Source organism: Microtus pennsylvanicus, chromosome 1 (assembly GCF_037038515.1).
Source record: "Microtus pennsylvanicus isolate mMicPen1 chromosome 1, mMicPen1.hap1, whole genome shotgun sequence".
In the NCBI taxonomy this organism is placed as follows: domain Eukaryota; kingdom Metazoa; phylum Chordata; class Mammalia; order Rodentia; family Cricetidae; genus Microtus; species Microtus pennsylvanicus.
The window spans coordinates 479,703-723,495 of NC_134579.1; the positions used below are offsets into that span (position 1 = coordinate 479,703).

The window sequence follows — 243,793 nt, forward strand, 5'->3', positions numbered from 1 at the left end:
CTTGAGAATCCTTGTATTTCAGCCTCCTTAGGCTTCTGGAATAAGTTCTTCAGTAATGTCATGGGGTGACTGCATTTAAAAAAAAGAGAAAAAAAAAGAAGTAAGGAGCTGATGTGAACCAAATGACCTTCAAAAATCCTTCTTGATCAACATTCTATGACTACAAATTCCAGATCAAGATTTTTGTCTATGTGATATTCAAAAATTTCTGAGACATTGGAATTATTGTCATTGTTGCTGTTGATGATTACATTTGATCCAACTTTAAACAGAGCTTGGCTTTACTATTCTTTTCTATTGTGGGCTAATGACAGTTACATACCCAAGAAGAATTTGAGGGCCCAGCCATTCTATCTGAGTTCACTCTTGGTTCCTTGCCAGAGAAACAGGCAAATATCGCCCGAATGGAGGAAGAGTGAATGAGGGCAACTTATACAAGGAACAGCTCGAGGGCCAGCTGAAGCTACTGCCAGCTTCTCCAGGGGCAGTGCCTTACTTTGTTTTCTGGTAATCACCAGTTTCTCATTTTGACAGTTGTGATTTTCTGCTTTTTTTTCCCTTAAGATGCTTACTGGGTTTGCAAAGGAAAACACTAAAGGGATAAGATCCACAAGCCCTCTCAGCATCAAGAGACAGATGCTTCCCTGTAATTGAATGAAAACTCTAAGGCCGCTTACGAACCAGCTGTTTCCACGTTAAGTCACTGGTTTGTTCTTATCTTTATGGAGATCACTTCAGACTTAAAAATTAATCACAGAAAATTATGAAGTGTTATAATTAAGTATTGGATGTGAAAACAAAAGGTTCAACAAAGAGTTCAGATGAGTTCTCACCATTGCTTTGTCCTTATGATGAAGGGGACGCCCCAGGCATCTGAGTGTGATGTAAGTGATGAAGAGATATCTGAACTGACAGGCATTTCTGAAAAGCAGGTGTCCTGAGAAGGTCCCCTGAACTCTCTAGTGTAGATGCTTCTAATTTAAAGAGTCATTCCTTTGAGGCCAGCCTGGTCTACAAAGTGAGCTCCAGGACAGTTAGTACTGTCATATAGAGAAACCCTGTCTCAAAAACAAACAAATGGAAAAAAAATCATTCCTTTGGGTGAAATGTACTTTTTTCCCTCTTTTTTTTTCTCTTTTTTTTTATTGATTGTTGTTGAGCTCTACATTTTTCTCTGCTTCCCTCCCTGCCTCTCCCCTCCCCTTCAGCCCTCTCCCAGGGTCCCCGTGCTCCCAGTTTACTCAGGAGCATGTACTCTAAGAGCTCCTTCTCCATTGCTGAGTCGTAACAGGTCACACATCTTACTATGAACTTAAAAGTTTAATAGTCATCATAAACATCTTTAGAATCATAGCAATAGCATTTTGATAAAGCATGGTTCTACCTGTAAGCAATAATTCCCCAAACTGGATAGTCCCAAACCCTTTTGTTTGAGGGTTTTTGTCTATCTGTCAATTTGTTTGTTTTAAGAAAGATTTGGGGCCCTGTAGTTCATTTGTTAGCACACCCTACCTATACTCTATTTTCATATATTTACCCTGTGTGTGTCTGTGTGAACAAAATGCTTCAAAATAGCCATATTTAATAGCCATAGAGGATTGGGAAGAAGAGGGAGATTACGGTATTTTTTAAGGGATCAAGAAAATTAAAGAAATACTGAACTTTCTATTTGTTCACTATTCATACAGAATAGATAGAAAATAGAGAATAGAGCTGGCGAGGTGGCTCAGAGGTTAAGAGCACTGACTGCTCTTCCAGAGGTCCTGAGTTCAATTCCCAGCAACCACACGGTGACTCACAACCATTTATGAGATCTGGTGACCTCTTCTGACATGAAGGCATACATGCAGTCAGAACACTTTATACATAATAAACAAATCTTAAAAAAAGAAAGAAAATGAAGAATAAAATTATCAGATACTGCAAGGGAGGAGAATAAATAAAGGTGAAGAGGGGGAGAAAAAGAAGAAGGTAAAGGAAAAGAAGAAGAGCAATAATGACATACCTAAAACACAAGAGGCTTTGATCCATGGGCTAAAAGAATACACAGTCTGAGTTAAAATATATTAACGCACTAGGTTCCTAACAATATGTACAAGATGTTACGTTCACGAGTCTATCTGAAGCAATGTGTACATCACTGTGCTACCTATCTGATAATATTCTAGTTATAGAAAGTTAATTTCACTGAATATCCATCCCATGGCATTTTACATCCAGTGCATTGGTTAGTCTTCTGTCATCTTGATACAATAATACCTCCGTAAGATTGACCTGTAGGAAAGCCTCTGAGGCATTTTCTTGATTAATAATTGATGAAGGAGTATCTGACCCATTGTGGATGGTTCTGCCCTGGGCAAGTGGTATTGGCAAACATAATAAAACAAACTGAGCAGGCAAACCATGAGGAGCAAGCTAGTCAACAGCATCCCTCCATTGTCTCTGCTCCAGTTTCTACCTCCAGGTTCTTGCTTGAGTTCCTGGCCTAGCTTGCCTTAATGACGGACGCAGACCTGAGATGTAAGATGAAATGAATCCTTTCTTCCCCGAGTTTCTTTTTGTCACAATGTTTTATTACAGCACAGAAAACCCACCTAAGACTTGCATGGAATAGTACCTACAAACCAGAATGTCCACTTTCTGTATGTAGGCAGCCTGCTGTTAAGCACAGGACTCTAATTTAACAGTGAGAGGTTAATGTTTGGTGCATTATCCAAGACAGTACTACTTCATTTAGAGGCTTGTTACTATATTTACCCTTAAAGTGAACTACTTTTGTTATGAAGGGAATAAACCATTTTAAAATGTGATAGCTTACTTGAAAGTACAGTAATACTGTTTTCTGCTGTGCAGGAAGGGCTGTATATTTAAAGAGAGGAAAGAATTTCATTCCAGATTAAATGAAACATCAGGATAAAAGAAAAGGCCTTGTTTACAATGTGTAATTAAGATTAAATTAATCATCTTTCTCTCATTAAGCATATTATTTTACAGAGTCATTACATATATTCAAATCATATTGCATTGGATTAAGAGGATTAGGGCCTAACCTAGCTTCTTTGTCTGCCTAGGACAGCAGCTAAGAGAGTACTGAGTGGGGAATCAAGCATCGTGCTAAGCAGCTCTCCCGGAAAGAGGGCAAACGAAAGGTATTGCCTTATTTTCCTTACATTGCTGATGAGGTAGACAGACACATAACTGTGTGTGATGCTAATCTACTTAATCTACGGAAACAATGGGTGGCATTGAAGACAATATCTGCTTTTTTTCTCCGTTCGTTTTCATGATGTGATAATTATTTTTTGAAAAACACGTGGACAGGAAATAGTAGCTGTGTTGGTGTCATACATCTGCATTTCTTTCTTCCGGAAGACATGGTGCTGGCTGTTTGGTTGGTCTTCTTCATCGACACCTGGATCACATGGATTCCAGATGCTTCTGCTACTTCTGCAATCAAGAGGCACCATCATCAATGCCTAGCTTCAGCGAGACAAACATGGTAAGATACAGAAATAGTCATCGAGAATTTCCCTCTTTCTCCTAACAGCTGCCTCAGACCTTCTGCTGATCTAGAAATGCATCTTTAAGGAAAGCCCATTTTTCTTGCATTATCTGTGTCTTTAATAGTACTGACCCATCAGAATAAATCACCTCTGGTTAACATCCAAAAGCATGGGCTCTTCCATCTTTAGCATTGTTGGTTTAATTGTATTTACTTGGGGAGAAAATAGTTAGATGTTTCATATATGGGTCATCCTTCAGAGAGCTGATATCTTCAGTGTGGCATGCATTAACAATGATACAGAAACAACTTTTTTCAACATTAATTTTTTGGAGGTAAATATAGTTTTTTATACATTGAAGAAACAGTGTAAAGAATCATAAATACCATTTATTATCTGTTGAAAAAGTATTCATTTATTTAAAATATCTTCCTGAAGATTGGCTCATTGTCAGTGCTATTTTCCCATCAATAACATGAGTTACCTGGATAGAACCAGGAGAAATCTGTGTATTACAATAAGCAAGGTGTCACAAGTTGCCTGGGGCTTCCCTGGTTTCACTAAGAGCACCCGGAAACCCCCAGCCTTACAAACTGGACAAATCATTCACTCTCTTATCCATAGAAAGTCCATGCAAAAGTCCCCCTTTCTTTTAAGATTTCTCAAAAGACCTAATCTGTGAAGTGACAGATGTTCAGCAGCTTGTCCTTACAACGTTGCATATTCATGAAACACTCACCCACCAGACCAGGAAAAAGAACAAAACATTTAACCAATACCTTCAGAATCCTCAGGTTTAAAGAAGACAGAAACTGCAGTCCCAATTCCTGGTCTTCTTTGTGCTTTTTAAATACGTTCTTAGTTGAAATAGAATTATATCATTTTCCCCTTCCTTTTCCTCCCTTCAATCCCTACAATGCCCCAACAAACTCTCAAGTTGATAGACTCTTTTTCTTTTATTATTGTTACACAAGCACACGTGTATGTGTGTGTATGTACATATGTGTATGTATATGTGAATGCATGTATATGTGTGTATATACATGTGTATATGTACATATGAGTATATGATGTGTGTATACATATGTATGTGTGTATGTACATATGTTTATACACAAATATACGAATATAACCATTCTGAGTCCAACTTTTATTATCTGCATTTATATGGTTTCAGGATTGACAAGTCTTTGTTGGACAACCAATAAGGGGCTCCTTCTCTCAGCCATCATTAGTCACTTTTAGTTCTTTGCTAGGTGTGGGACTTCATGAAATCTTCCACCTTCCACATTCGCATGTCCACTGATACTGCCATTGTGCCAGTCTTGTCGATGTAGTCATTTCTAGGAGACCTCACAGCGGACTTCCTCTTATTTGTCTCTTACGATCTTTCCACCATGAACCATGACAATGACCAACATGGCAAGATATAGGTAAAGGTGCATTAAGTGTCACTCACATGTTGGTGCCTACCAACAGCTGTCTTATTGAACTGAAAGGCCCACTCAACAGGAGAGAAAGCATGCCTGGTACTGGACCCAGCCGACTTCCCAGAACTCATGGGGCCATGGGCCTGAGAAGAAAATCTACTACTGTCACTTTGGTCCTGGGTAAAGTGTACCTCCTACACTTTTCTTCCGGTCTGTTCTCAGACCACAGACCTGAGATGACACAGGGTCTAGTTAAGTTTAGCTTCTTTCTGGATCCTCTCTAACGAAATTAAGCATGAATGAAATATTATGTCAGACTATTGTGATTTTTGGTTTAGTTTGTTTCAGGTTGCTTCCAATATTCATGTAGTTTATTTTGTAATAAATGGAGAGTATATTAATTATCATCATTTAAGGCGATATATTTTTTTGGCTGCCCATAGATGCTAACAGAAGGAAAGGATAAATTATAATAAGAGCTATTTCATCATACTAGTCTGCATCCATGTCGCAGTAGCTATAGGGGGGAAAACATCACAAAACTAGTGTCATCATTCACCTACAACAATAGGAGGAAGTTAGTGCACTGGGCACACACAAGGCAAGCCCTGTCAACAATCAATCAAGAAAGGCGGGGGTGACCCAGAAGGCTTTGCCTTTACCTCTGAGCTATTGGCCATCAGCAGATTCCAGGAGAGAAGGGATCGCTGTCTTTAGTTCTGTGTCTTTGTTCAACCCACCAGCCTCCAACTGATAGCTCCAGATAGCCTGGTTAACCTCCATGGGTTATAAAAAATTAGACATGTGCATGGGAGAGAAATTTGCTTGTATGGTGGGGAGGTGGGAAGTAAAAGTGGTCAGTGTGCAAGGTGTGCATGTATGAAACTGTAAACAAGAGCAATAAATTTAAAAAGCTAGATTTACTGCTTCCTACACTGTTTAAGTCAACAGGGAACACAAAGTCTTTCTGGTAAGGAGGGACCTTTTTCCTGAGGTTAAATGCCTCTTTTTATTTCCTTTTAAAAGAAAAACAACTTACGGCTTCTATAGGTCAGGTTTCCTCCAGGGGAAACACTCGGGTTTCTGTTCTCTGAGTTCCAAATGCTTGTTTTCCACTTCTCTGTGTACTAACTGAAGAGCCCTTCAGGCCACAAGCCAAAATATGATTCATTAAAATTTATATCTGCTGCATGTGTTCTGCAGTGAGCAATCCTCTAGGGCACTGAGGATCGTGTAAACCACCACCCTGGTTCAAAACAACCACTTAGGATGAAACAGAGGCACTTTCCCTGAGTGAACACAGTAGTCCAAGAACCAGTTTCTACACTACTATCAGCATTCACTCATGCAAATGTTAAAGCATTTGGCAAAAATACAGTTGAGCCTGTTTAGGCTAGGCTTCTCCATACTTTTCTTGTAAATAAATATTGTGCGGTTCTTTGCTCGATACCCAACCTGATTACCCACAACAAGTAATGGTACAACTAATTAACAATCTGCCCCTTATAACACAAGAACACTAACAGAATGGAGGTGAAAGGAAGATATAGTCTTTGTTAGAAAATTGCACACTTTGCACCTTGTTTTGTGTTTGTATCAATTATTCTGAGCCCTGCTTTCATTCAGTCAGATCTGTTATATAAATCAGGCTATTTATTTTCATTCAGATTACAAAAATATTGCTTTCCATCAAAAATAACATTTCTTTAGGCTAAACATTTTTAAAAGTCTTTTATTCTAATATTCCCCAGGTTTCTAAGAAAGACAGTGGGGAGAAACTATGGATACAGAAACTTTTGGCAAGTGAAAATGAATTTCTTTGCCTAGGAAAGACATATGGTTCTACTGTGGTCATGCTGTCCTTGAGCTGTTTAGGCCGATTATAGCTTTAAGGCAGAACTTAGTAATTATTACACTATCCTACAATAGACCTGTCTTTATCATTGTTTGTTTGTTTGTTTGTTTAGGCATACCTTGATGCTAATATATTTAATTGTACATCTTATGAGCTAATCTTAATACTATTTTATTTTATAGCAAGCTTATAAATTTTCTGGTAACTGAACACTGGCTCTTATTAACTGTTCAGAACAGACACTAGTAGAGATCTCTATAATAATCTTCAGATTATTCTTTTTTGTTTGTTTGTTTTTGTTGGTTTTTGGGGGGGTGGGTTTTTTATTGATTTTTACTGAGCTCTACATTTTTCTCTGCTCCCTTCTCTGCCTTACCCTCAAGGTCCCCATGCTCCTAATTTACTCAGGAGATCTTATCTTTTTCTACTTCCCATGTAGATTGGAGCTATGTAAGTCTCTCTTAGGGTCCTCATTATTGTCTAATTTCTCTGGGATTGTGATTTGTAGGCTGGTTTTCTTTGCATTGTGTTTAAAAACCACTTATGAGTGAGTACATGTGATAACTGTCTTTCTGTATCTGGGTTACCTCACTCAAAATAATGTTTTCTAGCTCCATCCATTTTCCTGCAAAATTTAAGATGTCATTTTTTTTTCTGATGTGTAGTACTCAATTGTGTAAGTGTACCACATTTTCCTTATCCATTCTTAAGTCAAGGGGCATTTAGGTTGTTTCCAGGTCCTGGCTATGACAAACAATGCTGCTATGAACATAGTTGAGCACATGTCCTTGTGGCACAATTGAGCATCTTTTGGATATATACCCAAAAGTGGTATTACTGAGTCTTGAGGAAGGTTGTTTCCTAATTTTCTGAGAAATCACCACACTGATATTCAAAGGGGCTGTACCAGCTTGCATTCCCACCAGCAATGCAGAAGTGTTCCCTTTTCCCCACAACCTCTCCAGCATAAGTTGTCATCAGTGTTTTTGATCTTGGCCTTTCTTATAGGTGTAAGATGGAATCTCAGAGCTTTTTTGATTTGCATTTCTCTGATGACTAAGGATGTTGAACATTTCCTTAAGTGTCTTCCAGCCATTTTAGATTCCTCTGTTGAGAGTTCTCTGTTTAGGTCTGTACTCCATTTTTTTATTGGATTATTTGTTCTTTTGGTGACCAATTTCTTGAGATCTTTGTATATTTTGGAGATCAGTCTGATGTGTGGTTACTGAAGATCTTTTCCCATTCTGTAGGCTGCCATTTTGTTTTGTTGACCGTGTCCTTTGCTTTACAGAAGCTTTTCAGTTTTTGTGCATTCCTTCAGCATTCCAATCCAAGCCTCACACTGAGGTGAAAGGTCATGAAAACAGTAGCACAGTCAGCAGATTTCTGATCTTTCTTCAAACAAGATAAGAACTCCAAGTTTCATATAAAATTTTGTAACTTACTGTACCATCTGAGCTCCAGATAATGACTACAGAATAACTCTAAAATTGGTCTGTTTTCCTGATTGTGTGAGGGTGTCTGAACCCTCAGCACTGAGTTCATGACCTGTTACAGACCCAGGTGACACACAGTAGCTGCCACGTCTCTGATTGAGCACACTCCCTGGCTGTCTCATGCAAAGAGATGTTCACCTGCAGACCTATTCAATTTGTAGGCAAAAGCTATTGATAATATAATATATAATTACTACATAAGAGCATTGTATACTAATTATATATTATTAATATATTGATATATAATAATATTATATGTAGTATAATAGTAAAAAATAATAATAGTAAACAAAAATCATCTGCACAACAGGACATGCTTCTAGAATGAGAAAAGTTGATGTTTATAGTAACTCTAGAAAATGGATGGAATGTAGGAGGTTCCAACTTCACTTCTAAAAGAGAGAGAGAGAGAGAGAGAGAGAGAGAGAGAGAGAGAGAGAGAGAGAGAGAGAATGAGAGACACTTTTTAGTAGCTAAATATGTGACCATGACCTGGAAACATGGATTCAGGCTACCCTAAATACCATATTTTGATAGTTTTTTATACAATATACCCTGATTACAGTTTTCTCTCCTTCCACTTTTCCCAGTTCCTCCCCACCTCCCTTATCATCCAGATACACCCCCTTTCTGTCTTGTTAGCAAACAAAGAAGCATCTAAAATTAATAATACTGAAATAGAAAAGATAAACATGTCAGAGTAAGATAAAACAAACAGAAGGAAAAGAGCCCAAGAAACGGCACAATAAACAGCCAAGACTCAGAGACTCACTTGCTCATATACTCAAGAATCCTACAAAATATAAAACCAGAAGCCATAATATTTACACAATTAGCTGATGAATAAAAATAAAAAGAACTTTTAATCTTTATAAGGGAATACCTTCTTTATGTTGCCATGTCAAAGGCTAGAGCATAGAAATAATTTTATACTTTCTTTGAGTAATTTCCACATTTCATAGACATCATAAGAGAGTTTTGTTTACATTTACTTATAAAATTTCAAGTGTGCCAGAAAGATGTTTGATCCTCCCCAGGCAATGCTAAAATGTTTTAATTCTTAGTTCTAATATGGCCTCAAAGATTTTGGAGGACCTGAAATCACCCAAATTTTAAATTTCCCTCCCTCGGGCTACTGCTTGCCTAGTCACAGATTGAGATCTTAGAAGCCCCACAGAAACATGGCTCCTTGTTGATCCAGAAAAGAAGTGTCCTCAATCAAAAGGAAAGGTTCTGGATATTACCGAGAAAAAAAATTATAGCAATAATTTTTTGGTGTCTGTAGTACTTTGTGGTCAAAAGCAATAAAAGATAACAATGCTGGTATTCTCTTATAATATAAAACACAGTTTATAATGACTATCCCATACATTATAAACAATATACAACTGTGTATAATTATAAACATATATAACACCAAGTCAGAGGTTTTCAAAGCAAAACACCTGTATTCATGAGGCATCATGTATCTACAAGGGTACGTGCAAGCTATCTGAAAGGCATGCCGTCAAGTGCAATTTCTAAACAATTTCTGGATTCCATTCTTTATGACCGCTTTATTAAAGTAGACTAACCTGAACACTTACCCCATCTCCTTCATCACCTCCCTTTAACGATTGCTCTGCCTCATGTGACAAAATCCAGGTATCTCTCTTTCCTAACCGTGTTGTGTGAGTCCCTGAGAACAAAGAGACAATTATAAATATTGAGGTTGAGATAGTGAATGATTCTATATCAAGTAACATATCATTTTCACACTGGCTTGTTTCTCATCTTCTTTTAACAAAATTAAAGGAAGAACCTTGTTAATCTGTTAGGTGATAAATCACCGAAAATGATTTAAAAGTCACATTCAGATAATTCAGGTGCATTTTTCAAACAATGTGAAAAGTTTTTTTGATATTCAATGTACTCACACACATTTGAACAAAATTCAGTGCTTGTTTCTATAAAACTAATAAAAAGGGAATTTATGCAAAACCTAGTTTCATTCTAACAATGACTAAATCCATTTAACACATAAAATAACTGAAGAAAATATGTCACCATTTCATTAACAAATTTATTTTCTCTAAAGTTTTATTCTTAAATTTAGTAGGAGTCAACATTTATATAAATTATTTTTTTCTCTTTGTAAAGGAAATATTAAATTTAAAAGTTATTATCAATGTATATACACATTTTCTTCCCAAAAATATTTGTATGATGGGTAAGAAAAATCTATGAAGCAAGAAATGGAAATACAAGTTCTTAGAAAATAATATAAATTTTCTGATAATTTAAAGAAGAATTTATTCATTTATTTTTAAATACTTAATGTAGGTATTCAAGTTACTGGGTACTTTTAAAGAAAGAATATCCTTATAAATAATCGATATCTAGGTATTTTTAAATGTATAATGAAAAAATTATAGAAGCAATTTATATTTGTTTGGGGAATTATTTTATAATTTTTAATTGTGTGTGGGGTTCTGTGTGTGTCTGCAAGGGGGTGTATCTGTGTATGTCTGTTGGGGTTTGCCTGTGTGTGTCTGTGTATGGGGTGTCTGTGTGTGTCTGTGGGGAAGTGTCTATGTGTGTCTGTGTATGGGGTGTCTGTGTGTCTGTGTGGTGGTGTCTATGTGTGTCTGTGTATGGGGTGTCTGTGTGTGTCTGTGGGGAAGTGTCTATGTGTGTCTGTGTATGGGGTGTCTGTGTGTCTGTGTGGTGGTGTCTATGTGTGTCTGTGTATGGGGTGTCTGTGTGTGTCTGTGTATGGGGTGTCTGTGTGTCTGTGTGGTGGTGTCTATGTGTGTCTGTGTATGGGGTGTCTGTGTGTGTCTGTGTGGTGGTGTCTATGTGTGTCTGTGTGGGGGTGACTGTGTGTGTATGTGTGTGTCTGTATGGGGGTGTCTGTGTGTGTCTGGGGGGGGTACTGTGTGTGTCTTGAAAAAGTGTCTATGTGTGTCTGTGTGGGGGATGTTTGTGTATGTCTGTGGCAATGTCTGTGTGTGTCTGTATGGGGGTGTCTAAGTATGTTTATGTGGTGAGGGGTTCTGTGTCTGTCTCTTAGAGGGGAGTTTGTAAATGTAGGTACCAATGGAGCTAGAGGTGTCAGAACCCCTTGAAGCTGAGTTCACAGGCTGCTCTGAGTCGCCCAATATGAGGACTGGGACCCAAACTCCTGCCCTTTGCATGGCAGAAAACACTCTTGCCCACTGAGCTATCTCTCCAACTCCTTTAAGTATTTATTTAAACATGTATGGTACAGTGCAAGAATTTGTAAAATTGTGTTGAGGGTACAGCCCACATATTCTCCTGGTATGTATATTACCACATATACATCTGGTAAAAAGAAATCCAGATGGAATAAACATGGAACACTCAGTGCAGGTCAGATAAGCACTGGTGCTGTACTCCTCCGCTGTCAAGAGAGCATTTCACAGCAGGCCTGAGCTCAGCACACTCAGGGTTCTTAATTAAAATGCATCTGTATTTCAGTCTCCTGCAGAGGAATGATTCTGAAAAGACACATTAGTCACATGTCATTTATTTGTTGTATCCAAAATATCATTACCAGAGGAGTATTTTTACAAATTTCCCATTACATGTTATATCTACACTTTTGATTTACAAAAACAACTAGCGAGCTTTTATTAACTACGTGCTATTTTCTACAGGAATAAGTTATCCTGAAAAAACATTACAAATGCAATTTTATGCCCCAAACCTACTGAATCCGAAACTCTGGGCAGAGACCCAGGAAACCAGAAGAGCTGGATGCATACCAAACATCTGGGCTGATGTCTTGAACGTAGTGGACGTTACTTGGAAGCTACCTCTTGCTATTAGTGCATACATGTGTGGGGTGGTGTTTATGTGAGTGCTTGTGTATATGCATGTATGTGGAGGTCAGAAGTCAAACTTAGATGCACTTCCTTGGGAGTTGTCTACCTTCTGCCTTGAGACAGGGTATCTAATTGACTTGGGCTCGCCATTTAGGCTACTGGTTGATGAGCAAACTCTGGGGATCCTCCTGTCTATGTCTTTGGGATTACAAACACATGTAATCACTTGGTGGTGGTAGTTAGAGAGATCAAAAGCAGGTTCCCATGCCTACTCAGGAATTACCTTATGACTGATTATCTCCCCAGTCCTTTATCATTATTTTTAATAAATAATTTATCCTAGCTCCTTAGAAGGTTTTCCCTAGTTTATTCTAGATTCTTGGGAGAAATAGTTCTATGTTCAATTATTCACAGGATATAAAGATTTAATATATTTAAATTCAAATCCATTGCCTTCTATCCAAAAGAGATTCCTTTCCCAAACTTATCTATTCATATTATTAGAAAAAAGAATACATCTCTAAATCCCTGAGGATTCGTACAGGATCCACCCTAATGAGAGATCACACTGGACCATCTCACAAACCCTCTTCCATCAGCTGCTTCAGGATGTGAAATTCTCCTAGTCAGAGTCATTTTCTTGAGCCAAGAAAATGCTTCCAATACAAGAGAGATTATTCAGTGAATACTCCCCAGAGTGAGCACCTTGGTTTCATCTCTAAGACCTACAGGATGGAAGAAGACAAGAGAATTCCACAAGTTGTCTTCTGTCCTACACAACAGTGTTATGGGAACCACAAGAAAGCATATGCTTATGTGTACACACACAATCAATCAATCAATCAATCAATGAAAAGTGTGGCAAGAAAAAACATTAAATAAATTGCTTCTAAAAACTGTTTTGTTAAAATTTGCATTCATGTTCCTAGGAAATGGTGGTTCAGCAGTAAAGTATTCCCTTTGTCCCATTCCCTTGCTCACACTCACAGATGCCCAGAGAGACAGGACTTTGTTTCCACATAGCACACCACAGAAAGGACCTTGCCATGTGCACTTTGACCTAGAGAAGAAGAGGTAGAAATAGTTGCCTGTTCCATTGTCGGGTTTTCCCAGGTCCAACAACCTTTGAGCCCTACAAACTCCAGTAGGCCTTCTAGCTGCAATCTCCATCTGTCCTTCTACCTGCAATCTCTGTCTGTCCCACAGTCTCTGTTTGTTCTGGCTTTGAAAACTCTGTTTTCATCAGTTTACAGTTTTGTAATGTTTTCACCTCCTTACTGCTTTAAGGCAGAGATTGTCCAATCAATGTCAGTCTGTTGGGTGCTTGTTGAAATGCTCATTCCCAGGTAGTTTCTTCAAGGGTTCTTGTTGAAATGCTCGCCCCCAGGTGCCGTTTCCTCAAAGCTTGCCTTAGCTGGGTGTCTGTGAATCTGACCTTTGATCACCTTTACTCACCTACTGTTTCTCATCTCACATATGTACTGTGAGAAATGGTGTCTGTCTAGGTATTAAATCCTTTTGGTTTTCTACTTCAAGTACTCTAAAGCTTGTTTTACCTACCTGCTCCCTCCACCCTTATATGGCAAAAATACAAATGTTGGCAGATATTTGGCTTAATCTGAACTAACAAGATGAAATTCTATGTGTTTATTTCAGGGCATTCTACGTTAAGCAAGATGAATAATAAGAATGAATAAATAAATGTATCTTAAAAATATTTTGTACTAACTAGTTTTGTGTCAATTTAACATAAACTAAAGCTATCTGAAAGGAGGAAACCTCAATTGAGAAAAATGTCTCTACAGGGTCCAGCTGTAGGGCATTTGTTAATTAGTGATTGATGAGGGGAGTCCAGCCCATTGTGGGTGGTTCCATATCCTGCGTTTTATAAGAAAGCAGGCTAGGCCAACTCATAGCTCTAGTTCTGGGCCTGGGTGGTAGCTGGGTTGGTCAGTCTGCCAACTTTCCTTCATCATCACTACCAGGGAAAGCTCTTCAGCACTTCCCTGACTAGCTCACCCAGTGCCCCCAGCAGACCAACTGCTCTCACCCCTTGGAGCCAGCTCACTCACACCCACACCACCGGGGTCAGATCTACTGCTTTTCCCAGGTGAATTACAAAGTCCCCTCTCTCAAGTAGCAGGGCTCACTCTACCCAACATTGACCTCATCTATGAAACCCTGTAGCATGTGAATGGACTAGACTTGCAGATCCAAAGATGCAGGATCTTCATGACACAAGGAACCAGCAGAATATTCAAGAAGAGTCCCAGGGAGGGCCCAGTATCAGTGGTGTAGCAGATGTAAGCCAGATGCCTCTAACCAGATCAATGACTCATTGCCATGAACACATAACAAGTAAAGATTTGCAGACTTTGTGACTCCCTGTGTCATGCTACAGTTTCCACATCAAGACTTTGTTTGTTTGGTTGGCTGGTTGGTTGGTTGGTTGGTTGGTAGATTGATTTTGGTTTGGTTTTGCTTTTCTTTTAAATTTTATTTTATCTTGGAGAGGAGGTTGTAAGGGAAGAGGACAGATATAAAAGGAAAGAAAGATGAATGGGATCAGAATTCATGATGTGGAACTTATAAAATGTTTTTTAAATAATAAAGCAAGAGAGAAACAAAGAAAGAAAGCAAGCAGGCTGAGCAAGCCATGGGGAGCAAGTCAGTAAGCAGCTCCCCTCCACGGCCTCTGCATCAGTTCCTGCCTCCAGGTTCCTGTCCTGTTTGAGTTTCTGTCCTGACTTTCTTCAATGATGGACTATGGATGTGGAAGTGTTGGACCCTGAAGTCCAACTACCAGAAGGATTCACCCCAAGAGACCATCTCTCACACCACGGTTGATGTAAAAACATGAGGATTTTATTAATTCTGTCATAACAGGGTCTTTCAGCATTCGAGAAGCCAGAAAGACTCTGAATGGCTGGTACAGGCTACTTTTAAAGTAAAATCCACAAAAACAAGGGAGGATTCTGGGGGGTTGCTCTTTAACTATTATGACTGCCTTATTCAAAGGGCTATTACCAATTATTGGCTGGAGAGTGGTTGCCAGATCAGATGAGGTAAGAGGGAACATTTTAGGGTTACTTTGCCCCTTTCCCAGGGACTGAGTTAAAACATCTGTGAACATCTGTGGGTTATCTTGTCTCAATTTCAGGAACGGAGCTCTATTTGGAGAACACTCACAAGGACTCAGAGAGATGTAAAGTTCCCAACATTTCAGTATGTGCATGCATAGCTGTTAGGCCCTTGGTTCCCAGGGGAGGGGTAGCACTAAGGCATGGAGGGCTGAGAGGGTTCAGAATGGCTTCAGAATATTCAGAAATGGCTTTACAGTTATCCTAGAGTTTTACAGAAGCATACACCAACTGGACCTTTTCCTCCACAAGTTGCTGTGGCCATGGCATGTCATCACAGTGAAAGTAACCCTAACTAAGATATATATGTATCTTTTTCTCGGAGGAACAGCATAAGGGAAACCAGAATGAGGAAAGAGGACAGTACGAAAGTCTGGCCCTTAAAACGTGAGCAGTTGTTACACATTGAGGACCATGATTTCTCTACAAGGCCTGGATTTGGAGGTGAGTGTTTACATCAAAAACCCAGGCCAAAGTCTACCACACTCTTAAGATGGGATTTAAAACAATGACATGATTGGTACTGAAGCATTAATCAATGCCATCTGCTAAAGTAAGTAAGTAAATAAATAAGTAAATACTTTCAAATACCTGTATGATTATCTTCCCTTGACTGGGAAAAAGTGGCAACATATACATTTTATACTGACATTCAAACTCCTTTTTTTCTATTTTTGACATCCTTGCCAATAGAATGTGCTCAATATTTAGAAGACACATAGATTTGCAACATGGCAACTTGCTCTTCCTACTCCAAGCTGAATGGGATGGCAGGACACTAATTTGTAGAATCTCACCGGTTATTCCTACAAGCTATAATGTCTGGCTTTAATGGTAGAACAATAGCAATATCCAATGCCACCACTTGCTCTGCTGAGTTTATTTTTCTCCTTTTTAATGTTTTTAGCAATTAAAACTTTTTAATATCTGGCACTGTGGCCTTTTATGTTCTGTACCATTTACCTTCACAGTCATGGCACTATCATGAACCTTCATATCCCAATTGTAAAAACCCAAGGTAGGGAGGTTAGAAAGCATCCCAAGTAGTAAGTGGCTGAAGCAAGATGTCGTGGCAGGTGGAGGTGGTGGAGCAGGACCCCAGAAAGGAGCTTTGTAGAGCTTAGTGTTCTTCCCTTGCAGCTCTTCTACAAAGTTTCATCACTGAGAGACCATGTTTTCCAGAGATGTACAGGGAGCTTGACATCTTTCAGATAAACTAAATTTCTTTGAGTTTGCTTGGTTGGTTTTTGTTTGTTTGTTTGTTTGTTTGTATGTTTTATGGAAACAAAATCTCACCTCTAAAATTCTCAAACTGACAACTTTTCAAAATGCTGGAATATGCAAACAAGGGAAGGATAGATGAAGAAAAAACAAGACCCTCTGACAATAAAGCAGCCCCAAAGCTTGGACGAACAACCAGTGAGAATTGGAAGAAATGTGATAATCATTGCATATGCTCACAGCCAAGAGAAGCAGGCCGGCCTGTAGATGCCATGGAAAGTTGAAGTGTTAATGGAAAAAAATAAATTATCAAGCCACTGTTATCTGAAGGGCTGTTTTTGGTTTGTTATGGCTTGGTGTGATTTTTCTCTTTTTTTAATGTGTCAGTATGTTCTGTGTATATTTGTGTCCACACAGATGTGAGATCACATGTGCCAATGTGGATTCACATGATTACATATGCATTCAGAAATCCAGAGCTATTTGAGGACTCTTCCTTGAACAATACTCATTCATTGAGGCAACACCTCTCAGTTGAATGCAGAGCTCCTTGGTATAGCCAGTTTGGCTAGGCAGCTCCCTTGGGGGATCCTGTGCTGAAACTGTAGACAGTCTGCCATGCTCATCAGCATTTATATGAGTGCTGGAGATCCAAACTTTGGTTATTACCCTTACACTTTACCTGATAGGCAATCTCCCAACCACTGGTTTTCTTTGGTAATTTTCCAGAAACCACTGGGTTGCTATTCTAAAGACCTGGTTTAAACTCTGTTTTGTTAGTGACGCAGACTATCCTGATCATGAGAAGAGTGGGGAAGGCTCTTATCAGTCAGGGCCCTGGACCCCATCTCCAGGATTCCTGACCCTCTAGATCTAAGTGAGGAAGATTGAGAGTTGCATAGCTTGCAGATGCTGCTGACACTGCATTGTCAATGATGCTGATGCTGTGGCTCTGAGAATCACAAACTGAGAGCCACTGGGTTAACATAACATCATCAGACTTAAGTCTTGGTGAGTTTGTTACTTTTGATTTCCAGAGTATTTACCACAGTTATTGGATTGCAATTTACAGTCATAGAAGCCTGGAAATTGATCAGGTTTAAAGATATTCTTATTTAGTGCTGAGCACTCAACAGTTGCACATTCTCAGCACTCTGAGAAGTTATGAAGCGTTGAACTGACTGCTACCCACTGCCGAAAGAAGCTTCTGTGACAGAGGCTGGGAGCAGCAGTGGTACACACGCTGGTCTGTAGGTATAAAAGTGCATGACTAGAAGACAGTTTGACAATGCCTTCCCTCCAACCGTCTAATGACATCCCCAGTGACTATTATCAGGTTTCCTCCCATGGACTAAGCCCCATCATCTGATCAGAGAACATACCTGTACAAGCGCAGCACAGGATCAAACCAGTCAATTATTCCAGAATGGGTGGGAGAGGGGCTCTTGTGGCTTTGTGTTGGGCTGAGGAGCTATTGACAATTGATGTCTCCCTCAGGAGACAGCATCATTCTTCCTGGAAGACGTGACTACTGAAAGTCTGCCCATGCTCATGCTAGCACCACTAATTGGATTTGATTTTTCAAAGAGAAAAATAAGAAAGAGGACTTGGGGAGTGGTCAGGATTAGCATTAGGATCCAATGAGGGAATATGGCATTGGTGTGGATATAATCACAATACGGTGTGTGTGTGTGTGTGTGTGTGTGTGTGTGTGTGTGTGTAAAATTATCAAAGAATAAGTAAAAATGCTAATTTAAAAGCAAAAGGTGTTTATTTCACTGTCCTTCTGAAGCTCCCCCTTCTTTCTCTACATCACTATTTCTCTGAAAATCTTTCAAAAGATTCCACAACTCTTAATTAGAATTTTTAAATAAACTTGTGCTCATCCAGAAAAGAATTTCCCAAAGTTTGGATAATGTAGTTTACAACTATGGCACCGGTGAGCTGTAGCAGTTTTCTCCATTCTGTGATTTCAAAAAATCAGGAAAAGCTCGGCGTTGTATTCCTTGAAGCCACTAGGAGGCGCGAGTCGCACATGAATTGTTAGAAACTGGCCTCATCCATGGAAAAAGAATGAATCATGAATCTTTTCATGAATCTTTTCAATATTGGTTGCCTGATTTATCTGTTATTATTTTATTTGTTTGTTTGTCTATTTGTTTTGAGGCTATTGTGAATGGTACTGTTTTTACTGATTTCTTTCACAATATGTTTGTCATCTGTATACAGAGGGCTACTACTGGGTTTTGTGTGTTAATTTTGATAGCTTCGCTGAAAGTGCATCAGCTGTAGGTGCTTTTCAGGTGGAATCTTTAGGGAAGGGCACACTGATGTCTCCCTTTCCTATTTGTATCCCCTTCACCCACTTCAGTTGTCTTCCTGCTCCAGCAATGACTTCAAGCCATAATTCCTGAATTAAGTTGTTCTCTGGGATAGAGGAAGAGGTGTTGTTGTTGTTGTTGTTGTTGTTGTTGTTGTTGTTTAATAGGGTCTTTCATAGGGACATTAGCAATAAAGAGAGAGAGGTGGCTATACGTATTAGTGGACCTCACAGCAAACAATCCACAGACACCTTATTGTTCAATGTGTTTCAAGAATTAGCAGAAACACCAATGAGTCCATCTGAATTCTGAAGCTCAGGCCCAAAGCCTGCATTGTAACTCTGCATGGTAACAGGATGCCCAGGTGAGTGCCTGTGGAGTCTGCAGAATGCAAAGCCTGCACCCTCCTTTCAAGGTAAAATGTTTACACTTTCATCCTACACCCTGTGCATCCTTCTCACCTCCAGAAAAGCATAACACCAACCTAACAGTCCCTCTTTGCCTTATTGTTAGGAAATACATGATAAGCATTCTAAGCATTTCTAAAATGTAAGCAAAGACTGCTCTTTTGTTCCCAGATTTGAATACTCACATGGAAACTATATTAATTATAACACTGCTTGGCCTATTAACTCAGGCTTCTTATTAACTAATTCTTATATCTTTTATTAACCCATTTCTATCAATCTGTGCATGGGCACAAGGCTGTGGCTTATTGGTAAGGGTATGGCGTCTGTCTCCTTCTACAGCTACATAGCATCTGTCTGACTCTTCCTACTTTCTCTATATATCTCTTTCAGCTAGGCAATATTCTGCCCTGCTATATGCCGAAGCACCTTCTTTATTAACCAATGGTAATAAAAGATATTCACAGCATACAGAGAAGAATTCCACATCATCTTCCCTTTTCTGTCTAAATAAAAAGGAAGGTTTTAACTTTAACATAGTAAAATTACATATACAAACAGGTATCAAATAAGAATTACAGTTATGATATTTCTTTATGAGTCTAAACTTTCATATCAAATTTATTTTTATCATAGCTAAGGAAAATTATAATTATCTGTCTTTAACTCCCTCAAAGACCCCAGAAGAATATAATATTACCTAAATAAATAGGAAGTGCATTGTAAGCAGCTTCCAAAGTTCTAGAATTGACAGGGACATCTTGCTGCCTGGACAGTCACCCAAAGTTCTTCTGTAATGTTGGGGCATCCATCTTCAGCCTACAGGTCCATAGTATCCAGCAGACTTTTCCATGAAGCAGGAATTTAAAAGACTGTTTCTCCTATATTGGCAGTTCTTTCTTCTGTCTCTTGCAGAATGTCTGGCAGATTCTCTCATGAAGCAGGAACCCTGAAGGACCATCTCACCTTCTTTAAGCAACTTCAGCAGTAATTTTTCTATGGGTCCTGCATGTCCAGTCTATACAGCATACCATCAAGCAATCCAAGAAAGAGCAGTTTCTTGCCCAAATTACTAGCAAACTCCATAAGGAGACTCTTGATGATCATCATCCTCTTGAAGTGATTGGTGATGCCAGAAGCAGACATGTTTCACTGTTTAGAAAAGTCTAAATTTTTTTATTTTTTATTGATTTTATTGAGCTATACATTTTTCTCTGCTCCCCTGCCTTCCTCTCTCCTCTGTTTCAACCCTGTCCCATGTTCCCCATGCTCCCAATTTACTCAGAAGATCTTGTCCTTTTCTATTTCTCATGTATATTAGATCCATGCATGTCTCGCTGTCTAGATTCTCTGGGATTATGAATTGTAGGCTAGTTTTCTTTGCTTTGTGTATAAAAACCACTTATGAGTGAGTAATATGATATTTGTCTTTTTGGGTCTGAGTTACCTCATTCAATATGATGTTTTCTAGATCCATCCATTTGCCTGCAAAATTTAAGAAGTCATTATTTTTTTCTGCTGTGTAGTACTCCATTGTGTAAATGTACCACATTTTCCTTATCCATTCTTTGGTCGAGGGGCATTTAGGTTGTTTCCAGACTCTGGCTATGGCAAACAACGCTGCTAGGAACATAGTTGAACACATGTCCTTGTGGCACAATTGAGCATCCTTTGGATATATACCCAAAAGTGGTATTGCTGGGTCTTGAGGAAGGTTGTTTCCTAATTTTCTGAGAAATCACCACACTGATATCCAAAGGGGCTGTACCAGCTTGCATTCCCACCAGCAATGCAGAAGTGTTCCCTTTTCCCCACAACCTCTCCAGCATAAGTTGTCATCAGTGTTTTTGATCTTGGCCATTCTTACAGGTGTAAGATGGAATCTCAGAGTTGTTTTGGTTTGCATTTCTCTGGTGGCTAAGGATGTTGAGCATTTCCTTAAGTGTCTTTTAGCCATTTTAGATTCCTCTGTTGAGAGTTCTCTGTTTAGGTCTGTACTCCATTTTTTTATTGGATTATTTGTTCTTTTGATGACCAGTTTCTTGAGATCTTTGTATATTTTGGAGACCAGTCTGATGTGTGGTTACTGAAGATCATTTCCTATTCTGTAGGCTGCCGATTTGTCTTGTTGACTGTGTCCTTTGCTTTACAGAAGCTTAGAAAAGTCTAAATTCTTAAAACATTTTACATGCCATATTCCATAGTCTTGGAAGTGTTGAAAATTATCTATCTAACTGAAATATATCTAGAAAACCTAGCAATGAAAGAAGACAGAGACAGAGACCCACATTGGAGCACCGGACTGAAATCTCAAGGTCCAAATCAGGAGCAGAAGGAGAGAGAGCACAAGCAAGGAACTCAGGACCGCGAGGGGTGCACCCACACACTGAGACAATGGGGATGTTCTACTGGGAACTCACCAAGACCAGCTGGCCTGGGTCTGAAAAAGCATGGGATAAAACCGGACTTGCTGAACATAGTGGACAATGAGGACTACTGAGAACTCAAGAACAATGGCAATGGGTTTTTGATCCTACTGCACGCACTGGCTTTGGGGGAGCCTAGGCAGTTTGGATGCTCACCTTACTAGACCTGGATGGAGGTGGGTGATCCTTGGACTTCCCACAGTTCAGGGAACCCTGATTGCTCTTCGGGCTGATGAAGGAGGGGGACTTGATCAGGGGAGGGGGAGGGAAATGAGAGGCGGTGGCGGGGAGGAGGCAGAAATCTTTAATAAATAAATAAATAAATACAAAAAAAAGAAAACCTAACTAACATAACTACAAGTTTGACTATTTTTATAAATGACTACTTATTAATCTGTATTTCTTAATTATACATTGCATTTTAAATGAGTTGTATAAGCATAATATCTTAAACAAGAGTAGAAATATACATCTAACACAATTGACCTTAAATTTGTATCAATAAACCAAAGTCCATATTAGTGCCAAGTGTCCATCTCTCCTTAAATTGTTTTTCCCGGGGCTATTTTATGAGATTATTAAATATGAAATTGAAACATGTGACTGGTACTTAGTGACAGGTGGCAGATCATCTCACAATTAAGAATTTTTATGACAATTATAGGCTGGGCTAAATGGTGTTCAAATGGCTTATTGAGTCATTCAAGATGGAAAAATCCCTGAGTCCAGGCAGAAGTGTCTGTCTACTAGCTCTGTGAAATAGTCTTTAACGATCATCTGCTTAGCTTGACCAGAACCGTACCTTATATGGTGACTCATTTCTCTGTCCTCAAATGGCTGCTTTCTTTTGGGAAATCAGGCTGTGGAATACAAAAGGCAAGCTTTAATTTATCTATCCTCGCTTCTCCTTGTCCACAGCTCATGAACATACTTCTCTTTTCTCAGCTAAATGTAACTTCAGCACTTCCCTTGCCTTAATGTGTTTTTCTAATTAGGTTTAACATTAAAACCAGCTGCTACCAGGGTGGTTTTTTTTTTCACTTTTATAAAGCATTGGAAGATTAATTGACTCATTATGTGGAAACAGGAGGATGTAAATTTAGGGAGCTTTTTGTTTAACTCGGGTTATAAATTGCAGCTCATTTTCTTTATTTATGTTTTCCCGCCCACTATGTCTCCTATAACTAAGGACTTTTTGTTTCAGTCTTCCATATGATGATTTCTTTGTTTCGCTAAAGTCAGTTCACCACCTCGATTCTGGCAGCTGAGTTGAGACAAAAGCTAACATTATCAAAGCTTCTTGCGGTCCCCACATGTCACATAACAGGCCTGAGAGTCAGAAGAACTTGTTTTGTTTGTTTGTTTTCAATATTTTTATATTTATTTATTTATTTATTTATTATGTATACAATATTCTGTCTGTGTGCATGTTTGCAGGCCAGAAGAGGGCACCAGACCTCTTTACAGATGGTTGTGAGCCACCATGTGGTTGCCAGGAATTGTACTCAGGACCTTTGGAAGAGCAGGCAATGCTCTTAACCACTGAACCATCTCTCCAGCCCAGAAGGACTTGTTCCCATTCCTACCACTACCTTGCTTCAGATTTCAAACAAGAGTTTGTATTTATCCGCATAAGTTCATACAGAGGTCACCTAGAGCTAGAAAGCCTTGTGTACCTACCTAGTGGAGTCGGTAAGGATATGAAATGATACATTGTCGAGTGTATTGTAATGACATGACACTACAGAGATGGATACATAATTTCTACTTAGCCCTAATTAGTCTACCCCCCAAAAAATCCAAATATATACATTAAAAAGTTTACAGATGTGTTATTACCTAGTGATTCTTGGAATTTAATTGTCAAAGGGGTTAATATTTAGATAACTTTTACTTGATTTTATCTATGAACTTGGTCAAAGTTCTTATAACGGTACTATCATTTAAGATGTTAAGTCTATTGCTGACCCAACAGAGAATAGATGTTAGGTAGCAGAATATTTGAATGGGCTCAAGGGCTGGATGTGGTATGCGCTCCTTTATGTATTCTCGCAACAGCCCTGCAAGGTGGGCTCCGTATCTGTTCTCTTTACTGATGAACAAACAGAAGTATAAAGGTTAAAGAAGCACACAGAACTTTAGCCCTACTTTGGTTTTATGTGACTGCAGATGTTGGCATTTTAACACCTGTACTTAATTGTCACTTTGTCTGATACTTCTCTTTACCTGATAGCACAAGAATGACGTTTGGCGGTATGAAGAGTAACCAATATTCTGTAACTCTCAGTCTTGCCCTTACATTCCTTGCCCCTCGTATTCAGCCCTCAAGTGTCAGAACTCCTTCTACACAGGAGTTGGGTGCCCTTGACAAAGAGTTCAAAGGAGACAGGCATGAGGCCAGAGAGCATCCCACAGGCACACATTGTGAAATCTGAGGAGGTCATCTCCATATAACGGTATAGATGGAAATGGAAGAGAGAGGAAATAGAAGATAAATGGGAACTCAGTTCAAATGACCAAGCCATGTATTACCTTCAGTGTAAAAGAAGCCTCGAGATTCCATTGCATGTCCAGCAGTAGGGTGAATATATCATTGAGAGCTAGTATTATAGCAATGTTCCCAAGATTTCAGAAATAGCCACTAACAACCAGGATATGCACTCATCTCTCCATATCTTTTTTCTTTTTTAAAATTGTTTTTATTGAGCTATATATTTTTCTCCGCTCCCCTCCCTTCGTCCCTCCCTCCCCTTTACTCTCTCCCATGGTCCCCATGCTCCCAATTTACTTAGGAGATCTTGGCTTTTTCTACTTCCTATATAGATTTGATCCATGTATGTCTCTCTTAGGGTCCTCTTTGTTGTCTAGATTCTCTGGGATTGTGAATTGTAGGCTGATTTTACTTTGCTTTATGTCTAAAAGCCACTTATGAGTGATTACATATTATATTTGTCTTACCTCACTCAATATGATGTTTTCTAGATCAATCCATTTGCCCACAAATTTCAAGATGTCATTATTTTTTCTCCTGTGTAGTACTCCATTGTGTAAATGTACCACATTTTCCTTATCCATTCTTTGGTCAAAAGGTTGTTTCCAGATTCTGGCTATGACAAATAATCCTGCTATGAACATAGTTGAGCACATGTCCTTTGGGTCTATACCCAAAAGTAGTATCACTAGGTCTTGAGAAAGGTTGTTTTCTAATTTTCTGAGAAATCCATCTTTCCATATCCTAAGGGATTATTTTCCAGTCTGCCACTGTTCCTAAAAAGACACCAACATGTGCAGATGTTTAAGTCCTTTGTATGAAAAGGCACAGCACTTGAATATACCCTATCTTAATTCTTCCATCATCTATCAATTGTTTCTAGCTTACTTCTAATGTCTCGTACAATGTAGACGCTGTGTAAATTGTTGTTAATAAGGCTTGTCCAGAAAATAATGATGAGGAAAAAGCAGTACATGTTCAGTTCACAGACAGATTGGATCTTAACTGAAGTTGATAGAACCACAGATATGGAACCCATTGACTCAAATACCCAATTGTCCTTAAAAGATCCTAAATCCAAGCTGTTCTCTAGTTTCTTCAGAAAATGAGTGGTGGAAAATCATTGTAGGGGTGTGTGTGTGTGTGTGTGTGTGTGTGTGTGTGTGTGTGCTTGTGCACATGTGTATGTGTTAAAACAATGTCTTGATAACCAGTATGCCTGAGTGTTTGGTTAAGAATAGTGCCCTTCTAGCTGCATTTTTGCATAACTAAGCAAGTAATGTTAATTTATTAAGATCCAATTAAGCCTATAAACTGTACTGTTTATGACCTGTAGCGGTTGGTACTCTTTGAGTATCTCTGGGCAGATTTTTATAGTGAAAGAAACCAACCTTTGGAACTATATCTTAGTGCATAATATATAATAGTGATGAACTTGTGTTTGCACTTCATCCTGGACATTCTGCCACCCCTTCAAGACCTATCAAAAACCTCATCCCCTGACAGTATTAGAATTAATGGGAAGATTTATTCACCATGAAGTGCCAAGTAGAGCAATGGCTGAGATGTTTTCATAAATTTTTATTTTGACTATAAAGTCAAGAAAAAGGGCAAATTCAAATCACCAGCACTGAAACCTACGAAGGAATCATGTCAAGCTGTTCCCACGTTCATGCGGAGTCAGAATCTGTGGTAAACAACACTATTTATGGAATCAGTGTCATCCAAGCTAACTGATCCAATATGTGAAGAAGATGGTTATGACACAAGTAAGGCATTAAAAAGTGGTGAGACAGAAAGATATTTGAATGACAGGCCAAGTGCCTGGCTAGCTGAGATTCTTCTAAGTAACAAATGATAATTAAAAACAAAGAAATTTTGATGTTACTAAAGACAGCATCAAGAATTAATGAGGTCCCAGAAAAGTAGGAAAGGAATTAACTTGTTTTATACTGTATTATGCATCTAGAAGGCTGTTGAATTGTGTGCATATGTGTGTCACATAGAACATGCTCAGTCATTCTTGAGTCAAGTATGGAAGCGTCTCAGGATGGATTCATCTAAATCCCAACATCTGGATTAAATAGCTGGGACTCAGCTGTGCAGGATTAATCTTTATTTGTTAATAGTTGAAAGTTCTTTTAACTCGATGAGGCAATACGATTTAAATAAGAATGACTTTATTATGGTAAGAAAATACATGCAGAGATTATGTGTAAACATGTGAATTGTGTCAACATAGATAAATGCAGATCAAATTTCATACCCAAAATTTAATGATAAAGTTATTAACAGCAATTCTCCTACAGATACAGAGAGGAGAGAGAGAGAGAGAGAGCGCCTGGGGCGCGTGGGAGGGGAATGTTGAAATTCATTCTTAGTGGAACTAGAAAAAGCCACAATGGCTGTCTGGCTTGGACTCTCTTGGTTGTTTTCTACAATTTCTGGACTCAAAAAAAGAGCCCTGTTCCAGGAGTCCCAGCTGCCAGTGAGTTTAAAGTCCACTGTCTGAGATTGCTTCAGTTTCTATCAGAGTGTATTTCATCCAACAAGTGCCTAGACTGTTTGCTTCTTCTCTGTGCCCTCTGTGGCTACTGATCTACAAGAAGATATGTCTGAGTCTACATCCTTGATGTAGTTCGAGCATCTGTCTATCTCTAGGCCACCAACTGCTTCATGAATGAGAAAGGCTGACACTGGGGGAAAGAGAGAAGTGGGTTTGACATTTCCAGAGCCAAGGACTCTATAAAACTTACTGAACTTCCATTATTATACAAAATGCACAATCTGGCATGCTCTTACATATGTTTCCAAAACATTGTTCCTCTTTACAAACCTACTAGCCGAAACACAGAATAACAAAACAGACAACGCCAGTTCTAGAATATATTATACAAAGAAATCCTTAGGATTTTCCAAGCAAGTGAGCAATCGTGATTGAAGTAGCATTTATTCGTGCATGTGCCTTAGTTATTATATTTGAGGATATGATAAATGATTCAATAGAAAATGGGAAAATGATGAATAAAAATATTGGATAAAATAAATCACCTTCAATTGTTGAACAATGGTGTTTCTTAGTTTTGGAAAATGTCCAAAATGATTATAATGCATTTCTCAGTAAATTATTCATTTTTCTTTCTGAAGGTTCCCCAGTGCCAGTAGGTATAGATGTCCAGGTTGAAAGCATAGACAGCATTTCGGAGGTCAACATGGTGAGTTTTCCCATAGGATATTGAGCTTTTTCGGAAAAGAGGAAAAATGATAATTTTAAGGTCATTGGGTTTTGGTTTTTGAATACGCCACATCTGGCACTTACGTTAGTAGTCTTTCCTACTTGGCCTCACAGTGGAGCTGTGTTGCTCTCCCTCCATTCCCTTCTTTCTCTCTCTGACTACACCCTCATTCTCTCCTCCCGTTTCTGTCTCATGATTTCTCATTTACGGCTTCCTGCAGCACATTGTAGTAAATTTGATGTCTGTCACAGGTTGAAACAAGTGTGTTAGAAAACAGCCATACAGTTTGCAAACTATGAAATCTTAGCCCCAAGGCCTTGTTCATAAAATGATAAACTTCTATGCCAAGTTTTATTATTTCCAGATGTTTCTATTGATATTAATTCTGCTTATCTCTAAGTAACAGAAACAGGGCATTTTAAGATTCATGATCAGTATATTTAATTTAGAAAATTTTGTTTATCCCATGGTATATTATAGAAATACAGAAGAGTTTGATGTTTTATTTTCCAGTGTAATACTTATATTTTCACAAAACATTTTTATTTTAAAAATCACTATTTTATTGGTAGTCATATATGAAAAAATAGATAATATAATTATTTTATATACATATATATATATTAGAAAGAAAAAAGAAAAAAACTAACTTGTTGGATACAAATAAATTTAAAATTTATGTCTACAGAAATAACTATATATGTTACAGCTCATATACCAAAAAGATTTTTTTTAAATGTCTACTCTCAAATTTCATGCTTCCAGTAAAATGTTACTATTCATTCACCTGAAATTATATGCTGTGAACTCTAATATCAAGACCCTACAGATTATGAAAAATAAATAGAAAATATCTAAAAGCTACTTTTAAAAAATTTCATGAAAATACACATATAAAAACTTCAAAACAAGAGAAAATGAAGTATCAGGATTAATGGAATGTCTATTACTGGAATGTCTATTAAATAATAAAGTAGATATTTTCACATAGATGTGAAATTTAAAAAATAATACAAGATAGTTACCTTTTATTCTCAGTACTCCTTTTAGCTTTTCCCAGTCCTCTCCCCGACTTTACTTGCTTTTTCTACCTTTTTCTCTACTTTAACTTAATTTCATCATTTTTAGCCACTTTCATACTTTAATGGCCTCGACTATACTTTTTCCATTTCACTTTCCCTATTTTTAATGTATAAAGACTCTCTTTCTCTGGGTAACTTTCCAAGTAGTTTTTCATTTAAGTGGTTTTCAGCATGGAGGGTATTTTACTATAACAAGAGTTAAGGCCGGGCTCAGCTTCTGTACTTGCATACTTGGTTTTCATTTCAGATGGATTTGTTTTACCTCTTTATTTTATGTTAATTTTATCTAGTCCGAGCTTTGATGAACCCTTTCCTTTATGTTTGCATGCCAAATCCAGGCCATTCTAAGGTACATTTTCAGTGGTCCTTTCCTGGTTTTCCCTAATGGCTGTCAGCATCTGTAGGAACCAGAAGAAGCCCTGAATGAGGGAAATCCCAAGTAACTATTCTGTTGACAGAAACGCAGAGCCTCAGATCCAAGGAGTGATGGCAAAGGTCCACTTCTGAAATGTTGACAGTATGTGTAGAAAAGTCCAGCATAGCCTTATCCCTCCCCCATCATTTACAGCCTGAAGATTGCTCCCCTACAGAGACAGTTCCTACAGAAATTAGCTAAACCTGCCCCTTTGGTCCAGCTGTATATTATAAGCCCTGCCTGCTTGTCCATCTGTATGTAATAACCAGCTTCCTTGCTCAGCTGTGTGCAACAACCCTGCTGTCTGTTCAAGTCTATATACTAAACAAATTGAGGGTCCTTTATGCACAGGCTTCTCCAGCAGAAAGCCCAGACCACAGAATCCAGATTTCTGCTTGACCAAGTTGGTGTTTGTCTTTTCTTCAATCCCAGGAAGCACCACTCATGTTTGTCCCTGGAACCCTGCTAGATGAGTAGCAACCCCCACCCCCATTTTTGTTGTCTCTTCTGCCCTCTTTACATGGGTTTCCTTTGTTTTGATTATGTGTGCATGTAAATAACAAATACTCTTAGCAGGTACCCAGCACCAAGTAATGTTAAGATTATGGGTCTTTTTGGGTGTGCTTTGCATCTTAGTGCCCCCTGATTGATTTGACTATGAAGCCTTCAGATGGATCCGGTGCCCGTGTGTTGGTCCTAGACTCCAGGTGCTGCTTTGATGTGGGGTTTCCCTCTGTATGCTGCCAATGCTATTGGTTAATAAACAAACTGGCTTGGCCTGATAGGGTAGAACAGAGCTTGGCAGGGAAAACTCAACTGAATGTTGGGAGAAGAAGGGCAGAGTCAGGGAGAAGCCATGTAGCTCAGCTGGAGACAGATGCCAGAACTTTACCTGGTAACACACAGATTACTAAAATGGGTTAAATTAATATGTAAGAGTTAGCCAATAAGAAGCTAGAGCTAATTGGCCAAGCAGTGATTTAATTAATACAGTTTCTGTGTGGTTATTTTGGTTCTGGGTGGCCTCCTACTACACTGCTTCTCTCTAGCTTTAGTCTCTCTTTTCATTAAAGTTACCCAGCTGGTCCTTAGCGTTATTTGAGATTGTAACTGTTAGCCTGGTAGTAATCATCTTTCCTTTTCCACATTAAACATCATAGCCTGGACTTTTGTGCTGGGGTGTTAAAAGTGTTTTAAATTGAAATGTCAAAAGTTGTGTGATTTATGAGGTAGACACGTATAAAAGGCATAGTACTCCCATCAAAACATGGCTTATCTTCTCACACTTTCCTGCAAAAGTACTCAACTTTCTTCTTGTTTTTTGAAATACACAGCATATTGAGGATGAAAAACACACACCTGCAGTCAGTCTTCTGTATAATACCACACTGGAACTTCCTGTATAATATCACACTGAAACTTCCTGTATAATATCACACAGGGTCTTCCTGTATAATATTACACTGAAACTTCCTGTATAATATCACACAGGGTCTTCCTGTATAATATTGCATGAGGTTTTCCTGACATGCTGTAACTTAGCTCCTGTTTATCTACCTTTTCCCACCTCCCTATTCCTCTCAGACTCTAGTAACCAACATTCTACTCACAGCCAGGATGAGATCAACTATTTGAATGTCCACATATGGTTCTTCCACATGTGTGATATTGTCCTTCAATAAAGTCAAGGGCTGCTTCCTCCATTAACAGGGGAAAATTGAAGTATTTGCATTTTAATTTTGTTTCCAGCTGAAGAAAACTGTTAATATCTACAAGGGATTCTACATTCATGAATCCTTATAATTCTTTCTCTTTATTTGAAGCTTTCACATGTATGAGCTAATGAAATTTTCAAAAGTTGCTTATAGATATTTAAAATAAAATATATATTTTTGATATATAATCTGTATTACGTATCCTTATTTTTGTAGAAATAACTTTGAATTTAGATTTTACATATGACTAAATATGCAAATACCACAATTAAGAATAAAGTATGAGAGAGAAAGTAAGGAAGAAAGCAAAGCTAGACTTTCTGTTTGGAGACAGGGTTTCTCTGTGTAGCTTTGGAGCCTGTTGACCAGGCTGGCGTCAAACTCACAGAGATCTGCCTGCCTCTGCCTTCTGAGTGCTGAGATTAAAGGTATGCCCCACCACTGCCTGACTGCAAGACTCTCTTAAGGGAACTAAAGAATATAAGTTCCTGAGTCATATAACTCTTTCAGCTGCTTATTTAAACATATATCTTTTATAGTTATTCTTCCTCCTAACTGAATAAAAACTTCAGGAGGTATGAAAATTCCAGATGCATCTAACAAAAATTCCAGGTGCATCTAAACAAAATCTTCTGGGTCCCAATCTGATCTTAAAATTTTCTTACCAATATCTATTTAGTTCACAAAGGCCTTAAGCTAAACATCGTTCATTTTCCCAGCACTTCATATCATATTCCCAAATGATAGTGGCAAGGACCTCCTAAAACAATGGCTTGGATATCCATACTTCCTGACCCGAAGGCAGCTCTTATTAATACTTCTTGTTGTCTATTGAAATTCTAAAATGGGATTTAAATTATATTTAAGTCATTCATAGTGATCTAGCCTATACTTAACATCTGCGTCTTCTCTACAAACCCCCAAACTAGGTATAGGCTTTCTCCCCTAAATTAGGTTTACTTTGCTGCTCAGTATCAGATAAACATAAGCTGGTTTCATCTTGGCCAACTAGAAAATACTTTATAATTATGAGTGACCTCCACCTATTGTACCTCACTTTGTGTGAAAGGTTAGCCTTTTTAGTATTATATACATTATCATCCCATCCTTTTAGCCTCATTATGAGCTCCTTTTAAACTCTGTCTTTCTCTCCACTCAGCAAACTTCAGTTTGGTGCTCAAGATAGTGTTGGCTAAGTAATACTAATGCCTCCAAGGCAGGCACCAGTGTAAGCTATCTGACTTCATAAGGTCAGTGTTTGACCAATGACCCCCAGATCACACTGAGCATATCATTCCAAGTATATGCCTCTTAAGCCAGTCCCCCCAGGAACCCACACAATTCCCTGGGAAATAGTATCACGTTGTTGAAGAAATGGTTCTGTTTACTATCCTTCACTCTAAGCCACAGTCACGCATACCTAAGAGTCACCGTTAATTCTCAGTAGTCACTCAGTGGACATTTTTGGAACCTAAGAAAAACAATGTAGCTGGATAAACAATTGGTAACTTATTTGCAATCAACTGAGACTTATCTTCTGTTTGTATACTGAATGCCAACGTCATGTTATACACATCAGGGCAAGAAAATGTGCATTTGGGTTGTGAAAGATAAGTAAATAATTGTGAAAAGTAAAATGTAATCAAGAAAAGTAAAACACATTATTAATATCCAGACCCAATGACACAGATGATAGGACTTTCTTTTCAACCAACCAAAATATTAACTGTGACATCTGAATGCTAAATTCAGATTTAACTAAATGAATTCTTAAATCTTTTTCTGTTTTTTTTTTCCTGTAATGTTAGTATAGGATGTAGTAATAGGAGCAGCGGGGCTTCATCCCCAGCACCCCGGCCACCTGGCTAGCTTATGCCCCGAAATAACAACACATAAACTGTATTCATTTAAACACTGCTTGGCCCATTAGCTTTAGCCCTTACTGGCTAATTCTGATATCCCGATGAACCCATCTCTAATAATCTGTGTAGCATCAGTCTTACCGGGAAGATTCTAGCCTACGTCCATCCTGGGTCGGAGCTTCATTGCGTGTGTCTCAGAGAGCAGAGCTATGCGTCTGCCCAGGAGAGAGGAGCAGAGGAGAGCTGTCGAGTCTGAGCTCACTTCCTCTTCCTCCCAGCATTCTGTTCTGTTTACTCCTCCCACCTATGTTTTAACCTATGAGGGCCAAGCAGTTTCTTTATTGCTTAACCAATGAAATCAACAGATTGATATATGACACTCCCACATCAATAGGATTTTATTCCTCATCCTTATATTCTTACAGCTGGCATGCGTGATACCAGTTCAGCCCCTTGAGCTGTGCAGAACTGGATGCTAACTTAGATTTCTACGGCTCGTTGCCATATTCTTACAGCTGGTGTACACGATGCCAGTTCAGATCCCTGCGCCACACTGAACTGGGAGTGCTGATAACTTGCTTCTTGGGAGTGTGCATCTCAACAAGCTTCAGATGAGATTCTTGTACAAGCCACCGTTTCACAGTAACCTTTCTATCATCAAATGTATTACCATCTATAGCCTTGAATTTCCAACTACTGGCTTTCCACTAATAAACACATTTCTGTGTTCGCGTTCTTGTGGGACTATAGTGTATTAAATTTGGGAGATCTGCTTTTAAAAAATAACACAAAGTAATGAACATAAAAAAACAAATTTAAAAGGGAATACTTCCATAGATTTTTCTTAAATATGCTATAGTCTCAGCACCCAGGAGGCCAAAGCAACAGGATCCTGGGTTTAGATCTAGACTGTAAATTTTCTGTTAAAAAAGAAGTAGGAAGTGGAAGAAAAAGGAAGGAAGAAGAGAGAGAAGGAGGAATGGGATGGGAAGAAGTCAGAGATGGGAGTGGAAGAGGGTTGTGAGGAAAAAGAAAGGGACTGGCTTCTTCTGACATCTCTCTGAGATTTCAGGGCAAATGATAACTTACAACCACGAACACCATGGCTCTCAGGGAGTTCATAAGGCTGAAGTGGTGATGAAAGCACTGGTTCACACTGGCCCCTTTCTCTGTGCCCAGGACTTTACGATGACATTTTATCTCAGGCACTACTGGAAGGATGAGAGACTCGCCTTCGCTAGCACTACAAACAAAAGCATGACCTTCGATCACAGACTGATTCAAAAGATTTGGGTGCCTGATATCTTCTTTGTCCACTCTAAAAGATCCTTCATCCATGACACAACCGTGGAGAACATCATGCTGCGTGTACACCCGGATGGAAATGTCCTCTTCAGTCTCAGGTATGAGGGCTCCGATGACCTTTGGCACCCTTTGACCAGGGCCTTCTAACCAGACCTGCTGAGTCTCACGCCACACTAAACTACCAGAACTGCTGTCAGGTTCATGACGCTGAAGATTGGGACACACCCAGATTATGTAATTTTCCATGCTCCTGTTATGCAAAACTTTACAGAATTTCTTTCTATTCTGTATATTTCCACTCTGGCTACATATTGATTAGACAGATAGAGTGGAGCTGAATTCTGGAAATCCTTAAAAATCTGACACACAATTGTTTAGGTATATGAGCCTATTTCTATTAACCAATTCCTTCCTATCCCTGTATTCCACCAACTAATTTAGAATCTTAAATTGGCAAAATACTTTATTCAGTTAGCTCCTTCATTTGTAATATGAATGCATAATCACAATACAAGTTAACATAAATTTTCTCGCTTGTTTTTCCTTGTTAGTTTTAGTTAAAACATGTATTCCAGCACTGTGCTATTATAGGCATTTCCTCTTTAATCATCCATATTTTATTTTAGCTAAATAAGTTCTGTGTATGTGGAACAGTTTATAATAGAAATTCTAGAAAAAATATGTATGTCCAAGCAACTCAGCTTTTTTAACACTCTGAAAATCTGAAACAGGGTCTATAGTATGTTTTTAAAACTGGGGTCTTTATTCTTGCAAACTGTGTGAGATGTTCTTTATGGGGGGAAAGGATCCTTGCAAATGCGCTAGGCTAATGATGTGCTAGCTTGCTTGTTTGTTTGTTTTTAGATGTATGGTTTCTCTGTGTAGCCTTAGCTGTTCTGGATTTCTGAGTGCCGAGGACTGTCCTCTACTCAGAGATCTGCCTAATTCTGTCTACCGAGTCCTGGAATTAAAGGTGTGTGCCACAACATCCAGCCCTAAATTAATGATCTCTATGTAGGAAAATGGTCCTATACTTTCTGTTGTGGCTTTACATGCAGCATAAGAATCTTTATAAAAGAAAAAGGAGAGGAAATCAGATACACACAAAAGACGAGTTGACAATGAGTTACCAATTCAAAGACAGCTGATGTCAATCAGTGTGAGTGGATTTTCCCCTGAAGAGTGTTACAAGAATAATTCTGCACCAGAGAGTTTAATCAGACCTCTGGGCTGCAGAACTCTGAAACAATACATTTATGCTGTGATAAGCTGTTATAGCAGCAATAAGAAATTATGTTTGCTCACCATAAGTATCATTCACAAAGTAACTATCATCAGCCATTTTTAAAGAGCTATTAATGCAATTAATGAACAGTATGGTTTTCTTTCTTTTATAGAAATGTTCATTGGTGTTTTGTCTAACTTTATGTCTACGTGAAAGCATTAGATTTGTTAGCTGCCATATGGGTGCTGGGATTTGAACCCTGGTCCTCTGGGAAAGCAGTCAGTGCTCTTAACTACTGAGCTATCTCTCCAGCATTCCCAGTACTGTTTTCTATAGGACTCATAAATACTACTGTCAAAAGTATTGAAAATGAATTGAAAAGAATTGAAAAAACAGAACCTGACCAAAGAATCAGCTGTTTTAAAGTTGCTTTGGTGAGAAGATGAACAGTAATAGATTAACTCTGGGGATCCTGTTTACTTTGCGTATTCTAATGTCTGTTTGGCTCTTGCCTACATGGCAAAATCAACTTTAATCTCTTGGACTATCTTGCCTATGAAGAACGTTTCTGTTCATCTGGAGTCCATAAGCCATACCTGGGAGTATATGCTCATGGTGGTTGTGGTGGGTTCCTTGTGCCACAGTATCATTCTCACATCTGGAAAGGATGGAACTAAGATCACTCATCTAGCTGGTCAACTTTCATTTAAGGTTTTCCTCACCAAGGCCTGTGTGAGCTTTCCTGGTCCCCAGTGTTCTGTGCATGATGCCTTGTGTATCACTACTGGCTGATGGAGGAAGGTCATTGGTTAAATAAAAAGAAACTGCTTGGCCTCATTGGTTAGAAGATAGGTGGGAGGAGTAAACAGAACAGAACGCTGGGAGGAAGAGGAAGTGAGCTCAGACTCGACAGCTCTCCTCTCGGGAGCAGACGCCTCAGAGAGACGCCATGCTCCCAGCTCCCAGGCAGACGCACACGATGAAGCTCCAACCCAGGATGGACATAGGCTAGAATCTTCCCGGTAAGCGCACCTAGGGGCGCTACACAGATGATTAGAAATGGGCTAAATTAATATGTGAGAATTAGCCTAGAAGATGCTAGATAGAAATGGGCCAAGCAGTGATTAAATGAATACAGTTTGTGTGTTGTTATTTCGGGCATAAGCTAGCCAGGCAGCCTGGGTGCCGGGGACGCAGCCCCGCCTCCCTTATTACTACCACTGGCAGATGTCACATTTTCCAGGAAGGACAACTGGAAACTTGTGATTTCTCCTAGACTTGGCCTTCTTGCCTTTTCTGGTTACTGTTTTAATCCTCATTGTAGTAAAGTGCAGTATATGTCATTCAGGTGACCCATGAGCATAATAATAGCTTTACTGATTCTTAGAGTCTTTCTGCAGAAGCTTAGCTCTGGAGGCGGTCTTAGAGGTGCCCATACTCAAGAGGACTTAAAATTGTTGAAAGCATAGCTCTTTGGTCCAACAAAAGAAGCAGTCCAAGCACAGATCCAGATCTCCTGGTACCTGGTACCAGGTTGTGTTCTGAGCCATCTAGCCAAAACCCTCTTCAGTCATTCATTTCTTCGTTTATACTATGGAGCAAGTGGTACAAAGACCTCAGAAAATAATTCTTTGAACGTACTAGGAACATAGCAGACTAAGTATACATTTTGCACAGAAAGAAATCCACACATTTCTGTTATTAATTTTCTGTTCTGACTATTGACAATAAAATTCAGATCACAGAAGATAAAATGGTTCTGCTCTTCTGATTAATTCAGGGGCACCACTGGCAGGAGCATCTGTTGTCTTTGTTTTTGCAGACTAGCTCGGGGGCCTTTTATGAACCTCTAATCTGCTATTGTGGCTACCGCAGCTCTCACTCTGAGGCAAGATCACAGGACGGCAGCCTCTGCCTGGAGCCAGGAAAATCCAGGAGAATATAAAATTTTATGGAAAAAAATAAGCCTCATCAATATGCAAGTCTTTGCCTTAATAAATTGTGAATTATGTATTATGCATATGGATCTATCACTAAACACGCTCCTGGCTGTGCCTCAGAACTACAAGGAAAATTTCCTAGTGCTTTGTAAAGGAAACCTTTATCTATAAATTTGTGGTTTCACCACCTCAACTCTTTTTTACTGGAGACTACTCAATTTTGCATCTTCTAGAGAGCAGAATGTGTTTAAATCCACTGAAAGCATCTGACTTTGAAGTGTTTTTCTGAAAAAAAAAATAGTCATCAGAGCCAGAAAATGCAGAAGGAGCTAAGCAGGAAAAATGGTGAGATCAGGACAAGTGTAAGAATTCACTCATCAATCTCTGTCTTGAGCAATCCCTACCCCTATGCGCTTGCTTCCTTGTTATTTGGACAGACGATAGTCAGGCCTGTTTCTCATTATCCCTGAAAGGCACCCAAAGCAAGCAAACACTAAGAAGTGTCATTGCTGCATGCTAGTTGGGCCATATGGGTAAATGATCACAGTTCTCTTCCTTACTCCGTTTACAGGATAACGGTTTCGGCCATGTGTCTTATGGACTTCAGCAGGTTTCCTCTGGACACTCAGAACTGCTCTCTTGAACTAGAAAGCTGTAAGTCTTTCTGCCTGCTGAAACATGCCTGCATCATCATCAGAGCACACCGTACACCATCACCAGAAATAAGCATATGCTCCGCAATCATTTAAGCATCATATCACCTTTTTCCATCTTATCATAATTTCTAGTTAGATTGTGTTACTTTTCAGTGTTACGCCACCTCTCTTTTTCTAATGATGATGACAGGTCATCTTTCAAATGAGGAGATTCAGGGGTAAATGCTTTGGTCATTAAATAGTCTGTGGTTTTCACAATAGCGATAAAAAGGCAGCTCCTTTAGAGCATGCAGCTTTCCACCCTCAACACTGACCTTCTACATGTGGGAATCCTATAGCTAGACAAGTACAGATCCTCTACTAAATGCGTATGAGCTTCCCAGAGCAACCCAGCTTAGGGCACAGACTCCATTAAGAGGCGTCTGGTTTAGCTCCATGCCAATAGCTGTTACCCAACATTTACTTTTGATAAGGCAGCTTAAAAGTTGATCACAGTTTTTCAATCTTATGACTGAAACTATGTCTGTCGATGGATACTCTGTACACCTCTGCTCCTTTGTACATGTCTATTACAAACATTTTATGTTACAAAAATAAATTCGTAAGGCTTATTTGAGAATTTCATCTAAGAGAAGTCCATTAAAGAAACATAAAGGCATAGACTCAGCCCCTGCATGGCAATGCCCTGGCCTTACACTGAGGTTGAGCTTAATTTTATATAAGAATGCATGCAGACAGGCACACTGGAGAACTGTAAACATCACAGAGGGAGAAATGCCTCTGACTTAACAGTCTTTTAGAGATGGTTGTGGGGTTGGTGTTTGTTTGTCTTTGTTTCCTTTCTTAACTGTGGGTTTGTTCAGTCCCTTGGAAAGTGTCTTTCAATACATAGCACATGGACACCTCTGAACCAGGAACTGGGGATTCAGAACTGTTGAAAACAGACCTCACCTAACTGCTAAGACATGAACCGTCTGTGTTGTTTTAGATGCCTACAATGAAGAGGACCTAATGTTGTATTGGAAACATGGCAACAAGTCCGTAAACACTGAAGAACACATTTCCCTTTCTCAGTTCTTCATTGAGGAGTTCAGCGCATCCAGTGGATTGGCTTTCTATAGCAGCACAGGTACAGCCTTCTGTGTGCAGACAATTCTGTGGCATACCTACTGATTCCTCCAACCCCCACGCAAACCTTTCCAACAAGAAGCCTTTATTCTGCTCTTGGTCCCTCCACTCTATGCTTAGTAGAACTTACAGAATGGTCTTTGCAACATGGAAATCACAGCTTAAAACCCTTTCCAGAACAAAACCCTTTGGGGTTTTTCCATTGCACTTAGAACCAAGGGCAAGCTTCTCAACATGATCTCCATCCTGCATGCTGCTCTGACTCTCACCAACCCGTGTCCCTATATCATAGTGTCTTCTACCTCCCCCTCACTTGCTCCCAGACACTTTCATCTCATTTCTTCTGTCTGGTTTTGCTCTGGCCCTGCCTCTCTATCTCATAATTACCTGCCTTAGTCATAACTTTGCAAATTATCTTCTCAAATGGTGATATCCTATTTAGCCCTTCAAAGCTAGACCTCTTTCCTCACTATTTCCTGTCTTCACAGCACATACTTCCAACTGAAGTAGATGCTTCATTGTCTATTGCCTAGGTCCATCTTTGGAAAGAGGTCAGAAACTATCTGCCTTGCTAACCATTTCTTCCCAGATCCTAGAATATGCCTAGCATATGGTAGATGCTCAAAAAATAAAATCACCTAACACAACTGAGTTAACAAGATGAGCTGTTGTCCTAAAGAGAAAAAAAAATCTGTTTAGAATCAGTACAGTATATACTCTTCACCATGTTTGGCAGTTTTCTGATTTGGTAGCATTTATCCCAGGAGTTTTTAAAACTGACCTGGCTGTTAATTAAAGTTAGGAGCAGCCTCTTTCTGACCTCCTCCACAATATCCCACCCCCACAACCATTTTCCACCATCTTGCTAGTGACAAGTACTCTATCATTTTAACCAGAGAAAGTATCATTTGTGGTTCAAAGGAGCAGTGTTCAGGCTACAAGGTGTTCTTGCAGCTGCCCTGGCTAGAATCCTTCTCACCTGCACAGTCTTGGAGTTTGAGGAGCAGACTCTGAGTTATCTGTCACACCCCTACAATTATCTATCTAAAAGTCTGTGTCTTAAGAGAACAGCCAAAATTTAAATCTCAAAGAAGCTAATTGCATCCCTGGGACCAATGTGTCTTTAGCTATTTAGATGGGGAAGAAATGTCTGTTTTACCCTGTTGGCTTGCATTCTCTGACATTCAATGAGCATTGCTATTAATTTTAATCTTGTTGGTTGCATTTTCTGATATGCAAATAACACACATTTGTGTTCCTTGATCACTGATATATCCCTGGCACTTAGAAGATTCTTGCAATCAAATTGTTGAATAAATGAATACATGGTGGATAATTCAAAAAGAATTTCAAAAGTTTAAGAGTCCTTGGAATACTAGGAACACCTCATGCATACAAGCTGCTGTGATTCAGTTTTCTGCTTCTCTTGCTCCTTTTTCAAATGCAGTGTCAGGAAGTTAATGTTTTTAGTCCTCAGTTCAATTAAGTCAGCATTTAAATAAACTAATATATATGGTGAAAATGATATAACTGAGTTTTAATTTTTCTGTATTACTTCTGTAATAAAATAACTTGACACATGATAAATTGCATCCATAATCTTTCTTTTTAATGTTATCATAATGTGATATATGGGAAACACCAAAATCTAAGGGTGGTATCTTTGTACCAATCAATACAATGTACTTATAATGACAGTAATTGCATTTCCTACAATTTTGAAGCGTAGTATCCATGTAAATATTTGGTAGAAATTTAACTATTCCTCTTCCAGTCCCTACTCTCCCTCTAAGACTTCCCATTCACTGCTATCTGAGCTGGCACCAAGGCAGGATCAACTCTAGGGAATTTTTATCCTCCTCTCTTCAGGTTTTAGAGTCTGTCAAAATTCAGACAAAACATCGCTGGAAATCTGTTCACAAAGATGCTTTTACGTATTTTTTAAATGAACTATGAAGCCTTAACATTTCGGTTTAATTACACTTTCAAGAAATAGAACGTTAGTTTCTGTGAAAAAGATGGACTAAGATAGCATTCGTTTCAAATGCTTTGTATAGCATGATGTGAGCTTGCTCTTATTTTAAAAGTAACTAATAGAAGAGTCTTTAACAAAAACCCATATCTGTTACGGAAGAAATGATTTATACACATGTCGGTATATTTGTATGTGCCAGACTGTTTTAAAATTCAGAGTAGTGGGTAGAGATTGGGAAAAGTTTCAATTTGATTTCTATACTTTGTAGTTCTGATTCTGTTAAAACATGCACATTTTAATGACAAGGAATAAAGTGGGTTCTAAGAGTAGAAAAATGCAAGAGCACAGCATTTTGGTTTTTCGAGACAGGGTTTCTCTGTAGCTTTGGTTCCTATCCCTGAACTAGCTCCTGTAGACCACACTGGCCTTGAACTCACAGAGATCCGCCTGCCTCTGCCTCCCGAGTGCTGGGATTAAAGGCGTGTGCCACCACCGCCCAGCGGAGCACAGAATTTTGAAAACTGTGCTCTTATATCAAATTAATAGTTGCATCCAGATCTATATAGTTCCTAAGCTTCAGAAAAAAATGGCCCTAGAAATTGATTTCAGTTCATGAGTAAGTAACTGCTCTGCCCCATGGTATCCACCATTTTAAATGTCGTGCCCTCCTGTTTAAATATTTTAGCTTCATGAAAATGATTGTAAATATTTTCCTTATTCCTATCATCACAACTACCAACTATAACCACCATCCTAAAATAGCTATATAAGAAAATAGGCTCCCATTGTCAAAACTGGAGTTGGAGGGAGTTGTAGATAGAAACTTACTTTCCACTTGTAGCTGGACCACAGAGTCTTTTCTCTTACGATGCTTTCGTTACTCCCATTGCGTCTGCACAACATAAGTGTGTAAAAGGGTCTTCAAAGACCACACACAAATGTAATTACCGTTCACCCCTCTCCCAAGCTTGAATATAGAAGGTAAACTTATTTTTGGAGGGAATAATTAATCTGGCTGTCGTTCAGGCTATCTTACAGTGTTAGAATGGAAGCCCAGGTGCCAGCCGGTGCTGAGGAAACAGAGATGGGTATGTCACATTCAATGACGGCTGAGAGCTTGCCTTCTGAAAAACATGGAGTGTAGCTAAGCACGGTGTCTCCTGGAAGCCTGTCTAGGGGTAACTGTTTCTTTCTCCTAGGTTGGTACTATAGGCTTTTCATCAACTTTGTGCTGCGGAGGCATGTTTTCTTCTTTGTACTGCAGACCTATTTCCCAGCCATGCTGATGGTGATGCTGTCATGGGTTTCATTCTGGATTGACCGGCGAGCTGTTCCTGCAAGAGTGTCCCTGGGTAAATAAAGCTTTCCATTTGTTTTAAAATTATAATGTAGACGGAAGGGCAAGGAGGTGCATAAAGAAGATGCTGCAGGGAGAAGTAAAAATAGTGGTAGATTAGTCAGGATGGGCTTGTGTGTGTTCAGGTGAAAGTGTTTACCTTTAGTTGGCTCCAAGGACAAATTGTAATTGGGCTCTTTGGCAACTGAGTGTTTGAGGACAAACGTGCTGCTTGCTGACTGATCAGCAGCTGAGCGATGGATAGTAATAAAACAGGGTGGGGTTATGAAGCAAAACGCGAGCTCACTTAAAATAAATTCTTGTGCCACTAAAGAACGCCCCCCCCCACCGTACCTTACCCAAGTTTATTTGGCTTTGCAAGACAATCCTTTTGCAGCATAGAAGGAAGAAGCCTTAAAGCAATTCACACTGTGCTGTTGCTGTCTTCATAAATCTCAGGACAGGGCGTGCTTAATTTGGGAACATGGGTGCCCATGAGAAATTAGAACTTAACTCAAAGGTCAGAATGAGATTCAACGACAGTAGACTTTCAGAGGAAACATGGCACCTGCCTCATTGAGTGACCACACAGGATGATTAGCTAATCCATCTAGCATGTCCGATGCCACTGCTACACACCTTGATTTATGGGAACCATTTCAGAACCACTTGGTGGTCATTGAGTCCTAAGTGGGATGTGCTAAGCTAAGCACTTGGAAAACACGTTAATAAAAATCCAGGAGTTAATGCCACTTGCCTTCTTGTCTGGTTTAGGACAATTTCTGGTTTCCCCTAATTTTGTGCATTTTTTAACCTGTAAACTTCTATCTTGAGAGATTTTAAGTGTTTCACAATCATCGGAACTATAATAGAATTCATCCTAGAAAATCCTTTTAGAAGTTAATGTTCAGAAATTTTATTCATACTTCAAAAGATCATTTGAAGACACAAATTATTAATATTAATATCAAGGAAAATATAATCTAAATGAGTAATTAAATTATTTGGACTGTGCCTTCATATCAGGACATCTGTGTCCTGACCCCAGTACAGCAGGGGCAAGCATAGACCAAACGAGAGTCTGAGAGCATATTCCAGCCTGCAAGAGCGACGGGGAAAGACATTCATCACTCTAAATGTATATTCCCATGTCTTCTAATCATATCTCTCAAGCTGACTGCTCTGTACTTATATGGTGATAATGGCAGCTCTAAGAGCTAGGAGGCTGAAGGGAAGTATGAATGCAAAAATTCTAAGTCAAGCCTCTCTGAACTTCCATCTTGTCTCTGGATTTATTCCTGAGAGGCAGGAAAAATTTGTGATTTATGTAAATTAGCAACCAAATCAGAGTAACCCCTCTCCCACTTTTACTACAAAAATAATCACTGTCCCATAACAGGGCTGTGTTCCCAGGCTTTTGCTTCGTACTACCTTCAAGTTCTGCCTTTATTTTCTTCCCTTTCTCAGTGCAGTGATGCTCAGTTCCTGGAAGGCACAGTGTGGTATTTCAAAACATGGCTATAATGTGTATTGATCACATTAGGTAATTAACATTTCCACCTCCTCCTCATTAGTTGTTGTTTGGTGCCTTTGAACGCCTAGTTAGTCATAAGCTCTTATAAACTGTAATCCCTACACGTGCTAGAGAACAGTAGACCCCACTCTACTTGTGTCTGAACACTCACTACTTGTATCTCTCTATCTCCTCATCCCCTCACCTTTTATACCCTCTAATAATAATAAAGCATATGTGAAGACGTAAGTCATAAACAATGTCACACCAGTTTGGACCTCCCGTAACACATATGCATTCTGGTAACTTTTGAAATAGCTTCTGAATTGAGGAAATATACTTGTCTCTCTGTTCTGACTTACTTCGTTTAACATAGTATCCTCCAGTTCTGCTCACCTGCTACAAACTATGGACTACCACTTTTATAACTTAATAGTATTTCATTTTGTATATAATTTTTATCCATATATGCTTTTATTTTTATTATTTTTATTAGCATTTGTTAATTGTAACAGCTAATGGGCTCCATTGTGACATTTTTATTGTGTATATAATATATTTTGTTCATCTTTAATCCCCTATTACCATATCCTACTCAAGCTCCCACTGTTTCTCTTCCTCTGACACCAAAGTCTCCTTCTACTTGTATTGATTATCTCTATTGCAGTCATTTTTCTTTTAATTGGTATTGCTACATGTACACACACATAGATACATATGTACACATACATAGATACATACACATAGAAACCTATTCAGGACATCAAGTGTTGCTCATATGTTTTTAGGACTGACACTTGATACTGGATAGTCACTTAGGGAACTCATCTCAATGGAGGGCCATTGACTGCCTGCAGTTTTTCACCTTAGGGTAGGGTCTTATGAGATTTCCCCATCCATGCTGTCAAGTGAACTGGAGGCATTGTTCCTGTTTCAGTAGCCATATTGTTCAGATTTTGTGGGCATAGATTTCCTGTCTTATACAGAAAACATCTACCAACAGATATCCTACCTCTCTTACTCTTAGAATTTTTCTGTCCTCGTTTCTAAGATGTTTCCTGTGCCTTAGGGGTAAGGGTTATATTTTAGATGCATCAGTTGAGGTTGGTCAGTTGACCAGTTGTGGTTACTGTAATGACTTCCATTGCTTGCAAAAAGAATCTTCAACCAGTATAATCCCTACCTAAATTCTAATACTTATCCTTATACCTACAGATAAATGGAGCTCTCATCCCATGTATCTGATGACAAGCTCACAGGCTAAGCATTGTAGGTCTTAACTGTTTTGAACAATGCAGCAATTAACACAGCTGTGCAGTTATCTCACTGATATGCTGGTACTCTTTTTTCTGACATATATCAAGAAGGGGGTAGCTAGATCATATGGTAAATCTGTTTTACTCTTTTGAGGACCTTCCATACCATGCTTCATAAACTTGTGTGTGTGTGTGTGTGTGTGTGTGTGTGTGTGTGTGTGTGTGTGTGTGTGTGTGTATGTCTTTGTTGCCCATTTTAATTGGGGTAAGATGATCACTAATTATAGTTGCACTTGCATTTCTAGTGTGTACAAAGAATTTGAAAATGTTTTCAACATGCTGGAAAATTAAATTTTCTTCTTTTGGGTTGTGTTGGGGTTGTTTGAGACAGTTTCCCTGTGTAACCCTGGCTGTCCTGGAACTCATGCTGTGGACTAGACTGGCTTCAAAACTCAGAGATCCATCTGCCTCTGCCTCCCAAGTGCTGGGATCAAAGGCGTGCACCACTAACAGCCGGCAATGAATTTTTTCTTTTGAGAAGTATATACTCAGATTTCTTGCTCAATACAATTGGATTACTTATTTTGTTGTTAGGTTTTTAATGTATATTGTATAATTTAGATATAATTTCTTTGCCAAGCTAATGGGCTAGTTAGCAAAAATATTTTCCCATTATGTAGGTTGTCTGGTAACTGTGTTTGTTTCTTTTGCTGTAAAGAACTTCTTAAATTTATTTAGTCTAATTTTCTCTTATTTCCTGTGCCTCAGGAATGTCATCTAAAAATTTATCACCTGTACCAATGTGTTGAAGTATTTCCCTCTAGTTTTTTCTAGTAGTTCAGCGTGTGGGGTGTTATATTCAGACAAATAATCTGATCGATTTCTTCAGACTGTTGCAATAAATTTTCATGGAAAATAATGAGAAGTATGACCTTATTAAATAGTTCAGTAAGCGATAGTTTCTAAAATGTTAGTTGCAGTGTGGAATCTGAAACGGTCTGATTGATGAAACCACCGGTCAATTCTGTACTGTGGAAGGGTCTTTTTCCCACAGTCTTAGTTACTTGAAAAGCACTAGCTTACTGAGTAAACTCCAGATATCACAAATATTTCTGAAATTTATTGTATAACATCAGAAAAACTATTGATATTACCATTAATTTCTCATAGAAATTGAAAAGTAGGAGGTTCACAATGACATATACAAGTTTGGTGGCTATCTAGGGTAGGACTGAAAGTGTGGGTCACATGGTTAACAATGAATGACATTGTTCTTTCACTTGATTTGATAGAGCAATTAGCCCAGGTTTAAGAAAATTAGTGCCAAATACTCAAATTACGGTGATTGATTTGCCTTGTTCTTTTGCATAAAAATAGTATTTCACTAAAGAGGAGGATAGGAAATGGTAGAGAGCTTCCTATAACATGTGTGAAGTCCCGTGTTTGATCAGCAGTACCACAAATAATATGTGAATTGGTGATCAAGTAATTGTCTAGTTCTGCCCTTGACTCCTGTCACTGAGGGTTTTCCTCAAAATAGCCTTTGTACTCTGATTTGTAAAAGCACTGTATCAACTTCACATTCCATCATACAAAATGGCTCAACTAAGTGCACACATGCAAGAGAAATTTATGTAACCATCACAGGGATGACCAAAACCTCTAATGACAAGCACTGGACTCTGGTAGCCCCTATGAGCAGAAACTGTCGTTTCTGGCCACTGAGTGGTGCTGCAATATCCAGTCCATATTTTTCTCTTATATGCTTCCTATTTTCATTCTGCCTATGAGCATAGGAAAAATGTTCTTACTCACATGAAGGCAAATGAAGACCACCCCTCCCTCAGGAAAACTATTTATAGTACATCCACTGAGGGGATGAACAAAGTCAGAAGTTCAACAAGTGATGTCTGTGTGCCTACTGCCGTCATCATGGGTAATGAACTGCTGCTCCACCGTGCCAGTCAATGAAACACAGGCAGGAAGAATTCTCCCCAGACGGTCCTTAATTTACACACGCATGTGCTTAAAAGTTAATATGGTGAAACTGCAAGGGTTCAGGAGGGCTGAGTCAAATGGCCTGACGAAATGTTTTCTCATAACACTTTTCTAACTATGCATACTGATATCAGTAGGTGGGAATATAATTTTCTAATGTAAGATATGACCTTTCCTTGAATAAATGGCAAGTTCATGTGATTCAAAACTCCTTTACTGGGATGTTAACTTTAATGGATCTGCAAGGAAAACCACTTATCAAGATTAATGTATTTCCATGGGATGGTTCAAGGCATAATAAGTATGTTTAATGTAGCCCTAATAGTCCCAACGTCCACTTGTATTGCTTGAAGAGTTTATGCAGTTATCTTATCATTTACTCCCCCATCCAACAATTCTTCCTCCCCACACTCTCATTAATTTTATCATTATTATTATTGCTGATTTTATGCAATGAAAATCAGGACTGCTGGCTATTTAAATAAAGAAGTGGTAAATTAGTTGGGCTAGGCATCCTTTTAAAGAAAATGATTGATAGTTAATTCCTCCCTGGAAAATGTAGACACTGTGGTTCATTTTTATTAATCCAAATAGTCAATGATCCCAGTGTATGCTCATAACTCATGTACACTTGTAACTTTTCTAAACCTTTATTTTATCCACTAAATCCAAATTACTGTCTATTGAAAAACAATGACGTTCTATGCTCCATATCTTATAAAATGAAGAGAAGACGTTTACATTTTTTGAACTACTGATGGAAGTTACTGTAGAAGAGTGTGAGCTCAAGATTCCCTTTATTCCTAGAAGAACATTTTAAAGGGATTAAGACTTCTAGCCCATTGAAAGTACAGAGTACCCTCTTCGTGCCCTTTGACAAATTCCCCCAGACTTTGTAGGATCTTCTCTTAGAGATCTGCCACATATGGAAACTGATTTATTGTCTCATAAACAAAAGATATTCCCTTTCAGGTCTAAAACAAGAGGCAGTAGGTATAAAATAAAAAAAAAAAAAACTACAGGCTTAACACTGACAGAGAGAGATCAGAATCCTGCTTCTGACAAACTTTGGACCAATCACTCAGCTATTCTCGGCAATTATTTCATTTTTGTAATCTATGGTCAACATTTACCAAAGTGCATGACAGGTAACTATCTGATTGAGGCAAACAACTTTTAAGCTATAGTTTTGGTTTCAGTTCGATGTGATGCACTAATAAAAAATTCATGACTCCATGTTTACGTAACAAGTGTGTTTTGAATCCAAAGCATGGAGACAACGCATAGCTGCATGCAGACTGTTCCTTGTTGTCTTTGTTTGGTGTTGTGTTTGTTTGTTTATTTTACTGTTGTTGCATGGAAACCTGAAATTGAATGAGACAGTCCCTTTGCTTAATGTTAAGAGCTAGAAAAGAGAGTTTAGAAGTTCAAGTGTCAAGATGAGATTCTGGATTTTTCCCATCATAACTGTCAGACTACAAAGCTGTAATATGCTTTGTTATGCAAACTAAAACTTCATTTGAAATTCTGGATTTTTTCCATCATAACTGTTAAACTACAAAGCTGTAATGTGCTTTGTTATACAAATTAAACTTCATTTGAAATTGAGTGGCTCTACAGAGTTGCCATTGTGTTTGGCATAGGGCTCCCTTGGAGCACCTCAAGCAATCCTGGAGAGAGAACAGAAGTCTCTTGGTGAAAGTGTCTCTCAGGCAAGAGTAAATAACAGTACTCTTCCTGCTGCTGGGGGCTCCACAATTCCTAAACTCACAAGGATTTCGTTTGTACCCCCTCGTGCAAAGCTAACAAATAAAAACCACTGCAGCCAGTGTGCACTTCAGAGATGTACAACATTGCACCTTCTCTCCAGACAAAACTAGCACTATTCTTCTGAGAGATTAGGGTGGAAATCTAACAGCTCCTGTGACTAGTGTTTTCCTAAAAGCTGAGTCACTTCTTCCTTCATTTGTCTTTCAGAACTCAAATCTATTCACCAAGAGTGCTCATTTAAGAGACAAAAGAAAGAAAACAGAGAAGGGAAAAAAGAAATGGAAGGAAGCAGGAGGCTTCTAGATTCTAGAAAAGGGGAAGGAAGAGAAGGACACAGAGATAGCAGAGGGGAGGCGAGGAAGAAGGGTAATGACCAGCTGCTCAGACACAGGCTCCTCTGTAGCACACAAGCACTCACTCTGAGTTTCAGTTGAAATGTCATTTCCTCTATGGGAGTCCAAAGAAAATAATGATGGCTTTGGTTTTTTGTTTTTTGGGTTTTTTTTTTTTTTTGCGTTTTTGGTGAGAGAAAAATGTGGAGAAGCAGTAGTAGTACTGAAAATCAACCAAAAAAAAAAAAAAAAAAAGACTGAGCTCCCTTTGCTCCGTGACAGAGTAATCGTAGACATAAAGACAACTTCTTAAGAGTGACAGTTATTAAATATTTAGAGAAAGTTCCTGAAAATGACCTTGTCGTGTCTTTCCAAGAACAATGCTTTAAGCTGGCACATTTTTATCTTTCTGGGATGATCAGAAGTTTCTCATTAAGGGACAGGCTCCAAACAGGTTGGGTTGTGTGTGTTTAGATGAAAGGCAGAGCCTCTGTAGGAAACAGCAAGACACACAGGCAGAAAGAAAAAATCCAGTGAGACCCTTTAGGTGTCCAAAACTAGCATGCAGAGGTTGTCTCCAGCTCTGGGACACCAGATTGATTTTGTTTCCAAGGGACTTGCATTGATGATCCGGTAAATGAATGGCGGTTTCACTGAGTTTCTCACTCATTCTTCTTGAACTGCAGGAATCACCACAGTGCTCACCATGTCCACAATCGTCACTGGTGTGAACGCCTCCATGCCCCAGGTGTCCTACATCAAGGCAGTGGACGTGTACATGTGGGTCAGCTCCCTCTTTGTGTTTCTTTCGGTCATTGAGTACGCAGCAGTGAATTACCTCACCACAGTGGAAGAGTGGAAGCAACTCAACAGGAGAAGAAAGGTACGGCTTTGCCTTGAGGGTCAGCTCCTTTCAAAATGGGGCTGGCTTGTTTTCTTTTTGTGCTGTGATAAAATACCTTAATGCAAACAATGTCCAAAAAGAAGACTTACTCTGACTCACAGTTCAAGGGCCTTGACCATCATGGTGAGGAAGTCAAGGCAGCAAGAGCAGCAGGTCCTATTGCATGTTGCATCCACCATCCAGAAACAGCGAACAATTCATGCAAACTCTCGCCCCTTTCTTCACTTATTTCAATGGTTCTCAACCTGTGGAGTATGACCCATGGGGTTAAACAACCTTTTCGTGGGGATCATCTAAGACCATTGAAAAACACAGATGTTTACATTATGATTCATAAGAGTAGCAAAGTTACAGTTACAAAGTAGCAAGAAAAATAAATTTTATGGTTGGAGTTACCACAACCTGAGGAACTGTATTAAAAGGTCACAGCATTAGAAAGGTTGAAACCCACTGGACTTAAATAGTTTAGGGTCCTAGCCAGGGAAAAGTACCACCCACAGTAGGAGGGGCTTCCCACCTCAAACAATACACTTAAGTTAATCACCTACTGGCCCAGAGGCCCATCTGGCAAAGCAAGAAATTATAGATTCTATCAAAATGACAATTATAATAAACATCCCAAGCACAAAGACAAACTTCCTTAATAAACTTCCGCTTACAGTTCTTAAAACTCTTGCATTAAATCCAAATGCCTTGGCAGGATTGAGCAATATTGGGAAAGTATAAGGTAGAACATTAATCACTGCTCCAGGCTGGCTTTTTCCTCAGCATTCTCACTTATTTTCACCAGGGGCTTTTGTGCATGAAGAGTCGTTCTCAGTGTACATTGGTCCACTGACTCTGCCCACTAGAAGAAAGGGTTGTTGGTGGTGATAGCTAGAATGTATTAAGTGTTCACTTTATATTAGAATTATGCCAACACCTAAAATATTTTATGGAATTTGATTTCCATAGTATCTCTGAAAGGTCAATGTTTTCTCACCTTCATTTTGCAGGGGTAAAGTAAGTGCATCCAAGCTCACAGAACTAAAGGGCAATCAGGATTAGCTTTTGAGTCCATGACTCATCATATTTTGACATTGCCTAATAACATTTTTCTCATGGTTAAGGATGCTGGACACTTTTTAAAGTGACTCCTCACCATATCTGTTTCTTCTGTTGATAAGTCTCTTTACTTCTGCAACCATTTTTAATTAGATTATTTAAATAAATAACATTTAGTGTTTTCGGGGGAGGAGTCTTGCTTTGTTTTTATTTCATTGTATATTCTTAACAGGAACCCTCTGTTGGATGTATAGATGGCAACGATTTCCTCTCATTTTGTAGGCTACCTTTTTATCCACAGACAGTTTCCTTTGCTGTAAGGAAGACCTAAATTTCATGAGATCCTCTTTGCAGATGCACCCTGTACCATCAGAGTGCTATTTAGAAACTCATTACCTTTTTTCCTTCAGCATTTTCAGTATATTAATCCTTGTGTTTAGGTTCTTGATCCATTGGAATTAAGTTTTGTGTAGGTTGAGAGAGTTTCATTCTTTTGAATGCTAATACCCAAGTTTACCAGTACTATTTGTTAAAGATGCTGTCTTTTCTTCAATATATTTTTCCTTGATGACTTCATCAATGACAAGGCAGCTGTAATTAGGGAGTTATATTTGGGTTCTCCATTCTATCTCACTTAGCTTTGAGTTTACTTTGATTCCACTACTGTGGTATTTTTATTATTATGACTCTGTACTATAACGTGAAATCAGATGTGTTATTTCCTACAATATTCATTTTGTTTGGGGGTGTTTTTACCTGTTTGATTGTTCTTTTCCCTAAATCTATGAAAAATGGACCTGAAACTTGCATTGAATTATGTTGAATCTGTAGATTGTCTTTAGTAGAAAGCCATTACCATGATATCCATATTCCATGAGTATATCCAATTCCTTTCTTCTTCTAGATTTTTAAAAATTTAGTAGAATATAGATTTTTTTCCTTTTTTTTATTACAACACTCCTTAGCCAATAGCTTAGTCTTCTTATTGACTAGCTCTTATATCTTAAAATAACCCTTTTCTATTGTTCTGTGTATTGCCATGAGGCTGTGGTTTATCCGGTAAAATTCTGGTGACCATCTCTTTTGGCAGCTACATGGCGTCTTCTTGACTCTGCCAACTCTCTCTATATATCTGTGTTTGAATTTCCCGCCTGGCTTTACTCTGCTAAAACATTGGCCAAAACAGCTTTATTCATCAACCAATAAAAGCACCACATGTACAGAAGGATATCCTACATCAGCCCACTCCCCCATGCACATTAAGATGTGCACAGAAATGGATTTTCCTGTTTGGGCCTGTTGCATGTCTGAGTTCCTGTAAGAGACCCAATTCTGAGGAATTATAAGCACCAGAAGGGAGGTCATGTAATTCATTTCAGGAATGTTGACCCAAGTGTCAATATTTGAACTCTTTTTACAGGGATTAGTGTGCCTTTCCTATTTCTGTTATTCCCAGCTTCCTTCCCTCTTTCCGTGTGTGTGTGTGTGTGTGTGTGTGTGTGTGTGTGTGTGTGTGTCTATATTTGGAAGTGTAGAGGTTTAGCTTTGGAGATCTGGATATATCCCCAAAAGTAGTATTGCTGGATCTTAAGGCAGGTTCTTTCCTAATTTTCTGAGGAATTGCCACACTGACATCCAAAGGAGCTGTACCAGTTTGCACTCCCGCCAGCAATGCAGGAGTGTTCCCTTACCCCACAACCTCTCCAGCATCAATTGTCATCAGTGTTGTTGATCTTGGCCATAGAATATAGATTTTTAATGTATGCTTTTACAATTATTAAAGCAAAAACGGGTAATGTAATTCAACAGTGTAGATTCCCACTAGTTAGTTAACTGAATGCACAGAAGTCTCTGTGTCTTTTTGATTCTGTAAACTATTATAGTTTTAAATTGCAATGAACCAAATATGCATTTTGATAGAGTTGACTCTGCAGCCTCCAATTTAAATTCTAAGTAATTTCATCTAGAATAGCCTCTCCTTATTTGTTCATTACTGTGCTTTGTTAGCGGTGTTAGAAGTGGTTTTAGGCAAAAATGAGAAGGCCTGGCTCGTTTCATTTTTAAAAACAAGTAAAACCCTTTCACTATTTTAACCCCAACTCAAGTGTAAGTAGGCAGTTAGTGTTCTTCTGGTTTGAGACCAAAAATTAAAACAAAAGACATGGATCTGTGTATTATTATGTACTCTATAAAGAGGAAAATGGAATTGGAAAGCAAATCCAAGGAGCCTATATTGGTGATGTAATAAATCACAGTCACCCTCAACTCACAAAGCCATGGCAGACTGTTCATGCTGATCAGAACAAAGAGGAGGAGTGCAAGCATCTGGGACAACTGAGTATCAATTCAGGAGTGTATTAGGAATTATTGGTATTAGACTTGTATAGCACTTAATCATGTGGTGCCTAAATATCCCGTGGAATTAAATATGAACCTCCTTGCTACATCAGGATTTGCAAGGCGATGTTTTCCACTTATTATTAAATCATTTTTTAAAGTCAAATGACAGAAGCAAACCTAGAATTCTTTTTTTTAAAATAATAAACAGGACAAGCTTAATGTTTATGAAAACTATTTGGTGTCTGACTTACATTTCCTGTAGTTCCTGTCCATAGCATCACTTTTGCGACTAACAGAAGAAAAGTCTTTCTCACAGATTTCTGGAATGTACAATATTGATGCAGTTCAAGCCATGGCTTTCGATGGCTGCTACCATGACAGTGAGACTGATGTGGACCAGACTTCATTCTCTCAGCACTCAGAAGAGGACTCCATGAGAACAAAGTTCACAGGAAGCGCCTGCACAGATTCATCTCAGTTAAAGAGAAAACCTGTGGGAGGAAATGTTGGTAGAATCATCATAGAAAACAACCATGCCATTGATACCTATTCTAGAATTGTGTTTCCCATTGTTTATATTATATTTAATTTGTTTTACTGGGGTATATATTTATGAGGAGGACATTTTTGTTTATTGACTTTTTTCTCTTTGCAGTAATTAGACCTTGCACATGCTAAATAAGTGTTCTACCATCTGCAGTCTGAAGAGGAATTTTTACTGTAAACTTCTATTAGAGTCAGATGGTGTTATTTACCTCCTGGATATGACCTAGACAGTTAAACTGGGACAGAGCCAGTCATGTCTCTTGGCCTAAAGAAGATGTAAATTTTGGTTGATCATGGTTAGTGCAATGCTCCAAAGTCTTGGGAAATTTTGGCTCTATAAATAAAGCACCACAAGCATGTGTATTATGGAGGCAACTTTCCATCAGGAGTAAATACTTGGTAACTATTTTATTCTTATCTTCTCTTTTCATGAATATGATTTTTCAATTAGGGAATAAAGCCGGACGGTGGCATTTATTCAAGGATAACTGATATCTTAGTCTCTGCCAAGTGACAGATGACATTGTCCTAAGGGAGAACTTCCATCTTCAAGTGGTTTCTACCACACACAACTAAGAGTCCTGTGAACAGCTCCCTTCTTTCATCTGTAGTCACATTTTCTATGTATTATGTTTTGTATATTATTGAGTCCAAAATGAAAAAAATATGTGTTTCATTAAGTCTTTATTCATAATATTATATTCACCTTCAGTCATCAGTAACAATATTTAGTGTTTGTAAATAAGTTATGGGTATCATAATTTCATTTGTGTTTTTATTAGTAAGTTTTCTGTAGCTGTGATATAACATAATGACCAAAGCAACTTTTAGAAGAAAGAGTTTATTTGGTCTTCCAGTTCCAGAGCCCATGATGGCAGAGAAACATGACAGCTAGCAGCAGGCATGGTAGCAGGAGCCAGATGAGAGCTTACATCTTCAAACCACAAGCAGAATGAATGGGAAATGGCTCAGATTCTTAAACTCTCAAAGCCTGTCCCTGGTGCGTGCTGGTGATGTAATTCCTACAACAATGCCACACTTGCTAAATTTCCCCCAAATAGTGCCACCAACTTGGCACCAAATGTTCAAATATGTGAGCCTTTGAGAGACATTCTTACCCAGACACCACAGTGTTTGTCTGAGTTCTAGTCATAAAATGTTCATTGGCAGCCTACACGTAGCAGGCACGTTATTAACTGTTATGAACCATAAAGAGAAGAAGAAATGACCTCTTCTTCCTCCCCTGAACTCACAGCCATGAAAGAATGTCAAACTAGTTGAAAAACTAATTTAGTGCTTGTGAGCATGGAGTAAGGAAAACTGTCCTGAGAGGGGGATGTCTGCAGAAGGAAAAGGGCATGCGTGAAGAGTCTCTAAGCTTTAAACAACTGAAGATTGTGTAGACATCACACCAAGTAAAGAAATGGAGGGAAATGAATGCATCCTACAGTGATTTGCGTGGCTACAAGTAAACCAGGTCAAGAGGGCATTACATAAATGTTGTTTCTCAGAAAACCTTCCCATGATCTGCATTCATTTTTCTGATTGGCAGTATACACGGCTCAGAGTTGGGTATTTTATTTGAAAGGCACAATTTAGAGCAAATCCCTTGGCAGGATATCAGAAAATTTCTCCTTATTTTGATCATTGAAATGAATTAAGAGAATAAATTAAATAAAACAGTTTATTGTATTGCCTTTTATTTTCGCACACTATCAAACAAAATGGTTTGAATTATTTATTGCCAGTTGAAGAAACAAATAATATTTTGCATAACTGACAGTAACATTGCTTTTGCCTCTTAGGAGTCACATAAGCTTCAGAAAATTACCCCTTCCTCCTGGGTATGAAGGACTAAAAGAATTCTTTCTATATTATGGCTTTTCTGTTATACAAACTAATTCTGAGGAACTTAATTTTATAGTCTTAATTATTTGGAAATAGAAAAATACAATTTTCCAAGTCTTTCAAAACATCTCAAAGATTGTATTTTTTCTAGAATACTATCCAAAAGTGAGCTAATATTTATTTTAGACTTTATTCATTTATTGTAAATATATGATAATTTATCCTTTTAATTATGTTTTAATGGCTATTAAACTTGATTTAATAGGGATAATTTTATAGGGTTATATTTTGGAAATTAATATCCTAGGTGATTGAAGATCTATAACTATTAACTACTATAGTAATAGTTGGGTTATATTTATGATTTGGCAAATTCTATGTGTGATTTAAAAAACAATAATTTAGAGATAGAAACAGCCCCACTCTTCCCTTCATCCAGTTATCTGACTCTTCAGAGACGTCTGTTTTTTACATTCTTTGAATTGCAGCACTCACTTCCCCTGAGCATATTCATTCCACTGTTCTAAGTCAGATGCGTCACTGGACACACTTGCAATCGAGGCTAGAAGAATGGGCCTCTATCACATGCCACATATTCTCTATATTCTCTCGAGGGCCATTAATGCACAACTGTTGGCCAGTGAAATGTAACTTTTGCTAATACCTAGAAACACAGGCAGTATATCTTCCAGTAATAAATGTCTAACACTTAGAAATAAAATCAGGTTACTGCACCAGGGAATTATCAGACCATTCAGAATGAGTGGCAAGGATGTTAGTCGGTATGCTTCTCATCAAATCCACCATTTGTGAAACAGAACTGTTCCCGGTGGCTTCATTTCTTCAAGGGAGAGGCAAAGTTTCTTGGTAGGATCTTGTATCAGAAAGAATGAAAGCATGGTTATCTGGAAAAGATATATGCAACAGAGAGCGTATAATAGTTACCTCATTTCAATTTTGACTTCATTTACTGATCACAACCTGAACAGACTGCACAGGAGTGTTCACTGAGGGATAAGCCTGGATAAAACGGGAGGATTTCAGAACATAAGCTGCTTTGTAAGATTTTTTTTTTAAAGCCAGTCAGCTTGTAAACCCTGCCTAAATATAGAAATGGGCAGGTTTGTAAAGACTACACAAGGAAATCTATGAAAGGGTATATTTGAACATAGAATTATGGTTCTTGTTATAATTAGAAAAATATAGCTTCACTATTTAAAAAAATGGATAACAATTGATAAAAAATACATCTACCAAGAGCTAGACATTTAATGCTTTAATTATATTAGAACTTTTCTTTTAACAGCATCTTTTTCTTTTTTAGTCTAATTATATGGAGTTCTCCATGTTTTATTACCATAAAAGTTAAGTTTCAGTTTCAGTGTTTTTCTTTTACTTTTTATTTTTTAATTAAAAATAGATTCTTCTCTCACATCCCAACCACAATTTTCCCTTCCCCCACTCCTCCCAGCTCCTCTTACTCCCCTTTTTCCCAGATATACTCCCCATTTGTATCCCATCAGAAAAGAGCTGGCCTCTAATGGACAACAACTAAGTATGACCAAACAAGATATAATAAGGCAATGCAAGAGCCCTCAGATCTAAGCTGGATACGGCAACATAGCAGGAGGAAAAGAGTCCCAAGAGCAGGCAAAAGAGTGAAAGACAAGCAACCTGAAGTCATGTTGCTGTCCACGGGCTGTGTTGCCACCAGAGGCCATGTTGATGTCGTTGGCCAAGATGGTGTCTATGGTCTGTACTGCTGGAAGTCAGGTCAAAGTTCATGATCTGTGCTGCCAATGACTGTAAAGGGCAAGGAAGCTTCTTTTGCAGTAGTATTGATGACTGCAGACACACATTTGCCAATGAGAGATATAGAGGGCTTTTGTGACAAACTGGAAGCCATTGAAGAGAGCTCTTTAAAATTGTGATTGAGATCCTGAAGAAAAGCTCTGCACAATTGACAGCTTTGGCAGGGGTGGGAGTGGGGAGCTGGCCACTGGGAGTGTGACCATGTTCCAGTGAGAATATGGCCAATACAAACTGGACTTGGTATTTTTTTCTTCTTTTTTTCTCTGGAGGGAGTCACAAGGGGTAGGGGAGGGTGGACCTGGGAAGACAGGGAAGTGAATATGATCAGGGTGCATTACATGAAATTCTCAAATAATCATAAAAATGTATTGAAAAAAAAGAGTCAGAGACAAATCCTATCCCACTGTTAAGAGTCCCACAAAAACACCAGGTTAACAGCCACAAGTAAGGATCTGGTGCAGACTCATTCAGGCCCCTTGCTTGCCCCTCTGGTTTTTGTGTGCCCATATGTGCCCTGCTTAGTTGATTCAGTGGCCTATTTTCCTGGTGTCCCCCATCCCCTCTGACACCTGCAGTCTTCCTATCTCCTGCTTCCAAGGGATTCCCTGAACTCTGAGTAGGTACTAATTGGAAACATCTGATTTAGACTCTCTATCCACGTAGTGTCTGGTTGTGGGTCTCTTCGTCCACTCCCAGTTACGGCCGGAAAAAGCCTCTCAGATGATGACTAGGCAAGGCCCCCCTATCCCATGGACTATCCAGTTTCCAGTGTCTAGCCATCCAAGCAGTATCTGGCCCAGTTGAACACTCCTTACCTTGAGCAATAAAAGTAGGTGAATCTAAAATGACATTAATGCCTCATTTCCACTGTGATCCAAGTTTGATATACAAGACTGTGTCCTTTAAAAGAAACATATAGCTCCATCATTTTCCAGACTAGCTACGTCAACAAGACAAGGCATCCAAAGAAAAGGAAAAGTGTCCATCCCCACTCACTGCTTTTCTTACTCCGTCAGAGAACATTAATTCAGGCATTTCTCAGCATGTCACACTTCAAAGGGATGCTACAACCACAAAACCACACATCAAATAAATTTTTAGGAGAATCACACTATCCCAAAATAATTTAAACTATATTTTGTTAATTGAATTGTGCCTCTGTCTGAGGTCATATTTATATTAAATACTGGATCAATGAGAAATGAGCATAATTTTAAAATATATTTGGAACTCAGAGATCAGGAAAATAAAAAAGAGAATGTTTGGTGAGTATTACGCCCACATTCTGGAACCTGAATCACCACCACGAGTCCAAGAGTCTTTATTCACAAGTTAACTCAGGTCCCCCTCTCTGCCTAAAGTGGCATTGGCAGCGGCAGCTACGACAGCAACAACTGCAGCAGCAGCCGCAGTGACACCAACGTAAACAGCAGTCCCAGGAACAGTGGAGGACAGTCCCAGGGCAGGCTTGAGGCATTCCAAGTCTCAGGACTTCCCCCTAGTAGCCTGAGGAGGAATTCCAGGCTTTCAATTTCCAGGCCTGAGGTGAAACACCAGCTGCCAGTAACAGTCTGATGCTTTGATTGGTTGGTTGTCTGCTCAGGGATTGGTTGGTTTCCTGTCAGGGGCAGAAAGGGCTCCGTTTCTGGAGCCAAACTGTGTTTCTTTCTCTGATTCTTTCTACCATTTTAACCCTAACTTTGGTGCCAAGAAACTATCTTTGGTATGTCCTAAATCTAGGGACTTAGTGTGTTGTTTTGGTTCTAATTTCAGGGTCCAGGAGTTTTTCTCTGGCTCTAGGTTTGGGGACATAATGTTTCTTCCCTTGGCTCTGGTCCGGTTTTCAGGTTGTGTTTCTTTCCCGTGTTCTGAACCCAGAGCCAGGCTGCGGGGTGGGGGGGGTGGGGGGGGTGGGGGTGTGGGGGGTGGGATGCTGGGCTCTGACTCGCTAAATCTGTGGAGAGCTGGGCCTTTCCTTGAGAATGAGTTCTAATGGTTGAATGTGATTTAGATCTGCCTGTCTCTGCCTCCTGAGTGCTGGGATTAAGAGTGTGTGCCACCACCGTCCAGTTGAGGTCACACATTAAAGAGTTTCAATGTAGTTTTATGCCTTATGTAGTCAAGCTCTATTGTGTACATGGGATTAAGTTAATCATCACTGGGAATCTTTTTCCAAATTGTGCTGTACATTAAATATGCCTAAAATAAACTGCCTGGTGTTAGATTCTAGCAGCTTGTACCAACACTGTAGAGTTCAATTAGACTTCCTTCTTGCCTCATAGGGATTGACACTCAGCTAGCCTAGGTGGTCACAGAGATTCACACACGTCTAAACACTAGAAAGGCAATGAATGGCCTAAAGGACAAGTAAACTTATGCACTTACCCTCCAAGCCAGTACAACATTTAACAGTAAAAGCAAACAAGCATTCATGGTAGCAAAGAGAGATACTGCAAAAGAAAAGACTACTTTTATATCTTAATACTTTTAGTGGCAGTTTTTAAAAAACTTCTTGCATTTTCAGTTGGTTTGGGGGTCCCACAGATTATATACCTGTCCCTGGTAGTCTGTGTTAGAGTGTTAGTCTCTGTGTAGGCTTTTGATTGATTGTTACTTGGTTTATGGATGGAGAAGACATGCTATTTTAATATCCTTTCTGGATCATAACCCGCGACTCCCCCAAATTATCTACATCTCAAAATTCCCTTAAATTTCCAGTCTTCCCTTTGTGTAGCTTGAATGTGTATAATCATCATAAGACCTCTTTGGATTCTTGTATTTAACCTTCCAGGGCACTATTGGGGACTTCTGGAGAAGGTAACTTTTTTATAGTATCAATCTAAAAGATGGGGTGGGCTACTGCCAGAAGAAATTCTCTAATGCATAGGAATTATTGGGTTTTCACAATTGGGGTTTCAGAACTTTGCATCTAGTGCTAGATGCCAAGGATTCTGATCAGTCTGCACAAAGGGTAGCACAGCATCCCACACAAAAACTTACTAAACTAACCTGCGTGCCAAGAGGACCAAGATCAGGAAACCCTGCTGTGGGGTACATCTCAGGGGAAGAGTACTTTATTCCTGGCATGCCACGGGCGATGGGCGCTGTTTGCTTATCAACTCTAGGGAAGCTGACTGATTGATATTTAAAAAATGGGATTCCTAAGGTTAAATCCGTCATTCTCCCTGTGAGTCAGTGGTGGGTTTTGCCAATAACTTAGTCTCTTGCTGTCTTTTCCCTCACATGCGGTTCTTCCCCATAGGATTTTGTGTTTATTAGTAATCTTCATGACAAGCCTTTAAAAATGGGGCCTGGAAAATGCTAAGTGTCTCCAGTGTGCAGTTTTAACTAAACTTTCAAGTAAAGATCCTCTTTTGGTATACTCTTCAGTTATTCTCTAGAATTTATGTAACTTTTAAAGAATAAATAGCATTGTATAATTTTCTCTCTTAGAGTCCTTTTTCTAAATTCAGAAGCAGTTTATATTCAGAAGTTTGTTCTTCATCTTGTTGGAAGTTTGAGCGATGACTTTATAAACTGTCAGTTTCTGAGTACGATCACTTTGAGCAGTTGGTCACATTTAGTTCATGATTTTTAAAAGACTTATTCTTTATTTTATGTATATGTGTGTGCCTTAGTATAGGTATGCACACCATCTGCATGCAGGAGCCCTTGGAAGCCAGAAGAACACATTAGATACCCAGGAACTGGAGACAGAAGTGGTATGAACCATCATGGGTGCTGGAAACTGGACTTGAGTCCTCTGCAAGAGCAGTAAGTGTTCTCACCCAGTGAGCCATCTCTCCAGGCCCTATTCACGATCATTTTAAAGAGAAAAGCAGAAAAATCAATCTACCATGCTGATGCTGGGCTCTGTCCGTCTGTACACTGCTAGAAAGCATCTTCTATACAACCGTATTTACTTCTCTACAAGTGTCCCCAAAGATGACCCTAAAGTATCTATGAGGGAGTGCATCCCATTTTACATAAGAGCTAGAAATAAGTCTATCTCAAGGCTTATGGATAAAATGATAAGTAACAAAACATCTCACGTAAAGAGAACAGTCATATTTTCATCTACTGTTTATAGCTTATGGGGAAGGGAAGCCTGCAGCATTTAATAAGAAAGTATTATGTAGTCTAAATCAGACTGCAAAAGAAGCTGTACTATAAGCAATAAGGAAAATAGGAAGGCTAACTCAGTCCTAGAAGCACAAGTAATAAATACTTAATATTGGTATTCTCAAAATGAACTAAGCACATTTCCTATTCCCTGTAGTTTTACACAATTACATGAATATGTAAATTTTTCTAGTCAGTGATAGTATATATTTATCAAATTAAATATTTTGAATTTCGGGAGATCTATCACATGCAGAATCTTTGAAGACCTTGGACTCGGCCATTCTTAAGCAAATTTGACTTTTCTGAAGTTACTAAACCCAAGGATTATCACAAGGTGCTGTGGCTACCTAAATTTGTCTTGCTTGATGAGTTTCCTCATAGAGCCAATTGTATTTAATTCATCCCCTGGAGATATTTTTGAGATGGTATTTGGGATTTGTCAAATTCTTCTCAGGTGCCTAGCCCCTTGGAGTTTTGAGACTCTTGGGCTTACTTTGTGTTACTGGGGTCTCACAGCAGCTTTCTTAGGTAGGAGAAAATGAAGCACCACCATAGCTGCAGAAACTGAAGCCTAAAGAAAGTAAGGAGAGGCAGTTCTGTGTCTGAATATCTATGTCTACCCCAGATGTAGCCGGTGAAATCAAGTCACCAATGCCAGTAGCACTGCCTTTGGGATGAGGTCAGATCTTGTGGGTGGAGCTCCCACAAATAGTTGACTCATGCACATATATATGTATATACATACACATATTAATATATACACACTCAACTTACATATAAATGTATATGTATTCATGCATATATATGCATATACACATATATATTTGAATGTGTATATATTTATATATGTTTGTGTATGTATATGTGTGTGTGTATCCCAAAGAGCTGTGTTGCCTTTCCAGCCTGTGAGGATGCTCACCAAAGGGCTCATTTATCAAATTTGGGTAGGTGAACCCATTCCAGACACACTGAAATGCAGAATGTGTTGATATCTGAAGTCCCTGGCTTTGAAACAAGTAGGTTTCTGTTGTTTATAAGATAGTCAATCATTAACAATTTGGTAAACCTTCCCCGCTTCAACGAGAGACAACCAGTGGGCCTCTGATTCATGTTCCAGTTCTGTTAGACAACAGTTGTATTCTTTAAAGCTAGTTACTTGAACTCACTCTTTCTCAGTTTCCTTATATTAAAAAACTGGGCAGTCAGAAAAAAAAATAAAAAAAAAAACCCCACCTCTTATGAAACCTTCCCCTCAAGGTTCAATGATCCATGAAAAGGAGGAGGCAGAAGCTTTAAGAGCCAGAGGTGGATGATCACAAGGAAACAGCATCTTTCGGATACTATGTATTCGCCACGCTCTAGGGAAGGCCTCATACTCAGGAATAGCTGGATAGCAAAAAAAAAAAAATGCTTTTTGTGGGTGCTTTTTTGTCTATCTATCATCTATCTATCTAATCATCTATCTATCTATCTATCTATCTATCTATCTATCTATCTATCTATCTATCTAATCATCTATCTATCTATCATCTATCTATCTATCCACCTATCTATATCAAAAAGAGAAAGAACATGAATTGGGTAAGTAGGGAGGTGGGGAGAATCTGGCAGGAGTTGGGAGAGGGGAATGAATGTGCTCAAAAAACATTGCATGAAAAAAGTCAATAAAATTCTTTTTAAAAATTAGAATGAAGCCTGGTCTACAAAGGGAGTTCCAGGACAGGCTCCAAAGCTACAGAGAAACCCTGTCTCGAAAAAAAAAACTGGAGTGAAATATAAGACGTTTAAATAATATGGTTGGTACCAAAATTGTTAGGGTAGTAATAATTGTATAAATATTAAAGCCATCAGTAATGAAAAACAGTTTGGATCTTTTTTGGACCAAGCAAGGACAGCATGTTTCTGTGCATGTAAAGAAAACTCTCCAAATTTTTAGATTTCCCCCTAAATTCAGATTCGGAAGTATCAACCATAAAAAGGAAGTTCACATCCACTGATTTTTAAGTTCATAGATGCCACCTTTCAGGCCTAAGGTGGTGCACCAGGCAGAGGAAGCCCTGTAGGCGTCGGCAGGGGCGGGGCCACTACTCGGGGGCGGGGCCCAGAGCGGGAGCACGCCTTGGACGTGCCCACGCCGCCCCGCCCTTCCATGCCGTGGTCCTGACAGCGCGCAGCGACGCGCAACAGGCCGTGCGGGGTGAGTGAGGTGCCCCGGTAGGCCCGTGCCCTGGTGTCTGGGGTCGGGGTGAGAGGTGCGGCTCCGGAGAGCCCTGCCCGGCTGGCGGGCTGGGGACAGGACAGCGTGGACCGCGGGTCTAGTGGCGGGGTCCGCGGTCCCGGGCGTGCTAGAGCCAGGCTGCGCGCGCAGACCGGGCTGCGGGGAGGGGCGTGCGCCACGTGCTCGCCTGGCGGTCCCGAGCGGAGCTGCTGCAGGCGGAGGCGGGGCGCGGGGCTGGTTGCTCGGTCCTGACTTGGAGTGCGGCTTCTCTCTTTTCGTGGGGAAGACTTGACTGCCGGACCCCTGGTTGTCCAACAGGTGACTAGAAACAGGTTTCAGGAAGTCTGGGTGCTCGTCCCACCGCTCAGTACCTGCGCTTCCGGTCCCGGGAGACGTGCTTTACCGGCTCACTTTATAACCAGGATGCCTGTAACTTTGGGGTTCAGATCATTTTTTTTTGTGACCTCTTTGCTCCCCCTACCCCCTAGTACATCAGTACGACATGATTCGTATTCTGTTTGCACAATGCCCCAAAGCAGTCAGTGAGACATCGGAATTAATGAAACTTTCTGCGTGCGGAAAAGTTACTTCAGGTTTCCAGCTGATCTTGTTACAGCGACATATAATTTAAAGTTCAGCGTTTTCTTTATTTTCTGTATGTGTGGATGCACACATGTTACGGTGTGCCAGTGAAGGCCGGAGGACACTTTGAGGGAGTCTTTCCTTGCACTATGTGGGGGTCAGGTGGTCAGCCATCTGTCAGGCCCGCAGGATGCAGTTGTCAGGTGTGTTTGATGGAGCCGAGATCAATCCAGTGTTCTTTAGATTGCTGGGCCTCGCATTAATTAAGAATGTCTGTGAATATAGGTTTCTGCCTCCAGCATTAGAAGTGGTAATCCAAGAGGTTTGATGTCCATCTAGAAATTTGCGAGTTAGAAGCTTTGCTGTTAAAATACTGCTCAGGTGGCCTGGCGGTGGTGGTGCACGCCTTTAATCCCAGCACTTGGGAGGCAGAGGCAGGCGGATCTCTGTGAGTTCGAGACCAGCCTGGTTTACAAGAGCTAATTCCAGGACAGGCTCCAAAACCACAGAGAAACTCTGTCTCGAAAAACCAAAAAAAAAAAAAAAAAAATACTGCTCAGGTGGAGAGAGAACCCCGAACCCTCCTTCCCCCCAGCTGTTAGTAAGTACTGATGTCTGTGGTGACTCCCCCAGAATAGTCTTTCCGTGCAAGCCCCCTGTCTCTCCCAACTGTTGTTTTGTGGCTTGGTTTTGTTTTGTTTGGTAAGGCTTTTGAAATTTTGGTATACTTTTGTGACTGGCAGTGCTGTTAGTTGTCCCCTAAGAAGCTCTTGTGACTTCTTTTCATTATATTTTACCTTGAGAAAAATTAGGGCGCCCTAAAATGTAAAACGGAATTTGTCAACTGTAGTTGGGTGCCGACATTTATATTTTGTAGAGTTTATTAGTGGTATGGCTGTTACCAGTTTGTAAACTGGGACTCTTTTTGAAGTTTTTTTACCTTTACCTGCCTGAAATCAACTCACTGAAAATAATTCCTCTGTAGAACTTGTTTTCCCCTTCCCGCTTAGCTCTATAGAAAGAAATATTCTTATCTGTGTGGTCTTCAGGGCTTACAGGCAGGCACTGCACCTTTCTAGACTAAGCAGTCGCTTCTTAATTACTGTATTTCTTGGAAATTTGTTCCACCTTATGCCTTTTACTGCATTTGAAATGGTTGGGGAATGGTTGTAAAATGGTTGGGATATTTGGAGAAGGCTTAATGGGGTAGCTATGTACCTACTATGCACTGCCCGTCAAAACTTGTAAAAAAAAAAAGGTTGTGTATGGTAAAGTATATATTTACCCAGTAACATACAAGTTAGTTTCTAATTGACTGTGGTTCAGATCATTTCAGTGTGAATAAAGGGGGGAAATAGATGGTGTAATAGTAGGCAAGGTAAGTTCTATATCTTGGGGTTGACTTTTGTTGGTTATTGTAGGTGGGAAAAATCCTTAAGTGGTTTTATTAAGTATTTTATGCACTTTAACCTTACCTTTTGGTGACTGTGCTAGTTCTTTCAGAAGTTATTCTTAAGGCAACAGTCCTTTCCCCTGCATCCTCCTCTCTTCAAATAACAAACTGAGCAATTGTGAGGGTAAGAGATTTGTGCCTTAAATATACGTTTACTTTGGAAGTTACCCATCCTGGCTAGTCTTATGTCAACTTGACACAAGCTAGAGTTACCTGAAAGTGGGGAACCTCAACTGAGAAAATGCCTCCCTAAGATCCAGTGGTAAGGCATTTTCTTAATTAGTGATTGATGGGGGAGAGCTCTGCCCATTGTGGGTATGGCCCTCCCTGGGCTACTGGTCCTGGGTTCCACTAAGAAAGGCTGAACAAGACATGGGGAGCAAGCTAGTTAGCAGCACCCCTCCATAGCTATGATTTCTTCATTAGCCCCTGCCGTCAGGTTCCTGCCCTCACTTTAATGATGAGAGCCAAATAAACCTTTTCCTCCCCAGATAACTTGGGTTACTGTGTTTCAACACAGCAGTGCCCTAAGATAGCACCTTTAGTGCTCTAAGAGAATAGTCTTAACAGTTTTAAAAGTTTAATGTGAGAGGTTCAGTAATTTGCTACGCGAAATGTGCATGGGATAAATTCCTGAAGTGACCAGGTGCGAGGTTCCAGGGTCTTCTAATGAAGCCACTCTCAAGTGTTCCAGAACCTGGTTGTATCAGCAGGTAGAAACAGTTGCCCACCAGGTTGCTTAGCATGTACCAAAAGCTCAAACCTTCAGAGAAGAAAGGGTGTCAGCTGTGTTGGTTGCATATTTAGGCATTTTATCTCATGGTAGTAAAAAACTCCCCAGAAATATCCAGTTCCTAGTATCAACCACAAGCTGGCTTTTCAAACAGGAGTGATAGCCTTCTTCCTTCACTCTCTTCACAAGAGTTCTTTACTGGGTCCTTCTTCATACTTATATTTCTATCTCTTCAGAATTCCAGCTATGGCAGTTTTTTTTTTCCACAAAAAAAAATCACCAAAGCTTCAATTACTTGGGTTAAGATTGAAGCAGTTTGGTTTGAATTAAAATGAATATCGGAAGTATTTTCTGAAAGTTTATCTCATTGAGCTCATATCCTAACATTACGTTTACAGATTGTCCTTTAGCTCCTACTCTGCTTTGGTAGGATAAGTTTGTCACAGTTTGCCACCATGCTCTTCTGCTTCTTGAAAGAACTGAGCTTCTTGGTGTTACAAAATTTAGAAGCTAAAATAAAAATCACACTGTTAGAGTTTCAGACTTGTTCACTTTCCACTTTTTAATTTGTCTGCTTTATATGTGGATTGCGTTTTTAAAGCTCTTCTAAAAATTAGTTGTTGCAGATCATTCTAGAGCTTCCAAGACCAGAATACTCATTCACTCCGCAGAGTTGCTAAATGGGAAAGACAGCTTCTTGCATCCTGGTAACTCAACACAATAGGAAGTGATAGCATTTTAGGTTACAAGCCTTGAGGAACACTTGGTATTTTATAAGCACTATGATTTTCAGCCTTCTTTGGGAATAGGCAGTTTGTTAGGAATCAGAGAAACGGAACCTCTTCTGAGGACAAGAAAGACAAAAAAGAAAAGCTGTACAAGGTGAACATTCCTAATCCAGGTCTGATATGCCCCAAACTTCTGAGCACCAACATGATGCTGTAAGTGAAAACAATTTCCTGACCTCAAGTTGGAGGTACATGAAGTAGGCATAGAATTACCCCCAGGCTGTGCATATAAACTATATATGAAGGATAAATGCATTTGGCTATGGTTTTGATTTTAAATTGGCCTCCTTCCCCCAACCTTTGTGCTCAAAGCTAGTTTGCTAGCCTCTGTCTTGGCACTTCTGAGTAGACTCTTCAGGGCTTGGTGGAAAGAAGTTCTTTCTACCCTTGATATTGGTACCCTAGCCTCTTTCCATTTGCTTTACCCCACTACCATGAGGTAGCACATCCTCTTGGCTGTGATGTTGAGATTTTCCACAAGCCCCAGACAACAAAGCCATCCAGTGGATGAAAGCCCCTAAAACTTAACCCAAATCATTCCTTCCTCCTTTAGTTGGTTATCTCAAATACACAATTTCAGGCTTAGACTACATGTCTCGTTATATAGTTGCACCCCAAAATCAAACATGCTTTTGCAAATGATATTTGCAAATATTATATTCTGTGAGTATTTGTATAGTTTGAATTAATGGTTCTTATACTTACATGAAAGGGACCTATATAAGTAATAAGAGTTGTTGGGGGTGCTTGGGAGTGTTTATCCTCTTGCTACCCAGATGTGTGCCACAGACCAGCAGTGTTGTCACCATGGGTGTCTGGTCCATTTGATGCCTCTTGTCTCTGTTGATGTTAAATTGGAGAAGTGCTGTTAGAGATTAATGGTGGTGGTGATTGATGTCTTGTTTCAGTTAAAAAATTTAATCTTTGAAGACCTGTCGTGTACCTGTTTTTAACCTTCATTTTTAAAACTTTTAAATTTTCTAATGGGCAAAGTGCCCTGATAGTGATATTTCGCAAGAATAATCTCACTCGAAAGTGGAGTTTGCAGTGTTTAGAGTCTCGTTCCAGGCACCAGGTGACGTCACTGCCAAGGGCACATTGGCTTCTACTTGGGAAGGCTTAATATGGTATTACGTTGAGCAGCACCTGGCAGCAGACAGCTGTTCCTGATTCTCTTTCAAATGTTTGTAATAGAGAGGGCATCTAATTAAATTCAGGACATGGTGCTGACTACAGCCAAATTCAAGATTTTTGGTTTCACTGTTTCCGTGGCCACAGGCTAAACCTTTGAGTAAGAACTGCAGAGAGAGTTGAATGGTTTAATTTGGGATAATTAAGTCTCTTAATTAATAATGATTTCCAGGACTTAGTGCTTGTACACTTAGAAAATGGTGTTTTCCTTAAATGAGTGTATAAATTGAGTGGTGTTTAAGGCTGAATCATCTTGGAAGAAGTGACATTGACTTAAGGCAGTCTCATCTTAAAGGAAGTAGTACTGACTAATGATTTCTCAAAGAGGCAAAGTGGTTGCAGTCACATGGTGTGTGTGTGTGTACACTCCTGTATTCCTAACCATGTCTTTTGTTCTTTTGGCAGGTTTGCATTTCCTCCCTCTTTGTGAACAATGTCAGAGAAAGCACAGCCTACAGTGAATGGGCCAGAAGAAGATGGGCCTGTTCCCTGTAAGCAGGCGAAGGTAGATGAGTCTGACAAGCTGTTCACATTAAATTTCGACAGCCCCACTGCTCTTTTTGAAAGTTTAATCTCACCCATCAAGGTAGAGACTTTTTTCAAGGAATTCTGGGAACAAAAGCCCCTTCTCATCCAGAGGGATAACCCTTCACTGGCCACCTGTTACCAGTCTCTGTTCAGATTCTCAGATCTGAAAAGGCTCTGCCTTCAAGGGTTGTATTATGGAAAAGATGTGAATGTCTGCCGGTGCATCAATGGGAAGAAGAAGGTTTTAAATAAGAATGGCAAAGTACACTTCCTTCAGCTGAGAAAAGATTTTGATCAGAAGAGGGCAACAATTCAGTTTCATCAACCACAGAGATTTAAGGTAATGGATCTCCCCATAGCAAAGTTGTCATACATATGAAAATGGTAGCATTTGGCCACACATCAGCTTAAAACTGAATGTATGATTTGAAGATGAAAATCATTTTGAGAACGCATAACATCTATTTGGTCTTTAAATACATTTAAACTTAGGAGGACATCTACCTTTTTGATGAAATTGTGTATGTAATGTGCCCACTTATATATGCATGTGTGATGTGTGGAGGACAGAAAAATGTTGGGTATCTTCCTAGATTGCTTCCACCTTATATATTTGAGATCAGGGTTTACCACTGATTCTGGAGCTAACCATTTGTTTAGGTTGGATTGTCAGTGAGTTTGGGGACTCAACTGTCTCTGCTCCCTATCTCCAGTATTAATATTACAAAAGTTCTTTGCTACATCAGCTTTTACGTGGATACTAAGTAGCTGAACTCTGGTTCTTCTGCTTGTAAAACAGATGTTCTCACTCACTGAGCCATCTAACCAGTCTCTGGCTAGATATTTTGAATCTCCAGCAATGATAGGTAGATAGTTTAAGTATCATAGAGCTGCAAAAACCAGACTCTAAAGTTTATAGCTTCATTAAAGTAACATTGCACCTCTAGGATGTGTTCAATGCACTGATTAATTTTTGCATATTGTGGGAGGGATCTCTGTGTTCTGCCCCATTGCTGTATTTTAAGTAACATGGGAGCATCAAGGTGAAAACTGAGGTTATTTCCTTTTATTGTTTACATCTTTCCAAGTGGAGGCTTCAGAGTTGAGGGCTGTGACAGGATGATTTACCAGATGGGTAGCCAAGAAAGGCATTTAATATATTATCAACAGAACATTGTAAGTGAGGATAGCATCCTTTAGTAAATATAGTCACTGAGCTTGTAACTGCAACCTTGACAGACATGGTTTGATTCTACATCTTTTAATAATAGGCACAGTTTGAAGATACAAAAATCAGACAGCCAAGATAAATGGGAAAGCAGCAGAACTGGTAGCATTTTGGGTAGCTCTTAATAAAAGAGATACATTCATCAATTACGTACCAGTGCTTTTTTCCGCCACTTAGTGGTAACTGATGTTTATGGAGCCACAAATTTACTATACATTTCTAAAAGATCCTTTGGGACACTAGAGAGCAAGAGCCGAGGCCTGGCTTCTTAGTGGTGCCAGATACCACTAAGAAATAATTAGAGAGCCAGGTCCTGTTGCCTCTATCCAAAATAAATTAGGCTCTCTGGGAGCTCTGTTAACTCTTCAGAGCTATTTGGAGGCCATTAAATTATTTTTTTGTGTGCTAAGGAGAACCTCTCAGATTTGTAAATAAGGAAATCTGGTGGTCTTCATCTCTAAAAGCTTTTTGCATGCTGACTTAGTTCTTCCCCACCTGCTATTAACACTAGATTTGTTTGAGTTAAGTGATAAAACTCCAGCCATGTTCACTGGTATACGTAACAAGCCAAATGTTTATAATATAGCATCTATGTGTCAGTCACTGTTCGTTCATATGTATGAAGCTTAGTCTCTTTAGTATGTGTTTAGAGTAAGTGACTTGCCTTTTCCAAATTGTCTCAAAGGTGTAGATTCTGGAGCTGGGCTGCCCAGATTGGTATCTTAGCTGAGGTTAATAGTTGTGTGCTTTTCTGCTTTGCTTTCCTTATTTGTAAACTGGTGTTAATGATTTCCTACTCTGTGAGACAGAATTGTTAAAAAGGGTATTAAATTAGCAGGGGTTAAGAACTTAGAAGTAGGATATGCTGTTATCTACAAGGCCTACTTGCGGACTTCTTACCTGTATTAGGTAACTCAGATCTCTCAGTTCTGGCTTATGTGGCTCCTCAGTCTGCTTTACAGCTGATGAGTGACTGGAGAGGAAGTTCAGCTCACCTTGTTCTCATTCCTGTCTGTACCCCCTCCCAGACTGCTCCCCTTTAACTATTTTTCAGGAGCTCCCAAATGTAAATTCTTGTACTTATTTTCTGTTAGAGCCTTAGACTGGCTTAATGCATCACCATAGGAAATCATAACTAGAACATTTGCTTTTTTTTTTTCTGTTCACACTCCTTTTCTTTTTTCTTTGTCAAAGAATGAGTTTTGGAGGATCCAGGAAAAGCTGGAAAGTTACTTTGGCTCCTTGGTCGGCTCAAATGTATACATGACTCCAGCAGGATCTCAAGGCCTCCCTCCCCATTATGATGATGTCGAGGTAAGAGAGGAATCATAGTGCCCAGGCTGGAAAGCAGGAGATGCTGAGAGCCAGGCCTGGTCGGTTGTCAGGGTTGACGTTATTACTCTGGAGGGTGGTTCTCTGACCTCTTTGGAGATCCTGACCTCATCTCCAAGTTGGTATGTTGAGCTAAAGTGTATTCCCTAGACTGGTTTCCTGCTCATCCTCAAGGCAGGGGCCTGGCTGCAGCTTTGCTAATAAAAAGACCAAAAACTACAGTCTTTAGAAACAGGATTTTTTGGAAATTCTCTATAGAAACAAACAAAAATATGACTTTTACAAAAATTACAAAGTAAGGTAAGATCACAGTCCTTACATTTGCTTTTACTTTGTCCGTTTTCAGTGACTGCCAACAATATGTGTATTTTTTCCACTTGTAAAAATCTTGGTGCAGTTTGAATGAAGGTCCTGGTTCTACTTAAGCCTTGGCACGTTGACAAGTGTTGATTTCATTCTTATGTGACTTCCAAAAAAGTTAACTCATTGACTTGGTTATTTTGTAGTTTTATTTCTGTACTTATACAAGGTGTGAACACAGATATTAACAAAAAAAAAAACCCTTTATTCCTCTGAGAGCTATTTGCTATAAACATATTGTCCAAAGTGTTTTTTTAAATATTCTTAGGAGAATATTAAGATAGTTTTAGCCAAATGAAGAATAAAAAATTAGTGTTTTTATATCTGCCGAGGCTCTTTGTAATTTTTAAGCTTTGGGTTCTTATGTCAGATTTTTCTATCAGAGGTTATGACTTTCCTCTGTGCAGCCACACGGTTCCTGATTACTAGAGGTGACAGCATAGGTTTGTGTAAGGGGTGGGCATTGCTGATGTTTGAAGGTTCTAGAAGCTCTTTGCCTACAGGTTGTCAGGAAGCTTTCTCATGTTCTCGGATGTATGGCTTTCTGTAGGTTTTTATCCTGCAGCTGGAGGGAGAGAAACACTGGCGTCTCTATTCCCCAACAGTGCCCCTGGCACGTGAGTACAGTGTGGAGCCTGAGGCCTGGATTGGCACACCAACGCACGACTTCATATTGAAGGTATGGGTGGGGCATATGCGCATCTCTTACTATGACAAGTTCAGGCAGTTTCCAAGTAGTGAAAAGATCCCTGTGGGAATGTATCCTGAGGATTCCAGGGATAGGTAGCTCTCACTGTCGCCCACCAGAACAGGGTCTTCTGTAAGGTCAAAGAAAAGTGAACTAAGGTAGTCTTCTATTCATCTTCCAGAACTGTCCTGTCTCCATGTATGATTGAGCTCAGCAGAAATAAATTGAATTCATTGAATCACCAACTTCTCTAAAGTAAATGTGAAGATTTGACCTTGGCTTCTTTTTCCACATTTAACTCAGTGTTAGCATGGAAGCAGAACACAGCCAAGGTGCCCTTCCTTTTCTTGGCAGAAATTCCAGTACCACCTGTTTTCTTCCTGATAGTGTAGCCCTTCCCCTCCCCAGCATAGGGTTGCTAGGTGAGTAGTAGCTAGGAAAGTGCTCATGACTTCCTTCTCCAGGGAGCCAAGTAGCTTGAGCATGTATTGCTTCCTCAGTTAGCATGTATCTTGCTCAGTTAGTTTGGATGAGAACATGGCCAGGCTCAGGCGGGAGAGGATCCTGAGAAAAGGATGTAGAGATACAGAAATACTTCATAAATACACTTCATTTCATGCTCTTTATTAGGAAATATTTTCATTAGTAGCAATATAGAATGATTGACTTAGACCACTGCAGAGATTCTTACTTTGTGTGTAGATAGTGTTCCCATATTTCTTGCATCTTCAGGGTATAACTAGTGCCTAATTCTTATCTGTACCTATGTCTCTTCACTGATTTTAAGATTTGCCTGCCAAAAGCTAGGAGGAAACAGTATCCTCGTTTTGATTGGGTGCTTAAATTATAGGAAATATGAATAAATAATGATGTTTTTATGTGCACTTTGACCAAAATGCTGGCTTCCTAGATAGCTTACTAGAGCACAATCATACTCATTCAAAATGCATTGTCCTGCTCACACTCTACTCTGTTGTGGGGCCTGGTAACCAAGGATTGCACAATAAGCCTCTTCAGATGGACTCTGTATTAGTTTCCTTTGTAATGCGGGATAAAACATAATGATCAAGGTAACTTATAAAACAAATCACTTAATTGGACTTATGATTTCAGAGGGTTAGAGTCCATAATGGAGGAGTGAAGTAATGATGGCAGGAATGGCTGAGGGCTCACATCTCATACTGCAAACAGGCAGGGAGACTTTTAAAGCTTCAAGCCTGCCTCCAGTGGCACACCTCCAGCAGGACCATGCCTTTTAATCTTTCCCAAGCAACCACCAACTGGGAACCAAGTATTTAAACATGAACCTGTGAGGACCATTCTTTTTCAAACCACCACACTGTGATATAGAAGTCGGGGAGCTGTAATGAAAATTCCAAAGCCCTTATCCACCTTCCCACTATTGTAGTTAGCCTGTGTGGGTCTACGTGTGGGTCTCAGGATGCAGAAGCCCTTCTACTCTAAGCTTGGGGATGTGGCATAGATAGATAAGAATTAAGCTGATGTCACTGCAGTTCCTTTTAGCAAAAAAATTATTTATCTAAATCAGGAGATCATAATATTTACCTTGTGGGCTGTGGGGATTGAAATGTATCATTTTGGTACTTCCTTTACAATAAAATTCCTTGGGTGAGATGTTGGTATGTCTTTAAGTCTCTTTATTATAGTGATTGTTGTATCAACATAGATTTAATTTATTATAGTCCCTAAGGCCAGAAGTCTTTAGATGGCCTCACTGGTGCTAGCAGAACTTCATTCCTTCTGGGAAGAATTTGCATCCTTCTCTTTCCCAAAAGGACTGAGGGCAGCATTCAAATTCTCGTGGAATGAATGAAATATATATGTGAAGGCCTCAGGGTAGTACAGAATTGATAAACAGTGTGTGTAAGTAAAAAAAAAAATGTTTGTTTACTTGAAGTACTGCCATTTTGACATCATTTAGAGTAAACCAGCAGCCAAGCAAGCTCTTACACACACAGAGATACATACACACACATGTGCACACTTCATAATATGTACATAGCACACACAAGGACACACACATGTATGTACTTTTCATACATGCACACGTTATACTTCATGCATACACATATGCGTACTTTATACACACATACACAGACATGTGTATTGATGGAGGAAGGTCATTGGTTAAATAAAAAACTGCTTGGCCCTCATTGGTTAGAAGATAGGTGGGAGGAGTAAACAGAACAGAACGCTGGGAGGAAGAGGAAGTGAGCTCAGACTCGACAGCTCTGCTCTGGAGCAGAGATGCCATGCTCCATGCTCCCCTCTCCCGGGTAGACGTGATAGCTCTGCTCTCTGAAGCAGACGCGATGGAGCAAGCCGCTAGGTCAGATATGCTGAATCTTTCCCGGTAAGACCGGTGCTCACAGATTATTAGAGATGGGTTGATTGGGATATCAGAATTAGCCAGTAAGGGCTAGAGCTAAAGGGCCAAGCAGTGTTTAAATGAATACAATTTGTGTGTTGTTATTTCAGGCATAAACTAGCCAGGCATCCGGGGTGCTGGGGACGCAGCCCCGCCGCTCCTAATACTACAGTGTATCTTCTCTTGTTTTGAAGAACATCTTTTAAATTCCCTTTAAGCTGATATGTTTGAGCACTGTTTCCTAGGCTCCTGAGTTTTCAACAGATCATGACTGCTTTCTTTACTTTGAAAGAGGAGTTGAGCAGCTCATGATTCCTTTTCTTCTTAGTTACTAGACAAATGTATTCTGGATGAGATTAAGGCAAAAGTATCTCAGGGCAGAAGAACAGAGTATTTCTGTCATTGGTTTAGAAGAGAGAAAAGGATAGATTAGAAATAGCTTACCTCTCCCCTCTCCGTGAAAACTCTGATTTTTAATTTTATCCAGATTTTAGGGTTAGATAGAGATAGGATAGATTCTTAAATCTAGATCATCTATCTGTCCATATATTGATCTATGTTCTATACTTCATTCTTTTCTGGGGTAGGCTCTGAGTTCATGGTAGGTACGATACAAAGATATTGTCAGGAAGGTCTAAGGAAAATTCTCAAGAGATGAAGATTGGCAATGACTGTAATAAAAGCGTACCCCATTGCTACCCCAGTGCTTGGAAATAGCATTTCCTTAATCCTCTGAATAATGCAGTAGGCTGTGGGGCTGTTGTCCCATTTTTGTGATAGAGAAACTAAGCGAGTTGCACTGGTTCTATGACTGAAAGAGGAGTAGCCGCCCCAGAAACACGGTGTTAACCTCTTGCATCTCAATCCTATACAGCTGGTGTTTCCTTGAAAATAAACTAGTGATGGGCTCATAGATACCTTATGAACCCAGCACAGAGACTGTTCCTGGAACAACGATTTCTAGAATATAGAACTTAAAACATGTTTGTTTATCATCTTAAAGCAAAAAAGACTGATGTGTATTTAACTCTGATTTTTTTTTTCCCCTAAAGCCTGGTGATTTGTTGTACTTTCCCAGAGGGACCATTCATCAGGCAGAAACTCCATCAGGCCTGACCCACTCCACTCACGTGACCATTAGCACCTACCAGAACAAGTAAGGCCTTTGCTTACTACTAACCTAGTATCTTAGCACAGTTCTGCGTTATCGCTCACCACAGCCACATTCGGGATAGACCTGAGGCAGTTGTCTACTTCCCTTTTGTTCTGTGCTGCCTCTCCTGCTGACATCCATATATCTTTGACATGTTTTCTTGTGTGATGGCCTGCTAGATATCCTACTGTCAATTTCATATATCTCACTCTATGTAAGAGATACTGGAAAGTGTCAAAATAGAGGACAGAGGGCACCGTAGGGAGGCAAGGGAAAGCAAAACAGAAAACCTGTAACCATGGGTATAATCACAGAAGGTTATAAGGGACCCCTGGAGCTTAGAGGAATATGTTTAGCTTAACTTGGCTCTCACTCATGGGAAGACTTGACATTCATCTGAGTGAGTCTCAATAGATGACTAAGTAGGCATGGGTCAGAAGGTCATGGGAGGTAGGAGACAGCATTCCAGGATCAAAGACCATCAGGTTGCTCCTACTGAAGAGCAGCAACTTGTTAAAACAAGTTAGTAAGTATAATTCTGCTTCCTCATGACTGCTCCCTGAAACTCACCCATGTTCAGGAGATTTACTAGGGGAAGTAGCTGCATCCTGGCTTGCCTGAGCTTAGTGCCACTTGCACACAATTGGAAGGCCTAAATTTTGGTATCAGGTTTCTATTTTTGAAAATACCTGACTAGGTAAAGAAGAGAAAATCTCAGAGGCCAGTCAAGATGAGGAGGGGGCATAGAAAGATGGCCCAGTGGATAAGAGTGCTTACTATGCAAGCATGAGGACCTCAGTTTGGATGTCAGCATCCATGTAAAAGTAAAGGAGTTTGGAATGGTGTGCATATACCTATAACCCTAGTGCTATGGACAGCATGAGGGGATCACTGGGACTTGGCTACCAGCATGGCTCCAGGTTCTGCTAAGAGACCCTCTCTCAAAGGAATGTGGCAGAGAGGGGTAGAACAGGACACCTGATATCCTTCTCCGGCCTCAGCATGCATGCACACACACTGACAAATATACTCACATTTTCACACACATGGAAAAAGAAGAGTAGGGACAATGGAGGGAGGGAGAAGAGTGTGAGCTTGGCATTCACATAGCTGGCCCTATAAATGTCTGTCTTCTGGTTCCCCATCATTACAGTTACACAGTTAATCCCTCACTTCCTAATTTTGCTTGGTCAGAGCATTGGTGGCTTTGTGGTAGAATTCTGGCCTTCTTACTACTGCTTTCCTTTCATTGCTCTTGTCATTATCATATGTTTGTTTTTTTTTTTTTTAATTTTCTTTTCCTTGTTTTTAAAGATTATTTTGTTTTCTGTATATTGATGTTTGGCTGAATGTGTGTTTGTACATATGTACTGCATATATGTCTAGTGCCCTTTTAGGCCACAGAAGGGTGTTTGGTGCCTTGGAATTAGAGTTACAGATAGCCGTGAGCCACCATATGTTTGTGCTGGGAAGCAAAGCTAAGTTCTTTTAACCACTCCAAGCCTTCTTTAGTGTGTGAGAGCAAGAACTTGGGGGAGGGGGAGCATGCTAGAGCTAGCTAGCTGTGTTCTCCTCCCACTGTGGGTTCCAGGGGTCACAATCTGACGTTCCTGGCAAGTGCCATTACTCACTGATCCATCTTGCCAGTGTTTTTTCACTCTCTTCCTTTTCCTTTGCACCTTGTATATATAATATTATCAATTCCGCCCATCTTTTGTTACCTTAAACCAATCATCTGGGCTAGGGAAGAGTTTTCCAAGTTATAGGTTGCTGGTCTGGGCTGTGAGTGGGCACTGTAACTGATGTACCTAGTCTAGACCTGATTTGGATAGGAAAAAAGGGAGTTAGAATGCAAAAATGTAATCTGAGAGGTGTTCTGTGCTCTGAACCTGGGCTCCTACTGTGGTAAGGAAATGTACAGCTTAACGCCTTTCAAAGAGGCATGATTGAAGTAACAGGGGCCTGCTGTGTGGACTTCTGCAGACTGAATTAGGTAATACAAAGAAAATCCCTCAGGAGGTGTTATTATTCCTAATTTTTAGAAACTCCCAAGATCAATATTCTTACTCTGAGAAGAACACTGTTTGTCTGCCATCAAATTCCTATATGAGCTGTTGGCATGTGCTTTCCACCCAAAAACCTGCAAAGGGAGCATGTGTTTTCCTCGTTCACAGATCTGCTCTGTCCTCCACATTCAGCAAGGGTTATGGAGACTGAGGCATTAAGTCGTACATTAGTGTGACCATCACATAGTGGAGGTTTTGGTGAAAGTATGTCTCGAGGCTTCTGTGCCCTCCTTTGCCAGTCTTCTAGGATGGGAAGCAGGAGAGTGCCAGTTTTCCTCAGAAGCAGAAGAAGCCGTATGTAATTTCATCTTGTCTATAGCCCTCAATTTGAAATCTGCTGGTGACACTGGAGAAATTTAAACAAGCTAAGAAGTGTTAAAGAAAGCAACCCCACAGAGTGTTTTTTTTTTTCTTTCTTAAACTGGTACATGGTTGGGAAAGAGCCAATTCTAACTGCCACAGAGGCAGAAAAGAGACAATTCTAACTACCTCAGAGGAGGCAAAGTTAATTCAACACTGATATTTATCTCTAGGTATTATTTTTGGCCACTGGCTTGCTTTCTCCTCCAGTAAAACCATTATTAGAAATCAATTTTGTTTTAAACTGTTGATGTTGGTGGATTTTTTACTAAGGATCAGCTTCCCTCTTACTAAGTAAAATGTGGCGTATCACTGTTCAAGTATGTTTCAAGTAGGGGCTGCTTGTTCATCCTGGCCACCCAGCTAGCTTAGACCTGAAATAACCACACAGAAACTGTATTAATTAAATCACTCTTTGGCCCATTAGTTCTAGTTTTTTATTGGCTAATTCTTACATCTTAATTTAACCTATTTTTCTTAATCTGTGTATAGCCACGTGGCAGTGGCTTACCGGGTAAAATTCCCAGCGTTTGTCTCTGATGGATCCATGGTATATTTCCGACTCTGCCTGTCTTTCTCCTGGCATTCAGTTCTATCTTCCCTGCCTACCTAAATTCTACCCTATCAACAGGACCAAAGCAGTTTTTTTATTAACCAATGAAAGCAACACAAAGACAGAAGGACCTCCACACCATTTCCTCTTTTCTGTTTAAACAAAAAGGAAGGCTTCAACATAGTAAAATTACATATAACAAAACAGTTATCAAGCAAGCATTGTAGTTACAGTATTTATATCTACTTTATCTTTTATCATAACTAAAAACTATATAAATTTTTCAATTCCATCGAAGACTTTAGAAGGATATAATATTACCTATGTAAACTTGGAAGTACATTATAAGCAACTTCCAAAACTCTACAATTGACAGAGACCTTTCGCTGCCTGGACAGTTACCAAAAGTTCTTCTGTACTGTTGGGGCATCCATCTTCAGCCTGCAGGCCCATATTATCCAGCAGACTTTTTTATGAAGTAGGAAATTTTAAAGACAGTTTAGTCATTTTTTTCTGTATCCTGCAGAATGTCTTGCAGACTCTTTTATGAAACAGGAACCCCGAAGGATCATCTCACCTTTAGGCAAGTTTAGCAGTCATATTTTTTTTTTTTTTTTTGGGCAGGTCCTGTATGCCCAGTGAAGCAGTCTAGGCAAGAGCAGTTTTTTTTTTTTTTGCTCAAATGGCTAACCGAATCCATAAGGAGCCTATTTAATGGCTATCTTTCTCTTGAAGTAGATTGGTGCTGCCAGGAGCAGATGTGTCTCATTGTTATGAAAAGTCCTAAAATTTTAAAACATTTAAATGCCATGTTCTGAAGGTCTCTGAAAGATTTGAATACCTAACTAATTGAAATATATCTATACATCTAGAAAATCTAACGTGATTACAATCTTGACTATTAAAGATGATTATCTATTAACCTATATTTTTAAATTATACATTACATTTTTTAAATGAACTATGCAATCACAATGCCTTAATCAAGAGCAGAATACATATAACAAAATTGACCTTAAATTTGTATCAATAAACCAAGATTCATACCACTGCAAATTATTCATGTGTATATCATATCCCCTTTTAAATGTAAACAAACAATTATACACAATATTTGGGCGGAGTCAGAGGGACGCCATGGATCTGCAACTGGAGGTAGATGTGCTGAAACTTTTCTGGTAGACCTCGTGGTGATATACAGATTGAAAGAAATGTGTTAAATAAGATGTAGGAGTTAACCATTAAGAAGCTAGAGTTAATGGGCCAAGCAGTGTTTTAATTAATATAGTTTCTGTGTGGTTATTTCGGGACTAAGCTAGCTGGGCTGCCGAGACGAACAAGCGGGCCCTCCTGGCAACACAAGTAGAGATTTGTCTGTTACCTAGGACTTTTATTGACTGTCAGAATTTTCCATAAAGCTTTCCCCATAGAGGCTTGTGTTTAGTTTGATCCTTTGAAGTTCAGTTTTTGTAGTAGTATCTCTTTAATTTTCTGAGTCCTTGGAAATGAGCAAGCAGGACACCAGTTGGCAGCATTGCTAGTGATGGGTATTTACATATATTGTTTGCTCATTACCTACTTTGGTTATTTTCATTTTCTTGTTTCATGTTCTAGTTCATGGGGAGATTTCCTTTTGGATTCCATTTCTGCGCTTGTATTTGACATTGCAAAGGAAGATTTGGCATTAAGGACTGGAATACCCCGGAGGATGCTCATGGTAAGAACAAGCAGATAGAAATGGAGGTGGCAAGCCAGGGAGACCAGATAAGCCAAAGCCCTGCCTCCTAAGGACCCAAGAGCATTCTTCCAAGATGAAATGAGCTAGCCTTCTGTGCTGAGCTGCAGGATTTATTCAGCAAATGGAGTGTGGCTTCATGTGGGGCCATTCTGTGACTATTTGATTGTTGTTTTGGTAGTTTTGTTTGTTTTTATTTTTATTTTTCAAAGCAGTAGTAAGACTGAGAATATTGGCTGAATAAATAGTTGAAGAGGTAAACATGGCCCCAGATCTGTACAGAGCACACATCAGGTTTCTAGTTTGAGAAGAGGCACATGCAGACCTGGGCCTTGGTGTATGTTTCTGCATTTGGAATAGGAGTACACTTTGTCTAGCTTGTAGACAGTAAGTTGATCTAGGCTGCGTAGAACAGAGGTTGCTTCCATTACCTAAGGTCATCAGTGACCTGCTTTCCAAAGACAGAGCCTGGACCGTACTGTATTAGCCCCCTTTCTAAGCAAAATTCTGAAAATTGTTCTATTGTTTTTATTTACATTTTAACAAGTGATAGACAATGTAAATGAGCAAGGAAGTAATAGGCTTCCCTTTCTTAAGGTCCAGGCTGTCCCTCCCCACCATGGGATGACATGCTTTTTTATATCAGTGAGTGTTAGGCCATAGTGTTGAGATTGAGGCTCAGCCTACTACAGTGAAAACTGACTCAGGTAGCTACCTCCACCAGCATCCAGTCAGCCTTCACATCTTTACTTTCAGCAAGTGGAAACCCCAACTGCTGCAAAGAGAAAGGTGAGTGGCTTTCTCAGGACTCTTGCAGACCAGCTAGAGGACAGAAAAGGACTGCTGCCATCAGACATGAAGAAGGATTTTGTCATGTGCAGACTTCCTCCTTACTTCTTGGAAAATGGAACAGATTTGTTGGAACCAGGTAGAGCTTGATGTTTCTTTTTGGGTGCTGGGGGTATTGGGGCATGCTTGATGCTTTACTGGGTGGTCTCTATCTTGATGGAACATAGGAAACATTTTAGGCTTCATGTGGCCAGCAATCTCTCCTTAGTGTATATGATTTGACAGACAATGCTGCTCTCATAACAATTTGCCAACAGTGTTTTAGGAAATAACTAATTTTGATTGAGGAATGTATTTCTGAGTAGTCATTCATATTGAGAACTATTGGAGAACTTGAATATTGACATTTTATTAGAATTAAGGCAAGCCTATTAAAATGCTGTCACCACCAGGTAAATAAAAAAAATGGTCAAAGATAGCATGGATCTCCCAAGTTGTAGGTGGCTAATATGTGATAGGTCTAGTCTTCAGCTGATATAATGCACTGCCAGATAGGTGATGTCAGTGTCCTTTAGCAAAAGCTATCAAGAATACGTTCCCAAGGTCAAAGTTGTATAATTTGATATGCTGCAATGAGAAAGCTGCACACATTGAGAACTATGGAGTATCTCCGAAAAAGGCATTAGAAAGAATTTACAGTGTGTGGGCTTAACTTAGGGCATTTCAATTTCGAGAGGATTCATGGAAGCAAAGCATTGGTATGAATTGGTGCTGTCTGGAAGTAGGTGAGTCTCTTCTATGTATTACCCAGTGTGTGGAAATAATGGTTGAGGCTTAAGTTACCTCAGATAAGCCGCACCTTCACTCAGGAAGCAGGGTAGAGGAGGGTTGGGTCACTAATAATTTGAGCAGTGTTTTCATTTTTGCTTGAGTTCAGATGCAGTTATGCATGGTGGTACTTTTACATTTTGACCTGTCAGTCACCGTAATTTTGGCTGACAATGATGTTCTGTTAAGCAGTGTTCAAGAGAATGCTGAGACCTAGTGCTGACTGGGGCTAACCCTTTGTCTCAGGCCAGCAAGAATCTTTTTCCTGTCTTACCTATCAAGACGTGACAACCACTAAAGAACATAAGGCCCTATTTACAATGATTCTATATACATCTTTATTATACAGTATTTGAAGGAAGCTTAGCATTTAGTTTTGATTGCATCTATTAACAATGGCATATTTTACCAGTAATTTATCCTTAGGAGAACATAACTTGCTAAGTAAATCTCTATATATGGTTAAGAATGCTTATTTAATGGTTTCCCAAGTTTAGCTACTATATTCAATAAAGTTATGATTCTTTAATGCTTTCCAGACCAAATGACCCTAAAAGGCCAGCTTGTTTTTTATGGTTCTTTTAATTTACTTTAGAAAGACTGGATAGTCTTAAAGGACACAATGCTTGACTTACTGGACTAGATCATGTGCCATTGTCATACAGCTCATTCCTTCCACAGTGCACAGAAAATAACACACTTCTTTCCATCCACTGTGCTTTGGTGGGCTTATTTATACCTATTTAATGTGCTTTTTGTGTGTGGGGTTGGGAATTGAATACAGGGCACAAATACAGAGGTTCATGCTAGAGAAGCACCCTCTCACAGAGCCCCACACCTGGCCCTCTAATTCACTATTAACTTGTGCTGTTATTTACATAATGATACGTCTGTATCACTGTAAGAATGAGATCCATGGGGGTGCAAGCTGCACTTTTAATTATCACCATACACAAGTGAGTACTTGGGAGAATGTGAGCTAAAAGATGTGTTGCAAGCAAGTTTGAATCTCTTGGTTACTTTTTGATGGTTTTCTGTTCTAGCTGAAAAGTTCCCAACGCTGGACAGCACAATAAGACTGCAGTTTAGAGACCACGTTGTCCTCACAGTAGGGCCAGATGACAATCAATCTGTAAGTATGCAGAAGGAAGTGATGTCCTCTGTTTATACTACTGCCATGAATCTCAAGTTACTCCAGTTGGATAATGACTGTCTCATAGTTCCTCTTCTAAACTGTCCTTCCTATAGGGAGTTTAGGGCTTAACCTAATCCCCAGATCCTCTTCTTTCTCTGCTTTCTAATCTACTGCAGGCTACACTGCAGAGATCTGGCTTAAATTCTATAGTGTAGATCATAGAGAACAAAATCTATAGCCTATGATTTGGCCTTTTTATGAGTGGTTCTCCAAACTGGCTAATAGGAATGCTTCCTAAAATTGTAAATTTCTATGGCTAGAGTGATGGATCAGTAGTTAGAGCAGTTGCTACTCTTAAAGATAACCCAGCTTCTATTCTCAGTATCCACATGGCAGCTTACAACTGTCCAACTCCAGTTCCAGGGCAGTCAATGTCTTGTCCTCCATAATTTCTAGGCATGTAGGTGGTATACATACATACATACAAGCACAACACCTATAGACATAAAAAATTTTTTTAAGAAAAAAAAAATTCTCAAGTTTCACCTGGTTTGAAATGTATTCTTTCCATTTATTAAGCCCCAAAGAATACTAAGTCTGTGAGAACTATTCTATACTTAGGGGTTTACCTGTTTACCTGTTTACATTGAGGGGGTTGCAAAAAGTCAGGTTGCAGCCATCGGGAAAAAGCCTGGAGAAGGATGACATAAATAAAACCACTGAAGTATACACTCATACCTTGTTTTCAAAAAAGCCTAATGATTCTGATAACTAATAAGTGTGAGACATTGTATGTTGGCCCAGGCCTTTATTAGCTAAGCAATGACAAGGAATGATGTGGAAGAAAATAGGTTGCCCCATTTAGGATGGGGACAGAAGGGAGTAGAGATCATTTTGACACTATTGAAATTTAAATGGAAGTTTACTAAAACTATTTACTAAAATAACATAGCTCATATATCTCAACAATTGGCCACTTTATAACTTACTAGTTTGTCCTAGAAACATCAAATTTTGATAGAACAAAGTGCAGATGATTCAAGGAAGAAACTCCCTGATAAATTGACACATAAATCAAGTTCTTTAACATGCTGGTTTCTCTAAAACAGTGACTTCAAGTATCAACAGCTGTATTTGTAACTTTGTGCCCACAGGATTCTGAACAGAATTGAGTAAATTTTGGTGGAGGACCAAGGCCCAAGGCTTTAAGATTTTCCTGGGAGTAGGCCTGATGCTGTATGTCTTCATGTCAGGCAGGTCTCTGAATTTAAGGCTACATAGCTACTTCTAAGCCAGTCAGAGCTACACAGGGAGGATTCCCCCTAGCTCCCCTCAGAAGATTTTTCTTTGGTGGTGAATTATTTTTAAACCCTCCTAATACTGAACCCCTCGATCTTTTTCTTGTTGATAACTTGACATTTCCTTTAAAGGATGAAGCTCCACAAATGATGGCTTACATCTATCATTCTCTGAAGAATCTGAGACAGGCACACATGATGGGAAAAGATGAGGAAACACAGGTGTGTTCACCTAAAAACATGTCTTTCCTATTGTTTGGGTTATGGCTGGGATAATTTCTTGTGATTGAAGGTCATGTACATTTATAGGTGCAGTGTGGACCACCATTTTACTTGATTGATAGGACACTTGCACAGGGATGGATGATTAAGGCAGCAGCTTTAAAACACAGTGTGGCCTTAAAGGAAAAGTGTGATGAATGGCAAGCATTCTGCAACAACTTTACTGTTGAAGTACATTGTTACTTCTGTGAATTATCTAATTACCGTTGAAGTAAATAATTTTTTCTAAAACAAATTTCATATGAGAGAATTATATAAGCTTATGCAAAAATCTAGAATTTTCTTTTCCTTTGGTACTAAACAATCTATCCCTCTAAAGCTTTATGGACTTCGCTTTCCTTTATCACATATGGATGCTCTGAAGCAAATCTGGAGTGGTTCAGCAGTGCCTATCAAGGACCTGAAACTTCACACAGATGAAGAAAAGAGCAACCTGGCAATCTCTCTCTGGACGGAGTGTTTAATACAAGTATTCTAGTGCCTGTATACAGAGAACTGTTATTTCCTATGCACAGTAAAGGCAGAGTTTAATTCTAGGTGAGTCCTGGTGTTAACACCCTGGGTGGAGGCATGGTTACACCGCAAAGCAGGGAGAAGCTGGCACATTTCCACACATACTCACGGACACAAGAGGGAGAGCAGGTCAGGACTTGTGACAAGTTTATTTAATCCAGTGTTGTAGAAAAGGCACAACTCCAGGACATGTGTCGTAGAGAATTATGTCATTCACCTGGCTTTGTCTTGGTTCTTTGGAAGAAAAATAACTCCTTTTAAAGAGCCTCAGTGGCTCCAAAAATACTTTAACAATCAAAACTTAGAAAGTTATTGTTTTTACAATGAATATATACATATATTTGAGTTTACATGACCTCTTTTCCCATTAAAGTAAATGTTTCATGAAATACTGCCACACCTGTGAGGGGCTTCCAGACACTGCTTAGAAGATGACAGAAAAGCCAGAGACTAAAAAAACCCAAAGACCAGTATATATACATGAAAAGACCAAGTGTATAAAAAAAAATACTCAAAGTTAGAGGTCTTTGAGTCTAAAGTGCATAGAGGTTGGTATTTTTTAAAGTACTTATGTAAAAATAGAGTATTGTTTTCTTTCTGATAAAAGTTGAGGCTGAAAGCAGTGGCTGTCTCAATTAGTTTTGTCCATCTCAGGAAAGGGCAGGCTGTTGACCTATACAGGTAATGATGGTGATCCTGAATTGTCTGTCACTGAGTAGAGAAAGTTAGGTGGCAGAGACAAAATAGAAGCCCTGTTTTCCTTTACTCTAGGAAGATAGTGACTTATAAGAGTATTGTCACTCTAGGACATCTTGGTTAACACCAGGATACCTGGTGGGTGCTCCAATGTTATTTATACATTTGTAGTTAGAAAAGCAGTAAAGATTGGCCATAGAGCAGAAAATATAGAGTACTAGTGCCTTCTGCCTCAAGAAGCCGAAGCCCTTTCCTGAGATCAGTTCATTGAAGAGTATAAATACTTACCGGTGTTTGTTATAAAAAGCTTCTATATAGAAACCCTATGGTTTATTTAATACAGCAGCAGCTTAATACGAAAGCTTATTAAATGTTTCTTCAGTGGTGCTAAAAAGTACTCATCTTCCTGCAGGATATGACAACCTGTAGGCATTTGTTTCCCCTGACCCTTACTCACACAAGCATGGAACAGGATGCTAATACTAATGCAGGTAATAGCATTGTCTGGCCATCAAGAATGGGATTCATATTTGGTGGTTAGGAGACCGAAGTACAGATTTCAGGAAATTGGTCACCACAACTGAATCCATCAGGAAAAATCATTACATTTGCTTCACAAGGACGCTGCATAACTGGTGAGAATATTTTTAGCTTTTCCATGGAGCAGTAGTTTCACTGCTTAGGAGAAAGGTCTTTTGTGTGAGCAATGCAATAATGCGGACACAGCTTCCTTCCCATGCACACAGGGCAATGAGGGTGCAGGTGTCTTTGTGATTCTCACAAGATTTCAATGTCCCATTTCTGTGTTTCTTCTCCTTCCAGGGGCTGATTGACAATAACATGAGTTTTGTCATAATAGTTTCCACCTAAAATAGAAATCACAAAAGTTTGTTACACAGATGATTAGCAACTGCACAACCTTTTCTTATTTTCAAAGCAATTTGAGAGGGAAAACAGTTTAAACAACATAGCCATTACTCACTTCAAATTGGACTTTATTGTCAAACTAAAAAGCTAGAAAATACAATTGTGAATGAATAGTCCTATGCCATATAATACAAAGCCCCCTAGTAAACTCTAGCCAAGTGTTAGGTACTGCTTTTGTTTTTACAGCAGCAGTGGCTCTGCCTACCCCAACTAGAGCAACCATAAATGATATTGGTCCTGATCTTGCAGAATTAAACAACAAGGTTAATTGCTCCTGCCATAAATTTTAACAGAGGGTTTTTAAGGATCACAGCTATTCTGTGCAAAAAATGTTCTGGGAAAGGAACAGATGGTATCCCTTATTTTGTAGGTTTTGGTGCTTCAAATTTAGAATTCCAACAGCTCTTGAAAATTAAGGTTGTAAGTGAAAATTTTACTATTCTAATGAAGGGAAATCTATTTAGACTTCATTGTTCTCTGGCTACACGACTCTAGAGTACATTAGTTCCTTCTTAGCAAAATTTCTTTATTATCAAAGGCCTACCTTTAACATCCAGAACAAGTTCATCACTCAGGTAAGAGCTGATAGTTCCATTTCTGTTCAGTCTCCACTTCTGCCTGAATTGCCCATGTTCAGTCCACAAGGCTACCTTGGCTCCTGGTGTGTCCCGGCCACCAATCACATCAAGACATGTGTCACTGGCCTACGATTTAAGAAGTTAAGAAGTAAAATATAAACAGGGGCATCCTTTTCTTAATAAATCACTGACATTTGTATAACTGCAATTTATCTTTAAATGTCTTTCTGGCTGATTTTTAAAATACCCTTATTTTTAAAAGGCTCTGCTTCTACAGGTCTTCAGAAAAGGCCTGTTAAAATGTTAAATTCCTGCTACCTTAAATATACTATGTGATGGTTGATTTTTCTATGTTAAAATAACAAAACACTGTACCAAAGATAATTCAGATACAGTAAGCAGGTACAAAATTACTTTTAAATGCTTTCCATGTTGCTGGTGATAAAATCAAGACACCATAGTATTTTTCTGAATTAGTGTTCTATTCCCAGAACATCAAGCATGATGAGGGGGGAAAGCTTGCATTTCATTTTTTAAGCATCTTTCATAACAGTTTCTTCTATTACAACTCCTCTGTATATTCTGAAAAGAAAGTGTGTAACACTTTTGGAATCATGGGAACAATAGGTTTTATTTGGGTCGTCAAATAAGGAACTCTTCTCAAAAGCATAGCGTCCGATTTGGCTCCAGTGGAAGGAATCATTTAGGTATGTGTTATGAACCCAAACTGTACTTTCTACATTAAGAAAAGAATCTTAAGTCCATTTTACATGTATCAGCATTTTCATGATTATACAGTTGTCTTTTTCAACAGTGTTTTCAGCATGCCACCTGACAGTATTGTAGTTAACATACAAATGCCAACATCAGAAAAAATGATCTTTTACCTTAGATTTAAAGAGTCCCCGGCAGTAGTACCAGATCTGAGTGTCCTTCCCGCTGTAGGGAGAGATGCACACGGACATTGTCCGTGCATCAGCTAGGTTCCCAGTGACTGTCAGATACTCATCCTGGGCTCGGTTCCTTATTCTGATATATACTGCAGGCTACGAAAAAGAGGGAAGCCATTTAAGTCGGGGTGGGAGGAGCCTTCCACACTGGAAAAACATCTCCCCAAAGCAGGAAAGTAAGAAGGTACTTTTTAATAAATACGGTTTCACTCGTTTTCTTTGGTAAGTATTTTTCTAATGACAAATCCTTGAGCACAAAGGTTAAATTGTGTAATGTCTATTAAACACTCTGAGAGGTGACCATTGGAAAGGGTGAAAGGTAATAGTTGCATTCACCAGAACTCAATGTGGAAAGGCTGCAACAGTGAAGGAAGTAGGGATTTTGTGTTTCATCACATCTCAGATACTCAGGGATGGAGAGCAAAGGCCAGGTGGATCTTGGTGACAATACAGGAACAGCAAGTATAATCAACACAGTTTGGAGCAGTCATTAAGTGGTCAGCAGCTGGTAAGGAAGGTCTTGAAAACCCCTAGAGCAAGGCCTTTTATCTTTATTTAACAAAGAACTACTGCATTCAAAAGTCAGATTGGACGCAGACGCAGAGATCATTGCAGAGCATTGGGCTGAAATCCCAAAGTTTAGTCCAAGAGAGGGAGGAACAATAATATGAGCAAAGGGGTCAGTCAGGACCATGATGAAGATACCAACTCAAACAGCTTACCTGAACTAATGGGAGCTTGTGTGCCCCCCCCCCCCCCAGCATAGAACCAAACTAGGCCCTCTGAATGTGAGTGACAGTTGTATGGCTGGGCAGACTGGGGCCACTGGCAGTGAGGCCAGGATTTATCCGTACTACTTATACTGGCTTTTGGAACCCATTCTCTTTGGAAGGATACCTTGCTTAGTCTAGATATAGTGGAGGAGGGCCTTGGTCCTGCCTCAAAGCAGTGTACTAGACTTTGGTGACTTATACCCTTTCTGAGGAGTGGGTGGGGTGGGGTGGAGGGAGCGAGAACTGGGATTGGTATGTAAAATGGGAGTAGATTTATTCTGGAGTGCTTTTATTTTTATTAAAAAAAAAACCTGAGGCCATTAAAAATAAATCTAGTTATTTGCTGAGCCTTTAAGAGGCATTAAGCCATGTGCTGTTTTCTTTTAATTTTATCAGAATGACCAGAACCTTTTAGAGAAAACATCTGTGGCTTCAGTTTTATAAATAAAGCTAGCACAGATAGGGTCGCAGGTCACTGGCAGGATGCCTGAGAGACCCATACTGTCCCCCCTGTAAGTATAAAAGAGTGGAAGGGCACTGAAAACAGCTCAACAGGAAGCACCCGGAAAGTACAAAACACCACTATCCCTTCTGGGTGAGAGTTGGCATCCCAAATAGAACTCTGGCTAGGTAATACATGATCTGCGACTTGAGTGCCTTCACTGGGAATAAGTGAACTGTGAGTCTACGGCAAGACCACCAATGAATAGCGTATTTTTGAAACTTAAGACACATCAACGTGAAACTGGTTACATTTTGGTAAATTGTTACTGTGTTTAGCATTTCTGAGGAGCCTAAGTATTTAAGTTACTAAGTAGGCAAATATTTGGCTGTGAATAAAAAGTCCACCTGACAAGAAGCAAACTACGATACCTTGTCCTACCGGGATGGTTACAAGCATGAATGTGGAAGTAGAGACCTGTGTGGCCCTCCCTTGAGCTACTGGCCTCCTGGAAAGACTTGAACTTTCCGCAGGAATCCCATGCTGAGAGAACAGGAAAGCTGAAGCCCTGATGAACTGCTTCTCAAGACATTGCACAGTTCTGACAACTTACTGGAACACCTTACAGAAAACAGCCTTGATCCTAAACTAGCCCACCATCAGGGCTGGGATCCAAACCTTGAGAAGGACTGCTTAATTATGCATCCCTTTAGCCCTCTATTTAAACCTATTCTAACAACTCTGGCATCAATAATTATAACTGTAAAAATGTACCTAGTACCCACAACTCAGTGTTGTCTTCCACACTAACAATTATTCTTGAAGCTTCAGTGAACTGTCACAGTTTCATTACCTTGCACATATAAAACAGGTATGACCTTCACGGATGACAGAACTCCAATTACTTTAGGACTAAACATCACAGTTCTAATCAATTAGACCAAGCAAGGTACTGATTACCCTTATTACCATTTGTCATCTAACTTTTCTGTAATTACAGTTAAAGTCACTGAGATGCATTGTAAGTATCTTTGTGACTTCTGGATTCCCAGCTTCAAGGAAGATCACATTTTAATTATTCCCTGGTTCCTCAACAAGGATATAAACAACAGTACCAATACTGATACCAAGTTTCATTTAGTTTAAAAAAAAAAAAACCTGATGTTTTCAAAACTGGATTCTTTGGTTGAGTTTCAAATTGGTGACCTAACTTAGCTAAACAATGAGGAAATAATCTAAAGCATTACTTTGAAATTAATATCAAGAATTCGAGAGGTTAACAGTAAGTCCTGTTGCTGAAGACACCATGTACTTTAGACACAAAACTCCGAAGATCTGAACTGGATTTGACCTGACAGCTTCCTCCCCAAGGACTACTTTCAGAGTACAGAAGATGTTATACAAACTGCCAGGGGAGGGAGGCAATCAACAGTCCTGCCCAGCTGTGGTGCATGTGGCTCACAACATTAGCCACCATGGCCAGATAACCCTAACGGTACCATAGTGGCAATCATAACTTGGCAATAACTGACAGCTTTCTAATTGGATGTAAAGCACACTCAGCAAGAGGGAAACCGTGCCTCATACTGGAAACCTAGCCAGACCTAGGGAGGTCATAGATCTTAAAAGAGAACCTTTCAGCCGGGCGGTGGTGGCGCACGCCTTTAATCCCAGCACTTGGGAGGCAGAGGCTGGTGGATTTCTGTGAGTTCGAGGCCAGCCTGGTCTACAAGAGCTAGTGCCAGGACAGGCTCCAAAGCTACAGAGAAACCCTGTCTCGGAAAAACAAAACAAAAAAACAAAAAAAAAAAGAGAACCTTTCAAAGAGGTACCAGTCCTTTACTAAGCCTACACAATTCCAACTGCATGTTAAAGAGCAGTGTAGCTCTCACCCCTCAAAGAAGCTTCACCTTACAGGAGGTGGAGCCTATGACAGAAAAATACAGCAGTGACAATACCAAAAGACGTGTGTGTGTGTGTGTAAAAATGACCATCAATTCAAGAGGGAATAAGAATGTGGGAAATGGCTGCAAGGAGGGGAAGTGGTGTAATTATATTTTAATTAAAGTTATGCAGAAAAGCTTGTCAAATTAAGAGGTTATTCTAAGCATTTTTTTTATCACAGGACCCTGAACAATAGAAATGATTCTCCTTGTCCAGGAGAGAACTCATTCAAAACAGATGACTGAGGATGTAATTCAATGGTAGAGGCTGACCATACATGAGGCTTTTGGTTGAAACCCAGCATGGGAAGCCAAAATAGCATAATATCACATGGAACATAGGATTCTTATTACTAGGTAGTCTTTAAAAGCCACTTGCTTTTTTTTGTTAAGTTGAATTACCCATTATCCTGTAGATGTGGGTAAGAAGAATTCTGTACCATTAGTGTACCGAGAAACCACTAATTGTTTGGCTGGGGGCTTCACCCCAGCTCCTGGCATAAGGTCCCTCCCCTGGGAGTTGCCTCAGTACAAACTCCACCTCTGAGAAAGCCCACCAAATGGTGACCCCTCCCCAGGGAAGGTCCAGACCACTCCCACGGGCTATTTAAACTGCCCCCAGAGAATGAACACAGGGTCTTCCCCTGTCCATGTTTCCAGGGTCCACCCGGGAGTAAGGTCATCTATTAAACATAGGTATCTTTTAGTTCGGTTTAATTTGGTTTGATTGGGATTATTTGTGTTGGTGGAGAGGCTCATCTTAAGAGAAAATACTTAACACTAATGTTTTGGTGTCCTTCAACAGAACATCTCTGGTTCTCTCAAGGAACACAGGTAACAGTTTACCTTCAAAGTGTACATCTTTGGTTCTCTCAAGGAAGACGGTGGGTAACAGTTTACTTTCAAAGTGTGTTGCCACAGTTAATACAAGCCCAATATGCTACTGAATACTCAAAGTGATGACAATAGCTTCACCAGTGAGGAACCGTGGAACCTATAGTACTAAGAAATGAAGTGATCAAAATCACATTGCTTGCAGAGCTATGATTTGAAGTGACAGAATCTGAGTGTTTTGAAGGAGATGGCAAGAAAAGGTAATTTGGTTAGTTATCATAGTTGAGGTGGGCAAATCAGCCTCAACTTCTGTAACTACTAGATACTGTGCACTGCTTGGAGTGTGTGGTAGAGCCCCACAAATGCTGATCTTATTTTGAGAGATCTTGAGTGCCTAAAAACTTAGACATAAAAGGTCCATGTTCACATCTTGGTTCTAACCACCTGGTTTGCTTTTGTTAAACCACTTTACCTTTGTCTTCATTTTCCAATGATAATTCCTACCTTAAAAGACTTTGAGAATCAAGTTAAGCAATATTCTAAAGAGAAATGAGACAGCTCATCTGCTACCCATGACACTCCTGGCCTGACTTGGAGACTTTCCAGGTCTGCATGTACTACTTCCCCTTCTGGTACCACACACTGCCTGTGGCTTTGGATGATCATGCATTGTTTTGACTGATGCTACAGGTCTGTGTGGTATTGGGGGCTCACAATTATGCATGTGTACATGTAGAAGTCAGAGGGCAACATTAGGTGTGGTCCCTTAGGTGTCATCTACTTTTGAGATGGGGTTTTCACTTACCTGGAACTTCACAACTCTTCTAGGGAAGCTGGCCAGGAGATCTTCCTGTCCCCACTTCCCTCTTGATGGAATTGCCTATGTGCACCATCATGCCTGCTTTTAATATGGGTCCTGGCGATCAAATGAGTTTGTAATGTTTAATCCAAAACTGCTGCTAAGGGACAGGTGGAGTTTGTCTAATATCTCTTCTTAGAGGACACTAAAGCTCTATTCACTTATATATTGTTCCTTTAGGACAAAGTTCTGAGCCTTTGGTTACTCACCACTGTGACAGGTACTAGAGATAGAGTAGTAAGTAAAATAAGTACTACAGCTTCTCAAAAGTGGTTTCCAATGGAGTAGGGATGGGTCCAATTCATCTGGACTGATGTGGTTATAAGCTACATACAGTCTTATAGAAAATGAACCAAAATCTTAAGAGGGTTTTAATTTAGACTGGAGTGATGTGGGATTCCCCTCTGTATGCTGTGATTACTATTAATGAATAAAGAAAACTGGCTTGGCCTGGTAGGGTAGAACAGAGCTAGCTGGGGAAAACTAAACTGAATGGTGGGAAGAAGAAGGCAGAGTCAGGAGAAGCCATGGAGCTGCTGCTGGAGACAGATGCGCTGAAACTTTGCTGATAGGCCATAACCTTGTGGTGATGCACAGATTAATGGAGATGGGTTAAATTAAGATGCAAGAGTTAACAAATAAGAAGCTAGAGCTAATGGGCCAAGCAGTAATTTAAATAATATAGTTTATGTGTGAATATTTTGGGAGTCTGGGTGGCCAAGAAACAAACAAGTGGCCTCCCCTTTTTACTTTAATGGAGAGATTAGGGAGGCACCTAGGAGGACCTGGCATATTGGATTGAATTAGAAGGATAGTTAAGAACTAGTTTGGCAAAGAATGAGGAAACATTCTACACAGACGACACAACCTTGTTACCAGTTGGTTGGAAAGCCCCTCTGTGCGTGGGTGCATATGATACAGACGTGAGTGAGGAGACAAGGCTGGGGGAGCAAGGAGGAGTCAGATTGTATCCTAGTGCAGTGGGAAGCTTTGGAACATAAGACTGACAAGCAGTAGGTGTGTGATAAATACTACTTTAAATTGCTAGGAGTCAACCTGAAGGTTACATAAGAAAAAAACCAAATGCAAAGTAAAACTCAATATTAAGGATCTTTTTTCCCATTTTTTATTACAGAATTTACAGTATTTTAACTTTTGTGAAAAGAATATGACTGATGGAACTTTGTATTCAACACTAAAACCAAATATATAAAATTTTATGAACTGGCTAAAATGTATAAGATTCCTATAAGAATATAACCTCCCCTTCGTTACATAAGTAACTAAATGGTCAATATTTCAGATACTATGGTTTATGACATTTCTGCCAGAAAAATCAAGCTATCTAATGTGTTGGTTCTCTACTTACCTGCTTCATAGGGCGGATAGAACCAATCGTTTTCCACCCACTAAATGCTGTCCAGTTTGGGATCTCGTTAGGGAAAAGGAGGATTTGCCTTCCCAAAAAATTGGATCCTTCATAAGCTATCCATCTGCAAAGAAAGCAAAAAAAGAAAAAGGTGGAAGACTGCAAACAACAAAAGTAACCTCTCACTAAAAAGAACTGTTACACCATTTTGCTTTACAGCTTCGAGGTCTGCAGACTCTAAACGTATATAATCACACATTTTTCCTTGGTAGAGGTCTAGAAGATGGTGACGGCATGTGGAGTCAGAATGAAATGCCAGGCTCCTGTACTTACAAAGTGAATAAGGTTCCCTCCACCTGTGGAATTCTCTATGCCTTTGATACAGCAAATCTCAAAGCACTTTAATACTGAAGTCCTCCCACCCTCCTTCCTTCCTTAGGTGGTCACCTGTACTTCAGAGCTTCTCCAAAAAGCTGAAACTTCTCTAGAGATTTCTTTTAAAACTCTGCTCACAACTTTCCAAGGCCACCAAGGACTACCTCCAGAGATTCAAAGATGGCTCCTTTGCAAACCTTCCCTGACACTGTTGTATTCAATCTTAGTTGTGTAAAAGTACTTAGGGCCTTGGGCAAGAACCAGGAATTTGCTGGTGCAGTCATGCCCATTTCTTTCCAGCCTGGCTAAGGCTGCTTTTGCTTCACTACAACAGTTTCGTAAGTGTTGAAGCAGGAGGTCTACAAACTGAAAACACTCTCTGGCCCGCAAAAGAACAGTCTGCTGAGCCCTGTGCTCACTAGTTACCAAACTGGGTAACTAAACACTAGGATTGCCAGAAGAACCCCAAATTTTAAGAGGGACTCAAGGTCTCTGAGACACTTTAGAGAAAGTGTGGAGGATGAGGCTTGCTTCAGACACAGTACCCTTGAAGTAGAAGATGTTTTTTCTAACATTTGATCAGTCTGTAACCCAGGAGATGAGGTACAGAGAACCAGCAGCAGCAAAGTGTGCTGTGTACTAGGGGAGCGTTCCCAGAAACAGGTTCTCTCAAGACTTGTGGTGTGGACCAGTGTCCCTTAAGGTCCTATGTGAAGCAATTGGTTTGTAGTAGATAGTCTGAAAATACCTGGGATGTTGTTGAACATTCAGGATATGGCACCTGGTGGGAGGTCCTTAAAGGAACATTGGTACCATGGTCCCTTTGGCTTCGTGGCTCATGATGTTGGTTTTTCTCCAACTCACATTCCTATCCTGGTATGCTAGGCTGAGGTCTGAAGCATTCTGGCTGTTAATCTCAGACTAGAACATTAAGACAAATCTTTTCAAAGTGCCTCAGTTATAGTGACAAAAGTCATTGCTGCTATAGCAGTGGCTTTTGCCATTTAGTTTTACATAGGGACACTGGTCAGTGCAGGAAAAGATACCAATTCCTACAGAAGGTTGTGGGCAGGAGGGAGGAACCAAAGAAAGCCTGAATTATTAACTCCAAAAAGCTTGTGTAGAGTCCTGCCTCAAACTGACTGTTGTGATGGAAAGTTCCTTTTCCTTACAACTGAGATTAGGATTGGCCAAATGACAGGCATATTGAGGCAGCGGGGTAGGGAACCTTCCCTGCACAAATCCAGTCAACCATGTGCAAAGGCAGGTCATGATAACCAGAGATGCTTAGCCACCTCTCCAGCTTTCAACACTTGAATGTCACACATGGAAAAGGTATGTGGGATCTCATTACTATCATGGATCCACACGACTTGTCATAGAGTAGATGGTTTGGCATGAAATGCTCTCCTGGATACCCACACTGTAGCCCAGGAAGGGCTTTAAACAGACACACTACCCTTCAATTTTATCCAGTAATTCTATTATGGAAAAAGAAAAGTGATAGATTTAAAAAAAAGCTACCAAGAATAAGTAGTGTCAAGGTGAAACTGTACACATTTTCTAGAAAGGAGTAAAAATAGGACAGTGAGAACTCCAGCAGTGTGTCAAATACTAGTTTAACACAGATATGTAAAAAAAAGTGTGAAACTCCTATACAGGGTTTCGAAATGCAACTCAAATGGTCCTAGTTCACTGGAAAGTAATATTCTGGAACCCTATACAAAGACAATTAAACCAATTACTTTTAATAAAGGCCAAACCATGTGAAATGCTTTTCAGAGGAAAACTTAAATTGTTATATGTGTGAATTACATAAGAGCCATTTTTAATAGTTGGCTTAATTTTTAATTTATCTTCTTGACTTTTATTGATTACTCCATATTTTTTATTGAGATATATTTTTCTCTACTCCCCTCCTTTCCTTCCCCCTCCCCCATGTTTCCCATGTTCCTAATTTACTCAGGAGATCTTGTCTATTTTTACTTCCCACGTAGATTTGATTCATGTATGTCTCTCTTAGGGTCCTCTTTGTTGTCTAGGTTCTCTGATTACCCCATATTTTTAAACAGAGTTAATTACCACACAAGTTAAAAGCTATAAGCAATAAAAAGTAATTTTTATATTAATGATCACCAGCTATGCATGTTTTCATAGTTGAGTTTTGGTTGAAAATACCAGCAATACAAGAGCAGGAACAGGCTCCTGTGACACTCTCAGGAATGGACAGACACAGATTTCCCGGGAAACGAAGCTCCAACTACAGGCTCAACAGCCTCTGCTGAACAAAGATGCTCAAGTACTACCCAGTTTGTACATTAATAACAATGCTTTTAAAAGACAGTTTCCCAAAATGTAAACACACAGGACCTATGCAACCCAGCTCCACTCTGACTAGTAACAGAAACAAATGGAAATGTTGGTAGGCAGGATGCATCAGTGAAAATGAGCATTTTCAGTAGGGACTACTTTTGGACAAATGAGCTGTCAGGTCAAAGTAAAATCAAACCATCTTAGTCTTGTAAATAGGCACTTGCCTTACACAGGCAATGCTACTCATAGCCAAAATTGATGATTTCATGGAATTTCTCCTGAAAGGGAAGTAGGTCCAAGTAAGAAAAGCTACCTGGTGGAACTGCCTTATGATCAATGCTCTCCGGGGTACCAGTCCTCCTCCCCACAAGGTTTTTGTTCCAGATCCAGATCACTGCATAGCAGCAAGTATTGGGCATGGCTCCATCTCCTCTTACATAAACAGAAGCTACTACTGTAGCAAGAGGAACAGTAACAAGAGCACCAGCAGGCCAATGCAGCAGTGGAGGGAAAACAGCGACTGAGCAGCCCTACCGAAGTCAGGGCTGAGCCCCTCTCCCATACTCACAATCCACTCTTTATCCACACAGACTGGGTATAGAAGTGTAGGTCCTTGTTCAAAACCGAATTCACAGCATCTTCAAGATTTAACTCTCTCCCCTCACAGTGTTCCAGGGCAAAAAGGCTGATGGAAGGTTCTTCAAAAACCTAACACATACAAAAAGAGAAAAAGCATTATCATACGTGTGGGCATACCTGAAAGACAGCCTAGTCTCAAATACATCCCTAGGAGAAAAAGAAAGGGCATAAAAGTACCAATAGAATATGCACACAGATGCAGTTTTCTCACTGAAACTAGTTCATGTCAGACAACAGAAGCAATGTTGTTCTTTTTCACTCATTATTACATGCATGATAGCAAGAGACATGAGAAATGAGATCCCAAAACAAGGCCACACCCTAGTGTTTGAGGCATTATTAACTAGCAGATAAGTTAGAATTATAGTAATAGTATAATGCAACATGTAGTATAAAAATAATGAACACAGCTGATGAGAGTACTCAGGAAAAGCACGGTTACATTTTAGCAGGAAGAAGAATCAATGACAATGCATGGATATGATGGTACATGACCAAAACGATGCAACAGACTTAGAGGGGTGAAGATTGAGGGAAGGGGTTTTGTGCAAAGCAGACTGAGAAGGGTGTACCTGAGGGACACAGACATGCAAAGGCTTAGAGGAGGAGCCAGCAGAACCGATCATCAAGAAAACAAGTCCCAGAGGAAAGATGTTAGATGTGCTCACTGACTGTCTTCATGGGCCGAGTTGCCACATTCCCTGCTGCTCTGACAGGGCATGAACAGAGAAGGACTGCAGTGAAGCAAGGTGATCTAAAGGAAGCAGTATCCAAGCAGCCAGGACAGTGGCTGGTCAAACATGCGCAAATAAAGGCGCTTAGCGTCTCATTTTCATGTTTATCTATGTGAAGATGCATGTGTGTTGAAGCCAGGCTTCAGAGGACTGTAGGAATGGTAACAAAACAGATGTGCTGTCGAGTGAAAGGGGGAAATACTGCAGGTGGCACAGCTTGGGAGAGGGTACAGGAGGGAATCAGGAGAAAAGTCAACTAAAACTAAGCAGGAAACGTGTCACAGGAACTCCTACTTGGTAAGCCAGCTGAAATATTTTTTAAGAGAGAAAATAAAATATCAAAACCCAACTGGCTCCCTCACAAGTGACCTGCATACATACTTGCAAATGACTGCTGAGCCCTTCCAGAGGTGTTTGGGACTGCAACAGTCCAGAACCATTTAAATGTCCATCTTAAGAGGGGACTGGCTCAGTAAACAAGGCAACTCCTCAGAGGAATCCTAGGGAGCCGTGGACAGAACAAGGAGTTCTTTATAAAGAGATCATGAAGGCAGAGTCAGGAAAATAGATGATATGAAATAGCATACTTCACAGGAGACTGCTTTACAGAAAAAGGAAAACTCATACATACAAATATGTACTTTTATATGCACTAAACTTTGTCTAAAAATTACTGCCTTTTCTGAGACTGTGTCTAAGAAAGCAAAGGGCACTATAGGTTCAAAGCAGTTTCTTTATTCATTAACCAATAAAAGCAACACACACACACACAAAAAAAGAAAAAGCAAAGGACACAAGAGGAACAAAAGCTTTTATTAGGTGCCTTTTGCTGATTTTTTACTTTGAATCCTAGTAATTTATAATTTATTCAGAAATGAATATGGGTAATTATTGTTTATGCATGTGTGTGTTTGTTTGTTTTGTGTGGTTTTCTTAATATGGCCACTAGAAAATTTATCCAGCAACACCACCAATAAAGAATAGAGAGATGGGAAGTAACAGTGCCAATATACTGGTAGAATAATTGAGGTCCAATAGAAAGAGAACCAGACATGATATGGGAGAGGGGATAATTTAGAAACAAGGCAAAGCCAGGAAAACTGGAACAGTGATAAAGTAGGTATGCTAAGGATTCACGGAGAGGGGGAGTGCAAAGGTGCCTGGGGGAGCGGTGGCTAAACTGGTACAGTGTCTGCTGTGCAGTCATAAGAACCTTAATTTGGATCCCTAGCACCCACATAAGAGCTGAGTCTGGTGGCATACGTTTGTGACCCGGGTGCTGGGAGACTGGGAACACAGAGGTCACTGGAGCTTGTGCTCAACCAGTCTAGCCAAGTTCTGGGTTCAGTGAGACCCTGTCTCAGAAGATAAGGTTGGAAAGTAATAAAGGAAGGCACCCCACTCAACTGCTGGTCTCTATTACCCAATTATGTGTATGCATACACACGTTTTAAAAAAAATAAAAGTTACAACTAGAAGTACGGGGACATATTGTGATCCACAAATAAACGTGTAGAAGAACCCTGCACAAGAGCTAGGACAGTATCATTAAAACTGGAAATCTTTATCCTAGAGTAGGAGAAGGACAAGCTAGAGGGAGCTGCAGGACACATGCTGGGCTCTGATACAGACTTCAGAGAGAGGACCTAAAATGCCCAGGAGCTGTATAAAAACCAAAGCCCATGTTGAAAGAAGACACTAGGAGGAGGATATCATTGTACTCACTGACACACAGGTGGGGCCAGGCGGGGAGTAATGACAGATTGACCAGGGGAAGAGCCTTTCACTCTACAAGGGCAATGCCTGCTGAGTCAGAGTCAGCAGTGAGGTTACTGATGGTGACCTGATGAGAACTGTTTTACTTGTGTGTCACAGATGAAGAGAGAATCCAGGCTGTAAGGGCTGAGGAGTAAATGTCAACAAAGTGCAGACAAGGTGGATAGACACACAGACACTCTCGTCTTTAGAAATAATAATGTGGAGAATGAGTATAGGAGTCTATGAACTTGTTTATGGGCACCACAGGAAGTCACAATGAACAGAAAGACCGAACAATGGAGGACAAGAGGGATGGCTGAGACAAAGAGTAAGAATTTTAATCTAATATACAAAGGGACTGTACCAGCCTGCACTCCCACCAACAACACAATGAGGACCCTAAGAGAGACATACATGAATCTAATCTACATGGGAAGTAGAAAAAGACAAGATCTCCTAAGTAAATTGGGACCATGGGGACCATGGGAGGGGGTTGAACGGGAGGTGAGAGAAAGGGAGGAGAACAGAGAAAAATGTATAGCTCAATAAAATCAATAAAAAAAGAAATTTATTTTAATGGTTCATATTACTTCACAACCTCTTGAAAGGCAATTACTTTACTTCTGAAATATAACCTGCTCAGTCTGTTTAATGTTCCCTGTATGAATATGACTTCAAGGCTGATATCTTAGTATCAGATATCCAATTTGGAAGCACTACCCTAGGGAAAACTCTTCATCTTGTTCTCAGCAGTCTTTGGTTCTTGTCGTCTCATCACCATGGCTGAACAAGCCCAAACTACACCAACAGACATGCTAACACAAAAGGGGGAATCTCACAAGGCCTCAATGTTAGAAAGGAGAATGCATACTTTTTACATCATGTTCCCAAGGGCCTAGAAATCAAGTCTTGCACTCTTTATAAGAAGTTTTGTAGTAACAGAAATAGTGTTTATCTGCCATGTCCAATATGGCTGTACTAGAGGTATGCTGCTAAGGAACACTTAGAATATAGTTCATCTGACCAATGAACTAAGGCCATTTAATTACATTTAAATTTAAATAACCATGTGGCTAGCATATGGGGTTAGATTGTGCAGAGCTGGCTATCAGAGGACAGCAGAAAAGAAGTGAGCCATTAACTACTATGCAAAGACCATACACTAAAAGAGAAATACTACCCAGAAGCATTGGCCTTTCCTCCATGAACACCACTTACTGGGCTAGGCGGAGAAATCCATCACTAGTCACACCAAGTTCTCAATTCTCTGGTTGCTTCCCCTGATATTCCAATATTTGACACAATAAAAGTAATTAAAAATGAGATAAAAGTACATAAGAAACTTCTGTATTTATTGTTGAAACTTTTCCAATATCCTTATCTTCAAGGGTTTTAAGAAGCATTTTAGCTCACCTCTGTCGTCCGCACATCTATTTGTTGAGCTATGGTTTAGGAAGAAGTGCAGACAGGCAAAGGTGCCTGAAAAGGGTTCAAAGTCAACCATCAGCAACTCTCTCCAGCAAAGAATCCCTTTTGCAAAAAGTAAAATACAGTAAAAGTTTGATAGTTACATAATGAAACTTGTAGCCCAGAAGGAAAATAATTAAAAGCCTATGAGAAAATATTTAAATTATGAGAACATAATTTAAATTCTATGCATTATTCTAAGTAAAGCAGGGGTAGTAACTATGTCCTTGTCCTTTTTTAGATCTATCATCCATCCATCCATCCATCCATCCATCCATCCATCCATCCATCCATCATTTTTTTGAGACAGGGTTTCTCTGTGTTACATTCATGGCTGTCCTGGAACTCACTTTGTAGATCAGGCTGGCCTCGAACTCACTGAGATCCACCTATATCTGCCTCCCAAGTGATGGGATTAAAGGCATCCATCACCACCACCCAGCCCTTCTACTTTTACAGATATTGTTAAACATTTTTGAAAAGACTGCCTTTAAGCTCAAACTCCATCAAATTTGTTACCTCAAGTGAGTCATCATCTTGGAAATTTATCTTAAAGAAGATGGAAAGTTTGAGGGTAAAAAAAAAAAGATTTATTTCTCTTTTTAAAATAATGCATGGAAAAATGTATCAAATAGATGAATACTTTAAGAGAGCAAGTGGGTTAAAACCAGCAAACAGTACAGCCTAGCGACATTAACCAAATAAGAGATATGACTGTCAAAGCAAAGTGGGGAAATGACCCACTTCCCTTCCCTTCTGATAATGAAAGGACAACATATAGTTCCATCCGGCAGACTTTTCACTTGAGAGCATCCATTGTTTCTAAACTTAAAGATTTCTCTTCTAGAGGTGTGATATATCAGGTATGTCTGTGTGTAAGTTATTAAATTTTGAACTGTTTCAATTGAAATGTTTCCTTTATAAATATAAATGCATACATACAACTGGTTTGCATATGTAGTCAAGGCACTGGAGGATTCGAAAGGGCAACACGGGGCTGATGTGGACATGATTATGAAGACAGCTATTATTCAGAAAGAGTGCTCAAGAAACATTTTTTTAAAACCATCTGTGTGCTCACGCATTTCCCAAATTTGAAGATAGCAAGGCACAGAAATTAATAGTAAGTATTCAAAACTGAAGATGACAGAATAATTGCTACTTTATAAGAACAATAGAAACCACAAAATTTTAATTACAAATTGAGCTCTGTAAATGTCATGGCCCTGGTCCATGTTAAATTAGAAGAGAGCCAACCACTCGGGGCTAAAGGTTCCTCCTGGGAGTCAGCAATAATAACAAGACATTCCTGCCAAGTCAAGTCTAAGCCATGCAAAGTGGATACAGTTTCAAAGAGGAATGTGTGGGCAAGTTATGAAAAAAAAAAAGAATGTTTGAAAAATTCATTTAAGTAAAAATTTAAATTAGAAAAAAACCAGTTCCTCCTTATCCCATCAATTAATATATGCTGAGATAATAACAGTAATAATTACCTTTGCTTAGTAAGCACTTGCTTGTCATCACTGCTCTATGTGTCTAACTGGGTATATATATCATATATAAATGAGTAAGCATATATTCATATTTCTATGATAATAAAGGTCTAAAACCAAGTTTCTTCCTAATTTATTTGGCAACAAATTTAACCTGAGTAAACATATGTGTATTTATAATATTTATCCAGTCTGTATCGATATATAAATTTCATTCTAGAGACAGAAATGTGTTTAATTACAGAATGCTTTCTTAACCCCTCACAGTGTTTACTAACACCATATATCAAAATGGATTCTTTTTAAACTGAAAAATTCCAAATCTGAAACTACATTCACATTAAGGATATGGAACTTAATTTTCACATTTAATCCTTAAATTACCTTTGATGTAGGTCTTATCCACATTCTGCAGCTAAGGGGTCAAGAAACAGGTCACAAAGCAAGGGAATCGCTGGCTTTGAGTTTATGCTCAATGGCCTCAGAAGCTATATTCCTAATCCCTCTGTTGTTACTCTAAAATGTTCTAGGACCAATCATTTTATGATACAGAATAGCAGCTGTCAGCATGTATGAGGTTACCTGAGACCCTGAGCTTCTCCATGCTCAGCTGGGAATATCGAAGATTCCAACTTTCTGCATCAAATATACCTGCCAACTATACCAGGTCTGAGACCTCGGAGTATGTACTCTGTTAGAAAAACTACAGTCACATGCACCTTCAATATAACTGTATAAAACGCTTAAATCTAAGTGTCAATTTAACTTCTTAAGAACGAATAGATGACATACTTCGACACTGTATACTTCAGTTCTTTAGATTTCAAATCACTGTGTACAAGGAAAATGTGCTGATTGTAACCCAAGACTTAATAGCTGGATAGGCAGTAAACATGAAGTTTTTACTTAGAAAGTATAAACACTGAGAACAGTTCTATCTGTAAAGCACAACAACAAGCTCTTCGAGTTTCTGCCCCCTGAGCCAGTTTCTTTTCTTTCTTTTTTTCAGTGTTAAAAGGAAAGTTTATTGCACTAAATGCATACATAAAGAAGCTGGAAAAATCCCTCACTAGAGAATTTACATAACATTTGAATACTTTCAAACAAAAAGAAGCAAACTCACCCAAGAGAACTAGATGACAGAAAATCAAATTGAGAGCTGAAAACAACAAAATCGAAACAAAGAAAACAATATAAAGAATCAATGAGACAAAGAGTTTGTTCTTCAAGAAAATCAACAAAATAGACAAACCTTTATCCACACTAGGCAGAGAAAGAATATCCAAATCAACAAAATCAGAAATGAGAAGGGCAACATAAAAACAGACATGGAGAAAATTCAAAGAATCATCAGGTCATATTTTGAAAACCTGTACTCCACAAAATTGGAAAACTTAAAGGAAAAATGAACAACTTTCTGGATAAATATCACTTATCAAGATTAAATCAAGACCAGATAAGCAAATTAAACAGACCTATAACTGCTGAAGAAATAGAAACAATCATCAAAAGCCTCCCAGCCAAAAAAAGCCCAGGACCAGATGGTTTCAGCTCAGAATGCTACAAGACTTTCAAAGAACTAATTCCAATACTTCTCAAATTGTTCCACATAATAGAAGCAGAAGGGTCATTGCCAAACACTTTTTATGAGACTGTAATTACCATGATACCCAAACCACATAAAGATAATTACTAAGAAAGAGAATTACAAACCAATCTCACTTATGAACATTGTTGCTAAAATACTGGAAAATCGAATCCAAGAACATATCAGAACCATCATTCACCATGATCAACTCGATTTCATTTCAGAAATGCAGTAATGGTTCAACATATGAAAATCTGTCAATGTAATCTACCATATAAACAAACTGAACCACAAGTTTTTTTCTATGAAAGTCTAATAGTAGGTACTCATGGGATTGCCTGACATGAGTTTTAATTGTGCATGCCTGCTTATAGGTATAAAATGAACAGTGGCAGCAAACATGGGCAAAGAAGACAAAAGACCTGAGGTCTTAACTACTCTACAGATAAAGATCTGCAGGGAAATAAGCCTTCTGGACCTATTGAAGAGTTGATCAAGAATGAGTGGATTGTAAGAAACTGGATTGGCCATTACCTGTGGGTTTTTTTTTTTTTTGGCAGAACTAAGTAAATATTAACATACATAAAGCCTATGAAGTTTGAATGATAAAAAATAGAAAATGAGTAAACCAGTAATTAATAAAAGGTTGGAATCAAGCAAAAAGTGATTAATAAAAGGTTGGAATCAAGCAAAAAGTGTATCATAGGAAAACTCAGAATAATGAGTTTACTAATGAATCATACCAATAATAAACAACTAAACTAAAAGCAAAAAAAAAAAAAAAAGAATGTGTGGAATGAGCAGAAAAAAATGACAACTTGAATTTTACAGGAAAATGGATGGAGCTAGAAAACATTATTTTGAGTGAGGTAACCTAGACACAGAAAGACAATTATCACATGTACTCACTCATAAGTGGTTTTTAAACATAAAGCAAAGAAAACCAGCCTACAAACAACAATCCCAGAGAACTTAGACAACAATGCGGACACTAAGAGAGACTTACATAGATCTAATCTACATGGGAAGTAGAAAAAGACAAGATCTTCCGAGTATATTGGGAGCATGGGGACCTTGGGGTAGGGTTGAAGGGAGGAGGAGAGAGGCAGGGAGGGGAGCAGAGAAAAAATGTAGAGACTGAGCCAGTTTCAAAGGAAGTGAAGCCAAACTAACTTAGTGACTTGAACCATAATGTGCGACCTAAATATAATTCACTTCTAAAGAAATGCCAAACTACTGGGAAAAGCTAAATGAAATGACAGTAATCTAACAGAAGGCTCATAAACCTTTAAAAAAGACTCTAATATGATAACCTCCGGGCTACAAAATCCTATTAACACCTTCAGTCTATCAAGTCCTAATTTTGGATGAATATGGGCCAGCCATTGTCTGGGCTGCTACCCTATCACTTAGCACTGCACTAATGGGCTTAAGCGCAAGTTCATTTCATCCTCACATTTGAGTAGATTGGAAATGAAGACCTAAAGAAAACACACACACACACACACACACACACACACACACACACACACGCTTGGAATATTCAGGTAAGCATCAACTGGTGGAGTTAGAGCCGAGTCAAGAGCTGAGACAAACTTCAACAGCTACCCTTCCCACAGAGCCCTTTGCATTTAACTTAGAAAAGTAAGTTTCACTGTCTCATGTTGGCATGTACAATTCATTTCTAAAAGAGCAACAGCATATGGCCATCCATCCAAGACCCACAATTTTGATTTTCCATTTGTATTTTTTCTAAATTTCACTGGCAAATAATGTGTATGTATTGCTTAGGTTCACTGTACATTGTAAGATGATCAAATCAGGCATAATAACTAGAGTTGTACTTCCTTGAATATGAAACAAACTATTCTAGGTTTTTAATGCAACATGTAATTAAATATTTAAAAATACACATAATTTCTGATAATAGCCAAGTATTTATCATTAAATGTTATGTCAAGTTGGATGATATGAATAACAGGAAATGTCAGTAAAATTCTAAAAGAGTTCATTAGTGCTTAGCCACTCAATATAATCATATTTAAACCTTTATATTCTAATTTGCATTTGTTTCAAATTAATAAAAGGCTAACAAAAATTAGAGATTACTTGTAGCATTTCTTCCCTTTCCTCTGTGTACTTAGAGTTCTGGTATTTAATGCTTGACCAACATTAGAGAGTTCAATATACAAAACTTTATATCAAAAATTTAAGTAAATGAAATGTACTGAGTACATCTAAATTTAAGCTCAAGGGTTCCTAGTGGTGTCCTGCTTCTCCTGCCTATGGTGTTTGGACTCTGCTCTTCATACATACAGTTCCCTGCTGCTAACTCTATGCTGTGTACTTTCTAGTATTTGAATGTGCTGCCTTCTCTCTCAGTATTACAGCAAACACCCTCATATTGCCCCCACTTAACTGTATTTCTTTCATTAGCTGCATGTCAATAATCACATTAATCTGCAGACCTCCAGGATCGTAAGGCAGTGAATCCCTGTCAACCAACTACAGTTTCAGCAATTCTGCAGTTAAACCAAATTTTAGTACTGTCACATTTTTAAGTACTTCTATCTAAAGTAAAATAACAGAGTCTCATTACTGTTTCAATTTGATGATTCTGTGATCATCCTTGAGGTTTAATATCTTTTGCATGACCTAAGCCATATTTTTCTCATTTACAAATCGTGAAGTTTATAGCCTGTTGACTTCTTCACTTCACTTGAAGAGCTGTCCTTGTATTCTATACACGAAACCTTTATGAGTTAATATTGTAAGCATATTCTTTCAATTTGTAGCTTGCTGTGGCAGGCTGAGTAATTGATGCCTGACCATCCACAACATAAAAATATCGTCCTAATTCTGTGAATCAGTGAATACAGAAAGGGGACTTTACAAACATGACCAGCAGTTAAGGATCTTAACCAGATTACTGAGGTAATCAGAGTGTAACCATAAGGTCGTTAAAGCGAGGCAGATCAGAGGTGAGCCAAGGAGAGGGGATATACTTCAGAAACCAGTAGGCCCCAAAAGAAAAGCTGTAGACTCGAGAAGAGGTAAAGAAATGTTTTAGCACCTAGAAATTTACAGAAGAAAATCTATCTGCACCTTAATTTTATGTCTGTAAAACCATTTCAGACTTGTAGCCTCTAGGATTGAAAGACAAAAATTCCTGCTAAGTAACCACATTTTCAGTAATTCATTATGGCTGTGCTGTTTCAGTGTCCCTACCAAAATGAAGTTTAAAGAAAATAAACTCATCCCAGCACGGGTGTTTGGAAGAAGGACCTTCAGGAGATAACTGAGGCTAAATGAGGCCTTAAGAGTGGGGACTGAATCCAGGAAGAATGTTCTTTATAGGAAGAGGGGACACATTACAGCTAAGGAGCTCAGTTCCTCATGCCATGTACACAGTCCCCCACCCCTGCTGCCTGAGGACTCTGCAGCCCCCAGGAGCCAGAGGGCTAGCACCAGAGGCAGCTGTATCTTCCATTTCCCATATTCCACAGTCATAAGATAAACAGGTATTTTTTCTTTGTAAATTACCAAGCCTGTGATATTCACTCAAGTGAACAAGACACAGATTACAAGTGGCATAGACTCATCTCTTGTCCCTTCTCTTTTTCTTATTAATTTCTGCTTTCTGTGTCTAAAGATGACTATCCTATTCTAGTGTCATTGGGAGAGTTTCCTGTATTTTCTTCTAACTCATAAATTTTGTTTTTCATATATAGGCTGTGTTTAGAGTAAAAAACCTTAGGTACTGTTTCTTTTTCATGTGAGAGGCAACTGTCTCCATAACATTTAGTGATATTACATACACTGTATATTAAATAGAACAATTCATCTTAATTCTGATTCTATTTCTTGACTGTATGTGTCATCAGAATCATAATTTCACTCCAACTTCTCCTACAGGTTCTTGTTACCATGTCTCCTTGGCTTTTCTGCTTATAGTTCATGGGATAAGAATTATTTCAGAAAGCCAAACTTCTATGCCAGGCCACCATGGAGACACTGTGGAAGCAAGCAGCAGACTTCTGCTCCCATGGTGATGTAGTAACAGGCTGCCCAACAAGACACTGGGCCAACATTTACTTGTCTCAGCTTGGCAGGCTGGAACTCACCCCTCTAACAGCCAATAACTGCTCCGGTACCCTATTCTCATATGGTTGCCTGTTAGTCTTAAAATAGTCTGTTTAGCTTTGAACATCAACAGAGGGCAGTGATAAATGACGTTCCCCATCATCGTTCAACTTTCAGAGCTACACAGAGCATTTTAAGAGGATGAGATCCAAGCCCACAACAAATCCAAAGTACAGCTCCTGTTATGCCATGAGTTGGGGAACAAGAATGAACTGTATATAGGTAATATGTGTTTATATTTGGTAGGACTAGATCATTTGCCTACTTATTAAATAATGGAGCCCTGATTTTTATAGCCATGGGCAAAGCAGAGGGGACTATAGGTCACTGTCTTAGTTAGGGTTTGTATTTCTGTGAAAAGACACCATGACCACAGAAACTCTTATAAAGAAAACATTTAACTGAGGGGGCAACTTTACAGTTCCAGAGGTTCAGTCCATTATTATCATGGTGGGGAGCATGGCAGCGTGCAGGCAGATGTGGTGCTGGAGAGGTAGCTGAGAGTCCTACACCTTGTGGGCAATAGCAAGTTGACTGAGACACTGGGTGGCATCATAAGCATAGGAAACCTCAAAGTCCACCCCCATGGTGACACACTTCCTCCAACAAGGTCATACTCACTCCAGGAAAGCCACATCTCCTAATAGTACTACTCCCTATGAGATTATTGGGGTCAATTACATTCAAACTATCAGAGTTAATTCAAAACCAACTTAATCGTCTGTACCTTGTCCATGGTTCCTATAGTTCAGTAGCTATGATTAATGGCAAGGATATTTACAAACAACAACAAGAACACAAAAGAAAAAGAAAAAACAAAAACTAGAAGTATAGAGAATAACCATTTAGGGCAGACAAATTGCCTTGTGGTTCTTTTGTTGCTGTGAATGTGTGTGTGTGCCTATGATTAGTTTGTTTGTGTCAACAGATGCAGAATCATCTGGGAAGAGGGACCCTCAATTGAGAAGATTCCTTCAAAGGACTTGCCTGTAGGCAAACCTGTAGGACATTTTCTTGATTAAACATTGATGTGGGAGGGGCCTATGCCAGTGTGTGTGGTGCCACCCCTTGAACATGTGGTCCAGAACATAAGAAGGAAGGCTGATCAAGGCCATGAGGAGCAAGCCAGTAAGCATCATTGCTTCATGGCCTGTGCTTCAGTTCCTGCCTCCAAGTTCTTGTCTTGGGTTCCTCTCCTGTTTCCCCTCAATGATAATGTGTGACCTGAGAGTTATAAGTTAAAATAATCTCTGTAGCACGAGTTCTAATAATAAAAGCATGGAGTCAGATATTGGGGGAAATGCTGAGAGATCAGAGAGACAAAGGCACAAAACCACAGCCACCTTACCTCTCAACTTCCCAGTCAAAAAGAGACTGAGTTCCTCTCTCCACCCAGGTCTGGACAGACCTCCACACCCCTATGATTAGCTAGTGGCTAGCTCCGCCCTCTAATCTTCAGGCAAGCTTTATTTCTACAAATAAGATATCACCACAAAACTCTTTCCTACCCGTAGTGTTATATGACAGTAATAAAAACCAAACTAAGACATGCTTCAGACATAGGGTCACTTGTAATTATTTAATTTGGATCTTAAAGGACATGGGCAAGAAAACAAAACGTTCATTTGTTTCCGCTGAACAGCGTAGAATGGAAAGTGATAAAGTACACTGGTGGAACAAGAGGGTAACCTCGTGAAGGAGACCCAACAACAGGGCAGGGACTAGCCTGCACCAGAAGGGAACACAAAGGATGCATGTGAGAAATGAAAACAGCTCAGAGGGAGAAAGTTAACAGGGATTCACAGTGGTTTGGGAGGGAAAATGAGGAGAGGGAAGAGAATAAAATATAGTATAATATCCAGTACTCAGCTGTTGACTAGATGTTTGAAATCACAAGGTAGAGTGATCAATGACAGGTTGTAGTACAGGCAGAGAGGGATGGTAATGACGACGGATTTCAACAGAACTGGAGGATGAAAGAAGAACAAATCTAAGGGGAAATGGGGTGCCACAGTGCTTCTGCCTATGATGTACTTGGAACCTCATGTAGGTATTAGGGACAACCAACTGTTGCTTTTGCTACAGGCTTGGAACTGGCTACACTGGCTGAGGTGAGAAGTGGAGTTACGACAACAGAAACCTCCAGGTAAGACAGAAAGTGGCAAGGACAGATATCTGGGAAACACATTCTGGGGGTACAGGAAGAAGAGGACATCTGCATTTCACCACACAAGATCACTAAGTTGTCTAATTCTCTGTTGTCTTTTATTTAGTGCTTACTAAAAAATCTGGTACATGTTGAAATAATGAGTGGCGGGCTACGTTCCTGGCACCCGGCCGCCCGCACGGCTAGCTTTATACCCAAAATAATTACATGGAAACTGTATTCTTTTAAACATTGTCTGGCCCACTAGTTCCAGCCTCTTATTGGCTAGCTCTTACATATCGATCTAACCCATTTCTAATATTCTGTGTAGCTCCACGAGCTGGCTTACCAGGAAAGATCTTAACCTGCGTCTGTCTGGAGTGGGAGAATCATGGCGACTCCTTGACTCAGCTTTTTTCCCATCATTCTGTTCTGTTTACTCCGCCTACCTAATTTTCTGTCCTCTTAAAGGGCCAAGGCAGTCTCTTTATTTAACCAATGAAATCAACACAAAACAGCAGACTCCCACATCAGGTACACAATAATTAATAGATGCACAGCAATATGAATAGATAAATGTAAAATGAATGTTCAATAATATTAGTATTTTGCAGTAGTAGTATTTCTACAGAGAATTCAATCACTTTAAACATTTCCCTCCAATCAAAGCATAACAAACAACCTTTAAACTTCCTTCTCCCAAATTAATAATTACAAATTACAGTGATGCCCTCTATTCCCGGAGCCTGCATGCATGTCACAAGCACTGTGCTTGTCATCAGGTTACTCATAAAATCATTTCTAAATATAGAAGGCTATAGTTTCAGCAAGACACTTAAGCTTCTTTAAACTTAACCGTTGATCTCTTTCATCTTAGAAAAACATCTGGTAGTCATCACCAAGCGCATCAAACACGGTTGGTAGAACTCTTCCAGAGAAACCACCAGAGGAAAGTGGCTCTGAGGTGACTTGAAACTTACACCAAGGAACACAATCGCACTTCGATCAGAGCTGATGGGACCTCTGGGCCTCAGTGCACTTTCCCAATACCACCTGCTCTGCTTTTCCTTTTTCTCATACTGACACAAAACCAAGGAATCTCCCACAGTAAATTCTATAATAAACCTAAGAGGGAATTAGTACTATATTCCATTATGCACCATGCTCTTCATCTGATAGATCACCAAACCTCCTCTGGGCTCTCTTAAGAAAAAAATGCCAACAACTGGCTCTGTGACAAGGGCAGAACAAAGAATTCACAGAGGTGTTTTAAATTTCCGTCTCATTGCCTAAACTCTGATAACACAGACAACCTGAGTTCCAATGGGGAGTAAGACTGTTTGAATATTATCTTGTCAATTGTACCAATGCTGGGAAGGAAGGAGAAAAGCCAGTTCTCCCAGTCCATTGGCGAGTCTTAGTCTTAAAATGATTTCAGCCATGGAAGAGAAACAGACACATGATGTCTTTGTGAACACAAGCATCTTGTGTGACTCTGGTTGGATTTTAGTTTTTCCACTCTTCCACTATCATGAGTAGTCCTGTCCCTGATCAAAGATGATCCAGTCACCCTTGTCCACCAAGACACATGACAAACGTGAATCTACAATCAATGCTCAGTCTGAGATGGAAGCCGCTCAACTGATCTGTGATTGCTGAGACAGACATGAAAACAAAAACACTGTCAAAAAGTACTAAGATTCTGGGACATCTGTGAAAGTTAAAACACATTATTCCCTCTAACCATATGAAAACTTGGAATGGACAGAGTTCTTTTACATTCCCGCTATATTTGTTATTAGTCTATTTAGTTGCACTAGAACTAAAAGCTGTTAAAGGTTTGAAAATACCTGATATAACTGGTTTCTTTCTGAAGTGTTGAGACTCAGATAAATTAAGAGACTGTCTCTGGTCACATCAGTGGAAACCAAATTAAAAACAATGTGGAAAGAAGGCAGGAAAGCTCCTTCCACTATGAAGTTATTGCAACACTACAGATTACACACCCCAGGACCTCAAGACTCTAACATCCATCTTTACAGGCAGAGGTTAGCCTGGATAAAACTGTCATTTGAAGAACACACTGATCCTGTATGAAGATTAAGTCTTAAGGCTCTTCAATGTGATACCATTATGGAACCAGGTACCAGGTACCAGGTCTTAATGTGTTTGCAAAACTTCAAGCAATAGGCCGGGCGGTGGTGGCGCACGCCTTTAATCCCAGCACTCGGGAGGCAGAGGCAGGCGGATCTCTGTGAGTTCGAGGCCAGCTTGGTCTACAAGAGCTAGTTCCAGGACAGGAACCACAAAGCTACGGAGAAACCCTGTCTTGAAAATCAAAAAAAACAAAACAAAACAAAACAAAAAAACTTCAAGCAATAGCCTTACAAGCTGCAGCAAAGCCAAGCCAATAGATCACCTTATGCATAAACTTAACACCACTGGATAGAAACATTTCCTCCTGGATAGGAATCACTGGGCTGTGGCACAGGCACATATAAAAAAAGGTCTCTCATCCTAAGACCAAAGTGGAGGGACAAAGAAAGCAGACAAGATGGGGTAACAGAAGATCAGGGTCTAGGACTGTCCAGAGAAAGGGAGCATGGACACTGTATGTGACTGGACCTGAAGAGACAGCTCCTTCTTAGAGAATTGTTTATTTCAACATACCTTATACCAAATTGTATCCTCAAAAACTAGCCTTCTGGGGACAAAATCAGTTTCACGTGTTCTTCTTGGTGGGCAGAAAATGTCCTGCACACACTATTTAAGCAACCCAGTCATTGGGATCTACTTTTATACAGATTGCCTAAACTTTAGTTTTAGTTCTTGCAAAAACCTTTTTAACAAAGTGCCTTCATCTTTTGTTTTAAAAGTTAATGAACACCAAGCATTGTCTCTGTTGATGTATCCAGTGGAATTTCCTTAAAATATAAAATCCCCTCCTCTGAAAATGTGGATGGCTTTCCAATATTTTTTCAATGCCATCAAGACCTGTCTAACAAAAATCACACTTTCTGTTTCTATGCCTCTTACTGGTTTAGTTACAGACAGGAAGCATTAAGAGTCATTCATACTTTTGAGTTAGTGTCTGTGGGGCAAGTGAGAGCCACCAAGAAGTCTATTTCTACTCCGATTCCTCAGCCCACATGCTATTCTTAGTCTGATACCAAGAATACTCTCTCCAGGAATGCCTTGGAAACACGATGACTCTGCTAAGGTTGAGATCAAAGGAGCTGAGCATGGGCATCTGCCCATCAGCTCTGCCGGAAGGTCAGTCACTCCCACTATCATCTAGGGCTCTGCATCAGTTCTGTGGACGTCTCAAGCTTTGACTGACATATCCTTGGAGAACCATCTTAATAAGGACCCTGGAGTATCACAGACTCTCATCACTTCTGCTCCACAGACCCTGGAGAACAGCAGCCCAGAGTACTGATCCTGGCTTTCTTACATCTCTGAAGACATGTGTGGCAAAGAAGAAATTATTTATTCTACAAACAAGGGCCTCCATGGGGACTCAAATAACTCTGCATAGACCAGGCAGTAAAGTCCTAGCTTCCCGCATCCGAGATTAAAGTCAATGCCAGTGGTGCTCCAGACCTTGTCAGACCTTGGAAACCTGAGTCGCAAACTATTCTATGACTCTAATACGATGTAAAGGTACCAATTACGATCTAAAGGTAACCATGCTATCCTTTTTATAATTAAGCAGCTATAAAAACTTTTGAGAATCTCATTTAAAACTTGAGTGGCTTGATAAGAGTCAATTTTGCTGTTCTTGTTGTAGTTAACATATGCAAAATTGCCAATTTCAATCAAGCTGAGGAAAAGTACCAAACCTAGATATAAGCACAAGTCTACATTACTCTAATGTTTGGAGATCACATTCCTACAAATCGACTTGGCTGGATTTCATGTGTGAACCTCGATCTCCTAATAACAAGTAATTAAACTACTCCTGTTTTGATAATTTGGCATTTCCCATTGTAATATCTCTTCTAATTTCACATTATAAACTATTCTTCAAAGAGATATGCCTTTCATGTACATTATTGTACTTAGGACTTGTTAAGAGTCCTGTGAGGTAGATACAATCACTCCTGGCTCCTTCGCTGAAAAGCAAGCTCAATTTCAGAGAGATGACCCAGTTTGCCTGGAGTTACAGACCTGGGAAGCGATGCAACTGGGCTCAAATCCTTGCCTCTAATTCCTGCACCCCAGGTACTTCAGCTGTGTCTCACAACTATGAGCTCAGTAGGTTACTCACGTAGTCAATGGGCTTGAGAGCTCTGACTCTAGCTGACGGGCAGCCACAGGAAGTAAGGTCAACGTAGAGGCCTTCTTCCAGTACACATTGATGATAGAAGACATCTTCTTGGTAATACAGGAGCCAGCTATAAAAGAAGCAGTAGGACACTCAAATTACATCCATCCTTAGGCTGTCCTGTCATCCAGCTGTAGAAACTAGGGTACTACAGTCATGGTGCAGGGCTGTACTGGTCAGTAAACAGTGACTACTCTTGTTTACTTTCTGCTTACTATGCCCCAGGTATAAGGCACAGACCTCATTTCATAGTGTCTTCAATAACTGTTTAAGCTGAAGATACAAGTTTGTCTTCACAATCAACATACTATACCAAAAAAAAAAAACCTAGGTGCTCACATAATCTCCATGGTTCTAAAATTCTTTTCATTTAACTATAGTTTAGTACTTATACTTCAAGCATACAAGGGCATATGTGGCTAATTTTTCCTCTATTTCAGCATCAGGAGAGAAAACAATGACTTTCCTGTAGGAAAAATTTAGCACTTCTTTTTACCTGATAAATGAAAATTCATCTTGCAGAATTTCACCTTTGTGGAGAAGAAACTCAAAGCCAATTAATGGTAAGAAAACTATTTCAGGTCCTCGCTACATATTTCTCTCAACAGAATGGCAGATAATCTTTCTGAACTTACAGGACTTTACGTTTTAGTGTTATAAAACCCTCAACCCTTCAGAAGTAAATATAAAAACAGCAACAACTGTAGAAGAGATCCAATTAGAAGAGTGACAAGGAAATCTGGAAGGAAAACATGGCTTGAATGAATTGGGATGAGTAGTAAACAAATCTTAAAATTCTGCAGCTTTAATGGAGGACAAGTAGGTAATGAAAGGACATGAGAAGGGCACTGGCAATTGAAAGGGGAAAAGCAATTGGGAAAGGCCACCACCTAATGGCTAAGGGATAGCAGGGAGCAAACATGCTATCTACTCAATGCCAGCAATCTTTTCCAATGGCGAAGGCTTTCACAAAGTCATTTAAGGGAACAGTGGGAGGTAGGTGATGCTGAAATAATATATACTAGACCTATAAGTATGTAAGTTTTAACACATCCTATAGAACAAATAAGTATCATCTGTTGGCTCTGTTTATCAAAGTCCTACAACCTTTGCAAGGGTCAGCAGACCACAGACTATGTGCCAAACAGTCCCATCATTTACTTTTCAATATAGTCCACATCTGAAATGATTTTTAAAATTTCAGATGCTTTTTAAATTAAAAAACCCCCACTACTTTCTACTTTTTATGTATGTCATACGTATTCAGTGCAAATCTCCATTTGCATCAATGAAATTTCACCACAATTCAGCTGTTCTTATTCAATCATGTAAACCAGTGGCCACTCACTTCTGTGATACCATGACAGGGTAAAGCACCAGGAACAGAGCTTGCCAAGCCCATGGAGTTGAGGGGACTTTACCATCTTGGCACAGAGGGCAATGGATAAGACAACTGGCTGAGTACATGTTGGCAGAGGGGGAAGGACAAAGAACAAGTAAGGAAACTGAAACCAGCTAATGGAATAAGCCCAGAAAAGGACGAGGTGAACTTGATCTGTGTTAGCGACGACTAGGAATAAAGGTTGACAGAAAAAATAGTAAACTGAAATGTGTTGCACTGGTCTACACAGGCTCAAAGAAGAAGAAAGAGAAACTGACAAACACCGGGGATTCTAAAGTGCTATTAGGTAGACACTGGAAATACGGGGAATGCAACCAAACCAAAGACTTAAAAATGGGTAAAATAGTAAATATTATGTCATGTATATTTTATTACAGAAACAATAGACTATACTTTAGCCCAAGGAATCACATACAGTTTCACATGTAAAAAAGATTGATCATATTGTTAGAACTGGAAGAATAAAGGATTTAAGATTTTTTTTTTAATGAACAAACAACAAAAGTATTTCTGCTGTATGATGTGGTGGTAGTTCTAGAACCCTAACTCCAAATCTAGTGCCCTTATTTGGAAAACAGAGAGAAAAACTATTTTAAGCAAACAGGAATAAGATATCTTTCCTGAACAAAAGTAGTGGTTATTCTGTAGCATTTTATTATCGTGCTGTACAGTACACATACAATAAACATACAACATAAACATTAATCTTAGAAAAATCATCTAAGAAAATGTTGAGAAATAAAACCATTAAAAGGCTCCCAAAGTTGAATAGTCAACTTTTTTATATTTTGTATAACTTGTATAACTAAAATTACAAATTCACCAAGATTAATATAGACTAGTTAGCAACTGATCAGTGCTTTAATAAAAAAGAAAGAAAGAAAAAAGAAAAAAATTACTGTGAAAGAAAAAAAAACCTCTGCCCTTTGTAAACTTAAAAGAAATTTGGTCTTAGGTAAGAGCAGAAGAATCAAACACACTCACCAGCCACGGAGAACCTTGAAGGAGGACGGCGAGAATGAGGTCAGGTCAGAACATTCTTTTATAAAATCTATGCACTCGCCTTGGAAGCCTGCTTTACTGAATGCTTTGAGCTGTGGGAACATAGCAGTAATTGACCGTGAAATGGTTGTTTAACATCACAAGCAAATAAACTTTAACACGCTCATAAAAGTTCAGCAGGATATTACATTTGTGCTTTATTTATTATCAGTCAAGTTATGTGAAGAATGGCGACATTCTTCTTAATGTGCCTTTATTTCTTCTTACATGTTTATGAGAATGACATTTCAATATTTATCATTTTCATCATCGTTTGTATCAAACTGTGTTGGATTAGTCCCTGATTTATGGTGAAGAAAAAGAGGCATCTGTGTCATACATTCCAGGTTATGGCTTTAGTTTTCTGGTAAGAATAACTTAAATTCAGCTATAAATTGTACATATCATACTCATACTATGTTTTTCCTTGACTTTTTGTCAAGGTAAGACAATGAAATCCTAACTAAAACTCTCATGAGCTTGAAATCAATAAGTTGCAGCTCTAGAGGCCTTGAATCTAACATGAGCAAGAATAAATTAATGAGTCCTATAAATAAATATTTCCTAATCCTCTAAGACTCTAACTGACCTGGCCCGAGGGGCATACTGCACTGTCATGCTTGCACGGTAGAAAGGAATACAGTGTAATAAATGACCTGCACATAGTCCTCCTGCCCACGCAGCCATCAGAAACAAGCATCCTTGAGCCGTATTCATTTTCCCAAGGGACCTTTAACCGGATATGTTTCTTGGCAGTCCCCTTCTGCCCTGACTCTGCTTGGTTTGATACTGAAGATCAGCCAAAAGACAGGAAGTGAGAGAGAACGCCATTGCTCACACCAGTGTTTCCCTGACCAACTGTGGCTTCTTTCACAATGGGACTTCCTCTTGAGAAACCACACTGTACTTGGACCGTCAAGTACCAAGGACTTCTCAAGAAGAAGATCCACGATGTTTCAGGCTCCTTCCCAGGTAGGACAGCAAGAAAAGAGGAAGTTCCAAAGAAGACATATATTTCACAACATACATAAAGATCCATAAGACACGAGTCACAAACTTCTGAAAATGTAGAAAACTTCTTTGCAGCTTGCAAACACTATCAAACTTCACAGAACAAACTGCAAAAAACTACATGAAAATGGATCTCACAGATATTCACTGCATGTGTTTCTGATGTGTAGACTCCATTTTTCATATATTGATGGGTTTAATGTTCATTTTCATTCAGGCTAGAGATGTTACTATCGGTACAAAACTTGTTCAGCATGCATGAGTCCAACCGCAGCCCCCTCCCACCAATAACAACAACAACAAAAAAAAAAAAAAACCACACATCAACATTTCACTGTGAAGTGAGGAAATGTCAAATTCTACACACCAAAAATGTAGGTGTGGGACAGTTCGGATAATGCAGGTATAAGCCCCTTCCAGTCATTAGTTTTCACACACAGAGAAAACTTAAGTTTATATAGAGTATTTTGATATATTAGTTTTGGGCACACATTTAAAAACTGGGTTCAATGTACATTTGAGTTTTCTTTTACCTCTAAAATGAGAAGTATATGGTTAAGAAAACACTAGATCAGACCTACAAAATAATCGCCTCATTATGTCCACCCAATCAGTGCATCAGATTAGAACAACTCACAGTAACATGATGTAGGTGGGTCTTCTGTCTATGTGTTACTTTCATTAGTTAATAAAGAAACTGCCTTGGCCTTTTGATAGGCCAGCCCTTAGGTGGGGGAATAGACAGAACAGAATTCTGAGAGAAAGAAAGCAGAGTCAGACAGACGCCATGATTCTCTGACCCGAGACGGATGTAGGTTAGGATCTTTCCCGGTAAGCCACCACCTCGTGGTGATACACAGATTACTAGATATGGGTTAAATGAATATGTAAGAGTTAGCCAATAAGAGGCTAGATATAATGGGCCAGGCAGTGTTTAAAAGAATACAGTTTCCATGTAATTATTTCGGGTGTAAAGCTAGCTGGGTGACGGGACGTGGCCTGCCGCTCCTTTTACAGTAACACTCTAAAAATGGGTCTGGATCATCCACAAAAGCACTCTTGGGATATCAGAAGGCAACTCTAAGCTCAGAAGCTGCAAATAATTAAGTTGTAGTTTCCATTCCTAATGAAACTAAGTGATGGAGGTGTTGAAAAATTAAGGTTGGAAAAAACTTAGCTACACAAATCACTAAAGTATTTCCCTTTAGACCTTAATGGGCAATGGATCTATAAAAGAGCCCAACGGGTTGCTTAGAAACTAAGCAAATAGAAGAACAAGACACTAGGTATCTTCAAACTTCAAACATGCATTACCATGGACCATGTGGAAATGTGTCTGTTCCGACCAGTCTCCATGGAAGTATACAGAAGCAAGACAATGGAAAGAGGAAAGAAGGGAGGGAGAAAAGGAAAGAAAATCCTGCCACTTGATGACAAGGTATTTTTCTCATAGACTGCCATATTTTTTCCTTGAGGCAGAAATTATCACCAATACTTTATGACTAAGATTTTATAGAACTATATTTAACTGTAATTTTCATTTATGATTCACATGAAGAAAATGTAATAGGGTCGGTCTAGCTTGACAAACTAAAAATCCAGTAACTAAATTATTGACCAAACACAGAAGACCTGCTCAATTTATTCCACAGAATCAGCAGGGACTTTCAAGGTAATTTTATTTAAATTAACACTAAAATAATTTTTAAGAAGTTCTCCTCTTTAATATTTTCTCTAACTATTTTGACCATCTTCATAGATACATGAAGACTGTTAAACAAAAACCACTTTGTTTCCACCTTCAGTTATAGCCAACCTAAGTCAATTTCTCAATCAATTAATACTATAAAATTTTTATAGTCTTTCTTACCACCCAGGCAAGATTTTGTTTAAATAGGTCTTCCTTTTGAGAGTTAAAAAGTCCCCGTATATCAGTGGTTCTCAATCTTCCTAATGCTACAGCCCTTTCAAACAGTTCATATGGTGGTGACCCCCAACCAGAAAATTATTTTGTTGTGACTTCATAGCTATAATTTTGCTACTGTTATGAATCTTATCCTAAACTTCTGATATGCAACCCCCAAAGGGGTCACGACCCATAGGTTGAGAACCACTGCCCTATGAAATAGCAAGCAAAGGCGTTATAAACCCCTCTGTCACTTCAAAGGTCACCGAAGCTAACTTACGCAACAGAAGAATTTACTTGGTTTATTTTTCTCTGCTACCATTAAGTATGGGGTAGAATAACAGTTCTGTATTTCAGGAATTATAAACAATTATATTTGTAAACAGACTTCAGAATGGTCCTAAGGATCCAAGGTAACTGATTAGGTCAAAGGGCAGGATAGATTAGAATACTGGCTCACTATAACCTCCCCTAAAAAGAAATTAACTTTTATTATATTCAATCTAGTAATATGACATTCCACATGTGCTACGTTGGAGAGATAATGACAAAAATCCACACTCTGTTTAGTGTTTCTTTTGTTTGAAGGGGGAGAAATAAAAACAAAATTAAATGCCATCTCCATGATGGAGAGTTCTACTATGCCATGTGACTCTCTAGCTGGTAATCAGACTTAGTGACAGGTCTGTGTCTCAAGAGAAAAACACTCTCCACCATAAATGCTGGTTTCTTTTAGTATAACAATTAAATATATATTTTCATGCTTACAAAACTCCCAGCAATCCTATGTTTATAACTCTATAATGATATATATTACTCTCTGCACATTTTCTAGATTTATCCCCCCCTCCCTTGGGTGACTTAAGAGTTTCCCTTGAGATAATTAATGTAAAACAAATCAAAAAAAATCCTTCTTTGACTTGAACCCTGAAATATAACTGCCTCCTTACTTGGACAGGAAAATATCCTATGTGAACACTGCCAAGATTTGCTTGTTTTTGTCTAGGTAAATATAAACAATAAAATGGCCTAACCCAGGGGTTCTAATACTGTATAAACAAAGAGGCTTTGTACACACAGGACCACGCATCAGCTAGCGTACACTTGTCAGAAACGCTCATTTCACAATAACTGAGCCACAGCTAGAAAAATGAAGCAAACAGATTTCACTGGGCTTCTACTGCTGCTTCCCTCTTCCAGCTGATCTGGAAGCACTATAAAGAAAGGTCGGCAACCTGCCCCCGAACAATAAAGTTCATTTTAACAAAGAGCAAAGAGTTGGAAGAGGAGAAAAGAGCTCAGAAGAATGGGATGTTTAATCTGCACTAGAAACTCAGAAAAGAAAAAAAAACAGTTTGAATTAGCCCTCTTTACCTATACATGCTATTTTGATTTATATAAAAACATGAGCTTTAAAAATCCACAGCTGGAGGTTCCCCAAAATCCAAAATAAAGTTTCTGGCAGGAAGTATCTCTAAATACAACTTCTCAATTATGTTCAAGGAGGAACTGTTTCAAAAGGTCTCAGCTAACTAGAAAATAACAAAAACTTCGGAGCACTTCCAGTGAGTAGAACATGATTAAAGTTGGCTGAGCTGAAACGGACAGGCGTTGACAGGAACATGGGAGCTGAACACACTCAGCAGACTTCCACCATATACGGTCGTGGATGTCACTGCTCACCAATCACTACATGTGGCTTTGGACAGGGGGTTTTCTAACCAGGCTATTTTTTAAGAGAAACAGGCGAAGCAGTGTTTTTCCTCTCCTGTCTTTCTCTTTCATTGTGTTTCTGTCCCTATCTAGGTCCTTCTGAAAACAAAAACTACAGGATGTCTTTCCTTCCTCTAGCTGTATGATAATGACACTGACTTAAATTCAGAATCTCAAGTTTTATGTTCATTCATGAGTAAATACACGCAGAATTATTACAAACACAAACCAAATGCAATTATTAGACCTTAGAATACAATAAACCAATACTAGGCTTTGGTGTTTTATCCAAACCCTTTTGAACCATCAACACACACACACACACACACACACACACACACACACACACACACACACACACACACACACACACATATACAGAGAGAGGGACAGAGACAGAGAGACAGACAGAGAAATGGAGATAGAGAGAGGAAGAGAGGGAGGTTTAAGGTTACTAGAGTGTTAAAAAAAATCACACAAGGATCAGAAATCCACGTACAGGAAAATGAGAAGGCTCAGTGTAAGGATGCTTGTGCTCAGGGAGGAAAGATTCTTGGCACCAAGCTTGATGGTTTGAGTGTGAACACCAGAGATCTACACGGTAGGAGTGAACCTTCTCCCACAAGTTGTCTTCAGACCGACACACACATGCACTGTGGCAGGAGAGCACACCTCTCCCAAGAAAATAAGTTAGCGCAGTAAAAATGTTTTCTAAGCCTGTATTCATAGTAAGCACAGTGTGAGGTGTTGGGGGGGGGGGTGCTGCTGCAAGTTCTCTGCTCCTCCAGGAACACGGAGATATGTGGTACGGAGAGAGCTGACAGCAGGCAGAGGGGGCTATAGGAAAGACCAAGAGGCACGGGTTCCAACGACCCATTGTGAATGCTGTGACAAACATCAGACAATCCCACCAACATAAAGGACACTCCTGTGCTCAAAGACACAGAGTCCAACAGGAACTTGCTTTGTCACATAGGCACATAAAAATTATCTCAGGGAAAGATTTGAGAAAGTGTAAATGCTTTTGGTAAATACTGCACCAATGATAAGAATATTTTGAAACATACCAAATGTGGAGGCTCATTTATCCCAAGTGGTTCCTGAAAGACATATTAAAATATTTTAAAAATTGTGTCATATCATCTTAGCTTAGCTGGCTTCAGAATGTTTTGAAAATATCCCTAGAAAAAGATTTTCACGGTCTTGCCAATTTACTAAATTCCTCCATCTACTTATGACCCCTTGTGTTCCAAATAATCTATGGAGTTTTCTTGGAATAATTTTAGTATTCATGACTAGTTTGAGTACTCCTGTAGCTATTCAAGAGGAGAGCATCCAGGCGCATTTTAGAAAGGGCCTCAATTTCTGACACTAACGAACAGATACGCAGGTCACTCTGTGGTTCTTCTCATTTATTCAGCCACAGTGTCTGACACTTTGTGATTTTGCACACATCTCCCTCTCAATGGGCTTCTTTCTGCCTGAAGAACCCCCTTAAGAATCACCAGTGTCCTTTCTTTCCGCAAGGTCTTAACCCTCAGAGACAGAGCGTCCTTCCCCCACCTGGTCCAGCATAATCTACACACTTCATCTTCCTATTAACCACACTATAATGAACTGCCCATCAACCTCTCTCCCTTTAAGAGATCAGGAGCCATCAGGGCAGCCATACTCATCTTGTATCTCCAGTGAATCTGCATAACAGTGTCTAACAAGACAGAAGTATGAAGCTAAGCCGCTGAATGAATAAACTGGTCCTAGTACAGGGATGCCTCAAGAATGTGTTCTTGCCTACTAGCTCCCTCTGCAATCAGTAGAAATACATGGGGTATTTTATTTACTGTGTACAGAAACAGTCACTGTACCCCGTCAAATGCTTCTGGTGTCAGTGTGCCCCCCACTTCACTTACCAGCTGGATTGGTCGGATTGACAAGATTGTATTACTTGTTCCTCCCCAATCAAAAAAGCATTTGTATTTTCCTTTCTCTAAAATGTACTGATTTCCACAGAAGAACTTCTGGCGGTAGGCAACCCATCTAGTAGGGAGAGAACAGGAGAGGGGTAGAATCGAGAAGCTCACAGCCTTACGCCCTGCCGACTACCCCAGGCTCTTGGGGCAAGGGCTACTTACACGCCACTCTTCACGTGAATGGATCTGGTTACACTGCCAAAGCCGATTTCTTCTAGGTCTGAAATTTCCTGATTTGTAATGTCGATGAACTTCCCCCTTTCCAGGTCGGACTCAAACAGTGTGATGGCAGACTCTATAAAGTTCTGAAAGGAGGCGGGAGGAAGAGAACGTGTGTGACACAATTCACACAGTCGGGATGACGTTCACACAAATGATTCCAGGAAGAACCTTAATGGCACGAAATACAATGCCGTAATCTCTATCCCAATATCATTTAGAGAAAAACATTAAGCCTTTATTTGCTCTAATCTAAACCTCTGGAATTAGATGCATCACATTAATACTCATTACAGGAAATAAACTCTCACTTGAGCAAAATCTCACAAGGCTAAGTGAAAATACAATGGACTGTGAGCAACAGGAGGCGCAATTTTATGTGCCTTAAATACAACTGAGCTTTAAAGAGGTCACTTGCTCAAAAATCAAAGTGACGTCAGGAAAATTGTTTGTAAAGTTAATACATTATGATCTTATGAAAACTTTAAACACAAACACATAATCACCTAAAGACAGAGGCCACTCACAGGAGCAACATTAACATCAAATACGTACATTCCTAATTTCACTAGTAAATTAAGAAACTAAAAGGACTAGATGTAATAGTGTATTACAGCCCTCCAGGAAGAGACTTAAATAATATATGATAAAACATACATGTTTATCAGCTGTGCAGTGGTGGCACAGGCCTTTAATTCCAGCACTTGGGAAGCAGAGTTTGGACAGATCTATGAGTTCAAGGCCAATCTGGTCTACAAGAGCTAGTTCTAGGACAACTAGGGCTGTTATATAGAGAAGCCCTGTCTCGAAAAACCAAGAAAAAAAGAACATATATGTTATCAAAATTGAAAACTATATTGAATAAAAATTTCTATTTCTATCCAATGATAAACACTCTTGACTTTAAAACATGTTACATATATATGTATATATATATAATTTCTTTATCAACATTTCTTTTTGCATATCTGTAATGTCATCAGTATTGACGATGACATCGTCACATCACCTGGGGCACGTGACTAGTGAGGAGAGCAGAACTCAAAGACCAGCCCTGCACCCATGCACACAGGTAGTGCTAACTGGACTGAATGAGCTCTCAATTGTTTTTATTTTAAAAAGGCATGAACACGAAAGTGGCAGGTGCATACTGGAGACGTAAGAGGAGTTGAAAGGAGGACATGGTAAGCAGTTAAGATCATAAACTTGTTCGTTTCTTTTTTTCTTTTATTATTATTATGATTATTAATCATTATTTCTTTTAGTTTTTGGAGATGTGATTTCTCTATGTAGACCTGGCTGTTCTGGAACCCACTCTCTAGACCAGGCTGGCCTCAAACTCAGAGATCTGCCTGCCTCTGCCTCCTGAGTGTTAGGATTAAAGGTGTGTGCTAACGCAACCTGGCCAACTTTCAAGGATTTAAAAATTGCTGACCAAGAGAGGTCAAATGTTCTATCAAACCTCAGAGTAAAAGACAAAAGCTTTTGCCTAAAATTTTTATCACAAAATAATTTCTAACCACAACTGAGTTTCCAATTCTATCTCCAGAGGAACCTTTGTAACTGAGAGCTACTCTCTTCATTTATTTCACATGCTCCATTAAAAAAAAATAAAGGGTTCATGCTGGATCAGCCAATGTCTCAGCTCTTACTAAAACTTCATTTCTGGAAGAGGGGGACTTCATTTCTAAGACACATTTCTTAGTTTTTCTAATCTCTGCTTTTACACACACACACACATACACATACTCACACTCACAGGCACGAACACAATAAATAGGCTATATGAGGAATGAGACTTCAATAACCTGTGGTCACTTTACAGGAACCTCCCCACCAGAGGCTCCCTCCCAGACACAGACACACCCCTGTTCCTCCATGCTGAAAGTGCCCTGGCCTGATGACAGCAACTGTGGAGTGATGGCCGCACTGGGCTCAGGCTGGAGCTTGTCAGGAACCAGCATCACCAGTGACCAACAAAACCAGATCTGACCCTAAAGGAAAGGTTCAGGGCAGTGCTCAGTCACTGTGACTGATTGTGACCTCTCCTCCCCATTTCTCATGACTCAAAGTTCCTGTCTCTCTCCTCTCTCTCTCTCTCTCTCTCCTCTCTCTCTCTGTCTCTCTCTCTCTCTCGTTCCTCTGGTTCTGTAAGTGCCCGTCATTTACTATGTCTTGGGATCTTAGGACTGGAAAGCACAGTAAATTAAGAGGTGCTGTGGATCCCTGTTTCACTGGAGAAGGACACAGAAGAACACTGACATTTACATGGGTGTTGTCTATCTGGTTTGCACTAGCAGGGCTGTGCTTGACTTGAGCAAGCCCAAGCACACATCACATTGTGTGAGCAGGAGGGGAGTAGCTGCAGCCAGGAGAATCATCTGAGAAATGGTCTGGAGGCGCAGGCCATGCACGACAGTGAGGCCTGAAGCTAAGGAGAGGAGCAGCCTCTTACACAGGAAATCACTACAGAAAGCGCGGACTGAGCTTACAGGATAATGAAAACAAGCTCATACACCTTGAGACTTCTACTTTGTCTCCCATCCTTAAAGCCTTAGCAGTGGTCTGCAGAGAAGGCCCAAGTGGTGGAGTGCCCCTCTTTCTGTTTTCTGCTTTTATTTATGGCTTTTCTTGCTTTACAGCTTCTGTTTTCCATCTTTTCCCAGTTTCTTCTTCTCTCCCTCCCATTCTGCATTTTTCTTTCAGATTTGTCAGACACGTGGTATCAGACCCAGCTGACTGGCAGTATTGAGGTAGTAACCCTGACAGTCAGAGCTGGGGCTCAGAGCCAACCTGTGTGCTCAGGTGCCAGTGCTGGATCCAGCCTCCTGAGTATGAACATCTAGATGTCACACAGACAAAATGAGGATTTACATGTGCAAAAATCAGGCTGGGGGTGTAGTTCATGGTGGAGTGATTGCACAGCATGAATCAGACCTTGGGTTGTACTCCCCAGCACCGAGAAAACCCCCAAAACAATGAAATCACAGAAGTGCCTTGTTCTAGAGACGAGTGGCAGACGCTTACAGCCACGTCTAGGGTCCACCTACAATTTCTAGGTTACCATGTCCCTGATAATCTCTGCACTTTAAGGCACTGAATTCAGGTGCAGGTAGGTTAGCAGCTCAAGGAGGATGGACTATAGGGAACGAACTTCAAAGGCTATGTTCTAGTTTCTATTTGTTAAGTGCTTGACTCATTCAGTACAGTCTCAAGACTGAGAACCGCCCTAAGCATGGAGATGCAGCCCAGAGCTCCGCAATATGATGACTTTTAAATTCCATAAATGCTCTGGGCTGATCCAGCCAGTGATCTTGGAGCCAACGGAGTCCTGCTGAGTCTAACTCCACCTGGGTTCAGAGGTCTGAAGACATACCCTGGATCTGGCAAAGAGCAAAGTCAAACAGCAAAAGTAAATCTAGACAGGCAGCTAGCACAAAACTGAAGGAAAACATGCACGCAGAGCACATTTTATTGAGAACGAGAATGGAGAAAAATTCCTTGACCCACAGCCTGAACTGCACTGCATGCCTTTTAGCGGTCTGCTTTCTTAAAGAGCAATCAGCTACACATGAACATCTGAGTGACTCATTTGGAACTGGGAATGCATTTCTCCTTGTCCTCTTCAAATCGCTAGCTGGCACAGTTCCCATTATCCCAGAGGAACATATCCGCTATTTGACCTTAGCAAATCCAGAGTGTTCCGTGTAGTGCAGCCAGGATCTCTGAACTGACACCACACGACACAGCTTTCCTGCCTGTTCACAAGGAGGTTTCACATGACCACCATGCTTCCCTCTCCAAGGTTACAGATATCCCAGCCTATGGGGAAAGGATATGTCAGACCAGGGTCACAATCACGCCTTCCCATTTATGGGCCTGGCTGAAGGATACACAATATTTCAAAATGTAACTTGAACACCATGTCTTTAAAGATGTTTGACAATGTATACATACATTTTAATGCATAGTTCTTTTAGTATAAATCTAAAATTTAAATCTAGAAATGAATAATTTTTTAAGTATAATTAATTTGAATGTACATTAGTGATAGACTTCTAAAAAGTATCTGAAAGTCATGTAACCATGTTATATATGTGTACCGTCCTGAAAGGTGACCCTATATGAATACTTACCAGTGACTTAACAAGCCTAATAAGCCTTTGATGGAATAAAATCCTCTTTTCTGCTGTGAAGGTTCTCTTTAAGGCCATGTATTTGTTATGAATCTTAATGTGAATATCTGATATGTAGGCTATCTGATATGCCAACTCTGTGAAAGGGTCCTTCGACCCTCAGGTTGAGAACCATTACTGGAGCTACTTCAAAAAAAAAAAAGTCCAGAGGGCTGCCCAGGGTGACACGCCATGTTTGATAAGCCCCAATATCCCAGGAACGCTGTAGCATCCATCCACCATCTCCCTGGCTGCCTGGAATTTTGTGATACTCCAGACCTCTCAGCTCCAGCATCACCTCTCTCTGAACTCCTACTTCTTCATATAGTCACCAAAACACTCTTCCTAAGCCACTAATTGTCTAATGTCCACTGGGCCTAAAAGTTCACCAGTGACTCACAATCAGTTCAGGAATGAATCTGAACTCTTCCTTGGCCCTAGGCCTTCATTCACTGTACTTCATCCTTCCAAAGTTCTCTTACATCCTGAATTAACACATCTAACATACATCTCTAAGCACATACCTTATTCGCATGAAAGTTTCTCAACTTTGACACTGTGAGAATCTGTGGGCCCTGACATTCTTTACTACTACTACTGTTGTTGGTGGTGGTGGTGGTGGAGTGTGTGTGTTTATGTGTATGCGTGTGTTTATGTGTGTGTGTGTGCGCGCACGTGTGCGTGTGTGCACACACATCAGAGGACAACCTAAGGGAATCAATTTCCTCCTTCCACCATGTGCATCCTGGGGATTGAACTCAGGTCATCAGGCTTGGCAGCAAGGACTTTTACCAACGAGCCATCCTAGTAACCCATCCTGTTATTCTTCATTGTTGGGGAAGACCTGTAACAACACAGGGTTCCAGCAGGATCTCCTGGCTTCTACCCACTAGATGTCAGTAGATCCACGTCCCCTGAAATATCAACAATCCAAAACATCTCCAGATAGTGTCACATGGATACAGATCACCTTCAGCTGAGAACCTATGGCTTAAACTCTCAACTTTACCCATTAGCGTGGGCCAATCTCTTGCTATAAAATAACACCTCTGTTTTCCTTTCATGCAAGCTGTCCAGCTTGGAAACTTTTCACTCCAGTGACTGTGTCCTATGCAGTTCTCGGTACTCCAAGGAGGGAGAACTGACCAAATGACTCTTTTATTGATGTCTGAGTACTCAATCTGGTCTAGTTATCTCTCTGCTACCTTCTATGCTGCTGGCTCTGGGTGTTGGTATGGTGGCCTCTGGCTACTATATGCTGTGCTTATCACAATACACCTAACAAAGGAGGTACTCAAAAATGATGATGGACTCAATGGATGAAAAAGTAAAAAGTAATCCAGGTGTAGAGGTATACACATTCAATCCAAGAACCCAGAAGGCAGAGGTAGGATGATCTCTGGGAGTTCTAGGCTAGCCTGGTTTACAGAGCGAGTTCCAGACAAGTCAAGGCTACACAGAGAAAGGCTGTCTCAAAAACTAAAGGAAAATAAAACTGTAAAATATAGATATTCGATAATAATCACCGCAGGCAAGAAAAACAGGCAAGTCCTGTTCAGTTGAATACTCTCAGGTGCTATGACATCAGGCTCTATCAGAAATCATGTCTCATTTTTATGAAAATATAAAACATGTACGAATTAATGTTAAGAAAGCAAACTCACAGCTTGTAGGTACCGGAAAGACATGATGGGGCCACTCAATGCCCCACAAGCACTGCTATCTTCAAAGTCTCCTTCTTCAAGTAGGAATTGCTGGCCTTTGAAATGTTCGTTTTCATAGGCAACCCACCTAGAAATACAGGAGACTCAAGTGAGCCACTGATAAACCTAGTTTTAAGAAAGCAAGAGAGAAAAGTATGATGACAAGAAACAAAGTTATTCGTCCAGTATTCAAAATGACCTTGTTTGTTTTCAGGCACAAAGATGGGCAAATGGTACGTATCTCGCGGATCAATAATTTTTATAGTGTGGAAACGTTTCCCAACAAAAGGTTAATTGTAGCATTGCAACAGAGCAAGCTCATTAAGTGTTTGTGAAATGACTAGTACTGTGTCTCACCACGGTCAGAGAATAATTTGCCAAGAAGAAATAATGCAAAGTACACACAGCCGATGAGAGAAGTTTCAAACCCGCACTGAAATCCAAGGAAATCATTTTCATTACGCCGATTAAGCCCTTCTAGAACCAAGAAAGGACTATTTTATTAATCATTTACTCAGGGTTTAAGCCAAAGGAACCCTTCACCCAGCTGCAGATAAAAAACAATACAGGGAGGTTTCCCAAAGAGAAACTGGAAAAGACTACTGAGCTGGAATCCTGTATGTACGAAATGTCTGTCTGTAAATACTTATGGGTGGGAAAGCTTCATCCTAGCGTCTTATCGGTATCATCGTGGAAACAGGAAGCATTTCTGTGGAGTACTTTCCAGGGACTCAAGCTTCCTGAGTTCTACTCTCGTAGCATCAGGGGACACTGATAAGCACTACAGGCTTTTAGACTCGGCTGGGAACCTTACCTTTTTATAAAGACTACACCACGGTACCTAATGCAATGTGAGCATAGATGACTCACAAAATGAGCTGCCTAAAAAAAAAAATGTAGCCTTTACCTGGATGATAAAGTAAAGGTGGGACCTTCCAAAGGGATAGCCTGCAAGGTTGACTATTCTCAGCCTCCAGATTAGGGAATTTCAGATTAAGAAACATGAAGGAAAAAAAAGAAGTCCAAGAAGGCTGCCTATTATTATTATTATTAATTATTCTTTGTTCACCCCTCTGAAGCCGTGTGTATATATAAAACCAAACTCTTTTCACACAGCACAAAGCACTACACATGTGGCCATCCTTCCTCTCTCTTTACCTTCTGTTTCTAGGTATATGCAATGCTAGGGAGTGGAATTCCACAGGACGCCGAAAGAGCCCATAAACATACTAGTAAGTTTCAGTGAGTTTGAAATACAGACAGTATTAACATGATGATTATATTCTTAAACTATAATGTGAAAATACATCTCACAGAAAACTTAACACAGTCTAAGCTTTCTTTTGTATCAAGGAAGCTATTTGAAGCCCATTTTGAACTATATTTGACTGAGAAAAATAATGAAGAGTACCAAGACTTTAATGTTAAATGATGAATTAAGGGTTTTGTTTCTGTTGGTTTTGCTTTTTTTGTTTTGTTTTGTTTTGTTTTGTTTTGGCTTTTGGAGACAGGATTTCTCTGTATAGCCTGGTTGTTCTGGTTGTTGGTCTCACTCTGTAGACCAGGCTGGCCTTGAACTCACAGAGATCCTTCTGACTGCTGGGATTAAAGGCAAGATCATCAGTCTTATAGACCTCAGATTCCTTAAGGTGGGACAGGGATGAAAAAGGACCCGTACTCTCCATATATAAAGCTAAACAGCCAAAAAGCCAAGAAATGAGACAAGTGTTGAAAAACAATCAAGTTAGCTTGTGATTTCTAAGTGGGAGCATCGTGTTTTACTCCTTGACTGTCACATAAAACTGAAAGTGTGTATTCTCTATCACGGGCCATTCTTTGTCTTTTTTTTATAAAGCAATTGTAAAAAAATAACAACATTCATCACACTAAATTTTAGCAGATAACTTTTGAGGCAGATAACCAGTTTTAAATCCATCTAGGTAACAGGGGAAAACATTTAGGTCTCAGGAGGAAAATAGGCAAAAACCTTCTATAGCAGAGTTTTAGCAATATACATGTGTGTTCACAAATCAGGGAATATTATAATAAACACAGTATTACAAATAAACACAATAGACTAAGAACGTATCTACCCAACTTTATCTGTCCTTTCAACACCAAGTAATGCTTTTAATTCAGGGGTAAATGATTATTGGCATACCAGACCAAGTATCAATATGACCTACTTATCTTATTAGTTTTCTCCTATTCTCATTAGGCTGGCATGGCAATCAGTAATGAGTTCGTACCACAAACTGCGAATAGAGAACTGCGGGTGACTGTAGACAGGTTCACACCTAGGGATATTTTAAAAGCATCGTTTGCTAGAGGGGCATTAACAAGTTCTATGACATTTCGTCAATGCTTTGTATAAAAATGAATCACATTCAAAACAACCACCGTGTGAAGGGACATATGACAATGTTTCTGGACAGATCCCGGCACGGGCCTCTCCACAGCAAATCTGCTGTGAGCCAAGTTTCTGCTTGGTGTTTTTACCCTCACAAGAACACAAAACAGGCAAAGGCCAGCCTGGTTACAGATTTCTTAGGCCTTTTGCTAGAGTAAAGCCGATTGAGGCTGGGGTCGCAGTAATACCCCTGTGTTGTGTATATTTAGTGGTTTTGGATCACAGGGCTTACTCTATTACTTTAATGAGATAAGTCACTACCTTAGAGCGTAAGTTAGTCAATATGAATAGATCAACAGAATAGCAGATTAAGAAGCTAGGCCTTCCCCCAAGCTCACAGTCTGTAAAAAATAGAAATTTACCTTATAATTCTTCTATGGTATTTTAGAAATTCTAGGTATTGAAAATTTACATTAAATACATAGTATGGTTTCTATTTCAAAATCTTGACAACCAGTAAGCCTTTAAAACCAATAAGTAGGCCCAATCATTATTAAGTTATGTATTCTACTTACTATATTACAGAAGGGAGATAGATTAAGGTTAAGGTTGGCTGACTTTGTCTTTTTTAGTATATTGTTTAATTGCTAAAAGCAGGCTAATAAATCATGTATCGAAAATGTGACACTCACACTCCACCAATGACACGAATTGATCCAATGCCATGGAAGTCCTTATCACTTTTTAAAAACTTAGGGACAGAATCTATATGCTCACTAAATTCTTTGGTATGTCCGTGGAAGTGAGGTTTTTCATAAAGGATAACCTGAAAGACACGAAACTGTTATTTAGCGTATTCATACTGTACCATGGATAGACTTTACTGGCATTAAAGACAAAACATGAATAGGGTGCAACATATGCTTTCAAAATTAATTTTACGACAGAAAACAGCATTTGACATTCATAAAGTACGCATGCGCCATTATCATTCTTTGTCCAATTATTTCTTCTCGTGCTTCTTTCACATCAGTGTGCCTGGCTATTATTACATTTTTCTGCTTACCCAAACGCTAGGACCACTGTGTAGCCTAAACTGACTTATAGACGGCTCTTGAATTTTCTTTATATCCTCTTGTGCTGTGAATTCAGCTCATACCCCATAAGGTATGGGATATGGAAAACATCTGGAGCTTCCAGCACATAAAACTAAATTACCTACTGAGTTCAAAACCCAAATACACCTTCTTATAACACCATGTGCTTTGTATAGTTGTTGATAATTCTTGAAAGGGTGGAGGTATGAAAGTTTTAAATATAAATGCAATAGTTCCTGAAACAAAGAAAAGACTGGGAAACCAAGCGTTTTGCTAACTAAATATTAGTTCAAATCTCGGGGTGGAATGCTGAGCAGAGCAGGAAGCACGTGGACAGCAGTGGAGAAATATTACCACAGGGCTCTCTACTGTTTTGATGTCTTTACCTCTCAAGGACTCCCTCCCCTAAATCCATGGCTGTGGTAACAGTGTGGATCTCTCCACACCTTACCCTTTGTCCTTCCTATGGCTAACAGGAATTGTCTGTATATGACTAAAACCAAAGATCTTGGTGATAAATCCCTAGGCTTAAGTATATAAAATTGTTAAAACTTACACCCTATTTCTAAAAAAAATAATAATTATAGCTGATAGACTGAAAAAAATTACACACTAGCTTTTCACAGGAAGCTATAGTAATCATAGATATGTTATGAAGTTAAATTATATAAATATTATACACACAATCAAGTTTTATTCAGGTTTATTTGCTGCTGGGATGATAGTAAAGTAAAAAGCAGTACTCATGAACAAGCTCTTATGACATCATCAATGTTAATTAATTTCTAATTGGCAAGTTGTGATTACTTATAAAAATCAGTCCACTCATAGAGGCCTACAATGTGTCAAAGTGCAAACGCCCCAGGATAGCTCAGCCTTTCACACTCAAGCTGTGACTCACAACACTTGGAGGCGGCAGCAGGAGTCACATGAGAGAGTGTCACAGGTAATTCTGCCTTTATTAGTTAGATCAGCCGCCTGCAATCTTTGCTGGGAAACTTTGAAAACCTTCTGGCCTCATTCACAATCACAACAGCATACTTGAGAAGGGAGATGAGGCTCAAGTTCTTAAGACTCGGATGACCCCAGCATGGCGTCGGGGTGTAAGACATGCACTGAGCCACGCAAGTTTTAAACGAATCCATCCATGTGACTGAGAAAATCACAGTCAATTCAGTAACTTGTGATGTAGAGGAAAGAAGGGGACCGGAGGCATGGCGTCTTACTTTGTGAAAAGCGAGGATGGGTGTCGCAGTCCATACCGGCCTCTGGCTGGAGGGGCTACTTCCTATCTTTGAAGGCTGTTTGCATCTTTGACCACAGAACAGATTTTCTTCCCATCTCCCCTCACACACATATTTGTAATTCTATTTCTTCCTCCTGTAACATGCTTGACCCTGTCACTTCTGCCGCCCAGTTTGCATTGCTTCTACCCTCCCTTTAAGGCACTCAAACTTGCAAACTGACATCCATCCAACACGAGCTAGCCGTATCTAACTCCTGCATTGACCTTTTTCCAAGCATTGTTCTCGAATCCTGCTGAGTTCACTTGAATTCACTTGAGTTCCCAGCTTCAGTCAAACCTGCCGCCTTCTGACGGTGGGTCTGCGGAAGATGGCAACACAGACCTCCAGGCCTTCAAGCCATTCGCAGTCACAGACTGGGCCCTCAGAAAACCTTCCACACAGTCACTTCCAACTCCTGCAGCCTCCACTCATTGGGACGGTCTCATATCAAAGTACTTAAAGATTCGTGGTCAGTCTTCTGAGCTGCCCGACAGTTCAAGACTTACCTTCAAGTTCATAGGCATTTCCACTTTCAGTGCGCCCTAAAGGTGACAAGACATTTAAAAGAACAATGTAAATACATAAGAAGGGGAGAAGTAACCGAGTTATGTGTAAGTTACAAAAATCTCATTAGCTAAGACAATGCAGCAGTCAAATTTAACTATAGTAAATTCAGAACCCTATAGCAGTCAAAACCAAGTCAGACTGACTGACCTATATCAGTATGGACAGGGCATGAAATTTTTAAAAGCTTTCAGATCAGAACACAAAGGACCTTTAAACAAACACAACCAATTAAAGATTAAATTGCAGCTGTAGAGTATCCCAAACAGAAGAATGGGACTGCTAAAAACTTCAGATGATACCCTTGGCAGAGCAGATCTCTAAGGCCGGTATTCAAACGCATCCCCTAGCATCACTCAGGCTTTCTAAATTAGGGCACGGCACCATCTCCACACCTCCTCCCCCGAGTTCCGCAACACAGCTGATCATACCTAATGGCCTTGTCACATAGAGACTGTACAATATAAATAGTAACACCAGTCTCACAGAAGCCCTACCTACATAACGTTAAAGTGTTAAAAATCCTACTCCACATTCTGATGTTGCTTAAAGTTCCTGCATTTGTCCTTGTTTCCATTTTCCCAGGCACAGGACCAAGCATATTTTATCACATAGCCTGCACTTAATCGAACAGCTTGCTCCTCAAAAAAAAAAAAAAAAAATAAGTAAGCTTGCCACAGAGATGCTGCAGGCGCTTATTTAATCTTTAACATAGTAAACACTGAAAAAGCAACCCATTTATTATTAATGCTGAGTTTACTATCCATTATTAAACTGGAAGAGACAATCTTCTACAACTAATTTTCTAATTAGTATCAACAAGAAAATCTCCAGATTTTAATAAATATTTAAAATTTCATGCAATACTTATTTGTTTAAAAAAATTCTACATATTGCCTGCCAGAGTTCTAGGTAAATGCAAAAGTTCTGTATAACATGAACACACAGTATACAATGTGCCAATTCAGTGGTGCATGCATTCATGTCTTGAGACTGCAGGCTCTCAGCAGTGTTCCCTCTGCGGGGGTGGGTGCCGGGGAGGAGGAGAGCCACGGGTGGAACCTGCTTACCATTTGAAGAGGATGCAATGATTTCATTTCCGCTGCAGAAATCTCAAAGAGCCCCTGGTCCTCCTCCAAGATTGTAGCTTGCCCCTTAAAATTAATATCTGGGTAGGCCAGCCAACTAGACAAGGTACAAATGGTTGGTTACAGTATGGTAATAATACTTCAGTTTGGCTCTATAAGAGGAAAGTGGGCCATCAAGAAATTCCAGGATTACACTAATAAAATGTAGCAAAGTAATTAGCATATGATGAGGAATGGTCACATGTTCTTAAGCACTTATATTCATGTACTCTCTACCTTATGGTAGAGTACTGTGTATTAATTTCTGCCCTAGAATTTTCTAAGACCTAAAACGTGTGGCACCTTTAATGACAGCAGATGACAACTTAGAAAGCAACACTCAACAGCCAACCTTTGCTTGCAGCTAGCCCCACAGGGTGGATCACTCACCTTGGCCTTTCAGGAACAGGGAAGTAAAACACAAAGCAGTGGCTATGCTGGCTTGGGAAATGGTCAACTGAAAGAACCAACAGCTAACATAAGTCAGACATCCTTTAGGGTCCAAGTTTTTAAGTCAGGGACATGTTCTTACTTCCCAGTTCCCAAATGTGTTAGATAAAAAAAGACAACGTGATCCATCTATCAAGAAGGCTGGGGATTCTGTACCTGCTCCTAGGAGCCATACATCAAAGCCTTAATTGGATCCAGAGATGGACAGCATACGTTTTAAACCAGGAAGTAGTCTTTCTCGGGTATCCGGAAGCATAAACAAGACTAACTAAAACTTCAGAATTCATAAGTCATCTACTGAAACGTGAAGCGAAAAGGTTAACTGGCGGCCTTTAATCGCTACAACTGAGAAAAGCCGACACATACACTCCCGACTTCACCATGAAGGACGCGGACTTGGGGATGTTCAGTTCTTCCAGGTTGGGCACAGCTCGATGGATGTAGATAGGGCAGCACCCAGGGTCAGACTCGGGGCACAGCTCTATCTCCGGAATGCTGCAATCCTGGAAAAGAAAAACTGCCTTTGAAATCATCTAGAGACACACAGGCCAGTGTTGTAAACACCCTGGACACCCGGTTACAAAGCTTTCATTGTGCACTGGGAAATCTCCATGAAGCAACACAAGGGAGAAACTGGTGATCCTTAAGCAATTTTTTTTTTTTAAAAAAGCTTTCCTTGGGAATCAAATGAAGAATGCAACAATCACATGAACGTTGCTGGAAAAACTACTGTCTTGCTTTCTTTTCTTTTTTTTTTTCTGCTTCATTTTTAAAATACTTCTCCCGCTAAGAATGACTCAGTTACTAAACGATTTGAGGGCCAAAGGCCTGCAAGCTTCCTTCTCAGGAGCCTAACAAAGCCTAAAGGGAGGAAAGGACTTAAATAAAAGCTGATCTCCTGGGGGACATAAAAAATAAATAATGGAGAGGCACTGCCCCTCTGGTGTGTTTATCTAATTTTCATCAACAAAGGAGAAGGAACTAGAGGTGAGGGGAAAGGAAATGTGTTTTCCTACTTGTAGGACTCTTATTTGTTCAGTGCAAGTTGGCTCGATGATAAAAGGTATTATGAAATTTGACTCTGTCCTAGCCTTTAAAGATGGGACACCCACTGTCAGACCTTCCTTTAAAACTACACTTGCCCGGCTCTTTTTAATCCACTTCCACTTCTGGTACAAACTGCAGTAATAACCGCAACCCACAACTATGAGTCAGGTGAGCGCACCTTTAAACCCTGAACTTCTAAGAGCACCACTCCCTGGATCAATACACATCAGATTGCTTTTTGGTTTTGGTTTTCTACAGCATCAGGATCCACACTCACTTTCCAGAGCTCTGCAGTCACACCCCAACACTGGCCTCTGGAAGTTTTATACATGCTGTTCGTGATGCATCTAAAGCCTTCTTTATTAAGGGAAATTTCTTATAATATCTAATAATCTCTTGAATGATGTTTAAAAATACTGTCTTTCTCTGAATATGGCTGACAATGAGGGCTGACTGAGAAGCCAAGGACAATGGCACTGGGTTTTGATTCTACTGCATGGACTGGCTTTGTGGGAGCCTAGTCTGTTTGGATGCATACCTTCCTAGACCTGGATGGAGGGGGGAGGACCTTGGACTTCCCACAGGGCAGGGACCCCTGACTGGTCTTAGGACTGGAGAGAAAGGGGGAGAGGGAGTGGGAGAGGGTGGGAGGGAAACTGGAGGAGGGGAGAAGGTGGAAATTTTTAAGAAATAAATTAATTAATTAAAAAAATACTGTCTTTTCTTAAGGAATTAGAATCACAATGATTTTTCCCTTTTCCAAAATTACAGATACCATCCTGTTCAAACATACAACCTCAAAAACTCAAGAGTGCTTAATCATACAAATTAAGTTCCAGTAACCTGATTCTCACCTCTAATGCTTGAAATACAAATAAAGGCATTTTAATAAAATGAGTACATGCAACAATCATCAAAGATACCACTAACTAGAGACTGGATGACTTCCTTTTAATTAGAGGTTTTACTATTTTAAATTTTTTAAACTTTCCACATGCTGAGTTTCCAATTGTTCTCAATTACAAATGAAGTAATTTAAGATACCAACTGGAATATGCTATCCTAGGGAATTAAGTACCCAACAGACTTTATTAGTCAAAACATGTTATCACCATTGTCTTTCTAAAAATGATTCAATTTAACTAAGAAAAGGAGTCTTACTCCGAACAAACTATGGAAGTACTAGCAGGGCATGGATAGTATGTACAGTTATGACATGTGGACTGTGATGTTTTCCTTCAGATCTACTTCTGAAACCAAGCAAATTTATACATCTCTTTTTCAGAAATAAGCTCCTAAACCGAAGAAAACTAAAGCAGCACAACCTAAATGTCTTTAAAACAGGAAAGTTTACGGCCTTCTGAAGCTTCACTTTACAATTAGCCAGAAATACAAAGAACAGTCACCTGTCAATCTTCAACTGTCTGTGGTGTGCTGTTGATAAGAGAGTGCTGCTAATGCTACCTCAAATGCTGTGGTCTTAATGGTCCCCTGGGGAGTGGAGGTACAGTCGTGGAATACAGAACTAAATGCCTCACACAAACAAGTTTCCTCTGCATTGTGTTGCACAAACAATGTCTGGGTGGTGGACTTTAGGGAAAAGGCTAAGAGGCATTCGTGTCTACAGTAACACAGAAGGAAATGGCAAGGCCACCAAAGCACAATGACAGCTCAAGAAAATGATGAGAACAAAAGGGAGAAGAAGCCTTCCACCCTCACATAAGACAAATGCGAGATTCACTCGAGGTGACTGAAAGAGATTCGACTAAGCTGTCTTTGGGGTGAGTATTCACAAAAACAGCCATCTTTTCAAGACTCGTATAATTACTGATGGGCAAAGGCAGTCAAACTCTTACAACTAGAGGGTCCTTTACGGTAAATTAACAACCATAAACAAGATGACTCAAAAGTGTGTAGGCTTTATTCAACACTTTTCCAACCATGCTATATTTTGCAAATGTATCTTGGTAAAGTCTCATATGATTAATATATGTAAGTTAAGGTTATAGAGGAGAAACAGAAAGAATGAATTGTAGTTAACAAAAAGGGTAAAAAGAATGATCAGTTTTTCTCCATCTTACCCAAGACGCCTTTAGTCTAACAACAATCTCTCTTCAGGGTTCACTAATGTCAGCATTAACCCTAGTGATTTCTGGTCAGAATGAAAGGATCGTACCTTTGAAATGGATGTACAAGGAATAAATAGTAAACAAGGACATTTACAACACTGGCTCTGATTTCAGAAAAGACTGCACTGGAGTCACTCTGCTGGCATCCCAACCCTAATCATTTTCATTGGCTGCACATAATGATCCTTAAATAGAATCAACACATGCTGCATTCGTTCACAATCAAGTGAAGACATCATTAAATCACGACCTTAAGTTCAGAGGAGAGCAGCTAAAATCACGATGATGAAACAAGGTCACGTTGGCTGAGACAAGTCTAGGCAGGACAAGAGCTGCCATGAGAAAGAAGGTATCCCTAGGCAGAATTCTGACAGAGCTGAAGAAGAAAGGAGTTCCATGCCTGAGTTTCACTTTCTAAAATATTTCTACATTTTCTGCTTGAGGTTTAATAGTTTTATTTTCCTCCCATACTAAAAGTTGGTGTGTTGAAGACATGTGATCAATCACACTACAACTGAAAAAAATGACTCAATGAACAAACAATGGAAGAGAGAAAAAATGTGAATAATAGCTAGGCAGAGGAGGGAAAGGCAGGACTGATGGGCAGATAGAATAAGTAAGAGGAATCTAGGCTTAAGAGGAAAGAAAATGAGGGAAAAAGAAAGAGTTGCCAAAAGTCAGCCAGCCAGCCATGGAGTAGGATATACAGAATGAAAGAAAAGGTTAAAATACCCAAAGCAAAATGTAGATGAAGAGAAACAAGTTAAATTAAGTTATAAGAGCCAGTGGGGCAAGCGTAAGATAAGGTTGAACACTGACAAGTAATAAGCCTCCGTAGCTTTATATGGGAGCTGGTAGCATTCCAAAAGAAAGCCTGCCACAGAGGCTCTGAGATGGAAGACCTCCCTCATCTTCAATAAGTCTCGAACAGAAAATGAACAGCAACACTTTCATTTTCATTTCCTTTCCCAATTTTTTTTTCTAACATGCCCCAGCACATTTACAGATATACATACCCACCCACACACAGGCAAACACACATGCAACACAGTCATACTAAGTAGCAGTATTTAAGTTAGAAAAAGATTTGGAACTACTACCTTTTTAAAATATTCCTACAGTAATTATACCTAGCATTTTATCTTTTTATCTATGTTATATATATATATATAAAGTTATCATTTAAAATTATTTTATAAATTTACTTTTTAAATTTTAAGTTATCATTTGCTTAAACATTGATATGTATAAATTTAAATATGAAGGTTAATACATTAGCACAAACTATTTCTTAGCAGTGTGAGGCCACAGGACAACTTTAGTACGTGATTAAAACCAAAATAAATACAGTGGCAAATGAATGGCTGCATTACCTTTAAGACACGCTTGATAGAGCCCAGTACAAAGTTTCTTTCTGGGTGCTTCTTGTTCTGAAGAAGCCAATCCCGATTTAAGACCTTTTCCCCTTCTTCCAAAACACATTTCTGACCTTGGAAATGGGGCTTCTCATATAAAATCCAGCTGAGTAAACAGAAGCACAAGAGGCTGGTGAGTTGACATCGCTAAGAACGGGTACTGAGTAGGTCACAGACCATTGTATCTATTTTTTAAAGCTAGTTTAGCTCCTGCTATTAGCATATAATGGTACTTTAGAAATAATAATACAGACTAATTTAAGTTTAAAAATATCTGTACAAACTAGAAATGAAAATACTGAAAATGGGAGGGAACTGGAGACATGGCTCAGCAGTCAAAAGCACTTGTTACTCTTGCAGAGGACCTGACTTCAGTTTCCAGAACCCATATGATGGGTCACAATCAAACATAATTCCAGTAACACCCTCATCTGACCGCCACAGGCACCAGGCATGCATGTGGTGCACCTACACACATGTAGCCAAAGCACTCATACATATGAAATGAAAAATATTAAATAAAATTTAAAACATTAAACATTGTATTACAATAGAAACATGACTATGTAGTTATACAAATATACTGTAATATGTCACATACATAAAACCTTACATTTATATAAAAATAATTTAAGGAAGCCAAGTTACGTTTCCGTCTTAATTGTTCTATCACTGGGTACTACAGACGTGAATCCATTTTCTTTCATGAAGACAACACTACACCACATTGTTTACAGCCCACATACTGGCCCGGGCTAACCTAAACACTGGACACGGAAACTCTGGCTCCAGTATGTCCACGGGGCAGTGTCCATAAAAACAAAGGAGGTTGTCTATCATTTTTCCACCACCCTAGGAATTCAACTATACAAATGGCTCCGCGTGGCCTTCACATTCCATAGCTTCCCACAACTCTGAACTCATTTTTTCAAGGCCATGTTTCATTCACTTGTCTTGCAAATCTGTTTAGATAATACTGCAATTGTAAACTAGCATTGATGCTATACATTGGATCTTGCGTCCACTGCAGGCATTAAGTACTAAAAATAGCCTATATAGCATGCCATAGTAAATAAAAGGAGTAAACTATAAAACTATTAATCTTTCAAATATTCTAGTAAATTGTGGGAAAAGAATATGACTTTAATAAATGCTACAAAGGATAATTATAAGAAGCCATGGTTAATTCTAAAAAATAGGCTGTAACATTTCAAAAGGATTCTTACCAGCCCCTTACAACTTTGATCAGTGCCCCATTCGGGAAAGACCATGTTGTAGCATCAGGAACATTACAGTAGACTTCTTGTTTATATTTACTTCCATGGAGATCATAGATAATCATCTGTAACATACAGTAAATAGGTGGGCATAGTGACTAATTTTCAGAATGCATAAAGGAGTTAAAAATGTCATAGAACAGAAACAATAAACTTCCCTGTATGAGCAAAGTGAATGTTTTTAGTAATTATTGCAGATGTTAAACCCTTAAGTTTAAAAAATGATTAAAAACTCTCACTTAAGTCAGTCAAAAGGATTTGTCTTCAATGCCACAAGCCTGAAAGCAACCAGAGTTTCAGCGTTTATATCAGCCCACAAGAGAACAACATGCTTACCTTCCCAGGCCTTGGGTTACACCTCAGAGTTTGTGTGTCAACATTCTGAAATAGTAAAAGTGGAACAGCTAAGATATAGCAGGGAAAAAAATACATATGTCTACATACAGAGTCCACATTCTCCACAGTCAAACCCAATTTGTCACACACTGACTAGATAGCCATGCCATGCATATATGCTTCTATAGCCCAGGAAAACAAACTGTAAATAGAGAAGAAAGTAACAATGTCCCTGCTTTCAAGAAATGCACAGCTCAGAAGGAACTAATAGATGATCACACTTCAATAACCACTGAAAACACAGTCAATGGCAGCAGCAGGGAGGGGAGGGAGGGAGGCTGTGGGCTGGCGAGGCTCTCTTAAAAGAACAGGATTTTAAACAGTGAAAAACTGGAGTAAAAAACAGTGAGAAATATTCCAGGAAGAGAGCCACCTTGATTGTTCCTCGGTGTGGAAGCATAGAGAACAGTCAGGAGTAGGGAGACAAAGTGGAAAACACAGAAACCAGATTTTGTATTTGTGAAGAGGCTCTGCTGTATTTGGTAAGCAGCAGGTACCAGAAAAACCAAAATTTCATCTAATACCGTCGTTTATTTTTAAATCATCTTGGTTTTTAGGGTAACTGCTCAGTATTCAACTATTACTAAGTTAGTTCAAAGTCAAGATAGAGGTCTTGAGGATTCTTGAGAAAGTTCCATGGTATTGGCAATGCCAACAAAGAAAACTCCATGATCAAATAATATTCCACGTTAAACATATGAGTGTTTCTAAGCCAAGGAAAAATGTTATCTGAAGTTGACTGTGTTTTTCAGCTATAATGTGGCTTTTTGTTTTTCTTATCAGGCTGCTCGCCACCCTGCTTTGGGTGAAGGACGTGGCAAAGCAAAGAAGTAAAAATTAACAGAGATTTTCATGACATAAATAAGTTAAATGGGAAGTAGCAATATACAGTAATCTGAGAAACTCAATAACTATCACTTCATTTACACTGAAATATTAGCCAAAGACTGTGAAATCCCTGGTTTCTCTAATAGGGCCTCTACATTCTAAGCAATTTTGTTTTCCTGTTGTTAACAGATAACTAAAAGATATGCTATGACATGCTTCAAAGAATATTCCTCAAGTTATAAAACAACAAAGTTTACTTCTCAAAGTACTGTCTGTGTGTGTAAAGTGAACCCTGTCCTTGAGTGCTAGGTGACCACTCTTGATCTATATACAAACAGCTCTTTTTGTTTCTTTTCTTTTGATGCAGGGTCCCACTAAGATGCCAGGTTAGCCTAGAACTTGCAGTTCTGTTGTCATAGCCTCCCAAACTTCCAGGCCTCTGCTACTGTGCTCCTCCCAACACACGGGTTTTCTTTATAAACCTTCAGAGAGTCTCACAACCGAGACTTCTGCTTCACTAGTTAAAGATCCCAGGAACTTACCTCTATATAAGGACTCAATCTGCCTGCGTGGTCTTGGACGCGGAAGTACTTGGACACGGGCTCCTGAAAGACACCACCAAACTGGGTTCCTGCTTCTGAGGAATGAGTCCTGGAAGTCTGCAGATACTGATGATAGGCACTCTTCAGGGAAGAGTGCAGCTTGGAAGTCAGATCTGATTTCTGCAGAAGTGATGCCTTTTCTGGCCACAGGCCAAGCTGCAGGTTGGAGGTGGTTGGTTCACTGGCCTCCACATAGGGCTCCGAGAGTCCAGGGCTTTCCTGGTCATCGTCAGGGTAAAAGGTGACAGAGGGATCTGCCAAGTCGAAGGTGACACGTTCCCTCCTTTCGGCTCTCCAACCTTTCCCAGAAGCTGCTGCTGCTTCCTCCTCATCGTCCTCAGCCACCTGCCTGTCATCTTCATCGAAATTTCTCTGTAAGCGCTCCGACACAGATTGGAGGAGGGACAGGACAGACGATGGCTGGTTTGCACTCTCTCTTGATTTTGTGGAGCCATGGTGACCCGGCGAGACCTCGCTGGACAGGACGTCCTCCTGGGAGCTGTCATCCTCATAAATGGGACTCAGGGCTAAGGGGTAAATTTTATACCTTTTGGCTTCCACTGATAGGAACATGTCTGAATTATCTCCATCAAATGCCTCGCCCAGTTTACCTTCTTTTTCAAAGTGATGGACCAGGTCAGTTCTGCTCTCAGACCTTTCACATGCGAGGCCAGACATGCTGTTGGAGGAAGTGTCGGGAAATAAGGCAGACTGTGTCCCTCTTAATTCGGTGGGAGCATACTTGTCCTCCTCCTGAAGGGGCTCCTCGTACAAGATAGTGAAGGAGGAATTCTCTTGTTCGTCCTGAGGAATAAAGGCTAAATGCGACTCTTCCTTTTCACCGCTATAATCCAGATCTCTCCTCTTGTCATATGCTGAAGTAACAGACTTTATTTTGTTGAACCTTACTACTGAGTCCTCCTCTTGAAAATCTGGCATTGCTAAGGCTGGGTAGCCCTCATAATCCTTACTTAATGTCGGTGACTCATAGCCTCTGAAATGCAATGCAAGTCTGTCATCGTGTGGGATCAATTCCTCCTTTATGTCACCAGACCACTCTTCTCTTTCTCCAACACTCTTCTCCATGTATTCTTGAGGACCCTTTTCACTTTCAGCAACAGGATGCATGACCTCCACTTGTGTAATGGTTACCTCTGGTGGTATTCCATTGGTTTTCTCGATGGTTACCTCCATAGGCAACACTTCGAGATTCTCAATGCTGCCAACCATTTCTATCTTAGAAGGCATGGATTCCGTTGTTCCATTTGACTGTTCAGTATCTCTTTGAGCTCTTTTCTCCAAAATATCCAAGGAAGAAGGTACTGCCTCGTGGCATGTTTCTTTCACGTCTAACACAAATGGGACCATTACAGCATTTCTATAGACATCTTCAGCATCCTTTTGGTAAGTACTTTCCATTTCCGACACAGGTCTCTCTAGCTTTCCACTAACCCTGTCAGTGTCTTCCTGATAAGTGTTTCCCGCTGTGAACCTAAAAGACATCCCTTCAGTGTTGTTGGGATCTCCTTCAGAGCCCTTTGGGCCACCATCTTCCATTTCCAATTCAACAGCTATCACATCAGTCTTTGCGACATCACTTTCGTCATCCTTTTGGTAAGTATATTCCATTCCTAAGGGACCCGTCCCTTCAGCTTTTGAAGCAATCCCCTCACCATCTTTTTGGTAGGTATTTTCCACCTCTGACAGAACAGATGCAACCCCTGCCTTTCCAACATCCCCTTCAGAATGTTTTTGGCAAATATTTTCCAACCCAATTGAAACAGGAGTTACCTCAGTCTTTACAATATCTCCCTCAGCATCTTTTTGATGGATATTTTTCATTTCTGACATAGCAGGCGTCACCTCAGGTTTGCCAATGTCCCCTTCGCTATCCATCTTACAAGCTTTTTCCATTCCCAAAGGGGCAGGTGCTTCCTCAGGTTTTTCAACATGTACCTGAGCATCCATTTGGTATATGCCTCCCCCTGCAAGAATGTCAACCTCTGGCTGAGTTTTTGCAATGTTCAATCCAGCATCCTTTTTACATGCTTTTTCTTTCTGTGACATAAGAGGGGCTGCTTCGTGTTTCATAAGACTCAATTCAGCATCCCTTTTACTTGGCTTTCCTATCTCTAACATCGAAGGTATACGCGTGATTTTCCCTACATTTACTTCATTATCCTTTTTGTGTGCTTTCCCCATATCTGACATTGCAAGGGGTGTGCTTTTGGTATGTCCCGGCAAACCTTTTTCAGATATGCATACCAGGCTGTCAGACAAACTGTTTTTGGAGGTGCCAGGCGTGTGGACATCATCATTTGCAAATGGAGGCAAGTTGGATTTTAATACAAGAGTTCTAGTATCTTCTGTTGCCATTTTGTGATTATCCACACACTCTGTTTCTGCTGCCTTTTTATGGTCCTCACTGACAAGTAAATGTGGCTTCACTTCATCATCTAACCTTGTATGGGGCATGTCTTCAGCTTGTGAAACAGTCTCTGATTGCTGCAAATGTATATTATCAGACTGTTCAGCTCCACTCCCAAAACCCGGGGACTGCTGACAGGAAACAGTCTCTCTTCCTTTAATTGACTCAGTGCCACTTACTAAGTTACTTATGGAAGAGAATTTACCTAATAGTTTATTTGCACTAATTTCACACGTGCTTTGATTTGCTGCCTGTTCTGATACTAAGAACTCCCTAATGATACCAGGTGGTTCAACACCACCACTGTTCAGAATCTTTGAAGTGTCAGACTGAGGTTCAGATGCCCGGATATTTTCAGTATCACTGAAAGCATCAGTCAGATTTTCTTGGACTGCACAAATAACCTCATCGACTAATTCCCTGGTCTGTTCTTCTAACAAACAAGAGATATTCACACTATCGAAATCAAAAAGGGGACTTGTCTCACCAGCTGCAGGTGAAACACTGTCCTCCTCCTCTTCTTTGACCTCTGACATATTTTCCACACTTCTCTCTTCCAAGCACTCTTTCAGCTGGATGCCCACTAATGTCACTTCTGATGGGTTATCTTCTTTCACAGTACCCGGGTTCATTCCATCATCTTTGGCTGGATGCTCCTGGCAGGTACCAACAGTGTATTTGGATTTCAGTTCTTCCCTGACAGAACTCAAAATCTCCTCAACCAATGTATCAGCTTTTGAGAGTAAACCACTTTTGAGTAAAAGTTGGCCATGTGCTCTTCTCCTTGCTTCTGTCTGGTCAGCAGATGCTTCAGAACACTGCTGGCATGAGCTGTTAACTGACACTGGCGCCCCAGCAACTGTTCCCATCTCTGTCTTCATGGGATTGTCAAAGCAGTCAGTGGTTGGGAAATCAAGAGATACCTTCCTAGTCTGAGTCCCCAAATAGCCCTGACATGGCATTGCTTTTGCCCCTTTTGGACTAGACATCTCTAATTCCAAATCAGCACTATTAGGGCCCAGAGGGTCAGTAACAGAAGCACCTTCATATGTGAGATTTACAGTAACTTTTAAAGAATCAAAATGACTTGGGAGATCATGAGAACCGATAGCTGTGCTATCTCCTTGAGAGTGACAAGAGGAAGATGGACTACGAGCACCAGCAGTCTGGACGTAAGAGTTTTCTCTAGGAGAGGAGGCTTCTTCCCCTTCTGACCCCAGCAGAGAGGGCACATTGACTGAGCTAGGGTCCTCGGATGTAAACCCGTTTTTCTCTAAACAGGCATCAGAACCCAGAAAAGATGAATATACTTGTATGTTGTCAGTTTCTTGGAAGTTTGGAGAAATAATATCTGAACTCAGTTCTTCCATTTCAGAGACACTAGAACTCCTTTTAGTCGTACAAGAGGTCAAAGATGGACTGATTGTGCACATGCTAGCTTTACAGTTCTGTGCCATGTGCCTCGTGGATTCCTCCTCTGGACCAAGAGGTACAATCCCAGGCTGACTGCTTTTGAGAAGAGAAGCAGGATTATCTAGGGTGTCTATCTCTGTTTCTTGTGCACTGTGATGTTGAGAAGCAGGAGAAATTCCAACCTGGTGATTCTCTTTAAAGCCACCACCTAAACACATTTCTGTCATCTCCTTGTGATCTGTTGATTGACCATTTTTGTCCTTTTTAATCTCCAGAGAATTTAATAAGACAGTCTCAGCTAGCTCATCTGCAAATGTTAACTGAGGAAAAGAAAGTTCATCCTGAGAAATGTCTCTGGGTTCTGCTTGAGAGACAGACAGCTTGGACAAGGCTTTCCCTTTTCCAGAATGTGATGCAACAGGGAAGCTGCTCTGAGCATCAACTTCTCCTATTTTAACAGCTTGGGTTTCCAAGGAAAGAGAATCAGTCTTCTCTGTGGGGCTACTTGCTTTAGTGTTTGAGGACATAGACCCTGCTTTCTTACGACCATGAGATGAAACAGAATTGTAACCCTCAGAGACACCTCCATGCTCACAGTCCAACAGATCTTCCCCAGCTAAATGAGTGCCAATGGTTTCAGGACCTAAAGGAAACAGGCATATTTCACTATCAGGAAGAGTTTCCTTGGACTCAGGGATGGTAGACAGATGTCCAAGGTGAAGGGAAGGGGTCTCCCTGTCTGCAGCCTCAGAATGATTTCCTACATCTTGAAACTCACTAGGATGAGAGAAAATGTGGCCCTGTCCAGCTTCATTGGACAAAGATTGCTCACTCTTTAAGCCAGGGGAATCCAACTTGCACAGCATGTTGAGTCCAGAAGCAAAGGTGGATGGTGAGGCACTGCAATTAGATGTTTTACAGTCAAGGTTAAGGAGTGTCTCAGCACCAGGGAAAACTCGAGCGCTTTGTGGATTCTCTGCATGTAAAGGAGATTCTGAAACAGGATTTCTATTTAGTTCAAAATTCACTTTAGGTACTGTCTCACTTTCTACGCTTGCTACAACTGCTGAGTCATTGATGTATTTTACAGAACCAAGCTCCTCTTGATTTTTTCCCACACTGTGAGTTTTGCCATGTACTTCTAAGCCAAGCCTTTGGGCTTCTGTTTTACACAGTGGCTCAGTAACTTTGGGTAAGGACTCAATTCCATCTTCTGGAGCTCTTTGATGACTTAAAGTTGTGGGCTCACCCCCACAGGCACCTTCTGTTTCTTGCATAATTTCTGAAACCACATTTTTCTGTGATTCTTGTGCAGGTAACCTCTTTCCTTCATTAACAAGCTTGGAGTCTGTCACAGCATGTCCCTGGAGAGCAGCAATGCTGGTGTGATTGACATTCTTTCTTGATGGGTTATCTGCGGCTGGCTTGTCACAACACTTACTCTCTGGCAACTGTACATCTTCATGCCTAATTGATTTATTTGGACTTGACAAATTTGTACTTTCCACTTTGGTAGTGACACTCCCATCAGATTTACTACAAGAGAAATCAGAAACAGCAGGTCTCTGAGGCTCAACATGTTCCTCTCTTGGCACTGACACCCCATCGCTCATCACAGAGCTGTTTTCTCTCCACGTATTTTCTGCTGCAGTTTTTCTCTGAAATTCTGGACAAGGGAGTTGGCTGCTTCTGCTTCCTATAAACAATGATGAACATACCAAACTCCTCTCAGGCTCTGAGTCACCTTCCCCAACAACATAGCTGGGGTTAGACACTGAAGAAGAGGAGGCCCGACTTCTCCCAGAGCCTCCACAGCTATTTTTATCTAAAATAGTCTCAGATGAAGCACTATTCTGCAACGCTGGGTTATTTTCCAGACGGCTTTCTATGTTGAGATTTATTTGGCTGCAGCCAGAGACTTCTAATGGACCCCCAAGCAAATAGTCTTTTGTGGCTACCTGTTTGCTGGCTGACGACAATGGGGCCATCACAGGGTCCATTATATTTCTAGAGCCTGTATGTGTGTGTGTACTGGAGTCAGAGCTTTCGTCTTCTCTGTGTAAGTGATTCACAGTTTCCAACACAGTCTGCTGCTTCAAGTACTTCCTGATTTGTGTGGGGCCTCGATATGTTGCATATGTTACCGAAGGCCTCTCGGGTTTACCAACAGTGTCTCTTCTGTGAAAAGAAACAGCATGGGTATCAAGCGATATAATTAATAACAGTGTACCACTGTGAAGTGTATCCTTCAAATTCTATGTCTCCTGTAACAAGTTTTAGAGGATATTCTAGGAATTTTAAAGTTTACCTGTTTTGTTAAAAATAGTAAAAATCTGACAAACAGCCTGTAATTATCATACCATATGAACTCCTCAGAACTGTTCCGTCTTATCTCACTGCATATATATTTCTAATTGTGGGGAATAGAAAGAACACAGAATGACAAACCAAGGCTTGGGTTCTTCTTCTTATCCCCAAACACCCTACTTAAGGCAGAACACTGACCGTGCTTTGCGTTGGTACCATTAAACTTACATATTACTGATTTCTCTAGCAAATCAGAATAGCAGGGCAAGTGTCTATGCCTTTAATTTTTCATGTGAATTTGAATGGCAACTTTTTAGTGCACAAGCTGGAGAAGTTTTAGCTAGGAACAAGATGCGTCACTCATAGTTAACATGGAATAAGCATTAACTCAATAATAGAATTCCTAACAATTTCCTCTCATATTGAGTTTTTTGAATATCCCACTTGTGGTAAGTGCTAAAGTGCTTGGGTGAATGCAGACATGGAGTTCTACAAAGACCGGAGAACAGACCGCAGCAGAAAGTTCCTGATGCTTTCACCATCAAGCTTGCTGGGAAGAATCTACCTCTAAAGTTCCCAGACAGGCCAGATGGCCTTGTAGCCCTGTATAAACACCATTCCTACCCCCTTAATTTTATCACGAAAGGGAAAATCATCTCAATCCTAAGCTCTAAGAATGGAGCTCAAAAATTACCTCCACCCAAACTGAACCCTTCTACTAAGGACAAATATTTAGTCTCTGACCTCTCAATTCCCTCCCAATTCACAGACCACAACATTTACCACATTAACTTACAGAGAGCTAAGGAGTTTTTCCCAACTATTCTATTAACAATCTGAGGGAACATCTATTTGCCATCATCAGCTTGGCATAATTAATACTTCACGAAGATCTAGAAAATAGCATCTATGCAATGCCTTGTGTGAATTAATATATGGCTGAACATAAAGCAATCTACTTCAGGCTGTCTTCTTTATGATTTACCTTTTATGTGTATATGTGTGTGTGTATGCATGTATGTATGTGCTTCTGAACGTATGCACGTGTGCCATGTGAATGCAGGTGCCTGTGAACAGCAGAGAATGGCATCAAATCCTCCAGAACTAGAGGTACAGGTGTTGGTGACCTGGGTGCTAGGAACTGAACCTGGGTCCTCTTCAAGAGTGGCAAGTGCTTTCAACTACTGAGCCATTTCTCCAGCCTCCATATCTTGATTCTTAAGAGTGATATTAACGTGTTTAAGGTCTGAACTCATGTTATAATGTAGGGTCCTGAATATAAGGATCAATGGTGGAAATATTCACTATGTGACTTTTTCAGGTAACGCCTAGCATGATCTAAAACATTACTATAGAATCCATACGAAATGTGGAAAATCAAGTTAGTTTTCCAATACCTTTAAAAACACAGTTCATCACAACTTTTAAAGCAATGTTAAGAAAGCGAGATTTATCACAATAATAAAGTCAAGTACCTCTCCTTCAGCATATAAAAACTTCAGCATACATCTTAAATTTTACATCTCTTACATATACCTTAAATTTCACCTGAACTCGTTTATTTCACCTCATATAAATGCTGGCTCCTAAAAATCTCACCATGCTGTAAGTACAGACAAGAAAAAGAGTCTGTTCCATTCATTTGTTTTACGATTCATTATCAATTAACCAAACGAGGTCCTTGCAATAGTGGCTTTTAGCTATAGTATGAGTCTCAGACTAGATCAAAGAATTGGAAAACAAAGCCTCACTTTGGATAAGGCAGACTTTCTAAGAAAATTTAAGAAGACACACACAGGGGCTGTAGGTGTGGCACAGTGATCAAGAGCCCTTGTTGCTCTTGCAGGGGACCCTGGTTCCATTCGCTGCACATGCGTGGCAGCTCACAACCACCCTTACTCCAGCTCCAAAGTGTCCAACACCCTCTTTGAACTCTGCGGGCCCAGGCAGGCACACAGTGCACAGACATAAATGCAGACAAAATAGTCATACAAACTCAAAATTTCACATTTGAATATTCATACAGATTATTCAAAATATTCATAAACTCAGACAAAAGTAGTGTTACTGGCAAATCCCATATCAGCATGTATAAATTCAAAAAATACAAGAACCTTTCAGAAAAACATGCTGAAATCCAGATGCTGGAATAACTAACAGTTCCTGTGATGCTTTTTTCTTTCAAAGTTATGTTCCTTAAAACTATATTACATAATTATAAAACTATATATTCTTAAAACCTATGGGGGCTGGAGAGATGGCTCAGAGGTTAAGAGCATTGCCTGCTCTTCCAAAGGTCCTGAGTTCAATTCCCAGCAACCACATGGTGGCTCACAACCATCTGTAATGGGGTCTGGTGCCCTCTTCTGGCCTGCAGACATATGCACAGACAGAATATTGTATACATAATAAATAAATAAATATTAAAAAAAACCTATGCTCAGTAGAAGACAACTTTTCTTCCAAAATATGACCCAGATCCAGAAATGAATAAAGGAATATACATGATCCCGATGAAAGAGAAAATAGGAAGCAGAGCATTATTTGTCATGCCGAATAAATATAGATAACTTGTAACCAGCTTTGGCTGAACTAGATCTCAAAGCATTTTGTCCTGTACAATAATTATACTCTTACTCTAGCAATGCCTTGTATAGTTCTGGAGTACTGAGAGAGGAATCGGTGTTATACTTCTATATTTTTAGGACTTTCTGCATAATTTCAACTATGATGAATTTAATGCTTTGACTTAAAAAGTTCTAACCAGATAATCGTCTGCAGCACCCTGGATGGAAATACTACATATTTGTAACCCAAGTGTGCACTCATTATATAAAGCAACTGCCATATTTAAAGCATGGAACATCAAAGTCGCAAGCCTGGCTTGATGCATTATAATTAGTTGCTTCAGTTCTGAGCAGCTATGCTGCCATGATTTAAAGGATCAGTCAGCCAACACTGTCTAGTCTCTACACTGTTCTTTCGTAGGTCACAGCAGAATCAATATAACTGAATAATGATAAAAACATAAAAATGTCCTATATTTTCATTATTTTTATATAAAATAGAGCTGCTAAAAATGTGACTTTATGTGGACATGATGGCACACATTCCTAACATTTGGGAGTTGGAAACAGGCCTAACTCTGAGTTTGGGGCCAGCCTGGATCTACATAGCCAGGGCTAAATGATAAATAGACCCTGTCTCAGAAGAACAAAAACAAATAAAAGCTAAAGGGTCTGTCTTTCACAAGCTGAACAGAGAAAAGAGAATTTTATATGTGTAATTATGCAGCTGATTTTTAGCCATAAAGATATATGATCCCCCAAATTATAGGAATAAAGTAAAGTATTAAGAGATTACACGCATTTACAAAAACAGGCAGAGATGCCCAAGACACTAGCACGTCATGGGAATGTTTACTCAGCCTCTAAAGGCTGGGACAGTGTTCTGCTAGAGTACGGATAAACTTGATACACCTGCTATTTCAGCCACAGAGGCATCGTTTATCACAAAAAGTCTAGTAGCCTGCAAATAACAATTAGGCTTTTAGAAAACGTGTTTAATAACTCACTTCGGGAAAACATGACTACTCTTTAAACAATATTTACTTCCTTTCAAAGCACATAGTTAAGCATATTCTCTTCCATGATAGGTTACTTAATTGGTTACAAGTTATCTATATAAGGCTGTTCTGTGTAAAGGAAAGCAATACAACTAACAAAGTTGGTTTTTTGAAATAAGCTACTTGACAAAATAGCTTTTAGTGATGCCTGTGAACCTGTGAAAACCATAAAAACGATAACAGAAATTAACCAACGTGAAGCCACAGGAGCTGCCTCTACTCCTCAGTATGTCCTTTCACTTATCAGGATAGCCAACCGAAGAGAGTATTTATCAAGGAGGAAAGAAAAGATCTAACGTATTAGACACAGTCATGACAATATGGGAGATAGAAAATTCTCTGTCTAGTATATTTGAATATAAAAAAGCAAGTTTATACCTGTTCTTTAATCAAAAGAAGAACAAGGGTGTTGAAATGCTCCTTGAATTCAAAAAAACCTCTACTTTGTTAGAGCTGTGGAAGAAATTTCATAAATCCAGTTTCACAAAGAGAGCTACTTTATTTATTTTTAACCCCTTTAATTGGATTCCACCAAAAAGAAAGAGGAGGAGGAACAAAAGAAAGAAATAGAAAGGAAGAAGGAAGGAAGGGAGGGAGAAAGGAAGGACAGGGAGGGAGGGAGAGAGAGGGAAAGAGAGAGAGAGAGAGGGAGGGAGGGGGGAGGGAGGGACAGAAGGGGAGGGGGAGAGAGGGAGGGGGGGAGAAATGTCATTGAAGTAATGGGTATACAAATTTCAACCCAAACTCCTCAGAGGCATGTGCGGAGCACACTGCCTGTCCTGACACAGTATCACTTCCCAGTTGGAAACACTCATGGCAAGAAAATCTTGAATTTAAGACAATTCTTCCTCTAATATAAATTTAGCACCAATAAGATGTTAGCAGCCCACTATAGCTGCACAAAAGCCCAGGGACATTTAGAGAATATACACAACGATGTTATCTGGGATCTGACAGAAGAAAGAGTTGAGAACACCTTTTCCAAGTCCTCCAGTTAATGAGGACCCCCACCCAGGCTCATAAAGTTAGGTCCAAAAACTTACTTGAGCGTATCAGTGGTTTCCTGTTCGCTGTCCTGTGTGGTATCCAAAGAAAAGGCATCAGACAGTTCTGAGGAGTTAGACTCTTGTTCATCCACAGGAAGTACCTGAATCCTTACAGGGCTGCTGGCAATCCCCTTCTCCCTCGGGATCCCGTCATCAGCACGGCCACTGGGAGTCTGTGGGCCTTTCTCAGATTTATCCTGGTCATCTTTGAAAGAAGACTGTTTAACTTCCCCAAGAGAGGACTTTCCTGAGATATTGAATAAGTTCCCAAGAAACTGAAAAAAGCTTTCTTTCGGCTGTCGTTCACTTTCTCCCATTTTGATCTCTGACGTGGAATTAGAAAGGTCATTTGGCTTTGAGTGATCGTCCAGCATTGGAAGACTGGCAGGCTGCTCCGCATGGTTCCTTCTTTCCTCACCTTGGGGAATCTGAAAACAAAATAAATTGCCATCATCATTTACAAAATAACAGACAAACTGAAGCTAGTGTATGACAGAGGCCAGGGACACATGTGTGACCCTAACCCTAGGCTTGTTTCTTCATGCTGTTTACAACCTTCTTAGATCAGAGTCAGGGCAGATTAAACAAAGCTGTGCATTAACATCACAAAGGGAGACATATAGCACTCCAACACCCCAAACAGGAGTAACCAGTCTAGGTTTGGAAGAGGTGACAGAAGCCTTTCGAAGGAAAGGGAACACGTGAAAAGAACTTAAAAGTTGACTAATGTCTATCTCTGTCTCTACCTCTCTCTGTGTGTCTAGTGAGGCATTAGCTTTGAAGGAGTTTACAATAACTGGAAGTGAATCAGGATTCAACCCTGAGAAGAGTGAGCATGCAGAGAAAGGGCAGATCATGGCAAAGCTTACAGGTGCTTTTAAATATGCCCTTTGCCACTATAGAGCTACCAGGTAGTGCTTCAAACACTGAGTAATTAGACAAATAAACCTACCCTGACAGTATCATTTCAGCATGTTATTAATTCATGCTGCTGTTGTATTATGCAAAACTGTTCCCCTAGATGGTAAAGGCTGACAGAGACCCTTCATGGTAAAAAAGTAAGTCCTGATAGGGAATTACATGCAAAAGAAGGAGCACTTTAGGCATTCTTTGAAGATACTGAGCATCTTCAGAGGCATTTTACCTGCTCAAAATTCAACTGTCAGTAGAGCACACAAACATTCATGTGACCTCTTCAAGCTAAGATTAAACCAGGAGCATCCAGAATGTGTTGGCATTTCACCTCACACTCTTACAGGCTTCCAAAAAGCTTTAGGCAAATGTGCCAGCTCACCCTGTCTTCCAAACATGCTTGTTCACATAGCTGCATACCTGGAAATGGAATGCACGCCCAAAAGTATCTGTCACTCACCTCACTGTGCTCAAGAGTCCTCATAAAAAGGAAACTCAAGTGTGAGTCAGGAAAAGATCAAGCATCAAGGTAAAACCACCCTAGGGGACTGCAGGCTCACACAACAAAGTTTTGTAAGAAGCTGGTCTTCAAGACAGCAAAGTTACCATGATGATTTATGTCATCTGTTCACCTCAGTCCATGTTCTAATTCAGGTCCAAAACAGCTTAAAAGGGAATTTCACTAATCACTTAGCAAATATACTAGGAGGCCTTGAAAATCATGTTAAAAACATGATGAGCAAAATGATTTCAAGTCAGTATTTTAAGTCAATAGTCACCTTGGAAGTAAGGTTGCATTTTTTTTCATCAGAGTATTTTTCTGTTATATCACATTAGAGCTACATATAACTTGTACGCCTCTACTGTTGGAGTACACCAGCCTTCCAGAGTCTTTACAAGGCTCATCTTCTAGTGCTTTCCTCTGCAATTTGAGCCCATGTACCATACTCACCCTGTGGATCCATACAGCCTGCGCCACTAGGTCAATGGAGCCCTCACCTCAGCTGCCGCGTGATTTAGCAAGACATGCTAGTTCATTCACATGTATGAAAGACACTTTTTTGTCCTTTGACTACTTCATTTAATTCATTCTAATTTTTGAGCAGGCTATTTCTTCCTCGGTCAAAACGAGCCAGCCCTGTAATCTTTGCTGGAACTAGCGTAAAGGACTGCCTTTCACTCACTCATGGCCACTTGAAGAACGTGAGCTATGGGCCGCTGAGTATTACTAAAATGCTTGAGATTCACAAAAGAATCAATGCTTGCTTCTCTCCATTTTCAATTTTCAGCTTCTATGATTTCAGCAATGTCTTTAAATGCCTCATTTGCTTAGTTTTCCTCCCATAATCTTCTGAGAATTTTTTTCTCAGTAATTAGAAGATTCCCAACAAGGGAGTTTCTAAATTTAGAAACAAATGTGAAGAAGCAAGAACATTTAGGTGAAACACCTACAATAAAATCTGCATTTCTATAGTTAAAATTTCAAATCTGATCTAAAGCAGCTGTTCTTTGCCATGGGCCTGGAAAACAATGAAGCTAGGCCAACCACAGGCTCTCATTAGGTGGGGCCCACTTCCTTCTGCCAACAGGCCTGTTTACCATTGTTCTAAGGAGTCAATAGAATAAAAGCACTCAGATTCAAGCAAACAATAACAAACATTAATGCTAGTTATGCACACAGATACAGTTCTATATTTAATATATAACTGCAATGAAGAAGACATGTGTTTTTAGAATTTTTACTTTTTTTTTAACATAGTAGGTTGTGATGTTGTGTGTCCTTTGTTTAATTTCATGGATCTACATATACTCTGTTGCATGCAGTACAAGGAAACAGAAGAAAGCATTAGCTGTACTGGTTATGATTAGCTATGGTCTTCAGAAAGTTGACAACTGAGCAAGATGCTGATCACTGGGGATGAGGGAGTTGTCAAGCAAAAGGAGGGGCACCATGGAGGACCTTGCTAACTTGAGGAGGGATAGAGACTAACTATATAAAGAAAGTGACATTTCAGCTTTTCATAGCCAATGTATGACATGTGAAATACGAATGATGTGTATTATGAGTGTGGTAGAAGACAGAAGGACAGAAAAAAGGAACCAATGACAGAGCACCGAGATTGGCATAAAAGACTGAAAGTCATGAAATGAAGAAATCAGGGAGGTCTGTGGAGAACACCAAAGCCAGACTAAGTTGTTCCCTCCAGGATATTGGTCTTCAGACAAAGGACAAAGTAACTCTGAAAGCAGAAAGGAGTAGGAAATGCCAAGACTACAGCCAGATTACAACAAGATGACTTTCCTCTGGCAGATCTCCTGGGAATTTTTGATTTCCTTTTCTTTCTGCCTAAACCATCTTCCCTAGGCTATGTATAACTCACCCCCCTCAACTCCTTCAAAACTCTTCTATAGGTCTTGCTGTCACCATCTGAAATAATTAGCTAAGTCTTCTATTCTGAACCTACCTAATTCTTTTCTCCATCTTTAGCCTCCGTTTACTAGTAAACACACATGTGGCATACGCACGCGCGCGCACACAAGCACACACACACACACACACACACACAGTTTCTTCCTTTAGAAAATTAGACCCACACATGTAGATAGCTCTATTTCATTCATGGGAACATTTCTAGGTCCACTGAACCATGTCTATGATGTGAGATTCCCCCCTGTATTCTGTGAATGTGTTTTATTACTATGGTTAATAAAGAAGCTGCTTTGGCCTATGGCAGGGCATAATAGAGCTAGGCAGAAAAACTAAACAGAATGCAGGGGAAAAGAAGGCTGTGTCAGGGGAGATGCCATGTAGCTGCTGAAGGAGAAAGGTGCTGGAAACTTACTGGTAGGCCATGGCCTTGTGGTGATACATAGATTAATAGAAATGGGTTAAGATGTAAGAGCTAGCTAGAAATATGCCTGAGCCATCAGCCAAACGGTATTATAATTAATATAGTTTCCCTATGATTATTCGGGTGGGGGCAGCTGGGAAACTAACATGCAGTTTCCATTTATATGTCTAAGAGATGCTTGAATTTTTGTTGGAATATAGAGAGTAAGCAGACTATGAAAAGCTTTCAGTATGTAACTAGTCAGCTATAATTGCTCAGAAGTTTGTGAGTCCATTTCTAAACTCAAGGTGTTAGGCAGTGAGTGAGTAAGTTGCAACGAAACAGGAAAAGTCACAATACAGAAAGAGACTTTAAACCAGGAAGAGTAACCAATTGTCTTTTAAGTTCCAAGACAAAATTAGCCTTTTATTCCTGATGCATGGGGAGCTCTGCACTTCGGGGGGGTGGGGGGGCTAGAAGGTTATAGAAGTTAAAAGTGATGGGACAAAGCGAGCAACTCCTAGTAGGTGCAATAAAGGGAAAATATTAGCCTTAGAGGGAAGTAAGAATGTTTGTCTTTGAAGTAAAAACAGAGCTAAAGCCTGGACAATTCTCTGTGTGGAGAATTTTGTAAGCACAAGTCGTTATGATGTCAGGAACAAGACAGAGGAGAAAAGGGACAAAAAGAGAGGCTTGGGTGAAGCAGGACTTAAGCCCCTCAAACAAAGAACACTTGGAAAAATGTTTCTGGAGAATGTAACCAGAAATCAGCAACAGATGAGAAAAACAGCAGTTAGTTCAAGGTAAACTTTTAAAGTATTTATTTATTAAAAAATAATGAACAGGAAACTATGTTTGGATCTGGCCAAGAAAATATACTCAAATTTCTGTCATTATGAAATCCACATTTTAGTGATACACGAATTTTTAATAAATTTTTAATTATTAATCATCTTTGCCATTTTATTTAATAGACGGAAGCGAAGCAGGTAGAGGGCTACACCAACAGTAGGCTAGCATTGTGAGGATGCTGGGACTGTTGCCAAATGAAGATACTGTGTGGAAAAGAAGGTGACGACCCTTCCTTCAAGATCTTGCTTGGTCCTCCTTTCCACACAGCGACTGCCTTTTTTGCCCACAACAAGGACAGCCCTTCAGAACGCTGACAGTTCCTCTACACCCTCAACTCCAGGGATCTACACTCACTTCTCTTCTATCTCCTGGCCCTCCTTTTACCATAGCCATCCTGATTCTGACTCTTAAACTCCACAAACACAAGTGTCCACTCATCCCGTTGCCATCTTTGCAACTCTTACCCTACAGATATAGACAGGCCCATCATACCAATTCTCCGACCTCAGAGCAACCTCTGTCCTTCAATTCTTTTTCAGTTCTCACAAACATTTTCATCCTCTCCACCCAGTTGTTAGGTACAGCCGGGACCCTCAAATCCTTTCTTGGTCTTGGTTACTTTCCACTGATCTCTAGCCATTCCTGACCACGGGAAATGCAGTTTATTTTTTACGCATCAGCAAATGAATGTCAGCTTAAAATGAGGCAGGGCTTCACCGGGACGCCTTTCAAATCTTTTTCACAGTCCTTAGACTACGCTTCTGTTATCCATTCACACTTAGATAAGACCTGCATTCTATATGAAGGTCATTCCCTCATAATCTGGACTTCACCTCTCTTCCACCTGCATGGTGGCCTCTGACCTACTGTCTCTAGCTTTGCGTGCAAGGAGGAAGGAAAGATTGCCCCTCCACAGACGGATTCCTCCATTGGGCACTGGTTCATCATCCCCAGTATCTCCTTGGCGAGCCCAGTTACTCATTTACCATTCAGTACACCTCTACCAAGCAGAAGTCTGTGCTCAGACACATCCATATTCTCTTCTCTCCTCAGCACTGATATCCTTAAGAAGGCATTACGAACCCTAACATCCTCTCTTCCTTTCTCTACCACAATCACTGCCTACACCCCTGCAAGCTAACCTGTTCTCCAGTGATGCTCTGACCATGCTTCCTCAAAGATACTATCTCATGGGCCAACTCACTGGACTCGTTTCCCTCTGCGATGAGATGATATGCATCTCAAGAATGAGACAGAGACCGACTTTGGTTTCTGTAACATCATTCTGCAGCTTGCCTTCCTGTTTGATGATTCTCTTCACACCCTTCCAGATCATGTCTGTAGCCATCTCTCATATAGCATTTTCCTCTGGGCCAGCCTGGAAGCCCAGTACTTTGATGCTCTCCCCGGGAGAACTCAACCTCACATTTGAATTCTCAGCTCAGACTCTGGAGATATGAGCCTGTACACCCGACTGTCTATCAGGCACTTCTCTCCATGTAAGGCAACACTTCTGGAAGTGAACCTGACCATTTTATACCTTCACTGTTCCATTTTCTCTGAACTACAAAACCTTCCTGTGGTGTTAAAGTTAGAAAAGATCCGCAAGTCTCCTCCCCTAAAATAGTGCCGGCTGTAACCTAGTTCATTTACTTTCTTTTTGTCTCCGTTGTTCCCCAGTTCACATAAAAGTCATAGAAATCTTGTAGACGTTAAATCTCAACATTCTTTAAGTTAAAAAGACCCTAGATATAAAAATAGAAGGAAACAGTATATGTATAGTAACATAAGCTTTAATCCCATCACTCAGAAGGCAGAAGCAGGTGAATGTCTGAGTTCAAGACTAGGCCAAGGCTACAGAGTGAGACTTTATCTCCAATAAATAAATAAATAATAACAATAATAAAAACTTTAAAAGGAAGCTAGAATAAAAGGAAACAACTTTGAACACATCGTTTCTTGGAGTGTGTATGTATAATATGTGAATGCTCTTTATGTGCATGTGTGCATATGCTACGTGTGTGTGCTACAGCCAGAGGCGGCCATCAGGTGTCCTGCTCCATTTCCCTCCACCTCATTCCCATTTCAGGCAGGATTCTCACTGTATCTGAAGGTAGGCTGGCAGCTAGCAAGTTTGAGTGATGTGTCTGTCTCTGTTTCCCGTACTGCTGGGGTCACAGGTATATGTTGGCCATGACTGGTTTTTTTATGTGAGTACTGGGGATTCAAACTTAGGTCCCCATGTGTGCATAAGTACTCTTATCCACTGAGGTATCTCCCTAGTTCCTGAACATATTATTGCTTATACCTAGTACCCTTTGGCAGGAAAAGAACATCAGAGTATTGTGTATATAACCCCTAGATCAGGAATACATATTAGGCTATAATAGGCATGTTGGTACATTTTACCATAGACAATGAAATGAGAAAGGAAGAAAAATGGAATATGAGAAAAGTCACTCCTTCTTATTACACTACAGAGGTTTCTCCAGTCTGAAAAGAGTCTAATGTTCTAGAATTAATGACTGATGCCCTTGGGGCAAAGTTATTCACATATATCTATAGTGTATACATACTTCAGACTCAGTTTTCATTTTAACAAAATTCTTCCCAACAAGTAGCAACCTCCTACATCTATAACAGGTTGGGCCTGTTGCAAGTCAAACCAGATGCCTTACAACACTCCCAGTACCCGGGGATCCCGAGGTCGCAGACCAGCACAGGCAGCCAATAGTGTTAGGCTTGCTTCAACAGTGACAAAAGTGCATTCTCTGCCTGGGCACCCCAGCATTCTCTCTTCACAACAGTAGTGAGGAGGTAAGGGCTCTGACTTGGAGTTGAATTCATTAATGCACACCTCCGGTATACGTTCATCCTGAGTCAAGCAAAACCAATGCTTCTAACAGCCAGTTTCTATACTATTTAACCAAAATACATTACAGCCTTTTAGAGATACATTTTTACATTTATGACACACGTTTTATGGCAAGAAAGCAAACTTTTTCCAAGTTTCTCCTGTGACCAGCATGGCACAGCTTCAGACACCATCTCAGTCAGCTCTACAACACCTCCGTGAAATAAGGAAAGGACACCCTACAGCAGAACAGTAAGCCAAGGTTAGAGTGGCTGAGAACATTTTCCAAGTTTCAAACCCCATTATGAGAGAGGTGGGACTCAAGCCCAGATGTTTGGTTCCAAAGACTCTGTTCTTTCCATCCTCACACATGTCATTTTAAAACTGCTCCGAGGACGTGTTACAGTTGGCAGAGAACAAAAGTGGCTGCGAGGCTCCAGGGGACTCCGCCACCATCGGGGAGTTCTGCTTTCATCTGTTTACACAGGGAGTTTCCGGGAGGATTACAGCGGACGCAAAAAAAAAAAAAAAAAAAAAAAAGTGTTCCCATGCTTGAAAAAGAGATGTTTCACAATTTTTATATTAAATTAGTATGATATTGTTATCATTTGAATGGATGGGAAAATAAAAAATAGCAAACTTTTATTATGACAGCACTATTTTACAAAATTAGTTCAGTAACTAAGTCTCTCCTACTAAGAAAACGTGTCAAATTCTTAAATTGACTGTTGTTTCACCCATGAAGGAAGGAAGGGCCATATACAAAAATATATTAACATATGCATAAACTGATGTATTCATTGTATAGGCCACCAAGTTAACTCACCATGTAAAGGAACTTGCCACCAAATCTGACGACCTGAGTTCCATGTCTAGAGCCCACATGGTGTAAAGAGAGAATGAAATCCTGCAAGCTAACCTCTAATTACCACACTTGTGCCACGGCACATGTATGCACACATGCGCACACATTACTTATATGCGTAGAAGATCCTCCTAAATTTCTAACATTGTTAGCTACCTTTAATGCTTGCATCCAAATCCCAGTAAGATAATTCTTCTCCCTTCACAGCCCACACTCCAAATAAAACCACAAAAAAGTATACAACATGCCTGAAGATATTGAGATTTTTCAGGCAGGTGGAATCTGAGATTTCAAAGATACACGTATGAAAAAGGTCAGGAATGCTAGTAATCACGTCTGACCCTCCCAGGGAACGAGAAACAAGGTAAAGACCTGACAGTTAAAGGTAAAGTCAGGGATGGCAAGGTATCATCTTGGATGACTGACACAAGGAAGCAGAGGAACCTTCAGCATCCATGTGAAACGTGAGATGTTATTTGGTCCAGAGAGAATCAGTGACATAAACGAGACAGAAATAGCCAGAGGTAGAAGGTAAAGCCCAGTGTCATAAAGTGAAAATAAGCCAAAAAGTTTTCTGAAAGAGAAAATAAGGTTTGGAAGATGAAGTGTTTGAGCTGGCTAAGGAAACAAAACAGAGAACAAGAGGCTATGAGTGTGGGTAGGAACGGGTCACTAAGTGACCTTAAATGGACTGCTTTTACAGAATGGCCCTCATTCACTAAGGAGCCATAGAAGCATCCCTGACATGCAACAAATATAGCACTGAGCTTCCCGAATCTGGTCTAATGGCACTAAAGGAAACACAGGAGTCAGACTAGGAAACATTAGGAATTGGAAGTGTTTTAAGGCAGACTTCTGTTGGTAAAGACTACTTGTTTGTTTCCTGGCCTCCCAGACCTGAAATAATCACACAAAAAACAAAATTGCAATACTGCTTGGCCAAGAGCTTAAGTGTATTTCTAGCTAGCTCTTACATCTTAAATTAACCCATTTCTATTATTTCATATTTTACTATGAGGCTTGTGCCCTACTGGTAAGGTTCTAGCTAGCAGCTGGCGTCTTTCTCCTTTGATGGTGTCTCCTTGACTCCACCTACTCTCTCTTCCTCTATCGGCTTGGAATTCCCGCCTTGCCCTATTCTGTGCTGCAATAGGCCCAAAGCAGCTTCTTTATTAATCAGTGCTATTTACAGCATACAGAGGGTAATCCCACATCAGACTTCCTTCCATAGGAAATTTCTGAGTAAAATGTAGGAGCCGATTCTCAGAGACTACCGCTATGACTTACATATAAACAAGGAGAGCTGAGACACATGGGAAGGGGCCAACAGACAAGAAAGGATCAAGAGAATGCAGGAAGGGAGGCCACCAATAGCACCACCACAGGGCATGGGGTACAGACCTTCATGACTTCATGTTTGAAGGGAGTCAGGGAAAGATATGCTCTGATCGATAAGGGGCATAACATGTATTCTATCTTTTAAATAAAACTGTAGAGTACAGTGACATGTTGAGGGTACGAGACAATGGCATGATGAGGACTAAATATCTGGTGGGCTTTTCCAGCTAAAATAAAAAATCCAAATGACATAGCAGAAATACGTATTCCAGGAGCATTAGAAATAGCTCACAATATTAGAAAAACTGGAGGGTTTGTACTATATATAAACAACATTTTAAGGATTAATAATTTAATGATGCCCAAATATACTATAAAACTATAGATGTAATTATTCAAAAGTAAAATAAATTTTTGTACCTCAAACATTTCAGGCAACATCACTGACATCTTGATCTCTCAATGTCCAATACAAAGTGAGATATATAAGACTATGTCAACGAATCATAAATGTTATGTTCCAGACTGCAGAGGGAAACTGCTGTACATCCTCCTTATTAAAACAGCATACAATTCAGATGAGCAGGATGGAAATCCTATGAGAAATGTCACACTGCAGTGCAATGGACACTTCAGAACACTGGTGATGAGAAATGTCACAGTGCAGTGCAGTGGACACTTCAGAACACTGGTGATGAGAAATGTCACACTGCAGTGCAGTGGACACTTCAGAACACTGGTGATGAGAAATGAAACAAACAGCACGCTTCAGGCCACTTGCTAAATGAAAACTCTCCAATTGAAACTGCTCAAAAATAACAATAAAATAAATACTATTGCTAGCCTTTTTCACCTATTTTTATACTCAAGTCGTGCGACTGATGGTGGTATTAGCAATACACACAAGGAGAGGAAGTGACCCAAGTGTGTGAAGGCCTGAGTGAACTCACGTTACTCACGTTATTGACATGGACATGGCTTTATAAGGGACCCTACAGCCTCAGACCCCAGGGAATGGCAAAGCTTTCCCCCTTGGGAGAAGCACAGAGGGATAGTGAAGCCTCTCTCTGGGGCCTAAGTAGGAATGTTGATGGTATGTGTTGAAAATGTCCACCATAGTTTTCTCTCTCAGATACTCACAGTCTGATGACTGCTCCCCTGCAGAGGTCACTTGTTCTGAGATTAGCTAAACCTGCCTCTTTGATCCAGCTTTTGACTATACACTCCGGCTCCTTGTTCACCTGTGTGCAATAACCCCATCTCCTTGATCATCTGTATATAATAAGCTCCCTTTCTATTCAACTGTATAAAATGAACACACTGATCTCTGAGGTGCTGCAGCTTCTCCATCTAAGAGTCAGTCCATCTATTTCCAGCTTCTCTGTGTGTCCTTCTGTACATCTTTTCTTCATTCCCTTGCTGTCCCAAGTCAGGTCCATTCTTGGAGCCACTCAAATACACATACTTGTTTTAATCCTTGGTGGCAGTCATCCCTAAAATATAGGTCCATGTGAACAGACTGAAGAAACCAAACCAATGGTTTCCAGAGGGTAGAGGACAGAGTGAGAGCATGTGTGCCCGCGAGCAAGAGAGAGAGAGAGAGACAGAGAGAGACAGAGAGAGACACAGAGACACAGAGAGACAGACAGACACACACAGAGAAAAACCATAAGTGAAAAATAAAATTTTATGGAGCGCTGGGCAGTGGTGGTGCACACCTTTAATCCCAGCACTCAGGAGGCTGAGGCAGGAGGATCTCTGTGATTTTGAGGTCGGCCTGGTCTGCAGGAGCTAGTTCCAGAACAGGACCCAAAGCTACAGAGAAACCCTGTCTCGAAAAACCAAAAAAGAGAAAGAAAGTCAGACAGACAGACAGAAAGTAAGAAAGGAAGGAAGGAAGGAAGATAGACAGACAAAGACAGACAGACAGAAAGACAGAAAGAAAGAGAAACAAGTTTTATGGAGCATAATGTTGCTGCAAAGAGTGCCCTGTGTCGTTCCTATCATGGATGAACTGGATGCCCCATAAGCAAGCAACCTTGAATAATCTCATGACTATGAGTAGCATTTATGCAACTGACCCCTGGGTGCTCAAAATCAAACACTAGGAATGCAAAGAAGACTGTTACAGCCAGTCTCTGGAGATAGAAGATTGGACTCCTGGAAATTAAAGGTTGACTTTATCCAAGTCTGCTGACTGAAAGTATAGATGGTGGGTGGATGTAGGCAGAGTAGGGAAATAAGCAGAGACCAAGAGAACAGGAAACCAAGAAAGTAGAAAGGGCTGATGAAGATCCACAGTGTAGAAGCAACAAGCAGTTGAGAGATGGGTTAGACAGGAATTGGTAGTCAAAGAATCCTCAAAGTTTGAAATCTCAGAAGCTATGAAACAAAAGGGTAAAATTTCAAGCATAGCATCAGAAGTGAGAATCTTGTGCAGGCAAACTCTCAGTGACTAAATAAGAGAGAAAAAGTCACAGAGCCCATGCCACAGTGCATCAGCAGGGTGGCCAAGCATTGTCCATAGAAGAGAAGTAGGTGGAAGAAGTTAGAAAGCCCGAGAGTGGAGTTAGACATAGCAATGCATATTGCAATCCCAACAGTCAGAAGCCTGAGTGGGGACCACAGACACCACCTGTGTTACATAGTGAGACCCTGACTAGAAAAGATATAAATCAGCAAAAAGAAAAAAAAATGAGCAAGACTTAGTAGCCAAACTCAAGCATGCGATAGGGACCCTCACCTATTTCTTTCAATAAAGCAAAGACCATTTCCACTTTCACTGAGAAAACAGGAAGTACACATGCCTTAACTTTCTTAGTGTAGGACACGAACACTCTATAACATTTTCAACATGTTAAAAAACGTAACAGAAAATTTAGGTAACTTTCTATTCTCCTGCTAGTAAGGTTAATTTAATCTAAAATACCCAGATGGAACCAACTGACTGACTGTCACAAATCAAATATAAATAAAGCAACTGGTACCCAAAGCCACAACTGTGGTGACAAAACTGTTCAAATAACCCCCCAAAAAATCCAATTTCCTAGAAAGCCACTTAGGAAAATTGAAAAGGTCAATAGTTTTCCATCACTCACTGGCAACTGTGCAGATGGGTAAATAGCTTGTACATTGCTGGGCTCGTTCTGTAGTGCCCAGCAGGCTTAAACATGAGCTAGCCAACCATCCCTCACACCATAGCCCTGACATATTAATTTGTACTTCCGCAAAGCACTGTGAGGTGTCTTTATCATTCCAGAAAAGGCAACTTAATCTTTAAAATCTCCATTGGAAAAAAGACGATGAAATTCATATGCTCTGATTTAGATATTTAAAGACACAGGCACCAACATCTAAATGCCTCAACTGACGCTCACACTGCAGCCAGTGCAACCTTCTCAAAATTCGTGAGTTCCCATCTCACGGAGCCAGTACAGGGCTAGGTTAGATACCCTAACAATGTAAAATAAGCATGCTCTTCTATACACATAAAACGAAAACCTAAAAGGAAAAATATGCAGAAATGTAAACTGTCCTTGGTGTTATACCGTATAATTTATAAACAATCATTTAAACCATACCTTTACTGCTTCTGATGAAAGCGTATTTCCCTTTTTCTGGGGTGAGCTCACGGGTTCATTTTCAACACTGAAAAACAAAAACCACAGTGTCTTCTGAAATTAAAATTATTCAACACACAGTTTATTTAAAACAAGAATTAAAAGGTCGTTAATCTGCAATGATCGGAGAGCTCTGGGAATAGGCTGATTGGAATCTACTCTTGGAAAAGCACATTCAATCTTGCTCACCCAGGCTTCCGAAACGTCTGTGAATGTATTATGTTACCTGTTGTCTTATACCGATGATCACATCACACAACGGCAGGGCCAGACAAAGAGCTGGCACACTGCTAGTCTAACGCTAAAAAGTGCAAGCACTCTGAATGTTTATATTAAGGTTCTCCACAGCCTGATATTATTTTAATGTCTACGCTGAGTAATATTTCTATTCAGCAAAACATTATATAAACATATATAGTCTCACAGGGTGAATTCTGTGGCTGTTAAAAATTAGATGAGGAGTTATCTGGCCCCAAATTGTCTGAGATAGCACCTATGTAACTCAAATTTTAGGGCAGTCACTTTCAATTGTCTTGTGTGGAACACTCACACACGCTCCAAGAAATGACACCAAAAATTAAACGGCATTGCCCATAGCTACCAGGCAGATATACATCTTAAATCTAAATGCATCCATGCCTATACTACGTTTTTATATTTTTCTAATCCCTGACAATCTGAATACCTCCAATGAAGACCATTATAACTGTCTACCATGTATCAATGAGAGTGCTTGGTTTTTAGCATGTCAAGATAGGCAAGTCTGGGTCTTCACAAAACTCTATCTGGGGAGACTGGTGCACAGTCTTTAACAATGCCATCTGTTAAATGTTACAGCTGTTGAATGAACAATTACTATGGAGCAGAGAACAAACAATAGCTTTTGCATGCTCCACACAGTACCGCCCGGGGAGGTTTGAAGGCAGGGAGTCCAAGAATACAGTCCTTTTGGGGAACCATGTTTTGTTTTAGTTTAACACCAGAGCACACAACTTGGGATGAGCAGAGGGAATCCTGTAGCAGATGAGAATGGGAACAGAAGTTAAAGGATGCCACTCTATGAAGAACTGGTTCAACCTGTTTCAGAATGTGACCTTTCTTTGTCCTGACTTTGGTGTGAAGACTTTAGAACCCTGAGACGGGACAAGCATATCCACTGTGACCATGGACCCATGCTCACTATCGATGCAGCAACGGAACTGCACCAGAAACTCAGATCAGATAGAGACCAACCCCAGAGCAGATGAGATGGGAAGAAGCAACCTGTGCTCAATAGACTTTTCTACCCATAAACCCCAGTGCTGTTCTGGAGAATATCCAAGGAATTAACAGTGGTAGTCAAAGACAAGAGTAAGACAAAGGGCATCAATACCTGGAAGAAAATCTGGATTATAATTTCCTAAATTCAAGAGTCTATGCAGGAATATAAGGACACAGATATACAGCTATGCCCTTAAATATTTCAAATGTTAAATATAAATAAAATATTAATGTTAAATATAAGTAAAAAGTAAATATGTAAAAAAAAATGATAACTATGTCAGCTGTGGGTTCAACACATGGAAAAGTCTATGGGCAGAAAAACAAAGTATTATTGACACCTCCCAACCATGCTCATGTAAGCAAGCCTAAATAATTTCAACATTCCCCAAAGAGACATGAAAGGAGTAGTAGTTAGAAAGCGGAAGGTGGGCAGCAGAAGTGAAGAGAATAATGTGGGGGTAAATGTAATCAAAACACATTAGCTACATGCATGAAGTTGTCAAAAATGAGAATGAATATCGAATACAGAACTGTAACATATATTACACAGAATAAGAATATATCAGTGATTGCAGTTTTAAAGGAGAATGGGTTCTTTTTAAAAAGTTTTTACTAACCTTACCTGTTGTCACAAGGATATTTATATTTCACAGTTTTCTTTCTTTTTATTTTAATTACACATAAAGTGATACTAGTCTACTTAAGCTCAAGCCAAAGATTATAAACTGTCAAAATCCATTTAGAAACTGGCACACTGTAAAAATCAGCTCAGGATAATACTGACTGTGTTGACCCTGTAAATGAACCACGGAACTCTATCTTCAATAGCTTACGGAATAATTAACTAAACTGCTTAATTTAATAGCCCACTGTTGGGGAATATTATGTAAAGGTGTATGGCGTTTGTTCATGCTGTATTTGTTTAACTCTGTGAAGTTCTGACTCTTTGCCTGTCTAAAACACCTGATGGCCTGATAAAGAGCTGATGGCCAGGAGCAAGTCAGGAGCAAGGATAGACGGGGCTGGAAGAGAGTATAAACAGAAGGAGAAACGAGGAAGAAGAGGAGAAAGAACAAGGAGAAAAGGACATCAGGTGCCAGTCAGCCATGGAGAAAGAAGTAAAGAAAGGTATACAGGAATAGAGAAAGATAAAAGCCCAGAGGCAAAAGGGAGTCAGGATAATTTAAGAAAAGCTGGGGAGATGGCTCAGTAGGTAAGAGTACTGTCTGCTCTTCCATCGGACCCAGGTTCAGTTCCCAGAACCCACATGACAGTTCACAACTTTCTGTAACTCCAGTTCCAGGAGATCTGACACTCCCATATAGACATACAAGGAGGCAAAATATCAATGCATGTGAAATAAAAGAAAAAAAAAGAAAAGCTGGCAGGAAGCAAGCCAAGCTAAGACTAGACAGTCATAATTAAGAATAAGCCTCTGTGTGTGATTTATCTGGGAGCTGGGTGGGAGGCCCCTCCAAAAGCCAAAACAGTAAAGTATCATACAACATTTTGGCATTCTAATGTGCGCCCATATTTCCATGTAGATTCTCAAAAAGCTGGGGGGCAGGGAAGTACACGACTCTTTTAAGGGGTAGTGCTGTTCAGCCGGCAGAGCTAAATAGAAACGAGCTAAGTAAGTAAAATGTGCTTGTGGTAACGCAGGTACCAGCTTCCATACCTAGAAAAGTTCAATGCAGTTCTCATTAACACACCTCCGACCAGCCCGCAAAATTTAGGCTTGGCTCTCATCATCATCCACCTGAGAGTGCGTGGAGCCGGCCGCTAGAGCAAAGGATGATTCAGGAACAGCTTTAACAGTTTGCTCCTGCGGCCCAAATTGGCTAACGATACACGGTAAAAGAGGTCCAGAGTAAAAACCTCTAACAGAAGCCAGGCGGCAGTGGCGGCACAGGCCTTTAATCCTAGCACTTGGGAGGCAGAGACAGGTGGATCTCTGTGGGTTTGAGGCCAGGCTGGTCTACAAGAGCTAGTTTTAGGGTAGCTAGGGCTATGACACAGAGAAACCCTGTCTCGAAAAACAAAAACAAAACAAAACAAAAATCTCTAAACAGGTTTAAGTATGTTTTAGAATGTGCATAGGCTTAAGAAAATGGACAGTCATTGAAAAAAATAAATGGATTAGAAATAATAAAGTCTTAAAGAGATGGTAAAAGTAATGTAAAAGAAAAAAGCCACATAATGATGTAAAAAACACAGGGTGTCTGGTTTCTGTATTCTAGTGTGTTGGTTTTGAATTTTTTGATTGCTGAAAAGCACAGGGCAGCTGCTAAGAAACCTGGACTTGAAAGAGGGACTGTGGAAATAAAGCATTCTTAAATTATCTCTGCTGGTTAACTTTAAAACGTGAAAAAAAATTGTCAGATGGAAAGCAAAAATGCTTTTGAGGAGAGGTTTTGCTTTTCTTTGCACAAGAAACAAGAGGCTGTGGATTTGTTCCAGGTTAATTTGGATGTGGTTTGGTCAGAAGAGACCTCCTTAAACTTGACAGGTGATATTTATCAACAAACATTATAATTGGTCTTCTCAGGACTTGGCCATTATCTCAGATTTTCTCTTTAAGACCCTAAAAATACTTCACCCACATTCAGCAGGAAGCAGTCTAGAGAACATAACATCCACATTCACAAGAGAAAAGGGGTGTAGGTGGTTTTCGGCTATTTTGTGGGTCATGGATGTTTGTTATATTTAGGGGAATATAGGAGCATAACATAAAAAGACATATTAGTCTCAGATATTTTTGCATTGGCATGGATTTTGGTATATGGGTGCAAATTCAAAGTCAACTTTATAACACTTTACATATGATTTTACTCTTGTTTAAAGAACTTTCGTATGTTGATAAAAACTTAAGTTTATTTTTGTTTCAACACACTGTATATGTTTCTATTCTTGTTTAAAGAATTTTGGCTGTACAATAGTGGTGCATGCCTTTAATCCCAGTACTCAGGAGGCAGAGGCAAGTAGAGCTCTGTGAGTTCAAGGCCAGCCTGGTCTACAGGACTGGTGCCATAGTTACTGAGAAACCTGTCTCAAAAGCCAAAATGAAATTAAGTTTTTTTGTATATTGATAAAAATTTAGGTTATTTTTGTTACAACACACACACACACACACACATATATGTTTCTGCTCTTATTTAAGGTATTGTACCTAGGTTGTTCATTTAATAACGTAAGGTAAAGCTCTAGTTTTTGAAAACTTTATGAACTATTTAGGATAATCAAGAAACACAGGTCAGTAGTTAGTCATCTACAACAATCAAATTTGCATATTTGCTGGGTATGTTTTCCAGATCATATAGAAATATATTTTAGATAAATAAATGGTCTTCAAATACGTCAAAGACCTATAGACTATGGCATTTAAAATGTTTTGTTAATTTAAAGTTTTTCATGACAATGGCATACATCTGCTGCTGGCAGCACCAATTTTCTTCAGAGAAGATATGGGCATTGAAGAAACTCCTTACAGAGTTTGCTATCATTGTGGCAAGGCTAGCCATGAGCAAAGAAACTGTGCTTGTCTTTGATTGCTGACTATGTGCTGTGCAGACAGGACATGCAGGACCCACAGGAAAGTGACTGCTGCACACTTTGCCAAAACAAGACAGGATGCTCATTCGCTGTTCCTGCTTCACAGAAGAAACTGCCAGACATTCTGCAGGACACAGAGGAAAGTGACTGATAAACTGCCAATATAGGCGAAACAGTCTTTCAAATTTCCTACTTCATTGAAAAGTCTGCCAAATAATATGGGCCTGTAGGCTGAAGATGAATGTCCCAATGTTACAAAGGAACTTTGGGTGACTGGCCAGGCAGTCAGACGTCTCTGTCATTTCTAGGGTTTTTAGAAGTTGTTTGCAATGTATTTTTTGCTTATTTAAATAATATTACATTCTTCTGGTGCCTTTGATAAAGTTGAAGATGATACAGTTATAGTTGCGGTTTTTCTTAGATAAGATAGAAAGTAAGTTAGGTATAAAATTTGGGATTTACTAAGATAGGATAGATTATAGAGTATTTTCATAAATTTACTAGACACCAAAGAATTGGAATTGAGCACACTGTGAATGTAATCTTTACTTGATAATTATTCTTATTCTACACAGGCTTACTATGTTAAAGTTAAAGCTTTTCATTTTTGTTTAGAAAGTTGGGGAATATTATTTTAAGGTATGTGACTTTTGCTTATGCTGCATTTTTTTTAAAAATAAAATGAAATGAAGCTCTGATTCTATGCCTGTCTAAAACAACTAATGGTTTAATAAAGAGCTGAGTGGCCAATAGCAAGGCAAGAGCAATGGTATGCGGAGCTGCCAGGTAGAGAGTATAAACAGAAGGAGAAACGAAAAAGAAAAGGTGCAAGAGAACAAAGAGGGGAGGACATCAGGGGCCAGCCAGCTACACAGCAAGCCACAGAGAAAGATGCAAATAAAGGTATACAGAAATAGAGAAAGATAAAAGTTGAGAGGCAAAAGGTAGTCAGGATAACTTAAGAAAAGCTTGACAAGAAACAAGCCAAGCTAAGACCAGGCATTCATATCTAAGAATAAGCCTCTGTGTGTGATTTATTTGGGAGCTGGATGGTGGGCCCCTCAAAATGCCAAAAGAGTAAAACATCACACAACTCACTTCCAAAAAGTTTCCTAAACTTCATTTCCAATATGCAACTTTAACCTGCATGGGCTGCATGTGGCCAAGATAAGCTTCATATGTATTATGACACAAAATTGAAAACTTACTTAAAATGTTATCAGGGTTTTCTTTTTTTTTAATTTTTTTTTTAAATTTATTTATTTTTTTTTAAGGATTTCTGCCTCCTCTCCGCCACCGCCTCCCATTTCCCTCCCCCTCCCCCAATCAAGTTCCCCTCCCTAGTCACCTCAAAGAGCAATCAGGGTTCCCTGACCTGTGGGAAGTCCAAGAACCGCCCACCTCCATCCAGGTCTCCTAAGGTGAGCATCCAAACTGCCTAGGCTCCCACAAAGCCAGTATGTGCAGTAGGATAGGGTTTTAACACATTTTAACTTTTGTTATTCTTATGCAATTTTAACACATCCAGCTCTTACGCAAGAACTCTGCAATGACAAAGTCATACTACAAAATCAAAAGGTCAGGCACACCTGAGTTTTGAGAGTCTTCCTATAAAATATACCGTCCTGGTGAAGACTGTAATGAAAACTAGTAAAAATTATTCTAGTATGAAAGCTCTGCTGAAAACACAGCTTCAGTCTTGTGGTTTGGAAGAAAATGGCCCTCAAAGGGAGAGGCACTATTAGATCGTGTGGCCTTGCTGGAGTGGGTGTGGCCTTGCTGGAGGAAGTATGTCACTGTGAGGGTAGGTTTTAAAGTCTTTTTCTCAAATTTCACTCAGTTTGACAGTCAATTTCCTGTTGCCTGCAAGACAACTTGGCTACTTCTCCAGCACCATGCCTGCCGGCTGCCACAGTACTCCCCACCATGATGATAATGGCCTGGGATTCTGAACTGTAAGCCCCCATCATAATTAAGTTGTTCCTTGACAAAAGTTGCCATGGTCATGGCATCTCTTTATAGTAATAGTAACCCTAACCAAGACAGAAGTAGGTTACAGTGACTGGGATAGGCCTGGACATGTTTTTGGTTGGAGGAATTTAGACTTTGATACTTTGGATTTAGAAAGCAGAAGAATGCTTTAAGCATTGCTTAATGGGCGATACCAGCAGGAACATGGAAGACAGTGGTGCTAAGACTTATCTGAACTATGAGCGGCTCAGCTTACTCAAGAGGTTTCAGAGGAGAATTTTTGTATGTTGCCTAGAGATCGTTCCTGTGATATGTTGGTGAAGAATGTACCTGTTTCTTGTCCTTATTTTAAAAGTCTGCCTGCGGCTAGAGTGAAGAGTTTTGGATTGACTCCCCTGGCAGAGAAATCTAAAAACAACTTCATATAGATTCTGTGCTGTGGTTACTAGTGTCAACGCTAATGAAGATATATAAGGAAAAGGAGTAAGCTCAGAGAAGAAAAATATGTGAGGAGAAAAAGAGCACTAGAATAAGGAATAAAGGTAAATTCTGTGCTCAAGAAAATAAACAGATTAAGAAATGAAATATAGGGAGTGGTGACCACGGGGCAAGATCTTACCCAGCTAATTTTCAAACTTTTGGAAAGGAATTAAAGAAAAGTTTAAAGTCAGATGTGATGGGACACACCTTTAATCCTAGCACTGGGAAAGCAGAGGCTGGTGGATCTCTGAGTTTGAGGCCAGCTTGGTCTAAAGAGCAAGTTCAAGAACATCCAAGTTTAGGCAGTGAAGGAGAACAGAAAGCTTATGAAGATGTAATTAAAAAGGGGACCATGTTCCAGGCCCAGAAAGCAGCAGAACTTGGCAGCTTTGGACATGTGATTTGATAGAAGAAAAGAGACAGACAGGCAGTGACACATGCCTTTAATCCCAGCACTCGGGAGGCGGAGGCACGTGTATCTCTGAGTCTGAGGGCAGCCTGGTCTACAAGAGCTAGTTCCAGGAGAGGCACAAAAGCTACAAAGAGAAACCCTCTCTCAAAAAAAAAAAAGAAGAAGAAGAAGAAGAAGAAACCAATTATTCAATTTGCCTCCAACCCTTAAGAAAGCTGCTGAGGCCAATCATGAATCAGAGGTGTCTCTGAATGGAGGCCTTAGTATTGCATCAAGTTATGAAGTTGAAGACTGCATTGCCTTGGCGAATCCAAGATATTAAAGATGCCAGAGTTGTGGAATGCCTGCCAAACAGATGTGGAGAGCATTTTGACATCAGAGATGGAGATGCAGAGTTTGGAGTTTGTTCAGATGGTTTTTGGTCTTGCTTTGGCCCAGTATTTCCTTGCTATGCTTCCTTCCCTGTGTTTTCAGAATGGTAATGTGTATTCTATGCCATTATATGTTGGAAGTATGTGATCTTTTTGATTTTTACAGGTAATTACAGTTAAGAGATTGTAATGCCTCTCTTGAAATAAATTTGAGACTGTTATAGACTATGGGGACTTTTGTAGTTCAACTGAATGCATTTTTGCATTATGATATGGCTATAAGCATTTGCAGGCCAGGGAGTGGAAAGTGGTGGTTTGAATGGAAATGTCCTCCAAAGGGAGCGGCACTATTAGGAAGTGTGGTCTTATTGGAGAAAGTGAATTACTGTGGGGGTGGGCTTCGAGGTCTTTTTCTCAAGCTTCACTCAGTTTGACAGTCAATTGACTTTCTGTTGCCTGCAAGACACTTGGCTTTCTCCACCACCATGCTGCCTGCGAGCCTTCTGCCATGTTCCCCACCATGATGATAATGGACTGAGTTTCTGAACTGTAAGCGAGCCACCACAATTAAATGTTTCCTTTATAAGAGGTGCTGTAGTCATAGTGTCTCCTCACAGCAATAGTAATCCTAAGACAAGCCTAAAGTAGAAAGTATGCAAGGAGCTGTCATTACCTGTGAGTACACACACACATACACACACACATACACACACACATGCACACATCCACACCATATGCACACATCACACACATGCACAAAACTACACACACACACACACACACACACGAAAAACAGTTTTCAGCAGAAAGTATGGTACTAACTACTAAATAAAACTCAACTAAATCATCATTGGAAACTTCTTCAGGGCTCTAAAACTTATTCCTATGTGTTGAGCTTTAGCCGAGCACCACAAAAAACACATTTTAAAATTGTGTTTAGGCTGGAGAGGATGATGTTAGCTGGGAAACACTGCCCTCTTCACTGCAGAAGCAAGAGGACTAAGTGTGAGAGCCTGCCCATCTGGGCTACCTAGCCAGCCTCTGTTTTTAAAAATAAGTTAACACTGGGATTTGCTGATAATCATCATAGAGTGAGTAAAGGTTTTAACACTTCTTCTCCAAATAATTATAGTCCCGTTTTAACTGATCTCTTGTATCTATAGGATTCCTCTGTTTCAAATTCACAAGAAGGTCAAAGTGATTAACGTCATCACAACATTCTTCTGTGAAAGATGATGAAGGGTCTCTCTCTCTCTCTCTCTCTCTCTCTCTCTCTCTCTCTCTCTCTCTCTCACACACACACACACACACACACACACACACACACACACACACAATCACGTCTTCTCTACCTGGCTGAGATACACCTGCCACATAGAATCATTTATCACTGCTAGAACATGCCAAGTTCTCGGGCCAACAAACTACTTTCTTCTGTTTGCAATACTTCCGCCTGAACCAACATTTAATCTTTCATAGTTCAGCTTTGTCTTTCCTCTCACCGCACCCAGAAATACCGGCTTTTTATTGTAACAGCTGCCTGCCCATTTGCTCTATTCAAATATGAACTTTTAAATTCAGTAAAGTGTCATTTCTATCACACAGCCCAGTATGCTGTGTAGTACAATAAAAGTACAAACTCAAACATGTGTCCAGTGTTGGAACATGTAACATGTTATCAATTTCTGTGTGCATATCCCATCAGTGTAGTGATATTTCATTTGTATTTTAATAAATAAAGCTTGCCTGAAGTTCAGAGAGTAAAACAGCCCCACTGGTCAGTCTTACAGACCAGGCAGTGGTGACACACACCTTTAATCCCAGTAGCCACACTAGTTTGCCATAGAAACTGGGTGGTGCATGCCTTTAATCCCAGTCCTAGAGAGGATTATAAGGCTGGAGGAGACAGGTCTCCCACACCATCTCATTCTGAGATCCTGGAGGCAGGATCTCCATTTCGAACTGAGGTAGAGGTAAGAGCCATTGGCTGGCTGTTTTGCTCTTCTGATCTTCAAGTTGAACCCCAATTTCTGTCTCTGGGTTTTTATTAATCGTGCCACACCACAGACACCAGGTTCCACTGAGAACACTATAGTAACAAACAAGACTTTTCTTAATGAGTTAGTGCACAAAATGGCACAGCAGCCATGCTTGATCTGTGTTATCTTGCAGTAAAGACAATAAAGGGGAATCAGGTTAGGAACAAAATGGTTCTCAGAATTTATTTTTAGTTTTTTTGTTTTTGTTCATGATTAATCATGAATGTTGTTATGCAATCCCGTGAAATTAAATCTCAGGAAGTAAAAGTATTTAATGAAATAAAAAAATTATTTAAATTTTTTTTTTACTGTGTTTTGGGCATCATTTAAAACATTATTACACAAATTGCATACTAAATTGTTATAGACTAAGGGCAGCCCAAAAAACTGTTCATACTTCACATAATCTCTTAATAAATTGTAGAGAATTTGAACCAAAAATATTAATTTTCAAAAAGTCATTGGAAGTTAGCCTTTAATTTTCATTTTAAATTAGAGCTGTGTTGTTTATCCTAAGAGGCTGCATCAACACGCATATGACAGTCCTTATTTATCAGGGGTACATGCACCACACAAGGATAACTAGTGCCAGAAACCCAAAGATTAAGTACCGAAACCTAAAATGGTCAAAATCTGAATGGTTGGATTTCAAGCATGAGAACACTTCCTCTTTGAAAGGAGACCCAAACCCAGCACGCTGGCACATGCCTTTAAGCACTAGGAGGCAGAGTTCATCTCAGAGAATTCAAGGCCAGCCTGGTCTACATTCTGAGTTCCAGGATAGCCTGGGCCACATAGCGAGTTCCTGTCTCAAAAATACCAAAAAGAAGGAGGGGGAGAAAGGTGGGGAAGAGGGAGGGAGGGAGGGAGGGAAGGAGGGAGGGAGGAAGAGAGGGAGAGAGAGAGAGAGAGAGAGAGAGAGAGAGAGAGAGAGAGAAGTCCCATCTACAGGGCACATTGCAGAAAAAAACAGAAACAAACAGAATCTTATTGCTTTAATTTCAGAAACAACTTTGACAATATTCCTCCTCCCCTAGAAGGATGACCAACTTTTTTCTGCTAAGACTTCACTCCTCTTGAATACCTTTCTCACTACAAAGGCAAGATTAAAGCTATCTACACTCAGCATCCTTTTAGAAATAAGTCCAAATGTTTGAAGGTTTTAATAAAGCTTTTATCCTCGATATTTGCTAGTTGTCCCCCTCCCCCAGAAACTATGTCCAGTAAAAGGATACTTTGTCATCTTTACACCTTAGACTATGAAAGAGAGAGGGAGGGAGATAGTGAGGGAGGCAGGGAGGGAAGGAGGGAGGGAGGGAAAACATAATAGCAAAGACACTCAAAATAGTTGATACTGGGATGCTGGGTAGTAAAAAGAAAATGAGCTGATGAGACCCAAAAAACTGGTACTTTCAGATCCAAACACACAAGCCATATAGTGCCAAACTTCATGTAAGACAACAGTCCATTCCGATGGTTTGCTCATAATGTAAAATACTTCAATAGTAATATTTTTAGAAGGCATTCAGTTAGCTCATCGTAGGGAGAAAAAGGCAAGAATCACTATTACAAACAGACACAAGTTACTTGGCATCTCTAAGTAGCCTTCTCTTACTTAACCAAAAGAGCACAAATATAAAGGTCAACGTAACATACAAGCTCCTCATTTCTAAGCAACCTTATAAAGATGGTATCTGAAAGCCAGGACTCCAACATGTGGCCTTTAAGCATTTACTTGCTTTGTGCTAGACATAAAACAAACTTCTGGATAATGAAAACAGAAGGTATATTAGCATCCTAAACTTAAGATAATTTCCATGAGGTTCTGGTCCATCATCTAAAATTACTTTTTTTTTCTTGTTTTTAACTAAGTTCTAACAAGATAATGGAATCCTTGACGGCTAAGAAACATGAAGCTGTTTCCAACAATTAACCAAGCCAACAGATACAGAGCACGTTGTAGGCATTCTCCCTGGCGCTAGGGGTGTGGCAGTAAGGAAAAGAAAAACAAAACAAAACAAAAAACTTTGTCTTCTTCAAGCCTTCTGAACATATAGCAGAATAGCCCAGGGTGCTGCGTTTATAAAACAAACATCTTATTGTCAAGACTAAAGTGGGCTGAGAAATCTACTTTGTAACAATCACCCCCATTCCCAGGTGTTCAGCTGAGGTCACTCTCTGACACTGCATTCTTGAACAATGAATTGAGCGCCTCTCTGGATTCAGCTGAAATCCACGCCTGGTGGTTACATAGGGAAGAGAGAAACCTGGTCAGGAAGACCACTATTTAATACTAATCCCATAAGGTCAGTGTTGACGCACAAAAATTAAATACTAATAGAAAACTCATAGAGAACATTAATTCCAAACAGTGTTGCTGCTCAAACTCGGCATTAGCTGTGACTCTAATGAGCACCCAGAGTAGGATCCACAGTAAGAAACCACCTCACTGCAGTTCACATCACTGCCAGAAAAACACTCGTGGTCAAAGAGCTACTTCCTGGACAGAGGGAGGACAGGCTTGACAAAGCGGCCTTTTATTGAGCAAAGTTTCTTGGGGGTGGGGGGAGCAAATATTTAGGCTTAAGCCTTCCAAACAGCTTGGCTTCTTTGTAAAATAAGCCTGCCAGTGGGGCGTGGTCAGTAGGGAGGGGAAGACACTCTTGGAAAGGAAAGAGCTCCACTACCTGACTCCTATAACTCTTGTCCTTCTGTGGCTTTTTTTTTTTTTTTTTTTTTTTAAATCACACATCATGATTCTGGCTTTGTCAGAAAAATCCAGAACTAGTAAAGATCGGAGTACAGTTTCCATAAATGTCTTAGGGATGTTTAGCCTCTTCTCTACAGATGCTGGCCTGGAGGATGAAGGCTCAGCCTCTTCTCTACAGATGCTGGCGTGGAGGATGGAGGTTTAGTGAGATGCTCTAAAGATGCTGGAATAGATGATGCCTTGACATTTCTAGAGATGAGGCAACCTCTGATGGCAGGACATCATTGGCAGTCATTCTTAACAACAAGGGTACTTAACCTCACTTGGGAAAGTCCTCACACTTAAGCATCACCTGCCAAATGGCTGTCCTTGGGGAATTTGGCCACACCTAACCTTTTCTGTTTACAACTGATATTCTGTGTCTTTTATTCCTCTCAGCTGGTGATGCCTGAAATTGTGTCCCCCCTCTGCATGTTCATTTCCGTGGCACAAGGGAAACTGTCTCAGGGGTCTACAGGATAGGTAACAGAATAAGAAAGGGAAAGGAACCAGGGCAGGTCTATATGGTTTGCTCCCTCCTCGCTAATATCAGCTGGATTTAGACCCTGACCACTAAGCCATGTCTCCCATTGAAGCCTCATTAGGCCTGTCCTTCCTGACATGTTGCTTCTCACCATACAGGTTACCTGACCTAAGATGAAACTAGTAGCAGCCAGATTCTGGCATTCATTATACTGTGACCAAATCATGCTCCAGTCCTCCCTGGACTAAAGAAAAGATATGTAATGAAAGCTCTTTCCCAGACCCACTGTCTAGCTGTGGTCATCAGTAGTGAGGTAACCCTTGGGACCTTTCAACAGCGGATAGGCTCCTGGGGGAGGCAGAGTCATTGTCTTCAGTGGTATAGGTGCTACTGACTTGTTCATGCTTTATTGGACAGCATCACATCGCTGCCTAGCCTGGTGGCTCTTGTTAAGATCAGTCGGTCATAAAACAGAAGAAGCTGGGCGGTGGTGGCGCACGCCTTTAATCCCAGCACTCGGGAGGCAGAGGCAGGCGGACCTCTGTGAGTCTGAGGCCAGCCTGGTCTACAAGAGCTAGTTCCAGGACAGGCTCGAAAGCCACAGAGAAACTCTGTCTTGAAAAACCAACCCCCCCCACCAAAAAAAAAAAGATGACATGATAGCAGGAAGGGGACTGTTAGGATAAGCGGCGTGGTTGCAGTGGAAGGGGGTAGAAAAAGAATGAATGACCAAAATAAATGAAATTACAAAAATGTTTAAATGAAATAAAAAATCTTTAAAACTCAAAACAGATATATACCTAGTTCAGCGTCAGCACCTCAGGGATAAAAGGCTTTCCAGCAACATCATCTTCCTGGATATGATTTCACAAATATGTAAATTTCAGGACCGGCCAGCTAATATAAGATGGTTTCCGCACCTTGATCTCAGGATGCTATGAGTCTAAAACTACAGGGTCAGTGATAAAAGAAAACAAACCAATCTAGTCTGAGGGAAAGGAAGAAAAAGACTATGTCCAGGAAGCCAGCCACAAATCAAAACTAATGTCAGTGCATTATAACAAAGAGACATGTCCACTGCCCCTTATCTCAAAGTTACTTGGGGCTACCTCCAGGCCTGTTCTCTATTCCCTTATTCACCAGCTTCGCCCTCAATGTGGTCCTTAAATAAATTATTACTCCCACACCCTCCTCAGAGGCTGTCTATGTCACAAAGGCCATGTACATGAGCCTGAAATCTTTTTCACAGAAATACAGCTTCCTACTTCAAGCCCTAAAATCCTCTCTGCTCAGTGTTCTACTGATGTCTTCATGAATTAAACTGACGTGTATGTACGTTCCTGCAATCCCATCTAGTAAGCCCTATTCTGCCTCTATGAAAAGATTGCCACATCAGTGGTTCAGAGACAGCCACCTGGAAAACTGTCCTTTTGTAAATGACAACTGCCAGCAGGAGAGCAGTACTTGTACTTTTTTAATGACCATTAACAGGACATAAAACAGGTGGTTATGACACTGTTTCTGGGCTCCAAATGCAAAGGTAACTAGAGGCTGCAATTTTAAAGGCAGTCAAACAGCATGCATTTCAGCTCAAACATCTGCCATTCGAATGATTTCAGAAATCTTTGGAGGAAAAAAAAAAAACAGAGAAGAAGGAAACGTAATGGGTACGACGAGATCTGGTTGCTCTGCAACCTTAGCGTATCTGGCGCTGCTCTACTCCATATGCTGGCCTTCTGGGATGCTCGTCCCTGTGATGCTCACAACACAAGCCCATAATTACAGTTCAGTCCCAGTCTGCAGAGTGAAACTCCCAGCAAGCCTGAGCTGTACTGGCTTCCACTCACTGATCTTGTACAACTGCTCTTTCCTTCCCACTCACGCCCTTCAGACTCTGAACGTCTGTGACCCACCTCATGAGAAGTGAAGCAACATCAGGAACCGTCGCCTTTGAGAGGAATTTTCAAACTGGTACTATAGTTGTTTTTAAAAATAGGGCATTTGGGGGTGGAGCACAAATCAGTGAAAGAGGGCTTGTCTAAGTGCAAGGCCGGCTAGAAGTTAGCTCACCAGTATTACAAAAAGTTAAAAAAAAATACTAGCACAGGTTAGTCATCCACATACCATTCAAAAGACAGTCCTGAAGGAGGACTGGAGACCAAAAGATAAGCCAAATGGTATCTTCCCGGATTTCTACAGAGCCTGGCCATGGCTGACCTCCCCCTCCAACTCATCTCACATCCTTCCTTTTCTGTAAATTCCAAGATAAATATATAAGCACATGACCACGAAAAATATTCAAAAGCTAAATTATATTTCAGCTTCTTGCTAGGGTCTCCCCACTGCTAATTCATCTGGTTTCTGCCCCCTTCCCATAGCATGGACACTCTTCCCTCCATTCTGTTGGGTCTGCCTGTGCCGTCCGTCAGGACCTTCAGAATGGTATGTATTCTCTTACTCTGGAAAGCTCCTGTTTGGATGTGTCGATGCATCACTCCCAGGTACAGTCCAGATCTCTGCTCAAGTGGTACACTGTAGAAGGCTTTGATGATCACATTTTCTAATCCTTACTCTAGACCCACCACTTCCATCCTGCCTTGTTCCTTCATCCTGCTTTTGCTAAACTTTAAAGCATGCTATGTGTCAAGTTATACCATTTATATTCTTCTCTCATCCAGCAGAATACAAAATCTATGCAAGTAAAGATGCTTAGATACTTAGACAAGATCTTGATAAACAATAGCAGGTACAACTAACATTTTTTATAAGGATTAAATTTTAAGGTTTTATTACGTAAACATGTGTACTATTGTAGAAAGTATTGAAGCACTATTGTTGAGGAAATATACATAAATTTCAATCCCAAAGAAAACATATTATTTGTAAAAATATCTGCATATATACATATATATATATATATGGATGGGACATGTCTTTGAGAGGACAATGTTCTGAATGTGCCTTTATTTTACATTTTCATGGGATTGAATGTCTGTTTTACAAAATCATAAACTACTATTAGAAGAGATTTTAAATGATATAGTACTGTAGCAGAGTCATAAAAAAAAGAAATGGATAAAAAATACAACTAAGAAGAAATAACTAGACACAAACTATAAATATTGCACAATGGCGAATTCCTTGTTTCATAATATATGCCATACTATCAAAGCATATCCTTACTGAACTACTTAGAACAGTGCAACAACCAAAGTCACTATAGTTCACAGCTTCACTTTGACTAACCAGCAAGAGGCCACCTCCCGCTAGAGCATGACCTCTGCAAAAGGCAAAGTTCACACCTCACTATAGCTCCGTTCACCAAGCTGGCCTTGAACTCACAGAGATCCACTCGCCTCTGTTTCTGGTACTGGGATTAAAGGCAATAAGTGTGCAATCTTTGACCTTGACTGTGCAATCTTTCAGCAACTGTGGCCCAATGAGCAAGGGAAGGTTATGGAGATCAGTGCATACTCAATAAAAAGCTCAAAAACAGTGATACTCAGAGTTTTCTGTAAAGGTTTGAGAAAACATTTCATTTTTGTCCTTTTGTAAAACACTAAAATAACAGCGAATAAGTAAACAACAGGAAATCAGATAAAATTTTACTAGATAAAATGAGCCAGGAGTACCACATCAGAGAGTTTGGAAGAGCAGTCAGACAGAAACTGGTTAGCGCGGTGTAAATGGCTGCAAAAGCAGTTGTCATTTTGGCGTAGCCTAAGAATTCCAGAAAAATTCCAGTGACTTAGAACAAAAGTAAGGGAAGAAACACAAGGCTGAAACTGTTAACAGGCATCCCAAATAACATCCAGAAACTACGGTCATTTGGTATGAAATTAGGAAAAAAAAAATTAATGTCTTCAAGGTCTGGAATCCAAGCCCAGTACAAGGAACCAAAGAAAGGGGAGTTTTGGAAAAACCCTTCAACCTAGACGGTTAAGAGAAAAAGGAAAAGAACAGTGATTGACAGCCAACATGAAAAGGAGCCTACAGGAAATCTATTATTCACCTTTGTACTGGATTGAAAGGAGATTAGATTTTCTCAAAATTTACAAAGGGAAAAAATAGTCACATATAAAGGCCTCCACATGAGATTACTAGAAAAAGTCTCAAAAGCAAGAGAATTAAAGGAAATGGAGAAATAGCTTCAGAATCCATACAGAAAAAAGTTCAGAAATGTAAAAACTAAAAAATGTATCTAACATCCACTATTTTTTGTTGGACATAATCCTGCATAACCAGGGACTTAACTAAGGCAAACATGAAATCAAAAAATGGAGGGAGCTGGTATAGATTTGGATAGGGGGAGGAATGAGATGAGAGGAAGAAGATCTTGGGGGCATAGAGGTGAACCGGGCAATGCCATTTCGAAATATGGACAGAAAACAGAAAACATTTTGTAAACGTGTTTGGGCATCCTAGTAGTACTAACAGTGAAGAAAACAAAAAACGGAGCAGTTTGCTCCAGGAAAAAACAAAGGTCACATAAGGAAAAGGAATCATAATACAGGGCTCAGCTAAACAAAATAAATTTGCACAAAAATAAAAATTTGAAGACTCAATTTTTATTTAATCCCTCAAATGATAGTAATTGTTTAAATAAGTAAAGATTCATCTATCATAATCGGAAATTAACAGATACAACCTAAAATGAGTAAATAATAAAGCATTATTTAGACTGACACAAATACTGGAAGAAACAGATTATGTGTAATTAAAGCAATTTCATGTTTAAAAAAAATCTCAAGAATGGGTTTTCACTTCTTGATTGTTTCTACATCCCGCTGCCTTCCACCATGGTAATTATTTTTTTAGAAAGGAGTATAGAAGTGTGCCATTGTTGTGATGTATGCCTGTAATCCTGGGACCAAGGATGCTAAGGTGGGAAAGTCATAAATTCAAGGCCAGCTTGAGCTACCCGGTGAGTATGAGGTTATCTAAAAGAGAGATACCCAGTCTCAGGAAAGGAAGAAAAATGGAGCAGCGTGGTAGGTAAAGGGAGAGAGAAACCTAGGTTACACCTTGCTCACTGGTGGATTCCCAGAACCTAGGAGACTGCCTGACACAATCTTGTGGACTTACAGATGGATGCTTTTAAGTCATGGGACCCAAATGGGGAGACACATGTGGAGGAACTGATACATTTTTGCATATGACTTTTCCAATGAAATATTAGTTTTCCTAACATACAAAGCACATTCACTTTACATATCTATCAGCCTGAAGAGACTTGGGTGGCATGCAAAAGCTAGGCCTAGGAGTTATGAGGCAATTATGCTGTACTGAACCTGGTCACAGTGGATGGCAGATGCCCTCTAACTGAGTTAAGAATCTGTGATTTCATCTGTTCATTCAACCCAGCATTTTTTTTAAAGATTTTAATTTTCTTTTATGTGCATTAGTATTTTATCTGCATTCATGTCTGTGTGATGGTGTTGGATCCCCTGCAACTGTAGTTACAGACAGTTGTGATCTGCAGTGTGGGTGCTGGGAATTCAACCCGGGTCCTTTGGAAGAGTAGCCAGTGCTCTTAACCATTGAGGCACGTCTCCAGCCCCATTCCACCTAGTTTTACATTATAGATTGATAATGCATACATCTCAATTATACCTTTAGAGAGTGTCACAAAACCCAAAACAAACAAACAAACAAAAAAACAAATAGTCCTACAGTGTATACAATACAACTACATACATCCTTAACCAGAATTTTTCTTACTTGAAAAAAGTTATTGTAGTCTGTTCTTCTTGGATCAGTAATTTTTAGATTTTCTTCTTTTACAGACAAATGTTCAGCAGGTCTCAGACCAGTCTCTTTTCTTTCTATAATAGGTAATTCACACAAGTTTTAAGTGTCAAGAACTGTAAAAAAGGAAGTCTCCCTGCTTCCTGGCCCTTAACTCGGCCTCCAGCCAATGAGAACAGGTGGCACACCTCTAGCACAGCCTCTTCAGCCCCTCCTTTCTTCGCTGGTACCCTCTGAATGTGCCTTGGAGACATCTCGTTAAGGCATAAAGCAAGTTTTGCCATTCTTTCCCAACAGAAACATGGCATTAATATATAAATATTAGATAGAGGTACAATTATTCACAGGAACCTAATTTTCATTTTTGCTATTAAAATAGTGCTGCAGTCACTAAACTCTCAAACAGTTTAACCTGTCACCAACTTTATCTGTGCAATGGGTCTCTGACATCACTAGAAACGCCCGTTTCCCTCCAAAGTGGTGCTATCAATTTACTCTCGCCAGTTGCTTTTACATTTCAGTGGCAAAACACCATGACCAAGGCAACTTACAAAAGAATCCATTTAACTGGGTCTACAGTTTGAGGGTTAAAGTCCATAAGAGCAGAGCAAAGGCAGGATAGGATGGCTGGAAGAACTGAGAGCTTACAATTGAACAGGCAAGCAGGAGGCAGGGAAACCTAACAGGGACTGGTGTGGGCTTTTAAAACCCACAGTAACGTAATTCCTACAAGGCCACATCTCTAATCCTCCTAAACAGTTCTAACCAACTGGGGACCAAATATTCAAATATATGAGCATATGGATGCTATTCTCATTCAGACCACAACCCTCCTTTAGGAGCAGGATCCTGTTTATCCATTTCAAAATGGAGTTTTGCTTATTGAATAAACAGAAAACGCTATCTTCCTATAATTTTAACTTTTATCTATTTGAAAGAGACTGACTTGTATATTTAAATACAGATTCATAATTCAAACAATATATACATTTGTTTTCCTCTCCTAGCTCAAAGGACTACAAATTCTTTACTGTACAGACACTGACCTATTCCACCTGGCCAGACATCTAGCTGCATGCAATTGTCTGTTCCCAAGGCCAGTCTTCTCTTACAGCTTTTTCCAACTAAAGTCTACTGTCACATCACGTAGGCTTTGGATTTGGAAAGAACCACCTGCCTTCTGATTCTACTGCTGGTACCGTGAGACATTTGATACCCAATCCTTCAACCCTATGTGTGTGAGAGATGCAGAAACTTCTCCCAACACTGTACAATAAAAAAAATATTATATCTGTTCAAATCCCCAAGCACAGGAATCTCATAAAGTGTTAGTTTCATTTTGTCATCGCTAATCTGCCAGGAACAAAAAGGAAAAAAAATACCTAGGTGGCTAAGCTGACTGCTATTTCTGTGTTTGGGGACACTTCCCTGAAATGATTCCAGAAGTTAAACACTGGAGGAGAGTCCTGATGGAGGTGTTTCACCACTTAGCTAGTAACACCTACCCGCTGAACACTGGAGGTGAATTATTTCTAGCTGCACACCTCCAACAGGTCCTCCAGCAGCGGCAAACTTCAGTGCACAGATCACTACCCCCTGGGAACGCTGAGTCCTCAAGGAATGCACTTTCTGGCTCCACCTATGAATAAATTCTTGTTGAGGCTGCAGAGTCAAGGAGGAGAGAGAGAAAACACCACTGTCTGCCTCTGGCTGGAGCTATGATCACGTATTAGCTCCCACACTATTCTGAGCTAACCAATACTAAACAAAATATACTCGGGGAAAAGCTGCTGTGAGATTTGAGGCCCAATTAAAATTTTTATCCAATATATGACCTTTATGAAGAAATACGGCTCAGCTGGTAAAGGCAATTGCTTTCAAGCCTGACAACTGAGTTCAATCCTAGGGACTTCAGGGTGGAAGACAAAAACAGAACCATGCAAGTTGCCCTTGAACATCCACACACATGCATCCGTGTATATATGCACACATACAAATACAAATACGCAAAATAAATGCAACATATTTTTCTAAAAGGAAAAAATGATCTGAACCAAACAAGTCACCCATGCTAAAAACATATTAAGTTTATACTGAGGTCGGTTTTACTCAGTCATCTTTATATGTTCACTATGCAGCATCATACTGGGGACATCTGCACAAAGAAACCACATCATCTTGCAGAGTTCAGAGACTTGAATTAGCTACAGTCTCTTCACCTTTTATCTCATGGCAGCTCTCTTTTCACTGGAGCCCAGGTTGAGTTTATATCTCTCTACACATTCCTGCCACCTCTGTTTTATTTAGCATTTCTTACACAGCTAAGCTTCCACTATTTCATTAGAACCTTGAGTGAGAAATGCAATACTTTGTTGAGGGATTATTTTCTGTTTTACAAACTGTCATTATTCTTTCTATATATTTTCCACTGATGAATTAAAATGCTAAAAAACATCTCTGGCTCCATAAAGACAGGAGCTCTGATTACAATGCCAGTAGAGTTAGATTGCATAACTAAATCCTTTCCCAAAGACCCGTACAGCAAGAATTCACAAATGAGCGATCCCACAGGCATCCTATGAAAACTGGGGGGAGGTGGAAGAATCTCACTTACAAAAGGTAGAGTCTTGAAACTCAAACAGTTTACCACTTCTTCTCTCCTGCCAAGAGTAAGTTCCATGCTCCAAGTTAGCCTGGCAGAATAATGAGATACACACCTCCGAGGGCTTCTAGAATTTACTAGGCATTTTGTACTACTTCAAGTATGAATTGCTGGCAGGTCCTTATTCACCTCAGCTTAAATGAAGGTCAATAGCTCTCAGCCTGGTCATTAGAGGAGTTTTCTTTTTGCAGTCCTATCTCCTGCTCTACAACCCATTAGTTGCCTGACCTCTGTCATTCAACACCTTTAGCTGTAAAGGCAGGCACAAACACCTTTCAAATACATTTCATAAACCCACTTGGTTAGTAAAGTGCTACCCTTGGCTGAAAAGTCACTAGATGACCTCTTTAATACTCTAAACAACAAGCACAGATTCACTCTTGATGTGGGAGTGTCATATATCAATCTGTTGATTTCATTGGCTAAGCAATAAAGAAACTGCTAGGCCCATTGGATAGGCCCACCCTTAGGTGGGTGGAGTAAACAGAACAGAATGCCGGGAGGAAAAGGAAGTGAGGTCAGACTCGACAGCTCTGCTCTTGGGAGCAGACGCCATGCTACCTGCTCCAGGGAAGACGCACGCTATGAAGCTCCGACCCAGGATGGACTTAGGCTAGAATCTTCCCGGTAAGACTGGTGCTACACAGATGATAAGAAATGGGCTAGTCCAGGAGCGAGAGTTAGCCTAGAAGAGGCTAGGTAGAAATGGGCCAGAGCAGTGTTTAAATGAATACAGTGTCTGTGTAATTATTTCGGGGCAAAAGCTAGCCAGGCAGGTGGCTGGGGTGTTGGACGCAGCCCCGCCGCTCCATATTACTACACACTCTTACCTGTGTTTGGGAAAGACGATAGATACCAAGGTAAGACACAACTCCTGACCTTCAGTTTAGGGAGCTTGTCTTACCCTCTTTCTGTCACTGATACTCTTAACAGTTCACTGAAAGTCAAAGTCATAGAGCCCACTCTATAAGGAAGCACTTCTTCATTCAAATGTGTGTTTTGTTTGTTTTTGAGACAGTATCTGTCTCACTATAGTTTAGAATAATCTAGAATTCATTACATAACTTACACTTGAATTTGAAGCAATCCTCCTGCCTCAGCCTCTGGAAATCCAGGACTACAAGAATGATCCAATATACCCAGCTTTTCTGGCTGTTTTTTTTTTTATTCAAGACAGGTTTTTCTATGTAGCTCTAGCTGTCCTGGAACTCACTCTGTAGACCAGGCTGGTCTCAAACTCAGAGCATCCTCCTGCTTCTGCCTCCATGAATGCTGGGATTAAAGGTATGTGTAACAATGACAGGGCCACACCCAGCTTTTAGCATAATGTTGAAAAACTATCATTTTGAAGTGTGGAAGAGAAAATGGCATCTAATGAACCAAAGCAATGAAGTCAGAAATCTAAACTCAGTCCTTACCCTTGGGGTAAAGTCTTACTCCCCTGTGATCACAGGTAAATCACTCTCCACTGGGAGTGTTGCCACTCCCCTCCATCCACCTGCCCAAAGGTGTTCTGAGTTAGCCAAATGACCAGAGATGCTACTGGCAATTGGTAGGTGGAAATCATGGGCATCAGATGTCCTGCAATGGACTGGAGAGTCAGTTTAAAGAACCGTTACACCCCAAATACAAATAGAATCTGCCATTAAGAACTGCCCTATCTTCCTCTTTTTGGGTCTGGCTTACCTCACTCAGGATAGTGTTTTCTATTTCCATCCATTGGGGGAGCCTAGGCAGTTTGGATGCTCACCTTACTAAACCTGGATGGAGGTGGGCGGTCCTTGGACTTTTCACAGGTCAGGGAACCCTGATTGCTCTTTGAGCTGATGAGGGAGAGGGACTTGATCGGGGGAGGGGGAGGGAAATGGGAGGCCGTGGCGGGGAGGAGTCAGAAATCCTTAATAAATAAATAAATTAAAAAAAAAAAGAACTGCCCTATCCTCGGTGTCTTCAAAACTGTAAGAGGCTTCAAAGTGTAGCACTCTGTTAGCCTGTCCTGTAAATGAGAAACTCAAACAAAAGTTTTCTGCCCAGGGTAAGCACACAATCAGTCCTTGAGAAATGTCTTATCACGTGTGCGCTCCCTTTTGACTTACAGGTATTGCACGGAACCCATAAACAGGTTCACTGTGTGGTACAGCAAGAAGCTTGTGCAATCATTTTCACAAAGTAGATAAAATAAGAAGGCAGGCGTTCACCTGCAAAGCTTCACATTCCACCATATCCATTTAACGGAGCCATAACAAACAAAACAAAACAAAAAATTCCCAGTGAAGAGTCAACCATTCTCTCTAGAGACCTAATTTTCTGGATGTCTCTCTCTCGGTATCCTATCAACATACCTTGTTGTAATATGGGCGGCGGCAGGGCTGCGTCCCCAAACACCCCAGCCGCCTGCCCTGCCCGGCTAGCTCAGTCGGTAGAGCATGAGACTCTTAATCTCAGGGTCGTGGGTTCGAGCCCCACGTTGGGCGCCATTTGTTGTAATATGGGCGGCGGCAGGGCTGCGTCCCCAAACACCCCAGCCGCCTGCCCTGCCTGGCTAGCTTTACCCGAAATAATTACACGGACACTGTATTCTTTTATAAACTGCTCTGGCCCATTTCTAATCATCTGTGTAGCGCCCCTAGCTGCGCTTACCGGGAAGATTCTAGCCTAAGTCCATCCTGGGTTGGAGCTTCATAGCATGCGTCTTCCCTGGAGCAGGTAGCATGGCGTCTCTCTGAAGGCGTCTGCTCCCGAGAGGAGAGCTGCGGAGTCTGACCTCACTTCCTCTTCCTCCTGGCATTTTGTTCTGTCTACTCCTCCCACCTATCTTCTAACCAATGAAATGGGCCGAGGCAGTTCCTTTATTGCTTAGCCAATAAAATCAACAGATTGATATATGACACTCCCACATCACTTCCCCTTTTTCTGTTTAAACAAAAAAAGGAAGGCTTTAACCTTAACATAGCAAAATTACATATAACAAAACAGTTATCAAGTAAAAGTTACATCAGAAACACTTACTGTATATCTCTCTTTTTCTGACCACAAGAGCCTTTAATTTGCCAAGCAATATCAGTAGGACTAAAGGCGTGGCTTTGCCAGCTAGATCCAGTCCATTCCTTAGCTTTCCAGCCTCATGGCGGAAATACAGGCTGCAGCCATGTTTATAGCATTTCAAGGTCCCTGCCAGCCAGCGAGCTACAACAGACAACATTCAAGTCCTCTCTCGGTAGCCGGCCCTCCTGCCTCAAACAGTCAGAGTTTGCCCTGGCAGGATGGCCCAGAAAGCCGGCATTTTAAAACAACACAGGTTTGTTCCTGCTGCTGAGTCAGGAAAATTTCAAAATGGAGGATGTACCATTTTGTGCTAGCTCTGGGGCTACCAGGTAGGAGCGGCACTAAGCACTTTAATTCTGAGACTGAGCGTGCAACACAGAAATTCTTTTCATCCAAGTAACATCCAAATCTGACACGCAGAGCACTGCGCAGTCTGAAAACACGTCCCTGTATGGCGGCGGCAGGAATCCGCCATGCTCTTCCGCCTGCCTAAGCCTGATTCTGCCTTCTGCCCAGGAGCAGGCGGGAAGCTCTGAGTCATCATCACGGTCCCAGAGCACTCTCCTTCAGATCCCAAGCGGGAACACAAACATAAAGCCAGAGTTTGCACTGGCGGCACAGCCCCAGGAAGCCACGCTTTGAAATGACACAGCGTTTTTTCTGCTGCTGTTGCCGAATCAGGAAATCTCTCTACATCACACCACCAACAAACAGCAAAAATCTGTGTTAAACTCTCTCTCCCTTATTTTTAAGCCTTCTCAGGTTTTTTAAGTAGGTTTAGTTAGCCACACGTCTGGGCGTCATTTGTTGTAATATGGGCGGCGGCAGGGCTGCGTCCCCAAACACCACAGCCGCCTGCCCTGCCTGGCTAGCTTTACCCGAAATAATTACACGGACACTGTATTCTTTTATAAACTGCTCTGGCCCATTTCTTATCATCTGTGTAGCGCCCCTAGCTGCGCTTACCGGGAAGATTCTAGCCTAAGTCCATCCTGGGTTGGAGCTTCATAGCATGCGTCTTCCCTGGAGCAGGTAGCATGGCGTCTCTCTGAAGGCGTCTGCTCCCGAGAGGAGAGCTGCGGAGTCTGACCTCACTTCCTCTTCCTCCTGGCATTTTGTTCTGTCTACTCCTCCCACCAATCTTCTAACCAATGAAATGGGCCGAGGCAGTTCCTTTATTGCTTAGCCAATAAAATCAACAGATTGATATATGACACTCCCACATCAATACCTCTCCTAACACACCTTAAATTCCTGCCGGTCCCTTGTACCATCTGCCATACCTGTTCCTATTTCTCCCCTCCTCCCAAGTTCTCTACCAACAGAAACATCCATAGTTCATAGGTCATTTAAAGTCACCTAAGTAATAAGGCCCTCACTGGGCTCTTCTGTATCTTCTAAGGGGTCCAGTCTTATGTGCCAGTCAACTGAGCTGAGCAATACAATGACAACTCTCAAAAAGAAACATTCAAATCTGGGAGGTTTTTGTTTGGTTTTTCGAAACAGGTTTCTCTGCATAGATCTAGCTGTCCTGAAACTTGTTCCCTAGACCAGGCTGGCCTTGAACTCAAAAGACTTGCCTGCCTCCGCTTCACAAGTGTTAGGATTAAAGGTGTGTGCCACCACTGCTTGGACAATTCCGCAAGTTCTTGAAAGTTCCCTGTGAAAACTTTTAATTGATATTTTCACTTCCATATAATCTGAGCTGGCATAAGCACTTCAGGATCTGGTTAACTAACCCATTAGTTTAAATACAACAAAAGGTGATCCTTAACCTTCTTTGATTGCTGAAGGTTTAAAGAGAACACAGTAGCAGCAAACTCAATAAATAAAAGATGTGTTCACACCCTGTGAAGCCCAAGCAGCACAAAGCACACAGTGAAAACAAAGGTTGTCTTACTCTCCAAACAGGGAAAGATAAAGAACTACGAAAACATGTGGGTTATTATCCTAGAGACCTGGCAGCCTCCAAAGACCCTGTGTTTATCCCAACATATCCCACTGGCATTTGTTTTCATTGGTAGTGAACAAACATCTCGGGATGGAGATGATGTCATAAACTTGCCTTTCATTAGACTCGTTAATATTAATGTTTCATTTTTAATCCTGCTCTTAAGAAGCTGCGACGGGGTTCTGTTCTTAAGAAGTGTGTATCCTGTTTTGTATTTGGGCGTGAGTAAGCTGAGTAATAAAACACACAATGGCCAACACAATGAGTTCAGGCAGGAGAGGAGCCTAACTAAGCAAGGAAAGCCAGGGAAAACCATTTCATCCCAAGATATGCACAAAAAAGCAGATGTTAATAGGCCATGTACATAAAGGGGCCTCAGTGTTGTGGGCACAGGTGAAAAATAGCTATTTAAGTTTAAGCAGCTTTTTTATGTTTCATTTTTTTATTTTTTAAAAATGAAAACAAGCTTTTTTATTTTACATACCAATCCCAGTTCCTATTCTCTTCCCCTCCTCCCAACCCTTCCACCTCTCCCTTCCCGTCATCCCCCCTAACCCCACCCTCCATCCACTCCTCAGAGAGGGTAAGGCACATTGCTTTGAGAAAGGACCAAGGCTCTCCCTTCTATATCTAGGCTGAGCAAGGTATCCTTCCAAAGAGAACGGGTTCCCAAAACGCCAGTACGAATGGTAGGGATAAATCTTGGTGCCACTGCCAATAGCCCCTCATTTTGCCCCAGCCATGCAACTGTCACCCACATTCAGAGGGACTAGTTTAGTCCTATGCTGACTCCTTCCCTGTCCAGCCAGAGTTGGGGAGCTCCCATTAGCTCAGGTAAGCTGTTTTAGTGGGTATCTCCATTATGGTTTTGACCTCTTTGCTAATATTCTTACTCCTCCCACTCTTCAACTGGACTTTGGGAGCTCAGTGCAGTGCTGAGACAGCTCTCTTTAAAACTTTTTTTTTCTTATAGAAAATAGATTGTGATCATTCAAGTTTGTCAAAAGTTGTGCCAAATATTACTTCCCAAATCTTAAACTGTTAAACATGTTACAGGTAGTTTTTACTGTTTTTTATGTGGGAGCTCTTTTCTTGGATAACATTACATGGCTACCTACTATATTAATCACATCACATCTACTGGACTAACTCTACTACCCTAAAGCAACTACTACAAAGGTGAACCCTGTTCTAACACTAAGGTTTTACTGCCATAAAGAGAAACAACCAAAATGTCCCTTTCCTTCTGAAACAGATCACAGTGACAAATCACGACTCCGTTTCCAATCTTGTTAACACCAGGGTTGTTCTATTACTGGGAAAAATGATACTACTGAGTGGTTCCATTTGTCTCATTACTCTTTCAATAACGGCTTTGTGTTTGTTTCTATCAGTGAAAAGAAAGATTTAAGCCCATATAAAAGAGCTAAACACCCACACCAGGGATTATCTGCAATCCCTTAACATCTGGCCTGTTCTAAAACAGATGAGGAGTGCTAGCACATGCGCAATCAAAACTGCCTCCTGAAAAGCCACATCCCTGCCTATGGGGGTGGTGAGGACAGTCAGAGAAGCCATAGGTGAAAAGGATGGATCCAGGAGCTAGATTAGTCAGCCCCAAGCAGAAAGAGTTCAGAACGGACGAGTGCCTGCCTTAAAAGGGCAAATAGGGCAGGGGAGCAGGCAGGGTTTCAGGAGGAGGCTGATAGGAACTGGCCTGCCGACTGCTCTCCACCACTCTCCTGTGTCCGCCTGGCGCTGAGCCTACAGCTTCTACAGCACTGAAGATTGTTAGTGCTGTTACAGCCCCGGCAGGAACCACAGCCCAGGTGAGACTTGTCAGACTTCAAAACCATCACCAAGGGCTGTGAAACTTCCAATCTTCACAACCAGGACAATAGCGTCTGAACTTCCAAGGAGAATAACCAGTCAATTATAAATGGCCATTTCTTGGAAAGATGTATTTTGCTAACAGGTGATCATAATGGAAATGTTTCACAATTAGGAAAACCAGGGAGCACAAAGGACTAACAGCAAATCACAACCCCTAAATAGTAATGGAACTAGACCGTCAGTTGTTTCCGATCCATTTTCTTTGAAGCCTATCACCAAGCCTTTAGTGTGAGGTAAATATAGCTCTCTAGAGGGCAACCTTCCAAGGACATGGGTTACAGGTTCTTCTGGTGCAACCGAAGTTGGCCTCACTTCTCAACCAAAAAAAAAAAAAAAAAAGTTTAAAGGAGCGAGTTACCTCCTTCAGGGAGGATGCGATTAAAAAACGGGCATTTTAATGAGACGAATCTTTTAAAATATCAAGCTTTAAAGTAGCATGGGGTAGAGGAAAAAAGATTAGGGAAAGAGGGCACGCACTAATGATTAAGCCAGCTCCAGCCCTGGTTCCCAGAATCTGAGCGCCACAGACAGATGCCCCAAGTGAGATAGGAACGAGGAAGGGCGGCATCATTTAAACTGTAAACAAATCTGGGATGACTTCGGATTCTGGATGAAGTCTTGGGACGCTATCTTCGCAACTCTTTTACGAATAACTTCGAGGAAAACTAAAGACGGCAAAGCACCCGTGGAGGGGGAGAGGCTCCCTCGGCCGAGTGGAGGGGACAGATTGGTGAGCCCCGATGGCGGCGGGAAAGGAAGCGCGCGCAGAGAACCGGCCGGGGACAAGAACTTCGCCAGATCTAAGCCACCCAGGGCGGGACCGGAGGAAACCGAGCAAAGCAAGAAGGAGCGAACAGCGCCCCCGCGGCTCCCACCTGGCGGCGCCCCGACTCGCGCTGGTCGGCTGGCTGGTCCCCGGCTTCTCCTCCTCTTCCTCTTCCTTGTCCCGGGAAGGGTTCCGCGGAGCGAAGAACCGGGAGAAGCTGTGCCAGGGGGCGCTGCCCCTCCTGCGGCCGCCGGACATGTCTCCCGAGCGGCCGCGCCGTCCGCGGGCCCCGACGTGGCGGTGGCCGGAGCGCGGGTGGCCGCAGCCCTGGCCTGCGGTGTGCAGCCGGAGTCGGCACGGGCGGCCAGCGCGGCTTCTCTAGCCCGGCCGGCACGAGCGCTCCCCGTGCGGCTCCTCCTCCCGCCCGCGACCGGAGCAGCCCGCCCCCCGGGAGGAGCCAGCGACCGCCACCGCCCCACTGCCCGCAGCCAGCAGGTTCGGGAGGAGCGGCCTGTGGATGCTGGGCTCCTGCTTCCCGCCCAAGCCACCCCAGCCCGTAGTCCACTTAGTTTTGAGAAGTTACTGTAAATGCGTTGTCTCCTCGCCCATGCTAGTGCAGTTTTAAAAGAGGGTCATCAATGAAGGTCTGTGGAACACCTGGCAAGAGGCAGCACCCGCGTGCCCTGCTGCCCTGGGACCAATATACAATCATTCTAAAAACAGCTTTAGCCAGCTGGGCAGAAGACACCAGGGTCCCATCTGTCCAGCTGTCGGCAATTTGTTTCTGCTTCAGCTGGCTTAGATGTGAAGTAGCTCCCTATCCAGGTGTGCTTTAGTTCACCTATGGACTACTCCCAGAATCCTTTCTCAAAATGACACTGATCACAGGCAAATATGATTCAAGTATGACTCAACTACAAAATGTTGAAACAAATAGTTTGCTGTTGCGCAGGCGTTACTGTAGTCTGCAACCCCAAAGGTTGCAAGGTTAAGCAAAGTTTAAAATGAATTATCTGGTTATAATAACATGACTTTATATAGTGTAGCTGCTAGTGCAGAAAGCACAGGGCCACATTTTCCCCGGGTGTTTTGTCTAAAGCCAAATTCCAGAAATCCAAGAAAGTGGAGGGACATTTACTAACTAAAAATGTTATACAGACAAAATCCACTAAAGTAATCTCTCTCTGTGGCTGGTGGGAGAAGTGAGCAGGTTACACAGCTAATGGTAAGCTCCAGGGAATTGTAGCATTAGTTAAGGAACCTCCCATCTGCCCCACAGCTGCTCCTTTGAAGCTTTTTAGTCCATCAGCTCAACTGGATTGGAAGTTAGTGTGAGAACGAGAAAAGATTAGAATCAGATAAAATAAGAGAGCATAAGAAAAGTTCCCAAGCTAACATTATCTTGGAAGAGAATGTGTATAAAAGATCCACTCCTCAGAAAGCCCAGAGGGGATCCAAAAGCAAATACCTGGAGCAAAATTCTGGCTTCCAGGCGTGGAACATAATATGTCTCCCCAAAACAATGTTAACTGAATATCAGCTGCCTCTCCCACTTGTCCGGTGAGGAAAGTGGTCCTTCCACCTCAGTGCCGGCCTGGAAGATGCAAACAGGGAGTCTGTCTGTCTGTGGATAAAAGTGACAGGGAGCCAATAAGATTAAGAAGCAATTCTGGTATTAAATTATGCAATTTCTCTCAGAAATAGCTACAACAGAAAAATGCTACAGTAGTCTACACATTAATGTTTCTGTATAGACTGTCTCCTGGGAACATGCATTAGAATCACAATATGGAAAGTCGTTGGTATTAAATTTTCATTTATTTGCTTTCCCAATATTTACCAGATTTTTAGATGTTCTATAGCCTTAAGTCTAAAGTTTTAATAATAGACACTTGAATTCTAAATTCTAGGATTTCATTATGAAATCTGTGGGGAAAATTCCAATTTTAGAGTTATAAGGATCTTCGAACTGCAATTTTGCCCAGTCATTTTCACTCATTCTGCTTTCATCTCGACATTTAGTAAGTGGTTGAGACAAGAGCATTGTTACTGTGATGCTGATTAAGTTTGAAGGCACCTCATAGCCTTCTCCAGTGTGAGCAATGTAATTGGATGGTCATATGTTCTTAGATGACTGTGAAAAATAAAAAAAAAAATACAATAAAAAGAAGAGACCAGTCCAAGAGAGGAAGGAACGGTAATGTGAGCAAAGGGGTTAAGAGCATAATGGGGAAACCCACAGAGAGAGTTCACTGACTCTGGACTGAGAGCAGGGGAACCTGCGTAGGACCAAACTAGGCCCACTGAATGTGGGTGACAGCTGTATGGCTTGGGCAGTCTGTTGGGTCATTGGCAGTTGGACCAGATTTATTCCTAGTTATTGAACTGGCTTTTTGGAACCCTTTTTTTGGGGGGGGTGCTTTGCTCAGCCAAATATGGGAGGAGGGCCTCCATCATGCCTTAAAGTGATGTGTTAGACTTTGTTGACTCAACTTATGAAAACTTATCTTCTCTGAGGAGTGGATGAGGGGTTGGAGTGGGGGGAAATTTGGAAGAGCGGGAGGAGGGAAGAGAGTGGGAACTGGGATAGCTATGTAAAATGAGAAAAGATTGGTTTTTAAAAAATAAGTTTAATTTTTTGTTGTTGTTTTTACTTAAGTTGATTGAGACCACAGGACTTTTCCTCCATCCTATTTCTAGAATTAATAGGTCCTAGAATTCTTGGGCACATACTGAGGTCTGATGAGTGACGAATACATTGGCTTTGAACTTGTGGGGAAATATTTATATAGTTTCAAGTTGCTCCTCTCCAAAGGCTAGTTCAGCTGTTATTTATATTCCACTTTGTTCACTGTGTAACTCAACAAGATTTACACCCAAGATGCAAGACCACACGTTCTGTCGAGACATGAATACAACTGTGGTTTGCTATGTATCGTGAAGGTGGAAAAAGACTGGAAAAGTGCAGCTAAAATATGACATATATAATATATTGCAGATGTCAGCAGAGAACATTGCAAGAGATAGAATTGTTTCTAAATGGCATAATTTCTGTCATGATAGTAATATGCTCCGTAATGTGCTCTATAATTTTATAGCTGCAATCACTCCAAACATTTGTTTCTGTACGATGTAAACTATGCCAAAAAGAATTTCTCAGACTTCTTATTTGTAAGGCCTTAAGCCTATACCTGTCCTTTGAGCTTATATGTGCTTGTCAGTGTGTACGGTGCTTGTTTCATGGTTTTTCTATAAATAATAAATAATACCAAATGAACCAATGGAAGGACTGCTCTGTTTAATTCCATTGTTTTGTAATACAGTGATATTAAAATACTTTTATATGAACGGGTTTCAAAGAATATACTATCAATTTTTAAGATAGAGATAAATGCCAGGTAGCAAATAGAAAAAAATACATTGCTTTTACGGAGTTTGCTAAGTTGGTAGGATAGTCAATATTTAAAATTATCAATTTGCATTCTATTATGCCCCAAATCATTTTATATAAATTTCATTTTCAGTTTAAATGATTTTGCTTTCAAGAGAACCCTCAAAAGGCAATAGTTATGATGGATTAGGGAAAGAGCTGGAAGAGAAAGAATGAGGACTAGGCTTGATCAAAGCACATTGTATGTGTGTATGAAATCCTTAATCAATATGAAAAGAGATTCCCACAAAGCTTTAAACACTGCAGATACCACAAAATTTAATATATTTTATGTGGCCAGAAGGTGTCAGCCCCACGCACATGTTGAGTAAGACAATATGCTTTCCTTCAAAGAAGAAATGGGATGGGAAAACAGCCATGTAGAAGGTTAAAGAAGGGAAATTAGTCTAGAGGAGTATGTGGGGGAGGGGTCTCCCAGAGAGCTCACAGAAAGAAGCAACTGGCTGAATGTTCTGTTCTTTACCTCCTGTGACTACATCACTTCCAAAAGAGGCTGGTCCAATAGCCCACATGATACTGGAGAAAGACTCAAGCTTTCTCCTGTGGGTAAATTGCTATTCCCAAAGCATAAGTTCTGTAGTGCTCAAATGCATGAGGGTTGACAGGAAGTGCTGCTGATCCTGAAGCATTTAAACGACGATGAACGGGGAGGTTAGAAATGCTGAGCTTTTCTGTTGTTGTAGAAACTCTACCAGAGGGGAAAACTACTGAATCTCTCTTCGAGCACAGTATTTACTGTGTGGCAGGTGGTCCAGGAATATTAAGACAGCTGTCAACATCAAGGAAAGCACCAGCCCATGAAAAAGCAAACAGATGGATTGGGGCACTTCACTGGCTGCCTCTTAGAATAATAGCTGTGCTTGGCCAAATGAGGCAAAGTCAAGCTGCCCAGGGCAGCAAAAAGCTATTACTGGATAGAAGCACTCAATTAGGAGAGAGGCGGAGGTATAGCCTCCCTTGCCTTTGTCTCTATACTCAAGTTTTCATTAAAAACCACCACAGCAAATAAGAAAGGAGAGGCAAAGTTCGCATTTCTCATTCTGTTACATTCTGATTATCATGGTTTGTGGTATGGGGAAATGCCTTGTCTTACCGCTTCAATGAGAGCAGATGGTGAAATTTTAAAGTAATTGGTTATCCGGACTTCTGTGGAATACATGATGTTTTATTGTACTGTTCATGGTTTTTATTTGCAGAACATGTGAAGAGTGAACCCATTCAAATATAGGATTTAATGATTAAATAGATGTGTTAGTTTGACCTAAGTTGCACGTATTCTTTTATTCCTGAGATGATATTATATACAGAAGAAAAGAAATCCTTAAATATTTTGTGACCATTAAGAATTAATATGTTCTTTTCAACAGTATAAAGTTTGCTGATAATTGAAATATTATTTTCTTTCAAGTATTTAAGTAGGAGAATACCTTTGCAAAAGCAGATTATAAAGCATATTCCAAAGTTCACATCAAGTCAACTTGTGCCATTGTTAGTCTCAAATGCTATAAAAATGAAGGAACACTAGAATATCAATTTTAACATTCTATTTAATATTAATTAGCTTTATACAATGGCAGGTATAATTGTAAGCCCCTTGAAGAGCACAAGTGGCCAGGCCTCTCCCCTGAGGACCTCCAACTCTGCCCACCCACAGAACACTCTAAGTTCCCTAAAAGGCTGGACCCAGTGTCCACTCTACAAAGTAAAAAGGCCAAGCTCAGGACTTGAAAATCAACGAATCACCACCCTGGAAGGCTCTGCCGCCCCCGCCCCCAATGCTATATAAATCTTGTCTTTTGCTCAGTTCTCTGCTGCTTCCCACGCAAGAAGAGGCAGCCATCCTCCTGGGTTTTTTCAGTCCCTCTTGTGTGAGGTTTGTTGTGAGCCATTACCTTGTGGCGTTCCTAGGATCCTGACTGACAGGATACCTTTCCCTTTAGAACTGTAACACAGTAATGTTTTGGAAAATAACTATTAGATAAGAAACTCAGACCCCATAATCTGTTTCTTTAAAACACTTCATCTGATGGAGTGCATGAGCTATGCACTATTTTTTTTTCTAAAACACAAGTTTAATGCATCTATTCTGCAAAGAACCATTATTTCTGGAACTGTACTACCTAAGTTTTGACTGTATCTTGCTTATTCAGTATCATACCAAAGTTTTAGAGTTTAAAAATTGGCTTACGTAATTATTTTCATTTGTTTTGGATGTTGTACCATATGTATTCTGGAAGCCTGATCTTTCTTACTAGGGAACTTGGTTAACAGGTTGATTTGCTGTAAATGGCTTTAAAACAAGCTATAGAGGCAGCTGCTGTTGTGACCACAGGTTTTGATTAGGCAGAGAAAGCAGCTGGAATTGCTACATGTTGTCATATAAAATGAACCACAGTTTTCCTATGGGTGATTTACCTAATTTAAAATTAAGGTTAACATTTCCTGTACATAAATTTATCGAATAAAATAGAAACCGGTTTATTTTGGTTTGGAGTGATGGAGTAATGAATTTAGAACTCGAGACAAACCTGACAGACTCATCTATGAAAATCTTACTCCATTCTGAACTACTATCATTAATAAACTTTCAGAAATTTAAATTTAATTAAAAATATTACAAAATGTAAGCTGGGAATGAAGCTTGGTGATAGAGTACTTGCCCCATATGCGTAAGGCCTTGGGTTTCAATCCACAACATTGCAAAACAAACAAACAAACAAAGAAACAAAAAAGGTAAAAACTAAAAAAATTAACCTGGGTATGGTGACTGTACTTTATCTAAGAAATAGCCATCCAGTCCCTATAGAAAAATATAGGCCACCTCCATGTTGAAAGGGATCAGAATGGATGTATTTAAACCACAATTTTCATTCTTGCTTTTCCCATCACCTCCTGAAGGGTATCCAGTAAGTGCATTTGGTTTTTGATAGTTGAATAAAGCACAGCCAGTTTTAGAACACAATGTATCTTTGGATAAAATCTGACAAGTTACAGCAGGCAAACTTCCTTAGCAACTCAATAAGGTGGTCAGAAAACTGAAGAATTAACTCAGACAAGTAAAAAACAATCCTAGCAATTACATATTTACTTAGAAACCCATCAAGTATCCTATATTTCAGAAAAACAAAACTAAAGAGAAAGTACTAAAATAAAGGTTTAAATAATAACTTCAATGACTGACCTCAAATTCACTCCTCCCAGTGCTGGCAGCTTCAAATTTAACTAGAAAAGTTGGTAAGAGTAATATATACAACCCCACCCCCCCAAAAAACAAAAACAACACATGTGCCAGTGCATGTGCGTGTGCACACCACACACACACACACACACACACACACCAAAAACCACAAACTGACAAATATTTGGGGAAATATTCTGTCTGTAAAGATGCCATAGCTCGGTGTTCAGCAAACATTTGCACATTGATTTCAGGCCAAATGCTTAGTGATTGGAGTACACAGGGGTGGTCCAGGCCCCAGCAGTCCAGTCTGAGAAGGAAGCACACAACTCAGAGTGACAAACTGGAAAACCACATGATAAATGTGACCTGTGGGCAGCAGGCACATGGGCATGAGAGGATAAAGTGACACACTGTGCTCTCCAACCGGCACATAATTAAAACACTTGCACCAATCTGCACTAAAAAATATGACACTGGCCAAAAACCAGCACAATACATAATGCATAATACTAGGCCAATGACAGACATATAATTAATATCTGCTTTGGCTTCAAGCTGTTTTGGTCAGGAAATAAACAAATGGATGCCTCTAGATCATGAATCATCAGACACCATGTGTAATACATGGTATCCATGGATTTGGTGTGTTAATATGAAACTACCTTCAAGTGAACTCTTTATTGCATTCTCTTGACCTTTTAAAAATTGTGTAATTGAAAAGTAAATGAAAATGATAGGTATGAGAAATATGCAGGTGGAGAAACTGCTGCCTCAACCCCAATGCGACCTATATAATTTGAGTTTACAACTACCTATTACTGCCTTGGACAGGTTAGACCAGTACATCTCATTCAAGTCGGAAGTTGTATTATTGACCAAGTATCTAATTTAGGAGTAAAATCAGGTGAGTATAGGATTATTTTGACAGCTGTTTGCCTCTTCTGTGAAGTTCCTTTCTCACAGCTGCTACCTGGAACTCCTGCTGAACTGAGCACTGTCAGCTTGCTGGCGTCGCTGCTAAGCAATCCAGAAATGGGGCTGCAGAGGTGGCTCAGTTAAGAGCATGTAATCCTCTCACAGAGGCATTTAAGGAGGGGAAAGAGCAAACACACTGGGTGGTATTTTCAGTTCTGTTGTGTCACACGAAAGGTGTCACACTGAGGGGCTTAATGACTCTTGTGTCTTGGTTCCAGGCAGCCACTGAGGCCAGGCAACATGTGGCAGTGTCAAAGTCTCTGCAGAGAACCCAAGGTACCACTATTACATGAAGGTCAAACCCGAGTTGTAATTGTGAAACCGCTCCCTCCCTCAAATTTAGAGATGCAAGGACCACGAAATGTCTACCGAGAAAGCTGTAGGATGGAGTGAAGCTGGCTCAAGGAAGAGGATATGGTGCTACAGGAGGGCAGAGCTGTCCAGACAGGCCCGTTGGACTCCATAGGATTCCACTTGTAATAGATGGCAGGCACTGAGCCTCAGGGTTGATGCTGGTTTTTCTAGATTTCAGTCTTTCTTTGGTTCAATCATTCTTTGCTATGTCCTTATCCCTTTGGAAGATGAATGTTTATTCCATATTGTTCTATATAGGATGTAACTTGTTTTGATTTTTTTTCATAGACGTTCACAATTAAAAAATTGCCTTGAGTCTCTGATGCAACTTGGGCTTTGGACTTATAAACAGTGTAGTAATTATTAAAGGCTATGGGCACTATGTATGGTGTTGGACCAAATGCATTCTACATTATGAGATGGCCATAAGCTTAGTGGAACAAGGGATGGAAGTTTAAAAGTGATGTGTGTGGGTTATGTTGTCAAGGATAGGAATTGTAATGGTAAATACTCACTGATAACCTGATGGAATTTGGAATCATCACGAAAACAAATCACTAGGCATGTCTGAAGGATCTAAATTGATACAGGGAGACCTGTCATAAATGTGGGTGGTATCATTCCACAGGCTGAGGTTCTAAATAGAATAAAAAGAATACAACCTGAGTACAAGCATTCATCACTTTCTGCTTCTTGACTGTGGATACAAAGAGTCCAGGTGCTTACTGCTGCTGGTACTATACTTTCTCTGCCATGATGAATTGTATCTCCAGGAACGGTACACCAAAATAAAGCATCCTTCTTTGTGCTGTGTTACAGCACAGTGAGTGGCCAATATGTTTTTAAACTAAGAAACAGAAAAACAGTAAGAGAGTAGACAGTATACACAAAGTTAGGTAAATTGGCTTATTATTTAACTTACTAGAGTGATAAGCTAGTTGAATTTGTGTTATTTTTACAAAAAATGCATAGATTGAAATCCTAAACAGTGTGGTTATAGGAGGAACAGTATTAGAAGACTAATAAGAGAGTATAAGCTACACATAAAGGTAGGTAAATTGGTATATTTTATTTAATATATTAAGAGTAATAAGCAAGTTGAATTTGCCCTATGTTTACAAAAATTTCACAGGCTGAAATCCTAAACATGAGTGTGATACAAGAGCAACAGTCTTCGGGAAGTAATTAGTTCATCATGGTGGAGCTCTCTTAGGCTATAATGGTCTCCATTTTCTTATAAAAGATACCCAGAGTGTTCTCTCGCTTCTTTTCTGTTGGGATACAATGGGAAGATGGAACTCTATGGAGGGGAAGAAGGCTCTCAGCAGAATCTTAAAGCACTGGCAGCCTGATGGCAGATCTCCATCCTCTACAACCTCTGTTGTATGTGAACTGTCAAGGCTATGGTTATTTTGATATATCAACCTGAATTAAGCAAGTATTTTCACAAGTAAATGCATGTAATTATGGAAATCATAATATTGATGTGCCAAAATTCTGAAAGAAAAAAATTTAAGTGATTATGGTATAATAATTAATTTGTAGCAGAACATATAAATTAAAAACGTAAAATTTAGTTCTTTTATGATTTAAAAAATAGTCTGGGGGGCTGGAGAGATGGCTCAGCGGTTAGGAGCATTGCCTACTCTTCCAAAGGTCCTGAGTTCAATTCCCAGCAACCACATGGTGGCTCACAACTATTTGTAATGAGGTCTGGTGCCCTCTTCTGGCCTGCAGGCATAGATGCAGAATATTGTCTACATACTAAATAAATAAATATTAAAAAAAAACAGTCTGTAGGGCAACACCTTAAGAGCTGAACATTTTACAAAATGCTCTGTTAAATACAGAACTTAAACTATTCAGTGCTGGTAATGCATCAACATGGGAAAACAGTTGTTTCAGTTTCAAGATATAGTGTAATCATATACTATGCTAAACACAAATGCAACAATTTCAGCTTATATACATATGTCCTGTATTATCCAATTTTCTTCTAGAGAATCTTTCCTTGAAAATGAATTGTAGTGATAAATGATGGTTAACTAGTTCTTGTAGACCAGACTAGCCTAAAACTCACAGAGATCTGCCTGCCTCTGCTTCCAGAGTGCTGGGACTAGAGGTGTACACGACCACCTGGCTGGCTGCCTTCAGAGTTACTTTCATCTAACCTATCAAAGTCTAACGCACCTCATCTAGACTTAAAGAGTAAAACTTTAAGTGCTGACAGACTTAAAACGAAAAGCCAACAAACAAAACAAACAACACCCAACAAAAGAACACCTCTAGTATATTCTAGTTTATGATTTATCCAATCAGTTCTGCTTTTAGTAATATTACTAAATAATATCTGTATTTCTCTTATCTATTTTGAACCATCTGTTCTGAACAGAGTGCTTGGTTTTGAAGTAAGATGAAGACCCATTTCTGAGGTCTTCATCAAATCACAGAACCTATAAAAAATGTCCTCTCCATTAAGCAGTTTCCTCTGAAATAAAACTTACCAGCCTGGTGAAAAGTTCTTTTAGGATCAGAAACTTCTAAAGGGCAGTTAAGTCAGAAACAGGAAGTAAACAACTACCAAGTTTCAGGAAGTCTTTGAAACTTACCTGAATCACAAGGCTAAGAAGTAAGCACGACTTCAAGAAGAAATTCTGACCCATTGAACTGTCCGCCTATGTGCTGACCTCCATGGATACAGGTTTTCTGAGTCATTACCCATGCTGGGAGGAATGGACTTCTGGTGGTGCAGCTGACTCTGAGCTGTCCATGATTCTGTAAGTACCCTTTGCTCATCCTCTGGAGTAAGTAGCTGTAATAAACCCACTTGTTCACCAAATTGGGCTTTGTTCGATTCACTTCTTTGTTGTGTTGTTGGTGCCTTATCTGGGCTGAGTAGATTCTTCATTATTTTTACCCAGTGAAAGTCTTACACAACAGGTTCAAAAGTCTTAATGCACAAAACAGTCAATAGGACCTAGTACATAGGGTTGTGAAGACTGTATGATGTAAAGTTCTGAGTTTACAATTATACGTGATAGGTGAAGATTTGACTTCTTTCTCTGGCCTCCTAAATCTGTTAAAATATATCTGTTTTTGTTGTTTGTTTCTGGTATCATAGGCTGTGAGGTTGGCACACATTATTAGGGAAAGGTACTGGATGCCAAACCTAATTACCTGAGTTCAATCCCAGGAACCCATATGACGGAAAGAGAGAACCAACTCCTAAAAGTTGTTCTCTTACCCACTCCATATTGCATTTCCTCCACAAAATAAATAAACAAAATAAAACATGTAAAAAATACATAACATCTTTTCTATCTATATTTGAGACAACTCTTGATAGATGACATTCTGAGTGCATCCTAATGAAAGCAACTTATGACAGGCTATCAACATAGATGAGTTACTAAACCACTATAATTTGACAAGTTTCAGTTTTCTCAAATGCCCATTCATTGGTATTTCTGGATTTTGAGAGACTGGATTATATAGGTTTGACTGCTATTTTTAGAAATCTGTAAAGACATTTACCACCACTGGGAATGAATCTGTATTACTCACCTTTTCCTTCTATTATTTTCATGGCTAAGCATTTTTAAGATGTTATACAATTCATAGCTTTTCTTTCAAATGCATTTTTTCAGGATTGACACCACTGTTATGTGAATAGGCTCAGTGTCTAATTTCAAATGGGAACTTGAATTTTGAGTTTACAATTATAAATGGTTTTTAGGCTGTGAAAAGTTGCATGTTGTAAACATGACATATATCTAGAATTTTAAAGAACAGTCACAGAGCAGTTTATAAATAGTTTGTTGAGGTACTGGATTCTGACTATACTCTGTAGGCTCCTTAAACAGTGAAGTGAGCATGGACCCATGAAGGGGTTTTGTTACCCCAGCCCTTTCTCTTCTTTGCTTCCTAGCTTGGAAGTGAGGAGCTTCTTTGTCAGGTATTACAGCCATGAAACTGCCTCAGCATGGGACTAAGAACAAGGAGCTGAGCATAAATCGAAGTCTTCAAAGTTTGAACAAGAATAACCCTTTTTCCTTCCTTTCTCTCTCTTTTTATAAATTATCTCCTATATTCTCTTTTAACAGAAACACAGAGGCATGTTGAGAGAAAAAACAAGGCAGTTATAAAAATATTAATGTTAAATACTTATTAAATTTTAATTTATTAATCTGAAAATGCAATATTGTCTTTCAGCTAATGAAATAAAATTTATTAATCATATGTAAAATGTTATCAGATTCTCCCTTATTAAAGTGATTTCAGTGAAGGCGATGGATACTTTACACATATGAGTGACCTAAACGAATGGGCTGAGCACATACCCAAACCTCCACAACTGTGAAGGGAAAAACACACATGCTGGTTTAAAGAGCAATGCCTGATCAGAAAGCATGGAACTATTCAGTAAGCAGTGAGAAAATAAACTTAGTTTAGTTGGTCTCATATAATGATTGGCAGTAAAACACCAAACACCACACCAACACATTATTCTTTTTGGCATGAACAAAGCACTCTAGTTGGTATCTTTTATTTTTTTTGATAGTGACACAATAAAAATTACATATATACCAATTACCTGTGATCTTTTATAACTCTTTAAAGCTGTTTCACTAACACAATTTGAGCTTTAAAGTCATACAATAAAGTGAACTTTTAGAAGACAATTAAAACTAAAAATACATTAAAGATATCATAAATCATGATAGGATATTGAGATGGCTTATAGCTGGTATTTACACATTCTAATTACAACAATATGTAGACCTTTACAAGAAGCTGGTAACTAAGGAGTTCAGAGGTAATGTTAATTTCCATATAGTTAATGGCCAGATTAACAATGTCACAAGTCCTAAATTCTTAAAAAATTATTTCAGAGTCCATAAAGCCAAGCAGAATATTGTAAAATATTCTTGGTTGCACAAATCTTTTCAAATAAATTTGAGATTATTCACTATGCCTTACATAGACACCTTAAACTGAAAACTGGTGAGGTCTCCAGAGACTATCTTTTCATGTCTTCACAGCTTGGATCTGATCTGATAACAAACAGACAAAAAACTATTATCAGTCTCACAAGGGAAAGACCAGCAACCCTATTCTCTAAGTTAACTCAAGCCCAATCTATACAACACAGGGGGATCCTACCTGCATATACAATTTCTTCTTAAGATACAATTAATAGTGCTGTGTTAATTTTTATATAAGCTGTCAGTAGGTAAGGAATTAGCTAATTCTACAGGCTTACTAGAAAGACCCCTAACAGTTCGTTTGGTCTTTGGTCCTTTTTGGTCGCTGTTACTTAATTAATCCCCTTCTAGAAGTGCCCTAACACTTCTAACTCGGCTTGCCATCATTATTTGTATGACTATGATAATGCCACGCAGCATTCAGAAAGGTGGATGTGTGCACTTTCCTCTAAGGTTATAATCTCAACTAAGCCCGTTTCTTTCCTCTTCCTTCTTCCTCTTCTTCTTCTTCTTCTTCTTCTTCTTCTTCTTCTTCTTCTTCTTCTTCTTCTTCTTCTTCTTCTTCTTCTTCTTCTTCTTCTTCTTCTTCGTCTTCGTCGTCTTCTTCTTCTTTTTTCTTTTTTAAGACAGGGTTTCTCTATGTAACAGCCCTGGCTGTCCTAGAACTAGTTCTGTATACTAGGCTGCTTGAACTCATTGAGATCTGCCTGCCTCTTCCTCTCAACTGCTGGGATTAAAGGTGTGCACCACCACTTCTACCCAGCAAAGCAAGGAGTACATGTTTTTGTTTTTTCGAGACAGGGTATCACTATCCTGGCTCTTCTGGAACTCACTCTGTAGACCAGACTGCCCTCGAATTCACAGAGATCCACCTGCTTCTGTCTTTCAAGTGCTGGGATTAAAGGCATGTACCACCACCCCCAGGCCTCTTCTTCCTTTTTAAAAAGCACATTTAACACTAATTCAGTCTCACATGTGAAGCACATTACATAACCTATCATCTTCACCTTCTTTTTAAACAATTATTTATGTATATGGGCGTTTTCCCTACATGAATGTCTGTGTACCATGTGCATGCCTGATGCTCACAGAAGCTAGTAATGTTGAGTCCCTGGAACTGGAGTCCTGGGTGGTTGTAAGCCCTCATGTGAGTGCTGAGAAGTTAATTCAGGTCCTCTGGAGGTGCAGCCTTAACCACTGAGCAATCTGTCTAGTCCCTGTTTACATCTTGTTGAAGAACTCTTTTCTAAACACCATGAGGACTCTCCCACCTAGACAGCCCTTTTCTCTGCTTGCTAGTTATTCTTGAGATCCCTTTCATCATCAGTCTGGGATTTCCATTAACAGTTCAGGGATTTTTTTTTATCCTCCATTCCTGGGCTGGTTTTCCTAATTCCTGATCCATCTAGCCATCCTTCCTTTCTTCCCTGTCTATCCTTACTTTGAGAGTGTGTGATGCACGTGAACACATTCATAGTCATGTGTCTGTGTGAATGTCTGTTGGTCCATGTCAGAAGTCAAAAATGGTGGTGGTCCTTGTCTTCTATCTTAAAACAGGGTCTTTGTGTTTGCTGTTGTGTATACCAGGCTAACGGACACATGGCTTGTGTGGATTCTCCACCTCTGCCTTGCATTTTGCCACAGGCCCACTGGACAACAGATGAATGCTACTGGCTTTCAATAAGTACTGGAGATTCAATCTCACTTAGGCCTCATGCTTGCACAATGAGCACTTTAGGAGTACATGGGGGAAATGAGCCCCTTGATCTTGTCTTTTTCTTTTCCTGGTTTACTCTCTCCTTGAACTAATACAGCAGAACGTGTCTTAATTTACGGTCACATTTGACATTGCCTCAATATGTCATTACTGTATATCCTCTATGATCTTTTCCAGACACTCACCATTACCATGTCGCTCCAAAGTAGCGGGTGTTGGGAAGTTTGATGTAGCAATTCCTTTTCTTATGTGAAACCTATTTCTACCTCGGGAAGATTGCACAAGTTTCCACTGTTTTCAGGGTTGAACCTTACTAATGATGTGTCTTGGGTAGAAATATTTTCTTCCCCTGTTCTGGGCTCTCAAGATTCAGTTCCAACAAATACTTTTTGATGACCCACTACTCCTCTCTAGTTTTCTTGGTTCTCTTTCTAAACTGTCTCATATTTGGATACAGGATCTTCTCAATATAACCTCTTTGGGGTTTTGTTCTTGTTTTTTTGTTGTTGTTGTTGTTGCTGTTGTTTGTTTGTTTTCTAGATTGCTTGTTTTTTCTGTTTGTTTGTTTGTTTTAGACAAGGTTTCTCTGTGTAGCCCAGGCTTTCCTGGAGCTTGCTCTGTAGACCAGGCTGGCCTCAAACTCAGAAATCTGCCTGCCTCTCTCTCTCTCTCTTGAGTGCTGGGATTAAAGGTGTGCGCCGCCACTTCTGGCATCTGCCTCCTTCTTAGTCTGATTCCTCAGATGACTTTCTCTATCTTATGCCTACCTCTACTGTTTGTTTCCTGGTGGTGTAGGAAACAGAGGAGAATTACAATATTTTCTATGGAACTTGCAGCCCCGCCTTGCTTTCAGTTTACTATTGCCACACACCATGAGTCTGGTGTTCTCCAGTTCAGATAGTGTTTGAATATTTGCAAAGAATGATCCTTAAAACTCATTTTGCTATTGTAGTTCTTGGGTGTGGGAAGTCATGATTTCTCTTTTCAGTTCCAGATCCATCTTTTACTTACAAGCATATTCTAAACCCTTGGGAAGATCTTCCGTGTGAATCAGGCTGCCCACTTAGGATTCAGCTTTTTGGGGCCCTTTAAAGCCAAACTACGTCCATCAGCTCTCCAGCTTTCCAAACAAGATTACCATTTTTACCACATCCATTCTTGATGTGGGATAAACGGTCTGCCTCAAGGCCAGCTCTTTTGCTACTCTTCCTGTTGCACAGAGCGGACAAGGATGCTCCTATTTACCTTGCAGAGACTGTTGCAACAAAAGGACACAGAACAGGTTCTAACAATATTCTATTCTCACAAAGACTTGGGGCAGAAGGTAATAGGTCAGAATAGAAAGAAAAGGAATTGGTACCAAGAAGCGTTGAAAATTGGTCCTATAAAATTGGATCATTACTGATACCTAGTGGCTATTGCTATGGATTGAAAAATTAAAAATATAACTATAAATGAAGTTGGGGAAGAAAGGAGAGACAGAAACCAAAACCTAGAAGCTATATCATCTTCTGTTCAGTGCTGTGCTCAGTCACTACACTAAGCACGCACGCGGCATCTTCACTGAGAGTAACATCAGCATTGGTAAAGGAAGAGGCAGGAAAGAAAATCCATCTCTCTATTTTCTCTGGGGTTTTAATCTGTAACAATCAGTTTCTTTCAGAAATCCATGCCATAACCCTGAACACTTCTTATAATAATTTGAAACACAAAGTTGGTGGGTTCAAAGAAAATATTCCTTTACTAATTTTGAGAACCATTAGAGATGTTTGTTTTACTTACTAATAAAATATGACTAGAATGTTCATTAGTAAATGTTTTGACTAAATAAATACAAGCTAAAAAAGTCTGTGCCAGGCAGTGCTGGCACATGCCTTTAATCTCAGCACTCAGGGGGCAGAGGCAGGCATATCTGAGTTTTGAGGCCAGCCTGCTCTATAAAATGAGTTCTAGGATAGCCAGGGCTATGTAGAGAAATATTGTCTCAAAAAACAAAACAAAACAACACCCCCCCAAAAAAAAACAAACAAAAAACAAGAAAAAAAAGAGGAAAGAAATGAAAAGTCTCTGTGTGGAATTCACTAGAAGAGCAGATCTTACATATTTCTACTTGCTATAAAATGTGCTTTTAGCATTTGCAGGCAGATTACTCCTCCACCCAACACAACAGGCTGTAATTCTGCCATAGTTTCCAAAAGATGAAGGAAGAAAATGAAAACGATACTATACATGTCTAATGTAAAAGGCTAAAGTACAAGGAAATAGTACTTATAACCACAAATTGTAATTAGAATTTGTATCTTTTTTTACCCCATTCAGAGTGGAAAGATTCCCAGAAAGAACAAATAGTCAGAAATTCTGTTTACACTGAAACTTTTGATTTGCCCATAAAGATAATACAGAAAGGACATACAGAACACACACCTTTCTATTGTTCTGCATGTTTCAAGCTGTTCTTATACACAGTAGATGATATGACCCTAGGGGAAACTATAACTTAATTTATTCCCTAATATAGAAATGATCTATTATAGCTATTTTGATTTAAAAAACTGAACTGAAAATAAACAAGGTATCAAAAGAATAATAGTATTTATAATACTCGTATGAATGTTGAAACTTGTGTATATATGCTATGTATAAATAAAAAAAAATATGGATTAGTATACAGTATGGTAGAAAAAAAATAGTTGTCATTTGGTCCATAACATTTGTCTCAAACTTTAAATGTGTTCTTCAACTACTAGAGTTAATGAAAATCTGGGTCCATAAATTAAAACCATTTTCTAGATCTGATATATATATATATATATATATATATATATATATATATATATATATTGAATATACACAGAGAAACAATTAATTAAATCTGCCAGAAAAATAAAATAAAGTAAATGCAGCAAGGTATCAGATACTTACTGTATTGTTTTTTCTGACAGCAGAAATAAAAAACAAGAAGGAGGCATTGATGTGATAAAATTAAAATATAAAAATGAAATGAAATGAATGAAAAAGAAAGAGGCTACAGATGCACAGTAGCGTGCGGTGTACCTTGAAGCCAGTCCACACCTTCCTGTAGTCCTTCTCCTTTGATGGCATCACTCGCACTGAAATAAAAGTTAAACGAAATGTCCAGTTTATGGCATCATACAACTCTAGGATAAAATAATAATAATTTTGCCATATTGCAAAGAAATAAACACTAATATACATTATGCAAAACTATTAAGTATTAAAATAGAATATAAATAGGAGCTTAGAATCTGAGGACTTAGAAAAATACACATGAGACAAATTTTGAGAATCTGTAGTAATGTTAAGAACACATAAACATCAAGTTATTTTCTCACTGTAGAAAAATCTAGAGTTCACTGCCCTACCCTGCTCTACCCAGGGCTCCAACAGCATTTACTTGTTACAAATGTTTGACTTAGGTCACGGTATACTCACAGAATCAACTGACTTCTTCCTCTGTGTAGCCTGGACTACCCTGAAACTCACTGAATAGACCAGGTTGGCCTCAAACTTCTATTTGCCTACCTCTGTTTCCCAAGTTCTGAGACTAAAGGCATACAGCACCACCCCTTGGCTGCTCATAAACCTTTATAAGCTATTAGAAGAAAACAAAACTCCGGTCAATTTCAATTATACTTTTATATTTACTACTTCAGTAACCTTTGGCATCTGCAACTGAGAGAATATTACCATGACCTAACATGGTTATTGAAGAATTACCTATTTGAAACATGCATGTACAAGAAAAAGTGCTTCCATTGTCTTCCATCCTTAAACCTCTAATGTGATATTTCGTCTATAATTGTTTAAGGTATATAAAACTAAAATAACAAAGTTCAAATAATCGTTTTGGGAGCTATAGACTAATATGTGTTACAGATCTAGCAACTTATTTAAAACCCATGATGATATTAATACATAATTAAAATTTCTGAATAATTAGAGATTATTTTATAGCATTCACTTAGTGGGGAAGCAACATCTAAAGCATAGTAGAAAACCTAGAGAATTAAATTAATCTGGTTCTAACTAATGAAATTACTGCCAAGGAATTACTTGTTAAATTGAGACTACAGGTTAGGGAAGAATTCTTCAAGTAAGAAGTCAGAAGCAGCCGGGCGATGGTGGCGCACGCCTTTAATCCCAGCACTCGGGAGGCAGAGGCAGGTGGATCTCTGTGAGTTCGAGACCAGCCTGGTCTACAGAGCTAGTTCCAGGACAGGCTCCAAAGCCACAGAGAAACCCTGTCTCGAAAAACCAAAAAAAAAAAAAAAGAAGAAGTCAGAAGCAAATGGTACGAGGTAAATTACTAAAAGCACATTTTTGATTACATATCATAATAGCAAGGCATTAGTAGCTAAAATACTTTTTATCAAAAATCTAAACTATTGATTTTGGCATATATAATTCTAGACAAGAATACAGGAAAGAGCTCCTTGTCCATGAGACAAGTGAAGCCAAGTGACTAAAAACCCTATATATTTCTCTGAACAAGTTCCACCTTTCCTTTGAGATGAACTGTAAAACTCAGAACTAGAGCAAAAATCAAGCTCTCCGCCACATGCTCCAGTGCTTTGGACTCTATGGCCCTGAGTTATCTCTCAGTGGCCACAGCTCCCATAGCTTCCCCTTCCACTGCTCAGTGGCAGCCAGAGACCTAGCCGTTCCCAGAACAGAACAGGTACACTCTTAGCCATGAAGAGCTTTTTCTTCCTGGCCTCTGGCTGGGTAGCTGCTTCTCCAACCAGGCCTTCACAGTAAATGCCCCCTGACTGATGTCAGGCCACAAAGAGAAGTCAGGCCGTGCTTTCTCTTCCGCTGTTAACATTTCTCCATCCAGTCATCTGATGTCTATTAGCTATTTCACAATTAAATATACAAATCCAAATATATCATGAAGGAACTAAGTCAAAAACATGCTAACTCAAATGAGACCCTAGACTCTATGATTAGTAAAAATGGTAAAAAGGAAGGTCCCGAATTCTTTAGTTTCTCAGACTATACCAATATCCTTGTATCCAATCTAAGGTAAGAGGCAGGTAATGTTTAATCTCCTCTATCCCTGAGGTCAACCACCCATAGAGCTGAAGTTGGCAAAGAAGGATAAGCATATTTTCAATCTTGTGCATGCTTTAAAAGATATCACAAAATGAAGAACAAATCTTAAAAATGAAATGCTAATTTGAGTTTAGCAAAATGATGTCCAGTTTGAATTAAGGAGAAGTAAAGTTACAGGCAAGTTAAAAAACTTCTCGTCATTTTTCTCTGCTGTATGGAGAACACAGACCTGGGAATATAATATTTTTAAGCATCATGACCTCACTTTTCACACAGACATTTTGAGATGTCATAACTGAATAAATAAATCTGGATAAATTCACCTGTTAGTTATCTTAGGTAGAAAGGGGCGATTAACTCATGAAATTGACACTTCATGGACACTTCTTGTGCCTCCTGTCAAGGCAACACAGAACTCTGCACAATGTAAACATTAGTATTTATTTGAATTTATGTTGTCTTTAGAGTCCAACAATTTGGAGTTCAGTGGTTTGTGATAGCAAAAGTTCTATCTCAAAATTTTTGTCTGTCTAAAATCACACTCTCCTTTAACTATTAAATATGACTGGATCTCAGATTCAAATTGAACAACCATAGAGTACCATCAACCCCGTGCCACCCCCACTCAAGACCAAGAAAGACTTCACTGTTTCTGTTCTTGGTAGAGGGATGCCGGGCGCCACAGAATCTTGAGGTGGTCTCTGGGGTTTACTTACACTGCTCTGTTCAGCACCAAGGCTAGCTCTTAAGGACGCTTCTTAAAAGTATGATATTAATTCTCTGGAATTTCATACAATCTGTTCAGAGCACATTCACTCCCCCCTCCCTAGCCATTCAACTTCATGGTCTCTCTTTTAAAAACCCAAGGAGTCTAGTTTATGTTACCCCTAAAAAGTTTTAGGTGTGGGGTCTCCCCTGGTGTGTGGTTGATCAGGGGTCACACCCTTAAAGAGATACTAACTTTCAAAATGCTGCTAGGAGCGGAACTCCCATCACCCACTCCATATTGGGATTTCTAGGCTCCACTTTCTTTTGCTTTACAGTCTAGGTCACTTCTAGAGACAGTAAACTTCTCTACTTTGTGTCCAACTTCCCCCCAGTTATTATTTTAACTCTTATGGAAAGTGGAAAAAACTACAGAAGGACATTCTGGGGCATGGGAAGGTAAGTGGGAAAGTAGCAAAAGAGGATCTTAGGAAGGTAGCACATAAGAATTAATTAAGAAACTCTTTCCTAAATATATAATGCACGCACAGCAGTTTCAGACACTGTTTGCTAGTATGTCCATATACAACCATTACCTCTACTTCCTCATTTGAATAAATGTATAATATATGTACCATGTACTAGTCACAAAATTGGGAAAAGAAAAATAAGGCAGCAATTAAAACATGGCAGAAATCCCAACTCCTAGAGAGCTGAGGCTAGTGTTAGGAAGACAGACTACCACCAAAATAAAAAGCAAAAAAGGGGCCACATGGTAATGGTGAAACACAACAGCAGTCTCGGAGGATGACTCAGACAAGGCAACACCAGAGGGCGACTTTCCCAAGATAGGATTGGGTTTGGCTGATTTCAACTGAAAAAGCAAGTCACTGTGCTTGAAGGCAGGACAGCAAATGGATTATTTTATTTATGTTTTTTACCATAAGATTTTTTTAAAAAGCATACTTTTTATAGTGCTAAAGGATTTGAAAAGTTAACAGTAACATATTCATGAATAACTGAAATACCACAATTCTGTGAAATACTTTGCATTCTACCATGTTTGCCATTTATAAATGATGTAAGAAAAACCTAAGCAGAACCCTACATTTCACAGACCTTTTAGAAAGACAAAATGAGAAATAAAAATGTTTTACCAAATATGCCACGGCTTGTCTTTGATGTTCTCTAAGCACAGCAACTGAGACACCTTCACTGATGTCACTGCGTCTCTGAGATCCATTTTATTTGCAAAGAACAAGATTGGAATCCGGCGGTGCTTAATATCTGAAAGAGAAAGACGCCATCACAACACTTCTAGTGATTTGGATCTCTTTGCCCTAAAACCTTAAAACCGAAATAAGATAAACTGTTTCCCATTGCTTCTTTTAATATGACCCATACACAAACACAGATGCACAGTTAGACATTCATCTAAACAAAGAAATCAAAACTGCTTGGTAAGACCGTGTGCTAGGGACTTTAAACCAAAGAATAAAGTCAGAGAAGGAGAATCTAGCCGTTAGAGAAGCAGTTATGCAAAAGGACAAATATTTCTCTTGTTTGCAGTTGTCAACACAAGGGAGACAGACCTAAATAGGAAGATGAGGAGGAAATGGACTTGCTTTATTTCTAAGTCACAGACAGCATCATGAACAAATGAGATTTTTTAACAACGTTATTTTTCTCATTTACAATTTTGAAAGCATTTTCCAAAGGTTTTGTGTATTTTTTTACATTTAACTGTGTGTGCACATGTGTGTGAGTGTGTGGCCACACACGGATATAGGTGTGCCATGGCAGGCATATGGTCACAGGAAGGATTCAACTCTCTCCCTGTCTACCATGTGGAGCTGCAGAATCAAACTCAGGATGGATCCCAGGTTTGGCAGCAAGTGCTCCTAGCTGCTAAGTGAAGCCAAGTCCAAACACATTAAAGAGCTTAGAATCTAGGAGAATCTCTTTCCCACCTTTGTGCGCAATCGCCTTCCACAGTAAGGACAATGCACACCAGCAACTTCACAGCTTGTAGAAACACTGTGTATTTCCAGCCATAATTATTCTAGCCAATTCCTTGTAACAACACACTTACCAATATTCTACATGTTTATCTTTTCACTTAATTCCCTAACGTACCCTTGTTACCTAGGCAACACAAAAACAAAAAGCCCAGGGGTTCACAACTGCCTGTATATCCAATTCCAGGGGATCGGATGCACTCTTGTGGCCTTTGTGGGCTCCTGCATGCCCATGATACACGTAAATACACTCAGGCACACACATACTTAAATAAAAAATAAATAAAACCACAATCTAATTATTCTTCCTACTTGAAGTTTTCCTAACATGGAGAGCAAAACAAGGCAGAAACATGGCCACCTTGCTAGCTGCTCCTGTTTCAACGTACTATGAAAATAAGGTAACCAAAGCAACTGTACCTGATATCCTATTGCTCAGAATGCCATTTCCCCTCATCTTTTCTGTCTGAATATTACTCTCTTATTACTATAGATTATTTATATATGTAGCAAAGCAGAGAATTTTTAATGTTAAAGAAATAAATGCCAGTATTCCCTCCCAAAATAAAACAAAAAATCACTGTATAAAGCTTTGAAATTAAAAAAAATGTAAAGTTTTTATAAATTCTGTACAATTGACAAGCTTTAAAATTTATAATTTAATTTGAAAATAATTCTATTTCATAAACAACTTTTTCTTAAACTAAAAAACAAAGCAACACATATAGATGGAACCCAACGCACAGACATCATGGCAGAAATTCCACGGATACCTGGGTGATTTAGAAGAGTATCAAGTTCTTCTTTGGCCACAACCATCCTTAATTTATCACTACTATCAATGACAAAAATAATGGCTTGTCCATCTCTGTATAATATAAAGAAATAGAATAATGACATATTTACCACCACGTGCAATACCAAGTGTGTATAAAACATCTTGTCCTAGTAAGTTGGCAGTGTTGTATCTGAAATATTTACTAAACATTATGTCTGTATACTCTGAAAATTATCTTTTTGGAAACATTTGTAAAACAAGTCATCAGCTGCGAAACAATCTTGTTTTTTTTTTTCACTAAATATAGCCAGTAATAATTCTTATCTCTGAGCTGGCCCTTGAAGGAATAATTTGAATAGAAGAGTTTCTTCATGAAAGCAGCTGTGGTACATAATTACACAGATGTGAGTGGACAAAGTATTGTGTAAGCACTGATAACCCAGGCTTCTAACCCAGGCTGGCTTTAAATTGTGATCCTTCTTTCTTAGTATTACAAGTACTAGGATTGCAGGCATGTGCTCCGTAGCCCGATCGCTGGTTCTTAAAGTGTAGCTATATTAATCACATAGAGAAATGGACACCAAAACCAGAGAAGAGAGCAAAGGTACAGTGCTATGAATTGTATGAAGTTATATTATTATAGCAGACTTCGCTTGGATTTTTAATCAGTATTTGACATTAAAATGTAGCCATGTAGTAAGCAATACTCATGAAAATACTTACTTATAATAGTGTTCCCAAAGATTCCTGTACCTTCCTTGTCCTGACATGTCAAACACTGTAAAAGACAAACTATAAACAAAAGCAAGACATTACTATATTTTAAGCAACTAAGTTAAATGGTTATCTTTTAATAACTTAAGTTCTATCAGATCAATCAACATGGCTGTAGGATGACAAATGTGGTCAATATTTAAAAAAATGAAAAATAAATTTATTAATCTAAATATTATTTTGCAGTGAATAACCTAAAAATGTTTCCTTTGCTAATGAAGTTTTCAAGAGTTGGTCTAAGCTTTAAGGGCCGAGAATAAACTAAAGATAGTGGTACAAAAAGGTCTAAACCCATAGGGACTGGAAATGACAACTGATTTCCAGGTAAGTATGAAAACCCAGCTTCAGAGTCACAAAGAGAATGTGGTTACCTGGAGGACTTGAATTTCTCTATGCTGAATCCTACGGTTGGAACTATATCCTGACACTGGGCCTGCAAGAAAAGACATAAATTTAGATATTTGCAATTACAAAGATGGGTTTTCCTCAAGTACCAGATTTTTTTCATTTTAAAATATGCTACCAAGGTGATGACAAAATTAAATATTACAATTTCTGTAATAGGGACACATAAAAATATAAGGTTTACTTGCTAATTATGAATTAGTATAACATTTATGTGCAAATTCACATTTTGTTTTATTAAACAAGGTAAGTTTTCATACGTGGTTAAAAAAAGTCACTCTGGGCTCCTATGTTGAACTTCTTAATCACTGTATACATTATTTTTTGTTTGTAACTGTCTAACTTCATGTCTGGTCCCTGCTCTCAAGAGGCTTATCAGATAGAGAATGTAAGCCACCATCAACAATGACAACATGGATGAAGAGAACTGGGGAGAGAATGGTAGGTACGGGAAACCCCAGGACAAGTTCCTGGCCAAGAATATTCCAGTAAATGGAGTTAGTCAGTACACTGATTAGGTAGAGAAGGAACTTGCTACTCAGGAAAGACAGAAGATGTGTATGTCTAATGTGCATTGCTAAGTAAAAGAGTGATACAGGCTGAATTAAGATAGGCGGGGTCATGATGGCTCTGGTGAGGAGTTCTACAGGAAGAACCCTATAGAACCCTGTAGAACAGGGCCAAGAGAACAGCAGGACACACTTTGACAGGTTTCACAGACATTTAAAAATATACTGATAATTGACACATTAAATGCCTCCTAGAATTTCCATCATCAACACTGTTCATTCATTTAAACAAAAATGTATCCACTTTATGATCCAGATGCTTAGAAGTTATTCTTGACTTCTCCTTCGTTACATGCTAAGTATGAAGCCATTCGCTCTCTAAGTTTTACCGGCTCTGTGCCATTACCTTAGACTAGACCTTTCCATTTGGTGCTCTGAATTACAATAGCCTCCTAATTACTCCTAATGTGCTCTGCCACCTGGCACGAGTTATTTAAACCTAGGTTTGCTTAAATGTCAACTATATTATTGTGCTCATAAAGTTATTATGAGAATTAAATGAGCTAATAGGTACTAAATACTCAGCATGGTTTCTATAAAATTCCACAAATGTTTGCTATTATTATAATTATATTCTCATTTTGGTTAGTCTTATTCCTAGGTTTTCTCATACTGCCTTAATAATAGCTAAATAAAAAAAATCTTGTTCCTTTTATGAGAAAATAAGAGTAGAAGAAGGGAAAATTTGCCTCACATTAGCATGTTCACTTGGGTACTCTACTCTTATAAAATTTAAAGCCAACTGGAAGAAAAGCTGGAAATGAACTGGAGCATGGGAACATCAGCAGCAATGCGCTGCGACCAGACCTCCCCCAGGTCTGGTTCCTCAGCTTTTCCGTCTCTTTGAGCTGCATAAATAGTTCCCCCAAAGTATTGTTTTCATTTGCTAGAAAAATAAACTATTTTGTGGCATCTGGGGTCTTGCCTCATTTCTCGGAGGTTCCTTGAACAACAAGCTTTGGAATAAAATGTTTTTTAATTTTATTGTTTTTCCTATGATCCTACCATTTTTATTTAAAAGGTTTTTTTCATCAATCACATGATAAAGGTTAAGAATTTAATGAAATTACAGAAAAATACACCAAATAATAACAAGTGTCTTCACTGAATTATAACTAGAATATTTAAGTTACCTCTATATAATTACCTAGGTTCTCCACACTCCTTTTAAAATTTAGCCTGAAGGGATAAAATCCCTCAACTATTTCTTCTCCAAAGTTCTAATGGAAATAATCCACAAAAGAAAGTCCAGAAGTTAGCCAGGATAGAGTAGATTCATATGGAACTCATTTTCCCCTACAGTAATTCAAAGTAAAGGCCAGGCACAGCACACACTCAGAAAATGGATACAATGGACATCCTGGAGTCCATAGGCCAACTTCTCTAGCAGAATCTGTGAAGTTCAGATTCAGTGAGGGATCATGTCTGAAAAAGTAAGGTGGAGAGAAACTGCAGCCGAAAACTGTAGTCAACCCCTGGCTTTCACACAACAGGCACACTCGCCGCTATCTCCCCAGCAAAGAGTCATCTCTAGTATTAATTTCCCTCTGTTTTACTCAGGAATAAACACATCCAGTCACTAAACTAGAATGGCAACAAGAAAGGAAGGAGTGTAGCCTGGGTTATTTGAGGCAAGCAGTGATTAGACCAGTATCAACAGGATCAGAACAGAATTTCTAAGAGAAGTCTTAGTTTCATCAACTCTGTTAAAAACTATATCTCCATGTAATCAACAAAATCCCATGATCAAATTTGATGATGATGATGATAATGGACATCAATCTATTCATCCACCATCTAAAATATATTTCAGTGCTAATCCTCGTTCTAGGTATTTGTTATTCAATGCTTGATAAATCAAGGGCTCTTTTTTTTTTTTTTTGGTTTTGTTTTTCTGAGACAGGGCTTCTCTGTGTAACAATCTTGGCTGTCCTGAAACTCACTTGGTAGACTAGGCTGGCCTCAAACTCACTGAGATCCACCTGTCTCTGCCTCCCAAGTGCTGGGATTAAAGGTGTGTGCTATCACCACCCAGCATCAAGGGCTCTTTTGATGTTGAGGAGAAATAAAATAAGCAAGGTATCAACTTAATATGCAACACATTATCAAATGAATATTCAAATTGCTTAGGAATTTTTCAAGAAAAAGCTAGATGCTTTTTTCTCCTCCCAACGAAAAGGGGGATCTCACCATGCAGTCCTAGCTGACCTGAAGAACTCTATGTAGACCAGATTGGCCTGGAACTCGTAGAGATTGGTCTGCCTCTGCCTCCTGAGTGCTAAGATTAAAAGCATATAAATACTGCCTTGACTTGGTCAAAACTACATTCTTTCTTACAAAGGGTGAAAAATACCCTCTCAACTGAGGATATTTATCATTTCAAATACAACACTAGGATAATTTATTCTTAAAAATAAGTTTGAGTCTAAAATCAACTTATAAAAAATATCAATTTTATATATATAAATATATATATATATATATATATATATATATATATATATATATATATATATAGAGAGAGAGAGAGAGAGAGAGAGACAACATGGAAAAGTCTATAAGGCTTTTCCTAACATAACACTATAGATCAGATGGTTAATACAGTTAGTTAACTAACAATAGCACCCAAATGTAGATGAAAACTCACAAGTGATGAATCTAAAATAAGATGGAAGAAAATGTGAAATATACAACCGAGTAACATAAGTATGGAGCTTCTAAACCTTTCATTTCAATAACACCTTTCAGCTATTATTTCTACAGTTTAAAGGCGGGTGGGGGAAGCAAAACAAACTGCTCTTAAGATCTTCAATTCTTCTGAACCAGGACAGCTACAGCTTAAAGTTCAACAAATCATATAAGGAATTATGTGCAACAAAGCTGACTTCTGACTTATGAATCATATGTTGTATGTGCTGGCTTTATATATTCTCAGGGATAAAATAATATTTCATTCACATGTTGCTCGAAATAACTACCTGTCACCAAAATGCACAGCACTGTCTAATTATCTGCAGAACCTAGAAAAATGAGGCATCTTTCCCTTTGCTTTGTTCTTCCCATGAAGAAGAAATTCAAACAAAGTCAGTGCAATCTATAAATAAATTTAGTTTGTGAAACTTTTTAGAGAAGTATGAAGGAAGAAAAAGAATATTCCTGCTTATAATCAAGATTTACCGGCATATTGTATAAATACGCGGCATATGCAGCAAGTAACCCCTTAATCAGCCGTAAGATTAGCAGTTAACAAGGTTACAGAAAGTTATAACTTCCAAGCAATGTTGCACATAACTCTCTCTAGAACCAGAAAAATGTCAACCATTACAGAAATACTTACATTTGAAGGTTTAAGTTTGTTAATGATTGTAGTTTTGCCACTATTATCCAGCCCAAGACATAAAACATGAACCTCCTTCTTCTTCAGGCCGAGTAAACCTGAAAGTCTGTCCAGCAATCCCATAATGTGATTTAAATATTTACAAAGCAACTGCAAAGAAAAAGAAATGATTATTTCAAAGGTACCTTACATATGTAATAATGCTAGTATATACATAAAAAATGTAAGGATAATGGCAGTGTCCAAAACACATCGGTGTGGCTTTACTCCTAGTAAACAGTATAAGCCGATTAGCAGAAAGGAGCCTTAACTGAGATGTAGACTGGCAGCTTGTAAACCTTGACAGCAAGGAACAACATCCCTGAGACAATCACATTTACAATATTCAAGAAGAAGCTCTTGTTAGTGTCAGCAGCATGTGGAGTCTGCCAATTGTAGTTTTCAAAGTTATTTATGAATAAGAGTCTAGTAAAGGAGCACTACAGAGTCTATGAGACTTGGCTACAGTTATATTTTGAAATAATATGCAATTATAAAAATGTTGCTTATATATTTGTTTTCTACAGGGTTATTTCCAGTTTGGGAAAGGTTTTCCATTAGTAGAAATGGAATAGTCATCCTGATTTCCCCTGTCTCTTATACATATATCTATAATTCACATTAATTCTTTGGGAATAATGAATACACTCCTTTACAATTTTAGTCAATCTTAATAAATTCCATGTTTTCTTTTTCTTCCTTTCTTTTGGTAAGATCTGTTTTATTTCTACTGGGGAAAGAAAGAGAATAGCTATAACTTTTATCGAATTTGCTTTACTGTGTACACACAAACAAATAACCACATACATATACATATACACTAAAAGTTCCCCCAAACCAAAAACACTCCCAAACTGCACCAATATTCTTATTTTGGCCAAAAGAATAGATCCTGGGAGAAAGTGCAAAATGCAAAGTTAAATGACCAAGAAATACTACACAAACAGCATTATTAATACACAAAATATATTACTGAACGAGTAACAGGCATTGTACTTTCTTTATGTCTAAAAAACTTTGGAACAAGGCTAGTTGTTAAATCTGGTCTATGTCAGCTTCCCGAATTCAGAGGATTTTAGTTAGATTCGTTTTTCGATGCTTCATTAATTTTTTCTACAAGATCTGAGGCATCATCATCTTCTTCACCAGTGTTGTCTGGCTTTGGTCCTCTACTATCCAATACTTGCCGTGGGAACTGTTCAGCTAATTTTCTATCACTCATTAAGCTGTCAGCACTAAGCTGACTTAATATGCCAGTCAGCATTTCTGTGATTGCTTTGGCTTCTGCATGACCAGTAATTGCAAAGGTGTTAGTGGAAAGGGAAGCATGGACTTTGGGATTGTTGGAATCAAGAGCTGTTTCAGCATCTTTAATCATGTTCACCTCTTCAATACCAGCTATATTGTTCACAGCCAGTTTTTTTTTGAACTTTGAAGCTTTTTGTCATTATCAGTGGTTGTTCTATGCAGTACCTTATTTCTTTAAGCTGTAACTTTGTCCCCATCCAGATCTGAGTAGTTTAGTTAACATTTCTAGTTTTTTTGTTTTGCTTTATTTTGTTTATTGGTTTTTTTTGTTTTGTTTTGTTTTTCAAGACAGGGTTTATCTGTGTAACCGTCCAAGCTGTCCTGGAAATAGCTCTTGTAGATCAGGCTGGCTTCAAGATCTGCCTGCCTCTGCTTCCTGAGTGCTGGAATTAAAGGCATGCACCACCACTGCCTGGCTGGCTAACATTTCCTGATAGCTAACTTTTTCTGTTACACACACACACACACACACACACACACACACACACACACACACATTAGCTATATACATTTTTAACTTGCCCCTTAGGTGTGTTCAACTGAATCAATTTTAAGGGAAATATCCATCTTAGTCAGCTTTCTGTTCCCATAACAAATGTGATAAACCAATTCACAATTTTAGGAGCTACAGTCCATGATACAGTCCTCAATGCTGGACACTAAGCTCTTAAGACATAGGTCTCCGAGGGGTATTTATTATTACTGTCAGGTGTGGGATAGCTCCTTTCCAGTTGTTGGCATAGGAGGGAAATCTCAGACAATACACAAGCTATTGCCATTGCTCTTGGTTGTCCATGGAAACTTGATGTTGAGACACTATTGCAGAAGACACCACACATTTTAGTCACAAGATAAATGGAGAAATCCAGTTGGCACTGATCAAAAGCTTCTTCCCTGATAGCTAGCTTTTATAGTACAGGAAACTGCTACACAGACTTTGTGGGCAAAAAGACATTAAAAGTCTTCTTCATCTGTAAACGCTGAGAGATATTACAACGACCAACCTTACAGGCTATGCCCATGGAAGAAAGAATGACATTGAAGGTTATGGGGTTAGCCAACTCCTTTCTGACTGAACTTAAGACCTACTTTTCAGGGAGAAACTTATGCCTGGTATGGCAAACCTAATCAAGAACCCATGAGTGGGGAGGTCATAGGGAGGACCCAAATACTATTACTTGCTACATGGACGCAGTAGTAAACTGCTCCCTCTACTTTTGTCACTACAGCTGTAGATTAAAGCAGTTCTCAACTCTTATCAGGGAAGATTCTTTCTGCAGTGGATAGCTCTTGATTCAGAGAACTCACAAACAGTCCAAGCACAGAGAATAAGCAACTATAAATGCTCAGCTCTAAATGGAACATCTGTCTATACCATGCCGCACCTCCCTAGGCTTAGGGAACATTCTGGAAGAGGAGGCAGAAAGGCTATACAAGCCTGAAGTTGGGGAGTGGGGTGCCAAGCAGAATCTTCTGGGTATGATAGGGCCAATGCACTCATGAACTGTTAGCAGCTGTGATTGCCTACACAAGAACTCCCCGAGCCAGTCAGCATTCCAGCATGAATTAGGGAAAAGCTTACCACAGAAGCTATTGGCAGTTGATGGCTGTTAGGGAAAGACAGTTTCCTCCAGGGATGCAGCCATTGGCTGGTTGCCCATGCAGATGGCTCTACACCCATGAGCGTAATAGCATACTAATTGTGCTCACTGGGTTACTTCAAAAGAACAGAAAGAAGAGGAAATAAAGTTGGGAGGGCAACATGAAGGAAGTGTCTAGGTAGAGCTGGAGTTGGGGAACAGTACTGAAGATAATCAAAATCCATTGTGCATTGTACACAAGTATAAAATCTTTTTCTTTCTTCCCCCACCCCCGAGACAGCTTTTCTCTGCGTAACAGTTTTGGTTGCCCTGGAACTTGCTTTGTAGACCAGGCTGGTCTCAGTCTCACAGAGATCCACCTGCTTCTGCCTCCCACGTGCTGGGATTAAATGTGTGTACCACCACCACCCACCTAAAAGTATAAAATTCTTAAAGAATAAATTTAAAATATTATACTTTAAAAATCCAAATTATATAACCATCTAAAGCAAACTTTAAAGAACTCCCCAAAATGAGCCCTCAGAAAACAAATTCCATTAGCAATCTAAGACAGACGTACCTTGAAGCCAAATAAAACTTCAGCTAATATATTACTTGCTTTGAGCAGTTTTCTGTCTGTTCCTTTCCCTCAATGAAAGTACTGTTAAATTTACACTCCACATCTCAAAACAAAGCTTTTAAAGGAACTTCATTTGGTTTCATCGAACCCTAAATATTACTATGACAGGAGAAGAAAAATACTCCTCTTGCTAACCACCCGACCCTTCCAGTACTGCCACAATATACCTGTGTACTGAAGAGTTTCCCTTACTCTCTCAACATAAATTTCCAAAGTTCCTGAGGCAGTAATTCACTTCATTGATTCTCATGTTCATTTAAGGTCACACAAATCTGTCATGTTACAGCTCCTTTCAAATGTTTTTGTTCTATAGCACTCCAAGCAAGGGATGCTGAGAAGTAAAGCTATAGCAAGGTAATCAATAGGAAGCTTTTAACTTAAAGGCATAAGAAAAGTGATTGTATAGTTGACATTTTGCTTAGTGCCTTTGGGAGACTTCAACCAATTAGTGCCTACAAGGTGCAGTGCCTCCCTCAAGGGTGGGGCCTACAAAAAAAGCTTATTTATTATCCAAAGGATGGGTTCAATCTTAGGTAACTCCTTTATGCTAGCTCAAAACCTTTTCATATTAGATTTTAAAAGCTCATTTCAACACATTTCTTTGAGTCCTAGCTTAAAAGTTGACATTTTAATGAATCTATTTTATCTTGTGATATGAAACAACTCATATTTATCATTTTAATTTTAATTTGCTATTAAGTACTCTACTGTGCTAATCATTTTAGCATAGATTCTTAGTGTAAAAATTAGTTTTACACTCTTTTTCGCAACTCATGTCTATTTAAATTTTCTAAAGAAAAGTATATTATCTTGGGAAATAAGTATGTAGCCAAATGATAAAGTGCTTGCCTGCGATGTGCAAAAGGGCTAGGTTTGATCTTAAGCATTGTAAATAGAGAAAGAAAAAAATGAAAAATTTTACTGGAGAGACCACACCGTCATTAAGAGGGCTTGCTGATCTTCCAGAGGACCAGAGTTTTGTTCCCAACACCCAAGGAATGAAATTCTCAAGTACCAGTAACTCCAGTTCCAGGGGTAGTCACACTTTTTTCTGGCTTCAGTAGACAGGACACTACATGAACAAATACACACACACACGGGGGGGGGGCGCTAAAACTAAAATCTCTAACGATTTATTTTCATCTTTGTTTAAGAACTAGGTAGAAAGCTGATAGTGAGTTGAGACAAGACTGCCTTAACGGATAGGAAGCACAGCATATTGGCTTTTATTAGGAAAACAATATACCTTCTGCTTTAAAAGTCTTACTGTATGTACTGTATAACATTGGCAGAATTGATATCTAAAGTAAACTTTTTAAATGAAACAACTCTTGTATTGGAATCAAGAACGCGTAGGTTTGACCACTGGCACTGCACTACTCCTGTGTGACTTTTCAGATCGTCAAACCTTTCTGTCCTTCAGTGTTTAAGGCAGTGGGTTGTGCACACGTTTCAAGGTTGTTCACAGTCTAGCTGATATTTTTTAGTTCCTCATCTCACTCCTGCCCTTTATATATACATCAGTCAAATTCTCTTAGCTGCTTTCTGAGAATTAACTTTCCAAAGGATTACTGGTTGCCAGAAAAGCACCGAGGAATTAGCATTTTATCCACACATAGAGGCTTGGAAGGAAGCTGCAGAGAGAGATGAGATCAGGCAGAGAAAACTCCAGAAATGCTACTTTGTAAACTTTTAAGCACGTTGGGAGAATGGGCTGCTGCATTCTTACTACCGCAATTAAACACTCTTATTCAGTTTAAAATTTTTGATGATGAAATTTCAACTAAATAATTCACACATCGTATAAAAAGTCCGTCGTGGGCAGCTTTAAAGTCAACCAAGCAAGCAAGCAAGCAAGCAAGCAAACAAACAGCTTCCAAAGGAAGTTCAATACATTTTCGAGGCTTCTTGGTATTCATCATATAAACTTTTCTACTTTTCCATCCCACAAATAAAAAACAGTAACTCGTTCGGATTGAAAAACATGGGCAATAACTTATTCTAAATGGGACACGGAGAGGGTGGCCCTTGGCTACCGGGGTGGATATGGCTACAATCAGGTAGCGGGAACTTTCTGAAGTAATGGATCCTGGCGACGGTTCCACCGCACTACAACCACAGCAGCAAGGTAGTGTGTACTTAACGAGGGTGGAAGTGAGAGTGTGGAAAATTATACCCAACAGATCTGAGAGATAACACAGAGAATGAGTTGAAGACAGGCAAAAAGCCGGGTGGGAGCGGAGATACCTGATCTTTGAAGGCAATCCAAAGGCCAAGGGGCTGGCAAAGGCAGGAATTGACGCACTCTTTCCGCGGGCAGAAGCCTCAGCCTTCCTCTCTATGCCCCCGTAGGAAGGTTCCCTTGTCTGGAGCACAGCCTCTCCTACAAGTTGGGGGAACCGGCGGCTTTTGCCCGGATGGGAGCATCAGGGGCTGAGCAGGAATCCAAGGCGCGCCGCGTTCCCTTGGCAACAGGAGCTCCTTCCGGTTCCCAAAGCCACGCCCCCTCGGGCGTTGTAACGCCTCCGCTGCTGCGTTCTGATTTCTGCGGTGAAGAACACTGGGTAAAAAATGGCCCGATTCCCGCAGGGGAGTTCTAATAGAGAGAGAGTGAGCACAGAAGACACGGGGAACCGGCAATACGCTGGGAGCCGAGGGGTAGCGCCTTCGCTGCAGGAACCTGCTGGGAGTTGTAGGCCGGCGCACAGCTTGCCGGGTAGTGCGCTGGGGGCTTAGCTGCGCGCGCATCTCTGGCGGAGGGACGACCTCCTGGCCCCCGTGGTTTGGCACAGATTTGGGGTGACTGCCACTCAACCGCAGAGGGCGGCGTGGTGTGGAGCGAGAATCTGCACAGATGTGGTTCTGCTTCCCATCGCCCAGACCTTTCCCCGGGCTCAGCTAGGCCTGAGAGCGAGTCCCGCAGAAGTATAGTACTTGGCATGGGCGGGAGAGGAGAAAACGTGTAAAACCATAGTCAACTTTTTTTTTTTTTTTTTAAAGTCCAGAGGCATTATTTGGCAAAGAAAGTGTGATCCTGGCCCTGACTCTTAGCTTTCTGTTGTTCTGGAGAGATGAACACCCACCCCCCCTCTACCGCATGAATTTGTGATTACTGTCCTCAGGATCAGAGAGCCAGAGGCATTTGCTAATCAATACTTGAAGTGACCTTTTTAAATTCACTTGGAATTTATAGCTATGGAAGTAAATTGTACTAATTGAAAGATATTGTATAGACACGTTCTCTCATATTTATATTGCTCCCCAATGGTCAGGCTACCAATACAGCAATTTTAAATTCTACAGAATTTTTGTCAGTCTTTCAAGCTGTCTGTTTCCACCGTCCTATTTCTCAAGGGATGACTTTCATGACAAACTTGTATTTAAAAAATTTCATCTCTACATTTTTTTTTATTAAAGTTCATCTCTTCATTTCACTTGTTAGCATAATTGTGAGATGTTATTTTACCTTTTCCCTGGCTAGAGGTATGTTTAACTACCATATTTAGTGATTTAATTTGGCCTAATAATTTGACTATGGAGATGAAAAAAGAGACTGAAAGGAATTCTGTTAAAGAGATGATGGTAAAGACACCTGTACGTGCATTATCATGGAGTGCTTTTTCTTTTGCCTTTCCAAATTCCCAGGTGTTCATAACATGGAATGAGGCATAATTCTGGCCTCCTGGCTCTTGCAAGGCAAAAATCAAACCGAATGAACAAAACTTATACACTCCTATGTATATGGTAATATATATATATATATATATATATATATATATATGATAATACATGTGTGTATATCGGTTTGTTTTATATATATACATGTATATATAGCAATTGCATGAATGTCCTCGTTAAAATAGATAATGGAAATATGTTATATTTACTTTGTGGTCTAGGAAAATTAAAATCTGTATAGTTCATCTTCAAAAAGTTACTTTGTCTAGTGGTTTTGAGGAATAAAGAAAAGTATTTATGTCTGACCAATAGCAAGTGTTTAATAAATACTTTCCTTTGTCCTGAATCCCTGAAGCGGTTGTCCTTTAACTTCAGACTCAAAGTGCATTAAACACTTCTCTTTGATCCTGAATGTTGTGATTTGACAGAATATGGATGTCTATTTGCTTATGCAATGTTTTTCCCTTAGACATAGCTAGATTTTTTTTTGCCCTTTTTAAGCTGAGTTCAGTTTTTCTTGATAAAAAACATTTGAAAGAAACTAGAAATATAAGAGACAGACTGAACAACCAGCTTTACAGTAAGCTTAGATGATATTTCACAAATATTTTATTGGTCTTCATAATTTTATGTCTGTTTTGTCTGCTTATATGTGTACACACCACATGAGTACTTGCTTCATGAAGAGGACAGAAAGGGGCACCATATCTACTGTGACTGGAATTAGAGATGGTTGTGAGCCATCACGTGTGTGTTAGTTCCTCTGCAAGAGCCACAAGTGCTTCAAATCACTGGGCCATCTCTGCACCCCCAACTAAGATGATTTTCACAGCAAAAGGCAAACAATTATTTTAGGGAAGTGTAGTTGATTGTAGATTGCCTTGGCGGGTTACTTAGTCTAGGGGTTGTAACCCGCCTGGCAGTTCAGTTATTCCAGGGTCCCGGAGAGGCACTATCTGGAAGATAGGAGCTGAGAGAGTGGAATGAGGCTATGCTAAGTTTGTCAGAGCCTCCGTTTATTAGAGATGGGGTACAGCTTATATAGGGTAAGGAGTTGGGGGGTGGGCACAGGGGCCTGGGCTCTTGCTGCATGGTTCATGTTGGTCACGTGGTCCAGGAGGTTACCTTCGGTCAGGTCACGTAGGCCAGGAAGTCACAACTAGGAGATGACACACCTAGTTCTCTAGATAGTTTGGAATGTGGGGCGGGTTCCCCTAACAGATAGCTCTCCATTAACAGCCAATTTGGGTGTGGGGTAGGCTCTGTCAATAGAACGATTCTTAACACAATTATGGGTGTGGGGTTCTCTGCAGACTCCCCAGGGTGATGGTTCCTGCAATAATCCTAGGAGGAAATGGCTCCTGACAGTTGATATGCTATTTTGTTGTTATTAAAGAGTTCACACCTAAACTAAATTTTCTTTGGCAATCTAGGAAATGTTGAAAAGATGAACCCTAAAACAATGTAAATATTTCAGATGTTTACATCTAGTGTTTTGATGATTGGCAGCTGTAACTTATCTTGAGTATACCCAGAAACATGACTTTTAATTATTCCATTTGACTTATAAAGTTAGTGTGACTTTCTTGATTTTATTGTGAGCACAGCAAGCTTTTAAAACAGTATGCAATTTTCTCAAGTCTACTTAAGACACGTCTAAGAGAGTTTCAGACATCTTTTTACCACCTTTCATATCAAAGTGGCTTGTTGGAGGTATGGTTCAACAATCATAAAAGAGAGATACATTGGTTTTGTTACTTCTACTCAACTCAGAATAGTGCAGATGTATTTTCTTATCAACAACTTCTAAGGAATCTGAAAATTCCCTGATTTATAGTTTGTTGGAAATTTTGCAATGGGTAGTGATGTAAAGATTTGTTAGAGCAGTTGATATTGTGTGTGTGCCGTATGTGCATGTGAAAAAAATTACCTCTGTAATACATAATTTTATTCATCGAAGTCTTATAAAATATTTGTCAGTATAAAATCACTACAAAGCTGGGCGGTGGTGGCACACGCCTTTAATCCCAGCACTAGGGAGGCAGAGGCAGGCGGATCTCTGGGAGTTCAAGACCAGCCTGGTCTACAAGAGCTAGTTCCAGGACAGGCACCAAAGCTACAGAGAAACCCTGTCTCGAAAAACAAAACAAAACAAAAAATCACTACAAAAATATGCATCCGTTCATTATAGTGATATGTGTGAATTTATGTCTAGACCTCAAAGTCTAATTATTTTGAAAAATTACAAGGGGTGGAGGGAGAGGAGAAGGTAAGGGGGAAAAAGAGCAGTAGGAATTGGGAAGATCGAGTTGGGTGAAGGACAGAGAGGGAGAACAAGGAAAGAGATATCTTGATAGAAGGAGCCATTATGGGGTTAATGAGAAGTCTGGCACTAGGGAAATTCCCAGGAAGTCACAAGAATGACCACAGCTAAGACTCTAAGCAATAGTGGAGTGGGTTCCTGAACTGCCCTTTCCCTGTAAGCAGATTGAAGACTATCTTAATTGTCATCATAGAAACTTTCATCCTTTAATTGATGGAAGCAAATGCAGAGATGCAGCTAAGCACTGGGTGTAGTTCCTGGAGTCTAGTCGGGGAGAGAGAGGGGGGGGAGGAGCAATAATATGAGCAAAGAGATGAAGACCATAATGAAGATATCCACCGAAACAGCTGACTCTCTACTGCCACCTGGGGAACCTGCATAGGACTGAACTATGCCCTCTGAATGTGGGTAACAGTTGTGTGACTGGGCAGTTTGTGGGGTGACTGGCCATGGAACCAGTATTTACCCCTAGTGCATTTATCCCTAGGGCTTTTTGAAGCCCATTCCCTATGGAGGGATACCTTGCTCAGCCTAGATATAGGGACAAAGAGCTTGGTCCTGCCTCAAGTAATCTGACAGACTTTGTTGACTCACCATGGGAAGCCTCACCCTCCCTGAGGAATGGTTGGGGAGGGGGTTTAGGGGAAGGTGGTTGGAGTGGGAAGAGGGAAGGAAGAGGGAACTGGGATTGGTATGTAAAATAATAAGATTGTTTTAAAAAAGTAAAAAATTAAGATTAAATACATAAAAAATTTGTATGTTTTGCATACAGAATTATAAATCTTCTAAACAATTCCTAGAAGTATATACTTAAAAGTAAATTTCAATAATATACTTGTATATAACAGTTCAAAACATCACAAATTCAACCACGAAAACTGTAACTTTTATTTGGTAATATGTATTTTAATAAACAGCTTTCTCCATTTGTAAGACCCTGATAATGCCTTTTAGGAAATGATAGAAAATAAATACAATAATTAGCAATTTGTACTCTGTACAAAAATCTTACTATGTTGTTCAGCAGGTCGTTTTGCTAAACACCATATTCTTTCAGCAAATATATGACATACATAATGCAATTTACCATAAACAATCCCTCATATTGAAAACTGGACATTCTCTAACACCCATTAGCTTGTATGCATGCCAGCACATGAAAATTTACATGGACTATTATAGTAGATTTTTATAAGATGAAAAATAGTACCACTTTCCAATCACTCTGGACTGTTTCACTGCTGTGATCAAGTAGGTAGTAGGTGGGATTGCAGTTCGATTACTTACATTTGTGTCTCTACCATATTGTAATTACAACTAAAAAGAAAACATAGACTGTGTAAGCAACCTGGGAGGAAACATATATGCCCTAAATAGTGATATGATTCCAAACTGAGAAAACCTAATGTGGTGCTGCCCTTCCTTGTAGGGTCACAAGCAGATCTATACCCTCTTGCAAGAAAAGATGGCTATAATGCTAACATTTGAGGATAAATGGCTTCAAGTCAGTTTACAAAGACAAGTCTTTACATGTCTTTAACATATGGACAGAAAATATTTTGGCTTCAGTTTTTAATTAGTCAAATATAATCTTTGTGATGGATTAAATATGTCATTCTAGACAGATGTTATCTTGTTATTTTATAGAAATACACTACTTAGCTGGGCGGTGGTGGTGCATGTCTTTAATCCCAGTATTTGGGAGGCAGGGCAAGTAGATCTCTGTGAATTTGAGTCAAGCCTGATCTGCATACAAAACGAGTTCCAGGACAGTCAAGACTGTCACACAGAGAAACCCTATCTCAAAACACAAAAAATTAAAATGAAAGAAATATACAATTTAGTATTATTTTAGGATTTGTTTTGCAAAGACTTTCATATTTAATATTTTGAGTGCATTGAAATGTCTACCATTTAACTTTTGAGGTGTCCACTAAATAAAGTGTTGATGCAGATAAACATTTACATGTATACTTACATTTTATATTTTGGTTATGCTAGAACTGCAAAAATCTGGACAACAATCTTATCCCATTAGTCACAATCTAATTTCACATAAAGCCCAAAGAAGATATATGCATCTTTAAATTCCCACATGTCAGATACAGCTTATCCAGAAATGAAGCACCACGCACTGTTAAAAAAAAAAATCCTGTCTATTAAGTTGAGGGGGACAATGAACAAAACAACCTTATATTGCCCTTGTACTTCTAAATGGCAAAAATATTTTAGTGCTTTCTATTGGAAACAAAACAAGTAATTTATCCTAGAAGGTTAATATCTGCATAACTTTTTTTCTTTTTAAAATTTTTATGGGAGTTTAACACCACCAATAGAATTTGAAAATATTGACAGCCTAAATAAACACCATACCTCTTTCAAGACTAAAGTAATTTTAATTTTTATAGCTTTTCAAATAGAATATATACGAAGTATTGCTGTCATATACCCTGTAATAGGCAAGCATACATAAGAAAACAGAAGAAATACTCACACCCTTGAGAAGTCCTCAATCTCTATGATCTGGACAAAGAAGACTCTTTAGAGTCCTTGAAAAACCTACTGTCAGGACTTCTAATAAGATATATATGATGAAGATGCCTTTGAGATATTTTATGTTTTCCTCACTGTTTATTATACATAAAATTCAATCAAATCTGTGTATACAAATTATATGTATTCACCTTTCTACTTTAACAAATTACATACCTCTTTTTCAACCTCCTCTTCCTTCCCAAACCCTACAATGACTTTTCTTGTTCATATCAAACTACTCAGAAAACATCTTTGCCTTTTACCACAGATCTACCAATTTAGCTGCACAGTGCATAATCCCTTCCCTTGCATTGGAGTCCTGTGGACCTGTTCCTTTTAAAAGTAACCTTTACACTTTGCTTGAATACCAACAAACCTTCTACCTCTTCAGCCTCTTTCTGTAATTATCTTCTCTCCTGCATAATCAGTTTCCAGTCTGCCAAATCACTCTCATTAGTATGTAAATATGCTCTAACATCCTTCATCTAAACAAAACAGAAAACAAAGCCCAGAATTCTCTTGACCCCAGAGCTCTTTTGCTACAGTCCTATTTCTCCTGACTTCTGTCACAACAAATACTTCTGAAGACTTGTTCACAGATTCCAGTTCCAATTTGTATTTCTCTTCTCAGTCCTTTCCAGGCAGGCTTTGACTTCACTGTTTCGTCGAGACTGCCCTCAGTAAGGACTTTAGAGAGCGCGTTCTGGACAAAGTTGCCATATCCAATGACTTTGTTGTGATCTTGACTCATTTTTCTTTTCTCTTAGACTTATTTTTGTTATTTTTAACTTTGTATGTATATGTATCTGTGTATGTGCACATGTGTGGGAATGCTTCCAGAGATCAGAAGAGGGCTTCAGATTCCCTGGAGCTACAGTGATAGGCAACTGTTGTGAGCTCCTGAATGCCGGTGCTAAAACCAAACTCAGGTACTCTGCCAGAGCAGTATACACTGTTAAGCCATCACTCTAGCCCTGGTCTTGACTTAAAACACTCAATCAACGGTATTTCTCTTTTCTGTACCTTATCTTTTTACTTCGTGGCTTACTTTGGTCACTTCTTGTTCTCTGCCTAAACCCTAAGCACTGAAATTTTTTTAAAGCTCAGTCCTGGGTATCGTTTTCTATCTACTGTAAAGGGTTCTTGGTTTGAAAATATAAATGCTGCTATATAGACTATTGAATGTCAATTCTGATCTTCAGTCTTAGGAGCTCTTTTAAACTCTCAGATACAGCGGTTTACAACTGTATGTATATGTGCACACTTGTGTGTGCCTGTGCATGTAGAGGACAGATGACAATCTGAGTGTCCTTCCTCAGCTGCTGAGACGGGTCTTTCACTAACCTGGAACTTACGGCTGAACTGGCTGACCAGCGAGCCTCAGGGATCTTCTTGACTACATCTACCAGCTGTGGGATTATGTTAGGTTTTGGAAAACAGGGATCCTTGGGCTTAAACTCGTTATCAAGCTTGCAAGTGCTGAGTTATCTCCCAGACCACAGCCGCCTACATAATAGTTCCACTTGAATATCTACTGTTTATTTCTGGCACCGCGTAGCCAAAACCAAACTTGATTTTCCCCTCCAATGCTCCTACACACTGTCATTAAATTAATTGCTGGTTCCCCAAATGCAAATTTAGTTTTGTCTTTTCTGTCTCTTCATCCCTCATTCCCAATCCCAATTCCAATTACTGATGAGTAAACCTGGTTTTAAATCATCCCAAACTCTTCAACTTGTCTCTGTCTTCAGCATATCTACTCTAACATGAGCTACCCTTTTTATTAAACTACTGCAGCCTTGTTCACGCACTTTGATTCTGTATTTTTCCTTACTACTACTGCTATACGTACTCTCTGTATTCTCCCACACTCCAAATTCCTGACTGTTAGCTCCTCCTTCTACCTGTAACTCTGTCCTTGCTTCTCTCATGGATGTTTCTTCTATGTTTTTCCAGATTGAAGTTTGATATCATATCTGTACCAATTTATTTTACCACTTACTGTAACATGTATGTAACATGATTGTCACAACACATGGGATTGTGTATCTTTACTATTAAAATGTCAATTTTATGCTATTGGCCCTTGCTTGTCTTGTCCATCTGTAATCCTTAGTGCATTGCTGGATGTCTGTATTTATAATAAACACATTTAAAATAAATCTGCATGTAAGTATATATACTTATTTTAATAAGTTGAGTGATTTTTACAGTTTTGGGTGAGTAAACTGACATTATTTTCTTTATTTCCCTATTGTTTTAAATATTACATAGTACAGATAGGATACAAAATTAGGCATATCATGTTATTCTCAGCATTTACATTAAATTATAGATAATTCTATATTTAATGTAGAGTGGTTAAAGTTGTAAAATAGGAGAATGCAGTTTTTTAACTTTTTCAGAGGGCTTTGGAAACTTGGAAAGAGATTAAACAGATTATATAAAATTGAATATTTATTTGCTTCTGTTTGAACATCCTATTCAGTGAAATGTTAAACACAAGATAAACATAAGTTAAAAAATTACTAGAAAAATTAAACATTACTATACAAAATTCACTTTCTTCTTGTGGAAAGCAAAGCAATTTGCTTTTTCTAGCTGACCTTATAGGATAACTGACTAGTGTAAGATAAAAGAAGAATCCTTTGAAAAAAGAAATTGTAGCTACTATGATGACATTTGGTTTCAACTTTTCGAGAACTGAAAAGTTCCTAACGTTATGTGATTGGATGAAAATATAAAACATGCAGCTGCAATTCTGGTACTCAATTCTGTACTTTCAGCCCCCCAGGGACAGCAGTGGAGGATACTGAAGACAGCCTGGGCTACTTGGGGAGACTCGATTTCAAAAAATGGACTAAAGAAAACCATTGCCTTCTTTAAATCCAAGCTCTTAAGGAGTGACTCTGAAAGCAACGGGGGAAATAAAGAATATAAGTACTTAAAGTTCAAGGGTGACTCATAAAAACAAAAGTATCTCATAAAATTTATAGGAAGATACCACATTTTAAAAACATTTAATATTGTGTAAAATATAAGTAACTAGTTAAGAGTATGTTGAATGTAAACCCTTTCATGTCAGCTCTTCAATATCTTTTAGATACTCTTTTAAAAAAATTTATGACAGAAGTAAAAAATAAATCCATGAATTGGGTAATTCACTAACATGTATAAAATATTTTGACAGTCACATTTCATGAATTAATATTTTAAAAACATTTTGCTTACATTTCTTAGAAATCAATGCATTAATAGAAGAACATTAAAATACGACCACAGCCTTCTAGTATATTTTAAAAAATAGTTGTTTAATTTGGGTGTTTTCATAAGATATTTTTTCTAGTTCAATGTCAATATATATTTTCACAAAAATGAGTAGAGTTATTTACATTAAATATTCACATCCTCAAAATGCATTTGTTTCAAAATTACAAGCGAGAACAACATGACGTAATGTTAACTGATTCTTTTCTGATAGTTTTCTTTTTAAATGAAGTAACCACTTTAACATAAACTATTCTTTTTCCTAGCTTTTGGCTTGCTTGTATGTAACATTCTGTATTAAAGTTATAATTATTGATATGCTTGAAACCTTTCATGTATGCTGTTATTACAAGTAAAGCCAACATTTTAGCAACAATTGCTAGTTGAAAATTACCCTTTCAAAACAAAATTAAAACTGTTGATATTTTCTTTGCACACAAAATGAAAACTAAGTTAATGGAAAAGAAAATCTCCCAAAGGTATTTATATTCTACACACAGGTTTTCAATGTCACAATCTGGGGGGGGGTCATAATAACGAAATGATTAGTATGATAACAGAAATGAAACACATTCAGTGACCTTTAAAATCAAGCTTTCCTCATGTTCATTTCTGTTACTACCATTCCAATAGTGTGCCCCTCTCACTGAAAATGCTACCATTGCAAGTTTTATTTATATTTTTCCACTCTCAAAGAACTAATTAAAAACTATGAAATTGAACAGAAGCTCCATGCTTTTAAATAAAGAAAATGAGAGATTTGCATAGTATCAATATATTAATATAATTTCCCTTGAAGAACAACTATAGTACAGGAAGAGAGAACATATTAAATTAAAAGTTCCCATGAAAAACATTCATATACATTAAACTTTGC

General features: G+C 39.7%; 4 protein-coding genes and 1 pseudogene across 7 annotated transcripts; 2 read left to right on the top strand and 3 right to left on the bottom strand.

The window, feature by feature from the left end:
- Window positions 1-3,374: 3,374 nt before the first annotated feature.
- Gabrr3 (gamma-aminobutyric acid type A receptor subunit rho3) lies at window positions 3,375-53,765 on the top strand. Its single transcript, XM_075953531.1, has 9 exons — window positions 3,375-3,499; window positions 15,583-15,695; window positions 27,265-27,332; window positions 33,607-33,830; window positions 37,469-37,551; window positions 38,542-38,682; window positions 41,856-42,008; window positions 49,548-49,744; window positions 53,466-53,765. Exons 1-9 carry the CDS (start codon window positions 3,375-3,377, stop codon window positions 53,763-53,765), a joined length of 1,404 nt encoding a protein of 467 aa, XP_075809646.1.
- A 9,825-nt stretch (window positions 53,766-63,590) lies between these two features.
- On the top strand, window positions 63,591-85,705 carry Riox2 (ribosomal oxygenase 2). 4 transcript variants are annotated; one of them, XM_075950000.1, is made up of 10 exons: window positions 63,591-63,677; window positions 68,851-69,313; window positions 71,396-71,515; window positions 72,444-72,572; window positions 76,023-76,126; window positions 80,717-80,819; window positions 81,594-81,765; window positions 83,498-83,586; window positions 85,020-85,109; window positions 85,489-85,705. In XM_075950000.1, exons 2-10 carry the CDS (start codon window positions 68,879-68,881, stop codon window positions 85,645-85,647), a joined length of 1,401 nt encoding a protein of 466 aa, XP_075806115.1. In that variant the 5' UTR covers window positions 63,591-63,677; window positions 68,851-68,878; the 3' UTR covers window positions 85,648-85,705. The 4 variants fall into 4 exon arrangements, with proteins under 4 accessions (XP_075806115.1, XP_075805945.1, XP_075806205.1 ...); XM_075949830.1 differs by lacking the exon at window positions 85,489-85,705 and adding an exon at window positions 85,197-85,394; XM_075950090.1 differs by lacking the exon at window positions 63,591-63,677 and adding an exon at window positions 63,888-64,016.
- A 107-nt stretch (window positions 85,706-85,812) lies between these two features.
- On the bottom strand, window positions 85,813-199,585 carry Crybg3 (crystallin beta-gamma domain containing 3). The gene is made up of 22 exons (XM_075949725.1): window positions 199,331-199,585; window positions 169,797-169,863; window positions 156,561-156,991; window positions 145,685-151,763; window positions 144,255-144,299; window positions 143,868-143,983; window positions 142,600-142,747; window positions 138,417-138,553; window positions 137,544-137,658; window positions 136,416-136,451; window positions 134,219-134,352; window positions 131,138-131,264; window positions 125,242-125,384; window positions 125,020-125,146; window positions 124,177-124,209; window positions 118,423-118,532; window positions 115,980-116,106; window positions 98,310-98,449; window positions 95,054-95,177; window positions 88,771-88,929; window positions 87,850-88,009; window positions 85,813-87,244 (listed from the first exon to the last, which is right to left on the bottom strand). The coding sequence occupies exons 1-22, from the start codon at window positions 199,477-199,479 to the stop codon at window positions 87,156-87,158; spliced, it is 8,796 nt and encodes a 2,931-aa protein (XP_075805840.1). The 5' UTR covers window positions 199,480-199,585; the 3' UTR covers window positions 85,813-87,155.
- Window positions 199,586-211,712: 12,127 nt separating this feature from the next.
- Arl6 (ARF like GTPase 6) lies at window positions 211,713-233,839 on the bottom strand. The gene is made up of 8 exons (XM_075950176.1): window positions 233,361-233,839; window positions 227,547-227,696; window positions 223,607-223,668; window positions 223,185-223,253; window positions 222,457-222,551; window positions 220,823-220,952; window positions 216,939-216,994; window positions 211,713-212,236 (listed from the first exon to the last, which is right to left on the bottom strand). Exons 2-8 carry the CDS (start codon window positions 227,667-227,669, stop codon window positions 212,211-212,213), a joined length of 561 nt encoding a protein of 186 aa, XP_075806291.1. The 5' UTR covers window positions 227,670-227,696; window positions 233,361-233,839; the 3' UTR covers window positions 211,713-212,210.
- LOC142836173 (transcription factor BTF3 homolog 4 pseudogene) lies at window positions 228,661-228,963 on the bottom strand (annotated as a pseudogene).
- Window positions 233,840-243,793: the final 9,954 nt, after the last annotated feature.

What these genes read in the sequence shown, in the direction of transcription:
- Gabrr3 (XM_075953531.1), top strand. Translation starts at nt 3,375, where the DNA reads ATGGTGCTGGCTGTTTGGTTGGTCTTCTTCATCGACACCTGGATCACA. An exon ending in GCTTCAGCGAGACAAACATG is followed by an intron (nt 3,500 to 15,582) that starts GTAAGATACAGA and finishes TCGGAGGAACAG; the next exon opens with CATAAGGGAAACCAGAATGA. An exon ending in AACTCAACAGGAGAAGAAAG is followed by an intron (nt 49,745 to 53,465) that starts GTACGGCTTTGC and finishes TCTTTCTCACAG; the next exon opens with ATTTCTGGAATGTACAATAT.
- Riox2 (XM_075949830.1), top strand. Translation starts at nt 68,879, where the DNA reads ATGTCAGAGAAAGCACAGCCTACAGTGAATGGGCCAGAAGAAGATGGG. An exon ending in CCCATTATGATGATGTCGAG is followed by an intron (nt 71,516 to 72,443) that starts GTAAGAGAGGAA and finishes GGCTTTCTGTAG; the next exon opens with GTTTTTATCCTGCAGCTGGA. An exon ending in GGCCAGATGACAATCAATCT is followed by an intron (nt 83,587 to 85,019) that starts GTAAGTATGCAG and finishes TTTCCTTTAAAG; the next exon opens with GATGAAGCTCCACAAATGAT.
- Crybg3 (XM_075949725.1), bottom strand. Translation starts at nt 199,479, where the DNA reads ATGTCCGGCGGCCGCAGGAGGGGCAGCGCCCCCTGGCACAGCTTCTCC. An exon ending in GCGAGTCGGGGCGCCGCCAG is followed by an intron (nt 169,864 to 199,330) that starts GTGGGAGCCGCG and finishes TTTGTTTTTCAG; the next exon opens with TGTTGAAAATGAACCCGTGA. An exon ending in TTCATGGTGAAGTCGGGAGT is followed by an intron (nt 137,659 to 138,416) that starts GTATGTGTCGGC and finishes TACCTTGTCTAG; the next exon opens with TTGGCTGGCCTACCCAGATA.
- Arl6 (XM_075950176.1), bottom strand. Translation starts at nt 227,669, where the DNA reads ATGGGATTGCTGGACAGACTTTCAGGTTTACTCGGCCTGAAGAAGAAG. An exon ending in GAGAAATTCAAGTCCTCCAG is followed by an intron (nt 223,254 to 223,606) that starts GTAACCACATTC and finishes TTTTGTTTATAG; the next exon opens with TTTGTCTTTTACAGTGTTTG. An exon ending in CTTTGGGAACACTATTATAA is followed by an intron (nt 222,552 to 223,184) that starts GTAAGTATTTTC and finishes TATATTATACAG; the next exon opens with AGATGGACAAGCCATTATTT.